The sequence below is a fragment of the Dromaius novaehollandiae genome, chromosome 29, assembly GCF_036370855.1.
Source record: "Dromaius novaehollandiae isolate bDroNov1 chromosome 29, bDroNov1.hap1, whole genome shotgun sequence".
Lineage (NCBI taxonomy): Eukaryota > Metazoa > Chordata > Aves > Casuariiformes > Dromaiidae > Dromaius > Dromaius novaehollandiae.
Genome location: NC_088126.1, coordinates 2,400,645 through 2,668,253, shown reverse-complemented (window position 1 = coordinate 2,668,253; position 267,609 = coordinate 2,400,645). Strand labels below are relative to the sequence as shown.

Genomic DNA, 267,609 nt, shown 5'->3' with positions numbered 1-267,609 from the left:
ATTAGCAATCCAGGTCAGATGTAAAGTGAATGCTGATTCTGCTGCCCTATAAAACATCTGACTGTATGTGTGTCTGTGTGGCTTGGAGTGATCCAGGATGCACAGGATGTGTCCCAACCCCTCCCTCTCTGCTCTGTGCCTCTTTTCTCAAGTGCCATGTATTAAATATTGTCTCATTCCTTAATAGGCTAGAGCCTCAGGTCACAGACACCAGTCATCTGCTCTCCTCACTGCTTTTTATTGTGCCCCCCCAAGAGCATCACAAACAGATGCCAAGATGCAAAGACTATTAATGGGGAATTGTGCAAGGAGACCCAAGATACATAGTTTGACTGTTTAGGACTCTTTTCACTGAGATAAAGCACTCCTTGGAAGGGTGTTGTGTAATGCACCAACACACACCTGCACACACAGACCTCGTGCTCTCAGGGTGCAGTGTCACGAAGAGGGTGGAGATGTACATGATAGTTGCATGGGAAGATGACAAGGCATGGCCCATGTAGGCTCCAGTTCTCACTATGAGCTGTCTTCTAGTACAGACTTATTTCCAGCACAGCTTGTCACTAAAATATAATTTAAACCCAAGGATTTGGAAAGGACAAAGGATTTTCATGGGGAGCCTCTCTGTCTCTGGTGTGGGAGCCCAGACTGGGTATCCAAACAGTGCTATTTGGCCTCAAAATACGTCAGGGGGTACCTGAGGTCACTTTGACTTCATCCCCTTTGGAAGTCTCTGCTGTGAGTGGTAAGCTGACAATTATGTGATCTGGAGGAATTAAGAAAGATTTTTTATTATTATTATTTCTACCAGGAATAACAGGAATGCCAGCACTGGTGCCGACCCACTCTCAGATGGAAATAGTTAACTTGGCAGTTCCGATAGAGGCAAGACAGGCGTTGCAACAGGTATTCCTGTTCTGCATTTAAAAAGAAGGAGGAAGATCTTTCTCTATAACAAAGATAATGAAATACTTTCTGCTCCTCAAGTAATGAGGGAGGATATGAAGTGGCAATTGTCGAAGATGAACTTCTCTAAACCTGCTAGACTGGAGCGCTTAACCCCAGCACTAGCAAATGAATTGGCTGGGGAGTTCTCTCAACAATTAATGCTGAGCTGCTTTAAAGATCTGTCCCAGTCCATCTGCATTCCTGCACACCTCCAGTACTCACATGCCTCGTACTTGTCAGCCATTAGCAGCCTCTCTGGTGTATAGATGTGATTACATTTCTGTAACTAATTTGGCAGTATGTGTTCAAACTCTCAGCCTGTTGCTGATAGCACCATGGTCCCATGTTCGCGTCGCAGCAGATGGCACTGATTCACGGGCACCATGGTGACATAGGGACCCTCGCTCTGGTCTCAGTCCCAAATAGTCTGATCAATTTTCCTTCTGGATTGTGGCATAGGTCCAGGTGTCCAGATGAACGGAGGATATAAAGTTCAGATACTCGGTACCCTCAGACTTCACCCCATTTCACACTACTAACATGGAGAAGCACTAATTCTTGTCTATTGATATGGCACAAAACTATGTTCATTGGTACTGGGATGTCCCATAAGAGGTTTATTTCTAGGAGAGTTTGTCTTATAACCAGGTATCTGAGCCATGCTCTTGTGTCCCTGGATGGGGCCAGCTGGAACTGTGTATAGTGGGGCAGGATCTCCAGGTTGTGCCTCTGGGATAGGTATGGAGCCAATTCCCTTGCACAGCACCTATAAAATGCCCTTGTGCACATGGATACAAGGTGTGGGATTAAATAGTCCGGGCAGCTTCCTCCCCACCATGTCATGCTTCAACCACGCGGTCAGCTAGGGCAGCTTCCCCGTGTCTGAGCTATTCCTCCATATCTAGCACAGGGGACCACCTCCCCACGTCTTGAGGGTATGTAAGGCCCTAAAATGTGTAAATAACTTGATAATGCAGAGGCTGAGTCATGCCCGAGGAACACTTGTGCTTAAAACACATCACACACTGACAGTATACTGTAGTATGTTAGTGCATCTTTACGCCAACAGCCTCGCAGTAACTTTTCTGTGTGCAATGGTCTATTGGAGTTGCACTTCTATAAGGAGCACTCTGTCACCAATAATGTCTTTTTAAACATATTAAAAGCCCCTATGTTATTGCTGCCCAGGGCATGAGTCTGTTTCCCTAAACAATGTGATTCCTGTGTGTCATGGAAGATTTCTGAACCCTTTATGCCTGGATACTTATTAAAAAAACTGTTTGCCAATCTATTCAAGATCATTTAAACTTGGCGTTTTGAAAGGTACAGAATCCCCCAACCCAAAAGTGTTTTGGAAAAGGTAAATACATTTAGACTTATCATTTCAACCTCTGAGCATGTATTCAGTGCAGCACAGAAATGAGCAATTGCTTAGATTCCTTGCAAAGAAATCCCAGGGCTGCTGTAACATTGTCACCTCTGTGATGCTGCACAACATAAACATCTTACTGACAGTGCAAACAGCACTGACACCACTGCTTTTCTTATATCCAAGGGGAAACAGCCCACAAAAATCTCATCAACTGACTCCTGGCACCTTGATCTTTTAAAGCAGTGCTGAGGTTGGGCCAGCTTTAAAGTTTTCTGAATTCCCGGGAGAAATTTTCACCAGCCTCAGGGAGGAAAAGGCTTTGGATTAAGCTCACCTGGTGCATCTGTAGGAAAGCACAAATTCCTCTAGGCACTGATTTTCTTATTTGTTCATCTGAGCCTTGCATTTACTCACCATTATTTGTTTTGATGAGTGTAGCTGTACCCAGAGGAAGCTGTCTTTGGAAAATCTGTGAGATGTTGACAACTAATTGTCTGTCGTTTATCAATAGATATTAGACTGATTCCAAAATTATCCAATTCACTAATTAATTAATGTATTGTGTTTTTCTGAGCATACAGCAGAAAGCAGAGGAGCACCACACTTGGGTATTCTGAGAACTCCCCGGGCTTCTTTTTCACCATTTCCTTGTCATTGAACTCAGCATCCCCCTAAATTTGAGGAGGTGCCTTAGTATTTTGCTGGAATGGTCTCAAAGTGCCCAGCCCTTCCAAAGTGGTCTCTCTTAACAGTTTCTGCCGGGAAAGCAGCTCTCCTCTCTCCTTGTCGCATTTAACTTTGTTTTCTGCTTTGTGTACTTTTCTTGATGTTATTTGTATCAGATCTCAATTCACTGTTCTTTTGAGGATGGAGGTAGGGAGTAGAAAAGTGCTGCTGCTGTGATGTCTGCTGAAAGGACTACTGTCCCTCTGTTGTGGTCCAGGGCACTGTGCTGGCCGCGTACCTGGTGTGGTCTGGCGGGTGAAAACCCTCGGGAGCAGGACCTATGAATCACTTCTGGTAGCTGCGAGGACCATTTACCTATCAGGACCTTAAAAATATGTCTGGCACAGTCAGCAGAGAGAGATGCATCAGCGTAAATCTGAAGAGCTCTGAAAGGTGCTTTTCAGCACACCGTACCTGCAAGCTGTCACTGGGGGCTGCTTGAAATGAAATGCTTGCCTACTGTCGAAAATTTCTTCTGCTCATTTCAGATTTAGGGGATGAGGAGACACAGTGAGCTTCACTGTGCAAAGACTTCTCTGATCAGTGTGCAGCCCTCCTGGCCTAGCTCTGTGCTCTGGGCTGGCTCTTCAGCGGGCCGGCTGTCTTCAGTCTCTTCACAAATACAGCTCAGCTTATCCAGGCCAGCAAACTGTGGCATTGCATATACGGTGTTTTTCTGAGTCAAATTGTAAACTCATCAGAAAATGGACCTTGTTGTTTGATGTATGTTGAAAAGTGTGATGTACATTTATTGCGTTGTATAAATAAAATATAATAATGCTGAGACTCAAGGTCTCCATTGGAGTCGTTCAGAAAAGAGGCAAAGGGCCAGTGAATTAATTTGGACAAAGAATCAGAAAAGAGAGTTTTGTTTTTTCTTTTAACAGAAAAATGCAAGAAAGAGAACCCTTCCTGTGGCTCTCACAGAAACGGGACCTAATCTGCCAAAGGACTGGGCTAAACAATACACCAGATCTTGTGACTGATCTATAGGAAGAGTTGTGTACTGGGTGAAATGTTTCTGCCTGGCCCAGGGCTTTTGAAGTAGAGGGTGCAATTTATTCCTACCTCTAGCAGACACCTACATTTGGCAGGGGAGTGGCTGGCTCACACTAGCCTCAATCACTAATTCAGTGGGATGTTTTTAGTTAGTTACAGGTTGGAGGTGTTGAGAGCACAGCTCACTGTGCTGGGGTTTTCCTCTAAGCGTGCAGCATCCCCTCGTGCCACTTAGCCACCAACAGACCTGCAGAGACAGTATATGGTAGGGAGATGCTCTGACAATCCTTTCATCTGAGACTGGGAATAACTCGACCCTGTCTCTGAGCCTGGAGCACAGCATCTTTCACGATAGTTGACTGTATCCTGTGGAAGGACCTCTGACATCTTGTAAGGCAAACGCATAGGCATAAATTGCAGCTGAAATTCTCTAATGAGCTGTGGCTTTGCAAAACAAACTAGTACAAAATTGGGTTTCTTTTCCTCCTAGTCTCTCTTCCTCCCTAGTAACAAGAACAAAAAGGAACGTATCCAACTGCTGAAAACTGCTATATAAATGTACAGTAAGGTAAATTGAAAGCTGGCTGTACTGCTGTGCTCAACGGTGACCACCGATCAGTGTGATCAGTGGCACGAAGTCCAGCTGGAGGCCAGTCACTAGCGGTGTCCCCCAGGAGTTGATACTGGGGCCAATAGTGTTTAATATTTTCATTAATGACCTGGATTAATGGACCGAATGCACCCTCAGCAAGTTTGTAGAGGACACAAAACTGCGAGGAGAGCTTGGTACAGCATGTGGCTGTGCAATAATTCAGAAGGACCTTGACAAGCCAGACAAATGGGGTGACGGGAACCTCATGGATTTTGAAAAAGGGAAGTGTGAAGTCCTGCACCCATGACGAAATAACCACATTGAGCAGGGGGCTGACTGGCTGGAAAGCAGTTTTGCACAAAAAGACCCGGGGGTCTTGGAGGACATGATCCAGCAATGTGCCCTTGCAGCAAAGAAAGCCAACAGCATCCTGGGCTGCTTTAGGAAGAATGATGCCAGCAGGTCAAAGGAGGTATCTTTCCTCTCTGCTCAGCACTGGTGAGGCCACATCTGGAGTGCTGCGTCCAGTTCTGGGCTCCCCAGCATGAGAGAGACATCAACATATAGGAATGAGTCCAGTGAAGGGTCATAAAGACGATTCAGGCACTGAAGCATCTGACATGGGAGGAGAGGCTGAGAGATCTGTGATTGTTTAGCCTGGAGAAGGGAAGGCTTGAGTGAGATCTTATCAGTCTTAAAGATTCTATCTTAAAGAAGACAGAACCAGACCATTCTAAGTGGTATCCAGTGACAGGACAAGAGGCAATGGGCACAAATTGAAATACAAGAAATTTTGTTTAAAATAAAAAAAATACATTTTTTTACTATGAGAATGATCAAACACTGGAGAAGGTTGCCTAGAGAGGCTGTGGAGTCTCCATCCTTGGGGATATTCAAATTCCAACTGGACATGGTCCTAAGCAACCTGCCTCATCACCCTGCCTTTGAGCAGGGGGGGCTGGACTAGAAGATCTCCAGAGATTCCTTTCAACCTCAGCAATTTTGTGATTCCGTGATTCAATGTTACTGTAGGGACTAGAGCAGAAGCTGGTATCACAGGTCAGATACATGAAGAGGGAGGAAGAGAGAGTGAGCAGATGGCAGCTTGAACCCTTACATAGAGAGCATACACTCAGACTGGAGGTGAATAGCTGCAGGCAGCGTTCCAGGAAGGAGATGGTCAGTGGTGACACGTATTTGATGTAAAGTCCTCAAGTGACCCTGCTGTAGCAAAGAAAGCTCTTAAAGTCAAGTCATTAAGAACAAGGCTTTCCATAGGGTATACCATTTTCTGGGTGCTTGGCGACATTTTCTGAGTCTAACATCAATTCTCCATGCTGAAGATTTGCATTCTCAGCCCTGAACTCTTTTCAAACTTGGGCTCTAACTGCCCTTTCACTTCAGATGAGTCCCCTTCTCCTCCTTAGATGCAGTAACAGTGAAATCTATACCGATGGGTCATGTTAATGCAAAACTTCCCTGCCTCTTTGCACCTTTTCCTGGAGCAAATCCAAGGCTGCTGCAAACACAAAAGGATTCATCACACTCCAGCTGTCTGTAGACAGCAAACCAAGAGCAATGTTCGACAGTGAAGAATAATTACATCGCCAGCTTTTCTTTATCCACATTTCAAATTCAGAGGTGAGCTAGAGCCACATTAGCAATGGCTCAGGTAAGGACCCCATCAAGAAGAGCGTCTAGTGCAGCTGGAAGCTCCCTCAGTAGAGGAGAGACACGCTTGTGGCACCTGGGTGGATGGATGAGAGGCACTGCAGATGTTTCATGTCCCCCAAGTGTGTCCTCTGCCTCAGGTCTTCTTCTCTTGTGATTTATTCCTCTTCAGTGGTTTCCTCTGCTTCTGAATGACTGTGATGGTTGGGCTGCTGAACCAAAGCACAACATCATGAATCCTGCCAGGCCGGAGCAACAGCATCCCAGACTGAAGTCAGTGCTTATTTTATTTATTTTGCTCATTGTTCCCACCTATTTAATTAAGTTAACTTCAACATGAAGGGTTGCCTGACCCTGATTGGGTTAAAGGAGCCAGTCTTCATGGCAACTCGCTTCTCAGAAGGCCTGACATCTTGCTGTCTCTCCTCCAAACTCTTCAATATTCCTCACATCTGATCCCTCTTCACACAGTTAGGTTCATGTCTGGGTTGTGCTCCTATTTCAGTGCTTGCCTAATGCTGCAGGAGCTGCGCTGCGCTTCGGAAGGAGGCAGCTCTCCTCAGGAATAGCTGGTGGGACAACTTGAGATCACTAATCTCACAGTGAACTCAGTCTCCAAAGCTGCACCGTGGTTTCCATTCAGATCCATCTGAGGTGGATCAGAACTTCCTGAAATTATCGCCATTTGATAATTGTCCTGAAAAACAAAATCCCATTTGAAACTTTGAACAGAAACAGTCCAGCACTTTCCATCAATCACAAATAACCAGCATGATTTGTCTCTGAAAAAGCATGTCTTAACAGTTGAAGTCTAAAGCGCTCACCCAAATCAAACCAAGGGCAGATACTATAAAATCTGAAAATGTCAGTGAAATTATGGACATATGAGGTGCCTGGAGATGCTGACACAAGATGATATGAGGGGACAGAAGACTTTACCCTTGATGAGAGTTCAGACCTGTGCTTGTGTGAGACGTCCCCATATGCTTCCCTTGTTTCATATCTGCCAGCAAGTCCTTTTTTTGTACAAATAAAGAGGTTCTTGGCCCTTCTATACCCATGCTTTAAGCTTTTGGGTGGATTTTTCTTATGGTGGCCATTCAATTCAAACGCTACTGGCTAGAAAATTTTCCAAGTACAGGAGACCAGCACTCCTTTTACATTTTCAACATTGCTTTTCCAAAGCAAACAAATAAAAAGTTAAGAAATGTCATATTAGAGGAACAGCTTCCAGGAAATGTTGTCTCTGTGGGATTTAGCATGCAAACGAAAAGTAGTGGTGCAGGGAAAAGGTTGGGAAGTTACTTAGCTGTATTCTCTATTTAGGTACCTGGCAAGGAATATGGATGGAGGAATATTTAATCTTACAGGCAGAGATGTGTTAAGACTCAAGGATGAAAGATTTTAAGCAATTTCAGGCTGGAAATATGATTCAAACATTTAACAAGAAGAATCTGTCAGGAGAACATATCCTAAAGGAAGCCGTAGATTTGCTATCTTTTTACATCTTTAAATTACATTTGGGAATGGAGTTTATATAAGATTCGTTTAAGCTATTTTAGATGCCTACTTTAGGATGACATGACCTGCACCCATTGCCTCCACTGACAGCAAAGGGAGCTTTGGGTGCCTGGATGAAATGTAATTGGCTGTATTTTAAGCATCTATAAACAGTCAATTGACTTCCTCCCTGGGATCTCTCTCTAAAATGTCTTCTCCAGATGAACTCTGATACACACTCGATTTAAGAGTGACTTGGAAAATTTCTCTAGGCCTGGATTATGTAGGCAACCCCAGAACAAGGATCAAAATTCTCTCACTTTCAAATGACAAATTTAGGGGAAAAATGAAGTGCGCACAGAAAACCTCAGCTTCAATCCTGCCGTACACACAGGCATAGATATCTGAACATTTTCTCCAGTTTGCACACCATTTCTCAGACAAGTCAATCTCTGATGGAATGTTTCAACAGCTTTAAGCAGATACGTATTGCCCTTCATGTTGCAGTGAATGCCAGAGAGGGCTTTTAAAAATCAGCTGCATGTGAAGTGTTTGGCAAGCTATGTTTCCACAATATATTGCAGATAAAAAAATAATCATGCAGAAAAACATTATCCAGACATAGAAAGGCCATGTATGTTTGCAATTAACTTCCTTTGAGCATCGTTATGCGTGACTGTGGTCCTTTTTGAAAAGAATATATCTGTGTCAGGGCCCTCAAGGGCGACCACCCCTGGGGGCTTCACCCACCCCTGGCACAGGAGCCCATTTCAGCTCAGCCTGGTCCCTGCCTGAGCTCCCCTGGGGAAGTGCCAGTCTCCAGCTTAGCTGCAGCTGAGCCTAGCCATAGACCCCATGGATTCAGACCCCAACCTGCGGACTGACTTCTTGGCCTGGCTTTGGTACCGTGGGATGGGCCCTGGCTGTTAATGCCCCTGCCCATAGCACCATAGCACGCTCTCCCACACATCTGAGGACATTTAAAGTCACTGTTTTGTGGCCAGTGAGGTCAGGAGGGCAATTTGTGCATTACCTCATCCCATATTTTGTGTGTAAATTGTGGGATGGCATCTTCATTCCAGGACCTTGGCAATCTTGTCTTTATTTCCCCAGAATAAAGAGAGGGGACTCTATTTCCCCATCAAAGTCAGAGCAGACTGTATCTGTTTTATCTGGTCCAGATGGATGAAGATATCATACAAGGCTTAGGGCAGCAAAGGTCTACAGTAAATCCAGTCTCATCTGCACTATGTGGGAAAACTCCACAAAGGATGTACAGTCTGTGGCTAATCTCGGAGGACAGTGGTTGCTGTAGTGTAGTTGTCCTTCAACAGCTACTGTGTATTTTTTTCTTGTTGAAATTGCAGTCTTGAATGATAAAAGCTTTAGTGTGATTTGATAGATTTCTGTAAGGCATTTGGCTGGGCGTCACATGACTAACGAACTGGGGCACCAGAAATACTACACTAAGCCTGGTGGATTGTCAGGTCTCAATGTAATTATAAATGAGGAATCATCATGAGATGAACGCGTTTCTACTGGGTATCTTAGGGACAGCTCCAGCTCTGAGCTCTCACGTATCAGCCATCCTATCATCGTGTCTCTCCCAGCTGGCTATTTCTATATGTCCTACTCCCGCTGCTAATGTTACGTGGACGAGAATGAGGCCATTTGATGTGAATGAATCATTGCTAAAACATGCCCTAGCCATCTGGAGCTGTCCTAGACCGGTCCACCTCCCTTCTGCTTGAGAGCAGAGGAATTCCTGTCTTCCCCCTGCTACCTGAGCCTGGCCCTCACTGCTTGGGATGTCTTTCCCAACTCCTGCCTCTGAGCAGTAAAACTCTGCCTGACACGGATCACGATCCATATGGGCATGGGAAGGGGAGGGGCAAAAGGAATATGGGTTGTGAAAAGAGGCAAAAATGAAAGGAAAAGTATGAATAAATGGGAGGTGAAGCAAACACATTGATTTTGGAATTAAGCAGAAGATTGAGAGTTGGGAGCTGCCAATGCAGAGAAGACATTGCACATAGAGGTCTGACCCGGCTGCTGCAATACGGAAAACAACTCGAAGACACAAAAGAAGAAGCAGGACAACAATCAACATCAGAGTCAGCAAAGCTCAATATTTCTTAATACTACGTTTTCATGTGCTAGACCTGGGCTCAGCTATACCTGTGTTTGCCCACAGCTGTACATGGCTCCTTTTGTGCAAGCCTTTAAGATGCATTGAATAAAGGATGATCTATCATCATGTATCAACATGGCGCTTGTGGCCTTTCTAAGGTAAAAAAAGGCACCTGTGAGAGCTTTGTCCCTGAAGAAGGGCCCTGAAATAGGGAAACTATGTTAGTGTTTGTATGGCTTTCCCCTGTTGTCGCTGTCCACAGCTTGAGAAGATGCCCAGCAAATCCCCTTTGATATATCTCTCCATTTTCACCTTGTTTATGTACCTCCCTCATACTATTTCAATTAATTATTATAGAATGGGATAATTAGAAGCCTCTGGTCATTGTCTCTGGATATTTTGTGGGGGTCTTGCAGCAGAGCTGAGCAGTTTCTTGCATTCCTGAGGGAGATCCCGTATTTCTAATATCTCTGTTAATCTTTGTGGAGCAGCTGCAGTTTGCAGCACAGGTCACAAGAGAAGAGCACAGCTGATGCTGTTGCACTCACCCCAACAAGTTAACCTTGTTACACACATCCCGAAGATCCCATAAAAATGGAGTTGCCTTTGGCTGAGTCTTGTTCCTTTAGTGTGCTTATGAGGCCATCAGGTGTGTCAGTGACAGAAACCTCGCTAAAACAGTGATTTATCACAGCAGCATCTCCCTCTCTGCCTATTTCTTCTCAGAGGAGAAATTAGACTGGGAGTTTTGGCCCTTGTGTCCAGAGGGCACAGGATGCTGTTTGAGGGAGTTGTATACAGGTTAGAAACTGATCTAAAAGACACTTCTCTCCAAGCACAGGGCTCGTGCTCAGGTGTTTTATCACCATGCCTGGACTCCGGTGAACGTAGAGCTGCTCGCGTATTGAGCTGCTGTTTCATACCAGTGTAAAGAGGTACTTTCCGGTTTCTTGACGGCAGAAAGACTTTCTGCTTCCCTTGGGTCTCCTCTGAGCCAGCCTAAATTAAAACTGGTGTGACACAAATAAGAGAGTCCCTCTCTTCTTAGCAGAAGATACCAGTCCCTCAGGTGAGCTGTGCCAACAGACATTGTAGGCAGATATCTGAAGTGAGATCCTTTGCATATATTAACTACCGTGCATCATTGGTCATGTGATTATACACCATTAATTCCCCTAAAAAGCCATTACTGCAAATTGAAGCTGAGGCTTATGCAGATTACGGTTACACTAAAGTTCTCACCGGTGATCGAGTCAGACTGATCTTCTTTACCTACACTGCCTTGCAGGTGTTGTGTACACACTTCGGGGTAATGGAGCATGCGGGAAGAGGGAGATTACCTCTCTGCTTGTAGCTGTCTACAGAACAGGCATCCTCATCAGTGCTAGTGCCCTGCACATCTGTGACAGCTAATAAGAGAGACACAGGGAGTGTGAGTCACGTTCTTCCAGTCACACCCAGCCTCACTTCTGGATGTCAGCAGACCCAGACGGTGAGGCTGTTTGACTTTGCCAGTGTCTAGTACGGAGAAGGACTTGCTGGAGACATCGCTTTCAGGCTGACAGCTGAAATGGTGCAGGGAACTACGGGAGATGGTAGAGAAGCACCGATCACTTGGTTTTGAAGACCAGCCTGTTTTGGTGACACAAACTTTAACTATTCAGAGAGTCAGTGAAGAGGTGAGTGGCGCTGGTTGCAGTGCATACAGAAATGTCCCCTCTCCTCTCCATTTGCATTGCCTGAGCTCATTTAGTGCAATCTGCCTTGTCTGAGAGTGCTCAGCAGGCACCTGGGGAGAAGCAGATGTTCAATTAGTTGATGAAGAAATTCCAGGTCAAAGTCACAAGGACTTCTCTCTCACCTCTTCTGAGAGCCAGAAAACCCTAGGAGCCCAGATCATGCTAAAACCCCAGTGTACTTATAACTACTGAACAGGCTGGATTCTCCCCATCCCAGTCATGCCATAGCCAAACTCCAGGGCTTCCACAGTCTTGCATCAGCTCCACAGGCAGAAGGTGCCCGGGGTGAGTAAGGACACACTCCAAGCTGAGCAGGTTGGCTGAGGACCCCTTCTAAGGAAACTCTAATTTTTAAGTATTGGTCAGTATGTTTATTTGACTAGATCTGTTCCATAAGAGAGGAGAGTCCACCTTGTTGAGGTCTGCCAGCAGAGGGGCCCATGTTGTCACCAGATATTCTAGATATCACTATCACTACTGATAGCATATCCTTCTAATACTCTGAAATCCAGGCTGAAGTCCTGGATAAAAGTCTGGGCAGGTTATTACCCCCAGAGTTTGCAGGACTTCATGCAAACCATCACGGCCATTGCAATGACAGTGCTCCCCGTGTCCAGAGCCACTTCAAAAGCTACAAGGCTGCCAAGTTTGAGACACCCTGTTCAGCAGGTGGTACCTGGGGTCTGGGTGCTACTGGGTGTTAGCAATCAGTGCTCTGGCACTGCAGGGCACACCGGTGATCTTTAATTGGTTCATTTTTATAGCAGCCTGGGTCAGTGGAGTACCTGGAGACACAGCTTTTCAGACTCTCAGCTGTGGTTTACAACGGTGACTGTGTCTAAACGCTCCCCAACCCCCATTTTTGGATTAGAGCTCATCCTTCAGCTGGGAGCTTCGGGAAGAACTATTTGAAATAGCACAATTGCTGGAGTGGCTGTAGACCCTGCTGTTTCCCTGTAAGAGCCCTGGGAGCAGTCCTCTCTTTTTTCCCCACCTGCTGCATCCCGGGAAAGGCAGAGGATAGCTCTGGCACAACGCTGCTCTTTCTTGTCATACTGTGCCTGGAAGCCCAGAAGCAAGAGAAAGCGGAGACAAAACAGCCATCTCCCAGTTCTCTGCTCTGGCAAAATATCTCTGAAATTCTCTCCACCGCAGAGCTGACTCCTGCCTGTTCCCAGCAGCCAGCCAGAGTTGGATGCAAGCTTCATCCTCTTCCACCTCTGAGTATCCTGCCCTTACAGGGAAACTGAAATAGCATCTGTGCTGGCTATCTGTCCCTTCTGCACCTCCTCGTTTTGGAGGAAATCCCAGCAGAGAACTGTGGCTCAGCTAAAATGCTTGAGAGACCTGTTATTTAAAAGATGCATGCTCATATTTTCATCTGTTGCCTCCAGGGACGGAAGGGCGGGCAGTAGGGACAGCAGGCAGCTTTCCTATGTCTGGCTGTGGCCCTCTTCTCAGGGCACCATCAGGCAGGGTCTGTCGAGCCAGAAGGAAGTTTGATTTTAAAGTCGAATTTAAATTCTATGGAAATAGACACTGAAATCCCCCTGAAAATCCAGAGAAGGTGCTGGTTCTACTCATCCTAGCCTGACCACGATGCTTTGAAGGAGACTTCAGTGCACAGTGGTTCCTGACCTCAGGCCATGGTCAGAGGACCAGCCACCATGTCCTAGTGAGGAGAGTGGGGACTAATAACAACTCTGGTGTTAGCTGAACTGTAATGAGACATTGAGACAGAGGAATCACAGGCATAGGCTATTTGGAAGATTTACTGTTTGGCAGGGATCAGACAGGAGCTATATTTCTAATTTTTAAATGCTTTTACAAATATCTTTGCTAATACATGATTTTTTTTTTTTTTTTTTTTTGTTTCTCCTCATCCCTGTTTTCTCTCCTTTTGGCACTGAATGCAATTAATAGGATGATGTCCAAAGTTGCTTATTTCAGCATATTTTTCTAATTTTTTTCCCCTTCCTATATCGTTGCCGATTTCAATGTAGCTCCAGCCTTTTGAAAATTACTGTGGTCACAATTCAGAGCTTACAGAGTTTGAAAAGCAGATTTTCACTTGTTTTATTATTTTCCTCAACCAATGGTTTCCTGTGAATTTACCATTCTCTGAGAAGGATTTGTGCATTTATCCATAAGTAGATGTCTACATTGTCCACATTCAAACTAATTCTCTGGACTCCATTTATGAACAGTAAAAATAAGTAGACTTCCCTGTAGGACATAGCTTGATCATAACACATCTCGCTCAGTCAGATGAACTGCAGTACAAAAAAACCCCTTCTTCAAGCTGACCATAGAAGGAATTTCGATCATTTGGATGGATGGGACTCAGTTGCTCAGCACACACCAAGGTGTCTGGAGCCATCTGACGTCCTCTGCTGTGCTGTCCACTCTCCATCTGCAGCTTCAGGAGGGTGTGTGGGTGGGTTTGCAGAAAGGCGTCTCATTTGCCATCCTGGTGGGGATATCTCAGGCACTCTTGGGCATTTTGAGTGAAGTTAGGTGCTGATGTTTCAGCAACTGAATCTAGCACGAATAAATTGAGATATCTCCAAGGATGCTGGGTCTCAGTCAGTGGGATCTGGTGAGCCATTTCATCCTGATGTCAGCCACCACCATCTCATCAGCTGAATCACACCTACAGTTATGCAAGATATAGCTCGCTGCAGGCTAGATCCAATGAATGTCCAGAATAGATGCTCCAACTGAAGGCTATGCTAGTGATGTGGTCAATGTCGCAGTTACAAAGACTGAGCTATATAGATGTTGTACTGTACACAAAATAAGCATGACTTTCAGCATTCAAATAGTCCTCCCCTGTTCTCACCTGCTCATTGTCATCTCACCTACCCTACTGCACACTCGCAACCACACGTGCCCCTTGTTTGGCCCGGTGGTACCCACAGGTGTCCTAAAGTCTCTACTCTCCTGTACATAGCTTAGCATATGGCACATCCTGGACGGACCCATCTTTCCTAGCATAAGGTTTGCTTGTTATTAGGGACTGAGCCAGGGATGTGAAGAGCTCCATATATGAACTTTTGTTGCTTCAGGTAAAGAGGGAGTCTCCTTTCTCCTCCTCTCTGTCACCAGGGCGCAGGAAGAGAAACACAGCCCACCATAGCCTACAAGTGTCATTTGCTTCTTGAAGACCCAAACCCCTAGCCCTAGGCACTGGGGAGATGGACGTCCCCTCCATGCAGGCATGGCAGTTTGAACCATCACGCCCAGAGTTCGTGCGCCTGCCAGAGCCGCCCACGGTGCAGCAGCACAGCAGTGCTGAAAGGGACAAGTGCAACAGCAAGATTTGGTGGGGACCCAAGAACTGGAGAGAGACAAAGAACTTGGACCCGTCTGCTAACATGAAGTCATCTTATCACCTGATTGCAAAGCCAGAGAGCTGGGAGAGCATTTGAATGGCTGCTGCTGCCGCAGTGATAAATTAGATCACTTTGAGAGCACTTTAGAGCTGGACGGAAAATTCAGCTGCTCTGCTGCCAATTTCATTCTGTAAGTGGAATTAACGCTTGCCTTAGCTGCACTCTCCAGCCATGAGCAAGTCTCCGTTGTGCGCTGTCTCAGAGGGGTTCTGGTCTCTGGGAACTGTGTATATCTGAACCAGCAAAAAGCAGGAAGGGCAGAGATCTTACTGTGTGCACAGCACTGAGAAGAGCATCGCTGGCATGTGAGCCATTTCTGGCATCCATGCTTCAGACAAGGTGGAAGTGGGTCTGAAAAGCGAGATTTGAGACCACCTGAGAAGATGCAACTCGTATTTGTTTTCTGCAGGAGATGAGTAAAGAATAGCTGCCTTTGGACCTGTCTGGGAAGGAGGTTTGGAGAGTTGGGGAGTTCTTCAATGCAGCAAAGACAAGGGGAGATCGGGCTTTGGAAGCAGCAGCCAGACTCCATCAGAAGAAAGATAAGTGAGTGTTCTCCACCACTGAGGTATTTTTAAAGGCCAACTGGACACTTCATTAAAAAAAACCACTCTGCCTCCAAATGACACATAATTTGAATGTGATTGGAGTGGCTGGCTGGGAATGTGCAGGAGAACTGATGTCAGGGGCCTCCAGCTTAGGCATCTACGAAATGCTTAGAGCGGCAGGAGAGGTCCAGGAAGGCAGCAGGCAACAGTCAGTCTCTCACAGTTCCCTCTACATTTGCCGTGTGCTGCCCATGCTGGGGCACCCAGGCCAGGTTTTGTGCCCAACTTGCTGAAGGAGGAAGAATCAGAGAAGGGGGACAGATCAAAATAGCTGGTGGTGGGGGCTGTTTTGCAAAGAGAAAGGAGACCACGTGCATGAGCCACAGAACAAGAACTACTTCACCACACTGAGACTGGAAAAGGAAGCAAGAGAAAGCAGCACAGAGCTCCTGAGATAAGCATGGACAGAAGCACCTGAAACCAGTGTAGATTTATGAACATAAGTGCCCAAGCATATTACTTGTTTCATAGTCTTGCTGCCAAGGGGATGTGCTGTCCATTTCAAGATGCAAGAACACAAGTCCTGAGATGAACTTAAAAATGTGGGGGAAATTGTTTTAAGAAGGAATCCCAAATGTGAAATTTATCATCTCTGTTACCAATACATCACTGCAGACTCTGTGGACATCTGATGATCAGCTCAAGGTTATTACTGGGGCACGATGTTTGCATGGTTAATAACATTTATAGAGCTGTGCAGAACCCTTGGAAGTGTTAGAAGCAAAAGGAAAGCTATTGAACCTGGAAAAGTCTCTCTCAGACTGTTTAAATCAACCTTTTTTTTTCTTTTTTTTAGTAATGTGTCACATAGCTGGACTGGCAAAAGTGCAGATAGACATTTCTGGTAGAGGCTGGAGGAGCAGAGCTGAGTGGGTGGAGAGGAGCGTGGAGGATGGGAGAGGCTCTTTCTGACAGCGGAGGTTTCCTATCTAGCACTTCCATCTCATAAAGCTTCCAGGAAGGGCTGACTCCTGCTTGCCTTCAGTACTGTAAACTTAGAAGCTCTTCTCCAAGCAGGATGGTGAGGGACAAGAACAAGGTGGTGTAGTGGCCCCTCTGCAGTGGGGATCTGCCTGATGGCTCTTTCTGGCTGTGAGATGTCCCAGACTCAGCACGTAATGGAGCTGCAAGGAGCATGCCCTGCCTGGGGACTCAGAGCACCTACGGCCCCTCAATTTAGGCATAGGCAAAACGTAAGGAAGTTGCAGGATGGAGGTGGGATTACTTTTAACCCTTAGGTTATCAAAGATATTAGAGAGGAAATTGGTTATGATCTAGGTTTGTTTAAATAGCTCATGTTTTGCTAACTTTGTTTCCTGTTTTGTAGCCAAGAAAATGCCTTCGTTTTGGCAGGAATACTTTGGCATTCATTCTCAGCTTATCCCTCCCTTTTCAGCTCCATCTCTGAAAAGCATGGGGTGGGCTTGTGGCACATGATGGTGAAGGCTTGCTTCTCTCCATCCAAATGGTGTCATTTCTCCTCTAATGAGTGGTGAGGATCAGACATTTCTGGGGACTGTCCTAGGGGGAACATTCCACACAGGGCAGATGAGCTGCAGGCCTGTTTTCCCACCTGCTCTGAAGGGACTGCAGGGGACTGGCTGAGGACTTCTCCATCTGGTTTGATCCCACCCTACACATCAAGCTGAAGCGAGTGTGTCCCACCAATTGTCTCCTGAGAGCAGTAAATACTGGTGAGACAGCCTGTGGCTCTTTGCACCCTGGAGAAGGTCAGGGGTCTCAGGAACTGCTGTGTTTTCCACTACCCAGTGAGAGACAGCAAGTGGCATCAATGACCAAAACAAGGTAAGCCAGATCCTCTGGTGGCTTCAGCCCCAGTGACTCCACTCCATCAGGGCAGAGAGTTTGGGGAATCTCGCTGGTATGAGAGTGATCCATGCTGAGCCCATGAGGGCTCAGGACACAGCCACGGGGACAGTGCGGAGGGTCACACGAACAGCAGCGTAATGGGAATCCTGGGGCAAGCAAGAGTGCTGGTGTGCTCATGTCTGGCAGGGCACAGTGGGCAGCGGGACTTCCAGCTCGGAAGATATTTCAGAAGGAAATATGCCGGAATTCATAGGGCCCATTGCAACCAGTGGGACATCCCAGTCTCTGGTGTCTCAAGGTCAGGGGCATTTGCCCGGGATATTTCCCAAGCATGGTACAGGCAGGATCTGGTCCGCTCTATCACAGGATAGTGCGTGTGTCTCCTATGTTAACCCATGAAGCTGCCCCTCTACACACACTATTGCAATAGGGAGGCTGTTCCAGGACTTTGCTAAAAATCTCAGCCTAATTTATAGCCTAAATATACTCATCAGCCCATTTGTTTTTGCTCTGAAACATTTTTCCCATTTGGTGTTTGAAGGATCCTGTGTATGAGACACCTGCTTAACTTCAGGCAGTGTAAGAAGCACCAATGCATTTGATAATTAAATGTTTGCTGCCACCTAATTGTCCCTTATTACACATATTCTTTGAGCCGAAAGCCTGTCTACTGGCACTCTCCCCAGAGTGCTGAGCTTCAAAGAGAGCTGGAGAAGAGTTTCTTTTCTTAAAACACAGAATATATTTAAAATGGAGCCATCTCCAAAATCTGTCAGGAAACAGATAAAGAAATTGGGAGAATAGCAAAGCCAGTGGGCTAATTATAAGCAGTCAAATATAGAAAAAAAGCAGATTGCAGCAAGCTGATAAAATGACAACAGCAATAACACTGAAAGAGCTAGCACTTACCTACGAACACCAGAGCACTCAGCTGAGCATGGTCTCAGCTCTAATCATAATTTCCGTCTGCAGTTCTGAAAACCTGGCCTCCTTATGCTGGCAGGGTGATATGGATCTGTATCCAGAGATCAGCTGCAGCCATCGGCTTGACTTGAACCTAAAACCAGAGGAGATTTGGCCTCATGAACGAGCTTCCAATCTCCTCTGTTCTTCAGACTTGCTTTTTTCCTGGATTTGAAAGTCCTGCTCTGGGCAAGTCTCTGTTTTAAGTGCTATCCCCTGTAGGCTTGGATACAACCTGCCTGCCTTTGCTGCAGCTCGGCTCTGCATATCACCTGCTTGCAGAAATCACGGGAAGAACGTGGAGGGTTGAATGAACCCTGTGTGCTGACGACGGAGCCGCTCTACAGCCACCTGGTGGGTTTGAGCTTTTCCATGAGCCTTGCTGAACAAACCGTTGCATTTACACAGGTTATCAACTAGGGAAGCAGTGTTTTCTCAGCTATAAATATAAATGTATTCAAGGCAGTCAAGTTTTTTTTAAGCAAGATCAGCTTATGTGTGCAAGCAGTTCTATTTTCAGCTGCACCAACTACTAAGAATGGTTTTTATAGCACTTTTAGTTGAACTTTTTAGTTGTCATATTTTCTCCTTACTCTTTAGTATATCAGGAGCAAATGAAGCTCATGCACCAACCATAGGTGAGCTCATCTGAGCTGGTCACGGGGGGAAATAAGCCCCTGGCTGTGTGATTGACAGGATGTTTCTAGGACTGTTCCCAAGACCTTGCAAGGCAGAGATCATAGGGGAAAGGGTCCGAGCAATCTGCAATCCTGGGATGTGGATCTCTGGGGAATGGGATATATCCACCAGAATTTCAGCATCTAAACTTTGGAGGCCAGTGTTGGAACAGTGGCAGGTGGCGAAGAGCAAGCAGCACCTCCTTGAAGGTGAGTCAGCTCATGCTGGGACAGGTGTCTAAGGCTGTGTGAGTCATTCTTGTTTCTCGACACTGGCTATAAAGAGACCACAAACTGATGAGCTCACTGGAGACACCTACTTTGTGTTCAGCTAAATTTGGATAGATGACACTCACCAGTAGGCTTGACAGCCCTAGTGATGTGGGCTTAGCAGAGCTTCTGCAGCCCTACAGGAAGGGTGGCAAGAGAATTTGAGGCTCTGAAATCAGCTCTGTGCAGACTGGGAATCACAAGGGCCCTGAGGATGCGCGCAGGAATAGAGTGGGATTAGCATTTTAATTGGCAAATTAAACATGCCAAGGACCAATCTCTGGTCCGGAGGCCAAATTGTAATGATTAAACTGTTCAGAGTAGGATGGTCAGAGCCAGAACCTGCTGGGAACAGTCCCTCCCTGTGCTTGCAAATCAGTTGGGAGAGAACTGGCCAGCACACCGTGGCATGGCTGAAAACTTGCTGGGAACTGTTCAAACAGTGTAACAGTGAGGGTGATAAGAGTTCCTGTGCCCAGGAACATCGCTGACACTGCTTAATTTACTAGTGAAGACTGAACCACAACGCTGAGCATTTTAGAGTAAACAATTAAAGTAGGGGATGGGTATTTGCCAGGCTGAGAGGTCTGGAAGATGGGCAGTGCTGGGATGTCAGGCTACTCAGACTGTGAGTTACAGGTATGGACAAATGCGGGGACAAAGGTTTTGGGGAATTGAAGTTTATGGGATCTGTGGTTTTCTGGAGTCAGAAGCCATGATGCCTGTGACTGTGTGGGCTGGCAGATGTGAAGCAGGATGCACTGGAGTGCGTAGTCTTGAGATTTGGGAGTCCTGGGCTCTGTAGCCACAGCAGTTATGAGAAAGGGGATCAGTAAAGCTGGGATAAATCTATCCGGTTTCTGCGATGAACAGCCAAAGTTCTGAGATTCTCTAAGATCAGGAGGTGCAGAGCGCGGCGCTACATAGGATTCCAGTTAGGGATCAGTGGTGCTGAGGGAGCAGCGTTTGCACAATTCACTGCACTGTGGGGTTTGCAGTTACATATCTGCGAGACTTGCTGTCTTGGTGTCCGTAACTGGGGGATCGTGAGTCTTGGGGAGGGTGGCTTTGAGACTGGCAGTGAAATGAGCTGTTTTTGGATAGTGTGAGTCTAAAGGGCAGAGACCCAAGGCAGCTGCAGGGTCTGGGATCCTGTAGGATTGCCCATCATGAGTTTTTGGCTTTGAGGGCCTAGCTTTTGTAGGCTTGGGCTTGTGAGGATAGCATGGGACTGGAAGGTCTTTTGGGAACCCCTCTGGAGCCATGATATGATGCTACAAGTATCTCTTACATGTGATACAAGATGATGTGATGACAACACTTGTCACCTACAGACATCTGGACAATGTCTGTAGCTGAAATGATATATTGCACACAGCACAGCTAAAGATATAAATGTCCCTAAAGGATGATGTTTACAAGGCAACTGTAGCAGAATTTAGCTCTAGACTCTGAACACCTACATTTCAGGATGCAAGGTGTCACCTTACCAGAGATGTCAGGTGCCGTTTGAGATGCTCTGCACTACCCTGCATAGATTACAGCTGCATCTCCAGAAGAACATGTCTCCTGCCTCTGCCAATCCTGAGTGAATGTGTGGGCACCCATGGCACCCATGGGGCAGGGTGCTTAGGATATCCATGGACATAGACTGAACGTCCTTGTTTAGGCAAATGAATCACGCTCGTAGTCATTAGTCAGTGGAGGTTGGAGGGCGATTCAGGGTCCAATGCAGGGCGACATCCAGGTCGCACACAACCCTCTGGTGCTTGACATGGTTGCACACCTGCCTAGTGCTAATGGAGACTCCTTGGCGTACCTGGCACATGTCCACAGGACCGGCAGGTGTTGCACAAAATCCATGGGAGACCTTTTTGCCTTTTGGATGCCTTTTTGCTGTGGCATTTTCTGAAGCTTGCCTTCTGGGCTCTCCAAGTCCTCCGACCAATGCCCAGATGAGGGCCAGGCAGGACACCCCAGGGAATCTCAAACAAGCACCAGATACCTGTGTTTAGGCGACTGCATCAAGAGCCAACATGCAGACTCTCAATTTAGGTGTCTTTACCCGGAGCCGAATCTGGCTCAAGTGATTTACAAATCACTGTGGAAAGGCTGTAAACATTGTCATTGCAAGCAGCTCTGAGTGTTTGAGCTGAACAAGTGCAGAAGAAAGTATCTGTCTTGGTCTCTGCTATAGCTGCATCCTCACCGAGTTTGTTAACTCTCCTCATCACTGGGTTTTCAGTGCAACTGCACGCGTAACTGTGAAGCAGTGGGAGAAGAGATTTGAGAGGGTCCCATTGCTTCTTGATGCAGGTAGCAGGATGCACATAGCGTTCTGTGAAGTCCTTCCCAATTTCTAAGTCTTCTTTGCACACAGCAGAGAGAATGGGGTTTATTTCCAGAGAAATGTCCTTGAGAAATCCCATGTGCTGGCTCACCAGCTCAGGGGCATCTGTGTGAGAGGAAATATTATAGGAATCCTTTTTTCTTTTTTCTTTTTTTTTTTTTTTTAATTTGACTACCTTTCCAACACACCCTACCTCTTGCTTTTGGGGCAAAAGACAAAGGATACACACTCTAGCCAGGGTTACAGCAGCTTCTTCAGCACATGAGCTCTGGGGGCAGGACACTTGCATGTGTGGCAGCACCAAGGGTCCCAGCAGTGTTGAGCTTCAGTGATGGCTGTGACTTCATCCTGAATGAAGGACAACTGTGTACCTGCCAGCTGCTTCACAGCCAAGGCCTGGCTATAGCCAAGACGAGCGAAGCGTTGGGAGAAGGTGGTGGCATCTCATGGCACAGGCCAAGGTACCAGCACATGCAGGTGATGTCTGATCTGGTTGCCCTCCCTGGTGAGACGCAGGCTTCCTCTGGCACCCAGCATATCAGCGTTCTCCATATCACATCTTTCAAAAGGCCCAACCTTGTTGATTATCTGGTGGGAGTAGATTCAAGCTCTGAGTCTCTGCTCCAAATGCCTTTCATTTTGGTTGCAATAAGCCCTGTATCTTCCTTTCCTGTCAGAGCAACAGAAATTGATTCTGGCTTAGATTTATCACAGCAAACAGCTAAACATTCCCAAAAGGAGACCTCACACTTTTCTTCCTACCTTGTTTGCTTTCCTTCAAAAGGAGCATTTTGCTGCCCTCTCCTGTCCAAAAGGCAGGAAAGAAAGGAACCACGTAGCTGGTAAATGTGGTTTTGAGTCTCTGAATGAAGAGGGAAAAACTTCAGTGTAATGTCTCTGGCCGGCACTGGGCCACACAGCAGCCAGGAGTGTGCACAGGGCGTTTTTATCTTGACCTCATTTCATCCCTATTTCATGCGTTCCCAAGTTGGCTGGATGGGCTGAGATCATCAGCCTACCCAGAGCTGTTGAATACCATGAAGATAAAAATATAGCTGTGGCAATGCACAGGCCGAAGATGGCTGTACCCACCAAACCTGCCTTTTGGTCAAAAATCCAGCTTTCCTGTGGCGGTAGTGAATGCCATGATATAGCTGTTCCTTAGATGCCTGCCCCTCCTCTGCTCTAAGAATGAGGCTGAAGCATCATATTGATTTCAGAAAAAGCCAGGTAAGGGCTTTATCAGACTATCTCGGTCTTAGAAGAGAAACTGAAGCACGTTTCTGTCTGGGCATCCTGCTCTGGTCTTTAGGGGCTGCTTGCCTGGATCCTCAACCAGTTCTTGCTGTTATCAGGCCTGACTTGCTATCACGTTCCTTAGGTGACAATCTCTTCCAGCCACGAGAGAACAAGGAAGCAATTGCTTATCAGCTCAAACCTGTCACATCACGCATCTGTTCAAGCGACTTTCCATCGCTTTGGAGATTCCAGTAATAAGGGACGTTGCAATTCAACATCCCGAGAATATTCAACCTGTGTTAAATGCTATGTGGTGGATGCTTGGGAGATTGATGCTGTCCAAAAGGTCTTTGGGAAAGACAGCCAGCTTTTTGCAGGGACTGATGGACCCTGCTGCAGCTGTGACACATGGACTCTGGAAGAAGAATGGGAAACTCTGGGGGAAGTTGGATAAATGCAAGAAAATGACCTCATTTTAAGAGCCAGTCTACTGCCCTCCAGCACTGGAGATGAGCTGGTTGATTACAGAGACATCAGGCATAAAACACTGGATCACACAGTCTGGCCACATGTATAAAACAAGCCAGAAGATCTTACGGAGTTACTAATAAGCCCAATAACTGGCTTTGCTAATGCCCTCTCCAGAGGGGCACCCTGTGCCTCTATCAGGAGATAAAGACTGCCTAGCTTTCCTGGTAATTTATCCTAATGGATAATCATCTTCACCATAGGTTGTCTGAGCTACATTTCTAACTCCTTTCTCAGTCTTCATCTTCCAGCCATTTATTCCTGCTATGTTTTTCCATATTAGAATAAAGAGCCTGTTAGTACCTCTTATTTTCTTCCCATGAAGATACTTACATGCTGTAATCAAAGTCACTGTGCAATCTTCATGCTATATCACTGTCAGGCATTTTCCCAATCCTCAAAGCCATTATGGCTCTATCCTGTACCTTCCAATTTTTCAGTCTCTGTTTGCAAATATACACTCTGTGACTCAGCAGCTACTAGCTGTGACCCTGAAGTGTTGAAATGGGCCCTACAGCTGTCACTTTAAGGCCCTGGATGCAGGATATGACTCCTACTTGTGATGTGTCATTCATTCCTACCATGTGGTGTATGGATGCACCCAACACCTCTGTTTCAGTCCTCCATGAAAAGGTTTTGGTGATGGAATTGCCTGTGATAACAAGGCACTGGGCGTGAAACTAGATGTTGTCTTTGCCAGTCCTGTATGCCCATCTTTGAGGCCCCATTTTTTCCTGGGAGAATTGTTTTCCTGCTGAAGGTTCCTGGCCACAGAAGAAGGGAAACTGTCATAGGACTCCGAAGAGACCCGGGAGGCCACACATCACCAGGGACTCGTTGAGGTAAAGACATGGTCTGGCAGAACCAGGCAAGAGCTGCCCAATGGGTCAGAGGTGCTCTGCGGATTGGGCGTGAGTTCAAGATCAAAGAGCAAGCTGCAGTGCCCCTACCAAGCTCCCCATCACAGAGCAGACTGGATTACGTAAAATCTTTAAATATCTGTGCTCCCCAGCACAGAAACAGCACTGGCTGCAGCCAAAGTCAAATCTAACTGAGGAGCATCAATGTACAGCAAATCAAAGGTTGGAGACAAGGACAAGCACATGAAATCCTATATCAGAAATATTTAAAGGTGACAGTTGCCCTCATGCTCTTCCAGACAGCATAACCCTTGAAGAAGTTGCTGCACTGACTCTACAGCAGGTCTTGCACAATATTTCAGGACAGTTGAAAGCTGCCTGTGAATCTGACTGCCTGCAAATCAGCAGTTAGTGAGTCCTGACCAGTCATTGCTGCAGAGCCGTCAGCGTGCCCCGTGTTTTTATTGCTGTGCTCTTGTCTGTCCCAAAGCTCCTCTGGTATCTTCTGTCTTCCTTGCGCCTGCCTGACACCTATTCTCTATTAGCCTGAGTTAACCCTAAAGGAAGTTAAACCTAAAAGGAAGTGTCTGCATGGAGGGACATTTAACTTAAGTTAAGCAGATTAATATTTTCTGCTCACAACAGTAGAGCCAGCTTATCTGCTTTCCTGGAAAGAGACTCTAATTTGAAGGAACAAGATCAAACTTCTGAACAAATGACTGTAAATTACTGTAATTTCATTGTGTTGCAATTTTGGCTAATACTGGCCAAAAATCCCTTCAGAAAAATCCCTTGAGTCTTTTCTAAGCAAGGAGATGGGGGAGGAAGAGGAGAACCTTTCTGTTTCAAATAATCTTTGTTCTTCTGTTTTATCTCAGATCTCTTAAAAATGACTGTATTTGTGGATGTCCCCTGAGAAGGTACCTTTTCTTTGACACTTCAAAATCTGTCCTCACTTCTCTTAGTTTTTAATATTTAAAGTTCACGTGTAGACAAGGATAAACTAGTCTTGTCCATCCAGTTATTTCAAGAGTACTGGCTGCTCTTTGCATCCTTGGGGAGCCCTTCTGTTCCCTGGCACCAAAAGGGATGAGGGAGGCAAGCGCTTTTCGCTTCATTTTCTCTAGATCAGAGGCATTTCTACACCGAGGGAGGAGTGACATGGGAGATGGCCATGCCTTCTGCCAGGCTTTCCATGCGCTCCATCTCTTTCAAAAGCCTTGTACAGAAATAAAGGTGGTTACACAAAAAAATAAGAAGCAACTTTCGGTGAAGTGACATTTGATTTTCAGCTTCCCCCTGATGGGAATCCCATGGTGCAGGTGGACACCTGAGATCCCGTTCCCTAATAAACACTCATTTTAGAAACTCCAGCCTCTATGCAGTTTTCCCTGGCAACCTTTGAAGTGAGCTCTGCTTCAGGTGTCAATCATTACGCACATGCAGGCAAAAAGCTGCCATCTCATATTCTCTGTGAAGTCAAAATCAGATTTCCCTCCTGCCAGAAGTGCTTTTTGACGGGTGTTGGCTGCAATGGAGACACCTTCCCACGTTAGCGACTGGAACCTGAAGCAAGATGAGCTTCAGTTGGCAAAAAGGTGCATAGATTTACCGGGGAAGTTAACGAGCTATTGGAAAAACGTCCCTATGGACTGAATGAGTCTCCATCATTTGGAGACAAGACTTGGACATCTTTCAAACAATACTCTGATTTCATTTTAGATGACTGAGTATGGCACAGGAGTCTCCGAAGGAGGTCCCACAGTCCATGTCACAGTCAGGCTTTATCTTTTTAATCCCTTTTGACTGAAGCCATCTGTCTCCAAGAGATGGAAAGGTCAAAGCTGGGTTGGGGATTTAATATGATCATCTAGTTTTCCTCTAAGGCCCTTATTTATATTTTCATCCTCTCTCAGACCTGCCTTTGGTTGCTCCCTTCTTCTCCTTTTAGCAGACAGTGCAAGCCAGGACAGAGTGTCAAAAGCCTTCCGAAAGGGAGGAAGATGTCGGGCTATAGCCATGGGCCACAGTTGTCAGTCACAGAGTAGGAAATACTCAGCAACATCAGCAGAAGCCTTTGGAGAAAGGCAAGGAATAAGAAGGCTTATGCAGAATAATGCTTAATTAAACTTTGTGTCTCTCAATAGGAACATGATCCCCCCTTCCCCTTTTTTTTGAGAGTCTTCTTCTCTCTTTCCCCCAAACTTGTCCCAGTGAAAAGTCCTCTTTTTCTCTCTGCATTTCCTTCTTTCTAGGAATCTCTTACTCCCAAATCTCTCAGCTTTATTCTCCTTGGTTAATGTCAGCAGTAAAATGCCATAATCTGACTTCAAATCAGTATCTAACTAGGCTGTAACAGAAAGATCATGTTTGCTCCAGAGAGATATTGATTCAAGATTCCTGCAGATTTGAACATTATTGTTTTAGCTACACCTGAGCTACTATGGGGAGGTTTCCCTTGAAAATACAATAACATAATACAATACAATACATAATACAATAACATAATACATGTAATACAATAACATAATACAATAACAATAATACAAGTAATACAATAACATAATGCAATAAAATATATACTTGGAGAAGCCTCATTTGGAGGAGAGGAGACGGAGTTAATTATTAGGAAGGTATCTGCAAAGCATGGTTGGGCTGTTCCCATACTTTCCTGTACTGGCCACTTTTCTAGAGACTTGTCACTGTGGGCTACTTAATATCTGAAAAAATTCCTACTTTGCACACTGGAAATACGGCACAGGAGTCACCGATCTGCCCAGACTTGGTGCTACTCCTCGTCATGTTCCAAAGTGTTGGACCCTGCATGTGTGTGCAGCCACATGCACCATTCATTTGTTATGGACCACCTTATATTTCAGCATTTAAAAGCTGCTTTTCCATGGCTACAGCCTGTGCTGCAGAAGGTGCTCGTTCCCATACCTTTCCAGGAAGCTGAATATTATTAAAATAACTTCTCCCTGGGTCATCAGACAGCCTTGGTAGGGTTCATTTGCTTGAGTGCAGATGTCCATAGCAGACGATCTGTAATCACTGAGACCAGCTGATCCCTCTCACTCCCTCTCCCTCAGGCATCTAAAATATGTAAGATGCACATCAACCGGCAGTAAAGAGTGCAGGACAGTAGCTCCAGAACAGACATCTGCTGTGTGGGTGTCTGTTCCCAGATGTCCGAGACCCGGATGTCTGCGGCAGATTTTTTTCCCGTAACTTTAGGAAAGCTGTTCAAGTGACTAAGCCTAGGCATCTCTGCTTTGACTACTCAGATTGCCCCAAATATCTCAGTTTACAAAGGACTGAGTTTCCTACACAAGGTGTCCTCTCCCTATTTGCATCATACTTAATGTTGTAGATGACTGTGCAGTTCAGCAGAAAAGCATTGCTATGAAGGTGCTCATCGCCCAGTCGCCCTGGATATGCTTCCCAATGTACCCCAGGGGAGGCCAAGGGAAGGGGTTTTACACGCCCAGGGACTTGGGACATCTCACTCTTCTCCCACTCACTTGCTCATAACGCTGTGCTCTGGACAAGCTTGGGGCCAGACTGGTTCAGTGTGTTCACACTGCTCCAGAGCTTGCAGGGATCTGGGACAGCAGACAGCTTCACACGGGTGACTGCGATGGGACTCTCTTGGGCAGCTGAGACACTGCCAACATCCATACTGTCCCCCTCCTCCTAGCCTCTGGAGTAAGTCCTGCTCACTCTACCTGGAGCCCAGGGGAGCAGAGCATGTCTTGTACGCGCTGGCTTGCTCTATTTATAATTGCAAATAGCAAATCAAAAAAGAAAAAAAAAAAAGAAGAAAAACACATTAGCCGTGAATTGAACACAACAGCTCCCTGGAGTGACAGGTTTATTTCAGCCACACCTCAAAGTCGTCTTCCCCTCTATGCCTGGCTCATTTGGTGTGGGGCTGATTTATTTGGAAAACATTAGGCAGCTCTGCTCGCAGAGTGCAGCAGCTCTTGCTTAGAGGCACAGGAAGGCAGCTAGGTCTGCAGAGGAGCACCTGGTTTAAGGAAAACTTCTGCTCAAAACTGACTGTCGGCCTGGGAGGATGAGTAAGGCAGTGGGATGGGATAGGAGGAAGAGTGGAAAAGGGGTAGGGAGCAGACCAGAAGGGCAGGGTGGAGGAGACAGTCAGCACATGCTGTTTGATAGGTCACTGAGGGTTGCACAGCAGACTTGGTGCAGGCAAGAGTTAGGACTTTTATGTAATTTCCTAGGGGAAAAAGGGAATTTCATAACAGAAAAAAGTTCAGGAGCACCTGCAATCTTGCCAGCAATGTTCCCTTGCGCCAGGACTGAGTCACGAGCTTCTGTTGACCAGCTTTGAGATGAACACCTAGCACTCCTTAAACACAGCCTGGTTGACTTACAGACACTTTTTGTAGAAATCATGTCCAGCCTTGGATGTGCAGAGAATTTCCAAGAGCTTGTGGGGTTAGGGGGAAAAGCCCTGTCGCAGTACTCCTACACATGGAACAAGCCTTGAACAGCCTCCGTTTGCACCCTTTGTGTCTGGGAGAAGAGCTAACTCCCACCTTCCTCTGGCTCTGGTGTTTGCCACAGTCTGTCACCTGGGTGGTTGTTCCTGGATGTCAGCAGAGTCTTCTATCAATAAGAAAAGTGATATACAAGTTTCTAGCAAGCTTTACCAAGCATGGACTGGCACTCGGGGAGTTTTCACACAATTTTTGGCTTGGCCACATTGGATGGCTCGCTGTAAATGGCTGTGGGGATCACCCTTTTGAACATTATTTTTCTGTTCTGGGCATGTAGGATTAACTCTTCTGAATCAGTGAAGTAGCATGGGGTTCTCCTCACCGCTGATGTAAGTTTTGATGCAATGTCCAAAGCATCTAATTGAATTCAGTCTAATCCCCATTTTCAAACGTCCTTTAGAATCTGAGTTCTCTCTGGAGACATCAATAATTGAGATGACAAATCCTTTTCATATTTGATGACAAATGTATTTTAAAGGTGTTAAAGCTTGCTGTTGGCAGTTCTAGTCAAATCCACGCCAGGGTCAAACTTATCAGAGATGCAAATGATTTGCCATCGTTACCATGTATCATCACTTAATCTCAGGGCAGAGCTAATTACATCTCACTGTGAGGCTGAACATCTCTGAGCCAGGCACCCAGTACATCACTGCAAAGGAGAAGGCACTGTCTTCTGCCTTAGGCAGCTTTCTTACGATGAAATGAATCCCTGGCATAGAGTGGTCTGGATCCAACACCCCAACGTGCTAATTTGCACTTGGATTCAGCTGTGCAGCAAATCACCTGGTTTAGTGCCAAAGTCTATTTCTATAGGCAGTATTAATAGTTGCTGCTGCCACTTCCACTTCCACACTTGCAGCATTCTTCCACTTCCAGCTCAGAACAGCTAATGCTCAGCTGAAACAGGGGTTTGCACAGTGCAGGAATACTATGCAGGATTTGATGACGGGGGTAGATTTTAGCCTTACTAAGGTAGGATGAATATTTACCTAATTCCCCTGTTTACACCCCAGGTTCCCAATAAAATACAACTTTGACAGGAACTGTTGCCATGATTGCAGCAACTGACATCATTGACCTGCTTGTCTTTCATCCTCTTTAATTTCTCGCCAAGTTAGGAGGCTGCCTAATCCATGTCATGTGAAGTTCAGTTGCACCAGTTTGCTCTTTCTGTGCTCCCACATCATTGAAAAATGGGTATCTGCACCAGAAGTAACCCAGAGGCACTCTGTAGAGGATAAGACAGCTTGCAGTGATGGACTCAGCGAGGAGCTTGTGGGATTTAAGCTTGTCCACATCTTCCATGGATCATACATTCATAGCTCACGCTTTTCTATACATCTTGAAGTCCTTTTCTGCTTTTCCCTTCCAAGCCTGGCTCCCTGCAAACAAATACTCAGTGTTTAGGAAAATCTCTCCTTGCTCACTGTGTTTAATCCTATCACTGCAGGCACAATATCCCTCTCATAAGCCTTCAGGATCAACCCTAAAAGCAAGTCATTCGCCTGCCCCATTTTGGTAGTCCTGCACCGTAATGTTTGGGGTAGATGGATACTGGATGGAGAAACCCTCTTATTTCCAATTTAATAGATATATGTAGCCCTTAGGGCCATTTTGCCTATGCTGGCTTGGTCTTTCAGAAGAAATTTCTTCTTCTTCCCCGATGCCTACCTTCTGCTGTCTTCTCCGAGAGAAGACAAGTCTTGTGTTTTCCTTCATCTAATTAAGCAGTGAATGGTGAAGTATGATAGAAGTCAGCTGGGAGGGAGGAGAAAAACAGCACTGGAGACAAGGTTTCTTGTCACTGTGGCTTCAGTTTTTATATGTTTGTACCAGAATCCAGATGTGATTGTATCAGTGTCTTTTGCTACAGCGTTAAATGATTCCCATCCCTGTGCCTCCAGGATACACCTAGAACGATGCATCCTAACTTTTCACAGCTGAGTCACAAAGATGGTTCAAACTCATGCTATCATTGATTAATAAATCCGTTTTTTCCTCTCCTCAATCATTTTTAACTAGTCAGCTCTCAAATTATAGCAGAAAGTTTTGTTATTGGTCTACAAAAGCATAACCTTGTGCTTTGTGCTACTGAGCGATTTCATAGCAAATCTCAATTGAAAAAAAGCTGCGGGGAAAATAATTTAGAAAAACTCTTCGTACCAAGCCTGTCGTCCATTCCATGCTTGTCACATGCAGGGTCTTCCTAGCGATCGTGATGGACATTAGAAATCTAGGACAGAGCCTCCACATTTAACATTTCTTATTATTTCACTTGGTTTATAAAGTTATATCAGAGTGTTTGTAGGAAATAGAAAAGCTGAAGGAGCAACCATCTGAAGCAAAAAGAGACAGAGTTCTGATTTTGAGATTTGAGAATGCTCCAGGTTAATCAGTAAGCCTCATGTATTACCCAAGACCCAGAAAACACATAAACATGGCTTTAGAGGTTTGTGCAGCCAGCACACTTTGTGAACAACTCCCACTTTTCATGGGCTGTTCCAGCACATTGACCCATGGCTGGTCCTGGAGGTGTCATGCTAAAGGCGATCCTTGTGCCTGGCATTTTCCCTTTCGATCCTCTCCACTCTCATCTCCTCTTCACCTCACCTCACCTCCCTTTCTACTCGCTTTTCTTTTTCCCATTTTTGAAAGGCAAACTTGTCTAATATGATACTAAATTAACTCCTTTACTGGATGAGACCCACTGCATGTCTTTGTTCCCAAAATTGTAGGTCTTCTCTAAGAGGACATTAGGCTTGCCTGCTATGTTCCACCTTTGAATAATTCTCTTTGCACTTTATGCCAGTTTCTACTTATAATTGAGTGTCTTTCTTTCCTCAGAACTTATTTCAAAGCCTCATACTGCTGACATCATCCTAGTGATGATCCTGTGGTTATCAGAATTCCCCTCTTTAATAAGTGTGCTGCATTAGTATTTTCTTGTCAGACAAACTAGGCTAAGGGGGGGGAAGGTGCATTTTGTTAGTGCCCTGGAAGTGATGAGTGTGTTCAGTGCATCCTTGTACTCCTGGAGGACAAAACAAGCAGGAACTGTTTGCGGGCTCCACCGGATCCTGGAGCTGTTGGTGGCCCTAGAGCTGCTCACGCTAAAAACTGGTCTGAGATGATGTAAGGGCTTTCTCCCAACAAGGTCAAGGAGGAGCCAAGGAGGCCAGAGTCAGGGAGCAGCCAGCTGCCACAGGTACCTCGCCATGATGTAAAGCAGTAATTGGGTATTGCTGTTATCCCTCTTGGATCCTTCAAGTCTCTTCTTGATCAGAGACACCCCCATTGCTCCTGGGAAATGATACTTTCGATAGTGCAATATCCTTCTGGATCCATCATGCATAGCTGGGCTCGTGCCTAGTCTCCACATCATCCCAGGAAACAAATTCCACAGCCCAATCAAACCCTTTGCCCGTAATAACCCCACTGCTGATAATGTTGTTAGAACTGCGAGTTATGACGTTCTCCTCTGAAGCCACTTGGTTCTCCCATATTATATCATAATTATTCAAAGTGCTGTCTAATTTACCCATTATTATAGGTTTTATCAATTCCCCTGTTGCTGATTTGACGTGCTGCACTCAGCTCTGGCTGTTCTCACCCTCCACTCCCTGGCAGTTCTCCAGAGCTGACAGAATATGTGCAAGGCACAACATGGGTTTTCAGCCGGGCTTGCCCAAGTCTTCCCTTGAGGTTTTTCCACCTGATGGATGTTGTCTATGGATCTTTATGATTGCCAAATGCCTTCTTTAAATAAGTTCCTGATCCTCTCTAGAGGGATGCACACAGCAATGGATTTGTTTGGGTTTTTTGTTTGTGCTGCTGACAGCAAATTCCCATCAGAAAGCCCCATGCCCATCACTTATAATAAAGCTCTGCAGTCTGCTGCCAGGCAGCCTGGTTCTGCATCATCCAGTGACAGCCAGCTCTTTTCCTGGGCAAGTGATTTATTCCTTGGTAGACAGAGCAGTAATCAACCATCTCACGACTCGAATCTCTGGCATGGGGAGCAGGTCTAGGTGGCTGGCTCCTTTTGATGGTTTCATAGCAGTTCACCCGTTCTGCCCTGATATACGACAGGTCACAACTGCCAGCTCACACTGCTCTCTACAGCGCAGTGCATGCTTTGCATAGACCTGCCTTGGTACCAGTGTGAGTTAAGCACACAGGGATTAGAGTGGAATGGATGTGGCAGAAAGGGCTGTTTTTATGTTGGTTCAGCTCACTGCTCTGTTGACAGGCTGGCATCAAGCTGTTACATGTTTTATCTGATGATTGTGGATGTACAGGAAACAGGCACTAAAAGAGTTAATTGATATGGGTTATTATTTTTTATAAGGCAAGAATCTGTGTCATACATGCATGCTCCTGGCAAGTGTTATGCACTGCAAGGCACAACCTTGTGTAAACCCTTGTTAGAACTGGTTGCTGCTAGCAGTGTGAGACACATGCATCCCTCTCCCTTTCTCATCCCCTTCTTCCCCTTATATTGTGGGTTCCCATTGATGTATTAGAGATTTACCATAGCTACCGGCACTGTGAGCAACACAAGCACCTGCAGACCAGTCCTTCCAGGTGCTGGACTGAGCAGCTGTGGGTCAAATTCACATGTTTTTCAGGTTTCAGACAGACTTTTAAATCTTATATCGCACTGTCCTAATGGCTGGCAGACAAGTTCTATCTCTGTCCTGTGGGGTGGGACTCAGCTTGTACGTGGGGATGTCTGAATGTAGGTCTCACACAAAAAAAATCATTATTTTCTGTTCTATACAGTGTCTTTCAGGCAGCATTCACCTATGATCCTGCTCTGAGGGACAATCAAAGGCACTGCCTTGAAAGCAGTTGAAAGACTGCTGACAATTGCAGGCATAGCACAAAGCAGTCAGGATTCATTCACACCAAAGATTGAAATCACTTTCCTAGTATAAAAGTAGGATGTTGCGAAGCCATGTCCAACGGGGAGAGTGGGCACAGGGAGCGCAGCTGATGTGAAGACGAAGACTGATTGGTTTATGAAATCAATTATTTGACGTGGAGTTGGTGACAGCCTAGGACTCAGTGCAGTGGGTGGGAGGGAGGTATCCAAAACACAGCATCCTCATCTGAGTTCATGGCTCTGGAAGAGGCACCAGCCGTGTACAACACAGCAAGGGATCAGTTTGGGTGTCTGAACATAGGCACACCGTTGTAGGCACACTAGAGTATCCAGACGCTGCTCCAAAGGGGTTTAGGTTTCCTGTCAATCCCATGTCATGGCTGCCAGCCCCTTGACTATGTCTTAATATACTGCCGGACATCTGATTTGGAATTAGGACTCACTGTCTTGTGACAGCAGGCTCTAGCTGTGCTCCATGTGCCGAACACGCTCCTGTGTCGCAAGACACTGAAGCTCCTGAAGACCCAGCGTTGCACCCACGCCCCAAGAGCAAAGCGATAATGCTGCCCATGATTGCAGTCAGTCCTTGTTACTCACATGCTATTCTGTGGTTTTTCTGACTTCTTCCTTGTTTCTGTTTTTGTCTGAGCTTTCATATGTGAATGTTTGAGCTTGTTTATTCGTTTCAGCTGAAAAACTCCAAAAGCTCCAGCAAAATGCTAATAAGCAGCATTAGCTGCATCTAATTGAAATGCTTCTGTGATGCTCCATAATTATCTCCTGGTACAGCACCCTAAGAAAGGCTGTCTAAGAAAGGCAGGATAGATGCCAGAGATAATCAGATATAAGATCTGGGGAAAGCATTTCATTTTCTTATCCAAATTAAGAATTTTTGGACTGATTATCTCACTAAATATTTGCTGTTGAGAACAAACTGAGCCGGTTCTGGTGGGGACTGCAAAGGGAACGACGGGTGCTCAATTATTTACAGACTTGCTTGGCTAGCTGAGTGTGCGCCGGGAATGCAAAGAGAGCCGTCACCAGGAATCTCGTCGGAGATTTTTCACTGGGAGTAAAAAGCGAGCAATGACAACAGGGAATGTTCTCTTGAGTCAAAATGCTGAAACTTTCCCCATGATAAATTGAGCTGTCACCAGAGCTTGATTATCACATCCAGAGCATGCCTTCCTCCAATCTCTCCCCAGACTCCTTGAGTTTGCAGACAGGGAGCATATATTGGGCTGGCATAGACCTTTGAGGTCGGCAGGTGCAATTGGTTGCAATCACCAGCAGTGCTTTTAGAAATCACTATTAATAAATGCACTAGCTTTGTCCTAACCTAGCTCGTAGGTCTTTTATTGGCTCATGCCTCAGCGTGTGTTGCTTGTTCGTTGCCCTGCTTGTCCTGATCTTTCATGGATCTTTACAATTCGTAGAGATAGATACAGCTCATAGCAATTAAAAATGGATTTATAAGTTGTGCATAGATGATGCAAATTGTCACAACATTTTATGAGTTTCTTCCAGGAGAACTGCAGTAACAAACTGTACAATTGACTTGCAAGCGGAAGCAAAATTCACATATTTTTCAAAATGGGAGAAGGAGAAGTTGGCAGCAGTGACTATTAATAAGTATGAAATATGGGTTGCTCTTTAGGGAAACTAAAATATCAATGAAAAGCTATGTAGCCAAGCAGAGCTAGCAATACAAATGGTTTTATACAGAGATATGTATGAAAAAGAAAAGGAATCCTTGCAGTGGCATTGCATATCTCTCTGGTTGCAGGTGCTAAAACTGTCATAAAAGTTCTATAAAATCTTAGACAGGTTGAAATTGTCTATTTAGGAAGGAGCAGGATAACGTCATCTTATATTAATAACAAAATGGGAATTGTGTGAATCTCAGGTTGCAGTTTGGGAAGGTTGCAGAGAGATCATTCCCCTTTCCACAGACCTGAATTGGGGCTGGAAACTGCTGGTCCAGCCTGTTCAAAGCTGCTGATCAGGAAAATGGTCTGCAATGGTTTCAGACTTCTTCTTGTCTCTGCTTTTAGGTGTCTGATTGCCTTTCTCCATTGCCTTCCTGACTGGCCCGTGCAAACTCGAGCTGTGGTGTTGAACGTGGACCTGGGACTGCAGCCGAGACCTTACCAGGACAGAGGAGAACTGCTTCCTCTCCGTCACTTCATGCTCTTACAGTCTTTGCTCATGTTTATTCATCCCGTTATGCTGTTTTGTATTTGTTCAATTGTAACATTAACGAGGCAAGATTCCAAAAAGCAACCGCTAAAATTAAGCCTATAATTACAACAATGATATGATTGTAAGTTAAACTTCATGTGCTGTTTTGAGAAGATTGTGCCAGTGGGTCTGATAAAGGCCAAATGTGTTGATATGGAGCAACAGTGGCACCGAGTGGGCATGTATGGAAAGAGAGCAGCTAAAGCACAGCATAAAGGAATGTTACGTTGGGAATACATGGGACTAAGACCTCCTGCAAAACCCTTTATGGGCAGAGCAGCCCACAGCATGATCTGGTGCTGGCAGCAGTCCAGCCCTAAATGGGAGGTTAATCCGGGGACCTTGAAGGACCCTTCCTCCAAGACGGCTCGGACGTACCAGGGAAGGGAAGGGGAACACGAAGGGGAAGTTCAGCTTCTCCTGACCCAGCACGGTCTACTGAGATACCTCCCGCCAGCAGCTGCAGAGACAGAGCCCCAGCAAAACAGGGAGCTGGAAGAAGAAACCACAACGGGAGGCGGCGGAGGCTCCCAGCCCCTACACGGACTGCTCGTTGTCCCTTGTCTGCCCACGAGTCCTGGCAGGGAACTAGGCACCTTGTGGCTTCAGAGACCTCTCCAGGGAGCCATGAAAGCTGCTGGGGACCTGCGGGCACCCCTTGCCCAGTCTCCTTGGCCTCAATATTTTAAATACATCACCCCACACCCCCTTGTCCTCCGGAGCCATTTCATTCACAGTTGTGTGATCCTGACCTGCAGGTAGGGGCTTTTCTCCTCTCTGGATCAGCTTGGGCCTGTCCAGGACACGAGCAGGATTGTGCCTGTTTGTGTCAGCCAGGTAAATGCCCAGTACTTGTTTCAGCCTCCTGAAGGTCTTGGGCCTGGGGTTACCCTGCTGCAACAAGTTTCACAGTTAGATGCAGATAAAACCTGGGTGAGGAGTTTGCAGTGCTGCCATCAGTGCTGGTGTGTCTCCCTCTTGCTCTCTCCCTTCTCAGAGACCTGCTGGATGCTCTCTCAATCCCTTTTTAGCAGAGGGATTACAGACCTGTAAGCAGCTGCATGATTTGCATGGGTGTTGCTCCCCTGCCTGTTTGCTTTCTTGGCACTTGGGCACATGGAGATACTGGTCTGCTGGGACTGTGCCACCGTGCAGTTGGAGATCAAGCAGACATGTTCAGTTCATGTGGCAGGAGGACCTTCTTCTGGTGTCCCTGTGACTGCAACGGCCACACTCAAAGCTGGCTGTCAGGCCTGGGAAGATGCTGAGCTGTGGATGCTCCCCGAGGAAACAGCAGCTAGGCACCTCTCCCAGTTTCACAGTAACAGGACGGGATGAGCCACGTGGCTTTGCCCCAGCCGGCGCCTCTGCTCCTCCCATCCTCACTGGGAGCATCTCCCAGCCTGAGGTCTGACCCTCATAGCAGCAGCAAATAGCTTGTGTTGGTCTGGAGATCGCCTGGCCCAGCCCCATCCAAAGCAGGCCCAATTTATCTTCCTCACCTGGCTTTTAGCCACACTACTGGCCCAGAGAAGTTTGAAGGGAAATATGGGGATTTGCATAAGTCCCCGTGAGCTGTGGCTGCACAGTGGTGTTCATCCATGCAGGGGGTTTTGGTGGGATCCCTGTGCACAGCCCCACTTTGGGTGTGATGCAGGGCCAAAAAGTTGCCCCATCAGGAGAGCAGGAGCACTGTGCAGGGACAGGGGCTCCGTTCAGTGCAAAACTTTCAAGAAACGGAGTCAGTCTTAAATGTTCAGCAGTGCTAGATGCAATTCCCCTGAAGCAGAGTCACGCCAGCAATTCAGGTGCGATCTCTTGGGTCCCTCCTGATTTCCACTTCTCTCTTCCTGAGGCTGTCCAGGGATTTTCCTTGGAGCCAGAAGCCAGCCGAGTAGCTGATGTAAACCACACGTGTGGCCATGCACTGGCTGCTTCTTCACACAGTGTATGGTTAAACTGTGAAACTCCTTGCTGCAGTGACCATTAAAAGCTTACCTAAGTAATCGGAAAACCTAATGGGAGAAAAACTCATCCAGGCCTGAAAAAACACTAAAATGCAACTTTTGACTTGGGAGGTCCCTAAAAAGCAGTATTTGGTTGTGCTTGATAGAGAAACAGCACTTTATATTGCTGCCTTTCAGCAGCCACTGACAGAAGTGAGACTGGGCTGGATGGGCCTTGCTCTGACCCAGTGCCAGCAGCCATAGCGAAACAAACTGGTTTAGTTTACCAGTATATGGAGGGACCTACCTCGTGATTTTTCCTCTCCATCGTCCCCCATCCTCTAGCCTTCCTGCCCTCTGTAAGCCTTTTAAGCAATTACTATGTTTTTACATTTGAATAATTGATAGACTTGCTATAACCTAAAATTAATTATTGTGAACTGTTGATAGAATTAACTATTAAACTGAGGATATTCTTTTTATAATTGCAATGTTTTATTTTTATCCAGTTTTAATGCATTCTAATTTCGTGATGAAATTTTCTGTATTTCCAGATTAAAAGACTTACTTGTTACAGGTATGTAACCTTTACAGGATACAGGTATGTATCCTATCCAACCTCCTAAAATACTGGTATCATATAAGGTTTCCTCTTAGCTTCCTAGCATCCCAGGAACTAGTGAAACTTGAACGCTCCTGACATCTTCTTGGCTAGCTTTTTTATAACTCTTGGATGTGGTTGATCTGGATGTGCTGATAAAAAGCCATTTGGCTTTCAGAGCATCTTCAACACCTTGGAAGTGTTTGCTTGCGCTTTGCTTGTTCTGGGAGAAAAAGAAATATATTTCTCCACCTTCACCATCCTCTGGCTTAAGTGCACTGTGCAGAGCAAAAATAGTTGCACTTTTTGGGTTGCTTTTAACAATTTTCCTTTCTAATTTCTACCGGACCAAGTCTTTTATTGCAATTATTTCATTCTGTCTAGATATAGATGCACATATATATATATTTAATTTCCATATAGGCATCTCAAAGCCATGCTACTGCTCCTTAACTAAAGCAGACCCCACTAAGCCAGTGCTGGGAAAGGATAAAGGGACTGTTCTGGGGGGCAGGAAGGGTGAGCCCCCCACACTCCGGACTGTAGAGGTGGAGGGACTGTTTGCAGACAGCTGTAATGCTAAGAGGGACAAGGGCTGCACAGATCAGATATGGCAGGATTGATCCTTTCTGCGCAGGTGGAGCTCAGTTAGGCCAGGCAACAGCCCCGGTCTGCAGAGCCAGCTTGGTCCTGCTTTTCCCCTTTTATCTGCCCTTTGTGTTATAAGTCTCTTAGTTTGTATTCTCTCCTCAAATAAAATGGAAGTAACTCAGGAAATCACTCGGGAAATACAAATTAAAGCAAAAACCCAGCTCAAGGCAATAACCGAAGGTCTCACTTCTGATGTATTTTGCCTCTTGCCTGTTGTGCATCTGCATTGCAAAGCGCTTGGGGCAGAAATAATCATTTGCTTTACTGAAAGCCCTAAAACAACTCTGCTACTCGGACGGCGGTGCCGGACTCCCGCCCGCGGCGTGGGTGAATCCTCCCCCCGCGGCAGGGCCGCCCCCTCGCAGCAGCTCCCGGAACTGGGCACTTTCCGCCTTGTTTCTCGCCTGTTTTGGGGTTGTTACTTTTCTTTTCCAGTGCAGAAAAAAAACAGGCAGCAGTGGGTAAATCCTTCCCCCCCCCCCCCCCCCGCAGGCCGTCTGCGAGCTGCGACCCGTCTGTGGGAGCCCCGGGAACGGACGCACCTTCCTCCCCGGCCTGCAAGGGTGAGACGGCTGCTCCCACCCGCCCCTTCCTCCCCCTTCGCTGCCCTCCCGTCCTCGCCTCCTCTTCCTCCTCCCCCGCTGCCGGAGGGCCCCAGCCGCCGCCGCCATCCCCATGGAAACCCCGTCCCCGCCGGGCCTCCGGGACGGCCGCCTCGGCGGTGGGGACAAAGGAGCGCGGGGAGGCCGGGGGCGGCGGGGGCGGGCGGAGGAAGGGGCCGATCCCGGCGGAAGAGCCGGGGGAAGCAGGTGAGGAGAGCGGGGAGCAGCTCGGTCAGCGAGGCCTGAAAGTTGAAGCGAGAAGGAAGCGGAGGGGAGGCCGCAAAGGTGGGGAGGGCCTGGGCCGTCGGGGGAGGCAGGCAGCGGGGCTTTGTGGCCGCCCCGAACTGCAAGAAAGCAGCCAGAAGAGACTTCTCGCCGAGTTACAGCCTTCACAGCCCTCAATTTTCCGGAGCAGAGCAAGGCCTGCGCTGATACGCTGGGGAAAGCGCAGCCGGGCCTGGCCCAGGAGGCTCCTGCGCCAGCTGAAAACGTCCCAAGCGGGCGCGGGGGCCCCGCTGCAGCCAGCAAATGCCACGTCGCTGGGACGGAAGCGGAGACCAAGGCGAGACCTGGGAGCGGCAGAGCTGGCTGCAGTTCTTGGAGCGGTGGCCCAGAGGTGAACGCGTTACAAAGCTGAGAGAGGAGCGTGAGTGATAGCATTTGGCTCGCTAGGCAAATCCTATGGTTAGTTTTGAAACAAAAAAAGACAGAATCAGAAACACCGAGCGTAAAGAGAGCCTGGGATGCAGCAGGAACTTGGCTGAGCTTGAGCACGTGGCTGGCACGGAGCTGCCTGCCCCGGCGCTCGGAGGGGCTCCGTGGGCACCACCACCACGCTCTGCTCTGCAAGAGGCCAGGAGGAATCGGTGGCATGTTGAGGAATCAGGCACTTTGCTATCTGCACCCGTACTGTCTCAATACAGCCAGGTATCCAGGCTAAACCGAGGCACGATATTCTTACCACAATACCAGGAGCATAGCACAGAGGGAGGATGGGAGTTTTGCTGCTAAGTCAGTCATTTTAAGGGTAAAATATTGCTTTTTTGGTGGAAATAACATGGTATTTTGTTAGAATTAAGCAGATCTGCTTTACTTGGAAGAAAGGATAGGTATAGCCATGTCCCTGCTATAATCTGCCCTGAATATACACATCATAAATGGCTCTGTCCCACCAGAGACATAATCTTCACTAAACCTAAAAGCCTGTTGGGTATCACAGTATTAGTAGCACACAGAGATTGCTAATACTAGTTCTCTGTAAAGAATAAGGAACAGGGACCATTTTTGCCTGCTTCAAATCGAAGTATTGTTGCTATAGGCGGGGGGGGCAGAGGTAATTTCAGAAATAACATCTTGCTGATGAAGTTTGCATAAGAAATTCGGGTATGTGTCTACATTTGTACATGTGTGCATGAAAGATGACATTTCTTGATGGGTAACAGTGAGATTGCATCTAAGCTAGTTTCTAGCAGACTCTTTGAGTGTTTCTAAAGGACACGCTGCCATGGTCTCTGCTGTTTTGGATGCCCCATAATATATCTGTTGTAAAAGCCAAGGAGACGCTTGTCAAACAGTGCTAGGATCACGGCATCTTCCCTGTATAAGCGTTTGCCCAGGTAGTATGCTGTTACTGCCTTTAGTAGCATAATATTAAGTTTGGCAAAGTCCTACAAGAGAGGCAAAGGGGACAGTTATAAGTTTGGTAGAGATTTTCAGGCCTGAGATCTGGAAGGTCCCGTCTCCTCTGTTCACGTTGGTGTGGTACCACCAACCGAGCAGTATCGAGCCCTGGAAGAACCTCCTTCTGCCTAACACCGGACTTGATCTTTGTCTGCTGATAGGGCTTAAGCAAGTTGAGTGGCTAATGAGCTCCGCACAGGCTGTTTTGTTGCTTTCCAGGTGGCTTCATTTCCACGTACAGTATTGGCTCCGTTTTCAGTGACCGAGTGACAGTTGGAATTAGATTCTTCGCGTAGGTTGAGTCAGTTATGTCAAGCCGTTAGGGAAGGGGTTTGGATCGGAGTAGATCTCCCTGTCATTAGCTTTCCTTGGAGAGCTAGGTGGTCTGGCCCATCGTAACGTGGCAGCAGAGCTGATGCTTGGCCAGTCCAAGTGCTGCTACAGACATAGCTGAAGCTACACCATTTTGGGTGTGCAAAATAGCAGTCTTTCCTCTGCCTTGCCTTTGCCTTGGTACATCTTGGACACCCAGCCTGGGATGTCTGTCTTTCCTGCAGGCATTTTAGGGGATCCCAGTCTAGGAAGGGCTGGAAGTCATCCCTCTCCTTGTAAATCCACCCATGCTGAGTGCTCCCTTGGTTTAAAGCTTTCTCTGTCTTCTCTTTACTGACTGCATGTCTGAGATCCCCATCTGGGACAAATTGCTGTGGGCTGGTGACATGACAAGGCAGACGTGTACCGTCCATGGCTGATACAACTGATCCTGAGCCGTAAATGCCCAGGTAATACATCTCGTTATCTGCAGCTGGTCTCAGCTATTTTGATCTACTCCATTAGAAAGACAGGCAGAAGGGTGACCAGAAAGCCACAACTTTAAAATTGGTGCTCCGCAGGCAAAGGGTGTTGGATATGGGGCCCACCCTCACATGGGCCAGTATCACCCCTAATTTTCCCCTTTGGGGGTGGGATCCAACCTTCTCCCAGAAATATCTGCTTCTCTGTCTCCAGCTTCTCAGATGCTGCCTTGTAACCAACTCCGGTGGTTATGGTTTCAGGTTCCTGACAGGAGCTGGTCATGCCCTCTGATTTCATCTCTCTTATATGGGATATGAGAATAACTCCTGCTGGAATTAACTCTTGCAAAATGCAAATCAAACAGCTGTATATATAGCAGTCATAAAAGATTACAGCAGGGCTTCTTTTAAAAGCACATACAAATTCATTTAGCTTTAGGCTGGTGGAAAAATCTGTCGTTTGTGTTGCTGCGTTGTGCCCATGCTCAGCAAGCTTCAGCACAGCCATGAATGCCAGCCCGTGGCTCTGAAGTCCAAGAGCTCCCCAAATTCTCCTCGCTCTGAAATTCACAGGCAAGATGTTGATTATCAGGAAAACAAAATAGGCGGGTAATTTATGAATATCTTTTAGATGATGCCAGTCACAATCTTGCACACAAGGCGAGGCTCAGAAAGGCACTGAGGAATTTGAAGCCTCGTGTGATGTAGTAGTCAGATCAAGTGCAAGACACCCGGCTGCATTTTGGATGCCTTGGGGTGCTTCTGACGCTTAAGGCACAGGAGGAACAGAGTAATAAAGAGGGGGGTTACAGGTTTAGGAAAAAGACAGGAAATACCAGGCCAATTGTAAGGACCTGGGAAAAATCTCTCCCTATTGCAGATACACAGCCTTCATGGCCTGAAAGCCCACAGCTTCTAAAGCTTTACCCTTACCTTAAGAAACTGGCCTGGCCCAAAAGCAGATCATGGGGGTGGAAGGATGATGTCCCTTGGCCAGCCTGCATCTGAGCCTTGCGTAGCTATAGCGTTATTTTACAGAATATCTCAGAAACCCCTTTTAAATTTCATGTGAACTGAATTTGAAACTGGTTACTTGGTGACTCTTGGAGATGGTTTTCTCAGAGAATAAGATAGTTTTGTGCACCATAAAACATGAGCACAATTCTAACTCTGATACTAGCCTCCAAATTTTTTTGGCTTTTTATTTAATTATGCAAAGAGACTTTGAATCACTCAGCACTGACAGTGCTGTCCTGGAGCAACTTGACATGAAGTTGTACAGCCATCTTGCTGCTTAAATCTTTAACTTCCAAAAGGCCTTTTCAGGCTGTTTATAATGTTGTAGATTATCTTGGGAGAAAATGGGACAAGACCAAAGAAAACCAAGTGGAAACAAGGGGGAGGCATGTGCCAACCATATAGATCTGGGATTTGGGTTCACCTGGAGCTCCTGCTTGTCCACACTGCATCCTTGCCCATGGCTCGTGCTTATTCTGTCTGGAGCACATTTGATCCTGGAAGACAACTGGGGATGAGCTAGGGGCTGCTTCACACTTTCTTGTGCAGGGCATCTGAGATGTTAATCTGTCCACAGGCATGGTAGATGTCCTGCCCCTCTTTCACTCCTGTAACACTTTTATGTGACAATGATGCTCACATTATAAATGCCTCCATCTCTTTATCTACACAGGGTCATTTCTCTGGTCTCAGCTGCCCAGTTATTAAATTGCAGTCATCTCCTGCCACAGGAAGAGGTCTTTTGGTATCCCCCAGCACCAAAAATACCTGCATCTACACAGGTCACTCCAGTGTCTGCCTCTGGCAACTGGTACCCAGCTTGGACTGTGCCATGTCCTTAGGTAGCTGTTCTCTCCCGTCAGTATCTATCTGTAAATCGTTCTTATGTTTGTCTTGAACAGAAATCTCAACTGCTTTGTTACACAGCTGTAACACTTAGGGGTCAAAAGCTCTTTTCAGGCATAGCCAGCCTTTCTGAGTGAAGGTGGGGTTATTCACTGCCATCTAACACTCACTTCTGTCTTCAGACTAGTTTTCCATATTGTTGACAATGGTATTTATAGGACTTTCCCTGGGAAATACATTACAGTCAGATTAATCTCACAGTGAAGACCTCTTTTCCAGTTACCAGCCTTATTTTTTCTGTTCTCAGCATCACTATTATGACACTTTCCTTCCCCTCTGCTTTCCATATTTGTCACATATGGGAATAACAGAGGGATATCCAGCACCCCAGAGAAGTGTGGCCAAATAAGAGAAGGTATGAAGATGACTAGTAAGTAGCTACAAGGATTTGGAGATTGCATGTTGCTTCCTACCAGTCTGCAGAGGGCATTTGGTATCCACATCTTGACATGGCCCAAACACTTGGAGAACAGATGGTGTGGACGTGTCGACAGTGGTCATCCTGCAGGGCCTCCTAAGCTAATGCTAGGCTGGGTTGGGTTTGGCTCAGAGACTCACAACTGAGGTCTCTTCTCTGGACGGAGTTAAGCAGCTGCACCCATTTGCAGGGGAGAGCCTTCGATGCTGAGCTTGTAGGGACACAAGATGCGGTGCAGAGGTGTGTGTTGTCAGCTTAAACTACTGTGCTTCACTGCACAGCAAAGATATATCTCCTCGGAGAAGGATATGTCCCATTGCTCTCTGTAAAGTCCCAGTTTGTTTCTTCAGGAATACAGAGGGGTCTGGAGGAGGTGTATTTCTCTGGGCGTGCAATGTGCAAAGCGTTCCTGGGTTGTGCAGCACATAGCCATGTCCTGCTGTCAGCAGAGTGGTGTGCTGGGACAAGGATGGGAAGGAGGCAGGAGGGATCTGGTGGCATTGCCAGCAGCACTGCTCCCCTGGGTGGGCTCTCTGGGGGGAGCAGCCTGTTGCACATCTTTTTCACTGCAGCAGGTCCTTCTCCCAGTGCTTTCTCCATGGGAAATATATAGTTTTCATCAGAACCTACTCAAACTCTCCATTAGTCATTCCTGCTAGTGAGGGAATTAGGGCTGATTGGAGCATGCTATGATCGGGGCAGATGTTGCCTGCAGATCGATCACTAAGCTTTGGACATTTGCACTATTGGGCTATTGGGACTTGTCTCATAAAAACAGAGCCCCTGCCTTGGTTCCTACCACTGTAGCAGGATTTTAGACTCCTCCAAGGAAAAGCAGAATAAAGAAGACAAAATACTGATTCTACTTTCACGCCAGGCCCTCCAATGTTCCTCAGTGTCCCAGTTGCCCCTTTGGCCACTGAAAAATGCTTCTCAAGACCATTTAAAACCTTTCCAAAGGCCCCAAAGCATCAGCAAAGGGGAAACCAAGTCATTTGTTTTTGCCTTGGATGAGCTGAGGTTGTCAGCGCTGTGCATGCCTCTTCTCTGTAGCGCCTTGTGATTTCACAGCCCAATTTCTCCCTAATTAAGAGCATGTTTGGGAGTAAATGATACTCTAGAGACCATGCAGTTTAGAAATGCAAAATGTGGTTTGTCACAGCAAAGAGTCATGTGCAGAATTTGATTAATTGCCTAGTAAGTCAGAGGATTTAAAAGGATATTTCCAATTATTTTGATGATATCTAATATTTTTTCTAATGGAAGATGCACTTAGAGTAAAAATTCAAGCCCTGACTGACAGTTCTCTTAAAATAAAACATTATGACTGCTTTTTCTTTTATGTCTTTGCTAAAAACACAGGTTGCTGCATCTTTTCTTGTGACAAACTAAGCCTTCTTCATCATTGACAGAGTTCAGCATTGTAAGCTAAATCCTCTTTCATCTTTATCTTCCTTGGCTTTTGCACTGAGGATGCTGTGATGATGCTGTGGGAAATGCAGTAATTAACTCTACCCCAGGATTTAGCTCTGTCCTCGATTGAGCTAGAGATGCTGTAGGAAGCTTGCCAGAGATACAAACGATAATCCTACATCCAGGTTTTTGCTGCATCCCTGCTGCTGAGGGAGATATGGATCATACCCAGAATTATTGCCTGTCCCTGTGGAAGGAGGGGATGCTGAGAGAAGTCGATTTGCAGGGAGATGGATCTTGGCACCAGGTTTTCACGCTGCCTCAGCGCTGTGCAGCAGAAGCAGGATACCAAGATCCCCCCACATCATTGCAGGGGGGGATTTTTCAGTTCTGGTGCTGATGCTGTCTTCATGGTGAGGTCTCTGTGGCGCAATGGACGAGCGCGCTGGACTTCTAATCCAGAGGTTCCGGGTTCGAGTCCCGGCAGAGATGATCTCCAGGCAGGTGTCTCTTTTCTTTTATGTGCATTCTTTATATAGATCCCCATCTATTACATTTATGACACCTCAGAGGGCTTGAGGAGGGAGATAATGACTTTTCGTGGCACACTCTCTCAAACCGACTCTCAAAACGGTTGCGTACTCCCCTTTTAAGGCATATTTCTTTCATCATATTCCCCTTCACCCATTCCATTGGTATCTCCTGAAAGCTTTGTTATTTTAACCCCATTTGTTCTCCAAACACTGCTCATGAATCCCTTCTCTGACACCTTCTTGAGAAAAATAATGTGCTTTTCAGTAGAAATCAAGTAGGCAGCTTTAGAGCCTTTTGTTGGCATTTCTTTTGATAAATATGGTCATTTCTTTTACGTTCTTGACTAACAATTGTAGTTCTACATTCTGAATTCCCACCTCATACAAATCCTTTGCAAATACTCTGATTTTTCATGCTTGCCTTCTTGGGAGGTCTTTGGCTTTCCAAGGGCTTGCATCCGGGATGTTGCAGAGACCCTGCCAAGGCTTGTCCGTCCCTTGGGTTATTACCCCTTGCTGCTCTTCCACATGGGCACCAACGATACTGCCAGGGTACCTTGAAGCAGATCAAGAGTGACTATGGATCTGTGGGAGCGAGGGTGGAAGGCACAGGGGCCAGGCGTTCTCCTCAGTCTTTCCAGAGAGGTGGAAAGGCTTGAGCAGAAGTGGACTCATCCAGCAGGTCACCAGCTGGCTGCAGGGCTGGTGTTGCAGGCAGAGCTTTGGCTTCTGGGAGCACGGGATATCTCTCAGGAGCGAGGGCACAAGAGGTAGAGCCGATGTAATTTGGTGAATCCCTCCCACGTACCTGTTGTTCTCCCTCAATTCTCCCACATTTAGAGCACCCATACAGGACTCTTGCTCGAGCGGTCGCTGCCTGCTCGCCGCTCTTGCCCTGTGTGCTGCTCCCTTGGATTGCGGGAAGACGACTGAAAAGATACAGCAGTGTTGAGGATGTCAGAAAGCAGCCTCCTTCTCGGGGAGCGCTTGTAGACCGAGCACTTTCTCAGCAGCCACTAGTTCATTGCGATCAAGAGGGAATGAGGAGGAGAAGGGCCTAATCGTCTGCAACAAAGCACTTGCGCAGCTACCGGAGCGCAGCAGCACCCTCGCCCACTCCTCCACGAGGCTCACCTCCGGGACCGCTTCTTCCTTTTGACTCTCTGCCCCTGGTCTTCCTTGCCTTCAGCCCCCGCAATCTTGGGGGGTGGGTGGCCGTTCTGCCCCGCGGGGGTCCGTGAGGTCACAGAGGGGACATGCCATCCCCGGAGACACCGTTCCACGCGCAGCCTTGAGAGCGGGAGGCGGTGGTGTCTGCTGGCAAGGGGCGGCATGGTGCGAGTGCGGGCGGCCTCGGCACTCGCCCACCTCGGCCTCTTCCTCCTCCCGCTTCTCCTGGCTCTGCGTGCCCGCGACGCCCCGGCTGCTCGGCGGTGGGTGCCAGGCCCAGGTAGGGCTGGGGGGACACACGCCCAGAGACAGGGCACCCCGGGGTGGGAGGTGGAAACGCCGGGGGGAGGCACGAGTGAGCTCCTGAAATAGGTGCTGTCCGTGAGCACTGCTGACACCCGCTGCGGTGCAAACCTGAAGGAGCCTGTGGCAGCCTGCACCGAAGTGGCTCCCGTCCCTCTTTGCTTACAGATGTGCCTGGAGATGATGCTTATGCAGCTGCTCAGCTGCATGGGGCTTTGGAGCACCGGCAGGACGCTGGGTGTGAGGACGCAGCATGGGTTGACTTGTGATAGCACGAGCCTTTATTGCTGTGTTCCTGGTGATGCCAGTTGCCCAGCAAGCATCCTCTGCCAGATGCCCAGAGGAAGAGCGGGAGCCAGAGAGGGCTCGGCCTTTCCCTGGCCGGTGGGATATGCGGAAGAGAATGTAACCTACCGTTTTTACCCTCTGGTGCTAGACTGTTCCCTGTTTTGTTTTTGCATCTTTCATGTACATTAGAGACCTGCTGGTGGAGAAGGCAAATAGGGGCAGTCAGTTTGCCTGGCTGGTCCTTGAGGGGTGGAAGGTATTGTGTTGGGGGAGGTTTGAGGAGGCACCAGGTCCTGGCCAAAGGATACACACACAGGCCCCTTTGCAGCTTTGAGAATCTAGACCTGCGTATGCGTGGCAGGTAGTTGCCTGATCCACTTCCTTGCAGCATGATTCCCCTCTGAAAAGCTGTGTCTGAACGTTGCCTGTCATTCGTGTTTCCTGATCACTGTCCCTCTAGGCTGTGCTTCCCCAGCTGCTCAGCTGGATGTTGTTCTCAAGCCGCAGGGGTATCCCAAGGGCAATCAATACTTATTCACTTGCAAGAAGCAGCATTTCCATAGTTTAGTGATGTGAACTTCAGCTCCATACCATCCTTTCAGGTCTCCACAGACTCAAATCCCAGGACAGGATCACTGCATCTTCTGACGTCTTGTTTGAAGCTGCCAAGGAGATGTGGACAGAATTGCGGCGAGCGCACAGTGTGTATATTTCCCTCTGGGTAACCATCATGGTTGATGAGGCTGAGGTTTGAGAAATGTATCTGGATAAGCTCTATGGCACGATGGCCCTTACTCCTCAGAAAGATTTTCTCCAGCTGAATTGGCAACACCTCTGTCCTGTCTTCTTTGAAGTAAATCATTCAAGGGCATCATACAACTGGCGAAGAAGGTGCTAAATGGCGAGCAAACAAGAAGATCATGCAACGCGTCTAGTTTGGGTGTCTGCCTTAGTCTTCTGGAAACTGCTGTGTTGCCCTTGTATTTTTCTCCACACGTGAAACGGTGCTTGCACGAGTGGCCAAGTCGTACCCTCTGCGCCCTCCTCCCCTGCCCCGCAAAAAAGAAAAGAGGTTTTGTTTTTAAACTTCTTGAAAGCCTTTTGAGAAGTATTAGCTCCATAGGTGCTCTGTGTCCATAAGAAGCAGTGAGCGGCATCCCTCCTTTTCAGAGAGGTTGGAATTGATGCACTGATCGGGCACGGGTTCGAGAAAGAAACTGCCCCGTCCTTCTGCATCATCTGTGGCTGAGACATGCTGAGCCTTTACCTTTCTCTGATTCTTGACAGTGCCTACAAATGCGTCCAAACAAGAAGAAATACACCATGCCAAGGTATATGCATTTTTTCAAAAGAATCAAGGTAATCACCCATTAGTTTTCCTTTTTTTTCGCACAAAGCTGTCCTTTAAGAGCTTAGGTAAATAGTCAATGATTTTAGCTCTTCCTCCCCCTCTCTGTGCAGTGTACTGTTGCTGAGTTAAACTGAGTTTTGCCTAATCCAAGGCGGGGGTGTCTCTGGGGCTTTGCAGTTCTGGTCTTAGCGACTTAGTAAGCTGCAGCTCTCCTCATGCTATTTTGGAGCACTTGATTTGTGCCTTCCACTTGGGTTTCACTCAGCTAGGAAGTACTGTGTTCAGCTGAAAGAGAGCAAACATTTTTCTAGGGCTGTGGTGATTTTTTGCTTCCAACTCACTTATACAAATATAAAGGCAGATGATGGTGTTGGTTGTTGTTGCTCTTTGGTGGTGGTGGTGGTGATTGTTGCTGCTGCACTGCTTAGAAGACATGGAGAACCTCTAGGGGAGTGAGATGTGAGAATGCAAAAGAAGGGGCCATTCAAAACCTAGGGTCTGTTTGTTCCTTTTAGTTTTGCAACCCTTGTAACTTTGGTCTCAGAATTCATGTTGTAGACCCTGGAAAAACACTGTAATTTATAGTTCACTCACGGGTCTAGCTGAGACATCTTTTTTTAGTTCACCTATATTTGGCACATGCAAGAAGGTAAACTTAGCCTGTAGGTTGATGTTGGCGTAGGACACACAGAGGTAGGCTGCCCTTGGAAGCGGTTAGCTCTTCGGACAGCTGGAGATGTGTAACTGTTTGAGTAGTTCAGTGGTGTTTGGTAGTTGGGAGAAATGACACTTGCTACTCGAAGAGTTGAGCTTAGAAGATCCTTTACCGTGGCAGAAGCAATCAGCTGGATGAGCCAGTAGACTCTTCCTTGGTTTCTAGTCCAACAGACTCCCTTCGGGGAAGTGGCTTTGAGCTCATGCCTGCACTTCACTTCCTGAGGAGTGGTTTTAACCTCCAGCCTGTGAGACTGTACATGTGGAGAGGAGGAAAAAATACCCGCTAGATACAGGACCTGACCAGCATCAGCAGCAAAGCTGAAGTTATTTGATTTAAACCTTGAACTTCAGTATCAGAACATTCTCATGTCTGTTTCGTAATAGCTGTCCCTCTAGGTTATGCTTACCAAGATGCTCAGCTGGATGCTGTTCTCAAGCCTCAGGGGGATCCCAGGGGTAATCAGTATTTACTCACTTGCAAGAAGCAGCATTTCCTTTTCCATATGTTACTGGTGTAAGACATAACTCAACACTGTCTCTTCAGGTCTCCGCAGACCTAAATCCCAGGACAGAATCGCTGCCTCTTCTGACAGCTTGTTTGAAGCTGCCGAGGAGCTGGGGACGGCATTGCAGAGAGTGCATGGTGTGTATGCTTCCCTGTGTGGTAACCGTAGTGCTGGTTACGACTGAGGTTTTGGAAACCTGAGCTCGATGGCATGATGGCTCTTGCTCCTCAGAAGGACTTTTTCCCAGCTGTGCTGGCTACACCTTTTTCCCATCTGCTTTGAAGTAAATCATTTGAGGGCATCATACAGTTGGCTGAGAAGGTGCTAGATGACAGGCAGACAAGAAGATCGCATGCAACGTGCTAGTCATGCAACACGTGTGGTTTTAGTGTCTGCTCTCGTTTCCTGGAAACTGTTGTCTTTTTTTCCTCACGTGAAAGAGCATTTGCACGAGTGAACTAGCTGCCTTTGAACACTGAAGCTGCAAATGTCCAAGAGAGGTTATTCTAGGCCCAGCTCCTTGCTGTTTTCCAGCCAAGCTTTTAGCAGCTCACAAGGGAGCAAGGCGTTCGTGGAGTCAGCAGTGGCTCCCTCCTGGCTGATCCTTTCTGTAAATCCTTGAGTAGACAGAAAGGACAGGAGGGACTCTGGCTGCCTCCCTCCCTCTAACATACACAATGGTATGACTTCCTCCGGCAGGCGTGGATAGCGAGAAAAAAGCAAAGGCTGCGGATGATAAGGATCTACGGAAGCGCAGTAGAGCAGCCCCTGCAGTAGTGGGAGGCTGGATATCGGCTGGCATTATGTTGGCATGCTTACTTGCTTTGCTGCTGAGGAAGAGAAAACAGTGAGTGGTTTCCTCCCACGTGATTCTTTAGTGCTTGGCCCCTTGTGGCAATGAAGTGCTTCTCATTAAGAGTACTCTGGAGTGCTAAGTTAGCTCTTGATGGTACTCTACTGAGGTGTCTGCTGTCACAGTTTTTTTTTTTTACTTGGCCTCTTCATTCATTCCTATGAATGTTCTTTCCTGAGCCCTGCTTTTGTTACTGCAGAGAAGGAGTATTACCTCATACTGATGCTGCCTATGAAAGGCAAGACACAGCTGCTGAAGGAGGCAGCGTGAGTTCAGGAAGAGAAACAAAAGAGGGTGAATTTGCCACAGAAGAGGAGAACAGCAACAGCAGCTACAGTCCAGTACAAGTGAATTTACTCATAGAGATGACTCTGTCACCTGGTGCTGATAATTCAGATAGTTCAGCTCAGCCTAGACGCTGGGGCGACTCAGATCCTGGTGATGACTCTTTGTCCAATACATGCATTTGTTCACATTCATCAGAAGAGGAGGAGAATTGGTGCAGAACATCTGGATCTGATGAGTCCGAGTGTGTATATCCTCAGTAACAGTGGATATATGCACAATGGATTCCTCTTCTGAGTAGACCATGAAGAATGCTCAGTGGAGCAGAAGGTCTCCTCTTGTTTGATCATGGATAGCCAGGAAAGTTTAGCTGCCGTCATTTGACACAGCGTGATCATGACTTCATCCAGTGAGTGCTGAAGGTCAGGTTCTCTTCTGCAAGCGTGGTAATAAAGTAATAAAGCCATTTTGAACCTGGGACTGCTTCTACTGGGACTACGACTAATTGTGGGTTAAGGGAGCCTCAAGGGCAAGTGAGAAGTGAGCCAACAGAGTATTGTCTCCCTTTTTCCCCTCCCGGACAAATCTGTTTGGCCAAAGTGGAGCGGGTCCCTGGCTGTTGCAGTGATTCGTGTCTGGGCAGATGGAAGATCTGCCAGCAGTCTGCAGCTTGGGCAGATTCGCACCACAAGCACCACCCTGGTTCAGTGGCTCACCCAGCATCAGTCATCACCGAAACTTAAGCCAGGCCTACTCACACCTTACCACTAGGAGGACAGCGCTGCTCAAATGCCTCGCCCACCAACCAGGGCTCACAGGCCATTCTTCCAGGAACGTCAAGCTTGCCTCCGGATGTCCAGACTGCCCCACAGGTCTCAGGGGCCTGGGATTCCGCAGGGCACATCTCACCAGGAAAGACTGATGCAAAGAGGGCACCGAGAACCTTGGCCTTGTGGTGTCCTTTGTCACCAGGTCCTCCGCCCCATTCAGCAGCAGGCCCATATTGCCCCGAGTCTTTCTTTGGTTGCCCGTGGCGTTCTTGCAAGCACATCCCTGAGCAGGCCCAAGGCTGCTCTCCTGAAGTCTAGCCTTGTGCTCCTGCTTTCTCCCTGCTTCTCGCCCGCCTCTCAGGACCCTGAACTCCACCACATCCTTGCCTTCCCAGACAGTCCTTCCGAAAGAGCCTGTGTCCATGCATTGCAGCGTTCCAGTCTTGTGAGCTATCTCGCCACATGTCTGGGATCCCAGGGAGATCAGTGCCTCGCTGGTGCACACAGACCTCCAGTTCCTCCTGTTTGCTCCCCTGGCTGCACGGACTAGTGTCCAGGCACCTCAGAGAGGCGCCCAGGTCTTCTGCTTTCCCACAAGACATGTGAGAGCTTCCCTCACCGTGTTGCCCTGCTGCAGCAAGGGGGTCTCTCGAGCTCAACACACACCCTTTGCTGGCCAGCCCCCTCCACCACTCCTTCCTTTGGCTGGGGCTTGTCCTCTCCTTCCCCCTTGTTCCTGCTATCAAGTTCTCCTCCCCAGGGCAGCCGGCCTTTTGGCAGAGATGCTTTTGCCCCAGGGCAGTGGGGATGTGCGGTGTCAACGCTCGGCCAGCACACGGTGTGTGTGAAGAGCGGGTGGGGGCTTGTATGTGGGGTGCATGCTATAGGAAGGATGGGGAGTCGGGGGATAATTCCGGGGTCACGCGTGCGGTTGGTACAATCCGTCCAGAGAAGTCCACCACCAGGCACAGGTTGGTCACTCCAGCTGCAAACAGCAGCACTGCTCTTTATTTAGAGGTGGATTCTTGCATTTGGGAAGCCCCTTTGCAAGCAGCTCCAGCACTACAAAGGAAACGCCCACGCGTCTCCACTCGGCCGTGCAGGTGCCACTGCTCGTCGCTGGCCGAGCTTTAGGGCCAGACAGCTCCATAGCAGCAGCTCAGGACCTTTCTTCGGCCTTGCCCATGGTGCCCCGCTGCCTTGTGGACAGCGCTCTTCGTAGGGCCTTCCCCTCCGGAGCCATACCAGCATCCTCGCCGAGTGCTAGAGAGTTCAACAGCAAGGGGGGCAGTTGTGGGAACAGGGAGAAGGCAGAGAAGAGATGCCCTTTCCCCTGATGCTGCCGTCAGTGGGAGCATGGGCATTGCAGCAGGGGAAAGCAGCCTCCCTCTCGGGAGAGATTTACCAGGGCAGCTGCTTCTGCTCCTCTTGCTGCGCTCTCTTCCTCTCGGCAGCATACTTGAATGTTTCTTGGCGGGTTCTGAATGCCTCCAAGCCTTTCAGAACCTGGACTCCTCGAGGGGAAAGGTGGCTGCAACGAGAGGCACAAATCTCTCACCCGCTGCCTGGCACCCTTCCTGCCTCTGCCCTGCTCCAGCCCCGGCACCCACCCAGGCCCGCGTGCACCCACAGCCCCTCGCAACCTGGGAGGAGTTTCCGAGGTTAGCTGGGGGCTGCACAAAGGCCCCTGGGAGGAGGGAGGCAGGAACCCAGGTCATTGCCATGGCACGAGAAATCAGAGGAGGTGCTATGCCACCCCAGGCCTCGGGGACTTGCATCCATAATACCTTGGGGGGGTCACGGCCCCTCCACTGCCCCAGACTGTAGCTGGAGCACACTTACTTGGGCTGGATTGGCTGCAGCATGGCCGCTGCACTCTCCTCATCCACTGGTGGAGGGTTCACAGCTGTTCTCCACCTCCGCTTGGTCTCCTTTCTTCTGGGCTCCGCGGGAGGATGGGGAGCCCAAGTCTCCTCACTGCCCAGCTCCTGCCAAGGAGGAGACAGTGTCCACTGGCTGCTCCCCCAATACCCCACAGCCCAGCAATGGGCAGGGAGGAACACCGGGACTTTGCCCCTTTGCTGCTTGCTCTTTCGACTGTTACAGCCCTAATGAGAAAAACCCTGCAGGGGTCTCACAGAGACATTACGCGGGGGGCAATTAGTGCTTTGCTTCCAAAGTAGCTCCTACCACATGTCCTCCGCTGACGGGTACGCTGCTCTTCCCGTCAATTGCAGCCAGCACCGCAGGCCCCACAAGCCTGGAAGACTCTTCCTTGGGGCTCAGGCTTTCCTCAGAGGCCAACTGTTATGCCAAGAGAAAAAAGAGGCAATGCTTTCTGGAGGCAGCTGACAACACAAGTTTCCCCAGCATCTGCCTCCTGATTCTCCTGGAGCAGAATTGGGAGCAGTGCGGAAAAAGGAATGAGGTGGAGGCTGTTTGTTTGGGAGGAGTTTGGGTGGGAGAGAGAGGTAGGCAGGGGGTGAAAAGCTGTTTCCAGAAGTGGCTACATTAGGAAATAAGGTGGAACAAGAAAACATCGGGGCAGGCAGAAATTCCAGCAGGGAGATCTTCCAACGGGAGGAGCGCGGATGCAGACGGATGGCAGTGAGGCTGCCCTGAAGACCCCAGCTCGTGCTGACACCATTGGAAAACCCACTAGACGCTGTGTCCCCAACGGTGTCCAGTGCCGCCAGTACCTGGGCCAGCTCTTGAGCCTGCCCTGCAAAGCAGGCTTCCCACGCAGCCCATTCTGCCTGCGCTTTTTTTTGCCGCTCCTGGTACAAGGAGGCCAGGCTCTGCCTTTGGTCCCACTGCGCAGACATCTCCATGGTTTCCTGGAGGGCCACACAAACGCAACAGCACACGGCATTAGTCTCAGCTCCCGGCAGGGCTTTCTGCAGCTCTTACCCTCACTCCTGCACCCCCGCTTCAGCCAGCCTGTCGGCCCCGTTTCACTCCTAAAGGTTCAGAGGCCCCAAGTTACGCCAGGCTCCGCAGTTCATCACACACAATTGGACGGTCTGTTACAACCCGCGAGCTCCACTCTCCACGCTCAAGAAAAGACCTGTACACTTTCCATAGCCTCAAAATGCACCACTGCCCGACGCTAGAGCAGCAGTGCCCCATGGAAGGCTCCATGTGGGTTTCCTGAAAGGACCGGAGGGAATGACACGCTGTAAGGGCAGAGCCTGACTTCTGGGCTGTAAGAGGCTCTGGAGGAAGTAACGGAAATGTTCAAGTGAACACCTCCTCAGGGATCTTTGCAGAAGTGCTATGTGCACAGCCGGCCTTCTGTACAGGTCCAAAGAGCCCGGGAATTGCAGCAACTCGGGGCAGGTACCTGCAAGAGTCTCCTACAGCCCACAGGAACAGTGGGTGCAGCTGTGGACCTGGCTGCAGCAGCTGGTTTCTCCTTGCTGGGCTGCTTCGTCCTGGGGGAGCTGCCTGCGCCTGCTGCGAGCGGACTGCAAAGATACGCCGGGAGGAGGCTGCGTGAGCCCAGGGGCAGCTGGTTCTCCCTCCTGGGCTCCCAGGCCGTGCACCTGCCTCTGCAGCGGAAGGCAGTGCTGCCAAAGAATGAGCTGCATTTGCCTAATGCTGCTCACAGCAGCAGAGAAAGAGGTGATCCCGAGCTCCAGCACTCAGCTAGGGCCCAACGGGGCCTCAGGCATGCTGCGGAGGCCCCTGTCTAGGCCCCTCTTCCTGGGACAAGCAGAGGAGCAGGGCCGTCGGCAACCACAGCCTCCCAGAGATACTCTGACACGCTGCCTGGCCATTGCACTAACTTCTGCCCTGGGGTCCATACGAGAGGGTGCTAGTGAAGAAAAGCAGTCCTGCCATTTCCCGCTCCCGGGCCCTCTCTGGTGCCTTCCACAAAGGGGAGATTCCCTGGGAAAGAGGAGGCTAAAAACAGCTTCATCACGGGGTCGCCACGCTTCCCAGGCTTGCCTTTTCCCAGTGCCTGGGGCTGGCGTGGCCAAAGGGACCTCTCTTCTGTGGGGGCACAAGTGTTCCCCTTCCCCCTTTCCCCAAGGGACTCACCTGGCAGCAGTCGTCTCCGGTGCCTTTTGCTGCCTCGGGCCTGCCCCCAACCTTGGCAGCACGGGCCGAGGAAGCTCCTCGCGGCTCTGCAGGAGCTTGCCAGCATGGCCCTCTGTAAGGAGGAGAGGAAGGAGGGTGCTCTTCCGAGCAGCGTCTTGGGGAGGGCAGCTGTACCTGCCTGAAGTCACCTGCTGTGACGCACAGGCAGCGGGGACACGAGCTGCTCAGGAGGGAGCTGCTCCCTTACCTTTGCTGCTCCCGAGCTCTCCTTCGGCCGCCTTCTCCTGCGCGGAGCTGGTGCTGGCAGCCTTGGCCTTTGCTTTGCCTTCCGCCGGGAGAGAAAAGCTGGGAAAAAATGACAACGGCAGCTTGAGGAAAGGCCTCATCGCATGGTGTCAACGCTTCCCAGGCTTGCAGAAGAAGCAGGGCAGATGGGGCGATTTCCCATAGCAAGGTTGGGGGTGGCCACCCTCAGGGCCCTGAGGCTTCGAGAGCCTTTGCCGTGCCACGTTGAATACATTGCCTGGAGAAGCAGCAGAGGACTGCACAACACCCCCAAAGAGGATGCTGTTGCCCGCTCGCTCTCCTCCCTGCTCCCCTCTGATGGCGTCATCAAATGCCCCTCCGTTGGCTGCAGAGCTCAGCCCAGCCTTTGCTGGGACCTGTGTCAGGAACCTTTTCCCAGTGCCTGGGGCTGGCGTGGCCAAAGGGACGTCTCTCCTGCGGGGACACAAGTGTTCCCCTTCCCCCTTTCCCCAAGGGACTCACCTGGCAGCAGTCGTCTCCGGTGCCTTTTGCTGCCTCGGGCCTGCCCCCAACCTTGGCAGCACGGGCCGAGGAAGCTCCTCGCGGCTCTGCAGGAGCTTGCCAGCATGGCCCTCTGTAAGGAGGAGAGGAAGGAGGGTGCTCTTCCGAGCAGCGTCTTGGGGAGGGCAGCTGTACCTGCCTGAAGTCACCTGCTGTGACGCACAGGCAGCGGGGACACGAGCTGCTCAGGAGGGAGCTGCTCCCTTACCTTTGCTGCTCCCGAGCCCTCCTTTGGCCGCCTTCTCCTGCGCGGAGCTGGTGCTGGCAGCCTTGGCCTCTGGTTCCCCTTCAACTGTGAGCTGAAACCTGGGAAACAAATGACAGCAGGGGCTTGAGGAAAGGCCACCATGTGTCCTGAGCAGCTTGCTGCCACTAGTGCTCCTCACAGTCATTTGTGACCTCGCGGTCCTTCCCCTTCGTGCCCACCCATGGCTGTTTTGGCCAGTCTCCCCAAAAGACACAAAATGGAGCGCACACTCCTGTCTGTGGGCGGTCAGGCCTCTCTGATGGGAATGACAGCAGGTTGGGCATGAGAAATGCAGTCACGCTTCCCACTCCCCCCCGCTGACATGTAGACACATGTAGCCAAGGGCTGCAGCGCATCTGTGCTCACCTTGGGAACACCTGCACAAAGCTCGACTCGATGTCTGCAGTGGTGGGATCTGCACCGGACCCAGCTGCCTCTGTCTCCCGCTGTCTCTGCAACGGGACACAGAGCCGTTAGGAGGTTTCTAAGGCAGTTTTCTCATTGTGCCCCAAAGCAGCAGCCTTTTTGGCTGCGGAAGGAGGAACCTGCTTCTCCAGAGCCCTCTTGTAAAGCCTCTTGCACAGAGACTGGCTCCCAGTTCTGGGGTGGAGAAGCTGCACAGCAAAGAATTGCCACTGGGCAACAACACCGCCACATTTTGTGTAGGGGCAAGGATCAAGAAGCTCCGCAGATGCTCTCTTTGCTAAGGCAGGAGGGGCAAGCACCGGGGAGGGCATCCCAGTAGCCCACCACAGCCCGGTGAGCCAACAGAGATCATCTTGCTTGGCCTTTGACAGGCTTGCCAAAGAGATCCAAGGGGCCCAGGAAACCCAAGCAACTTACAGTGTCCGTGGCTGCAGGCGGGCCTGCCTTCTTCGCCAGCCTCTGCATGCACTCGGCCGAAAACCGCATGCACACTTCACCTTCTTCGCAGGTCAGAACGCCTATGTTCTGGAAGGTGAAGGCCACGTGCTCCTGGTTGCCCACGTGAGAAGAGAACAGCAGGACGGTTTCCTGCACACACTTCTCCACCGTGCGCCAGGGCAAGGACGTGGCCAGTGACACCCGCTGGTAGTTGAGCGGCTTGATCAGCACATCGTCTGCAAGGAAGGGCAACAAGGTCACTGCTGCAGCAGGCCAAATGGCTCTTGCTGGGCCAGGGAGAACTGTGGGCGGGCTGCAGCCATTTCTGAGGGCAGCTCCAAGAGAGCCCAACTTCGTGCACTCTTCGAGCTTTGTTGGGGGCAGCTGCGGCTGTGCGCCCACCTTTCGAAGGAAGGCCCTACTTCTCCCAGCCCCTTCCAAGGAGCGGGCCGCACCCACCCGCGTCCATGGCCAGGGCAAGAGCAGGGTGGCCACTGCCTTCTCACCAGGGAGAGTCACTGAGTGGTGCTTGAGCCCCCGCAGCCACTCCGCATCCAGAGGCAGCTGGAAGATGGGTTTGCGAACCGTAGCACCTTTGCCTCTTTGCCGGTGCAATTGCTTGTGGGCCGTGCAGAAGGTCCCGAGCCCCGCTACCAGGACACCCTGCACACAGCAAAGACAAGAAGGCCCATGAATAACTGCTGGGGAGAGGGAAAAAGTGATGCCCGTCAGAGTGTGGGGACACTGCTCTGTGCCCTCCCCGCTCCTGAGGCTCCCGATGGGCAGAAGAGCCACAGTCTCCCGATTTTGGCCACAGCCTCCTCCAAAGAGTTGCTAACATCCCTCAGCTAGAGAGGATGCCCGGGCTTTCCACCAGCCTTGGCACAGGCGGCACGCTGCCCGGGCGCAGGGTGCTGCCGCGGCGCTGGAGAAAGGGGTGCTGCCTGGGGCCCAGCACTCGCAGCAGGACAAAACCTTCCCGGCGCGGGGCACCGGGGCGCCAGCCCACCTTGTCCAGCATCAGCTGCTTCAGGATGTAATCGGAAACAGCGTTCCAGATAGTGACGATCTCTGCCAAGCAAGGGAAGGACATGTCAGGCCCCAGACCACACAGCTCACACCCTCTCACAAGCGCCTGCCCAAGGGAGGGACAGGCAAAGGCGTACGCAAACCCTCCGGAAAGCCACCGCCATGGCTGCAGAGCTGGGCTTTGCCCCCGTTTCACACTGCTGGCCTTACTCGTAGGCCGGGGGAGGTTCAGGCAGCCTGAACTCGTGAAGCCTAAATGCTCGGCGTGGGGTCCATGGAAATGTTTATTACGGGAAACAAAGAGAGGAAGGAGCCAACGATGCCGAAAGAGAGAGTCACCCCCCTCGGATCCGCCATGTCGAGGACGGCCGAGGCGATGCCCCGGCGGGGGTGGGCGGGCGCACGCGGGCGCGTTGCCGAGTCTGGGGGTTTCACGGGCTCTCGCCCCCCTCCGGGGGGGCTTCCTCGCCCGGGCAGTCCCCCCTCCCGGCACCTCCCCCAAACGGGGCCCGGGGCCTCCGGGGTCTCTGGGGGTCTCCGCCCCGCCGGTGCGACCTCAGGGCCAATCAGAACGCGCCACCGCGCCCCCTCTGGCGCCCCTCCCCCCGTCCTGGAGCCCAACGGCTGCCGCCGCCCTGCCGGGTTCCAGAAGCTTCTCCCGGGGGCGAGCGGCCCCGGGCCATGGGTTTTCCACGCTTCCTTCATGGTTTGCCACTGCCAGGCTGAACTTGTTGGCAAAAATGTGTCTCGTGACACCGTCTGGGACATTCACAGCTCGCCCCCAGCCCTGGGCAGCCCCCCCACAGCAGTTCCTGCCGGTCGCAGTCTCGGTGTGGCCCCTCGGGAAGGAGCTCCCCCAGCCCTCACCCTTGGTGCAGAGCCGCAGCAGCGTTGGGAACAGGGAGCTGCGCTCCGGGCTGACGGTGTCGGTCCAACTGGCCTCCATCCCGCTGCCCCTTGCCCTCGGCTCCCCTCTGCAGCTGAGGAGGAAGGACGCCCTTCCCCTCTCCGCACCCAAAACGCCTCAGTGGCGTAGCCCTGCTCCTCTGCCTGCCCTCGCAGGGAACTGAGGGCCCCGCCGCCCCGCGAGACCTGCCTGTGATGCGGCACAGCCCCCTGTGACCTCAGCTCGTGTCACCTGGGGGGCTCAGCAGGTCACCGTCAGGGACATGGCACAGCCAGGGAGGGAGCAGAGAGATTTCCCCTCACCTCCTGCAAGGCAGGCTCCTGGCAGGCCTTGGTGGCAGCCACGAGAGCCATAGGCAAGGGGACCAAGGCCTCGGGTCCCTCGGAGGCTGGCAGCTCTGCCAGAGCCCTCAGCCGCCTCCACCGCAGGCTGTCCTACGCTGTCCCACGCCTGCTGTGCCCGTGTCCCTGCAGACTGTAGACGCCCACCCTGCTTCCCCACCTTGCTCCCACCCTGGCATCTCCCTCCCTTCACTGAGGCCTCTGCACGCTTGTTGGCTGCTCCTTGAAACACAAAGCCGCGGGCTTTGTTTGGAGTGTAAGTCGTTCATTCAACCGAGCTCCCCCAAATGGCTGTGCAACTGTCGGCTGGATCAACCCCTTCTTAAAGCCAGATCAATACTGCCCACTGCTCTCCCCTTCTCCACCGAGCGAGTCAGTTCATCATAGACTTACCTTGCTTATGTCCATGCTGGCTATTGGACCTTGCTTATGTCCTTGCTGACTCTTCCCAATCCCCCTCTGGTGAAAAGATGTGTGGAAATGGCTCCCGGGAGGGTTTTCTCCATCCACTGATGCCTCTCCACGCTTGCTGGCTGCTCCTTGAAACACAAAGCCACAGGCTGATCACACACTCCCGCTGGGTGACCTGTTGCGCCAAAGCTCCACCCCTCAAGTGACAGTTCCTAGTCCTAATAAACTGCCTAAACTGCAGTTTGGGGCTCTTTCCTCTTCTCATGCTGCTGCCCAGTGCCAAGGAAGGTGCCTGGGAGCCCCCAAACTGCACACAGGAGTCCAACCTCTTGCTGGCAGCAGGGTCAGCTACGGTGGCAAAGCAGGTTTCTCAGGCCTCCATCCAGCCTTGAAACCTCCTGGGATGAAGATGACACACTTTCTCTGCGCCACACTTTCCAATGCTTAAACACAGGCTTCGTGGAACAGCCTTCCGTCTCTCCGGTCTGACTCTCTGCTTTCAAGCTATGGCCATTGTCGCTCCTGCTACTCTTATGCACCATGGTGTGCAACTGTCGGCTGGATCAACCCCTTCTTAAAGCCAAATCAATACTGCCCACTGCTCTCCCCTTCTCCACCGAGCGAGTCAGTTCATCGTAGAGTTACCTTGCTTATGCCCATGCTGGCTATTGGACCTTGCTTATGTCCATGCTGACTCTTCCCAATCCCCCTCTGGTGAAAAGATGTGTGGAAATGGCTCCCGGGAGGGTTTTCTCCATCCCCTTCTGGGGGATCAAGCTGAGGCTGACAGGCTGGTAGTTGCCCGCATCCTCCGGCTTGCCAGCCTTGAGGCTAGGAGGGATGTTGGCTTTCTTCCAGACCTCAGCAACCTCCCCCAGTTGCCATGGCCTTTCCAAGAGAACGGAGAGTGGCCTCCCTGGGACAACAGCCAGCTCCCTCAGTACTCGGACTTAAGCAGGCCCGACCTCTTTCTATCTTCCCTAACCCCATGCTCCTCCGCTGAGGAAGAGTCTTGCTCACTCCAGACTGCCCCACAGGTCTCAGGGGCCTGGGATTCCGCAGGGCACATCTCACCAGGAAAGACTGATGCAAAGAGGGCACCGAGAACCTTGGCCTTGTGGTGTCCTTTGTCACCAGGTCCTCTGCCCCATTCAGCAGCAGGCCCATATTGCCCCGAGTCTTTCTTTGGTTGCCCGTGGCGTTCTTGCAAGCACATCCCTGAGCAGGCCCAAGGCTGCTCTCCTGAAGTCTAGCCTTGTGCTCCTGCTTTCTCCCTGCTTCTCGCCCGCCTCTCAGGACCCTGAACTCCACCACATCCTTGCCTTCCCAGACAGTCCTTCCGAAAGAGCCTGTGTCCATGCATTGCAGCGTTCCAGTCTTGTGAGCTATCTCGCCACATGTCTGGGATCCCAGGGAGATCAGTGCCTCGCTGGTGCACACAGACCTCCAGTTCCTCCTGTTTGCTCCCCTGGCTGCACGGACTAGTGTCCAGGCACCTCAGAGAGGCGCCCAGGTCTTCTGCTTTCCCACAAGACATGTGAGAGCTTCCCTCACCGTGTTGCCCTGCTGCAGCAAGGGGGTCTCTCAAGCTCAACACACACCCTTTGCTGGCCAGCCCCCTCCACCACTCCTTCCTTTGGCTGGGGCTTGTCCTCTCCTTCCCCCTTGTTCCTGCTTTCAAGTTCTCCTCCCCAGGGCAGCCGGCCTTTTGGCAGAGATGCTTTTGCCCCAGGGCAGTGGGGATGTGCGGTGTCAACACTCGGCCAGCACACGGTGTGTGTGAAGAGCGGGTGGGGGCTTGTATGTTGGGTGCATGCTATAGGAAGGATGGGGAGTCGGGGGATAATTCCAGGGTCACGAGTGCGGTTGGTACAATCCGTCCAGAGAAGTCCACCACCAGGCACAGGTCGGTCACTCCAGCTGCAAACAGCAGCACTGCTCTTTATTTAGAGGTGGATTCTTGCATTTGGGAAGCCCCTTTGCAAGCAGCTCCAGCACTACAAAGGAAACGCCCACGCGTCTCCACTCGGCCGTGCAGGTGCCACTGCTCGTCGCTGGCCGAGCTTTAGGGCCAGACAGCTCCATAGCAGCAGCTCAGGACCTTTCTTCGGCCTTGCCCATGGTGCCCCGCTGCCTTGTGGACAGCGCTCTTCGTAGGGCCTTCCCCTCCGGAGCCATACCAGCATCCTCGCCGACTGCTAGAGAGTTCAACAGCAAGGGGGGCAGTTGTAGGAACAGGGAGAAGGCAGAGAAGAGATGCCCTTTCCCCTGATGCTGCCGTCAGTGGGAGCATGGGCATTGCAGCAGGGGAAAGCAGCCTCCCTCTCGGGAGAGATTTACCAGGGCAGCTGCTTCTGCTCCTCTTGCTGCGCTCTCTTCCTCTCGGCAGCACACTTGAATGTTTCTTGGCGGGTCCTGAATGCCTCCAAGCCTTTCAGAACCTGGACTCCTCGAGGGGAAAGGTGGCTGCAACGAGAGGCACAAATCTCTCACCCGCTGCCTGGCACCCTTCCTGCCTCTGCCCTGCTCCAGCCCCGGCACCCACCCAGGCCCGCGTGCACCCACAGCCCTCGCAACCTGGGAGGAGTTTCCGAGGTTAGCTGGGGGCTGCACAAAGGCCCCTGGGAGGAGGCAGGCAGGAACCCAGGTCATTGCCATGGCACGAGAAATCAGAGGAGGTGCTATGCCACCCCAGGCCTCGGGGACTTGCATCCATAATACCTTGGGGGGGTCACGGCCCCTCCACTGCCCCAGACTGTAGCTGGAGCACACTTACTCAGCCTGGATTTGCTGCAGCATGGCCGCTGCACTCTCCTCATCCACTGGTGGAGGGTTCACAGCTGTTCTCCACCTCCGCTTGGTCTCCTTTCTTCTGGGCTCCGCCGGAGGATGGGGAACCCGAGTCTTCTCACTGCCCAACTCCTGCCAAGGAGGAGACAGTGTCCACTGGCTGCTCCCCCAACACCCCACAGCCCAGCAATGGGCAGGGAGGAACACCGGGACTTTGCCCCTTTGCTGCTTGCTCTTTGACTCTTACAGCCCTGATGAGAAAAACCCTGCAGGGGTCTCACAGAGACATTACGCGGGGGGCAATTAGTGCTTTGCTTCCAAAGTAGCTCCTACCACATGTCCTCTGCTGACGGGTACGCTGCTCTTCCCGTCAATTGCAGCCAGCACCGCAGGCCCCACAAGCCTGGAAGACTCTTCCTTGGGGCTCAGGCTTTCCTCAGAGGCCAACTGTTATGCCAAGAGAAAAAAGAGGCAATGCTTTCTGGAGGCAGCTGACAACACAAGTTTCCCCAGCATCTGCCTCCTGATTCTCCTGGAGCAGAATTGGGAGCAGTGCGGAAAAAGGAATGAGGTGGAGGCTGTTTGTTTGGGAGGAGTTTGGGTGGGGAGAGAGAGGTAGGCAGGGGGTGAAAAGCTGTTTCCAGAAGTGGCTACATTAGGAAATAAGGTGGAACAAGAAAACATCGGGGCAGGCAGAAATTCCAGCAGGGAGATCTTCCAACGGGAGGAGCGCGGATGCGGACGGATGGCAGTGAGGCTGCCCTGAAGACCCCAGCTCGTGCTGACACCATTGGAAAACCCACTAGACGCTGTGTCCCCAATGGTGTCAAATGCTGCCAGTACCTGGGCCAGCTCTTGAGCCTGCCCTGCAAAGCAGGCTTCCCACGCAGCCCATTCTGCCTGCGCTTCTTTTTGCTGTTCCTGGTACAAGAAGGCCAGGCTCTGCCCTTGGTCCCACTGCACAATCTCCATGGTTTCCTGGAGGGCCACACAAACGCAACAGCACACGGCATTAGTCTCAGCTCCCGGCAGGGCTTTCTGCAGCTCTTACCCTCACTCCTGCACCCCCCACTTCAGCCAGCCTGTCGGCCCCGTTTCACTCCTAAAAGGTTCGGAGGCCCCAAGTTACGCCAGGCTCCGCAGTTGATCACAAACAATTTGAGGGTCTCTTATGACCCACAAGCTCCACTCTCCACGCTTGAGTGCCATTGCTCATCGCGGGCCCTGCTTTAGGGCCAGACAGCTCCATTGCAGCAGCTCAGGACCTGTATTTGGCCTTGCCCATGGTGCTCCTCTGCCTTGTGGACAGCGCTCTTCGTAGGGCCTTCCCCTCCGGAGCCATACCAGCATCCTCGCCGACTGCTAGAGAGTTCAACAGCAAGGGGGGCAGTTGTAGGAACAGGGAGAAGGCAGAGAAGAGATGCCCTTTCCCCTGATGCTGCCGTCAGTGGGAGCATGGGCATTGCAGCAGGGGAAAGCAGCCTCCCTCTCGGGAGAGATTTACCAGGGCAGCTGCTTCTGCTCCTCTTGCTGCGCTCTCTTCCTCTCGGCAGCACACTTGAATGTTTCTTGGCGGGTCCTGAATGCCTCCAAGCCTTTCAGAACCTGGACTGCTCGAGGGGAAAGGTGGCTGCAACGAGAGGCACAAATCTCTCACCCGCTGCCTGGCACCCTTCCTGCCTCTGCCCTGCTCCAGCCCCGGCACCCACCCAGGCCCGCGTGCACCAACAGCCCTCGCAACCTGGGAGGAGTTTCCGAGGTTAGCTGGGGGCTGCACAAAGGCCCCTGGGAGGAGGCAGGCAGGAACCCAGGTCATTGCCATGGCACGAGAAATCAGAGGAGGTGCTATGCCACCCCAGGCCTCGGGGACTTGCATCCATAATACCTTGGGGGGGTCACGGCCCCTCCACTGCCCCAGGCTGCGGCTGGAGCTGGCACACACTTACTTGGGCTGGATTGGCTGCACCATGGCCGCTGCACTCTTCTGCTCTGCTGGTGGAGGTTTCGCAGCTGTTCTCCGCCTCCGCTTGGTCTCCTTTCTCCTGGGCTCCGCCGGAGGATGGGGAGCCCAAGTCTCCTCACTGCCCAACTCCTGCCAAGGAGGAGACAGTGTCCACTGGCTGCTCCCCCAACACCCCACAGCCCGGCAATGGGCAGGGAGGAACATCGGGACTTTGCCCCTTTGCTGCTTGCTCTTTCGACTGTTACAGCCCTGATGAGAAAAACCCTGCAGGGGTTTCATAAAGACATTACGCAGGTGGGAATTAGTGCTTTGCTTCCAAACCCGCGACCCACGAGCTCCACTATTCACGCTCAAGAAAAGACCTGTACACTTTCCATAGCCTCAAAATGCACCACTGCCCGACGCTAGAGCAGCAGTGCCCCAGGGAAGGCTCCACGTGGGTTTCCTGAAAGGACCGGAGGGAATGACACGCTGTAAGGGCAGAGCCTGACTTCTGGGCTGTAAGAGGCTCTGGAGGAAGTAACGGAAATGTTCAAGTGAACACCTCCTCAGGGATCTTTGCAGAAGCGCTATGTGCACAGCCGGCCTTCTGTACAGGTCCAAAGAGCCCGGGAATTGCAGCAACTCGGGGCAGGTACCTGCAAGAGTCTCCTATAGCTCAAAGGAACAGTGGGTGCAGCTGTGGACCTGGCTGCAGCAGCTGGTTTCTCCTTGCTGGGCTGCTTCGTCCTGGGGGAGCTGCCTGCGCCTGCTGCGAGCGGACTGCAAAGAGACGCCGGGAGGAGGCTGCATGAGCCCAGGGGCAGCTGGTTCTCCCTCCTGGGCTCCCAGGCCGTGCACCTGCCTCTGCAGCGGAAGGCAGTGCTGCCAAAGAATGAGCTGCATTTGCCTAATGCTGCTCACAGCAGCAGAGAAAGAGGTGACCCCGAGCTCCAGCACTCAGCTAGGGCCCAACGGGGCCTCAGGCATGCTGCGGAGGCCCCTGTCTAGGCCCCTCTTCCTGGGACAAGCAGAGGAGCAGGGCCGTCGGCAACCACAGCCTCCCAGAGATACTCTGACACGCTGCCTGGCCATTGCACTAACTTCTGCCCTGGGGCCCATACGAGAGGGTGCTAGTGAAGAAAAGCAGTCCTGCCGTTTCCCGCTCCCGGGCCCTCTCTGGTGCCTTCCACAAAGGGGAGATTCCCTGGGAAAGAGGAGGCTAAAAACAGCTTCATCACGGGGTCGCCACGCTTCCCAGGCTTGCCTTTTCCCAGTGCCTGGGGCTGGCGTGGCCAAAGGGACCTCTCTTCTGTGGGGACACAAGTGTTCCCCTTCCCCCTTTCCCCAAGGGACTCACCTGGCAGCAGTCGTCTCCGGTGCCTTTTGCTGCCTCGGGCCTGCCCCCAACCTTGGCAGCACGGGCCGAGGAAGCTCCTCGCGGCTCTGCAGGAGCTTGCCAGCATGGCCCTCTGTAAGGAGGAGAGGAAGGAGGGTGCTCTTCCGAGCAGCGTCTTGGGGAGGGCAGCTGTACCTGCCTGAAGTCACCTGCTGTGACGCACAGGCAGCGGGGACACGAGCTGCTCAGGAGGGAGCTGCTCCCTTACCTTTGCTGCTCCCGAGCCCTCCTTTGGCCGCCTTCTCCCGCGCGGAGCTGGTGCTGGCAGCCTTGGCCTCTGGTTCTCCTTCAACTGTGAGGTGAAAGCTGCGAAACAAATGACAACAGAGGCTTGAGGAAAGGCCACCATGTGTCCTGAGCAGCTTGCTGCCACTAGTGCTCCTCACGGTCACTTGTGACCTCGCGGTCCTTCCCCTTCGTGCCCACCCATGGCTGTTTTGGCCAGTCTGCCCCAAAAGACACAAAATGGAGCGCACACTCCTGTCTGTGGGCGGTCAGGCCTCTCTGATGGGAATGACAGCAGGTTGGGCATGAGAAATGCAGTCACGCTTCCCACTCTCCCCCGCTGACATGTAGACACATGTAGCCAAGGGCTGCAGCGCATCTGTGCTCACCTTGGGAACACCTGCACAAAGCTCGACTCGATGTCTGCAGTGGTGGGATCTGCACCGGACCCAGCTGCCTCTGTCTCCCGCTGTCTCTGCAACGGGACACAGAGCCGTTAGGAGTTTCTAAGGCAGTTTTCTCATTGTGCCCCAAAGCAGCAGCCTTTTTGGCTGCGGAAGGAGGAACCCGCTTCTTCAGAGCCCTCTTGTAAAGCCCCTTGCACGGAGACTGGCTCCCAGTTCTGGGGTGGAGAAGCTGCACAGCAAAGAATTGCCACTGGGCAACAACACCGCCACATTTTGTGTAGGGGCAAGGATCAAGAAGCTCCGCAGATGCTCTCTTTGCTAAGGCAGGAGGGGCAAGCACCGGGGAGGGCATCCCAGTAGCCCACCACAGCCCGGTGAGCCAACAGAGATCATCTTGCTTGGCCTTTGACAGGCTTGCCAAAGAGATCCAAGGGGCCCAGGAAACCCAAGCAACTTACAGTGTCCGTGGCTGCAGGCGGGCCTGCCTTCTTCGCCAGCCTCTGCATGCACTCGGCCGAAAACCGCATGCACACTTCACCTTCTTCGCAGGTCAGAACGCCTATGTTCTGGAAGGTGAAGGCCACGTGCTCCTGGTTGCCCACGTGAGAAGAGAACAGCAGGACGGTTTCCTGCACACACTTCTCCACCGTGCGCCAGGGCAAGGACGTGGCCAGTGACACCCGCTGGTAGTTGAGCGGCTTGATCTGCACATCGTCTGCAAGGAAGGGCAACAAGGTCACTGCTGCAGCAGGCCAAATGGCTCTTGCTGGGCCAGGGAGAACTGTGGGCGGGCTGCAGCCATTTCTGAGGGCGGCTCCAAGAGAGCCCAACTTCGTGCACTCTTCCCAGAAAAGTCCTACAGCAAAGGGCGTTTAGAGAAAGTGTTCTTGGGGCAGAGGTTTGTCGGGGGGAGCTGCGGCTGTGCGCCCGCCTTTCGAAGGAAGGCCCTACTTCTCCCAGCCCCTTCCAAGGAGCGGGCCGCACCCACCCGCGTCCATGGCCAGGACAAGAGCAGGGTGGCCACTGCCTTCTCACCAGGGAGAGTCACTGAGTGGTGCTTGAGCCCCCGCAGCCACTCCGCATCCAGAGGCAGCTGGAAGATGGGTTTGCGAACCGTAGCACCTTTGCCTCTTTGCCGGTGCAATTGCTCGTGGGCCGTGCAGAAGGTCCCGAGCCCCGCTACCAGGACACCCTGCACACAGCAAAGACAAGAAGGCCCATGAATAACTGCTGGGGAGAGGGAAAAAGTGATGCCCGTCAGAGTGTGGGGACACTGCTCTGTGCCCTCCCCGCTCCTGAGGCTCCCGATGGGCAGAAGAGCCACAGTCTCCCGATTTTGGCCACAGCCTCCTCCAAAGAGTTGCTAACATCCCTCAGCTAGAGAGGATGCCCGGGCTTTCCACCAGCCTTGGCACAGGCGGCACGCTGCCCGGGCGCAGGGTGCTGCCGCGGCGCTGGAGAAAGGGGTGCTGCCTGGGGCCCAGCACTCGCAGCAGGACAAAACCTTCCCGGCGCGGGGCACCGGGGCGCCAGCCCACCTTGTCCAGCATCAGCTGCTTCAGGATGTAATCGGAAACAGCGTTCCAGATACTGACGATCTCTGCCAAGCGAGGGAAGGACATGTCAGGCTTGTTTGCAAAAATGTGTCTCGTGACACCGTCTGGGACATTCACAGCTCGCCCCCAGCCCTGGGCAGCCCCCCCACAGCAGTTCCTGCCGGTCGCAGTCTCAGTGCGGCCCCTCGGGAAGGAGCTCCCCCAGCCCTCACCCTTGGTGCAGAGCCGCAGCAGCGTTGGGAACAGGGAGCTGCGCTCCGGGCTGACGGTGTCGGTCCAGGTCCAACTGGCCTCCATCCCGCTGCCCCTTGCCCTCGGCTCCCCTCTGCAGCTGAGGAGGAAGGACGCCCTTCCCCTCTCCGCACCCAAAACGCCTCAGTGGCGTAGCCCTGCTCCTCTGCCTGTCGGCGAGGGGCCCCAGCACGGCTCCGCTCCCCCCTCCTTGCCACCCGAGTGCCTCCGAAGGGCAACGGCGTGGAGCACGGGAGCAGTGCCCAGCAGCGCCCGGGCCTCGCAGGGAACTGAGGGCCCCGCCGCCCGCCGCCCCGCGAGACCTGCCTGTGATGCGGCACAGCCCCCTGTGACCTCAGCTCGTGTCATCTGGGGGCTCAGCAGGTCACTGTCAGGGGCACGGCACAGCCAGGGAGGGAGCAGAGAGATCCCCCCTCACCTCCTGCAAGACAGTCGCCTTCCTTGACACCAGTTATTTTCCGAAACGTGCTGACAAGTCCTTCAGGCTTATGCAGGCCTCTACGGGCTCGTATGGGCTTATATGGGCCTCATGCAGGCCTCTGCATGCATAGAGGCTCCTATGGTCTCACGCAGGCCTCAACAGGCTCATTCAGGCTCGTACAGACCTCTACAGGCTTGTCTGGGCTCATAAGGCCATATCAGACTGCTACAGGCTCCTGCGGCCCTCTACGGGCTCGTACAGGCTCGTAAGGGCTCGTTCAGGCCTCTACGGGCTTGTTCGGGCGCGTATGGCCTCGAATGGCCCTCTATGGGCTCGTGAGGCCCTCTACGTGCCTCTACGGGCTCATAAGGCCTCATACAGGCCTCATGCAGGCCTCTACATGCACATACAGGCTCATATGGGCTCATGTGGTCCTCTACAGGCTCCTACAGACTCATACGGGCTAGTGCGAGGCCCCATGGGTTCCTACAGGCTTTTGTCGACCTCTGTAGGCTCATACAAGCCCTTGCCAGGCCCTGCGGGCTCATACTAGCTCATGCCAGGCTCTGTGGTTTCGTATGAGGTTGTCCCAGGCTCTACAGGCTCGTACAGCCTCGCCCCAGGCTCTACGGGCTTGTGCAAGACTGTGTGGTTCTCTACAGGCTCCTACGGGCCTGTGCCGGGCTGTACAAGCTCATGCGGCCTCATGCCATGCTCTACAGGAACGTACAGACCTGTGCCACCCTCTACAGGCTCCACAGGCTCTATGGGTTCGTACAGACTCATGCCAGGCTCAGCAGTCTGGTACTGGCCTGTGCCAGGCTCTGCAGGGTAGTATGGTCTCATGCTGGGCTCTAGAGGCTCGTACGGGCCTCTGCAGGCTCTATGGGCTTGTATGGGCCCGTGCCAGGCTCTACAGGCTAGTACAGAGTTGTGCCAGTCTCTTTGGGCTCTACGGGCTTCTGCTGGGCTCTAGCAACTCGTATGGGCCTGTGAGGTGCTCTACAAGCTCATATTACCTTGTGCCAGGCTCTACGCGCTCGTATGGGCTCGTGCCTTGCTCTACAGGCTTGCACTAGTCTGTACCATGCTCTATGGGTTCATACAGGCTTGTGCTGGGTTCGTATGGGCTCATACAGGCTCCTACTGGGCTCTACATACAGTGCCGGGTCTGTGCTGGGCTCTACGGGCTCTTGCGGCCTGGTTTAGGCTCTACAGCTTCACACGGGCCTGTGCAGGTCTCCACAGGCTCGTACTAGCTCCTGCCGAGCTCTACTGGCTCATACGGGCTTGTGATGGGCACTATGGGCTCGTACGGGCTCCTGCCAGGCTCTACGGGCTTATACAGGCCTGTGCCGGGCTCTACAGGCCCATATGGTCTCGTGACAGGCTATACGCGTCCATACGGGTCTGTGTGGGGCTCTCTGGGCTCATACAGGCCTTTTCTGGGCTCTACAGGCTCATACGGGCCGGTACCGCGCTCTCTGTGCTCGTACGGGCTCATGTCAGGCTCTCTCACCACCCCCGTCCCCCAGCCCCAATGCCTGGGGTCTCAGCTATGACACCCCAGGGGACCCAGGTGTCCTGCCCCCGCCACTCCGCGCTGTGCCACCAGGTGTCGCCCTGCGCCCGCACCCCCGGGATGTCCCCAAGGACACCACGTCCAGGGATCCTCTGTCCCCAAAGAGCCCCCAGCGTCACCCCATCCCTCAGCACCCTGGGGATATCCCTGGGGCCATCCTGTCCCCAAGGACCCCCTAGCATCACTCCATCCCCCAGACCCCCCTGGATGTTCCCAGGGTTCCCCTCTCTACAGGGACCCCCGGGATCCCCCAGAGCCCCCAGGATGTCCCTAGGACCACCCTGTCCCCCAGGACCCCCCAGAGTCAGCACGTCCCCAGGACCACCAGGATGTCCCCAGCGCCCTCCCAGAGCCCCCTTATCCCCCAGGACCCCCCAGTGTCATCCTGTCCCCCAGCCCCCCCAGGATGTCCCCAGAGCCACTGCGTCCCCAAGAACCCCCAGGGTCACCTCATCCCCCAGGGCCCCTAAGTTGTCCCCTGGGCCACCATATCCCCAAGGACCCCTGGGGTGTCCCCAGGGCCACCTCATCACACAGGCCCCCCCAGCCCCCAGTGGTCCCAGTTCTCCCAGGAGCTTCCAGTCCCCACTGTGCATCTGCCCGTGTGTGCTTCCACCTGTGCAGTTTTGCACGTGTTTGTGCCGGTGCGTGTGCACGCTGTACGCCTGTTTGCATGCATGTGCACACATACGTGCACGCCTGCACACGCGTGTGCATGTTTTCATTTGGATGCATGTTTGCACGAGTGTATTTGCACACATATATCCCCAAGTCTGTGTTTGCACACGTGTGTGCACACGCGTGTGTATTCGCGTGTGTGTGTGCAAAGCGGGCTACACGGGCGCGTGTCCCGCTGCCCTGCAGCGCCCACGGCTAATTGGGATCATCTCATTAGCGCGGATTAATGGCTATCTATAGGCAGCCAGGGGGAGGGGGACGGGGCCCCGGGGGGACAAGGCCACCACAGGGACATGGCGATGTCCCCCCCCGCCCCAGGAGCCCCCCAAATCCCCTAAATCCCTTGGCCTAATCCAGGCCCTGGGCCAGGGCGGCCGGCCAGGACGCCTGGGTCCCCTCCCAGCGGCGGGGGTGGGGACGAGCCCGGATGCCTGGGTTCCTTCCTGCCCCGCTGTGGGTCCTCGGGGGGGTCGGGGGGGGGGGATGGCTGGGGGCCGCAGGCCTGAGCCCTCCCTCCTGCCAAAGGGCCCGGGAGAGCTGCGGGAAGGGCTGCAGCCCCCGGACACCTGGGGCCACCGGCTGGCGGTGACACCGGCTTGTCCCCCCCTGCACAGCACTGCACATCAGTGCCACCCGCACACACGGCCTGGCACGCGGCGGTGTCACCCGTGTCCCCACGCTCAGCCCCCCGTCCCCTGTCGGTGCCCCCCGCCTCGGCTCCTGTGTTGCCCCCCAGCCCCGCGGGGACCCAGGCGCGCGGGGGCCTCCGGCCGGTCCCCACTGCGGCCCCGCGCGGGGCAGGAAGCCGTTTCCGAGCGGGAAATGCCCCCCCGGAGCCGCCGGCTTGTTTTGTTCAGGAGACAAAGGAGCCGGCGCCGGTCCCGCACCACCGTCAGGCACCGCACAGGCGTCGGGCATCGCACAGGCGCCAGGCACTGCACAGGCGTCGGGCATCGCACAGGCGTCGGGCATCGCACAGGCGGACGGTGGTGCCCGGGCCGGGACCCACGCTGGAGGGCACAGAGGCCCCTTGTTGGTGGCATTCCCACGGGGGGGGGGGGGGGACCCCCGGGCTGAGCCCCCACGAACTCGTCACACGTGTGCCAGGCCAGGGCGTGTGCAAGCCCAGTGTGCCTGCCTGCTGGGGCAGGCAGTGCAAGCACAGCGGGGCACACGCGTGTGCAAGCCCGTGCACACACACGCGCCGGGGCAAGCGGTGTGAGGGCAGCACATGCAAGCCGATGGGTGCGTGCATGCAGGACACATGCGTGTGCAAGCCCGTGTGTGCCCATGTGCGGGGCAGGCAGGGCGCGTGCAGCGGGCACACGCGTGTGCAAGCCCACGCACACACACGCGCCGGGGCAGGCGGTGTGAGCGCAGCCCATGCAAGCCGATGTGTGCACGCACGCGGGCACGGCAGGGCACACGCGTGTGCAAGCCCATGTGGGGGGCAGGCAGGGCGCGTGCAGCGGGCACACGCGTGTGCAAGCCCGCGGGCACCAGCGGGGCCAGTGCTGCGCCCCCGGCCGCCCCTGCTGCCGCCGCCGGGCCCCGCCCCGGCCCGGCCCGCCGCCGCCGGCCCCGCTGCCCGCCCGGCCCCGCCGCCGCCGCCGCTCGGGGCCGTTTCGGCCCGTTCCGGGGCGGGGCCGCTCGGGGCCGCCGGGGCCGGGCGCGGCGGAGCCGGTACCGGGCGCGGCGGGACGGGGCGGGGGCGCGGCGGCGGGGGGGGGGGTACGGGGTTGCGTGGTGTCGCGTCGGGCTGTGCAGCCGGGGTGTCGCGCGGGGTGTTGCGCCGGGACGTGTGTGTGTGCGGGTGTGACAGCACACCCGGAGCGGCTGCGCGCGGGTGGTGCGGTTCGGTTGTGCACAGCCGGACAGTTGTGCGTCCGCGCGCGGCTGTGCCTGTGTGCGGGGTTGCGGGGGGGGGTGTGTCCGTGCGGGTGTGCGTGTGCGTGTGTGCGCGCGCGCGTGTGTGTGTGTGCGCGTGCGGGTGTGCGCACAGCCGTGCTCGCGCTTGTGCCGCTGTGCATCGTGTCCCAGCCGTGCTGGCAGCGGCTCCCAGTTCCCAGGGCACTGGGAGCACTGGGGGACGGGGGGGGCACTGGGAGCAATACGGGCGCTGGGGCTACTAGGGTTACTGGGAGCACTGGGAGCCCCGGGCTGCAGCTCTGTGCTGCGGGGGGGGGAACCAAGGAGGGTCCCGGGGGGAGACGGGGGGGGGGGCAGCAGACAGTGTCGGGGACCTGGCGAGCACCTGTGTGCGTGTTCCCGCGCTCGGGGCTGCCCGTCCTGGATGTCCCCAGGTCCCTGCGCTCGGGGCTGCACATCTTGGATATCCCCACACTCGGGACTGGCCGTCCTGGATGTCCCCACGCTCGGGACTGGCCATGCTGGATGTCCCCATGCTTGGGACTGGCCATGCTGGCTGTCCCCACGCTTGGGACTGGCCGTGCTGATTGTCCCCGTGCTTGGGGCTGGCCGTCCCAGCTGTCCCCAGGTCCCTGTGCTCGGATCTGGCCATCCTGGATGTCCCCACACTCGGGGCTGGCCATGCTGCATGTCCCCAAGCTTGGGACTGGCCATCCCAGCCCTCCTGTTGCCCAGGCTCCCAGCTCCCTGGGGGGGGGAATCCCCTTTTTGGGGTTCCTGTGCCCCCCATGGGTGCCAGATGCTTGGGTCCCCCACCCTGGCTCTCACCCCACCCAGGTGACAGCCACAACACCTTGGGGGGGGGGGGGGGGAACCTGCGTTACCTTCCCCCACACCCCAGACTGTCTCTTGCATGGGGGTGGCCTGGGTGCGCCCACCCCCAGCCTCTGTCCCCCCACCCTTGGGCTTAACCCCTTCCAGCCTGGCTGCAGCTCGGGCACCCGGGCTCACCACCAGCCCCGTGTCTCCCTAGGGTGCCCGGCGGCTGTGTGGGTGCTGAGCCCCCCACTTGGCCCCAGAGATGCTGCCGGCCGTCTTCCTCCTCCTCCTCCTCCTCCTCCTCCTCCTCCTTGGGGGGACAGGGGGGTTGGCGCTGTCCTTCCCCCGGGACCTGGTGGCCCGCAGCACCGTGGGGCTGGCAGGTGAGCGGGCGCGAAGCACGGGGCCGGGCGCGGGGTGCGGTGGCCGGAGGGGGGGGTCACACGTGCCGCTGTACCCCCCCAGGCACCGCCGCCTACCCCCGCTTCAGCGGCCTCCGGGGCGACAACGTCACGGCCCAGCTCGGCCTCGACTTCCAGCGCATGCTGCGGCTCAATGGCACCCTCTTCGTGGCCGCCCGGTGAGCGCGGCCTCCGCGAGGGCCTTCCTCCCCCTGCCCATCCTCACCGTCCCCGGGGCCCCTTGCACGCCCTCGTGTCCCCTTGCATGGTGCCAGGGCCCCTTGCACGTCCATGTGCCCTGTGCATGGCATCGGGTCCCCTTGCATGCCCCCATGCCTGGCCCTGTGCACAGCCTGTGCCCCTCGCACACCTTCTTGTCCCCTTGCACGTCCTCGTGTCCCCTTGCACCTTCCCATGCCCTCGCCGATGTCCCTGTTCGCCCTTGCAAATCCCTGTGTCCCCTCATGTGTCCCCATGCCCCTTGCCTGTCCCCGTGTCCCCCTGCACATCCCCATGTCCCCTCGCATGTCCCCGTGTCCCTTGCATGTCCCCATGTCCCCCTGCATGTCCCTTGCACGCTCACGGCCCTTCTCCCCCCAGGGACCACGTTTACGCCTTCGACCTGGGGCAGGACAAGCGGACGCTGTACCCCGAGCGGGTAAGGGGGACGCGGGGGCCGGGAGGTGCCGGCTCGCGCGGCGAGGGCGGGGCCCGGACGCCTGGGTCCCGGGCAGGGGCTGCCCGGCGCCCACCCCCCTCCTGCCCAGCAGCATCTCACCTGGGAGACGCGGGACCGGGAGAACTGCGCCATGCGGGGCAAGCTGCAGGTGCGGGGACGGGGACGGGGACGGGGGGGACAGGGGGGACAGGGACATGGGGGCATGGGACTGTAGGGGAAATGGGGACACGGTGTATAGGGGCATGGGGACACGGGGGACATGGGAGCATGGGGGTATGGGGCCACAGGGTATGCGGGAATGGGGGCACAGGCTATAGGGGTATGGGGGCACAGGCTATAGGGGTATGTGGTACAGGCTATAGGGGTATTATGGGGGTATGGGACAGGCTATAGGGGGTATTATAGGGGTATGGGGCACAGGCTATAGGGGGTATAGGGGCATGAGGTATAGGGGTGTGGGGGCATGGGGTATATGGGAGCATGGGGTATAGGGCCACAGGGTATGGGGGAGTGGGGGCACAGGGTATAGGGGGTATCGGGACATGGGGGTGTGGGGACACAGGGGCCTGGCTGCTCCTGGGGCTGGGGCAGCTGGGAACCCTCTGTCCCCATGTCCCCCTGTGTCCCCCCGCATCCCCCCCGTGTCCCCGTGCCCGTCGCGCAGGACGAGTGCTACAACTACATCAAGGTGCTGGTGCCGCGGGACGCCCGGACCCTCTTCGCCTGCGGGACCAACGCCTTCAACCCCCTGTGCCGCACCTACGAGGTGGGGGGACGCGGCGGGTGACACGAGTGCGGGGGGGCTCGGTGGCTCCATCCCCTCCAGGGAGCACGGGGTGGGGGGGGGTGATGAGCCGGGGGGGTTCTCAGCAGCTTGATGCCCTCTGGGAACATGGGGGTGGCACTGCTGGGGGGGGCAGGGGTGAGATGAGCACGTGGGTTCTCAGCGGCTCGGTTCCCCTGGGGGTGGCGATGCCCGGGGAAGGTGGCCGGGCGGAGGGGTCAGGGTGTGATGAGCAGGCAGGGTCTCAGCGGCTCACCCCCCCCCCCGCCCCCCCCCCCAGGTGGGCAGCCTGACGCAGGAGGGCGAGGAGGTGAGCGGCCAGGCCCGGTGCCCCTTCGACGCCAAGCAGAGCAACGTCGCCCTCTTCGCTGGTGGGTGCCCGGAGCCGGGGAGGGGGGGACAGGGACCCTGGGAGGGGGACGGGGTCCTGGGGTGGGGACAGAGACCCTGGTGGGGACAAGAACCTGGGCGGGGGACCCTGGAGGGGACAGCAACCTGGGAACGGGGATCCCAAGGTGGTGGGGGGGCCAGCGTGCGGCGGTCCCCGCGTCACCCGCCGCCGGCCCGCGCGCCTGTCCCGCAGACGGCAGCCTGTACTCGGCCACGGTGGCCGACTTCCAGGCGAGCGACGCGGTGATCTACCGGAGCCTGGGCGAGGGCGGCCCCCCCCTGCGCACCCTCAAGTACAGCTCCCGCTGGCTCCAGGGTACCGGCGCGGGGGGACGGGGATGGGGACGGGGGGACGGGGACACGGGGTTTTGGGGTGGGCGGATACGGGGGCACAGGGGTACAGGGGGAGGTGGATGGGGGGTTGGCGTATGGGGGTGCAAGGGTACAGGGGGACGGGGTGTGGGAGTACAGGGTGATATGGGGGTACCGTGGGACGGGCACGGGGGTACAGAGGGGTACAGGGGGACAGGGCACGGGGGTACAGAGGGGTACAGGGAGACAAGACATGGGGGTACAGGGGGACAGGGCACAGGGGTACAGGGATACAGGGGGACAGGGCATGGTGGTACAGAGGGCTACAGGGGGACAGGGCACGGGGGTACAGGGCTACAGGGGGACAGGGCATGGGGGTACAGAGGGCTACAGGGGGACAGGGCATGGGGGTACAGGGGCATGGGGCATGGGGGGTACAGGGATAGAGGGGGACGGGGGACGGGGCACAGAACCCAGCTGGCTATGGGGCACAGGGGGCTGGGGGGGGCAGGAGTGGCGCCAGGTACCGGGGTCCCCCCCGGGCAGGCCACCGCCAGGGTCTCACAGCCCGCTGCCCCCCGCCAGAGCCCCACTTCGTGCAGGCCCTGCCCTACGGCCCCTACGTCTACTTCTTCTTCCGGGAGATCGCCGTGGAGCTCAGCGCCCTGGGCAAGGTGGGCGCAGGGGACACGGCAGGCACAGGGGGACACGGGGGGACACGGGGCCAGGATGAAGCCCGCGGCACCCTGGTGCCCATCCCCCTGGCATCAGGGCAGGGGTGCCCCAGTGCCCATCCCCATGGCATCTGGTCGGGTGCTGTTTCCACATGCTGACATCCAAGGGTACCAAGCCCAGATGCCAGTCCCATGGGTGTCCATGGGTGCTGATGGCTGCAGGTGCCAATGTCCATGGGTGCCAATGGCCATGGGTGTCCATGGGTGCTGGTCCACGTGCCGATGCCTGAGGGTGCCCTTGGGTGCTGGCCCTGGATGCTGGTGCCCTTGGTTGCCAGCGTCCACGGGTGCCAGCCCGGGTGCCGATGCCCATGGGTGCCCGTGGGCGCCGGCAGCCGCGAGTGACAATGGTGGCAGCGCAGGTGGCAGTGGCACGGGTGGCACGGGTGTGCCGCAACGACCGCGGGGGCTCGCCGCGGGTGCTGGAGCGCCGCTGGACCTCCTTCCTCAAGGCCCGGCTCAACTGCTCGGTGCCGGGCGATGCCGTCTTCTACTTCGACGTGCTGGAGGCCGTGACGCCCCCCCGGCGCCTGCACGGGCGCCCCGCCATCCTCGCCCTCTTCGGCACCCAGCGCAACAGGCACGGGGCCCGGCGGCCTGGGGACGGGGGGCACGGGGACGTCGGGGCACGGGGACACAGGGACCTGGGGACACAGGGACATGGGACATGGCATGGGGACATGGGACATAGCGGTATGGGACACGGAGACATGAGACGGGGGGCAGGGGGACACGGACCCAGAGACATAGGGACACAGGGCACGACGGGGACGTGGGACATGGAAATGGGGACGTGCACACAGGGGATGGGGCACAGCAGATGGGGACGTGGGTACACGGCCATGGGCACATGAGGGGACATTGGCATCTGGGGATGGGGGCATGGGGATATGGGTAGGTGGGGGACAGGGACATGGGAATATGGGGGACGGGACAGGGACATGGGCACGTGGGCACACAGTGATGGGGAGCAGGCATGGGGACGGAGATGTGGGGACACAGGTGTACAGAGGGACATGGGCACAGGGACATGGGAGATGGGGGACAGGGACTTGGGCTCACAGGAGATGGGACAGAGCAAGGGGGCATGAGCACATGGAGACATGGGCACACAGGGGACGGGCACATGGGCACACGGGAGACATGGGCACAGGGACTTGGGCTCACAGGGGACAGAGACAGGGCAAGGGACTGGGGGCAGGGGCACATGGGGACATGGGCACATAGGGGACAGGCAGATGGGGACTTGGGGAGAATGGGGCTGGGGACATGGGCACAGGGGACACAGGGACAGGCTTTGGGGCACACGGAGCAGGGATGGGTATGTGGCATGGGGACATGAGCACATGGGACAGGGGACGACATGGCATGGGCCAGGGGCTGGGCGGGAGCATGGCTGCTGGGGACACTGGCTGGGGGGGACCCGGCAGGGCCAAAGGAGCCCGGGGGTGTCCCCAGGGTGTCACCGCCGTTGTCCCCGCAGCATCCCTGGCTCTGCCGTCTGCGCCTTCTACCTGGCCGACGTGGAGCGGGCGTTCGAGGGGCGCTTCCAGGAGCAGCGGGGCTCCGACGGCGCCTGGACCCCCGTGCCCGAGGAGCGGGTGCCGCGGCCCAGGTAGCGCCCGGACGCCTGGGCCCCAGGAGGGGGTGCATGCACGCGGCGGCGGGGGGGGGGACGGACATGGGTGCTCACGGGCGCCCTGCCCGCAGGCCGGGGTGCTGCGCGGGCGCGGGTTCGGCGGCGGCGTTTGGCAGCTCCAGCGACTTCCCCGACGAGACGCTGGCCTTCGCCAAGGCCCACCCGCTGCTGCGCGACGCCGTGGCCCCCGCCACCGGCCGGCCCCTCTTCACCCGCACCGGCAGCAGGTAGGGCCCCGGCCCCCCCAGGCCAGGGCGTGCAAGAGCCTGGTGCAAAGGCGTGCAAGAGCCTGGTGCAAGGGGGTGTGAGGCTATGTAAGGGTGCACAACAGGCGTGCAAGGGTCCTGTGCAAGGGGGTGCAATGGCTCTGTGCAAGGGGGTGTGTGTGGGGGGGTGCGATGGGTCTGTGTAAGGGGGTGTGAGGGTGTGCAATAGGGAGGTGCAAGGCCTCGGAGAAAGGGCGTGCAAGGGTGTGCAAGGGCCTGGTGTGAGGGCCCCCAAAGGCATGCATGGAGGTTCAAGGGACTGGTGCAAGGGGGTGCAAGGGCTCAGTGCAAGGGCCTGTGAGGCCAAAGTGTGTGCGTGTGCAAGGGCGTGCAAGGCCCCGATGTGAGAGTGCAAGGTCCCGCTATGGAGACATGCGATGCCCTGGTGCAAGGGGGTGTGAGGCTGCGGCGTGAGCGTGTGCAAAGGCCCTTTTGCAAGGGCAGGAGAGGCTGCGGCGCAAGGGCGTGCAAGGCCCCGGTGCACGGGTGTGCAAGGGCGTGCAAGGCCCCGGTGCGAGGGTGTGTTGCGGCGCAGGCTGACGCAGCTGGCGGTGGACGCGGGCGCGGGGCCGCGAGGGAACCACACCGTGCTCTTCCTGGGCGCCGAGGACGGGCGGGTGCTGAAGGTGCTCGCGGCGGCACGGGACCCCGGGGACACCCAGGAGCCCAGTGACACCCGGGACCCCAAGGACACCCAGGAGCCCAGCTCCGAGGCGCTGCTGCTGGAGGAGATCAGCCTCTACGACCCCGGGCGGTGAGGCCCGGACGCCTGGGCCCCCGGGGCAGGGGGGCATGTTGGCAGGGGTTGCTCGGTGCTGCCTCCGTGCCTCAGTTTCCCCATGTGCAGAAGAGGGACGGGGGGGGGGGGGGTGGGAAGAGCCCATTCCTGTTCCTTGTCCATCCCAGGGCTGTGGGTGCTGCTGGGTGCCGTGGGATGGAAGGTGGCGATGGGTGTCGTGGGTGCCATGGGGTGCTCATGGGTGCCATGGGGCCACGTGGGTGCCATGGGGTGCTGCTGCGTGCCGTGGGGCCATGCAGGTGCCGTGGGGCGCTGGTGGGGGTCTGTGGGGCCATGCAGGTGCCGTGGGAGGCTGATGGGTGCCACATGGGGCTGATGGGTGCCATGGGGCCATGAGGGTGCCATGGGGTGCTGCTGGGTGCCGTGGGGCCATGCAGGTGCTGTGGGGTCATGCAGGTGCTGTGGGGTGCAGATGGGTGCCACGTGGGGCTGATGGGTGCCATGGGGCCACGTGGGTGCAGATGGGTGCCATGGGGCCTCACGGGTGCCATGGGGGGGGTCGATGGGGGGCTGAGGGGTTCCGGGGGAGGAGGGTGCCGTGGGGCACTGGTGGGTGCCGTGGGGCGCTGACGCGAGCGGGGACGGGCGCAGGTGCCGGGGGCCGCGGGGTGCCAGCCGGGTGCTGGGCCTGGAGCTGCACCCGCCAGGCCGGGAGCTGTACGTGGCCTTCGCCGGGTGCCTGGTGCGCCTGCCCCTGAGCCGCTGCGCCCGGCACGGCGCCTGCCGCAGGTGAGCCCCGCCGGCGGGGGCGGAAGGGTGGGCGAGAGCGTGCAAGGGCACGGGGAGAGCCTGGGGTGTGCAAGGGCACGAGGGCGTGCAAGGGCACGGGGGTGTGCAATGGCGGGGGCAGGGGCGTGCAAGGGCATAGGGGGATGCACTGGCGTGAGAGCATGGGCTGTGCAAGGCCATGGGGTGTGCAATGACACAGGGGTGTGCAAGGACATGCAAGAGCAGAATGGGCGTGCAAATGCAGAGGGTGTGCAAGGGAACGGGGTGTGCAAGAGCACAATGAGTGTGCAAGGGCATAGGAGGTGCCAGGGCATGGGAGGGAGTGCAAGGGCACAGGAGGGGTGCAAGGGAATGGGGGTGCAAGGGCACGGGGGTGTGCAAGGACGTGCGAGGGCCCAGGGCCGTGGCAGTGTACGGGGCGTGCGAGGGTGTGCGAGGGCCACGTGCCCGTGTGTCCCTGCCCGCGGCGCCCGGACGCCGGGGTCCCCTGGGGCGGGCGCTCAGGCCGTGCCGTGCCGCAGGAGCTGCCTGGCCGCCCGCGACCCCTATTGCGTGTGGCTGCCGGCCGGCGGCTGTGTCCCCTTCTCCGAGGACCTCCCGTAAGTGACACCGGTGGCGGCCCGGGGACACTGTGCTCCTCGGCCCCTGGCACGCGGCCTGGCCTCGCGCGGCTCCTCGCACTCGTGCGAAGAGCCCAGGGCCCCCCCCCCCGCCTCCCTGATCGCCTGGGTCCCCTCCTCACGGGGACACTGGGGGACACTGGGGACAGCAGCTGACATGTCCCCCCTGTGTGCCCAGGTCGGGCTTCGAGCAGGATGTGGACGGAGCCCCTGGGCTCACAGGGACCTGCCAAGGTGAATGGGGACATGGGGACATCAGGCAACATGGAGGGGCACCAGGGGACATTGGGGGACCTGGAGGGCATTGGTGATATGGGAGGCACTGGGGGGATATGGGGGACATAGGGGGACATGGAAGGCACTGAGGGACATAGGGGACATTGGGGGACATGGGGTCACTGGGAGACAAGGGACATGGGGGGGGCTGGGGGGCATGGGGGACATTGAGGGACATGGAGGACTTTGGGGGACATGGGAGGCACTAGGGGACATGGAGGCACTAGGCATGCTGGTGGCACCAAGGGGACGTTGGTGACATTGAGGAATGTGGAGGCATTGCGGGACATGGTGGGTACCAAGGGGATGCATTTGGGGGCCTCAGGGGGGGTCCCAGGGATGCAGGTGGCACTGGGGGAATGGGGGGGCAGCAGGGGGACATGGGGGGCATCCAGGGGGACGTGGGTGGCCCTGGGGTCCCGGCCTGACCTCCCTCTGCTCGCACAGACATGCCGACCACAGGGGACGGGAATGGGGACGGGGACGGGGACGGGGACTTGGCCCACGGTCAGTAGCACCCATCATCCCCCTGAGAACCCACTGGGTGACACTGCACGTCATGGGACCCCGGGGACCAGGGAGGGACCCGAGGACCGGGAGGGACCCCAGGGAGGCACCCAGGTGTCCTGTGCATTGGGGGGGGCCCTGGGGACCAAAGGGGGACCCCAGGGACTGGGGAGGGATCCTGGGGACCAGGAGAGACCCCAGAGACCATGGAGGGAGCCAAGGACCAGGAGAGACCCCAAGGCCCACCGAGAGACCACCGGGACCCAGGAGGGCCCCTGGGGACCAGGGAGGGACCCAAGGGCCAGGAGGGACCCCAGGGACCAGCAGGGACCCCAGGGAATGGGGGGCACCCATGGACCAGGAGTCGGGCTGGGGACCCCAGGGACGAGAGAAGGAGCCAAGGACCAGGAGGAACCTCAGTGACCATGGAGGGACCCCTGGGGACCAGGGAGGGATCCCAGGGACCAGGAGGGACCTCAGGGACTGGGGAGGGGCCTTGGGGACCAGGAGGGACCCAAGGGCCCCTGGAGGGACCCATGGACCAGGGAGGGCCCCTGGAGACCAGGGAGGGACCCAAGGGCCAGGAGGGACCCCAGGGACCAAGAGGGACCCCAGGGACCAGCAGGGACCCCAGGGAATGGGGGGCACCCATGGACCAGGAGCCGGGGTGGGGACCCCAGGGGCCTTGCAGGGGGGACCCAGGCGTCCGGGCCCGGCCCTGACGCGGTCCCCACTCGCAGGGGTGAGGCAGGACTCGCCGGGCGCCTCGGTGCCGCTGCCGGTGCTGGCGGGCTGCGTGCTGGGCGCCTTCGTGCTGGGCGCCCTGGCCGCCGGGCTGCTGGCTACCTGCTACCGGGGCCCCGCAGCACCCAAGGGTGCCGAGACCCCCCCGGTGCTCCCCGCCAGCCTCTGCCACGCGCCCGAGACACCCCCGCCGCCCGTCCCCCGCCTCTACCCCCCGCTGCCACCCCGCCACGGGGACCCCGGCGTCCGGGAGCAGCACCCGGAGCTGGCGCAGCTGCCCACCCCCGAGGCCACCCCGGAGCCGCCGGCCAAGACGCCCCGGGAGCGCGGCCATGGCACCCCGGGGTGCCCCCCGGCCCCCACGCTGGCGGCCCCCCCCAAGGTCACCCTGGACGAGCTGCTGCAGCGGCTGCACGGGCCGGGCGGCTCGGGGGGGTGGCCGGTGGCCCCCAGCCCGCCGGGGGGGGCCGGCTCCTTCGGGAAGCGGGTGCAGCCGGACGCCCCGTATTTCGGCGTGCGCCGCTTCGACGTGCCCCCCGACAGCCCGCCGCGGCGGCGGCCGCTGGCACAGAGACACTCACTGGGGGGGCCACCCGCCGGCCCCCCCGGCCTGGCACGGGGGCTCACCCGCATGCATTCGGCGGGGGCCAGCGGGGGGCTGGCGCGGGCCCCCCGGCACGGCGCCCTCGAGCGCTCGCTCTCCGCCAAGCCCCAGCTGCTGCCCAAACCCCTACTGGTCCCCTCGGCCCCGGGGAGGCCCTGAGCCACCCCGGGGACACGGGGACGTCCTCGTCCCCCCACCCAGGACAGGGCCTCGGAGGTGGCATCCAAGGATGGGGGGCCCCGAGCTGCTCTTGTCTCCCAGCTCTGGGTGATGGGGGTCCCCGTGTTCCCCTATCCAGGCGCTGGGTGATCAGGTCCCCATGTCCCCAAGCTGTCCCCAACTCCTTGCCCCAGGTGACCGGGTCCCCATGTCCCCAAGCTGCCCCAGGCTCCCTGCCCTGGGTCATGGGGGTCCCCATGTTCCTGAGCCACCCCCATCTCCCTGGGTGACAGGGTCCCCGTGTCCCCAGCTGCCCATGTCTCCCAACCCCACGTGGTGGGGTCCCTGTGTCCCTGGCCAGCCCTGTCCCCTGCCTCACGTGACAAGAGTCCCTGCGTCCCTGACCACCCCCTCTCCCTGCCCCAGGTCACGGAGGTCCCTGTGTCCCCAAGCCACCCTGGTCTCCCAGCCCCTGGTGACAGGGTACTCGTTTCCCAAGTCACCCTCATGTCCCAGCCCTGGGTGACAGGATCCCCGTGTCCCTGGCCACCATCATGTCCCAGCCCCTGGTGACGGGGGTCCCCGTGTCCCTGGCCACCATCATGTCCCAGCCACTGGTGACAGGAGTGATGGGGTCCCTGTGTCCCTGGCCATCCACATCCCAGTCCCAGGTTTCGGGGTCCCCGTCCGTCCCCAGCTCCCCCAAGGGCTCTTTCCTTTCTAATTTATTTGCCGCTTTGGGGGCCGTTGAAGCCACCGACGCAGCGCAGCCCCTCGCCGATGGCCGTGGCCACCTCGGGGCCAAGGGGGCCAGGGAAGGGCGCAGGGGGCTCACGCTGCCGGCACTCGGCTCGTCCTACCGTGTAGGACCGGGGCTCAGCCCCGTGCAGGGCCCCGGGCGCCCGCGGCAATTACATGGTTTTTCTGTGCTCCAGCGCCTGCCTGGTTTTGTCCGGGGTTCGGGGGGGCGAGAGCAGAGTGGGAGGGGGGTTCATAGGGCCTGGGGGTACCCTGGGAACAAGGGGACAAGCTGGGAACAATGGGGTGCACAGGGAACAACGCAGGGACACACGGGACACTACGGGGCCTCGGCGTGCGCGTGAAGGGGCGAGCGGCACGCTGGCTTAGCGGGACGGGGCTCATAAATCGTATGAGATGGGGGGAAGGTGGAAAAGGAGGCAGGGAGGTGTGTGTCTATTTTTGTGACACATGTGCACATGCACATGGCGTGTTGGACACGTTTGTGCACACACATGCGCTTTGCACACACGCGTGTGCATGCATAGCTGCTCCTGTGTGTCTTGTGACACCCGCGCCAGGGCAGTGCTGCCCTTGCAGGCCCCGGCCTGCAGCCACAGCCTTCCTCCTCATTCCCCCCCACTTCCCCACTTCTGGGGGGCAAATGGGGTTTAGGTTTCTCACTGGCAACTCATAACACGGGTAAGGGCTGGGGGGGGCCCATCCAGCCTGAGCCCCCCCAGGGGACGCAGCTCCCAGCCACAGGGAAGCACAAAACCCCCCTCTGCCCCCCAACAGGGCTCTGTGTCCTTGTCCTGCCTTATGGCAGCTGCTGGCTGACGACCCCAAACTCATGACAGCTCAAAGACACGAGGCTCTGCTGGGGGTGGGGGGAGTAAGTGGGGGCAGCGAAGGGGAAAGACCCCCACACACACTCAGCACCCTACTGCAGCAAGCAACCAGCACCAGCTCAACCCTTACGAGCCATCAGAGAAGCCAAGTCCCGGCTTACCCCTTGCTCTCAGTGCTAAGATCCGAGCGAAGAGCGCAGCCGCAAAGGCAGAGAAAGCCGCTCCCAGAGGATGTGGTATTTTATTAAGAAACATAGTACAAAAAGTGTATATACACGTTGAAATCTCCACATTTGCAAACATTATCCTAAATATAAAAGGAATACTCGCGCCGTCCGAGGAGGCTCCTGTACATAAAGCTATCGCCAACTCTTTGCAATTCGGGGCACTTCAGTTCTGAACCACGGCGCGAACTGCACGCGGAACGGACTCGCCGCGTTAAGTGAACGCGGCTCTGCAATAAATACACACCCAAGCGCCGTGGCTGGCACCGGGCGAAAAACCAGGCTGACAGAGGCGAGATTAGAGAAATGCTCCGATCCGGCGGAGGCCGGCAAGCACCGAGAACCGCGGCGCGGGCAATCCTGCCGGGACCAGAGGGGAATTCGACGGGGGGACGAGGAAACCCCCAGCCTGAATCTCCAGGAGAACTGCTCCGCTCCAGCCCAGCGGGGAGCTTCCCAGTAAGGCACTCAGCTTAACTCGCACGGTTTATTATTTCAGCCCAAATGAATCCCTAAATGGTATGCTGGAAAAGATTTAGCTCACTTTTATGTGACCAGCGGAAGATTCTTTTTCTCGTCCCTGGACAGGATTTACAATGCCCTGCTTCCTATTTAGGATAATGGGAAGCATTTATATTCAGCTACTGCGAAAACAGGGAAATATGCGTCTAATCAAACCTAAACTGCTGGTTCATTTAGCACCAAATCATCTCCATCACTGAGGAGAAACAACTCACATTAACGATACGTCGGTCGAACTCTTGGCACAGGCAGATAGGAAGTAAATTCTAGTCAGGACTCAAAAAAACCCCAAATCTCAGCCCAGTAAAAGCTTTATCTGCGCAAGGGGCCCTTCAGGCCAAACCGGCTGGAGCCAGATGGCTGGATGTTTGCTGCCCTTGGGGAATCTTGCAGGACAGAAATATTAACGTCTTCAGAAGACTGAAAAGGGGAAAGAATTGAATTAAAACAAGGACTTCTGCACAAGCGTCCCTGGGAAATCGGTGGGGTCTCTCCTACCCTCCCAAGCAGGCACATGACGACGGATGCAAGCCTAAGCTTGCAGATGAGCCCGCGCCAGGATGGGAAGCCGGGCTGGATGCGTGGGAGGACAGGATCGCGAGTGCTCCGCATCGACGCAGCGTTAGGAGCAAAGCGTTTATTTAGCCTTTGACCTTTTAAAATCCTGTGCTCGTAGAGTAATGAGCAGTTAAAAAAAGTGCCAGGACTGAGATGGGGTGGATAACAAAAGCGCCGACATGGCAAAGTCCAGCCCTCGCTTCAGTGGGAGGGTGCGCAAGGAAAGGTCATTTACATGCTACAAACCCGCCGCTTACTCCCGCCAGCAACAACAGACCTACACTGCCACATCTGACGCTGCGCTGACAAGAAAACTGCTGTTCTTTGCTTAAAAACCTCCAAGCCTTTCTGTGGCATAGCAGAGGATACAGGCGAGTTTAAATTCTTTCTAAATGCTGGGCATAGACCAAATACTTCTCAGTCTTTGTTCAGACCCCGTATGCAAGTACTTCTAAAAATAAAATTAATGTGTGATTTCCCCGCACAAGGCGAAGCCCTAAGAACACTGTCAGCTTTATTTGTTCCAGTTCTGTACAAGAAATCCAATTACCGTGAATGCCGTGGACTTTTTTCTTCTCCTCTGAAGGGGAAGTTTGTTTCCCAGCTGAAGGGACTTTTTGCACAACTGACCCTGGGCAGGGGAAGCATGGAAAGAAATGAGAATCAAAGTGCTGTCAAAGGCACAACACAGTATTTATACTACAGCTGCCTCAGCTGTAGAGCTCTTCAAATTTACAAATAATAACCACTAACTACAGGCAAAATGTAGAATTCAAAGCTGGCAGTGTCCCTTTACATCTGTAAACATTTCTGGGTACAACATAACTAGAAGAATCTGTCTAGATTTACTCTGATACCGTCTCAGACCTTCCAATATGGATTTGCGGTTCATCGAACAAACCTGAATTTTTGATGTGCTGGGCAACAGAAAATAAGTTAACACATGCTTGAAGCCAGAGAGGAATACTGACTGCATAGAATTGAAGAAATCAATAGTCAGGAACTGAGTTTCTCCCAAACATTCATCCATTCAAAATAATTATTAAAGCCTTCTTCAAAACATCTTTTGGAAAAAGATAAAGTCTTATTTATAAATATAGCTACACTGGTTATAAATAAATGCACTTAGATTCTCAAAACCAGCAAGTCTCATGAAGCCTTTACAATAATAGTTTCATAAATCTTTCTTTCCTAAAGCTTGTTGGTGAACCCAACCAGTTAAACACTGTTCAATGTTGCCAAATATGCAATTTTGGCAGATCCAACCTTTCTCTCAGACCAAAGCACATGGTCCAATAAATCAAAGGGTGCTGGATATGAGCACTCCGAGAATGAGACTCTTACCAAGAGCCTAGATGCAAGAGCTTCGGCGTGGGAGAGGGGCGAACGCTAGCTGTTAAACCGTGGCAAAGTCGCACAACTGTTTCTTCGATTACACGGGTATCAGCACAAACGAGGCCACAACACTTCGCTGCGAGCTGACCTGCAAAGCCCCCGCTGCCAACCAGAAACCAACTGCTCTGCAGCAGTGACTAACCCACAGGCTTGAAGGCTGGTTTTATGGCAAAAAGCAGTTTCTTCTTGGGGCGACAAACGCATTCAGACCTGCAATTCTAAGTTCATGGCTTAATGAACTCATAAGTCTCCGTTACATCTCAAATGTCACGATATGAGCTTATCTATCAGCAAAGAAACATAAAGGCAGTATCTGAACCAACATAAAACCCTATTATCTGGACACACTTGGAAATAACAGGGAAAAAAGCAATGCGAGGGCCATGAAATTAAATGATTACCATGAATACTGCCAACAGTTACAAAACTAGGACAAGAAAACAATAAACTATGGGCCAGAGCAGCAATGAATTTTTATCTTTGCAAGGAAACATTTCAAAATGCCTGCAGAAAGCAGGCCAGCTGCTAGGGCCTTTGCAGCTAGAAGTCATTTCTAGCCTTTGTAACCTTTTTGCAACCAACTGAACAGCTTGCATTATGGTATTTTTCTCAACTTCCCTTGTTTCCCTCATGGTTGCTGAGACAGAATAATCTTTCATTATCAAGCTCCACACGATTACTCAGAGCACTTCCAATCAGTTTCCCTGCTGTCCTGAAACGCATAATCCACAAGCCTGCTAAGAGGAAACCATTTAGGTATCCTCTTTACTAAACAAGCCTGTAAAGAGTGGGGAAAAACAATACATTTTAGTAACAAAATCAGCTGCTTGTTAAAAAAGGCTTCAGTATATTTAAAAACGATTTAGTAAAAAAAGTGACATATCTACCTCCAGAGACAACTGAACTCCCAAGCTGTCTTACAACAACCACCGTATGTTTAGTTTTGCATATATAATCAGTTAGCGCTACTGTTCGGCACAAAAGAGTCAAACAGAATGTTTGACCAAGTTTCATAAAACTGATGAGGAATTTTTTGTGATCCCTTTAGGTAGTTAAGAAGTCCGCTGTAGAGCTGCCCAAAACTGCTCCTAAAACAGTCCAAAGAGGACAAAATGTAATATTCCCTGATATCTCGAAATGCTCAAGTTCATGCACACTCAGCCTGGGCTTTACTCTTGCATTGAAGGTTGCCTCAATGTGAACTAGATTCATTTCTTTTTAAGGGGGGAAGGCATATAATTGTTCAAGTCCCATTCATTTTCCAGCTTGGTTTAGGTGGTAAAACCCCACTACCACCTCTTCAGATTTTAAAGCAAAATAAACACCCCAAGAGTCTGCTTTTCCAAAGGTCCAGATCTGGTCACTCGACTTCACAGAAGGGAGCAAACATCTCGGGTCACTGCATAAAGCCTGTTTTCAGTGCTGTGATTTCAGGGCAGCTGAGAGCTAATACCGGCTACTTTGGCATTGAGGTACTTCTTTTCCACTCCCAACAATGCAGGTATTAACATCTCAATATAAGCCTTCAGGTCACTTGCTGGCTAAAATTTGTAAAAGCTTCCAATCATTCAAGGTCAAGCTTTAAAAGCACCTTTTGGCGCTGTGCTGAAAGCAGAGTTATGTCGTGAGCTGCTGGAGAAGCTCCTATCCCTGTTGATGGGACCACACAGGCGGTCCCATTACGTGATTTTCCAGTCGCACAGTGGATCTGACAACAGTCCTCTGCTCCCAGTGCTGCTTGCTGACAGCACCTTTTATATATAAAAAAAATTGTTATTTTTCTTTACAAAACAAAGTCAATAACCCAGGATTAGGAGGTTACAGTTTCCACAGCGATATCAGTCGGCTGATCCATCTCCACCAGAGCCATTGTGGATCCCTCTATGTCTTCTGTGGTGACTACAACTGTGTCCACCTCAGTGACCTCTTCGAGTACCGCCACCTCAGCCCCGTTGGGCTGCTGCCTCACCATGGCTGCCAGCTTAAGCCGGTACTGCTCTGCCTCTTGCTCTTTCTTCATGAGCTGGCTTCGATATTCCTGAGCCTTCCGGTTTGCCTCTTGCAACTGCTGCTGTAGCACCTCCCTTTCATCGCTGTCCTACAGAAAACAAAAGTCAAGAGAGCCCATGACGGAGGCCCAACCTGCAATGCGAACACCGGCACAAGGAAATGGGGCATGCAAGGATTAGAACAGCGTACGCTTCAGGTTACAAAAGCAAAACGGTCTTAAGGCAGTGATATACTGAACCGAACATTGCTTGTCTCAACTGCTTGCACATTCATCACTAAGGCAGGAATGCAAATGGGAAATTGGAGAACAATCACGTGCAGTTTGTTGCAGAGATATCATCTGACTCAGTGGAACAGGGCGCAACTCAAGCCTGTGGCTTCAGCAGGCCAGGAGCCCGACGCCCTTAGCGCAGTAGAGAAACACACAGGAGACAACCACAGTCAGTCACAAACAGGAGTGCCTACCTTGTCTTCCTCAAAGTCATTTATATTTTGTTCTGCTTTTTGCTTCTTGGCTGGTGGCTCTTCTTCTTCTTCTGCATCATCACCGTCTTCAATAATAGTCTCTTCTGCAACCTGACCAGCAGGTACAGTTAAAACTGAAAAATCAAAGGTGAGAAATTATACAGTGAGAGACATGCTTTGGCACAGATGTTTCCTGAAAGACTACCTTGAACCTAGTGCATCTGCGTGGTGCTGGAGAAGGGGAGAACTGTGGATCAGCAACGCCTAAGACTCCCTGGAGAGGAACTCTGGAGCAGCTTTCCAGTTTTCTTCACTGAGGCCTTGTTTTAGACTGTTTGCCATAGGAAGCAAACAGTTATTTCAGAGTCCCATCACCACAACAGAGCTGGCAGAATCCAAAGTCGAAGGTTTGTGTCTTAGGAAATATGTAATGTTATCATTCTGATGGTTCAGTAATACAATTCATAGTCAAGATAGGTTAAACAAGAGGAATAGAAAGCTACTCTCAAAATTCCCAGTACAGACTGTGCTGCTGGTTAAGCTCAGAATCAGCTTTAAGCACATGCAATAGCTGCAAATATGCCAGAAAACAAATGCATTTTAAATCTGCAAACATGAGTTTTCACTTTGGGAAGCCAGTAGCAAGAATTCATCCAACCAGAGGGCAGAAACGTACCACGTGAACTACTGAAGGTAGCTCCACCTAAACAGTTCTCCTTTTGTCTGCCTTAGACTAAGAATGGGTTACAAGCCTGGAATTATTTGTATTAATTTGGCAAATAATTCTGAATAATTAACAGGCTTTAGAAAATTGCTTTCCACTCATGAAGACTGTAAACTGAGAAGTGACATAGCTTATCTCACACTGCAACATTGTATGCATGTCACAGGAGAGCTATTTTACTACTTAATCCTCCCTCCCCCCAATATTAATCCAAATAACCAGATATCCATAGGACATGTTAAAAGAACTGTAGGTAGTAGACAAGGCAGACGAATTACATCCCTTGAGGAAATAGAAATTCACCGTGCAAGTGCTCCGGAGCTCTGCCCTGCTTTACCGAACACATTTGCCTTGTAAAACCGATAGATTATGCTGCCTTAGGCAGTGTAACTAGAGTATTGGGAGGAAAAGGTGTATTTAATCTTACAGTAATGTCCCAATACTAAGTTTTGCAAGAACGATGGGGTAATTGCTAAAGGCAACAGGTTGCAGTTTCACTGGTTGAGCAGTTTGCTCCCAGACTGGGAAGTTTACCAGAGGGTAAAGGAACGATCTTTGCCTGGCTGCCAAAGGGACAGCAGCTAACTGCATTTCTCTTCCTCCTGCAATTTTACAATGAAGGTGTTTGGTTTTAATACAAAGATTCAAATATTGAAGTGTAGCAGCATGCAAGTGTATTAAACCACAAACAAGTCACTGCCAAGCTTTATCACTGAAGTAAATCACATTAACTTTTTAACCCTTCCTGGTTAAAAAGTAGGCAGTAGGGCACGAACCTGTTATACCACAGTGTCGGCAAGCCAAATCGTATAAACAGCCTGCCCTGCACAGCTCAAGAAGGTTCACAGATTTCACCACCTTTTTTTCTTTTTAAAGCTCAACTCCCAGCACCGGCTGGCAGCTTTCCGAGTTCAGCTCCTCCTTACCTTGCTGCCCATCTTGCATGGTTACGATGAACGGCTGGCTGAGGCCGCTGGTGGGTACAGCTGCTTGCAGGCTGCCCAGGGGAACTCCATCTGTTACTATTGTGATAACTTGCTGCCCTCCGCTGCCAACCACTTGTTGTATGGCAGAATCGACAGAATTCGCTTCCACTATTTCCTCCGCGTTACCTTGAGAAATAAAGCAAGTGCCAAAAAAGTCAGTATTTCCTCCCTTCCTTGAATAGAAACTGAAGCCTAATGAAAAACCTCAGGGATGCAGCATCAGAACCCTGGAACACCTGCTTATGAAAAGAAGTCTGTAAATGTAATAAGTCTTAGTGGGAAACAAACCCCACTACTAAACCTTAGTAGAACAAGTTTTCTCACGTAAAAACATCATTTTTCATGTAATTTAATGAGTTTAAAGCACCAGCATCCAAGCAAATTAATTAATTAAAGAAACTCAGAGCTGGAGGCAGCTATTAAGCAGACTTGACTCTCTAAGTGACCAACTCTAACGAAGACAAACCACACTCAAAACACTTCGTGCCTCAAGAGCCCCATCCACACAAGCACAGCCAAACCAACCATAAGGAGGCTATTTAGTTTGGCTGGACGACTGCAAACTTGTTTAGGTCTCCGGGACACTTTCTGTATGACTTACGGCTTGCATAAATAATCAGGACTGTAAGCCCTCAGCTGCATCCTGATCCCAGTGTACGCTGCAAGTACAGGAAACAGGGTACCCGACCTACTGCGCATGCTTTGGGTGCCAGAGAGGAAAACGTTCAAGCACTGAAGGTCAAGAAATCAGTCGTGTGGCACCAGCAGCTTAAACAAGTCAAATTGCTCGCCTCTAGATTCAAGGAAAAATGCTTAGCTTTGGGGAAAAAATGAATTCAAAGGTAAAAGGATTACATTAACTTTAACTATCATATTCCTAAATCTGAAGTTAATTAAAGGTCAAACATTGCACTCTACAAACATATAAAAGATCGTAAAAGGAAACAAAACAAAACAGAACAACTTTCCAAAAGAAAAAGTTACCAGAGCCTCAAGAGACTCAAAGCATCTGTTAAATACCAAGATTTTATAACGACATGAAACTGAACAAACTGGCAACCCGGGGACAAAAAACATTTCAAACAATTTTCTTCTTAAACAAATATTTGTCCACACTTCTGTATGAAAGATAAAATCCATGTTCTGGAGTATTACTGTAACTGCTTAAGCACGTCAAAAGCAACATGCTGATGTCAGGGTCAGAACAGGACAAGCTGGATAACAAATATGAACAGTCATTTCTATCAGCAACAGCTGCTGTTTTTTGTAGTTTGAGCTGGGATAACAAATCAACCCACTACATCACATATACTTAACATCAACTCTTAATTATCATGAATCAAGTCAAATCCACTCACAGTTTGCACCCAGATACCTTCAATTCCAATTCCTGGTAAGATACTTACTAAAATTATACAAATTTGAATCAGCGTCCAAACGGTTTCCCCTACCTGTAGCTCTGTTTGAGTTGGAAAGAGGTGCCGATGCTTCAGCGAGGGCCGCAAGCGTGGCAAGCACAGAGGTCGTTGAATTGGAAAACTGCACCGTGGATACATCTGAATCACCTGCTTGGGAGAGACGAGGGCAAGCTGAAGGATTTTCAGGACCTGCCATGCCCTAAGTAGCGAACGCAGCAGTCAGCTCGCAACAAGTTTGTCACCTAGGGTCAGACTGTTTGTTGGGCTCCCCATGCTCAGTGGAAAAAGGGAGGTGGAACAGATCACGTTTCGTGAGAGGTACCTCTCCTTCTAACCGTAAAAGGGGCTTTGGTATTGCTTTAGGACAGGCAGCACCCACTCTGAATATTTTATGATAATTTAAATCAAATATTGCTTTAAATCATTATTGACTGTTATCAACTGAACTGATCTGCTCCAGCCTTACTGCAAAAGCTGCAGAAAGTCAGGCTTTCTGCTGGGCTAACGCCGAGCTTCGATTTGGAGACGTGGACGGTTTTCCAAGATGCAGCCATACTGTCTGACGAAACTCACAGACGTGCCGAGGGCTGATTGCTCCAGTGTTGTGGAGAAGTGGTTGCTATGCACGTAATTACTTGGCTTTGCATCGTACTGTAACTTCCAAAATTGCAAATGCCGAAGCATATATTAAACTAGTTTGCTATTGTGAGTAAATTGTACTACCCAAGTTCTTACTCAGTTGGGAAAATCTCCAGGTACTGTCCGTATTAGTTTATAGAACAAATGTTTCATCACAAGTCAATTAACAGCTTTTACTCAAATGCAAAAGTTAACCAAGTATATCACTTTATTTCAATTTACTGAGCAGAGCTCCTCTCCTTCCCGCTCAGGTTTAGTAATGGGGGGGGGGGGGGGAACAAACAAGGAAAAAAAAAACAAGCTGCTGCAACGGTGTATTGATTTGAGTAAGATAAACAAGTCTTCTCAGTTCCAAAATACAATGTTTCTTCCTTCAATTGACCGCAGTAACTCCTATTCAAAGTCGGAAGTAATAAGAATGGAACAGGAAACTCAACTAAATGGGCGCAACCTCAGTACTTTATTTGCATGCATATAACTCACAGTTTCTCTTAAAAAAAAATCCTGTGCTTCATTGCCAGCAAAGATTATAAGCACACAAGGATAATACAAAGGGAAGTTCATCTAAAGTTCCCTGCCTTAACCCCTGCAACCCATTCTGTCTCACTAGCTCCTTGACTTTGTGATGGTTAGGGAGGGATTTATTCCCAAAGGGCAGTCTTTCCAAAGGGTGTGGGCTAGGACATGAAAACACCGTGGGCTTAGTAACTGTTTTCAGCAGTTTGTAATGACATTTCTAAACCAAATTTCTTCATGCCAGCTAAGGATATTTATTCTCATTCAAAATGTTTTTAAATAACTGAAGATACTTGAAATTTAAGAGAAGCGAGAGAAACCGTAAAACGGTTAAGCGACAGATTTTTGTTGTAATGAAAACGCAGTCACTGATGCCCTCTTGTGGGAAGCGAGAAAAAAGAAACCTCCTGATGTGGCCTAGAGCAGGGACGCCCTGACACTGATTATTTTAATGCCGATCGGCTGTTGCACATATTGCAAGCGTCGTGGGAGGAAAGACCCTGGGTATTTTGTTCAAGTCACACGTGGACAATAAGCCATCACCTTGAGGTGGCCCTGATAAAGGAGATTACATTGCAGGATATACGAGGAAAGGCGCAGTGAGAGACGGGGAGCTGCAAGGCTGCTGCTGAGCTCGCTTGAGCACTGCCTGCAGCTGCTCGCTGATGCACCAAGGATGGATTCAGACTGGAAAGCAACCAAGGATGACTGTCTGCTTAGTCCAGCCAAGCAAAGGCAGGGAGGGGACACAGCTGATTTCTGCATTGAAGGAACGGACACAACGGAGAGAATGATTTCAGCTAAAGGACAGCGTTGGCACCAGAATAAGTATAAGGCAACTGCGAACATGTTCAAGCTGGAAATCAGTTTTCTGATGTGGCACACTGCTATTCTCCAACAGCCTTTCAACAAGGCACTGGCCTCTGAGGATCCTGCCTAGTTTCGACACAGCGCTAGATACATTTGCAGAGGCAGTGACGCTGGCTGTGGCGAGAGTATCATCTGGCATACAAAAATTACAAGGTCCTTTCTAGTCTTATGCCCCTTTGACTTTGTGGAATATCCTTTATTGAAGATGTTTTATGCCAATTGCATCACATTTTCCCCACAGACTGAGCATGAACACTTTACACATTTTTCCTCCTCTAACTTGGGATTTGTTGTTTAAGTGCCTTAAAGCTGTGAGCAGCGCTGAAAGCTTTGAGAATAAGTCTGGAGCAGTGCTGAAGTCACCGTGGTCATGCATAGGCAGAGGGGTCTGGATAGGACTGCAGAACACCAGTATCCAAGTTTTTAAAAGCACTCTCTAGTTAAGAGGCAAACATTCATGCATGTGAACAGTCCCACTAACTGAAGAAATACACACAGAAGTGTTTGCAGGATGAAGCCAAATAGCTTCACAAAACTTTTATTTAGTAGCACCCTTGAGGCTGAAAAGAAACAGTGGTTCGGATTTCCCCAAATACAGAAAAGTAACTGTAGAGTTACTAGGAAAACCAGAATTACAGGAAAAGAATTTGAAATTAGGAAATTTGCACTCAGCCTTAAGTTAAAGTGTTTTCCCCACCAAAATACAGCTTACAGAACAACGAGCAATCTAACTATTTCTAACATTTGGTCCAGAACAAATAAGGAGTAGTCTACATATCCAGCTGACCTGCTTCCTCTACAAGGACCCAACATTTATATACACCAAAATATTCATTCAACTTTTTCAGCCAATAAAGAACAAAGCAAACCAGCAAACCATTCCCGGACTGCTGGGAAACAGCAAGGATTTGGCACAGGCCGTAGCTCCCATTATTTTTCTGTTGCAATCATCCAAATCCATTTTCTCAAGCTCTGTTGCTCATGACAGACCTGGAGCAGATCCACAGCTGAGCTCAGCAGAGCTTTGGCACTTACAACGCAACCACCTCTACTTACGTCAGCTCAAAATCTGCTTTATTACCTTCAAGAGCAAAAATATTCTGAGGCTAAATGTAGTAGCTTGGTGTGTTTGGCTATGTGTCACCATCCTTCCTCTACTAAATGGCCATCTGCCCTCTACTGGTAAGTAGTTGGAATTAAGAGGCGCATCTATAAGAACCTGTTAAGCCAAGAACTGTCTTTTAGACTTTACCACTCAAAGTCACATAAAACCTTACCTGAGGTTGCTTTGGTGTTCGCTGAAGAAACAAGACTAGTGAGATTGAGAACGTCCCCTGATGCAAGAATAAATGGTGATGTGACGGTGACAGTGTTTGCGACAGGATTCGTTCTCTCTGGATGTGTATTCACCTGATTCTGCATTGCTTCCTAGGAAAAAGAGCAGGGTTAGGCGTATATCCTTCATGCCTTCTGTGCTGAGCAGTATTTAGCATCCATGAGGCTGTTTAGAGGCAGGTTATTTCTCTCTGCAGCATGCCAGCAACACCAGTACAAAAGCTATTACAAAACTGCCACTGGAACATGGCAACTTACACTACTGGGGCACACCGTGCAAGATGCAGAAACCCCATCACCCACTAAGTCCTTGCAAGCACTTACTGGTTGATTCTGAAATAAAAAGTCATCTACATCCATACTGCTAGTTCTCTCTGCTAACAGAAAGTGATTCCATCAGACACAACAGGATCCTCTCACTCAAGTGCAGATATGCTTGGGGTGGACACCCAGATTCCCTCCCCAATCTACTGGGAGAAACACGTTTTTTCTAGAGAGAGAGTCACCTGGCCTATTTAGACACCTACCTCGGGATATTATGAATCACCTCCTGGAGGCGACCGTTTCTTTGTGTTGATATAAAAGGGAGTCTGCACATCCAGCTCAGAGATTCTGCGTTGGTGACATCTGAACCCAGAGCTGGAATTTACCAAGCCCAATGACACGGCAGGTTGGCATATGATAAAATTTACCTCAACGCTTCTGATCTGAGCATCAAAGTTTCCATAAGAAACATCTGTTCTAATGTTTCCAGCAGCTGCAGGTCCTTGCAGGTTCCTCAACCTACCTGTAACATTACCAGAGTCTCCGGATTGTTCTTGTCCAAAGCAATATCAAAAGCCGACTTATCAAACTTGCTGAAAGCATGGACATCAGCTCCATATTTGATCAGCAACTCTACGACATCTCGGTGGTTGTGCTCTGTTGCCCAGTGTAAAGCAGTCATTTTCAGCATGTCCTTGGCATTTACATCAGCCCCGTTCTGAAAGAAATACGCATTACCTGTCAGAGCATCGCCTTCCCTCACTACAGAGCATCACTTAACACACAACAAATCCCCCCCTCAAAGAGCTCAGTCATATCAGTCGCTGTTCTGATCTTAACCTCAGTCACTCTCACCTTGATTATTTGTAAAATAGCTTGTAAAAAAAATAATGACACGGTGGTTAAGATGACAGTGGTGTTTTAACGTTATCTTGAACAGGATGCTTTCTTCTTTCCTACAGAGATATCTGCTGTGTCTTAAAGGTAGTGCCCATGTCAGCATTTCAACAGACATAAACAACTAACTCCAAGGGCCACGGAGATGAGCATTAAGAGTTTTGCCTCATTCGCTAGGCTTACCCTAATCAGCAGTTCTACAATGTGAGTGTGTCCATCTGCGGCAGCCATGTGTAGTGGAGTCCTGTCCACTTTAGTTCGGGCATCTCTGCTAACACCGGCTCGAAGCAGCACTTCCGCTGTGGAATAGTGGCCATACTGGGCAGCAAGGTGAAGAGGCGACGTCCCAAGCTGCAGGTTCATTTAGACAAGTTACTGTCAGTTAACAGCAAGAGAGGACAGGCACAGCAATCACCATGTGCACGCTCAGCAGTTTTAAAGAAATAGAACGACTAGGCTTCTGGAAGAGAGGGTTATCAGCTTTTCTCTTCACTCAGAAATAGGCAGCTGTACATCCAGTATTTTTCCTGATGGACTTAAGCTCTTTACGGATATTTATATTATTTGATAGCTTGACGATCAAATGTGTATTTTCTCCACTGTGCCATTCATTTATCACTGAGCATCAGCATGCTTCTTTCCAGGACAAAAGCAGAATAGCTTTTTCTATATCATGATAGATAATTTAATCACTATTTAGATAAGGACAGTATTAAAATATTACTAGGCTCTGCTTCCTCCTGATACAGACAATTCCTTCATTTCCCAAACCTATGAATGAACAGACTGACAAGACAGGAAACGAAGACAATTGGCGATGGAAGATACCTGCTGAATATGCTACCATATTCATTGTTATCAGGTTCTCTGTTTTTCAAATTGTTATTCTTCATTTTCATTAAAGCTTTCATTTCCTTTCCTACCCAGGATGGGCTGGTTTGTTTTATTTATTTATTTTTTAAACAAAGATGACCTTCCTGACTGAGAAAGGTTTAACCAATTTAATAAAGCATTCTTAAAGAACTTCCTAGTACTAGAAGGCTTAGCAATTCTTTCAATTCAATTTCACTCATAATTTATCTTTGCTTCTCTGAACTGAACCTCCTAAAGCATCAAAACCTAAGTAAATTGCTATCTGGGACAGCATATTAATTAAGATTGATCTCTACAGAATTGCACGATGTCACAGTCTTTCCATGAATGTAAATTCATCTTGGCCTGAGGAAGGTCTTAGTTTTTAAAGTACTTCACCTGGAACAACTCTGCACTGTCACAAAAATGCAGAGATGCGTTACCTGTCAATCCACACACTTTTTTTTACTGCCCCAATTTCCAGTTGTATCCTTTAGGTTCAGTACTGAAGAGTACGTGCAACCCATTTGGGAAAGAACACTATGAGATGGTCCCTCAAAGAAATATTTTCAAAACAAACAAATATTCTTATCCCCAAGAACAGTTTAAACATCGTTCAACATCCCCTGCTGGTGTCTGGCAGAAAAATGTCTCCGTGTTTCCAACGTACCCAGTCAGTGGTGAAAGGAGCACCGTTTGCCATCAGCGTTCGCACTTCGTCATCTTGGCCTTTGCGAGCTGCTTCTAGCAACCTCTTCCCTAAGTCCACCAAGGACATCTTTATACATGGGACCGAGTGTTTGCCGAAAGCTGGTTTAGCAGGTGGGAGTGGGATATGGAAAAAAAGAAAGAAAGTGAGGCACAGACATTTTAAAAGCGCAGTACAATTAACACATCCAAAGGCCTGTCTGACTAGCAGACCCACTATCTTCCCACACAGAGCTAGGCTCAACATAGTCAATAAAAACAGACTCAAATGTTTTTCACACTTTTTTTGTTGCAAGCCTTAAAATATCAAGAGAAGGCAACATACAGGCTAAGCCTGCAACCAGATCAGACAGCACAAGACATCAGGGCTTCTGCATGACCCCACTTACCTCAACAGGGCCTTGTACGAACACAAAGACTTGCCCATGTGGCTCCAGTTCCAAGAGCAGAACCTATAAAAGCAATGGCAAAGCTGTCCACATTTATTGCACATCATTTTAAGTTTTAAAGCACTTTAAGAACACATTCATCTCCAAGGCACTCCCTCTGCCCCCAGCACTAGCAGCTAAGCACGAGGGAAGTATCCCTGTTCTCTACTGGTAGAGTATGCAACAAACCTTGGGAACTCCAGTGACTTGTCCAAGGTCATAAAGGGAAGCGGAACCTAAGAGTTCCCATTTTTGTCGTCAGTCTACCAAAAACCAGTACTTCTATTTATTCCAAACTACGTTAAACATACTATAATTATGGTACTACAGCGAACTATAGTACTTTTCTCCATGATAGGGTTACACTGGTATGCCAGTCCTATGAAAAAATGACTTTAAAATCAATATATTAACTCCCTCACAACATTCTTTAAACAGCTACAAATGAATGTCTGTGCATAGGGATGCTGTGACATGTAGTTTAACAGTGATTCCAACAGGAATGATTTTTTCTTTTAATTTCCTTTAATTCTAGGAAATAGCCAAAAAGCTCTGAGAGGGTCTATTTCTTTAATGAAGAAATATCTCACCAGTGACAGTCTATAACCGGTTATCAGCAATACAAGCCCTGTAAAGTAAAACCAAACAGCAAACCTCATCCTGAATCTCAGCAGGCAACACTGCCCATATCAACTTCTCCCTCCTAAAACACATCTCATTTTATAAGGCTATTTTAAAATTGTAGCTTTTTCTAAGTGCGCAGTTATTGTATGCAACCCCTGATTCATAAAATTCAAGAATCCGGCAACGTTTAGTTCACTGTGATAGACACGATGTTTATGGAAATAAACCGTTGAGAAAACCCCAGCGCTATTTCCAGCTGTTCATACAACACGTGCGACAACATAAAAGCTGCACTTCAAATAAGTTCCATTATCACAGCGCAGCTCTGGCAGGCATCAAACACTTCATGCAGCAAACTCAGGTCCTCCAGGAAACTGCACGGGGAGGATCTCGCAGAGGGCAAATAGCCCAAAACAGTCACTCGCGCAGAGCTTACTCCACAATCAGGCCCTCTATGCATTTAACATCTATGTATTTGACTGCCAAAGTCCTTGCGCCCTGTAGGACTTTTGGTTTTTTGTCTCAGTTCTTGGGGGGACAGATTTTTTAACATGCTCCTTCTTGTCACCCATGTTAAAAACACTTGTAATAACTTTCCAGGCATAAGTAGTTCCACTGAACTTGGTGTTCGCAAAGTGAATCACGAGCCTACGTACTTGCAAGACTGGGGTTTACCACTGCGGGTGCGCTTAGGAAAAAGAAAGGAGAAACTTGTTCATCAACGAAAAACATCAGCTTCTCTGCTCTTAGCAAACTGAAGCGTTGTTACTTATTAACGACTTTTTGGAGCCCTCACCTTACACCCCTGCTCTCTTCCCCGCTTGATGCTTTCAGGGAGGCTTTAACTCTGAGGCTCCCTCTCTTTCAAGTTATTTACAGTTATCGCAGTTTGGGCAACTGTTGACAAGTCCTTTGTTTGTACTCCCCAACACCACCACCTTCCCTTTGCTGTACGTGAAAAGTAAAAGCAAAGGACACACTTCTCAAAAAGAGTAAATTTCCTCTTCTTAACAACCAGCTTGAGGTCAGAAGCCCCTGAAGCTCTGCAGACCTGACTCAAAATAGGAAAGGCCATCCCAATAAGCACTTCGCTCTCTGCCACAAAAGGAAAAGCTCTCCTCTCACCAGCAGCACTCAGATTTTCCCCATAGAGGAGACTGTCCCCAGCTCGACCAGGGAAATGATCCGAAGGGGGTGTCCTTTGCTCCCAAGGCAGGAGACCCCTACGCTCTGGGGCCCTGTTCCCTCCATCTCTCCAAACGACCCTTTAACCTTCCCCTATTTCGCGCGGGGCCCCGCTGAGATAAGGGCCTGCCTGTCCCAGATTGATACTGCCAAACACGCAGCCCCACACCACTTCCACTTGTGGAAACACGCACCCTTCCCCTCTCCGGAGCCCACCCCCCTTACCCAGGGAACCCCGTCCCCTCCGCCACAGGACACGCACAAATTACTCCCCCAAAGCAAATTCCCTGAGCCCTGTTGGCGACAGGAACCCCTCTCCTCTCGGATCCTCCCTAAACAAACACCTGCTGCATCCTTCCCCCCACCACAGATGGGGCTTCCCACTCCCCCCCCCAAAATCCCCCTGCCCAAGGCCGGGACCTTCCTTTCCATGCCACAAATCTCTCCTGAAAATGAGCCATCTCCCCCAGATGTGCAGCCAGGATCCCCTTTTTTGGGAGCCTCCTTTGCTTCCCTCCCCCAAACCACCCCCATCTCCAGAGCGGAGACCCTCCTCTCCATGCCCCCCCCCCCAGTGAACACGCCAAGAAGAACCCCTAAAACACCCCCCCCCAAGATATCACCCCTTTCACTGGGGGAGCGGCCCACTGGCCTCCAAACCAGCCCCAAATATCAGAGTGCCCCCCCTTGCATCCCCCACAGGCAGCCCCCCAACCTCACCCCTCACAGAGGGGGGGGTTCCCCTCACCTCCCCCCACACAGGCAGCCCCCCAACCTCACCCCTCAGAGGGGGGGGCTACCCTCACCTCCCCCCACAGGCAGCCCCCCAATCTCACCCCTCACAGGGGGGGGGTCCCCTTGCCTCTCCCCACAGGCAGCCCCCTAACCTCATCCCTCACAGAGGGGGGGTTCCCTTCACCTCCCCCCACAGGCAGCCCCCCAACACCGCCCCTCACAGAGGGGTTCCCCCCACAGGCAGCCCCCCAGTACCACCCCTCACAGGGGAGGAAAGGGGGTCTCGCCCACCAGGCAGCCCCCAACACTGCCCCTCACACAGGGTCCCCCCATTGCTACCCCCCCCCCCCGCGCCCCGGCCTCACTCACGCGCCGGCTCGGGCCCCCCCAGGCGCGCGGCTGTGCCCGGCGCGCGGCCCCGCCCCCCTCCCCCCCCGCCGCTCTTCCCGCCCCTCCCGCCGCCGCTCCACAAAATGGCCGACCCGGAAGCGAGGCGCGGCGGAAGGATACCGCGTGCGACCACAAAAGAGTCCGGCCGCTCGCGGAGGGAAGGGCGAGCGGAGGTGGGACGGGGCGCCGCCCCGCTCTGCCACGAAGAGCCCGTGGCGGGTGTGGAGGGATTCCTGCCTTCCCGGCCCCCTGCCCGCCCACGGCCCTGGAGGGGGGCGGCGACGGCACCGGGGAGCGGGGGCAGCTCGAAGGGGGAGTATTTTTCCCAGCGGAGGAATACGAGGCAGCGTGGCGCAGTGGTCTGCGGGGAGGTGATGCGCCCGGGTTTAGTCCCGGCCGCGGCGTTTAGGCGCCAAGTATAAAAGAGGCGACGGCAGCAGCGGCCGCTCATACGTGATGGCGCCTCCGTGAGGGGGTGGCGTCGCCTTTTCTTGGCGCCCCCCTCGTTTCGACGGGCCATCAGCTCCTCGATCTGTAAATACATATTTATATATTTGTATTTGTGTGTGTGTTTCTGTCTCTTTTTCTCTCTAGGGGGTCCCCTCAGTGGGGAGGAGCCATAGGTCACCCCTGACTCCTGCTCTCTGTGGTGATTCCCCCCTATTAGGCCCTTCAATGCCCCTGAGTGCCTATTTTTAAGTAAATATGAAGCACTCGTGTCTTTTTATTTATCTTTTTCTGTGTCAACTGCACCAAAGGAGTTGCTTTTTCCACATTTTATCCCAGCTTAGCATTTGCATGTTGGGGATCACTGGTGTTTAAATAATAATAAGACCACTGTATGTGTGAGCTGCCTGCAAAGGACTTTTCAATGTGCCATTAAAAGGGCTTCAGGGGAAAAAAAGTCTTACGGAGCAGAGAGTTTTGATGGGAGTAAACCCATGGAGCTGCTCCAATGGGAACAAAGAGACCTGAGAGTCTGGGGGGAAATTCAAATAATCAATTTGGTTTCTGGTGTAGTTTTTCTGCGCTTTCGAACTCTCCAAATAGCAGCCAGCATGGGGCGAGCAATCCATGATGTTTGTAAAGACACTTTATGTTTCCCCTCTTCTGACGAAAGAGCGAGAAGAAAGATGATTTTATATAGAGCCACAGAAAAAAAGTGAAAATCTTTTGTTCTGAAAGGCTAAGGAATGCCAGGCATGTAAAGGCACAGCAAAAACACCCCCAGCTGTAAAATGCTGGGTTGGAAAGGCTCAAACCTCTGGTGAAACGCTCGCATGAGTGAATATTCAGTGCTCTGTGGCTGGAAAATCCTTTTCTTAACTGTTTTTAAAGGCAGCAGACTTAACTGGCAGTGACATTGCCAGGCAGAGTGACTGCAGACTGGGGCATTGGGGTAAGCCAGGACACTTTGAAATATTGAGAGAAAAAAAAATGCACTTTTTTGGGGGTAGTCAAGGGCAGATGGCATGAGAGTCCAGCAGCTGGAGGCCAGAAAACCTCAGTTTGTGAATGTAAATGAAGTGTCACTTGTCCACACGTTTTTGGTTTTTGCTTTTCCCAGGTGGGGATAAGGTGAAAACTGGACATTACATGTGGCTGGACACAAATGCCGGGACTTGCACGGGAGCTTGTGCCACCTGGGATCAAACCCGTTCAGCGATCCAGGGAGGAATTTCACACGGCACAGGGAGCTGAGGTGTGGACATGACCAAGGCCAGAGAGCAAAACACGCTCAAATTCAGCTTGCTGATAAGGGTTATCAGGGTCCTGCAGATGCTCGCGTATCTGGCCTGTTGATACAGGCTCAACCAGGACAGCCCTGTGGGAAGTATAATTGTGACGGTGCAAATTTCTAGGTGATTTTGTGAGCTTTAACGGGATAAATTCCCAAACAAAAGCAGATTTCTGAAAGTCCCTCCCTGGGGTAACCGGACAAGCAGCACAAAGTGTCCAAAAACTGGCACCTGACCTGCAGCTTCCAGCTGTCGACCAGCCCTGGCCCATGTTCATGCCTGCAGTTCAGACGCTGGAGCTAGGCTGAAATCATGTCTGGTAAACGTGGCTTGGTCAAAATCCAGGTGTTTGAGGGAAACCTGTATGTTTCGGTGGCATTTCATTTAGAAGAAAGAATAATGACTGGAGTGGAGCCACCCGGTAAAGCCGCATGTTCCGCTTCAGCCTCCTCGGAACAGGATGTTTCAATTTGAAAGGGCTTTTTCACTGCGATGTATACGAACGTGTGCATATATGCCCAACTCTAGAAATATATTACAGTGGGTTCTTCTAGCATTGGTTTGAATCAAAATACTTTGGGCTGGCCCAAAGATCTTATTTTTTCATAGGTGATTTCCAGTATGTGGTTTCTCCCCCCCCCCAACTTTTTTGGGGGGGACAGGGGAGGGTCAAAATAGCCACATTTCCCAGGGAAACCGAAAAATCCTGTTCCTCCAAAGCCCTCTTACACCCCCACAGTATTGATCTAGACCACTCTACCAGGTGCAGGGGGCACAGAAATAGGCCTTTTATTTAGCATCCTCTTCAATTTCCAGCATTCCAACCAAAAAAACAGATGTTATGTCCAAGGCTACATGTTTTCATTTCGGTTTTCAGTTCACAGTTAAAAAGACTTTAAACAATTTAATGGCAAATTACAGAAAGAGCCGGATTCCAGTCTATATGGATTCTTAAGTGTCCACAGGAATGTGTATTTTTTTTAATAATTTTATTTAAAGTTTCATAATAAATACTTCTGCAGTTTCCACAGCTTGGAACACAGAAATCAAACAGCTCCGCATAGTAGAGTTTACATTTTTCACCTCTGGTTTAAAATAGGTGATTTAAAATTAGCAGGCTGGGTAATTTCTGGAGATTACAGGAGAGCTGCACTTTTTTTTTTTTTTTTAATGGAGTGCAGGTTTTTCCAATATTTGCCTCTTTTCGGAGCCTTGTAGGTGTTCAGGCTGCCTCAGCCTCCCACTGATCACCTACCCCCTCACTCCTAGGACAGTTTTAAGACTCTCCACATCACAATTTCACCAATATCCATCACAGTTTCACAAACTGGCCCATGGAAATGAATCAAAGCCAGAAAGCACATTCAGGACAACAAACTTGTCAGATTGGCTCCCTCTAGAAAACAACCTTGTGAAAAACCTGTGTAAAAGCCAGAATGATTCACAGTTGGGGGTTTTTTTTCCTTCCCCCATTTCGAAATGCCACTGAGAAATAGACCTCAGCCTGTCGAGAACCCAGGTTAAAACTTCCGCCAAGCAAAACACTTTACAGCATGTGGCCAAGATTTCCATTTGAGCGAATGCAGCACTTCTGGTTGTTATTTTGAAAGGGGCTGATAATTGGGCGGGGAACCAGAAACATTTTCATTTCAGGGTGACATCAAATTAATTTTCTATCTTTCAGCTCAGCTCGTTACCCATCCGGCCCAGCTGGCTGGCTGCAAACGGGACAGCCCCACGCTGCACCCCAGCCACTGTCCGAGTCAGGAGTCAGGCCTGGGCTCAGGTAAGCAGGGCATAATAAAGGGAGAAAATCGAATCCAGTGCAGTGAACACCCAACCATAACCCTATTAACTGCCCACAAACAAGGCTAGAGCATTTCCATGCTTCAGCTGCTGCATATTTACCCTCTGGGCTGTTGTTTCTCCAGGCTGGGCTCAGGCTGCAAGGCTTTAAGGGATACTTTTTTTTCAAGAAAGAGAGTTGACTCATATGCCCTTAGTTATCCCATGGGGAAGGTCAGGGAACAAATCAGCATCTGGAGAAACTGGGCCAGCGGGACACAGAGCCTCACGGGTCTCTGTGTGTCCCTGGGAGAGAAGCAGGGAGGATGCTGTCTGCAAAGCGAAGACCATCCCCATCAGCTAATGGAGGTCCCGCACTGCTCCCTTTGCACAAATGAGTTGCTTAAAAAAGCAGGAGAGGAACGAGCTGAAACGCAGCCCCTCCCGCTGTGACAACACAGTCCCGGCGCACAGGGACGCACACAGTCGTGGCCACGGGGTGCAGGCTGTGCCCGGACACCTCCCCGCGTGTCCCCTGCTCTGTGGCATGGGCGCGGGGGGCAGTTGGGTGGCTGTTTCTGCCCCTTCTGCTTACATTTGCCCCCAGCTACGTTAGCCGCTGCTTGCGCTATCATGGAATTTCCAGCATTGCTGCAGGAAGGGAAGAAAACAGGGAACAGGTGGAGACAGAGGCTGAAACTGTGTGGAGAGCCCAACTATCAGTCACCAACAGGGCCGGGGTGAACCACTGAGTTAATTTGCAATGTCAAAAACTGCCTGGAAAGAAAAAACAACCCCCAAACTCACAATGTACAGAACTAACAAAACCAAATCCTTGCATGCCTAGCAGAGAGAGAGAGAGAGAAGGCAGGGGGGCAGGGGGAGGGGAGGGAGGGCTTCAAATTAGATCAAAATCTAACGAGCTGATGCTAGCGATGGGAGCTCTCCAGAAATTAAAGCTGTTGAACTGCAGCAGACTGTCCTCCTCTTCGGAGCTGTCCTGGCTGGCCTGTTTCCGCTCGCCGGCGAACTTGCCCAGCCCTCCCTTGGGTTTGTAGAGGGCCGCGTCGCTGAGCCCCAGCCCCTCCAGCTCCGCCACGTCCAGTCGCGGGATCGGCATCCTCCAGTAGATGAAGGAATCGTACTGGCTGCTGATGGTGTCCAGCATTTTCAGGCTGCGAAGGGGAAGGGGGTGAGGGGAGACAGTAAGAGTGAGGCTCTCCCGGGGCCACCCAAAAGCGACCGACACCCTCAGGCCTTGAGATGGGGTTTGACCAAGTCCCACAGGACTCCTCCCAAAAAAATTGATGGGGCAGGGGAGTGTAGTGTCACAGCTGGGGGGAGATTTGGTTCTGGGCTTGGACTAAAGGGAGATTTGAGCAATCTGCCGCTGATCCTGTTCGGGGTTGTGGTCCCAGGCGATGGATCGATCCTGCTGCGGCACACGAGCGGGACGGATGGATAAACGGGAGCAAACCAAACCGTTTCCATGACAGACCATGCAAAAGGGTCCTGTGCCCACGTCTGCTCAGCGTGCACAACGCCCACACCACCCCCGCTCCGTGCCCCGGGGGAGCGCGACCGAACCATCTAGAAGAGCCTGGAAGAAACCTCGCTGGGCGTTTGCATCCAACCCCACCCACCCCGCCGGCCGCGGGCAGCGGGTGCCGGCTGCGCGCCCCGCCGTGCCGCAGAGCACCTCCCGCGACCCCACCCCGATCCGCGGAGAATTGGGTAACAGCGGGAGGCAGTTTGGTTCAGCTTCGCCTCCGGCGCGGCCGCCTCGCTGGAGCTGAGTCACGGCGGCGCTGACTAGCTTTTCCCTGGCAGAATTATGTCATTCACCTCCTCGCAGATTGGCAGCGGAGACCATTTCATGGAGCCCAGCCGGCGGAAAGAAATAAACACCACCAACCCTAAATATCCTTATTTTCCCGTTGATTTCCCCTTCATAAGTGCTGGGAATCTGAATCCCAAAGGATGATTCAGGCATCCCTTGAGCCGAGCCCTCCCCCACTCCCCTGTCCGTGCAGCAAGGGGTGACGAGCGTCTAAATTTAAGATTCCCGATGTGACGCCAAGGCTATGAAAGGCTCCTGTGTCATCCCCGGGGTAAAATGAGCTACTGTGGTTTGAAATAGTCTTCTCCTCGGGGTATATTTCCGGGTGTCTTTCGGCACAATGACGGATTCAAAAGTGACAGATCATTTGCCCCGCTGCGCCCTTTGGCAGGACCTCGGACAATGGATTTTACAGCTTCAAAGGGGAAAAGGGAGCCTGAAGACAAGACGTGAAAATTAAAGATCCACTTGGAAAAGGCAATTCATGCACGAGAGTATCCTGCCTTGCGTGTGGCCCCTGAAGAAAGCATCTTCCCTTGGGTGCCACAGTCGTGCGATCGGGGCGAAAAGAGATCCTTATTCACCTAATCTGCTGGCTCTTGCTCGCCACTGTGCATTTCTCCCCTTTTCCCCCCAAAAAATCCAGGCTTGCCAATCCACCACCCCATCCTCCCAGGGCAAAACCTTTTTTTTTCTTCCTTTGCAAAAAGCATCCCGTTGCTTTTCTTCCCCCCTGGCATCCTCCCGGCTCCTTACCTGTGCGAGGAACGAGGGGCTCGGAGGACGGAGCGGCTCTTTGTGCTCGCCGGCGCCGCGGCTCGGCTTTTGTCTGCTGCCGCTGCCGGACCGCAATGCAGCCCCTCGGAGCGGGCTGGCGGCTCCCCTCCGTGGGGGGGGGGCGTGGGGGGCAGATGACTCAGCTGCACCCGCACGCGCCGGCGCCGGCTCCGCGCAAGGCGGGGAGGGGGGAAAGTCTTCCCCGAAGGCAGGCGCTGGGGTGGGGGCGCGACGCGGCGTCGCTGCTGGCGTAAACGCGTTAAAAATACATAGCGGCAGCGTTAGGCACCTGCTGCTATTGCTGCTTCGCTCGTGTAACCTTCAGCGCGGGATCCGAGGGGAACGGCCCGTTTTCAGCCGGCAAAGGCTCCTCTTTACCCGCCTATGAAGAAGTTGGGTGCCCCGGTACCCCCGAACCACGTAGCACCATCTCGGGGCTCCGGATATTTGGTCTCAGCGGCCCGGCCGTGGGGTTTTTGCAGCATCGCTGAGCCCGCAGCCGTTCTGTCACAAAACCGTGTTCACGGGACTGAGGAAAAATCTCTCTTTTTGGCCCCGGGTGCACTGTGGGGAGCAGGTACCAAGGAAACCCCCGACTCCCGGGGCTCCGGCTTGCAAATCCACCCGGGCTTGGCCCTTCAGCGTGCGGCCGGGCCGGCCCTCCTCACCGAGGAGACACACAGCGGCCCTCGCCCTCCTCTCCTCGGGATTAACATTCCTTTCGGCATTTGTAGAGCACTGATCTTTTTTCTTTCCTTCTTTCAATGCGCGCTGATCATTTCCGCCGAGTCCGGGCCGCGGCCCCGAGCGCTCCGCTTTCCGCCTGGCTATTTCTACCTCCTCCTTCCCGCTGGGATGCTGGAGGACACAGGGTCCTGCTCCCCTAAATAAACCTCTTCCCGGTTTGGCCATGCCAGCACCGTGGCCCAGGAAAAACGCCATCCCGACGTGTGGTGGAAGATGCTCCAGCGCTTCCCTAGGAGCTGGAGCGTTTTGGGGGATCCCGAGGGACGCGGGTTGGGCCGGGATGCTCTGTAAGGAGGCAACGTCGCGGCCCGTGTCCGGATCTGACCCGTTGCCTGGCGCTGGGGGGAAAAGAAAATGAGCCGAAAATGGGGCAAAACCCCGGCGGCGCGCGGGGGAAGGCGGCGCGGCGGAGACGAGAGCGGAGGAGGAACGCGGCCGCCCATCCTCCCCGCAGCCGCCGCCGCCGCGGTGCGAGGAAATGGCGCAAGGTGCTTTCGCGCCCGCCGCGGGTCCGGCCCCGTGGTTTCCGCTCGTTTGGGAGCTGCCGCCGAGAGCCCCCCGAACCCTCTGAGCCGGGAGGAGCGGGGCCCAACGGAGCGGCCCGGCCACATCCCCGGGAAAAATGGGAATAACCCTCTGGGTCTGGGCTTGAGACCCCCGCTCTGCTGGGCTCAGGGCCCCCCAGCCCTGCTGGGACCCCCCCAGGACCCCCAGGCCTGTTGTGGACTCCCCAAATCCCGCCAAGCCCAGGGCCCTCTGCCCTGCCAAGGTCGGGGACCCCCAGCGTGGCCAGCAACCCCCCCCCCAGCCCTGCCGGGACCCCCAGGACCCAAAGCTCTGGCAGGTCCCCCCCAAACCCCGAGGACCCCCAGCCCCACCATGCCCTGCCCTGCTGGAGACCCCCAGCCCTGGCGGGACCCCCAGGAGCCCCCCGCCCCGGCAGGACCCTCCAGCCCTGCTGAGCTCCAGGACCCCCAGCCTTGCTGGGACCCCCAGGAGCCCCCAACCCTGGCAGGACCCCCGGGAGCCCCCAGCCCCGGCAGGACACCCTGGACCTGCTGAGCCCCGGGACCCCCAGCCCTACCGGGACCCCCCGAGCCCTGCCGGCCCCCCCCGGCCCCCTCCAGCCCTACTGGGGACCCCCAGCCCTGCCGAGCCCCGGGACCCCCAGCCTTACCGGGACCCCCGAGCCCTGCCAGGACCCCCCGACTCCGCCGAGCCCCGGGAGCCCGAGCCCTGCCGGTGCCCCCGGGTCCCCCCCGGCCCTGCGCGGCCCGCGGCTCCCTGCAGTGCTGGCGGCGGCCGGGGGGGAGCTGTGCGGCGGCGCGGGCCGGGCCGGGCCGGGCCGTGCCGGGCGCCGGGGGAGCGCCGCGTCCCGTCCCGTCCCGTCCCGTCCCGTCCCGTCCCGTGCCGCAGCCGCCGGGCCACGCCTGGCCGCGCCCCGGCACCGGGACCGAGAACGGGGCCGCCGCCGGGACCGGGGCCGCCGCCGCCGCCGCCGCCGTGGGCACCGCGCTGCCGGGGCAGGTAATGGGCCCGCGCCGGGGCCGGGACCGGGGCTGGGGCTGGGGCTGGGAACCGGAGCGGCCCCGGGACTCGCGGCCCCGGGGAAGCTGTGTCCCCCCCCCCACCCCCAAATCGCCCTGGAAAGGCGGGGAAGGGCCCCGGCACCGGGGCAGGGCAGCCCCCCCCCCCCGGCAGCCATGTGCTTGTACCGGGGAGCCCCGACGGGACCCCCGGCCCCTACCGGGACCCCCCACCGCCGATCGACGGGACCCCCGGCCCCTACCGGGACCCCCCCAGCCCCGACGAGACCCCCCGGCCCTACCGAGATCCCTCCACCCCCGACGGGACCCCCCGGCCCTACCGGGACCCCCCAAGCACTACCGGGCCCCCCAGCCCCGACAGCACCCCCGGTCCTACCGGGATCCCCCAGCGCCGCCGGACCCCCCGGACCCCCCAGCCCTGCCGGTGCCCCGAGGGGCAGCTGGGACCGGGGCAGGGTTGTGCCCCCCCCCGGGGCAGCAGCCGCCCCCCCCCCCCCAGTGAGAGGCAGCACGGGGGACACGGTGGGTGCCGGGGGGTCCCCGCTGTCCCCTGCCACCCTGCTCCTGCGCTTGGGGGGACCCCGGTGGGCGCCCGGCTGGGGGGGCAAAGCCCCAGCACATCGCGGGTGGGGGGGGGCAGGAAAGCCTCTAACAAGGCCTGGCCTAACGAGGCCTGGCCTAACGAGGCCTGGCACAAGGCCCCGGGCCCGGTGCCCCCCCGGCCCGGCCCGGCCCGGCCCGCCGAGCACCCGCCAGTGACGCAGAGCAGCGATTTCCCAACAGGGAAGTCATTTTGTGCGTGCGGGCCCGGCCGGAAAGCCGGCGGCGGCCGGAGGACGCGGGGGCCCAGCGGCGCTGGCGACCGGCCGGGGGGGCCCCCTGCACCCCCCCTCGCTCGGGCGGCGGACGCTGAGGCCGGGCACAGCTCGTTGCACGGGTGGCCGAGGGGACGCGGCGTAAGTGGGAGGCGGGCGCAGCCGCGGGGCGAGAGCCGGCGCGAGGGTGGGCACGCGGCGGGGGGCCGCCGGTTCGGGGCAGGAAGGAAGCCCCCCCTTTCCCCCCCCCCAAGGGGGCTGGCACGCCGCGTCCCCTCCTCCGGGGGCAGCCGGACCCTCCGCCTCAGTTTCCCCCGGCTGGAAAGCGGCAGCGAAGGGGATTCAAGCCCCTCTCGGCCTCCCGGAGCAGCCGGTTTGGGGCCGGGGTGCGGCTTCGCTGGTGGCTCGTACGAGGTTGAGCTCATCGCACGGGGAACAACCGAGGGGCTCTGCCGCCTTCCCCTCCGCTGGTTCCCGGGAAAAGTCAGGATGGCGAATTCGGGACATGCTTCCGCCATGCTGGGTCGCCGTTGGGGGGGGGGTTGTAGCCGGCCCCCTGCGGACGCCTCCGCTAGAGAAACCTCATTTCCGAAGGAAACGGGGCTAGAAAAAAAGCCGGCTGCCGCGGGAAGAGCCGCCGGCGAGCGACCCGAGGGCCGCCGGGATGCACCGGGAGCTGCCCAGGAAAGGGAAGGCTGAGCGGCAGCTATAAATACCCGCGGCGGGGCCGGCAAGGCCGCTCGCGCGGCGCCTCGTGCCTCAGTTTCCCCTCCCGTCGGGTTGCCAGCGCGGCTGAGCCGGGGCGGTGCGACCTTGAGGTTTGCACCCGGAGCCGGGAGGAAAAACAGCCCCAGCCGGAGCCTCCCGCGTCCTCGTCGGGAGGGATCGAGCGGTTTTCGGGGAAGCGTCGGAGCGAGCGGGTGCTCCGGGGCGGATTTTGGCCCCTGGGAAGCCCTTTCCGGGGTCCGGCGGTGCGGCGGGTGCCGGCGTCACCCGTCCTGGCTCACCGCAGCCGGCTGTGTGCCAACGGCAGCTCCGGGTTGCACCACCCCGCGGGTGTCACAACCTGCCCGTTCTCAGCTGGGGGCTGGGGGACGGTTTGCCGGGGGGGGGAATTATTTAGGATTATTAGGAGAATTTATGTATTTAGGAGAGCGGGACCCTGTATCCTCTGGACCAGGGAGGGTCGCGGAGGCCGGGGTGCCCCCCCAGGACCCCTCGGGGGTCCCCGTGGCCGGGTGCCCTTTGGGGCTGTTTCGGGCCCGTCTGGGGCTGGGAGAGGACCCAGGAGTTCGGGCTCCCCCTCCCTGGGCACCCGCGAGGCGCATGCTCGGCCTGCGCGCGTCAGGCCTGTGCGCACACGTCGCCGCGCGCCGCTCCCCGACGCAGCCCCGACGCCATGGTGAGGGGCACGGGGGCCGCCCGCTCCCTTTGCCGTGCCTCAGTTTCCCCTACGAGCCGCGCCGGGCTGGGACCAGGCTGGAGGCGGGATGATGGGCCCCCACGGCCCCCCCGAGCCGGCCGGGCCAGGGCGCGGTGGGGATTTTCGGCTGCTTCCGCAGCTCCCGGCCCTGGCAGGCGGCCGCGGCACGGCAGGTCGGGGCAGGCCCGCGCCGCCCAGCGCCAGGGGCGAGCGGGACCACGCCGGCGAGCTGGGGGGGGCTGGGAGACCCCCCTCGCTCATCCCCAGCTCTGCCGCAGTGCCGCTAATCCGGCGCCCTGACGCCACGGGGATGGGCTGCGGCGGCACCCCAAGCCGGGATGCTGCGGCGGGGGGTGGGGGGGGACGGGGCAGCCCCGACACCCTGGGGCTACATCCTGCCCGGCACGGAGACACCGCGGCGAGGGCCGGGTCCCCGGGCGAAGGGACAACAGCACCTCGGCGGTGCCGCAGGGTCGGAGCATCCTCGTCCCCGTTCCCGGCTGGTCCAGCCCCACTTCGGGGGGTCACCGGCTTCGGCATCGGGCCGCTGGCACCCGGGAGTTTCCCAGGCGGCCGCGCGGGCGCTGGGCCCTCCCTCGGCACCGCCAAGGGCAGGAAGCGGCGGCCCGGCCGCCACGGACTTTGGACCCCGCCGGCATTCGGAGGCGCCGGGGGAGAGGAAGGGACTTTTCCTGTTTCCCGGCACAGGGGAAAAATTTCGAACCCTCTTTTCCGGGCCCCGGCATCCGCTCGCCGCCGGATTTGGGCACCGGGAAGGTGCCGGCTTTCCTCGGCATGTTCGCAAGCCGGCCCCGCCGCAGCGTGGGGAGTCTCCGGTGGCGGATATAGGGTTGTGCTGCAGCCCATCGCCAGCGGAGGGTGGACACGGCACGCAGGGTCTCCCTGCCGGGGTGGGTGAGTTTTGCGCGTGGCGCCGGGTGGATTTTGCAGGTGACGAGTTGTCACTCAGCGGGGGGGGGAGCTGGGTTTGGGGTGAAAAGCGGAAGCCCCCTTTCCGCTCCTGAAAGTCGGCATGGGGAGGCCGGAGTGTTGCACCCCCGCGTCTGTCCCAAATCCACATGGATTTGGGCAGAATCAGGCCCCTGGGCAGAGCCGCTGTTTGTTTTCCCCCGTCTCCTTTTAGAGTCGGAGCGGAAGAGCTCAACCTCCGGCCCCTTTCGGAAAGGCCGGGATATTTATAGCGGCCTCGCTCAGGGAGTTGGGATTTGCTCGCCCCAGCCGGCTCGTCTCTCCGTCGTGCCGCGGCGGTTCCCGGGCGCGGGGTAGCAGGGCCGGATCCTGCGTCGTGGGCACACGTGGTGGTGGAGCAGCCGGTCCACGCCGGGGCTTCACGTTCGGCCCCGGCCCCCTGTGCCCTGCTGCTGCCGGGCAGGAGCTGATTTTTGCCCTGCGGGAAAAAAAAATTGGGAAGGATTTTCCAGCCGGATCTGAGCGAGGGAGCAGATTTCAGGCTGATCGGAGGGTGCTGGGACTCTGGGAATCGGTCCCCACTCCCGACCCCCCGACCCGCCGCTCCTCGCTGTGCCGTGCCTCAGTTTCCCCAGTATGATGCATCACCCGGGCAGCAGCTAGGGGCAGCCGCAATGGGGGAGCATGGCAGATCCCACAGCCCCGATGTCCCCAAGGCAGCTGGCCCACGTCCCTGGTGAAGGAACCCATCCCCGGGACGTCCCGCAGGTCCCCGCACCTGGGGACGAATCCTCCCGGCTTCCTCCGCGCCGTGACGCAGCCGTCCTCGGCTCTGCCTTCCCCCAGGTGCGTGCCGGGAGCTGCGCCAGGGCCGGCAGCCGCTGTCGTGGCCGTCCTGACCAGGTGCCCTGGGCTCCGTCGCTCTGTCCCCATGGAGTGAGCCGGCCCCGGGGTCTCCGTGCTGGTCCCGGCCCCTCGCAGGAGGAACGCTGGCTGCCGCCGCGAATATGAGCGACTTCTGGCACAAGCTGGGCTGCTGCGTCGTGGAGAAACCACAGCCTGTAAGTAGCTTCAGGCGGGCCAGTTCGGGGGCGGATTTGGCTCGTGGGGACGGGGGTCTCCGGGCAGCGAAGGCTGCAGGAGTTAACGGCCTTAATCCACGTCCAGAAGAAGAGGAGGAGACGGATTGACCGCTCCATGATCGGGGAGCCCATGAACTTCGTGCACCTGACGCACATCGGCTCCGGCGACATGGCCGCTGGCGAAGGCCTGCCCATGGTACCATACCTGCGCTCGCGGTTGGGTGACGGGCGTCGCAGTTGGGTGATGGGTTTCATGGTTGGGTCATGGGTGTCACCACTGGGGGTGGTGGGGTCTCATGGGTGGGTGATGGAGTCTCACGGTTCAGGTGACAGGTCTCACAGTTGCCGTGACAGGTCTTGTGGTTGGGTGACATGTCTCATGTTTGGGCTGATGGGATCTCATGGTTCAAGTGACAGGTCTCACGGTTAGCGTGACAGGTCTTACGGTTGGGTGACTGGTCTCAGGGTTTGGGAGATGGCTCTCATGGTGTGGGTGACGGGTCTTATAGCTGGGTGATGGGTCTCACAGTTGGGTGATAAGGTCTTGTGGTTGGATGATGGATCTCACAGTTGGAGTGACAGGTACTATGGTGGGGGTGACAGGTCTTCTAGTTGTGTGAGAGATCTCAGGGTTGGGTGACAGGTCTCACGGTTGGGTGACGGGTTTCCGTCCTCTCCCTGCAGACAGGCGCCGTCCAGGAGATGAGGTCCAAGGGTGGACGGGAGCGACAGTGGAGCAACTCCCGGGTGTTGTAGCGTGAGTACCGCGGCGGTGTCGGGAGCGGGGTGCGCGGGTGGCCTGAGCACCTCAGTGGCCATCTCAGGCCGGACCGCTAATTACCAGCTAATTAACACAGTGAAACGAGCCGCTGCTTGTGCACTGGGGCTGGGCAGGTTTATGCCTTGAGTGAGGGACCTTCACCCCCCAAACCATCTGTACCCTGGCCACCCACGGGCGTCTGGGGGTTTTGTAACCTGGCATTTCTTGGACTTTACAGGTTCCCGGCTATTTCAGCCCAAACTTGAACTGCCTCGTCCCCAAACAGGAGGAACAGCCAACCTCGAGCGCTTTAGTCCCGCGGTAATTTATGCAAACCGAGCGTGGTTTTAACGTGTCCTCGGCCTCGCACCCGTCGCAACCCGACACGCAAGCTGGGGCGGGCGTTTTCCTACTGACCCCGAGTCCCGCGTCCTCCACGTTTCTCCCGGTGGCTTTCGGTCGTCCCCCCGCGGCTCCCTCCTTCCTGGAGGCGCAGAAAGCTCGGCCCGAAGGCACCCTCCGGAACTGCACAAGGAGCTGCCGGCGCGGATGTGCCAAACCCTCCCGTTTTAACCCCGTTGGACGCCCGGACCGTCGCCGATGGGCTGCCAAGCAGCACCCGCCCGCGCTGCTGCGGTTTCCCCGGGCGATCGCAGCAAGGGCAGCCCGGAGGAGCACGGCGCCTTCTCGGAAAAGACGTAAAAAAGCACAAAGCGGATCGAACCCGCGTCCTGCAGCGTCTCCCGAGGCATCGCCTCGGCTCCGGCAGCAGCAAGGAGCCCGCGTTTCCCTCCGGCCTTCAGCCGGCTTTTCTACTGCCGGCAAACCTGCGCCTTCCTTCTTTTTTAGGGTATTTTATAAGCTCAAAAAGCACCTCCCGCCTTGACGCGGCATCGCCGCCAGGGTTTAACCGGCATCGGCCGAGGCAGGAAGGGGCCCGAAGCCGGCTGCTCCCCCGGGAAGGAGGGACTCGCTCAGGCTCCTGAATTCGGGCACGCGTGTACATAGCGTAAACGGTGCTGGCCGGGGTTCGGCCGCGGCGATACGCCTGCCGCCGCGCTCCCCCCAGCACGAACCTCGCACCGAAACCAAGCGGCCGGCTCGCACGGGCCACGGCGCCTGCCGGGTATCACGGCCCTGGCGGCAGCGGCTTTTCCGCCTCCGCGGCCCGGGAAATCCCGGCACGTGGCTCCGGGCGCCGCTCCCGCGCGGGGCTTTTCCAGCGACGCGGTGCGCCCGGCTTTTGTGAGCGAGTGCGGATGCTTGAGTCCGTTTTTTCCCCCCCTCCGGAAAAGATGCAGAGAAAAACCTGAAATAAAACCCTTGCGCTGGCCCGAGAAGCGCGTCCGCGAGCCGCCAAGGTTTCCTCGCCGCTCCCTGCTTTGCTAACGGGAACCCCCGAATTTGCACAAAACGCTGCTCGGAAAAGCAGAAAATGCCCTGTTTAATGGGAAGCGGATGGGGGGGGGTGGCAAATCCCCCCCGCTGCCACCGTCCCCCTGCACGCACCAGCCACCGCGCTCGTGTCTGCGTCCTTGATCCCCCCCCGTGGGTGCTCAGCCACCGGTTTCGGCGCGGGGAGAGCTGCAACGCCGCCGCGCAGCCCCACCGGGACCGGTCCCGGCAGCGCCTCGCCGTCACCGCGGCACGTCCCGGCGGCCGTCCCAGCTCGGCTCCAGCCTGCGGAGGGGAGAGCGATGCAGCCGTGGCCGGCACCCACCAAACCCCACCGCCGGCCCCGCGGAGGGGACTCACCGCCGCACGGGCTCGGGGACGAGCGCCGGCTCCAGGGGGACGAGCCGGGAGAGCTCCCGCAGGCTGGCGGCGAACCGGACCTTGCCGCTGAACGTGGGGCTGGGGGAGATGGGGGCCGAGGCCCTGCAGCTCGTTACACCTAATGGCGGGGCCTCCGCCGCCCGCTCCGCACGAGCCGGTGTTTCACGGGCAACTGCACAGGGAGCTGCGTCCGCGGAAATCCCTCGCGTGGGACCCCCCTCGCCCCAGACCCCCCGAGCTCCCGAGGCCTCGCACGCGCGGGTGCACGCAGCCCTCGCTACCTGAGAAAGGGCCGCGAGAGGGTCACGAGCGCCTTGATGTACCAGCTGGGGTGGACGATGACGACAGCCTGGAGGCTCTTCCGGAGCCTGCAAGGATGCGAAAATGTGGGGGCCTCCATGAACGCTCTTTTTGCACGCTCCGGATGCAAAAATATGGGGGGCCTCCATGCACGCTCTCTTTGCACGCTGCCTTTGCACGCTCTCTTTGCACGCTGCCTTTGCACGCTCACCCCCAGGCCCTGCCTGCGCGCCGCCGGCCCCGCGCACGCTCACCGCCGCTCCACGGCCCGGTAGCACTGCTTCATCCAGCCGAAGGGGGGGATCTGCCCGCGCGCGGCCGCCCCGCTCAGGCACACCAGCACGTAGCGCTCGGCCGCCGTCACCTCCAGGGTGCCCGCGATGTACCTGCGGGGCAAGCGCAGCCCGTGGGCCTGGGGAAACCGAGGCACGGGGCGCCCGGGAAGGGACCCAGGCATCCGGGGGCTCGCGCGGCCCGTCCCACCTGAGCAGCTGCTCCATCACGTAGTCGTACTGGGGGATGCTGCTGTCCGGGAGGTGGCAGGCGGCGAAGAGCAGGATGGCGCTGAGGTCCTCGTCGTGGTACCCTGGGCACAGCAGAAGGTGGCACGGCCAGCACCCCCCCACCCCCCACTTCTGCATACGGGGGCCCAGGAGTCCTGGCACCCCTCTAACCACCCCCCGCCAAGAGGGGGCCCAGGAGTCCTGGCCCCAGGACGGTCTCCACGCCACCCCGCTCGCAGCACCAGCCCCGCAGGCTGGCAGGGCGGACCCAGGCGTCCGAGGCCAGCGTTACCGCCGTGGGAGAGGACCCGGGTGTAGGGCTCCACCGCGCTCAGATCCACTTTCTGCTCCAGCCGCTCGCCCAGGAAGAGCCTCCAGCGCCGGCCGCCCTCGTCCTCCAGGTCCAGCACCCGCCAGGGGCCCGCCGGGCGCAGCCCCTCAGCGAGGTCCCGCTCATCTGCGGGCGCCCAATTAGCGAGGTGGCAGGGGAGGGACCCAGGCGTCCGGGCACCCCTCCCGCCACCCCTGGACTGGGGGGAGCCCAGGCGTCCGGGCACCCCCACGCAGGGGACAGCCCAAGCCCCTGGGCATCCGCACCCGCCTCCAAGCTGGGGGAGAAGCCAGCACCGCCAAACCGGAGGAGGACCCAGGCGTCCTGGCTCCCTCCCCCTTCCCCGACCGCGGGAGGGCCCAGGCGTCCGGGCCCCAGCCCTACCCTCCCAGTCGGAGGCATCGGGACCCTCCGGCTCGCTCCCCGAGGGCGTCTCCAGCGCGTCGAGGTCGAGGTCGAGGCTGGCGTCGGGCGAGCGCTCAGCGTCCTCGGGTCGCTCCAGCGCCAGGCTCAGCTCCGGCGCCGGCAGCCGCCTCCGCATGGGCCGCGGGGGACCCTGGGCGGCCTCCTCCGGCAGCGGCCTGGCGGGGACGGGGACGGAGACGGGGCGGGGGGGGGGTCAGTGGGGTGGTGACAGCAGTGTCGAGTGGGTGGATTTGGGCTGGGGGTGCTGGCCGCGTCCCCCGCTTACCCGGGGAAGTCCTCGTCCTGCCACTCCTCGCTCAGCTCCAGGGCCTGGACACCGGCTGTCCCCATCACTGCTGCCATCCCTGTCCCTGTCACCTGCAGAGAGAGAGACCGCCTCAGCCCTGGGGACTGGCTCCCCTCGACCCTCACGGCCACCCTGAGACCATCACCGTCACCGTTGGGGGGCCCAGGGGTGAACCTGAACAGCTCGACACCAAACCGCCCCGATTTCCCAGGTTTCCCGCCCCATTTCCAAACCGAAAGCGGCCGCAAACGTTGCCCGCAGCCTGCCCTGCTGCGGTGAGTCAGCTCCGAAGCTCCCGCAGGCCACCGACACGCGGGGGATCCCCAGCGAGGTCAGTCCAGGCAGCACAACCCCATACGAGACCTCAGAGACTCCCCCTCTCCCCTCCACGCCACTCACCTCTCTGAGGGGCCCCTCTCACCCGGGGGAATCCGCGGTGGCCAGGCTGCCCGGCCCTGGCGATGGCCCTGGTGACGGCACTGGTGGCTCATCCAAACTGGTTTGGCTGCTTTCACGCCCGGGCAGAGGCCCTGGGTCCTAGCGGCGGCACGACCGGTTCCCTCCCGGCCGTGCCGGATTTGGGGGTTCGACCGCGTCGGGCCGCTCCGGCCCCACCGAAGCGGAGCCGCCTGGCAGCTTCCCGAGCCCCCGGCATGGCCGAAACGCTCCCCAGCGCTCCCTGAACCCAGCCCGGCGCAACGGGGTGTTTGCACAAGAGTTTGTGTCCCGGCAAAAAAGGGTCCAAAGATTCCCCGCCCCCCCGGCCAGGATATGGCGAGGATACAGTGCCGGGCATCCCCAGGGCGAGTGGGGCAGCTCTGAAACGCCCCCGGAAGAAAAGCCAAGAGCCAGAAGTGGAGGAAAAGAGGGAAATTTAATCCTCAAACTACTCCGAAAACAGTCCCCAACTGCCCCTCTCGGGCCGCATGTGCAAACGCCGCCATCCAAGGCGGGTGACGGACCGGCCACCCGTGCTCCCCACCACCCCCCGAGCGGGCAAGAAGGGCAAGGAACGGTTAAAACCCCCCAAACGCCTTCGTTATCCCAGAACCGTCTGCCTGACAAACTCGCCGCGTGCATGAACCCAGCCGGCACCATCCGAATAAACAGCTCCGGCCTGGAAGCCCCAGCTCGAAGGAAGGGGGTTAATTAAGGAGGGGGATTAGAGCCGGGTGCTGGGGGCACCCGTTCGCCCCGCTGGGGTTGCCCGCGTACCCAACGCCCTCGCAAGTGCCCCAAAGCCGCCTCGCGCAGCAAAAACCAGGGTTCGGGGGTGCCGCCCCGGTCATTTCGGGGGGCTGTCGGGGGCCGGGGAGGCGGGGGGCTGCCCCGCGGCGATGCGGCTGACCCGCTCGAAGACAGCGTGGGGGCAGAGCGGGGGCACGGCCTGGGCCAGGGGACACTCGTCCACCAGGCTGTTCACGGGGGTGGGCGGCAGGGCCACGTCCTCGTCGGAGGCCGCCGGCCCCAGCGGTGCCCCGAGGACGGTCCGGAGGATGGGCAGCACCTTCTTGCGCGAGGCCAGCGTGTTGCCCTGGGTGTAGGCGCTGATGCAGGGCCAGGGGCTGGGCAGGGCGTGGAGGTGCAAGGACGGCGTCGTGGCCTCCTCCAGCGCCCGGCACATCTGGAGGGGACGGAGAGCGGTGTCCGGCGGGTGCCTCTCCAGCACCCGCTGCTCCAAAATCGGGGCTTTTCAGGGCGGAATGAGCGCCGTGGCAGAGAACTGCCCAGCTCGGTGCACCCTCTCCCGCCCCAGACCCCCGTACGGCCCCCACGCTGGGGTCTGGGACCCACCAGAGGGAGGCCCGGATGGGTTCGGGGTGCCCCCGCGCCACTCACCGCGCTGCGGACGGCCTCGCGCTGGCTGTACACCGCGAGCTGCCGGAAGGGCTCGCCCCGCTCGTTAAAAGAGACCGTCATGGTCACGAGCCCCGCGAAGCCGCGCGCCTGGCAGAAAGCCTCCAGGTCCTGCAGCAAGCCAGGCCGGTGCAGGAAGACCTGGAGGGGGGGAAGACACTGGTGTCACCCCCACTGTCCCCATTGCATCACCCCGTGCCTCAGTTTCCTCTCGCCGAGCCTCACCTCCAATTTCACGTAGATCCCGCTGATGCCGAGGGCCAGCTCATCGCTAGAGAGGGCTTTGAGGTCCTTCCGCAGCATCTGCTCTGTTGTGAGGTCTGCGGGGGTGAGAGGGGCCCAGCATGAGCCGGGGGGGCACCACAGCCCCCAGCGGGGGACACAGCCCGTCCTCGGGGACACGTCCTTGTCCCCCAGAAGAGCATTTGTCCAAGGAGGAGCTCGCAGATGCCCCCGATGCAGCTGCCAGGGCGCGGACCTGAGACATCGTACTTTGCCGCTTGCAAAGCTTCAAAGATGACGTCGCGGGCTGGCAGCTCGGGGAACCTGGACTCGAGCAGGGTGACGCACGCCGTGTCCCTGGGTGTCACCTTGCCGCCTGCGGGTTTCAGGTTCACGGAGTCCAGCAGGATGGTGGCTGGGGGGGACGGAGGCCGTTAGCGCCGCGGAGCTGAGCCCCGGCGTCACCGTCACCGTGGGACGGGGCTCAGCGGCCCCCAGGCTGCCATCTGGAGCGGGGTCCCGGCCGCCTGTCCTCACCGTGCAGCAGCGCGGCCGTCAGTCCATCCAGCAGCCCCGGCGGGCCCTGGGCGATGCGCTCCGTCACCAACGTGGCGCAGGAGCCCACCAGCTCCGCCGTGAGCCGGCAGCGCGGAGCCCAGTCCCGCTCCAGCGGCCGGTGGTCGAGGACCTCCACCACGGCCTCCTCCAGGGACGCATCAGCCCTGGCCAGCGAGACGGGGACAGTGAGACCCGCGTGGTCCCCGCCAGCACTAGCAGAGCCTGGAAACCCCCTTTGCTCCTCTCCTTCCACCCCGAAAACACTCCGGGGGGAAAGGGAAAGGTTTTACCCACCCTGAGCCAAAATCAAGCCCTCACACACGGCAAAACTGAGGCTGGTGACGTGGGTCCACGTCCCCAGGCTGGGAGCCGGCCCGGCTGTCCCCGTGCCATCCCCGCGCTCGCCTGGGCAGGATGTGGTGGTCGACCAACGTCAGGGAGAGCAGTCCGGCCTGGTGCAGCCCGGCCAGGTCGATCTCGTCGCGGAAGATGAGGGAGGCGTCCGGGATGCGCTGCTGCCGCAGCAGGGCCACCGTCTCCGTGCGGAGGGCGAAGTCCGAGCGCGGGATGTTGAGCACTGGGATAAAAGCAGCTTTGGACGTCGGGGAGGTCTGGAGAGGCAACGGACACCCGGTGAGGCATCTTCCCATCTCGACCCTCTCCGAAAATCCCCCTGGAGCAACCGGACAAGCCTCACCTTCGCCAAGAAATACGCCAGGGCCAGAGCAGACACGGTGGAGTCCAGATCGCAGGCCTCGTTGCCCATCACCACGTGGACCTCCTGCTGACGCTGGATGTGCTCCTGCCGGGGCGAGAGAGGCATCAGGCACGTCAGCGACCCGTCCCACGTCCCCGTCCCAGCACGGCCCCTCCAAAGCACTGGCCACACAGGCACTTTGGATAAGAGACCCGGCCAGCGTTGATTTATGGCTTGAAAACCCCACATTAGCAGAACACGCGTGCAAAACCAGCAGCATGAAGCACCAGGGAGAAAGGAAAGGACTGCAACGGTGGGGACGAGGTCCTTTGGTCCCTGGGGGACACCCAGCTGCTTGGTTGGCATGGAGGAGAGATGCAGGGATCAGCCAACAGGGCTATCTGCCCCCCTTGCCCCCAAAATCGCCACATTTCAGCCCGTTTCTGCCCACAGGAGCAGCAGGGACTTGCGGACCCACACGTCCTCTGCCCACGGGTCCCCGTATCGGTCCTGGCTCCCCGGCGCTCAGTGCGGCACGTGACGCTTGAGGGAGACGCCCTGTCTAGAGGCCTTTTTTCGGTGCCAATATTTCACGGCATAACCCAGTTTTGCTCATTTATTCCATATAAGCGGAAGAAGCGAATAACCGACAGCCGCGCTTGGCGTCTCCAGCATCGACCCCGCGGCGGAGGGCCCAGCCTTTGCGCGGCCTCCTTCCACGGTCCCCTCTCGAAGTCAAACTCAAGCGCCAACCCCGAATTGCCCCAGCGAAGGAGACGGCGGGGGGCCGGGAAGCTCGGGACAAGGGTTACAGGCGCAGGGGCGAAGGGACATCACTGCGGTCCCTCGTGCTGAGGAGCCAGGAGACATTAAAACAGAGGCTCTCGATTTAAGTTTTGGGTGTAGATGGATGCTTGATTTTAGCAAACTGGAGTCTGGGCTTTGCCAGGGCTGGAGACAGGGTTTTATCACCCTGTAACTCCGGAGGAGGTGGTGGCCCCTCTCTGCAAGGGAATTAAGGGCCTCGATGCTCCTCGAAAGCCTCCCCAAGGCGAGGACGTTTCCCAGGCAGGGCCCGGGGACAGTCCTGCACGGCAGAGCACCCCGAAACGCTCCCCACGGCGGTGCAGACCCCTTCGAAGCACCATGCAGCGTCCGTCCCCGAACACCCCCCGTTATGTCCCGTGCACCCTGCTCCACGCTGCCCTCTCAGTGCGCCCTGCTGTGCCCCTGCTCCTCCCGGCACCCAGCACCCTGCACCCTGATCCCCCCCTGCACCCTGATCCCCCCCTGCACCCTGATCCCCCCTCCCTTCACCCAGCACCCTGCACCCTGATCCCCCCCCTGCACCCTGATCCCCCCTCCCTTCACCCAGCACCCTGCACCCTGATCCCCCCCTGCACCCTGCTTCCCCCCTGCACCCTGATCCCCCCCTGCACCCTGATCCCCCCCAGCACCCTGCACCCTGATCCCCCCCTGCACCCTGATCCCCCCCTCCTTGCACCCAGCACCCTGCACCCTGATCCCCCCCTGCACCCTGATCCCCCCCAGCACCCTACACTCTGCACCCTGATCCCCCCCTGCACCCTGATCCCCCCCTGCACCCTGCTTCCCCCCTGCACCCTGATCCCCCCCTGCACCCTGATCCCCCCCAGCACCCTGCACCCTGATCCCCCCCTGCACCCTGATCCCCCCCTCCTTGCACCCAGCACCCTGCACCCTGATCCCCCCCTGCACCCTGATCCCCCCCAGCACCCTACACTCTGCACCCTGATCCCCCCCTGCAACCTGATCCCCCCCTCCCTGCACCTGGCACCCTGCACCCTGATCCCCCCCTCCCCGCACCCAGCACCCAGCACCCCAGTCCCCCCTCCCTGCACCCAGCACCCTGATCCCCCCTCCCTGCACCCAGCACCCCGCACCCAGCACCCCGCCCCCCGCCCCCGCCCTCCTTGCAGCCCCTGCGCCGCAGCACCGGGCCCCTCCCTGCCGCCCCCGGCCCCCGCGGCCCCCCGGGCCCAGCACCGGTCGCCCCCCGGCCCCCCCCGGCCCCCGGTACCTGCAGGGCGGCGCGGCGCCCCTCCACGAACCGCTCCATGGCGGCGGCGGCGGCGGCGGCCGCCACAACGGCCCGGCGCGGCCTGGCCTGGCCCGGCCCGCGGCTCCCCCGGCTCCCCCGGCTCCCCCGGCTCCCCCGGCACCCCCGGCACCCCCGGCACCCCCGGTTCCGCCCGGTTCCGCCCGGTGCAGCCGCGTTCCGCCCGGCACGGCCCGGTACGGCCGGCACCGCCCCCCGGCGCGGCGCGGCCTGGCCGCCTTCCCTCAGCGCCCTGCGGGGGGGGACGGGGAGAGCGGGGACGGGGGGTGCGACGGGGACGGGGGGGGGACGGGGCAGAGTGAGGGGGACGGGGGCGGCGGGGGGGGGAGGCGACAGGGGGGCTGGGGAGGGCGAGGGGGGCACAAGGTGGGGGCTGGTGTGACAGGGACGGTGTGACGGGGACGGTGTGACAGGGACGGTGTGACAGGGAGACAGTGTGACAGGCACGGTGCAACAGGCAATGGGACAGGGAGACAGTGTGACAGGCACGGTGTGACGGGACAGTGTGACAGGGACAGTGTGACTGTGACATGGAGACAGTGTGACAGGGACAGTGTGACAGGGGGACAGTGTGACAGGGAGACTGTGACAGGGATGGTGTGATGGGGATGGTGCGATGGGGGACAGTGTGACAGGGACATTGTGACAGGGATGGTGTGACAGGGGGACAGTGTGACAGGCGGTGTGACAGGGACAGTGTGACAGTGTAACAGAGACGGGGGACAGAGGGACAGTGTGACAGCAACACTGTGACAGGGAGGCAGCATTGGGGGGGCCTTTTCCAGGGGCCTTTCCCAGGCGGCTTTCCCCACCGCCCGGCTCTTCACCCCCCCCAAAAAAAAACCGGGAAAGTGCCTTAAAAAAGAGGAGGAAAACATGAAAAGCGGCGAGGTCGGGCCTCGCCGGGGAGGGCAGTGGAGGCAGGCCCGGAGGTCACCCCGCCGCCGGGCCTTCGGCCTCGCCACGCCGCCGAGCGAGGCGACTTCCTCCTCGGCGGGGACAGGGAGGGCCGGGGAGGGGGAAAAAAAAAAAAAAGGAAAAAAACCCCCAAAGCCCTGTCCGCCGAGCTGGTTATTTATTTGCCTGCTTTCTCCACCCCCCCGCCCTCCCTCCGCCTGGCGCTGCTGTAAATCCGCCTTCCCGGTAGATGTCTCTTTGAAAAGCGCCCGAGCGGAGCGAGGAAAGTCGGAGGCTCCCCTTCCTCCGGCGGCTGGCGGCCTCCCGCAGATCCGGAAAAAGAAGAAGAAGGGGGAAAAAGAAAGAGGAGAGAGGAAAAACCAGCGGCGAAACTTCCCCCCCCCCCCCCACCCGCCGGCGGGACCGTCAGCGGGGTAAGCGCGGGGCGGCGGGGAGCGCGGGAGGTGAGGTGCGATGAGCGGGGCCGTTCTCAATGCGGGGGGGACGAGCTCCGAGTCTCGCGCTGCTTTTTGGGGGGCGGCGGACGCTGCGGCTGTGTAAAGCTGTGGCGTTTGGGCCCGGCGGCAAGGATCCCCCAGGCCCCAAACCGCCCAAAACTGAGGCGGGAAGGTGAAGGAACGGGTGTAGGCCCGGGAGGGGGGTCCCCCCCTGCCCCGAGCACCGCCGGCCCTTCGCCAGGGCGGTGTGCGACCGAGGCGGGGGCGGCGAGGGTTGCTGCTTATCTCAGCAACAGGTAGGTTTTGCCGCGATGGTCGTCTCTGCCGGCTGTGACGCAGCGGCTGTTGGGCTCGGAGGTGTTCCGCCGGCTCTGTCTGTTGTGGCGTGTCACCGGACCGGCAGTGTAGCTTTTCAGGAGCCACCTCCCCAGTGCCGCGATTACACCGTGATTACACCGTCGCAGCTGCTTCCTCGCTTCCCGCCCTCTCCGCATTTTATCGCTGGGTGGTGGAAGGGAGGAGACCCATTCCCCGGGCTCCGGCTGCCTGTGGTCTGCGGTGGGAGCGACCGGGATGCCACCGAGGGATCGGGGATAGGACACTGGCTGCGTTTTGGGGGGTGATCTGTCAGGGGTCTCATCAGCGCTGCAGATTAAGCATGGTTTTGGTGGGTTAGCGAGGGGAGTCCGGCTGGAGCCGTGTCAAGCAGAGCCTTCTCCGGGGCCCCGCTGGCCACGGGTCCACGATCCACCACTCCAGGTGGGCCGCGAGAGCTGGGAAGTGACTGGAAAGAGTCCCAGGGTGTAGAGAAACCCAAACGGGGTTTATCCTAGGGAGGAGGCCTGACCTGTGGCCTTGGTCTGAGGTTTTCTCTTGGCAAACAGGTGACAAAACAGCCCTTCTCCCTGAAGAGGCATCAAAGGTGCTTCCAAAAAGCAGCAGTAGAAGGAGGAGTTCAAGCCTTGGAGGCCAGCGGGCTCCGATCCCCCCCACCCACCCGCCGGTCAGCTGTTTCCTAAGCAGAGACCAGGTAACGATCCACAGCCCCGACCCTTCAGCCTCACCCCACTCACCCCTTGGTCCCCAGCGCGTAGGATGAATCTGCGTCCGAGCCCCAGGGCTTTTGGAGCTGGTTTTTCAGGCTCCGGGAGCTGTGGGCCTCGCAGGACGCTGTCCCCAGCCCCGGCTTTGCCTGGGTGCACAGTCCATCCCGGAAGGCGTCGTGGCTGGCTCTGCTTGGCACCGAGGGAGCCAGGCAGGGCGTTTTGGAAGCCGGGCCCTGCTCCTTCACAGCCACACCAGTAGCTTTATTCTTTTATTCTTTTTCCCATCTCATCTCCCTCCGGGGTCTCTCCATATTCTGGCCTACAGGAAGCTTTAATGGTGCGTGCGTGCGGGAAGATAGGGACCAGCACCTGCTGGGGCTGTTTTTATGGCCTTGATCCAGCAAAGCACTTAAGCGTGTGCTTAACTTTGGGTGCGTTGCTCCTCCTTCGTTAAGACCACTCCATTGCTGAGGGTGAAGCGTGTGTTTAAGTGCTTTCCTGGCTCTGGGCCTGAATTCCTCTTTGTTTTTACGCTGCAGTTCTAGCCGGAGATGAGCACATTTACAACACTGTTTTTTTCTGCTTTCTACCTGTGAATCATTTTTGCGTAACATGCGGACCGCAGCGGCTCCCAGGCCGGCTCCGAAGCTGCAGGCTCCTGAATTCCCATGCCAGAGGTGGGAAGGGCTGAGAAGGGCTTGTTAAAGCTTTACCTTTGCAGGACTGACCTTTCGAGGATTGTTTTTTGGTGAGGGGAAGCCGTTCACCTTCCTTACGTGTTTTCTTTCCTAAATGAAACCCTGCAAGCCCGAATGACTCTAGCTCTCCTTGCAGCAAGAATATTTGGCTCTTTGGGTGTGAATCCTTTTTGCTGCGTGGACTTTTAGCACTAGGCAGCAGTTTCGTTCCTCCTTGGGCACCCCACTTTTAGCTTGGCCGGTAGCGTGCCGGTCTCTGAACACGGCCCCGATCTACCTGCACTGAGCCTCGCTGCTTGTTTGGACCGGGACTTGGAGAGATTAGCTCTGGCCCATAAAAAGGTGGAGAGGGGAATGGCTCAGAGGGGACAGATCCTGCCTTGGGGCAGGGGATGGCCCTGCTTGAATTTCTCCAGATACTTTGCAGCTTGATTAGTCCATGGTCAAAACCACGCCACACTTTTGACAGCATAAAAATCGCCTTGCTCCTGGGAGCTTGGGGATGCTTCAGGCAAAGAGCAGCCACCAGGCTAGCGAGAAGCTCGCTGGAAGCAGCACAACCCCTTTTTACTGCTGCTGGCATCACAAAAAGAACAGCAAGGACATGGTAAAGAAACCACCCAGGGCTCAATTGCTTTGTTTCCTGGGACTTTATGGCCTCAAAGGCAGCAGGGTCATTATTCTTGTGACTTCAAAGACTGGGGGGGAGGCAGTAATTGGGGCAGAGAGATTAGTTGGCTTGAAGGTCAAGCTGCAAGCAGGGTCTGGGGAGGAACCCAGGTGTCCCAGCCCTGCTGCTGCGCGCGCTCGGGGAGGAAGAGTCGTGCTGCTTTTCCAAACTTGGCTAGAGGTGGCGGGGGGTGGCGGCGTTAGGCAGCCGGGGACGTTCTTGTCTGAAAGCTGCCTGGGTTATTATGTGACTGTTTATTACCATAACACCCAGGGATGCCGCAGGAGGGCAGGATCCAATCGCGCTGCTTCAGTGCGAATATAAAGCGAAGCCATCCTCTCCCCGCGGAGCTGACAGTTTATAAGATCGTAGCTTGTTTTGTTTGAAGCTGCCGGGGCCTCTGAATCTGGGCAAACCACAGGCTGGAAAACTCAGCGCGCCAATTCTTGCCGCGAGCTCCTGGGACTTGCCGAACCCAGTGCAGTGACGGACTCTCAGGGACGGTGACATTAGAGGGCCTGCTCCGCACGCGACAAAGCAAACCAGCGTGCCAGAGCCGGCACAGGATCCGGGCTGCTTTTGGGACAAGAAAGGGCAGGGCAGAGGCGAGAGGGGGACAGGCTGGTGACAGAGACGCTTGTGATGCTGCTAGGCTTAGCCAAGGGCTCGTTTACGTGGGGAAATGGCTCGGAGCCACTTCAGGGGAAGAGCCCGCGAGCTCCAGCGTCCTGTTGTCTGCAGGCTGCTGCCTGCTCACCCTGTTTTGGAAGTGGATTCAGCCTAGCCATTTCCAGCGTGCTGTGACAGCCCACGAGCCTGGGCAGCCCTGCGACGTGGCTGGGAGAGCAGCCGCTAGCAAATCCCTGGGAAAGGGGCTAAGAAAAAGCGCGAGCTCAGAGAGACCCTTGGCTGGGCCTCTGCAGCTTTGGCCTTGAGCCTTGAAGCAGGTTTAATTTGCACCCAGCCCTTTGGGTTTGTCAGGCCTTGTTGGAGGACGGGTCCACGAGTTTGTCTCATCTTTGGATGCATTTGTACCTCCTAATCCCTCACATCCCGGGGCAGCAGGTACCACGGCTGCGCAGGAGAGGGATTGGAGGCAGTGCTGAACCACTGCAGCGCATCATATAACTTGTCCTCTCACTTATTTCCCTAGAAATTCCCCATCCTGCAACCCCCGGGGTGCGGAGGAGGCTGAGGGCTCCGCTGTAGCAAACAAGAGATGCGAACAAACTGTAAACACGGTGCCTGCCTGGTCATTACCGTCCCCTTTAATACAGGGCCTCATTACCAGGCCGTAAGAAGAGACGAGAAAGCCCTGTGCTGTGGGACAGCGAAGCTGCTTGTTTCTTTTGCTGCTCTTGTTCCATCCCCATGGGAGCTCGCAGCGGTGCAGGCAGCTGTGAGGAAGCTTATTCTTTCTTATTTCTTTGCTTTTTCCACGCTTGGCGGAGCAACATCAGCAAAACTCTCTCAAAGCACAGACAGCGCCTTTTCTATGTGGGTCAAGCTCTGCCTGTCTGTTTGCTCTGCGTTTGTCCCACGCGTCCCCCCTCCAAGCATCTCAGGACCATGTCGTTGTTCCTCCGTCCCCACACACTTGCCGAAGGGCCGAATGCCTGATTCCCGTCGGAAATACAGGTGCTTCCAAAAGCGCCCGTCCATCTGCAGCACCCCCGAGGGCTGCCACCGGATTTGGTTTCATCCGTGGGCTTAGGTGAGGGCTGGAAAGGCTGTGCATGTGGCGGTAGGAGGGAGAAGGATAAAGATTAAGGAGTAATAAGATCTCTCGGTGAGGCAGCTTAGGCGTGTGTTTCAGCTGGAACAGCCCTGCCGCTGCAGGGAGGGCTGAGGGGAACGTCGAGGTGGGGAATTGAGGAGAAAACGTGCAAAAATGGGAGTGAGCGGAGGCTGCTGGAGTGTCCAAGGCGCCACCTGAAGTCCCCACCTGCCAAAGCCCTGGGCCGTCGGGCTCTGGACTTGAAGTAGGACAAACAGAGCCGAATTATTGGCAATCTGATAACGCACTGATTCCTCCGACTTGTTTCTCTCCTTGCTCTCCGTGCAGTGACGCCGCGGAGGGAGAGTCCTGCTGCCGGAGCGGCCCGCGGCGCTCCCCCGCAAGCCGCCCGGACGCCAGCCGAAGCCGCCTACGTGGTCAGCTCCAAGCAAAGGCGGCTGCGGAAGAAAAACCAGCAAGGGCAGAGCCGCGGCGAGCGGCAGGTGGAAAAATCCAGAGCAAGGCAAAGCGAGAAAGAAGCAGCCTTTGTTCTGTTTGTGTAACCTCCAGGCGGGAGAGAAACGGATGCTAGGGAAAGAATTCGGAGCCGCGGAGATCCGCAGAGACTGATAGAGAATTGGAAAAACAAGTTGGCAGGGCTTTAAAAGGCCGATTTGCAAATGCTGTTTGTGGGACCGTCTTTGTTCCCCAGGTCTGGGCTGGGTTTTCAGCAAAATAACTCTCATGTAAGTACATCAGTTAAACTTTTCAGCCCAACATTGTAGTTTTGTTTTGAATCTCTTAATTTCTATCAGTTTCTTCCCCACTTTAAAAGCTAACGGGAGGCAGATAAAACACACGCGCATTTGTTGTGTTATTATTTTAAAGGTGATTTTGAGGTATAATCCACATACACAGAACAGGGGGAATATTGCATTTTGTTGGTGGTGAATAACTGAGTTTAAAGCAGGAGAGGGAGGCCGGCCTGCGTTTATTTGCCTTGACGCTGGTCGATAAGTGGCAGGCCAGGCACTGCTGCAGAATTTTTTTGCAGAGAGGAGCAGAAAGTCGTTTAGAAAACCGACAACAGCAAAACTTTCGCGAGAACATCAAAGTGCCTAACAAAGACTTTATTAAATAGCCGGGGAGGGCTCCCTGCAGAATAAACAGCCTCCAGAACAAGGACTTGGCCTTTAATAAATCAGCCTTTTTAAATCTGCCTTGTGAGAGTCTTTCAGAGATTTCTTAGATATGCTTTAGTTTTGCTTATTTAAACGAATCTAAAGGGCCAGGGGAAAAACATAAGCCACACTTAGCTTTGGCTAAACATGTCACGCTTGATGAATGAATTGGACTAATATATGTATTTTGTCTTGAAATACCTGTGTTTTATTATTCTCGGAAGGGAGAGATCTAGGATGCAACTATTCCTGGACAGACCCGGAGCATTTCTGACTCTCTGATCTGGACACTGAGCCCCTACCCACTCCCAGGAAGGGCTCCGACTCTTTTTTCCCTGCCTCCCGGAGAGGAGCAGGAGGGAACAGCGCCGCGGGGCCAGCGTGCCGCGGGGAGCGTGACGGGATCGTGGCTGGAGGCCTCGCACCGCTGGATGCTCTGAGCGGGTGTGATGGAGCCCCAGCAGCCTGCCCCGATGAAGGGGGAAGGCGTCAGCGGCGAAGGGACCGACCCCGAAATCTGCCAGGCTCCCCTGGGTTTAGAGGAGGTCGTCAAGGGGGAAGAAATACTAGTTGCCGGCCAGGAGAGCCAAGAAGCCGATGGGCAAGACCGGACTGCGTGCCGCGGGGAGGAAGACGTGCCTCCCAGCCCGAGGCAGGAGGAGCTGCGCTGCGCCCTGGACCTTCTCTCCATGGGTGACGCCGAGCATCCAGAGAGCGAGGAGGTGGGAGAAGAGAGCAAAGACACCCAAGAGAGCCATGAGGCCGCGGCCGAAGGCGACCGACCCGCCGGAGGGGCCTCGCTGCCCGACGCCTCCGTGCCCAGCCTGGGCGCCGGGGCCGTGGAGCCGGCGGCCGAGCCCACCAAAGCCCAGTCCCCAAGCCGGGAGCGGGAGCCCGAGCCGGATTTCTACTGCGTGAAGTGGATTACCTGGAAAGGCGAGCGGACGCCCGTCATCACGCAGAGTGAGAACGGACCCTGCCCGCTCCTGGCCATCATGAACATCCTCTTCTTGCAGTGGAAGGTGAGCGGCACGGAGAGGCACCGGGGCCTGGGACAGGTGGACGCCGGGCGCGTTTTGTCCGGTGTGACACCAAGCAGGACTGCCCATGTCCCATCCTCTTCATTGTGCCGGGACAAATGTTCAGGAGGTCACGTGTGGAACCAGCCTGGCGCTTTGGCCTGGCTAACGGTCCCAAATCTCTTCTGCTGCCAGGTGAAACTGCCCCCGCAGAAGGAGGTCATCACATCGGACGAGCTGATGGCGCATTTGGGTGAGCTGGGGCCTCGCTGGGGTGCCGGGGGGCAGGTGACACCTGTCCCATCGTCCCTGCACGCTCCCGGGAACCTGGGACCTACACGGGGCAGGGTCTCCAACGCGCTGCCCTGCTTGCAGGTCTGTCCCTTCTTTCCCAGCCATGGGGATCTCTGCCCTTCCTCCCCCGGTCTTCAGCTCCGAATCTCACCCTGACCTCGTTCCTGGTACATAGCCCTCAAAGACATGTTCCCGTTCTGCGTGTGGAGGAGGAGGAATTGGAGCTGGGCTCCAACATGGACCAGATCCCTCGTGTCCCAGCGGTGGGATGGCAAGAGCAGAGGGAGGGCAGTTCCTGGGGTGTGAAGGAAGCCAGGTTTGGATCCAGGCTCTGCGTGCGCCTTTGGGCACAGCATTTAGCCCGCCTGTGCCTTAATTTCCTTGCTCCCTTGGGGGGAGAGAGCTCAGCACTGCCTGGGGATGGGTAGAAGGAGGAGAGGTTGCGGGGAAGGCGCTGGGGCTGACCAGCCGCGTTTGCTCTGTTGAAGGGGACTGCATCCTATCCATCAAACCCCAAGAGAAATCGGAAGGGCTGCAGCTAAACTTCCAGCAGGTGAGGAATAAGGTCGGATGGGGGGAACAGACCCATTCGCTTGTCTTCTGCAGGGCCTTGAGGGACGGAGTGCCTCCGGTCGCCCAGCCCCAAAATTGTCCACCTAAGACATGTCCTTTGTCCCCAGCGCAGCCCTGTCTAGGGGAGCTGCCTAGCCTGCAGAACCGGGGGGTGCTGGGCTGGGCCGCAGGACTCGGGGTACCTGGCCCCGTTCCCCGACTGAGACCCCTTGCTCTTCCCCCTGCAGAACGTCAATGACACCATGATGGTCCTCCCCAAGCTCTCGACGGGGCTGGACGTCAACGTGCGCTTCACGGGCGTCTCGGACTTCGAGTACACGCCTGAGTGCATCGTCTTCGACCTCCTCAACGTCCCGCTCTACCACGGCTGGCTGGTGGACCCACAGGTGAGCCAGCTCCGCGGCCGCGGGGCCTCACACCACCCGTTGCGGCGTGCTGGTGGGTTGGATGGGGTTGAAAAAGCCTCTCTGGGGATGGACACGGCCCTGGTCTGCTCTCTGCTGTCGGGGAAGACACAGGCCTGGCTGTTTGGATGTCCCTGAGGTGGAGCAAAGGTCCAGCTAACTCAGTGGGACCTGGAGCTGCAGCCAAAGCCAGACACGCTGGGTTGGGGCGCACAGGGGCCGGACGCTTGCTTCCCTTCCCACGCAGAGGAGGAACACCTCCACGGCTTAGACTTACCATCCTCACCCCGCCCCGGGCTCACCGCTCCGTCCCTCCCCGTCCCCGCAGAGCCCCGAGGTGGTGCAGGCCGTGGGCAAGCTCAGCTACAACCAGCTGGTGGAGAAGATCATCACCTGCAAACACTCCAGCGACTCCAACCTGGTGACCGAAGGTAACGGCCCCCCGGCAGCTCTCGGGCAGCGCCGGGGTGGGTTCGGGCCCGGCAAACGCCCCGGGACCGTCTGGGCCCTGCTCCTGCCCTGAGGCCGCTCTCGCCCCAGGCCTGATCGCGGAGCAGTTCCTGGAGTCCACGGCCTCGCAGCTGACGTACCACGGGCTGTGCGAGCTGACGGCCGCCGTGAAGGAAGGGGAGCTGAGCGTCTTCTTCCGCAACAACCACTTCAGCACCATGATAAAGCACAAGGTGGGAGCGTGCCCGGCTGCTGTTGCCCTGCGGAGCACAGAAACCTGGCTTTTTGCAGCATCCGCGGGGATTTCGGTCCCGAGGATCCCCCCTTGCTGGGCAGCAGGACTGATTGTCCCCGTCCCCTCTTCGCAGGGCCACCTCTACCTGCTGGTGACGGACCAGGGCTTCCTGCAGGAGGAGGGGGTGGTGTGGGAGAGCCTCCACAACGTGGACGGCGATAGCTGCTTCTGCGACACCGACTTTCATCTCAGCCACGCGCTGGGCAAGGAGGCGGCCGGCGCGTCCTCCCCGGAGCACCAGCTGCAGCAGAGACAAGTGGACCAGGTTGGGGACAACCCGCGGCGGCAGCGATGGGGGGACACGCAGGACACCCGGCCCCCCCCCCGGGTGTGCTGAGCCCCTCCGAGCCTTCTCCTCTGTCCCCAGGACTACATGATCGCCCTGTCGCTGCAGCAGCAGCAGGGACAGGGCCCCTCGGCGCTCAGCGACCTCGAGCTCGCACGGCAGCTGCAGCAGGAGGAGTATCAGCAGCAGCGGCCGGCCCCGGCTCCCGCGCAGGTAGCGGGGTCCCCCTGCCTTGCGCCCCTTTTCCAGGACCCGGGAAAGGGATCGAAGCAGAGTTGCGGGGTGGCTGGAGACCGTGTCCCGCGGGCGCACGGCATGGCGGGGTGGAGGGACGGGGGTCTCGGCTCTTTCTGCGGATTCCCAGCCCCTTTTCTCTCCCCGCAGGGCCGCGCGCAGCCGGGCGCCCGGGCGGCCGGAGAGCGGAGGCAGAGGCCGAAGCAGGACTCGGACTGCGTGCTGCTGTAGAGCACCCGGCCCCGTAAGGCCTCCCGGAGCTGCGGCACCCATGGGTGCCCTGCCCCGCGTCCCCCTCCCCGGGGCAGCCCCGTCGCGGGGAGCTGCGGCCAGGCCGGGGGCGCTCGCGGGGTCCCCCAGCGCCAGAGCCCTCCCTGCGCTCCTGCCCCTCCGGGGAGCCCCCAGCCCCATGGGGGGGCCTGGGGACGGGGCAGAGCGGGGCTGGGGGGGGACAAGGCGGTGGGGTGTCAACCCCCACCCACCTCCCGGCTCCCCAAATCTTTCCAGTGGCCTTAAAACGGGGGTTAACCCCCCCCCCCAGGGTGAGGGGTGTCCCCTGAGCCCCCCGGTCCCTCCGGAGCGACGGGGACCCACCTGCTCCGAGACACAGGACACACACCCCCCCCGGGGACACCCTGGGGACACCCCCCCCCGGGGGGAACACACGCACTGGGGGGGGGACACCCCCCCCCCCGGTGTCCGTCACGCTGCCTTAGCCCTTTGCAAATAAAGAGGACTTTTCCCGTTGCCCGCGTGTCCGGCTCGCGGCCGCGAACACGCGTGTGCGGGGGGGGCGCTGGGGGCGGCGCTGCTCCTGCCCCGCTGCCCCCGCGGGGGGGCCCGGCACGGCTGCAGCGGCGCGGCGGGGCCGGCAGGGGGCGCCGCGCACCGGGACCGGGGGTGCGGGGGGGGGTGCTTAGGGTGTGCATGGGGGTGTATGGGGGTGTGCGGGGGTGTGCATGGGGGTGTATGGGGGTGTGCATGGGGGTGTGCGGGGGTGTGCATGGGGGTGTATGGGGGTGTATGGGGGTGTATGGGGGGCGTGGGGGGTTGTGCATGAGTGGGTGTATGGGGGGTGCATAGGGTGTGTATGGGGTGTGCATAAGGGTGTATGGGGGGGTGTATGGGGATGTATGGGGGTGTGGGGTGTACATAGGGGTGCATGGGGGTGTGCATAGGGTGTGCATGGGGTGTACATAAGAGTGTATGGGGGGCGAGGGCTGTGCATGGGGCTATATGGAGGTGTGCGCGGGGGCACAGGGGATATATGGGGATGTGTGCGGTGTGCATAGGGTGGTATGGGGGTGTATGGAGGGGTATGGGTTGTGCATGAGGTGTATGAGGTGTGTATGGGGGTATACGGGTGTGCGTAGGGTGTGTACGGGGTGTGCGTAGGGGTGTATGGAGGCATGTGGGATGTGTATGGGGGTGTGTGGGGTGTGCATAGAGTGTCCCTAGGGCAGTATGGAGGTGTATTGGGGGGTGTATGGGGGTATACAGGTGAGTGTATGGGATGTGTATAGGGGTCTATGGGGGTGTGCATGGGCATGTCCATAGGGGGTGTATGGGGGAGTGTGTGGGGTTGCATAGGGGGCCTATGGGGTGCATGAGGTGTGTATGAGGGTGAGCATAGGGTGTGCATAGGGTGTACATAGGAGTGTGTATAGGGGGGCATATAGCGGGTGAGCATAGGGTACGTATAAGGGTGAGCTGAAGGAGTGCGTAGGGGTGTGTTCGGGGGAAAATAGAGGCCGTACAGAGGTGAGTGTAGGGTATGTATATACGTATGTTGCAACACCCCGCGGCAGGGAGCGTCCCGGCTGGTCCCGAGCCGCAGCGTGACTCTGAGTCACATCCGCAGCCCTCCGGCCGCCCGGAGCCCGGAGCCGGAGCCATGGCCGGGCAGCAAGGGGCGGCCGTGGCCCCCTGCCCCTCCACGGTCCGTCCCGCAGGAGGGACGTCCCCCGCTCTCCCTCTTCCTCCTGCCCCTTGTCCACCCCTCTATCAACGCTCTATCCATCCCTCCCTCCATCCATCCCTCCATCCACCCCTTCTATCTGTCCATCCATCCCTCCTTCCATCCATCCCTCCTTCCCTCCACCCATGCCTCCATCCACCTTGTATCCCTCCCTCCGTCCACCCCTCCATCCCTCCCTCTATCCTTCCATCCCTCCCTCCGTCCACCCCTCCATCCCTCCCTCTATCCTTCCATCCCTCCCTCCATCCATCCTTCCATCTCTCCCTCCATGCACCTCATGCATCCCTCTATCCCTCCATCTGTCTGTCCCTTTCTCCATCCACCTCTCTTTCCATCCATCCCCCCTCCACACCTCCATTCATCCCTCTATTCCTCCATCCAGCCTCCTATTCCTCCATGCGCCCGTGTCTCTCCTTCCCTCGCCCCGCCCCTCACTCGCCCCGCCCCCTCACTCGCCCCGCCCCGTCGCTGGCCCCGCCCCCGCCGGCGCAGCCGGCCCGATCGGCGTCTCCGCGGGGGATTGCTCAGGCCTGGGCCGCGCGCTGCCGCGCCCCGCCCTCCGTGGGCCGCGCTCCCCCGCGGGCCGTCGGCGTTGGCGGTGACGTCACCCCGCCCGCGGCCTGGCGCGGGGCGCGCGGGGGGCGGCGCCAGCGGCAGCGCCAGGCGGCGGCGGCGGCGGCTCCGGGCGGCGGCGGCTCCGGGCGGCGGCGCGTGAGTGAGCGAGCGGCCGGGAGGCAGCGGCGGGCGGGGGGCGGGCGCGGGGCCGCGGCGGCCCGGCCCCACAGGCGGGAGGGCCGGGCCCGCAGCCGAGGAGGCCCGGGCGGAGGCCGGAGCGGGGCGCCCGGGCTGGGCCGGCGGCGGGACCGGCCTGAGGGGGCGGCGGGGCCGGGCGGGGGGAGGGGAGGCAGCCGGCTCCGGGGAAGGGGCGACGCCGGGCCCGGGGTGGGGTGGGGGGGACAAAACCCGCCGGGCCCGGGAGGGGGCGGGCGGCCACTTACTGCATTTCTCCTTTCCGTCCCGTTTCTCGCCATTTTTGCAGTCCCGGGGCGGGGCTGGGGCCGGGCAGTGCCCGCGGAAGGAGGGAGGGAGCCGGCGGCCCTGCCCGCGGCCGGGGGGGACCGTGTCCCGGCCCGGCGGAGGGGGCCGAGGCACCCCGGGACCGCGCACCGGTGCATGGGAGGGGTCGGCCCCCCCCACCGGGGCTGTGCACCGGGGCGGGGGGGGGGGGAAGTGCCCCCCCGCTCCCCCCGGGGGCTAATGCACCCCCCGGGCCCTGCACCCTTGGGTGGCCCCAGGCTGGGGGGGGGCACACGGCACCCTGGAGTCCCCCCTGGCTCGCACCCCCCACCCAGGGGGCACCGTGGCGGCGGGGGGGGGGGCACAGACCCTTCCTGGGTGGGGGGCTGGGTGCTCCTGCCCTGTCCCCCCCCCCATAGCAGGCACTTGGGGGTCTGACCCCTAAAAAGCTGCTAGGGTGGTGGGGCTGGACATCCCCCTCCCCCCTTTCCCGGCCCTGGATGCTCCCAAACACCGGCCACGGCTCCACCGGGAAATTCCTGGCCCCCGGCTCCATCACTGGCCGGGGCAGTGGCGCCCGGCGCTGCCCCCCGCCTCAGTGTCCTGGGCCGCTCCACCCCGCCGGGAGTTTTGGGGCAAATAACCCCCTTTTCCCATCCCCACGGCCCGGCCGCTGCGGAGGGTCCGGGCCGGGAGGAAAAGCGCCAAATATCTCCGAGCGTTTCCGAGCCCGGGGCCTTCAGCCCGGCTCGAGGCTCCGCGCAGCCCCTCGCGGTTAATTATTCGCCTCTCCCGGGAGCCTCAAACGCCGCTGTCTCTTTGCAGCCGGCGGTGATGCTCGCTGGCTCTTCGCGGGCGTTTCGGGGCTCTTCCTGCCGCCCGTTATGGGGCGGCCGGGCCGGGACCTGCTCCGGCGACCCCGGGAGCCTGCGGGTTTCGGGGCGGGCCGATGCTCCGAGCCAGCTTTATCCAGCCTCACGCAGAGGCTGTCGCTTTGTGGCTTTGACCTAAAAATTTGGAGAGTTTCTTGCTTTTTAACACAATTAACCTTCGAAACAGGCTTGGACCACGGGCGCTTTTGCACGTAAAGCTTTTGCCTCAATCTCCGCGGTTTTGGGGCTGCCGCGTTCCCCGCTGACGGTTTGTAGCTCCGGCCGCGACTGCCCTGGGTTGCTCCCCGCCGCCGTGGGCCCTGCAGCATCCCCGGGCTTTTCTGTGCTGGGGGGTGACGAAAAGGTGCCGCGAGCCCTGACCTCGCGTGTCGCCCGCTCCCCGCGGGGCACCTGCGGGGTAATTGCTTCCCGCTGCGGCGCAGCCCTTATCTGTGGTCTCGCCTGTTTAAATCGGGATCGCTCCAGGGCCGCGGCGCTCCCGCCTTCGCCTTGCGAAACGTTTCCTCCTTCCCCGGGCGGCTGTTTCTCCGCTCGCACCTCGGGGCCGCGATGCCCTGCACCTCGCTCCGCCGCCATCCCGCCCGCGCCTGGGTTTTCCAGCCCGCGGGAGCGTTTGCTGCTGGGACGTTCCCGTCTCGGCCGCCGCCGAGGTGGGATCACCTCCCCGCGGCGGTTGTCTGCGTGTCCTTGTCCTGCCCGGGGCGCCGGGGCTTTTCTTTTTAAGGCACAAAGGTGCCCTTTGTGCCGCCGGCAAATCCCTAATCCTGCGCCTCTTGGACACGCGGCGGCCTGGAGCCGCTGGCTCCCTCCTCGCTGCAGCCCCGCTCTGCTCCCGGCCCGCGCCTGGGTATTTGGGGCAGGAGGATTCACCCTTCCTCTTCCTCCCTCCACGCTTTCCCCCGGGTCTGCATCTGTCCCGCTGTCCCTCCGGCCGCGGCGATGATGCTGCGGGACGCGGCACTGCCGGGAAGCGGGACGGGGCCTGGATTCGGACGCAGGGGAGCGTCTCCGCGGCCGGGAGGCCAGTTGCTTCCTGCGGCCGGGATCTGTCCCGCTGGTCGGAAGAGGGAGCTGGCCTCGGTTAATCATCACCCTCTGACCTCTCCGCCGCAGGGAGCAAAGTCCCTTCGCCGGCGCCGAGCACCCGCCGCCGCACGGCACTGGGGGAATTTCGCGTCCCCGTCGGGTGGCTGCACCGGCGGCTCGGTGGGTCGCTCGCCTCCACCGGGGCCGAACCCCATCCCGGCCGTGGGGATCGGGACTGGCTGCGAAGGAGGGTGGACGGAGCACAGGGCGGCTCGGACCGCGGCACGAGGAGAGGAGGCGTCTGCGCCGCGTCTCCCTGCTTTTCGGGGACGGGGCGAGGGGACCACGTCCCCCTCTCGCGACCGTGCGGCGTGGGGCCGTAGGAACGGCGACGGGGCCGCGAGCCGGCCCCCAGACACCTGGGCCCCTATTGCCGGCACCGCCGAGAGCCACTTCTGCTTTCGGGGCCGAGGCCCTTCCCCTGGTGCCGACTGGCGGGGAGTTTCGCTGGCTGAGCGGCACCTGCGCGATGGGGACGCTGGGGACCTCGTGGCGAGCGGGGGTTCCCCAGCTGCGGCCGGTTCCCCTCCTTCGGCCCCGAAACGCAGCCCGTCCGGGGGATGAGCGCAGCTGCAGGCCGAGCGCCGGGTGTGAGGTTCGACCTGCTCGGGGTTGCCCGGACCCACGGGTTTAAGCAGGTCCCACAGCGCCGGGGTACTCGTTAGCCGTGGGGTGATCAGCCCGGTAAACGGTGGGAGAGACGGGAGCGTTTTGGGGCTGGAGGACCTCGGGGCTGGCGCCCACCTCGCCAATCCTCTTTTTTTCTCCCCCCAAGCATGTTTCAGACCTTGTACAGCTACTTCTGGTGGGAGCGGCTCTGGCTGCCGGCAAACCTCACCTGGGCCGACCTAGAGGACCGCGATGGGCGAGTCTACGCCAAAGCCTCCGACCTCTACATCACCATCCCCTTGGCCTTCCTCTTCCTCGTCGTCCGGCACCTCTTCGAGACGTGAGTGATTCCTCCCCTCCGTCCCCTGGAGACAGGGTCCTGCCGTCCCCGCGTCCCTGGAGCTGGGCACGGTGCTGGGGACACGCTGCAACGCCTGAGCCCTGGGGAGCGGGACTGATCCCCTGGAAACGCCTCTCTTTCCTCCCCTCCCAGCTGCAAAATGGACCCAGGAGTCCTGCGAGCCTGCGGCCGTGGCATCCCGAGGGCTGGGCTGGCACCGAGCTGGGATTTGCCCTCGGCGCAGATTTCGGGCCGGGGATTTGCCCTCAGCGGCCCCGCACAAGCGTGGCTTTGTGCATCCTCCGTCGCCCTCACTGTCCTTATCGCTGCCCGGCGTTTAAGGAGCGATTTGTTAGGCAAACAATGGCGAGCCGAGGCCGGGAACAGACGGGTCTTTGTTGGGATGGCCGGAGAAGGGGGTGGCACCTCACCGGGGTGGATACGGCCCTGCCTCTTCATGCTGGACCAGAGAGGACCTGACCCCCGTCCCCATGCCCTGGGGCGGCAGAGGGACCCAGGGGATGCTCCTGTGGCAAATCCCACCCTGGAGAAGCCGCTCGTAGTGAGGCCAGGTAGCAGCGGGATGGGGAAACGGAGGCACAGAGCGGCTGGAGGTCCCGGGGTGGCTTCTCCGGACTGTCCCTGGTGCCTGTTTGATGGGGCTGGGTGATACAGAAGTGGGGACATCTCATTTGTGCCCTCCCTTTCCCCAGGTATGTGGCCACCCCCTTGGCCGGGCTGTTGAATGTCAAGGAGAAGATCAGGTTAAAAGCCACCCCCAACGCCGTGCTGGAGAAGTTTTACGTGGCCACCACCAAGCACCCCAAGCAGGTGAGGAGTGTCCCCGAAATGGGCTCGGGGTGGACGGGGCAGGGTGAGCGGCGGGACGTGGGTGCCACGGCGCGGCGGTGACGTCCCTGCCGCCCCACAGGCTGACGTGGAGATGCTCTCGAAGAAGAGCGGCTGCACAGTGCGGCAGGTGGAGCGTTGGTTCCGCCGCCGGCGCAACCAGGACCGGCCCAGCCTGCTCAAGAAGTTCAGAGAGGCCAGGTGAGACCCTGTGTCCGTCTGTCCGTCCCCTGGGCTGGTCACTGGGGATGCACCGTGTCCCTGCGGCAAGTTGGTCCCTGCGCTGCGGGCAGTGGATGGGGCCGTGGGGACGCTGGCTCGGCCAGGAGCTGCCCCAGGAGGGCGCAGTGTGGGGCCGGGGGCTCCGTCCTTCTCCCTCCCTCGCCCCAGTGCCCGTCTGAGAACCGTCTGCTTCCTTTTTCCAGTTGGCGATTCACGTTTTACCTTATTGCTTTCATTGCTGGCATGGCTGTCATAGTAGATGTAAGTACCAGCCCCCCCCGGCCGCCCGGCCCCCCGGCCTCCGCAGCCCCCGCTAATGCCCCTCCATCTCCCTCTGTCCCGCAGAAGCCCTGGTTCTACGACCTCCGGGAGGTGTGGAAGGGATACCCCATCCAGGTGAGCGCTGCACCGCGTCCCGGCCGGCTTCCCGCGGCCCTTCCCGCCCCCGGGGGCTGCCCGGCTCTAGCTGACGCTTGGGGAGGGGGATCAGAGCCCCCAAGGGTGCAGGAGGGTTCCTGGGACCTGCCAGCTCTGGCTGATGCCGAGGGAGGGGGATTGAACCCCCCTGGGATGCAGGAGGTCCCTGGGACCCAGGAGCAGAGGGTCAGACCCCCCGGGATGCCCAGAGGTTGTCCCCAGCCTGTCCCTTGGCTTTCAGAGCATGCTGCCCTCCCAGTACTGGTACTACATGATCGAGCTCTCCTTCTACTGGTCGCTGCTCTTCAGCATCGCCTCCGACGTCAAGCGCAAGGTGGGCTGCGGTCGTGGGGCTCCGGGGACGGGATGGCCCGCTTCGAGGGGTGGCGGACACAGGGTCGTCTTAGCAGGCTTTTCCCAGGCCCCGTGGGCTTTGGGGACTCTCTGGCCAGGAGAATTGAGGACAAAGGGGGGATCTTGGGGACAGGAGGCAAGGCAGGGCGCTGAGGGACGGAGCAGGGCTGGCGTAACCCCGTCCCCCCGCTTTCCCGCGCGCAGGACTTCAAAGAGCAAATCATCCACCACGTGGCCACCATCATCCTCATCAGCTTCTCCTGGTTCGCCAACTACATCCGCGCGGGGACCCTCATCATGGCCCTGCACGACTCCGCCGACTACCTGCTGGAGGTACGTCCCCGTCCCCGCTGGGCACGGCCGTGGCCACGGCCCGCGTCCCCTCCCCGGCTCACGCCCCTGTGCTCCCGCAGTCCGCCAAGATGTTCAACTACGCCGGCTGGAGGAACACCTGTAACAACATCTTCATCGTCTTTGCTGCCGTCTTCATCATCACCCGCCTGGTCATCCTGCCCTTCTGGTGAGCGCTGGGTGTGGCTAATGGGTGGGGAAACTGAGGCACGGGGCAGCGGGGGGGCCTGCCGGCGTGGGAAGCTGGTCCCTGGCATTAAAAGAGCTTTTTCTCCCCGCGTCCCGGGCAGGATCATGCACTGTACGGTGGTTTATCCACTGGATCTCTACCCTGCCTTCTTTGGCTACTACTTCTTCAACTTCATGATGGTGGTGCTGCAGTCGCTGCACATCTTCTGGGCCTACCTCATCATCCGCATGGCCCAGAAGTTCATAACTGGAAAGGCAAGTTGGGGGCCCGGGCATGAATCACGGCTCCCCTGCGCTGGGAGCTCGTGGCTCCCCGGGAGCTGCCGGCGTGGGGCGGATGGGCTGTGTCCAGACGGGTCGGAGGGCCGCTGCCTGCCACAGCGTGCTCGCTTGCGGAGGGTGCGAGGGGGAGACGGGGGGCTGCGTGGAGGCTCGCAGGCAGCCAGAGGACCGGAAAGCTCCGTTTGGCTTCCCAAATCCCAGAGTATCCTTGGGGAAGAGCGACTGTGGCGGAGGGCTGGGGAAACTGAGGCACGGCGGGGAGCCGGGGTGCCCCAGCTGACCGAGACCCCTTTCCCCATCTCCTCCCAGGTGGTGGAGGACGAGAGGAGCGACCGCGAAGAGACGGACGACACGGAGGAGGAGGAGGAGGCGGCGAAGAACGGGCCCCTCTCCAACGGCCACCCCGTCCTCAACAACAACCACCGCAAAACCGACTGAGCGCCCTCGCCCCGTGGCTGCGCGGCCGGCCCTGGCTGGCAGGGGCGGCCGGGGGCCTGCAGGAGGCCAAACCCGTGAGACGTCAACTCCCACCCTGCCACCGTCACGTAGCGCCAAGGTCCCCGTCCCCTCTCCGTGCCCTCCCTCGTCTCCCCTCCCTGGTCCGGCCGAGCAAACCGGGACCCGCGGAGAGCCCGTCTCGCCCGCCCGCTCCCCTCCGAGGGGGCCGCAGCTCCGGGGACGGCAGCGCTCGCTGCTTCTCCGTGTCACGCTCACTGTTCGTGCCCTTTCTGCCTTTCACCCACTGCCTTAATCCGCTGTGGTGCCAGCACGCCCCGGGGCAGGCGGAGCGGGGACCGCTCCCCTCCGGGACGGATCCTTCCCCTCCCCGCGGCGGAGAGCTCGGCTCCAGCCCCGCGGCGGGCTCGAGCCCTGGGTTATCTCCCCTTCCCCTCGCCGGAGGGGAGCCCGGCCCACGGCGGGCCTTTGCGCCTCTTCCCGGTGCCAACCCCGCGCGAGAAGGGTTCGGAAAAGCCCCTTCCCTCTCCGGCTTCGCTGCCGGCGCTGAGCGAGGGAGGATCGAGGTTTGCTGGGGGGGATCGTACGGGCTGGCGCAGTCCGGGCTCCGCCGCCCTCGGCGATCCGCGAGGAGGGAGCAGATGAAGTAGTCCTGGGTGTTTTAGTGGCTGAAGTATTAGACAACACTATGGAGTACTCGGGGGAAGGAAGCTGTAGGGTTTAGTCACTACTAGCGTCTCGCGGAGGAGTTTAATCCCCTCGTTTCCTTTTCTGTAAATGGATTTCGATTGCCTTGAGTCTGTCCCTCTCCGTGGCCTCTCCCGGTCCCCTCCCCAGCTGTAACAGGACAACTTTGCGACTGATTTTTGTTTCTATTTATTTGGAAGATAGAAGGAGCCGGGCCTGGCTATGCCTCCCGCATCCGCCCATCCGCAGGGCGAAGCTGGACGTAGCGAGATCTCCCAGTGCAGAGGGGTGGGGGGAAAAGGACCATTAACCAATGTCAGACCAAAATGTGTTTTGTTGTTTTTGTTTTTTAAAAAAAAAAAAGTTAAATATATTAAAAGTTAAAAAAACTAATAAACTTCGGTAAAAATGGGCTCGGGCATCTTCTGTCGGGTTTGGAGCAACCCGGAGGTGGAAATGGCTTGGGCTGGCGCTTCTCGGGCCGGGGAGACCTGGGTCAGCCTCTTTTTACCTTTTTGTTCTTCTTTTGAAAGCGTCGTGCCGCCGGGTCCCTAAACCAGCGCCGCGGGGCTAGGCTGGCCTGGCAGCAAGAGGAGCGACCGCCCTCCGCGGCCCGCTAGGATTACAAAGCTGCTATTCAAGTGGACTGTAAGGATGGGAATCGGAGCCCGCGGAGGCCCCAGAAAGGTAAAAAGAAAAAAAAGAAAGGTTGTTTAGCCCTGGAAAAAGCCTCCCTTGTTGGGAGGGCACCTGTGTGAGCCCGCAGGGCCCTGCTGGGTGCTGCCCAGAGCAGCATTGGTGCCCGAGGGATGGGGAAGGTGGCTGGAGCCCCTGTTACGCTCGGGGCTTGCGGTGACCTTGCCCACCCCTCCTTTTTGCTACCTCGTAGCTCTTCCAGGCCAGAGTTTTGCAGTTCAACCAGGGGGTTGGTGTGGGAATTGAGGCCACTTTGTTAAAAAAAAAAAATCTGCCTCTTTTAGCCAGCATTCACTCTGACTCATTTAAGCTTTTGGACATGCAGGAACAAGCCTTGCAGAAAAAAAACCCACCTACCTGCTAGAAAAAAAAAAGAGCGTGTTTTACTTGTGGAGCTGCTGTTCGGTTTGTGCCGCATCCAGCAGCCGGGCCAGGCTGGAAGGAGGCTGCGCCATCCTCCCTGGCTGCCAGTACAGGCCCTGTGCCAGCCTCTGCCCGTCCCTCCCCGATTAGAGCTTGGATTAGAGCTTGACTTGACTGATTCCTGTTGGAGGCTGTGCCTAACTGTCCCTTCCCTGGGGCATGCTTTGAGCAGGGGAGTGGGGGGGGGTCTTGCTTTAGGATTGTATCCTAGGAAGGGGGGAGCTGGGGCAGAGTTGATGTTGATTGCCTTAATGAGAGAAGTTTAACTTCTCTGCTTTACTTTCAACAAGTGGAGGATTTAATGACTATTTGTTTTGCTGTAGTGAAGGGAAGGTGAAAATGGCTGTGGGAGCTTTCTGCCCTCCCCCTGTGACTGTGCCCATCTCAACATGTCTGGGCTGATCTGCCTCCCGAGGACAGTTTTCCTACAAGCCCTCTGGAAACAACAGTGAAGGAAGTGGTTAAAAGCTGCTCTTTCGGGGTGTTTTGCTGTGAAACTATCTCAGACGTGTCAGTCAGGCCAGCAAGGTTGGAGCTCACGGCAGTGGCTGCCTTCAGCAGCCAGGCCCTGGGGACAGCAGCCAGGCTGCCCTTGCTGTGGCCCAGGTCACTTTTTGCTGCTAGAAGGTCTTGCTTTCAGCTCCGGGGGCAGGTAGCCAATTTTGGCAGAAAAACCTAGGTTTCAGGCAAGTTTTTTTTTTTTTTTTTTTTTTTTTTTTTTTTTTTTAGAAAAACATACTTTATTGCTTTTTAACAATGAAAAGATTCTTTACACCATGTCGGAGTTGGAGAGAGATGGGTTTTTTCCACCTAGAGTCACAGGTCATTGCTATAAAGCCAGATTGGTCCACACTGGGCTTACTTCCACCATCCTCACTCACTCCCCGGCTGTTCCCAAGGCCATGGGAACAGCAACAGCCCAGTCCCAACAGTGAAACATGTCCCTGGAGGCTCTGTGAACTGTTTCCCCCTGAAATTACCTTTACAGGCAGCAAACTAGCAGTAGCTGCTCAGGGGTTTGTCTTAAATTTAGTAGAGAACTTGAGGAGAGCAGGAACAGCTGTGTGGCAGCCAGCTCAGGACCTCCAGCATCAGCTTGGCTCATGTCCTTTCCCGCACTGAGGAGGGACAGAGCATCCTGCGGCAGAGCTACCGGGGCCCCAGGGCACCGTAAAAACAAAGCTCGCAGCTGGCAGCGAGCTGGTTTGGCCGTCACCTGCCCGCCGCGGCTGTCACACGCACGTGCCTTGTGCCGGGGTCAAGTCTCTGGTCCTTGTCCAGCTGCTGCCGTCATCTTCAAGTGAACAGGAGAACTCAAAGCCATCGTGATCAGCTTCGTAACAGTTACTATTAAACAACAACACCCTCTCCCTAGAAGCAGTATAGTACTTTACCCTCACACAGTGTTGGGCAGAGGGTAAGCTAGGATGAGGCCTGCAGTCAAGAGGGATCTGGGGTCACCCCCCCGGGGCATTTGCTGGGCTCACAGCAGCCGCCCGCGGCACTCGATGGCCCCGCAGCAGCACAGCAGCTCTTTGCCTTCCACGCTGCCCACTTCGTAGTTGTAATCCCACGTCAGCTCCGTGCCAGCTCGTATCCTCCTAGGAAGAAAGGACAAGCAGGCAAGTGTCTTGCAAAGCTGATCCCACACAGACTGGGAGAAGAGATTGTTCCAGAAAAAGAAGGTTAAGCCCCTGCTCGCAAAGGGCAACGCTTCTGTACAGCCCCAGGGGCAGGTCCGGACAGGACAGCGCAGTCCAGCTCCCCCCAGGGCAACGGCGAAGCAGCCAGAGCAGGTGCACGTTTGGCTCCGCAGTGAGCAAGGGACAAAGCTCCCCAATGACTCACTGCTGTGGGGCTTCAAAGAGGCAACGCTACACTCTGGGCCCGCTGAGAGGTCCATGGCAGGGATCCATCACTACCAGGAGCTGCCTGCGAGGTGGATGCTCACACTTCCGCTGTTTGCGAATCGAACAACGCAGGCAGCCACCTGCTCTGTGCTTATTTCTCCCCCAGCTTTGGAAAGGCCTGAAACTGCTGCAAAGCACACCAGACACCTCCATCACGAGTAGAGATGCCTTTGCCCAAACTTACCTCCAAGCCTCTTCTCCCCACTTGGGCCAATATGAACCTGGGCAGCGGTTACCCGAAGTGGGAACCACTCGGCCATGTGGTCACACGGCCCCAGCCAAGCCCCCGCGAACCCGCAGCAGGTGCAGCCCACCCGCCCCTGCGCTCCACCACTCACTTGCTCGCGAAGAAGGCGACCCAAGGGAAGCGGAGGTCGTGCGTGTCCACGAAAACGTTCTGCACGAAGAGGTTAGGACTGCAGCTATGCTGCAAAAAGACCAGAGAGAAACGCAGTGAGCGAGTTCCTGCGTTGGGAGGGACGCGAACCAGCTGGCAGCGAACGCGAGCCTTTCTAAACAACAGCATTCCTGATTTGACCACTGCATCCAGCATAAGCCTGCTGAAACAGGAGCCGCTCCCTCCCTCCCTCCCCTGCCTGCGCCCTGCATGACCAGGGATGAGTCACGAGATCCATGCCAGCAAAGGTAACGGTCACTGGAAGGACTGACTTGTCCACCCCGCTTACCACGTGCCTGGAACAGCCCCCCCCTTCTCTTTTTGTGGGGAATCATCCTGCCTAATCCAGCTCTTCCCACTGTTTATCTAGACTCAGGGAGGAACAGGCCTTCTCGGAGGGCAGGTCACCCCATCCCAAGGCAGCAGAATCACCCCAAAAGTGTCCCTTTTTCCCTCTCCAGCTGCCAAGGGTACTAAGATTCCCCCTTCCTCCCCTCTTTCCAGGGCTTCTGTTCCCTGCCTCAAAGCAAGGGGCAAACAGACATGTTTGCCAGTGATTCACAGTTCATCTGAGGAAAGAAGTGAACTGCAGACACGAGAGCAGGCAGCAAGGTTAGCTTCACGCCCATATTATGTCCAAAATCCCGCCCCGATCAGCAGCAAACAGCTACTTGTGCTCTTCCAAGGTGGCAGAGAGACTGGTCCTAACCAAAACCACGCCCTGAGCATGGAGCACCAGCTGCTGAGGGCAGCGACTCACGTTAAGGTACCGGCCCAGGTTGCCCTCCAGTTTGGCGTCAATGATGTAACAGGACTCCTCTCCGTCGTAGAACTGGCGGGTGGTCCTGCGGACGGGCGCGCTCTCGCCCTTGTCGGCCGCTGCCATGTTGGTCGACTTGATGGCGATCCCGTGAGTTGATTTCAGGGCGAAGCCTCGGGTGGATTTCACCGCCACCTGCCTCTTGACGGGACCTGCCACCACAGAGCAGCAAACGCTGCTGCGATCCCTCTCCGTCTCCCGAAGGAGCCCGTGACAGTGCTGCTTGCCCAAGACACCGGCCCCTTTCCCACAAAAGGAAACCCTTAGGGACATGCTCCCAGCTCAGATGTGAACTGCCACGCTGGGATGGTCCCTGGGAATCCTCCCAGCTCCCCGCTCTACCCAGCAGTGCCTGGAAATCCAACAAAACCAGCCTCAAACAGTTGCTCCATCCCTCATATTTTCAAATAACTAGTGCTTGAGGCCTGACTTTGCAAAGTCAGGACTCCGGGAAGCTTCAGCTGTTAGACTTCAGCTCAGAGGCATTTGGAGCAGGACGTGCAATACCCACAGCTGTGCCCTGCAAATACAGCAACACCCTGTCAGCCCTTCCCAGTGGTTTCTGACCAATTTCGCTCGCTCCGACTTCACACTTTCTGTTCTCGGCCCCAGTTCCTCCCCCAGCAAAGCGCAACTGTCCTCACCTGAGCCAGAGGAGGGGTTTTTCTTGTCATCCACTTCCTCCTCTTCAGAGCCGGAGGAAATGGTCTGGATGTCGTCGCTGTCATTGGTGGTGCCCGGGGCCTGCCCTGCTGCCGCCTGCCCGTTCTCCCCCTCGCTGTCCGTGCTGCTCGACAGGGTCAGCACGTCCTGCAGAAAGGCATTAACGCAGTTTTGGGTCATAAGGCAGAGCCCGGCCCACCCCGTCTGGCCCCCGCGTGCAGCCCAAAGGATCGGCTCTTACGTCCGTGGAGGGCTGCGCGGCGACAGAGTGCCGTCTGCTCTGGAGCAGGGCGGTTTTGCTCGTCGGCCTCCGGATGCCTTCCAGCTTGGGAGGGCTCGGGTTGTAGCCGTACATCCTTCCCAAGTCGCTTAGCCTGCGGGGCGAGGACAAGAGCAGGTCACACTCACGTCTCCTAGCTGGCCTGTCCACGGACAAACGGACAGTAACGAGGCAAATGTGTAAATAAGAGGTAGGAAAGTACAGTTTAAGGAACCTTACCCAGGAAGTTTGTTGGGATCTTCAGGTTCCTGCGGAGAGAAGAATTGCAGATTAAAGTCTTTCCCTTTTGAAGCATCCTTCAGCCCTCCTGTAGAAACTCTCCCAAAATACCAGCCTGGGCGAGAGAAGCAGGCTGTCCCCTCCTCTCAGTTTGGGGCGCTTGCTCTCAGGTGCTCCAAAAGAAGCAGGTCACAACCACAGGTCTCCCACCCTCCCCGTCCCACATGCTGGGTCTCCGAGTCCCCTCTCTGGAAGGGAACAGGTAGGGACAACTTCCCCGCTGTCCCCAACCCTGTCTGAACGTCACCTCTTGCTCCCACGCCACCTCGGGTACCCATCCATAACAGCAATAGTCATATCCCAGCCCCACAGCCCTTCCTTACATCTTTCTTCAACGCCTTTGACTCTCCATCCGCGTCGCCCAGGCCAGAAGTGGAGGCTTTCTCTCTCTCACCAGGCAGATCTGTTTTGCAGGCCTTGGCTTCGCCGCCTTCGCTCATCTTGAAGGAGGAGGCACTGTCGTTGTCCTGGAAGCTGTCGGCCATGCTGTTGGAGCTCAGCCACGAGGCCACTTTGTTCTTGGAGGTTTCCTCAGACACCGGCAGCTTACAGGAGGCGGCCACGGTCGTCTCATCGTGGCTGATTTGCCGGGTGAGCCCAGAGTCCTTGGAGGCTGTCTCCGACAGCCCGTTCTCCTTCTGGCCCCGGGTCTGCCGTCGCGTGGCGTAGCTGCGCCACACCGAGCTGGTGCTGAAGTCCTCGTCCTTGCAGAAGTTGTCATCGGAGCTGTCCTCGTTGGACTCCTCCTGCTCCTCGGTGCCCGTGTTCTCCTCCTCTTCGTCCTTGAGGTCCACCCCGCTGCTGTCAGAAGAGCACTTTGCGTCACTCTCGTAGCCCTCCTTGAAGTTCTCCACGCTCTCAATGTGATCCAGGTTCGCAAAGTATTCGTCGCCCATCTCTAACCCCTCTTTGTCGGCAAAATCATCGGTGAGGATTTTCCCTGGGGGTGGGGAAGAGAGAACAAGCTGTGAGTTTTCCTGTGATGACATTCCTGCCGCACAAGCTTTATCCTCCCCAAAGGCTCAGGGAGGAGCAAACAGGGCTGACACCATCTTACCCTAGAGCTGGACTGGGAAAGGACAACGTGTTACCCTCCCGCTCAAGGTAATGACAATCTCAAGCACGTGGTGGATCTAAAGTGGGTCCCTGTTAACATCCAGGCTTCCAAGGAGGAAGTCTCTAAATAGATTTGAACAGAGCAATTGCCTTTTCCTCTGAAGACTTTTGGCTGGAGGCGCGGCTGTAGCATGGAGGCAACGTTAAGGGTAAGAAACCAAAGCACAAGAACTCAGGCAATGCCCGCGGTTAGTTTCTTTTCAGAGTTAACGCAACCATGCGGTGCAACTTCTGCATTTAATTGGCCTTCAAGGATGTCCCTGGGACCAGTTTGGTATAAACAGGAAGCAGGTATCTGTTGATTCACCCTCACTGTGCAAAAACAGCTTTGGGGATGTGAGCACTTCTCTCGAGAGTGGCACTGCAGCCACGCCAGTTTCTGCAGCATCTTATTTAAGAGTTGGGCAAGGGGCATCAGGCAGGAAATCACAGCGCTGCAAGTTCAGCAGCTGGGTTTTCACTTTCCTGTCCCTTTAACATGCACAGGAAGAGCTTCACACCCGTTCTGCTGGGTTTGTGTTTGTGATAAACAAAGCTGAGGTCTCGGGCTTCACTCAGGCTTGACACAACCAGATCTTTTCGATCCTCATTCCCCCGTACCCCCACTTAAGCAAAAGAAACCAGTTTCATAGGGCAATACATGTGACTGCCAAGAAGGGTGCTGGCTGAGCAAACTTTTCATGCACAGCACCCATTTTAAAACTAAGAGGTTTCACCTACTTGTTCAGCAGGGTGAGATCCTACCTGCATAGATGCAGACGAAAGAGCCTTTGGCAATATCATCAAGGCAGCGAATGCCCCAGCCTTTGTTCTGCGTCTTGAATAACTGCAGCCGGACTTGGAGGCCGTGCTGGACCAAGCGATTGGTGCACATGTTAATGTTGCACTTGCACCTCTTGTTACACTCGTAGACGCTGAAAGAAGGGAGAACAGTGACACCTCTCTCTAGGACCTGAATTATCTTCCCTTAAAAACAAACCACATCCCAAGATTCAGTGTTGTGCCAGTAATGCTGCAGAGGGACCTGCAGCAGGCTGAGAGCTCAGCAACCACATTAGCTTAAAGCTTGGCAGAGTAGGGAGAGAGTCAGGGTAGCTGCCAGATAGTACAGTAATGGACAGAGATCCTGGGCCTTGAGTTGGCCCATGAATCAAGACTAGAGGCAGGTTTTCTAGGATCTGCATTTAGCTCTAGGAAATACTGCCCGATAGCATCGAAGGCCAACATTCTGGGGCTGATATTCGTGCGAGAAGGAGACAGCACAGCTCTACTCACCCCGTTGGGAGGCATTCTTCCAGCCTTTTGTGCTGGTATCCGGAATTGGGGTTGATCTGCCCGCCTGGGGTGCAGCCGGTCGCCTGGACTGTCAGCTGGTGACAAGCACATTTCGATCTAGAGACACACACGGAAAAACCCACCGTGCCCAAAGGTCAGTTTTACACACCCATGTTGAAGGAAGGAAAAGTCGTCGCATCTTTCTGCGTGCATATATGAGGAAAGACAAGCGCACAGGACTCAAACCGGAGTCAAACCTGCGACCCGCCAGGACTGGGTGGGCACAAAGTCCAGAGCAAGTCGTGGACCACCCCCAAGGAAGAGCTTTTGCACAACACGGCTTTAAAACAGCAGAACCAGCTGCTGTAGGGCACAGTGAAGACCAAAAGTGTGAAGAGAGGAGAAAAATTAAAAAGACTAGACAAATACAGTGTAGTAAGAGCTCAGCTTTGCCATGGTGGCAGGAGGAGTAGTACTGATATTCGCCATACAGTGCTACGGCTTACTGGGAGGCTGACGGCATCGAGCAAGGATTTACCCGATCTCCTCACCAAACACCACAGAGTTTGTTCGGCTGAGCCAGACACAGGTTGTTATCAGGGCAGGCAGTACAGACACTGCAGCGCGCAAGGAGTCACCTACTTGTCTCTGCAGCCGTCTTTACAGTCGCAGCCCACGAGGAACTCCCAGCTGGTGTTGATGTAAACCCCTTTGCCCGGGATGCGCTCTTTGCTGTAGGCCACCTGCGGAGGCGGGGTGTTGTCGATCTCGTTGACGCAGGACAGAGGCACGTCCTCCCTGCCCTTGGTAATGTCCGCGATGTAGTAGTAGGGCTTGTAGGGCTGGAATTTGCGATCCACCAGCACGTAGGGGTCCAGGCAGAACATTTCCAGGAAAAGGAAGTCACAGTCTGTCTCAAAAAGGTACCGCTCGATCTCCTGCATGGTTCGCAGGCACAGCCCGCACGGCGTCTTGTAGATGACGTGGAAGCCCATCTTGCGGTTAACCCGCCGGCGGGCTGTCATCCGTCGGAAGTCGTAGAGCAGCGGGATGAGCAGGGGGTTCTTGCTGCGGTACTGATCGCTGCGGATGGGGCGCACGCGGGACAGGCAGGTGTAGCTGCAGACGTGGGGCAGGTAGAAGAGTTTCTCCAGCGGGGCTCGGTAGGAGGGCTCGTTGGGGACGCGGTCCATCATGCCGTGGAAGGCCTGCGCTGCACCAGTGCCCGCCTGGCCACTGGAGAACCTGTTACGAGGAAAGAGATACACGAACTTCTTTAGTTTAGGGAAGGGCAGCACTTTCACCTAGATCAAAGGGATTTAGGCATCTAATTCCCATTAAAGCTGCTGCTGGATATACACTGAGACACCTTGCTGGGTTTGTCGCTTAGTCCAATCTGACCCAAGGCCCAACATCCCCCTGGAAGCAGGGCAAAGCAGTCCCAAAGGGGGTGTTACCAGCAGCAGAGGACAAATAAGAATAAAACCCCAAAACCAGAACTAGGGAAGCAGAAACAAATTGGTTGTGGCCTCAGAAAAGGGATCAACGGCTTCTTGTGCTGGGGATCACTTGCTGCAAACACTGCTGCTGTGGAAAAGCCACCTGCAGATTTACATTATCGCCAGCTTCCCCACAGCGCCGGAGAGCTTATAGAAACAGGAGCCCTCTAGAAACGAGCAGGTTCAGAGGCTCTGGTGAGGACCTCGCTGGGCTAAGCGCTGTTCAGAACTGATAAGAGACCCTTCAAGCTCAAGCCAACAGCAAAACGCAACTGTTGTTTGGGAGGGAAAACAAGGTAAGAGAAGGACAAACGCTCTGGAGCGGACGAGCTGCCCAATAAAGGTGTTCAGTCCATAACGAAGCAGACCTGCACTAAACCCAGTCCCAAATCCATATTAGCAAGGACCCAGGGACTTCGCTGCATTCGCATTAAGAGCGAACTGGTCAAGACTGCGCTTACCGAGGCTGCTGGGACGTGCCGGTCCTTCCCGCGGGCGGCGTGTCGCTTAGGACAGGTGAAGCGGGTGAGGACTGCCCAGATCCCACGGAGCCGGGCCGGAAGGACGTGCTCTTTTTGGCCACTTGCTTTCTAGACTGGGCCAGCTGGCTGTCAGAGCCTCTGCGCAAGGGAAGAAGCAGGGAGGTGATTCGCAAGATGTACACGCTCGCACAACTGGTAGGATTGAGACAGGCAGAGGCAGCCAAAACAACCCTCCCCCATGGAAGTTAGCAACAGTCCTCTGTCCAAGACATCAGGAGAAACCAAGCGGATCTTTCCCGAGAATGGTGGAAATCAGCTCGTCTCTGACTGCTCGTGCTATAGCAACCATGCAACACTCCCAAACAAATGCCAGAACACAGCTACATTTAAAAGCGACTTCTGACGTAGGGCTATTTATTCAGAGGTGAGGCACAGGCAGGTGAGAGGGGGAGCAGCGAGGACGTCCAAGGCCTTCGCTCCAGGAAGCCGGACGAAGCAGGACACGAAGAGACCCCTGGGGTAGCAGAAATGGGAACTCACAGGCTCAGTCAGCGCTACGGTACAGAGCAGTGGGAGGAATAAGGAATACAGAGGACTCTCTTGTCTGTACCAAGTAACAAGATAAGCTTATACGAGGGAATGTAATAATATCCCTGACAAGAGGGCTACGAGGGGCTCCCAACACCTCTGCAGCCCGATACACAACATCGGTAAGGCAGGAGGCACCTGGAGGACAGTAGCCCTCATACTCCAAGAAAACAGTGGTGGAGGTTTTCAGTCTATTTATGCGGATTAAACAGAAAACATCCCACACCAGCTGCTGGTTTTCAAACAAGTGGAGCAACACTGTTTTTTCAGGGCAGAAAGGGAAGAGGCAGGGAGAGCAGGAGCGGGGATAATACTTTCTGCATACATCTGCCTTCAAAGCAAGGCGTTAAAAAACACATTTCACAGATTCAAGAGGAGAAAAATGCTTCTGTCAACAGGCTTTAAACAGTCAGAAATGGCTGCGAGCAGTCCCTGGCACCATACAAGAACCTAGAGGTGAGAGACTAGAGAGGGAGGAGAACCAGGCCTTCCTCAGAGTAAACAAAACACCGGAGTGAAGAAACTATTCTCTCAAGTTTTAATAATCTAAAAACAACATATTTTTAAGCCAACAGTATCCCTTGGGACAGCAGCAACACGGATATAGTGCGCTGCCTTCAGTCAATGTTAAAAAAAACAGTTGTCTTTAAGCAGTTTGCTAATTAACGGCAGGGCAGGGAAATGGCTGTAGTGCAAGGTCTGTGTCTGCTTATATTTGAGCTGACAACAGGATCCTAAAGTCAAAGCCACCGCGGAGGGTGAGGGGTGGGGGGAAGTGTTTCTCATAACCACTACAAAGACTGTTAAATGGAGGAGGAGAGATAAGGCAGTGAGACTGCAGACTGGCAGACCACAGCAGTCCGACTGTATCGTCCACGTGCTGCGCTATTGCACATCCTTCCTACGCCCTCGACAGCTCGGGGTGCCCTAGCGCTAGAGTCAATCCTCTGTTCACAGACCGGGCCCTAGACTGATGGCAGAGGAGCCAGCATTGCATTTCTCATGCTGGAACAGTCCTCCTTCGGCATCGGGCCTCTTCTTGGCTACAGAGGACACAAGGAACAAGGCTACGGCTTGGATTCTCCAGTCTTAGAACGGCACAGGAGGAACATTTCCTACTTGGCTCCCACCTCCTGGGGCAGAAGGGGTCATATTGCACTGCTGCTTGGAGAACCGAGTCCCGAGGACGGAGGCTGGGGGCGGAGGGGCTTTCTCGCATGCTGCTGCACCTAGAGGGAATCTGCTGAATAAAGCTTCACTTGCTGCACAGGCTCGTTACAGCTGGGACACCTCCTTTCTCCCTTTTGCCCATGCAGCAAGGCACAGTCGCAGCAGAAGGCATGCTGGCAGGGCACCAGACGTCCATAAATTCGGATGGGAAATCCACACTGGTGACAAAAGTGAACGGGGACAGTATCTCTCTCCCCTAGGAAGTTATTAAAGTCCCAGAGCACATGCTCAGGTACCCTGGTGTTCTCGAACACGTTCTCTTCATCCCAAGGCTGAGCTCCTCTCTCATCCAGGCCTCCTTCGGCACTAGCCCGCACCTCCAAGAGCATCCCGCTCGGGCCCCCGGCAGCGGGAGGCACGTGTGTGACTTGGCTGTGGCTTAGCTTTATCAGGTTTGGTCCGTGACCACCAAGACCAACCACTGATCCTGAGTTCTCAGGGCCTTGTAAGTCATTGAGGTCCGTGAGCAGGTCAGTCCAAGCGGAGAAATGCAAGGCAGCCGGGGGCCAGTGCCTGGATCATGACACGAGGGAGCAATTCAGATTTTCGGAAGAGAAGCAGCAAACTGTCTAACTTGGAAATACATCAAGTGTGAAGCTTTAGCCCTGGGTAAGGACAGTGCATCTGGCTCAAGGGGTGTGGGGCTGTCTGCTGTCCCGCCCCCAGTTACTCATCCAGCAGCCTTTATCTACAGTTTCCCGCAGAAGCATGACTAAAAACTGTTTGCGTAACCAGGAAACAAGCCTAGTCATGGAGGAAACCTGCACCTGAGGATTCCTCTACAGGGAAAGGGTGGAGCCTGAAAGAGCTGAGCGCTGGAGATGAAACGCAAAGGAGTTAATGGTGCAAGCAGAAAACCGAACAGACTGTACTTACTCCATCTCAGCAGGCTGCGGAGAAACGGGCCGCGCAGCCAGCGAGGCTGCCTGCATTTGCTCGAGAGGTTTGTACTGGGTACCAGCTCCTGTTAAATCTTGCGTATATTGTACTACAGGCCCTTTGCTCCTGACAGCACCTAGTGGGGAATGGGGAAAAGAAACAGAACATCAACAGCAAAGTCTCTGCATCAACCAGAGTTTGTTGTGCCAGCCACAAAATACTGGTTCAGTCCCTGAAGGTAACCAAAACCGAAGCACTTGCAATTAAAACTAGGCTATCTGCTGAGCTCCGAATCACAGCTGGTCACCCCAAACAGATTCTGGCCATTTCATACAACTGCAGTTCAGTTTTGCTGCATCATATTTAGGCCAGTTGATAGAGGTCATTGTAAATCTTAGATCTCCAGAAGTTTTGCTTAAGGAAAAAAAATGATTTGAGTTCCAGGACACACGTTGAAAAGAAAGATGCCACATACCAACATTAGGACGAGTCCTTGCTTGCCCACTTTGCTTCTTTTCCTGGGTGGAGGCTGTGGAGGTTTTCATGCTGAACATGGGCTCAAGGCGCGTGGAGCCCCGGTAAATCCACTCGCAGCGTTTGTCATCCTGCAGCAGAGAAGAACGCAACACTCACAGCACCTACAGCAAGAGCTTGCTATAGGCACAGCGTGGGATGGGGAGACAGCAATGATGCTTTTACAGGAGGCAGAACTAAACAGGGGGCAAAGCATTCGCCTGAAGGCTCATGTAAGACCGTGCAGCCAAGGAAGGACAGAGGCAGCAAGTAATTCAGTATATCCAGTGGAACACTCAATACAAACCCAGCTCCACCTCCAGGCTGCAAAGAGGCACCATACCAAGACCCCAAACTTCAAATCTGCTTCTATTCTCAGCACAACTGACTAACAAGACACTGCTGGAGAAACCAGGCTCCCTTGGGACACAAGCTAACTCCTCTGCACAAACAGTATCTACTCGAGGACACTGAGGTGAAGTTTGCAAAAGCACAACGTCTTCCTCAGCCCTAGCGGCTGCATAGTTATCTAGACAGGAAAGGAGCCAAGTGGGGACAGATAGTGAATGAGTTTGTTCCCTTTCTGCAATCTATAGAATTTGAGCAAGCAGAATATCAGCAACTTCTGCTCCGTTTCTCTGCTGTTTCTCACACCAGTACTTCTATTTGGACAGAAGACATTGCTAAGAGGAGTTTACAGCAAGAAAGGAACCAGGACAGAATCACCTGCAGAAGATGGATTTTGTTTCTTGTTCATCCGTTACTTACAGATTTTGCTCCTACACTTTCAAGTTTTACAGGCACAATGCTTTAAACGTCTTTTGAAACTTCTATCATGCAAATGGAAAAGTCTCACCTTCATGTCGATGCATAGTAAGCAAAACACCTGCTTGCTCCAAGTTTCTGTCTAACTTTAGCAAGGAAACTGGATTTGGCCAGGCCAGCCAGCAAAGGGAATAACATGACCTCAGCCCCCAGAACTGAATTTTCCCTCTCCCTCTAATGGGAGAGGGAAAGCTGCCATACCAGGAAGAGGATTTTGACCAGGCTGCCATCCACTTCTTCCACTCGGGATTTCCACCAGGTCCCTTCCCACTCTGTTTTGATCAGCTGGCCATTCTTCAGCAGCACCATGGGACGGTTGGGGTAGGCTGTGATGTACTCCTCGATGAAATCGCGACAGGACACATCCTCTATATCTTCCCAAGTCTTTTTAACTGCTCAGAAAGGGGTAGAGGGGAGGAAGGGAAGAGGAGGAAAGATTTTTTTTTTTTTTTTAACAAAGAGCATCATTGATTCTTTTTTAAAGAGATCCCACATGGATTTTTTCATAAGACCAGTCAAGCAAATAGGTGCAACAGCCTCCAAACATATCGCATGCCCAGGAAGTTTTACAGAAGCGCATCCCGTTAGTGCAGTACCAATCCCGCTTAGACTCATTCTCATCTTTGATCACCCCTGCCTGCCACGTGACACACTCACATCCAGTTCTCCTAGGGCCATCCACGCCTGCACCAGGGCTCTAACGCTCGGAAACCCTGGCCTTTCTGTGCTCCTAAACTAGGCTCAGAAGGAAAGAGCATCGCTGCTTAGTTTGACCTCCTAAAGCCTGCCCTGCTTGAGCAGCAGGACTTCGGTTACAGCCACCTTAACGCATCCAGTGTACAAGGAGCCACAGCACACTCACTCTGCAAGTAATAAGCCACTATTTCCTCCAGCTTCATAAGCAAAGCCAATCTTTACGGGCACAGCACTAGAAGGGGACATTCATAACACCCACTGGAGTCAAGCTCTCCCTTACACCCAAAGCCTCTCCATGTAATTTCAGTGTTAGGACCCAGGAGGGACAGAGACCACTCACGCGGCCTGCAGATTGGGTACAGCTCCCACTCCTTGACGTACGAAGCATAGCCATCGTCAAAGAAGATCAGGAACCTGCAGCAGAGCAGAGAACAAGTGTTGGAAGTTGTAATTGGAAATGCCTCAATGCTTCGGTCACACAGTGAGAGCCTCCCTCCTCGTTCTGCCAGTCACAAAGACCCTCCTCAAATGAGATATGACGAACAAGGACAGAAAGAAGCAGTCATCTCTGCCAGGAGTTCAGGAGCTATCTGGTACTGCCATTTCCCCGGTCATTTCAGAACAGCTCTCACCCAGCCCTGAGCTATCCCTGTGCTCCTGGAGGTCACAAGAGGCTGCCCAAAGGCTCCCCAGCAGCCCAGCCCAGCCCAGCCAGGACCTCTCCCCCCAGCTCCACATTCCCTCTGAGCCCCACAGCATAGGGGCCAGGGGAAGGGGAAAGGCAGTTTAGCTGCTCCTCGTCTCTGCAAGCAAAGATGTTCTTGGAGCTTTGGGGACAGAGCAGCAGCAGAGATGGCATGCCATGACCCGAGCAGCACCCGGGGCAGAGCTGGGGGACACCTGCAGACAGGCGGCAAGCATGAAAGAGGCCCCAGCGCCCGCAGGGGACGAGGAGCTCCAACGGCCGTACCCACGAGGCCGGATACGGCACCCGCTTAGTGCAATGCCTACGGAATAATGGCTTTAGGATATGGAGCCTCATCAAGGTCACATTACAAGAGATCAGCATTACAGGCAGTCTAGCCAGGAGGAGTTCATTTGCAACATGACTAATAAATGCAGTTCATTTTCAGTTATTAACCACTTATCAGATAGAGCTTTACACAATTAGGCATTTATTGCAGAGCCACATTTGAACCAAGAAGGGTGACTATATCCTTTATGAATCTTCTCAGAAAGACCGCAAGCCTAAACCACAGCACTGAAGAAGCCCTGCCCCCTTATTTACACCTAAGCGAAGAGATTGCCTTAGACCTGCTGTTTCTTTTCCTTAAGCGCTTTGGCGATGTTTTTGGCACTGAATACTTTTAGGGCTCATATTTCCTAAAGCCATGTTTTATGCCCTGAGCAGTGCAGATTTACATTTGTGTGATAATTTGAATGAATTACCAGATGTAATTTCTAACTCAGGGATATGAGTAATAGAATGGAAGCCCCACCCAGAGCTTTCTTAGATAAGAAAGGCTTAAGAAACACTGAGAACTAGGTCCCCGGAAATGAGAGAAAAAAAATTTAGCCCTCACAATAGTAAATACTTTTTTTTTTTCTTTTTTTTTTTTTTTTAAAAAAAGGTAGGGGTACATCATTACGGAAAAGAATTAAATACCTGTCCTTATTCTTCACATTTGGGGTTTCAGCCACAATGCCAGCGTACAGCCAAACCTGATTCCCATCTTTGTATTTTGCCACAACCCTGCTCCCAACGTAGTGTTTCTCAGGTGAGGGGTGATAGTCGTAAGCAATGTGATTGCCAGAGAGCAAACTCTTCCCTTTATTGTCAAATTTCACTTTGTACTTCTTACCAGCACCTGAAAGACATTTCAACAGGGCGAGAGCAATAAAAAGCAAGTGATTTCACACAAAAAATCCAGTACCACGTACACCACTTTATGATCCAAGTTCAGAACGGATTTGAAAGCCTTTCAGAGATTAGTTTGGAAGGTAAAATTAAGGAGATGCTTTGCTTTCACAACATCATGCAAGTGCCCAATGCTTTTCACCGGATCCTCTTTTCAGGTGGCACGAGGTGCTCTGACGCTGAGGGGACATGCTGAAAGTCTCATCAACATCAGTCACCCAAAATCTCGTGAAAGCCACAAGCACCACGACACAGCAGCAAGTGCGGGACGTACCAACTGTCTGGATTGCAATCAGCGTCCCTTTGTGCCACGTCTTCGTTCTCTTCTTGCCCAGGATCCTCATGCCAACCTTCAGGTCACCATCGTTGCTGAGGCTGCTCCCTGCAGCAGCAGTGCCCACAGGCTGGAGAGTGCCCGGAGTTTGCTGAGGTGTCTGTCCGTCTACCCAGAGAACAATAACCAGAAAATGAGATAGAAACTGCTCAAAAATTCACTCTCTTACCTACACGATATGAAGAATGTCTGTCAGACTTGAGACAGGAAGCGTTCTTGCTTTCCTTTACCTTAGTCAGCCTAAACACCTCAGTTTTACTGGACGGAGTAATCGGGGGTGAGGTTTAACAGCACTAAGAAGCTTTTATGTTATGGAAACTGTTATTTGTTTTTGCTTTCGGAAAGAGTCTAAGGAAATAAAATAGGAGTTTGGAATCAGTGCAACCTAATAGGTCTCCCCAGCAGGGAAGCAGAAAACTAGAGTCCCCCCCCTTCTTTTTTTAAAATTTTCCTCAGAAAAGCTGAAATTCTCCCATTATTTTCTTTTTCAGAAAAATAAACAAGCCTAAGGTTCAGAGAGGACCAGGGTTACGATACATGGGAGTGTCAGCCCATTCCTGTCAGCCCCGGGAAGCTCTCACACACTGACCTTTTTGTGTATCCTGGGCATTTGTTTTCTTGTTCACAGCATCCATAAATTTCTGAACATCTTGGGCAGACTTTCTCATTGCAGCCATGGCTTCCCGCAGCTGAAGGGAAGAAAAGATAAAAAAAAAATATGAAGAACCTTTTTTGCACCAAATACAATATCTGAAGAGCTCCAGTAAAACCCCACTGCAGAAGTACACTACAATCAGGTCTTTTCCAACTCACCAGAGTCTGATCCTTCACAATTCTGGGACTACTGTCACCTATGTTTAACAAGGAGAAAAAAAAAAAGGTAGTTTAGAGCCTCTTTCGGGGGGGGGGGGAATGCAACAAGAGAGAACAGAGAAAAGCATCCATGCAAGAGCCTTCTCAGTCCTTGTCAGAAAATCCACTCAAGCAAGGCCATGCTTTCCCCAGAGCAAAGGCAGCATTTGAGTGGACAACAATCAAGCAGACAGAAAAAGGGAAAGGTCCCAGCTTGGCACCCGAACAAACCTTAACTCCAGGAGCCACGGAATAGCTACAGGCCCAGGCAGATCACACAAGAGGCGACGCTCCTCACACAACGGCGCTTACGGGCAATTTATATCTTTACCCTGATCCCCGCTCACTCCCTTCCTCCTCCAGGACACACTCTTGTCTCCATCCCTCCCCACAGCACCACGCAGCGTAACGGGATACTGAACTGTGCTTCCAGCCTGAATCGATGCTCATGACGTCATCATCGTCCTCATCCGGGATCTCGATCACTTCCATGGCCTTGGCGACCAAGTCCTCGTCCTCAGAACTGCTCTCGCGATACTGGAGGCCCAGCTTGGAGTATAGATCTTTCACCAATATCTCACATTTATCAATGGCTCTGGGGGAATAAAAGAAGAGCAGAGAAAGGAAAAGATGAGGCGAGTCCCGCTGTACATTCCACGATACCACAGAAACAAACAGGCACCGCTGGGGAGCTGCTAATTAAATACGGCCACTGGGAGGTGAGGGAAAAGTATTCGCATGAAGGATTCGAAGCCACAGGACAGTAATTTTAATTAATCCCTCAAGAACCACATACAAGCAAACTGACGCAAAGCCGCAACGTCAGTCCACTTGGACGGGAAACGGGCAGCACTCAAAACATCGGACCTTTCCATCCAATCTCCTCCTGCTCTGCTGTCCGAGACCTGACTCGGACCCGCATCCGTGATTCCAAGCGCGCCCACCTTGAAGCATCGTCGAAGAGCCGGTCGACGTGAGCCACCTCCTCCTCCTTCTGCTTCACGCACTTCTCCAGCTCCTCCAGCTGCTGCTTCCTCTGCTTCACGCACTCGAACTTCTCCAGCTCTTCGTCGATGATGTCCTGCAGCTCCTCCATGGAGATGCCCAGCTCCTCCATAACTTCTTGCTGAAGCTCTTTGATCTCCTGGGAATCCATTTCTGCTGCACCTGAAGCCAAAAAGAGGTGAGAAAAGCCCAACAAGACCGTGTGGCTCTATCGCACCCTCCCCAAGGCGCAGCCTTCACGACAGCGTAAACCCCAATCCTCCTGATTAACTCTTAAAAGTATGTTATATATTCTGTGAAGGCAGCATTACAGGGAGCCCTCCCTCCCTCCTCTCTCCCATCGCCCCACACCAGCCTGTCCAGCTTTCTTGCTCTCAGCCGTCAACACTCCCTGCCCCACAGCCCCCCACCAACACCCCCAATCCAACACTCCCCACCTCCTGCCCCACAGCCTCTCACACCCTCTCCTCACCCCAGATATCTTCCCGCAGCCCCACAACACCCCTCACGCCAACATCCCCCCGCCCCACAGCCCCCTCCTTGCCCCCCAGTATCACCTCAACGCCCCCCACATCAATACCCTCTGCCCCCCAGCCCCCTGCTTGCCCCACATAACCCCACCGCCTCCCCCAGGACTCCCCCACAGCCCCCGCCCCAGCACCCCCCGCCCCACAGCCCCTTCCTTGCCCCCAGCACCCCTTCACAGCCCCACAGCGCGCCTCTCCCCGATACCCCCCGCCCCGCAGCCGCCCCCCCGGGCCGCCCGCACTCACCTCGCCCCTCAGGCCCGGGGCCGGCCGCGACCCCGGTTACTGGGAGCAGGCGGAAAAGGGGGGGGCGCCAAGCCTGACGTCACTTCCGGTAACGGCGGCCCGAGGAGCCCAAATCTCCTCCTCTGGCCGGCACGGCGAAGAGCCTCCACAGTGCGCATGCGCATGAGGCGTGCCTCCCCTCGCCAGCCCGGGACTTGCGGGCGGGCCAAGGCGCATGCGCGAGGGACGGGGGGGGCTTTTAAAGGGGCAGCGCCCAAATCAGGGGCCGAGTGCTGCCCCCTGGGGGCGGGGCGGGGGCTGCGGGGTTCGGCATGGAGGGGCCCTGTGGGCAACGGGAGGGTGGCTGGGGGGGGCCCTGGGGGTAATGGAGGGTCCCCTGGGGTGATGGAGGGTGCTGGGGGGCCCTGGGGCAATGGAGGGTGCTGGGGAGGCCCTGGGGTAATGGGAGGGTGCTGGGGAGCCCTGGGGGTAATGGGAGGGTGCTGGGGAGGCCCTGGGGTAATGGGAGGGTGCTGGGGAGCCCTGGGGCAATGGAGGGTGCTGGGGAGGCCCTGGGGGTAATGGGAGGGTGCAGGGGGGTCCTGGGGGTAATGGAGGGTGCTGGGGGGTCCTGGAGTGATGCAGGGTGCCGGGGGGCCCCGAGGCTGCCCGGAGACCCTGGGTGTTGCAGGGGGGGTGGCTGGGGCGCCAGCGGTCCCTGGGGTGCTGGGGGGGGCCGGGGGGAGCGCAGGGTCCCGGGGGGCTCAGTTGACCTGCTCCTCCTCCCAGGTGGCGGTGGGGATGGCGCGGTAGGGGTCCACCACGAGGCGGGCACACCGCACCGCCATGGCCAGCAGGAAGAGGCCCAGCAGCACCACGAAGGCCACGGCGATGCCCTCGTCGGCACCTAGAGCGGCCGCCGGCCCCGGCATCCCCGATCTTCAAACACCCCGTTAGTATTTTCCCGCAGCTGCTTTAGGTGCACCGAGCGTGCCAGGGCTCGGCAGAGCGGCAGCGGGGATCGGAAACGCGCCGGGCGCCAGCGCAGGCTGGGAAAAGCCGAAAGAGCCTCTCCAGATTGCTTAAGGGAGATATTGGCAGACGGACAGATTTGCACGAGGTAGGGACAGAGGTAAGACCAAGGGGGGCACAGCCACGTCGCCCAAGCTGCGTGTAGGTGCATGCATATATATATTTATGCATATGCCTATGTATGTGTATGCCTATATATATATGTATAAAAGTGCCCTGGGATGAAATGAGCTCAGCCCCGGTGATGCCACGCGCTGGAATGGGATTCGCAAAGTCCCGCGGCACCCGTGGATCCCATCCCCGCGCGTGCCAGCCGGGGCTGTTCCTTACCTCCCGGCAGACAGACGGGCCGGCTGCTCTGCCCCGATCGGGACCACAGTGCTGTCCTGGGGCGAGGGGGGGGGTCGTGAATACTGCAGGAGCGCGGCGGCGGCGCCTTTCAGGCGCTCCAGGTAACCAGGATAAATGATCCCGCGGATTAAATTCTCGCCCACACGGGCTGAAAGTTTTCCCAGTGCCTCCTTCGCGCCGCGGGCGAGGGCTTGGCTGGGTGCTCAGCACCCTCGGCGCCAGGGGTGGCCTTTTTGGGGGCCAGGATCCCCCCCAGGGCTACGCAGGGTCATGCTGGGCGATGGCCCCGCTTGTGTAATTTGGCAGGTTTCCACCAGTGCGACGAGGGCACCGGGGCGAAGGGCGGCGTGCGAGGGGGGTGCTGCACCGGGAGGTGCACCGAACGAGCCCGTTCTCAGCCAGGAGAGGTGGGGTGGATTTTGGGGGTCCCGCTGCCATCCAGCCCTGCTTGCAGGGGCTTCTGGAGTGCCAGGCCTGGTGAAAATTGGCTGTAATTAATGATTTACCACTTCCTCTCTCCCAGTCCCAGTCCCAGTCCCAGTCCCAGCAGGATTCCTGCCCTCCGACAAAAAAAGAAAAAAAGGCAACACATGACGTCACCAAACCGCCCTTTAAATCTCCAACGCGCCCTCCCCACCCCACACACCTCCGCCGTGGCCCCGCCCCCTTCCCAGCCCCGCCCCTCCACCGCCGGGAGGGGCGGGGCATGCCCCGAGTCATCCTACCCTGCTGGCTGGGGCGGTCCCGCCCACCGCCTTGGTCCCACCCTCCGCCCCAGCCTGGGCCAATGGGAGCGCTGCGCCTCGCCTCCGCCCCGCCCCTCTGGGCGGGCAGGCTAGGCTGCGCCGCAGCGCCCAGGGTTTTCCTGCGCCGCCATCTTGGCAGTGGCGGCGGTGAGGAGGGAGGCGGGAGGTGGGGGGAGCCCGCCCGCGCCGGCCATGGCAGCCACCGCCGCCAACCCGGGTGAGCTGGGGCGGCTACGCCGGGGGGGCTGCGGGGCGCGGGGGCGAGGGCGAGCTGCGGGGGCGGCGGGGTTCAGGGGCTCCGAGAGGGGTGTGGGGGCCCGGGCCTGAGGGGGGTCCGGCCGGGGGGAGCCGCGCTGGGGGGTGCTGGGCCGAAAGAGCCGCTGAAGGGGGGGGGGCGGGTGGGCCCGGGGGGGTCGGGTCCGGGGGCCCTTAGTGGGGGCCGGGCCGGGCCGGAGGAGTCGTTGGGGGGGGGGACTGGGGCGGACCAGGTCCCGGGGTGGGTTCGGGGGGGGCAGGGGTGTCACCTGGGCACGGAGAATTGGGGGAGCGGGGCTGAGGGGGCCGGAGGCTTGGTCGGGGGCCTCTGAGGGGGGAACGGGTGTTCCCGGGGGGCTGTGAGGTTCAGGAGCCCGGGCTGGGCCGAGGGGCTGGGCTGCCGGGGGGGGTTAGGGGGGCGAAGGGGGGTTATCTCTAGGGGCTGGAAACGTTGGAGATTGGGGCTGAGCTGAGGGGCTCGAGTGCTGGGTCGGGGGGGGCCTCTTGGGGGGGCTGGGCTGGGCTGAGGGGTGTCATTGGGGGCTGCATGGGGGAGGGATGTCGGAGGACTGGTGGCGTGGCCCTGGGAGGGAGCTGGCGCAGGGAAAGGGTGCTGAGGGCCTCGGCTCGGGGGGAGGTTTGGGGTGCTGGGGGGGCTTGGAGAAGCGCGGCGGTGGAGAGGATGCAGGAAACTTGGAAAAGGGGCACTGTGCTGAATGGCAGGTTGTTTTGGAAGGGAAAAGTGAGCCAAAGATGCTGGGGGAGAGAAGGAGATGGTGTGCGAGCTAGTGGAGGAAGATGTTTGCGCCTGTTTTTGCTCCCCTAGCTTGGATAGCTGGCGTGGGCCACGCGCATGCCTCGTTCGCGCGCGCGGTGCTGGGGTCTGGTTTCTATCAGAGCTCCTCTGGTGGGAAGGGATCCCTGGTGGAACTCGCTTCCATTTGTTATCCCTAATGGCTTACGTGGTTTTTTTCAGCCTTTTTTACTATATGTTTCCTTGAGGTTTATTTGAATTGGCTTGCTGTTTTGAAAAGGATTTTTACAATCTTGCCTCCGCCTCTTTTTAAACTGCTGAGCAGAATAAGTGGTGCCTGTCAAGGGTGTGAATGCCTGTCAGCAGAAAGCAGAATCTCTTTTCAACTCCTCCTCTCTCAAGTCGGTAACTAAGGGGTGATCCTCTGTCTGGAGGAAGCTAGAAAGCGGTGATGTCTGATGCTTGCTGAATAAAATTGAATCTTTCAGGCTTTATCAGATTTCTGGCTAAATTGCGCTGAAATCAGTACGTATCTGGAATAACCCACTGTCTGTGAAGTTGTTATGGATTTACAATGTGGTGACTGAGATCAGAATTTGAGCTTCTGTGTCTTTTTTTGGCTTGTGGTTTCTGTCTATTCTTGCTTGCGGCTTGAGGCTGACAAGGTCTTGGATCGTGTGACTTGTTCAGGTTTATCTAGGACTGCTCAGCGTAACTTCTAAAGGACGAATTTTTCATTCTAACTTGGTATAGGAAGCTTTTGTGGCTTTAAATATCGAGAAAACGTGTTGGGTCATTTGTCTGTGGTGATCTTGAGGCAAGGGTGCAGAACTGGTGTCTGGAAATGCATGGTTGCGGTTTCACATGACGAGCTGAAATTCTTCGGCAATCAGAAGTTAGAGATCGTGTATGAGGGAAAAAAACAAGTGCTTCTGGTTCAGCTTAGTGAAAACATATCCGAAATGGAAACTGTCAAACTCGTGCTCTAGTCCTGCACAAAAATACACTTCTAGCTAAGAATAATATCCCATTGAAAGAGTGATATTATTCCAAGTAGTAAAAACTTAGTCATATGTCTTTCTGGTGCCATAGACTTAATCAGGAAGTTCATTGCTCCTCCTGCCAGAGTACTGTTAGTTCAAGGCTTTGCAGTTTGGCGGACGAAGGATGCGCAGCAAAATGCAAAGCAAAAATTGCTGTTGCTTGTCATAAAAATGGAAAATGTATATTATGAACCAGCTGTGCAAGAATTCAGTAAATGAAGAAGGGAAGATACTCATCACTTTAAACTGTTACTGCATTATACAATGTTTATGTAACTGTAGTCTTCTGAGCTGCATGAGATTTTGCATAATAGAAAATTTTTTAAACAAATAAATTCATGAGGAAAAGAGAAAGAACTTAACATCTGTGTTTAATATTTATAGCTACAGGCAGACTTACCGACCACTGTTAGCTTAGTCCTTTTAAACAGAGGGAAAAAATATAGTCTGAGTAAGCACTATATACACAGAGATTATTAGTAAAATAAATTATTTGTGGAAAGTGTTCTCTAAAAGCCGAGTCCTCTTTTCCTTACTATTGAAAAATGGAGCGCAGAGCTCAAGCGAACACTGAGTAAGGCCCCAAAATATGCTGTGAATATCCTTGCAACTTGAGCAGGCCATGGGGAAAGATGGTGAAACCAGCCACAAAAATAAGTTGGAGCTTCTTTTAAGTGTTCAAACCACAGCTTGCATTCGGTGTTGTGCCATCCTGGGGCTTCTCTCCTTCCTCTAAATGCTACCCGGGAAAAGCAGCTCACCTCAGAAGCCTGCGAGAGAGGTGGATAAAGCACGTCTCCGTTTTTCGGATAAAACAACTTTGTTGAAAAAATAAATCTGCCAAAACTTTCTGTCCCCTCCTCTTTCCCGGGGTGAGGTGAGCCGCTTCGCAGTTCATGAACTGTTAACCAGAAAAGACTTAAACTGTGGAGAACGCTAGGTTGAGAGCTTTCAGTTGTGTCTGCTTAAGCAATTTTATGTTGTTAAAGTCTCCTGGTTAGGAATGAAAAGAGAACAGCATCCTATAAGTAAGAGCTAATATGAGGAGGAATTAAAATAGGCTTGCTCTAATTAGTTTACATGTTTTTATATTAACTTGGATTGTTAGAACACTCTGGATTTGGCAGGATAAATAGATGATTTATCAGCTTTACTTAAATTTTATGGTTTTTTTTTTTTCCAAAATGAAAGATGCATTCTTTTCTATGTTTTTGGAGTTAATTTCTGTAATGCTTCTCAGAAAGGATTCCCATGGGGATGAAAGCACTGAGCTGGCATTGCATGGGAAATTCAAACAGAGTGGGGTAAGAAACCTACTTAAAAATAAATCTGTTTAACATACCTGAGATGCAGAAGTTGAGCCAGTTTGTAAACATGAGGCCATGTGTGTTGTTAAGACTGAAACCTTACAGTTGTGAGTGAAAAGCAAGTTTTCATTAATGAAGCATGCAGTTTTATTTTAGCAGCTGTTTTACCTGTTCATAAACTTTTTTGCCTGTTTTGGGAGCTAACTAATGGCTGACTTTCAGTGTTCTTGTTTGCAAAAATATGTTAATTGATACTGAGCTGGGTAAACACCCCTATGCAATTCGGGTTATAAATTCTCTGCAGTAGGAACTACCATTTCTCTGTGCTTTGTACAGTGCCTGGTTGCAGTGGACTAAGTGGTACAGTAACAACGCGTTTAAGAGCTGTGGCAGGCCGATCTCATAAATCACAGCTCTGAATATCTTCTGTGACTTTATTTCTGAAGTCGTTCCCTGTTGAGATGCCAATAGTTGCAACAGAGTCCTTCCCTGGAGAGTTGGGGTGGAAGTCTGGCTCTGGAGATTACATTCCCTTAGCTCTCTTCCAGCCTATTCTATTCTGGGCTGAATTGTTGGCTGAATTGTGGTTATACTCGGTTACAAACGAGGATCCCTAATTTCTCTGCCTGCTTCTGCTCATCTCTTCTGGCCTTAATTAGGTATAACACGGGTTAAAAGCAAGCAGGGATTGATTTGGGAAAGGCCTGGAGCAGTGCCCTAACAGGAATGGCGCTTGTTTCTGCGGTGACCCTGCAAAACACACCCTGCTCTCTGAGAAAGATTGGCTGTGGCTCTTGGTGGCATCTCTGATATTTTTGGAGAAACCACTTTTAAAAAACAAGAATGTTTGTCTTGTTGTTTGCTCTTAAGGTTGGCTATTACAAAGGAATACGCTCACTGCCTCTTCTTGTGCCAGAGTATTTGAACGATGCGTTTCTTGCCGTTTCGGATATCGTACGTTGAGTCAGAGCTGAGCATCCTGATATCTGGCAATGGCTAGTCGCTGCTTTGAAGTGTTGATGAGCCGCTTTCCCACTGACTCTAGTGCTGGGATGTGAAACTGGTGTTTTGTAGGTCACGATGAACCAGGTTTTCTTCCCAGAAGCAGTTGACTCCATTAGCTGGGTCTTTCGCTCGGGTTGCCTCTGACTACTCACATCCTTCTCTTTAGGCTTGGGCCCAGCGGCTTTCAAGGGCAGTTGTGGAAGGACTTCTGTGCAGCGGCAGCTTTTCCTGTGATAGATGTCTGGGCCACTGAGTTTACTGTGACCATGTACGCACTTTAGACAAAAACAAGGCCGAAAAACCTGCTGTCGTGCAAAGCTTTCGGAGCTTGCGTTAATAGGTTGAGGGCACTGATTCCATTAACTCCATGTTGACTTCAATTATATAGTTGTTATTCAGCCTGTGTTTGGATTTGGGGAGGGAGGGAATCTGGGGGGAAAATTTGAGCTTAATGTTTGCTTAATGCTTTGAAAGGAAGTTTTGCATTCATGTGAGCGCTGTAGAAATTCTGGAGAATGAAAAAGCTAGAACTTTCCCTCTCCCTCCTCCCCACGCCCTCCCTGGTTTTGGGGTGAGGATGTAGTGGAGAAGGCAAAGGGGTTGTGTGCAGGAGTACCTAACTCTCCCTTAGCTTGCAGAACAAAATATTAGCATTTATATTACCAAAACTATTCCATGGTCTTCTGCTTGTGAAAGGGCACGTTATACCTGGAGAGGCAAATGTTCCTACTGAGTAGGAAGCCGAAGCGTGAGGGAAAGTCGTTTCACCGTGTGATGCTGCCGCAAGATGCTAGTTCTTGCGGTAGGTTCCTTAGAAATACCAGAGGCTCGGATGAGACCTTTTAAAAACAAACAGATGCCCCCCCAACCCTGTTTAAAAGTTCATTTGCACAGGAGCAGCACAGTGTCACTTCCTTCCCCTGCCCTGAGCCGGAAATTCCTCCGTCCTTAATAAAATGATTATCTGCAATGCTCCACAAACTTTATTTCTGTTGAAACCCTGGTATTTACATGCATGCGCTGAAAAACTGCAGGCTCCTTGTGAAGCTGCCTAGACAGAAGGAAAACCCTCCTGACCTGGTTTCGTTGCACTCAGGGCCACGTTCCGCTAAACAAAGACCTTTGCTATCGGCCCTCTCTGCGCCTTGGGATTTCACTTAGCAATGAGTGAAAGGCAGCACGGTGGGAGTCTGCCTTGGTCTGCGCCTCGGAGGTGCCCAAGCTCTCTGAAATGGAGCAGGGAGAGATGGGGAACGTCCTCGATCCCAGCACGGAGAATGGGGCGTAAGAAAGGCCAGGCTCCAATTATTTAAACTCAAGTTAGCCGATGGGACAGACTGGATTGCAGAGGGATCAGTTTCTTGCCGAGACTTTAAATAGTCACATGCTGAAAACCACTAATCCCAGTGGCCTCCCGGCTTTTAAAAGCCTTTGTTTCCATACCTGATTCTTTGTTCTCAATGTTTTGGAAACTTTTTGAAGAACTCCTTGTATCTTGTTACTGTAGTTGTGGTGAAACCTGGTGTGCTAATGCTGCTGTTTGGGGCTGTCCCTTGGCCCCTTGAACTGCTAAGCACTGACCTGGATGTTTAATGCATATTTTAGTCACCCCTGGGAAATACTATAGACTGGCAAGGAAGATGTTTTTTCAGTAAAGCCAGCTGCTTGGAGAGAAGCAAACCGGGCAGTGATACAGTAGAGCAACATTACTGTGGTTTTTGAATTTTTGAGTGTTTTGTTTTGGAAGAAATAGCACAAGTTTTGGAGCACGTTTGCTGGGAACCAGAAGTGTTACCGTGAGCCAGCTGCTGTGGTCCAGCCGCACCGCAGAGGTGGCTGGACTGTTGCACAGCTCTGCTGTTAGGTGCAAGCGAACCAGCACCCAGCTCTGTAAGTACTGCTTAAATTAAGCTGCTGTTGGACCGAAATCTGACTTGAGTAACTGCATTTTGCACTTACTCGCTAAACCAGATCTATGATGCTGAAAATGGCCTTTTTTTCCTCCTTTCCCCATGTGAAGAATGCAAAAGCCTGTGTTTGATGAGGTGAGAAGTAAAATTGGGCACTGCCGCGTAGATGCTTGTCCTAGTGTAGCTCTCCTTTACCTGCCTAGCAATATCTCAGTGGTCTTGGCTCAACCAGGATTTGATTACCCGAGAGTTTATGCCCCGATTTGTTGCCATTTCTGTTAGACCTGACTTCGATTCTTTGCTTCGTCCTACCATTTCTGGCAGCAGTTCATATGTAAGCAGCTCTTGGTGTTGGTGTACCGCTTTGCTGCGGTTTGGGAACCTCAGCAATAGGCTTTTTCCCCTCTCTCTCTCTCTCTTTTTTTTTTTTCCTTCCCCCTCCACTTTGATAAAGTAGAAGTGGTTTTTCTGCCTTCAAGGTACTGTGCAGAGCTCAGTTTACAAAGATTGTGGTGGAGATGCTCTGGCTGGAGCAACCCTTCTGATTGCAGTCTAGTAGTTGGTTATCAGTAAACTTCAAAAAACCACAACCATTAAAATGAGTCTAGAGATGAGTTACTTCAGAAACATGGAAAAACGCCTTTTAACCTGCATTCGAAGCTCTGTCTGGTGCTGGTCAAAGTGAGTTTACGTAGAGGAATGTTTAACGCAGCTCTTGTGGCAGTGTGTTACAACGTGATTTCAGTTTAAGTCATGCTGAGCAAGCTATAAACAACTTTACAGAGCCTGGTATGTGTGCTCCTAAACAACCGGGAGTAGGAAAGAGCCCCACTTGAGAACTGGAGAAGTAAAGCTTGGTGCCTGCTACCAAACGCCACTTCCAAACCTAGCGATTTGGCTCGTGAGGACCGGAGAACTCTCTGCTCGCGCTGGCTTTGGCAATAGCTGGGAGTTGCTGGTGCAGTATATGGGAGAGGAAGGGGCATTTGAGCTGCTTGAACATGGGCTCGGTTTTGGAGCCCAGCCTGCCCACGCAGCCGAGGAAGTGGTTCAGCGCGTGCGATTACGTCGAGGGCCGAGGCTCTTAGCTTTCGTTGTGGAAAAAACCCATAATGTGCAACAGGCTCGGGCCTGTAGTCTGACTTAAGAGCAGTGCCTGGAAATTCTCCGCTTAGCCGCTTCTCGCTTTCCCAGGCACTAGGAAGGGGCTACGTTCACGTCTTTGCATAGACGTTTTTTCCCCCTCGGATCTGAGTGAAACCTCTTGTAGAGGTTATACCACAAAATTAAGTGGTGTGATCTCGAAAGGCTCCCCAATTCTTTGCTCCCTGCAAGTATACCCACCTATTTCTTCTCTTAAAAAACACTAATTGTGTTTCCTGCTGCTTATGCAACTTTTCTCCATCTAAAACAAAAGCTTCTTTGCTGTAAGTGAGCGCTAATAGCGGAGTGAGACATCACAAAAAGATGCAAGTCGTAACCGCCCCCTTGAAACATTTAATGTAGAAAAACAAGAAACCCTGTGGCACGCAAGTGTGTGAAGTCTTAATGTTGTTGTTGTGAAGGTAGGCACCAGGTGGGCTTTGTCCCTCGAGATTGTCGCAGTGATTAAATGCTTTCCTCTGTGCTCTGTTCTTGTGAACTTCCTCCTCCTCCTCTTAGAAGAAACATAAAGGTAGTAGAGGGCTTGATATGACTGTTTTTTTTCTGTTGCCTTCTCAAATCTTTTTCCCCATCTTCTCCTTGCTCCCCTCATCTTTACACCAGGAAGGCGTTCCTGATGTTAATGGTAGCAAGAATCTGGTGCTTTTCGCAAGAGCTTAATTGTCCCTTGTGGTTTTGGGGAACAAAAGGAAATGGTATTTCTCAGATTTGTTCTGCTCGCTAGTCAGGGTTACTAGCGATAAGACCAGGTGCAGCCCTATAAAGGACTCTAGGTGCATCCGTGGTAGTTGTTTGGATCAGCAGGCTTCTGGAGAGAGTCTCCCGGTCATCCCCGCCTCCAGTGCTCGTGTTGTCAGTGGTCTTGCAGCTTGTGGGGTGGATCTTTTTGGCTGAAACCGAACTGGAAGATGTTCTCCAAACGCTGCTAGGCGTTCAGGTTGTGGGACGAGACTAGAGCTGGTTTAAACAGACCTCCCAAAGCCCGTTGGGTGAGCATCAGCTCCTCAACACCGACTTCAAAGTGGATCTTTGAGGTAGAAAGACCTGTGGAGCTTAGACTGCCAGTCGTGCTGCCCACGGATCAGTGCTGCCAAAGGGTGGGAATCATTGTCTGAAGGGTCAAGGGGCGTCGCAAGCATCTTGGTTAAATCTTTGTGTCTCTAAGGCTGGAAAATGCACCCTCTTCTAGAAGTGGTGTTCATGTTGTTGGGCAAACTCACAACTGTCCTCCCCTTCTGTGTACTCGTTCCGCTAGCGTATGAGGGTTGGTTCAGCCCCTATCCGTGATCACGTCGAGCTCCTCCTCTGTTTAAAAAGGAGACCACATCTTTTAGTTCAATGATCTAAGCTTTTGAGCTTATGAAAACAGCATGTGCTCAAAGCTTGAAATGGACCCCTGGTGCAGGCTCTGGAGAGGCACTAGATGAAAGGACTGGAATCGCACAGTGCACAAAATCTACCCACTGCAGATGCTGAAATGCTATCGCTTTTAATTGGAGCTATATGTTGAGAATGCTACACCATCTGAGCTTGAGGGGGATTTGACGTAATACTGGTTTGTTTATTGTTTCTTCCCCCTCCTGTTTAGAAATGGCATCAGATGTTTCCTCCCTGGGTGCAGCCGTCGGCTCTGGGAATCCTGGACCGGGTGCGCAAGCTGGAGGAGCCATCGTGCAGAGAGCCAACAAGAGGCGCCCTGGGTGAGTGCGTTTTGTGGGGTTTTGTGTGTTCTTTTTGTGTGAGTGTGGGAGAAGTGTGGTTTTTGATGAAGCGCTGCTCTTTCGGAAGAGTGGTCAGCCTTCCAATGAGGAAAGCTGGCTACTTCCAAGCGAAAAACAGTTGCTTGGTTCCTACAGGTACACCGTATTCAGTCCTTTCACTTTGTAGTGGTATCTTTATCCCATAGAGCCAGAGTTCTGTGTTATATATAAAGAGAAGGGATAAAAAGTTGAATTGCAACGCACGGAAGAAAGGGGGTGTTCACCAAGGATTGGGAATGAAATGGGAGTCAGCGAAGCAGAGAGACAAACCAGTTGCTGCAAGAGATGCAGAGGAACAGAGAATGTGAATGTTGGGGTCTTAAACTTTTGCAACTGCCCTTTCTCTGGGAGAGGGTAGGGGAAGCAGCAATGTGCTTGTGGTAGGTTTTTTTTGTTTGCTAAAAATGCTTTTGTAAATTAAAAGGATATTTAGTGGCTTCTCTTAAATTCCTGCCACAAGCAATTTCCTCTTATTTTCAAGCTAACTAAAATCTCCCTCCTTGGATTGCTCAAGGTTTGCCTTCCTCGCCCCCATTTGCTGATGCTCCCACTCCCCTGCAGCTCCTCCCACGCTGTCTGCTACTTGTTCCTCGCACTTCATTTACAAACGTGCATGCTGCTGTGCTGCTTCTACACGCCAGTTTTCCATGCCGAAAGGAAGTGTAGTGAAAAACCTTTCGTCTGTCCTCCCACATACACTCAAGTTAGAGAATGTTTTCTGTCCCTGTTACTGTAAACACAGTGACGTTGTCCGCTGTTGAATTAAGGGCGCTAACTGTGCAGGTCACTGGACTGAACTTTAACTTTTAAAGTATTTTGCCCTCTTTCTTTTTTTTCCTCCTTTTTTTTTTTTTTTTAATGCATCTTATCCAGGCTTCTGAATTACACATGCCCCATCTGGAGGCTGTTGATCTGTCCTTTGAGCAGTGAGGAGCAGTCATGGCAGCCCGTTTGGCTTTAGATCGCTGCTAGGAGACCCAGAGCATTTGGAACAGGAGGTTACAATGCAATGAGTACTCAAAGTGGGCCATCTCTATTTCGAACAGTCTCCTTGCTCCCTTTCTGATAAACATCTAAAGGAAGTCCCTACTAAACTTCCTGGGTTGTTTTGTGTTACCACTTGGGATAACTTAAATCTTTCTTTCAGGAATTGTCTGCATCCCTGCAGGACAGACAGAAAAGCAGCCTGTAAAAGAGAAACTGCCTGGTTAATTATTATCTTTTTGCTTCTATTTTTCAGGCTGGATTTTGATGATGATGGAGAAGGGAACAGTAAATTCCTCAGGTGAGGGAGAACTTTGCATCCAGAAGGTCCTGTTGTGTGGTCCAGCTGTGCAGTCCCCCCCGAGCAGGAGTTTGCTACTCGTATAGCCTTTCCTCTCCAGCAGTGCGGAGCGAAGGGGGGCTCTGAGGGAGGCAATGCTCTGCTTCCTTAAACTCTTCCCTTTGTCCTAGTCAGCAGTATTTCTCCATCTTTGCAGCTGATGCCAGAGCAAAGCTGCTGTGCATGTAGGTTCCCAGGGTCCCGAGGAGGGGTTGTGGCCGGGGGGGGATTCTGTTACCGCTTTGGATGCGGTCTCCACCTCGAGTCGCCCAGCGCCAGCCCTGCAGCCAGATGAGGTCAGCGGAGGAAGTGAGCCTGCGAGCCCTGGACCGAAGGGTTGAAGTGGTGTTGCAGAACTCAGGGGTGATGTAACTGTGCGTGATACCAGCATCACAAAAGATTAAATATGCCCTAGACATATGTTTCTTAACTCTTATTTGTTCTGAGGCTGGTCCAAGCTGTTTTACAGAGAACTCCTTATCCCTGAGGCTGTGAACATCTCCTCCTCTCATAACCCATATGGAATGCAGAAGAGTTGGAAGATCTCATATAATTAATTTGCAATCTCACTACATGGATTAGGATTAGACCATTCTCATGATAGTGGAAGTCCATATGTCATGGTCTTTTAAAGATGACTGTCGAATGACTTTGAGATGAGCATGATCCTGTTGAGCGTGGGATTTACCTACTGAGAGCCTTTGGATGAGGCTGCTGATTTGGACTAACTATTTTCAAAGCACAGTAACCTATTGCTTTCTGTGCGACTGCTCTTGAATTGACGTGAGAGATAGGGCTCTCCTTGATACGACTGTCATGTGGAAAATGTCATCAAGATACTAAACTAATTAAACTGTAGCCTTTTAACTAGACAAATGAAGAGTATGGTCCTGGACTGCCTATGCACAGCGGAGTTTCTCTTTAGCACCAGGCTTCTTGTGTTTGATTTATTAACCTTACTGTTCTCCCAGGGCCTTTTGGAAAAGGAGCGAGTGTAAACAGTTTAAGAGCTTTTCTTCCTCTCTCCCTAGGTGTGATGATGACCAGATGCCAAATGATAAAGAGAGATTTGCCAGGTAAGAATCTGCTGTGTTGTAGTTTTTGAAGCCTGTGGTGCCAAACCCCATTAATGTAAGAGAGATCCTGCAGCGTGCAGGAGAGGGGTTGTCACTTTTCCAACTAGCAGTCAGGTTTTCTCTCTTTTGAAGGAAGGTGCACCTTGCACCAAAAGATCCAGACACTTCCTTGATTTGTTTGGATGGGTTCATATGAGTATTAAGAAGATATGTTCCTCTTTTTCAGTGCTTTTCTTTCAGCTGTTGCCTTGGACTCTCCTCCTCTTCTTCCACTCAAGAAACTTGCGGGAAAAACAAGTTTCATGCTTAGTTCAAGTGGTACTTGAACAGGGTTTCCTGGCAAATGTCGTGCTTACCTGTGTATGGCTTGTGTGCTTTGCGGGGGAACTGAGCAGAAGCTTTCTCTAAATGGGGGATTTCCTGGAGACCAGAGTATACGGTAGCATTATAGGCAATTTTTTGACTCTGATCATCTACTTCTGGTTGTCAGAGTAGCTCTGTACCATCTAGAACCAGGACTGAGCTCACGGTGTTTCTCCAGCTTTCTGAAGCCCATGGAAGTTCATTTAAGCATTTCATAGGTTTATTTTGTGTTGCTGTGTAATGTTCTTGCCATACTGAGGTTTTTTTTGTACATGTTCTGAATGCTGTAAATTCCAGTCTGTCCCCTCAGTGCAAAAGCCTGTCATGTTATGTCTTGCTAAGAGGAAAAATGAGCAAATATAGAAGAGTGGCAAAGACACTGCGCTTAGTGGCTCGTCTTACGGAGGGGACTGACTTCAGAACTTCCTGAAACTGGAGTTAAAATACAAGTGATTGAGGACACTGGGGTAAGGACTCCCCAGCATGTTGCATCAAGGAGCTTTTGAGGGTCAATAGGATGGATTAAATCACAGGGTGAGCCAGGAATGATGATGTGCGTAGGGGCTTTTTCTTGCAATTCCACAGATGTCTTGGACTGAAACAAGTAGTCTAGAAATGAGGGCTTTGCAAAATGCTCATTCTGTAACGTTTCAGCCAGAGCTGTACATCTATGTCGGAGTCTCAATGCAGAGAGGAAAAAACTGCAAAGCCAAAATCTTTAGATCACCATCAGGCTGCTCTTCTGCCAGAGGTCTAGTAGGGACTTCTCTGCCGCAGCTCTCCTAGTTAAGTGTTTTAACTTGGTCTGAAGTCAAGCAAATTAGCAATGTGTCTGCCAGCTCACATCAAATAACTTTGTTCCCTAGTGCAAGACACGAGCTCTGAGAACTTAACGCATATCAGATCCTGATAGTATGGTTAAGTGTTGAGATAACACAAGATACCGAAAAGGCCCGTGTGGCAGGTGAGCGCTGCGGTGCTGGCTCAGCACTCCGGTGGGTGTACAGCTCAATGGCCCTTAGAGATCCCACTAGCTGCCTTTGCAGTGCCATGGCTGGGGTGGGGTCTGGGCTCCCTCTGACCCTTTGTGGCACCAGCTGATTCCCTCAGGCTCTCCTTATTGCAGCACGCGTATTTTAGTGTAATGCTTTTGATCACCCTTGTTAATGCACACAAGGTAGGCTGGGAAAAAAAACAAAAACAAAGAAACAAAGCAACTGAATCGCAAACTCCCCAAGTTGCCTTTGTCCCCAGTATTTGGGGCATCAGCAGTACCTGTGAACTTCAGCATTGAGATTAGGCCTTGCAATTACTCGGGTGACTGTCTCAAGGGCAGTAGCAGGAGGTGGGGACCAGTGATAACTAATCAGTAGTGTGGTGACACCCTGAATGCAGCTGTAGGAATAAGTGTGTACACACGTGTATGATGCTGACACAGCTCCCTCCTGCATCCGTGCCGCTCAGCCTCCCCATAACTCACAGGTCTGTGTTTTCTAGGACTGCCTATATGGCTCATGCTCCTGGCAGCTTTCTAGCAGCCGTCATTTTCCAGTCCATTCCTCCTTCTTTGGATGATGTGAAGTAAAACAGAGCATGAAAGCGAGCATCAGATTTTTAGTAGGGTATTAAAACCCGTTTGAAGTGGAAGGGTGCCACAGCTGACTAATGCTAGAAACACGTACTGTACTCTGTAAATCCACAGTGTATGTTTTAGGTGCCCAGCCTCTGAGAGCGATAGTGGGAGATTGCCTGCCTGCCTCAGTGAGAACCTGTGGTACCTTCACCTTTACTGGCTGTAGCTCTTGGAGGATTATCTGTTATCCAAGGCAGCCAAGTCTCAAGGAGGAAAACGTATTAGCTTTGGAAAGCAAGGTTTGCAAACCCCTTTTCCCTGAAAACTGAAAGTACGTACAGGTTCATGGGAGTGTCTGTGTGCCTTCTTGTAGACGACGTACGTACCCTCTCTGTGTGCTATTTGTCGTGTAGCCATCTTGACTGTGTTGTCTTAAGTGGTGTTTATGTAGCAGTGTTACAAAAATGTGTGCTGCTAGCTGTGAATCTTACACTGTTTGTGGATTTTGGGTTTTTTACTCTGCTTTTTTTTGATCCATTAACACTATCAAACAGGCTATTGATTTTTTTCTTCTCTTTTTTTAAAGAAAGAGTAGCTTAATGTGACTGGGATTCTATTCCTAGTTCTGCCATTAACCTTCTATTCTTGCACAGAATAATCTGCACCTCGATTATCCTATATGTAAAACAAAGCCACCCCTTGCCTATTTTACAGCCTCGTTAAGCATCTTAATACTTTGAAACTACATAGATAGGTACCAGTTTAATGTGTAATGTTGCAAACTAATGACTGCTTTGTTTTTATGGAATTGCTTCTCTGCAAAACAGACATGTCTGTAGGCTGGGTTTCCTAGTACATCTTCCCACTTTTCATTTCTTTAAACTTTTTCCATTTTAGCTTAGATCGCTGATTTTATTTTTAGGTCTGATGATGAACAGAGTTCAGCGGATAAGGAGAGACTTGCCAGGTAGGAGAATGGAGATTTCAAGCATGGACAAGCAGAGTATTTCCTTTCCTTAATGTTTCTCTAGGCATCCCTTCTCTCTCCCCCCCACCCCCTCCCCATCTGCTGCAGTAGAGGACATAAAACTGAACAGACTTCTGGAAACTGCTGTGTAATTGGAACGGGGAGGGGAAAGGCATTTAGTGCCCCTTGTGTATTCCCCAAAGATATTCTCACAAAGGGATTTGTTTGTTGAAGACTGCAGGGTAGAGTGTGGTTTGGCCGTTTTTTTTTCCACTGAGTACTGTAGCTTTGCTAACCTGTGCTAAGTACAATTTCTCTCATCTTGATCAGCATGCCAAATGCCCTGTTCTTGCCTTGGTAAGGTTTTGTCACAGGAATCCCGTCATACTGTAAAAAATGGACATAAAGCCTGTATTAGTTCAGGGTTTTTCTACCTCTTAATTTCATGATCCCTTAAACTTTCCAGGGAGGAAGTTGTCCTACCCAATATAGCAATTTAGGCTTACTGAAAACAGGTTCTTTTTTCAATTTCCTGTCTGTAATTCCTTAGGGACCTGTGGCTCACACTGAAACGACCGAAGCAGTCATCTTGAATACTATACCACTAATACAGGCCAAAGGCTAGTTCGGACAGTGAAATGTACCCCGCGAATGCGTGCACACAGCAGCAGGTGGTTGAGATAGTGTTGTCAGGACTGCAGCTCTCCAGCAGAAAAACACCAGCGCTAAGTGTGCCCTTTCCCATTTTCAAACTGCAAAATAAAAAGGGCTTAAATAGCCATCAAGGTTTCTGTTGCTTGCAACCCACAGCTCGTTACTGGGTTAGTAACTTGTGAAGAATGGCTTGTTTTGTGGCTTGCCATCTTGCAAACTTACCCTGTGACTTCTTTGGGCAATACAGCTTTCTGTTCCGCCCTAGATTCTTTCTTAAGCAACAGGACAGGACTAAAAAGACTGGCTTGGGTGCTGAGACCGCCACAATTCTGGCCAGTTTATTGCCTGCTGGCTGGTATAAAAACAAACAAAAAACCCCCAAGCATAGCCTTTCCTAACTGCAGCATTGCATAGCTTAAATATTTGAGCAGATAAGGAAACCCTAGAGGTGGGGCCTGTGAATACAGTAAACAGCAGTGCTTTTCAAGAGTTTATCCTCCAATGAAGTAGCGACCCTTTCCATCTGTCCCCAGTAGACTGTTGTTGCTATCATGCAAAAGCCTGTTGTAAAGACTATTTGGCAATGAGGCAAGTATAATGTCTGGTGGTTTCCCATTAGCCTTTCTAGTGAGGATAGCTTAATTCTCCCACTGGGGCACGTGAGTTTGGAAAAAACGGAATTAAAGGCGAGTGTGATACTGAAGCACTACTTTTTCTGAATATCAGTTTCTTGCAGCAAGGAGCAAGGTCACTTAATGTCCGCACACACCTGGTAGTGATAAATGTTCCATTTCTTCTATTTATCCCATTTAGTTCACTCGCCTGTGCTCCTTCCCATGCTTCCATCTCTCGTTTCATTTCCTACTGTGTGCTTCTTTGCATCTGATGCATCCTTTTGTATAGGAAACCTGGCTTTTAAGTCCTGTTTTGAAAAATCTATCTTAGTAACCTAATTAAACTATACATGCCGGATAAAACCAAGTATAAACAGGTTATGTTCTGACCTCCAGAGAGCTTGATGGGAAATGTGCCTTGTGAGCAGACTTATGTAAGGCTTGTAAAGAATCTTTAAGGACAGCGAAATCAGCAGCACTCATCGTAATACCTCTCTGGAGATCTCTGCACACCGCCCGGGCATTTGCTTGACAGACGGTGCTGTCCACATTGGCTTTGACCTGTGCAGAAATCGGGTGTATATCTGCTCTAAAGCTTTTTCCTCCTGCTGTGATGCAGTGAAAGGCTTTCAGTGGAACAGAGAAATATCTTCATAGAGTCTCTGCAAGGTGAGACTCACCTGTTCGTAATTTAGGCATCTGAGTCGTAACCGTAATCCTGGTCTCCTCGCATACTTGTGTAGAGACCCATGGGTGTGTGCAGCGGGGGGATTTGTTTCATCCTCAGGTAAGCAGTGGGTGGGATGAGACCTCATAGTCTGTCTGCACCTCCAGAGAGTGCCAGTGGTGCCTGGCTGTTGAAAAATAAATGTCAGCAGTAAAGTGATGTGAATCCAACCTTGAGTGTGGAGCCCACGGTGAGGGAAGAAACCCTTTGCCTTGTTGCAGTGTTGTGGAACCGGTGGGGAAGCTTCTTTCTCTGTTAAAGTAGCTTAGCCTAGCTCATTGCCTTCACAAGATGCCAGGGAACCAATGTAATTTAAAGCAAGGCTTTCTTGTCCGCAGCAAAGAAGGTCCAGCTGTAGCCTCTCCTCCTTGCACTTGTTCCTGCGTTCCTTTGTGCACGCCCAGCATGCGAGGCTTTTGTGGCCCTTCTAACTCCTGATGACCCTGATGCATCTCTGTGTTTTGCACTCTGGCCTTGTGGAAGCGTTGACCTGGGGAAAATGCTGAGCCTTCTGGCTTGTCAGTAATTTCATCTTCCTCCTCTCCTCCCCGGCTTTTTGCAGGGAAAATCACAGCGAGATCGAGCGTAGGCGGAGGAACAAGATGACTGCCTACATCACAGAGCTGTCAGATATGGTGCCCACCTGCAGCGCCCTGGCTCGCAAACCAGACAAGCTCACCATCTTGCGCATGGCTGTGTCTCACATGAAGTCGCTGCGTGGCACGGGCAATACCTCCACTGATGGCACCTACAAACCCTCCTTTCTCACTGACCAGGTCTTGGCTTGATGCTGCTTTAGGGGAAATACTGCAGTCACAGGGGGGAATTAAACTGTGGGTAGGGGAGAGGCCCTCAGGGTGGGTTTAGAGGATGTCACCTGCTTAGCACTGGAGTAAGAGTGTGTCTGTCTGTCCCGTATGCAGGAACTCAAACACTTGATCCTAGAGGCAGCCGACGGCTTTCTGTTCATAGTGTCCTGCGAGACTGGGAGGGTGGTGTACGTCTCCGATTCCGTGACTCCGGTCTTGAACCAGCCCCAGTCCGAATGGTTCGGCAGCACCCTGTACGACCAGGTGCACCCGGATGATGTGGGCAAGCTGAGGGAGCAGCTCTCCACGTCGGAGAACGCCCTGACAGGTAAAGCAGCCTGGGAAAGGAGCAGAGGGTGGGTAGTGCAAAAGCCTGCAAAGGACCTGGTTGGATTGAAACCTTCCATTTGTAGAAGGAACCAAACCCTGGTGCCTTTCTAACAAGGATCCTGCAACCCCCCCTGAGAATGCATCTAAAGGTACCACTGGTGACACTTATGTCTTGCTAGTTTCCTAGTATGTTACCTGGTGCCTCTGTTGGTGAAAGGACTTGAAAAACTGCAGCAGCACCTTGCTTCTCCTTCTTTCTGTAGGTCGCATCTTAGATTTAAAGACAGGGACTGTCAAGAAGGAAGGCCAACAGTCCATGAGGATGTGTATGGGTTCACGAAGATCCTTCATCTGCAGAATGAGGTAACAGAGAGAGTCCTCGGGGAAATCTCATTTGAGCCTGAAACTGAACTTGCTCGCTGGCCCCTTCATGCTCGTATTCCAGCTCTGGTTTTGCTCATTCTGACCAAATATGATATAACATAGCAGCGCTTCCCACACAGAGTGAACAACCAAGTTCTTGAGATTTTCTTTGCCCTATGCTAAGGTAGCTCTCAAGACTGACTTTCAAGTAGGGCTAATGATTTGCTTTGACCCCATGTGTCACCTCCCTTATTGAAGTCTGTGGAATGAGTGATTTTTCACTTGTGTGATGGAGGTTCAAAGCTTCATCCCAGTTCATGGAGTGCTTCCTCCCTTATTCAAGACTTCCACATTGTTTTAACCTTAATAAACAAGCATAAAAGCCTTTCCCTTCTTTCACTTCTAATTCTGGTACAGGTGTGGCAATGGCTCAGTGGATCCAGTCTCTGTAAATCGTCTCAGCTTTATGCGGAATCGCTGCAGGTAAATCATACAAGGGTTATGCACGAGCCTTCTGTGTTGCTAGGAGCAAAAGGAGCTGCAGGTCTGTCGTCAGAATGGTGGGGACACTGTGGAGAGAGCGTGCAGGGTGAGCTAGCGCAGTACATAGAAGAGTTTAGATAGAGCTGCTGGTGGAGGAACCATAGTACCACTATATTGGGGAAGATAATATTTATTTTAAATCCTTTCTTTATTCCAGACTTGGATTTTAAGTCAATTAAAACCAAATGTTCTTCAAATTGTTGTTACTGGGCCCTGGTGTGCATTGTCTCTGTTTTCATTTGCAAATGAGAGAGATTCCAACCTATTGTATCCCCGGAGCTCTTGATTTTATGCCAAGTCTTTGTGCTTTATACTAAATCAGGGTAAGGTCAGGCAGGTTCAGGTAGTGTTTCCTACTTGTATTTTTAAAAGCTTCCAAAGAACGTCTTCGGGATAAAGAAAGAACAATTGGAACTCTTTTCTCTCTCCCAAGGAATGGCTTAGGTGCTGCAAAAGATGGTGAACCTCACTACGTCGTTGTGCACTGCACAGGTTACATAAAAGCCTGGCCTCCTGCAGGTAATGACTTATGCTGGTTAGCTGACATGTTCAATCGTGGCAGCTTTGTAAGAAGATATGGTCTGAAGTTGTCTGTTCTCTGCACTGAATGCACTAGCAAATGTTTTCCAAATATATCTAGCATCCTTTCTCATTTTAAGATTGAACTAATTTTTCAGATGCTGGGTCAGAGATCTGTGTTTCAGAAGGTTTATTAAGAGATGGGATATTTCGGAGGTTCAGAGGCATGGTCCCTGTCTTTGAGCAGTGTCCACCATGGAGGATGACAATACTACATTGTCTAATTTGCCAGCTTGGGCTGAAAGCTGCAGAGCTCTTTTTCCCTTCTGGGGGAAAAAGGGAGGGGGAGGCAATTTAATTTATCAAGTCTATGCATAGAAAAGGATATTGGATTACAAAACAGGGTGGAGAGATGTGTTGAATTAAGAGCTGCATGCTTTTTTTCCCCCCTCCCCTCTGAAATCAGTTTTTTGTGCTTTGACCTTACTGGAATTCTTTGGCACTCCTCTCTCAGGTGTTTCACTGCCCGATGATGACCCAGATGCTGGCCAGGGCAGCAAGTTTTGCCTCGTGGCTATTGGCAGACTCCAGGTGCGTAGCAGTTGTTGATGGTTCAATTTACCTTGTCCTGAAAGTCCAGAGTTGAACCCTTCTGCCTGAAGGTGTTCCTCGATTGCCACAAATCCGGCTGCAGGACTGCCTGGAACTGTTAGCCTGGAGAAAGCAGCTCTTGCGAGATCTGCTAATACCACATCTGTCTGGCCTTGCAGGTCACTAGCTCACCCAACTGCACGGACATGAACAACGTTTGTCAGCCAACAGAGTTCATTTCCCGGCACAACACCGAAGGCATTTTCACCTTCATAGATCACCGCTGTGTGGCTACGGTTGGCTACCAGCCGCAGGTGAGAAAACAGTAGGAGCTTTCTAAGAAAGAACTAGTTTGAACAGGCTTGTCCCTCCTCCCTCCTTTGCACATCATGGTTCTGCTTGTCTAACAGATCTGATAAAACAGCGCCCAGGGACTAAACCAGATGTGTTTCTCTTCCACCAGTTGCTCTTTCATTTGCTTTTCTAAGTGCTTTCATCATGGGAAAGGTGGGTGGCTCTGGGTTATGTCTAATGTCAATTAAGGTAGCTTTTGCCTTCACTTGAGTTAGAGATCAAACATCAGTCAACTGCTGTTGTGCTTCTCTTAAAACACAGCACACCAATTCCTGCACTTGCTTTGTGTCGCAGTGATTTGGAGCAGGGGGAGTGTTGTGGGAGAGCAGTAACCACCTGCCCAAAGTGGAATCAGTGGGACAGACCTGAAACGGGGAGTCTGCTGGCCAGATGAAAACTGACTTGATCTCCCTCCCAATTCCTTTAAAATTAGGAGCTTCTGGGGAAGGACATTGTGGATTTCTGCCACCCAGAAGACCAGCAGCTTTTGCGGGACAGCTTTCAGCAGGTAAAGCGTTTTAACTACCTCTTGGCATGCAGTGTGATATACAAATTGCAATGTGTCTTGGTGCTTGCAAAGCAATGAAACTAACTGGAAAACAGAGAAGAATAAACCTTAGATATTTCTTCTTTGCCAAAAGGCAAACAGTTACAGTCACATAATTGTAAACATGCAAAACAAACCAGAAGCATCTGATGTCTAACTCTTGAATTCATCTTCTGGCTGCTAGTCCAGTCTGCTTTTAGGGCCAGAGACATGGCTACAAAGTGCCTACTTGAATGCCATGCTTCTGTAGCTGAAACACTGGTTCATCTCTAGGGCCCAGTCCAGTGCCGCAGAACTCGAAATGGATGTGGTTTGCTTGCCCTGTTGTGGTTACTCTTATTTCTGAGGGCGTTGGACTTGTGGCAGGGCAGGTAAGACTGCCCATGTGCTTTCATGACTCCAAAAGGTAGCTGCTCATATCCATTTGTCCAAATAGTTGGCGCCAGAAGCAACAGCGTGTGCATCATTCGCTGGAGGTTTTTCATACATCTCACCAGTGCAAAGAGATAAGAAAAGCGGAAGCCAAAAAGGGGCTGTTAGATTCTCCTACCATATCATTCTGGAAGCGAGATCCTGTAAGGGAGTAGTGGCAGTGCCATTTAGTTAGGAAAATCAAGATATGGTCTTGTAGGCTTTGAGGCAAAGGGCCATCACGGGCTTCTCGTGGGGGGGTGGCTTGTGCTCAGAAGCAAGTTGCTCTTCAGCGCCTTCTTTTATCAGGTACTACTGATGGCATTACGTTTTTTTAGGTGGTGAAGTTAAAAGGCCAGGTTCTGTCAGTCATGTTCCGATTCCGATCCAAAAACCGGGAATGGCTCTGGATGAGAACCAGCTCCTTTACCTTCCAGAACCCCTACTCGGATGAAATTGAGTACATCATCTGTACCAACACCAACGTCAAGTATGTACATGGAAATGACTTGCCAACCACCAGTGATAGCACATGAACCAGATGGGATCTTGTCCCAGAATAACCAGGAACACAGAACTGCGGGAGCTTTGGCCTCTCCTCCTCGCCAAACTTCCCATCAATTTGCATAGGCCCTAGAGAAATTACTAAGTCCCCTGAGTGTTCTTTTCCTGGTCTGTGGCAGGCACTATAGGACTATAAAGTGCAAGAAATTTAATTCCTTTGGCCATCTTGGTTGTATGGCTTAGCAAGCTGCCAAAGTTCAGCTCCAGCAATGCTTTGTTTAACTCTGGTTATGGGAGCAAGTTTACTGTCTCTGAATTTGCATTCAGAGCTAATATTAGTAAAGTCCACATCTGAATGTAGCTCTTGGACTTCTGTGACAGTCCAGGAGGGCAGCTGGTCCAGAGTGTGGCTTTTCATGTGAGCAGGACTGTCTGCGGTTCATGGCAGTAAGTAAACACTTATTTTTCTCTGCTGCTGCAGTTTGTCCTCAGAAACCAGCTCCTGAGTGATGCTTTAGGGAGACTGCTCTCTCTGCTGCTTTCTTCTTTTCCCTCTCTTGACTGTTTGAGTGGGTTGGTAGCGCGCACTGCTCTACAGCTGCATTTCCTTTGGGAGCGATCATTGCTGCTGTCTCTTTCCATGAGTGAGCTCCAGGCTCCTCACAGAAGAGCAGAAATTGAAATAAAGAAGAAATGTTCCTATATGTGTTTCAAAAGTGCAGGGCTGGTGGGAGCAGCAAATGGAGTCTCTGCAGCCAAACAGAAGGCTTGATTGCTTGTGTTTATGGCTTGATTGCTTGTGTTTATGGGCAGGTGAAAAGTCAGGACTTTTTTGTGATGATGAAAGGTCCTAGAGGGCAGGTAGCACTTCTTGCCTTCCCCTCACAGGCAAGGTGCTTTCTGATGGAAAGCATTAGAAATCGAGCAGTGACAACCCAATACCTTTGGCTCTAAAGAGCTGTGGTCGGAGTGCAGGGCTGAGATCTGAGGCAGATAAGATACAGGCTGAAATTCCTGTCCTGGTGTTAGAGCTATCTCTTTGAACTCATTCATTCCACGTACATCCATTCCCACGTCCATACTACACCTTCTAAACGCACTGCACAAATTCAGACCAGATAAGCAGCAATCTGTGTCTGATTGTGCTTGAGATGCAGGTTATCTGTGTGCATCTTTGCTGGGTTATCCGTATTAAGCTGTTTAATCTGTGAGATCAGGTCCTACTTCAAAAGCAGCAGCGTGCAAGGCAACTGTTGAGGAAAATGCTGGATTTCCATCCCTTTCTTGTGGGGTGGGGGGAGTGTTTTTTAAGTGACTTCTGACTGTAGACAGAAGAGCATAAAGAACTCCACCAACATCTTGGGCTTAAAAACCTAAAACTGCTGGTGGTCTCTGCAGGCTCCAACTCTGCAGTGTCTGGCATAGGGCTGAATGGAAACTTTAGGGGTTTTTAGGCCCCTCAACCTGTGCTTGTGCTTTAAGGCCGCTGCAGAACTGGCCATGCTCCCCTTTCAGAGACCATGGAAACTGAGTGGCAAGATCCTTCACTTGAGCAGGTTTTGCAAAAACAAAGCTTCCAATCTTTCTTGAGACAGGTGCATTCTCTTATATTCAGTAGCCAACTGTTTGCTTTTCTTTGTCATTTTTTAAATATTTTTTCTTTTTCCTTTTCTCCCTCCCTCTTTTTTTTTTTTTTTTTTTTTTTTTTTTTTCTTAAAGGAATTCAAGCCAGGAATCTCGGCCTGCCCTGTCAAATTCAATGCAGAGGCCCCAGCTGGGGCAGAGTGTCAGCCTTCCCCTGGAGATGGGCACGGCACAGCTGCCCTCAAGGTCAGGAGGTTTTCAGCTCCTTTTACCATGCCTCTCTTCAGTTCTGCCCTCCTGTCAAATAGCTTTCCCACCCCAGCTTTCCCCTCCGCAGCAGTGAACTCCCCTGGGCTAATAAATCATTGATGTCACCCTAGAGTATCTGTTCCCTTGGCAATCTCTTTAGCAGGTGCTGTTCTCCTATTACAGCCGCTTTCTATTTTAGGCAGCAGCAGCCGCCACAACAGGCAGAGCTGGAAGTGGTCCCAGGAAGAGAGAGCCTGTCCGGTTACGACCACTCACAGGTAAATCAACAGGGGTTCTGGCTACTTAATGCCTTTTTTTGTCCTGCATTGTTTGAAATTGCATTTTGTTGAGGATTTAAAGGTGGCCCTGCAAGATTGACTTGAGGGTGCTGAGAATTTGGATAGGAAAGTGCTCTGGCTTGGTTTTTGCTGGATCTGTGCTTGATTCTCTTCTGCCTCTGCGTCATCCTCTTCTGCATGCCGATGTTGATGCTGCCAGCCTGGAATGGCCATGCTGTGCGGATGAAACCCCCAGGAGTCTGGACACCAGCCTGCTCTCTCGTGTGCGGGGCCCGGCTTGCAAATGCCCGCAGCCATTCTCTGCGCTGCCTGGGAGATGGCAGACTTCCTTTGCGCTTGATGTACTGACTGCTCGTATTTATACCTGCTCCCAGGTTCCTGTTCAGCCTGTGACTGCTGCCGGCCCAGAGCACAGCAAGACGTTGGAGAAGGCAGAGAGCCTGTTTAATCAGGAGAGAGACCCGAGGTTCAGCGAAATCTACAGCAGTATCAATACCGGTAGGGAGCACTGGGCTGTGAGACGTGGCCAGGGAGTGTTTCACATTTGTCTGACTTGTCTTGGTCCAAGTGCTCTTCTGCTCTTTCCTGAGTCACTTGGAGCAGCTCTGGGTGTAGAGGCTGGTGTTTGTATTGCGGCAGCCCAGGTCTTGCAGAATAGTAGTGACTTTGACACCGTGTGGGGATTCCTGAGTCTACACTGATATGTTGTAGTGGCAGCAAATCTCCCTGCAGCCCACATCGTGCAGGAGAGGTGCGGGGAGGGTGTGCGTGATAAGGTGTCTCCTGTTGTGTGCCTGCCTCAGTCCGATCCTTCCTGTTTGTCCCTAGAGAGCAGTTCTCTGTGTTCCTAGTCTGAGCACAGACTGCAGTGGATGCTCTAACCCCAGAGGACCTTAATGCGAAGTTTATTAGTAAATGGAGAGGAAATCAAATTAAACAGGCTTTTACAAAACCATCTGGAGTCCATGTCTGGATAAGGAACAGTCGTGCTTGATGCTTTGGCTCAAAATGATCTCTCTTCACGCGAGCACGTCTCTCGCTAACTAGTTCTGTCTCTGTTCCCATTGCTGAGACCGCTTCAGCCCTAACCTGAACCTGCCTCTCTCCGCAGACCAGAACAAAGCCATTCCTGCCAGCACAGTGCCTGCCAACCAAACCCTCTTTCAGCAGGGAAATGCTTTCACCCCCACGCGGCCTGCAGAGAACTTTAGGTGAGAATTCATGTGCTTCCAATGCGACGCTCGTGAGTTGTATCTTGGACAAAGTTGCCCCGCACGTGTGGGTCATTTTTCCTCCTCCAGTAACCTGCACGGATGGCATTTGTGCCTGCTTGTCCTGTGACACGATACCTAGTGTCCTTCTGAGAATGCCTCTCCCCTCTTCCAGGAGCAGCGGCATGGTTCCTCCTGTGAACATTATCCAGCAGCAGCCCTCATCAGCGGGCCGCATCTTAGCACAGATTTCGCGCCACTCCAACCCCGCTCAGGTCAGCGGAACCAGCTGGGCTCCAGGGACACGGCCAGCGTTCACGCCTCAGGTAGCCACGTCCAAACCCTCGGTGCAGGCCCCGAGCCCCCAGTGCGTTAAGACCCCTCCCACTGGCACGAATTGACATGCTCTCGCTTCCTCGTGATGGAGGAGTGCTGCGTGTTGAGCACCTCTGACCATTCACGTGGGGAAGCGAACGGCTCGAAGAGGTGAAACCCCAGCAGGTCACAGGGCTGCTCTGTGCTCTTGAAGGAAGACACCTCCCCTCTGCGACACGGTCTGCCATAGCTGTTGGTTTTAATAGGCTCAGTGGAGAGACTAGAGGAGGAACGGGCCAGAGACAGAGCACACTTGCTGCTCCAAGTGTTTGAAGTGCTCTAGGACCCTTTCTCTCCTTCCTCCCCCTTCATGTGAGCTGCTGCTGTGTTAGGTGCTGCGCAAACACGGGCGAGGATGAGCACCTTGCATTGAGGAGCTCTTCTGCAGAAGGTTTAGGGTGGATCAGCAAGGATGCGAGTTCACCCTGTTCATGTGCTGTCTTGTTTGGAGACAAGTTACCTAGCTGCAAAGTTGGCCCAGTGCAGCAATTACTGCCTTGGTTAAGATGAAGGTCAGAATAAATGCGTCTCTCTTCTTCCTCTCACCTTTCTCTCTGTCTTGCAGCAAGTGGCATCCCAGACAGTGAAGACTCGGCCCCCTTCATTCGGTATGGGGACTTTCCAAGGCACGCCGTCCTCCTTCAGCCCTATGACCACCCCTGGCTCCACAGCTTCCCCCAGCGGTCCTGCTTATCCAAACCTTGCTGGCCGTGGCACAGGCTTCAGTGAGTGCAGCTCGGGGGGCTGGGAAGGTTGATGGGGTGGTGACAAAATCCCCTTGGAGGAAAGCTGGGAGCCACAGTCAGATGCACCTTGCTCCGAGGCTGAATCCCTAGTGTTGCATGCACAACTAAAGCTAAATCCCTGCTTGTCCCAGCTAGTGCTGCCCTTTCCAGCTTTATAATCTCAACGTGGGGTTCCAGAGCAGATGTTTCAAACGACTTACAGGCTGGTTGGGGTGGGGGGAACAAAACACCTGTGGGATTCCCCTCTGTTTGTTGTCCTGCCCTGTAGATGGATATTCACAAATGTCTTATTGCGTGTGATAGCTCAGTGGCTTTTCCCAGGGCGGGGGGGTAGATCCCGTCCCGTTAAAGGATCGTAGAAACCACAGCCTGAGCCAGGACACGTTTGCTGACCTGTTCCCTGTTGAACAGCCACGGAGGCAGCGCAGACCCCCGCCCCCTTCCAGACACGCACAGCCGAAGGCGTGGGGATGTGGCCGCAGTGGCAAGGACAGCACCACGGCCCAGCATCCGGGGAGCAGCACGTGCCGCAGCCGCAGCCGAGCCAGCCTGAGGTCTTCTCAGTAAGACGGTGCTTTTTTTAACCTCCCAAGTGAGGACCCTTGTGGGCCGGTCTTGTGGAATGAACGGGCTTCAGTTTCCAGGTGTGGGCGGTAGGCTGAAATGCCAGGAGCTTGTCCTTATAGTTTGTAATATCCAGTGAGGTCTCAAACTGGCTGGCCTTGCTTTGTGTCTTGGTGCAGGATCAGTGCGAAGCTCCTGCTCTGAGCCCGGGTGAAGTGGTGGCCCTGTGGTGTTGCCCAACAGCTCTGTGGTTGAATTAACCCTTCCAGCTCCAATTTAAACAAAACTCCCAAAACACGTTGAGTGTGCAAACTGCTCTTCCCCTCTGCTGCTGCTCTGCTTGGAGACATGAGCCCGTTTGTAGGACATGGCAGACTTGTCCCAGCAGTGCTTGAGCTGAGGAGAGCTGAAACACCCAAAATAAAGTGTCAGTTGATATCCTCTGTTTTCAGAGGGTCCGTGTAGTCCCTTCTCATGGCTTAAATCCACCAGTGTCCACAGCTTTGGAGGTGTGTACCCTTAGGAGGAACGGGACTGTGTTTTATATACAGCATCTAGTACAACAGAGTCATCCGCAGCTAAATCTCCAGTGCCCCCACCTAGCCCAGACCGTAACCGTATCCTTGTTACCTTCGCAGGACATGCTGACAATGCTGGGAGACCAGGGACCCAACTACAACAACGAAGAGTTCCCAGAGTTAAATATATTCCCTTCTTTTTCAGAATAAAATAAGCCCTAGGGAAAGTAAAATATAGCTATATATAATACCTATGTGTAAAGGAAAACACCTAAGTCTTTTTTTCAAAGACTGCTGAACTTTCTAAACACTTCCTACCTTCTGGAGGCGAAGCTCTGCCTGGGAGCCCAGAGGAGGGACGGCCCACGCGGGAAGAGAGTGCTGCGGTTTTGGGCACCTCCTCTGTGCGGTGCTGGCAGTGGGGACTGTTCGCCTGGAGGCTTCAGGACTCGAGTACCGCCAGAGCGGTTGCGCTCATTGACTGAAGTCCCCGTGTTTGCAGGGCCGCTCACGAGCAGCTTTTGCTCCGCACACTGGTTTGGTAGGAGGGATTCCTGCCTGGCTTACAGGCAGCTCCCCAAATCCATAAAGTGGCTTTTACTGTTTTTATTTCAGTCTTCTATACCGTGACTCTTTTCTATCAAACACAAAACAAAGTATTGTAACTTTTTAAGTGTTGGAAGAAACTCTTCCAAGCATTACTCTGTATGACGTGGTTCTGGAGGATGCCGGGGTAAGAATCCTTGTCGTGATCAGGCTTTCTGCTTGGGAATTGCCCCCTAAAGGAAGCTTTGACATCTCTGGAGGGTTGTTACTGCGTCTCCGCTTTGGGGTGTTTTATTTGGAGATTCCTGTGTTTGCAGGCGCATTATCGTTTGTTTGGATCCCGTCTCTCTTTGTGAACTGTGCAATGAATATGGGCCTCTGTAGTCAGTGTGACCTATAAACTCCCTCGGGGCCCTGTCGTTCGCGTGAATGACAGGATGGTTACGAGCCATAAAAATATTATGTATGTAGCTTTGTTCTCAGTGCATCAGTTCTACAGCTGATGGTTTCTGTGCTGCCATAGACCAATGTTTCAACAGGCTTTTTGTCAGCTTGGGCGGGGGGAGAAAACCTGCCCTGCACTTTCCATGCAATTTTACCACTTCTAGGTCGACTTCCTCACCTTCGTTTTGGAGCTGGACGTCTGGCTCCCTGGACAGAGGTCCTGGATCCACTCAGGGGCCTGCTGAGGAGTTGCATTTTTCACTACATGCTCAGAACGGCAGTGTTCACTCTTAAATTCAGCCTCCCTGAAGAAATTCCTCCTGCCATATGATGACCCCGTTGCCAAGTCACAAAATGGAGGAGAGCAAGGGAAGACAGGGAACAGAATGATTTCTTCTTAAACCTGGACTCTGAATCTGCTGGCTTCCTCCGTGGAAAAACTTGTGGCAAATCTCGCTCTCCTCAGGGTGTGGAGGGGCTGGAAGAACATTTTGATCCCCCTGCGATGGCAAGACTCGCTTGAATTTCAGCAGGAAAACTCATTCGCTGCCGTGTTTGACTTGGAAAGAAATCTGGCGTAGCTGCAAGGGGGGGAAAGAACAGGAATCCTTCTTGGAAACCTGGTTTTATTCTGGATGAAGCCTGCTGGGAATCTCTCCTTCCTCCCTAGAACGGCCACCGCCGTGTGTCAGACCGCTCAGGACGCCCTGGCCGTCCTCTCCCCGGCACGGTGCACGGAGCAGAAGGGCTTTGGGACTTGCGGGTCTCCGTGGTGCGGCTGGGAGGGGAGACCCTCGCGAGAGCAGACGTCAGCGACGCGCTGAGCAGGTAACGTCCGCGTGGAAGGCTGTGAGCAAAACGCCGTGAAGCGAAATGAGTTTCAGCATTTTCACTGACCTGGAGCGGTTTGTCTTGATAGCAGAGCAGAAAACTTTTTTTTTTTTTTTTTTTTTTTTTTTTTTTTCCCCTCCTTTTCCCTGTTTTCTCCTGCTTTTGTTGGAAAATGAAGATTTGAAGCTTTTTCTCGAAAGTTTCAAATGCTGCTCCCAAATTCACATATGGGAAGTTGGGAACCTCCCTTCAGGGAGCCTGGAAATATCCACGGATCCATCCCCTTCCTTTTTTAACCCAGGGAAACCGAGCCACCAGCAATAAGCACATCGGGCCCCCACCTTGGGACACGACGGAGCGCCGCGGTCCGTGTCGTCACCAGCTCCTTGGCTGTCAGGCTGCGGCGTTTCCTCAGGCTTAGAGGAGATCTATTTTGTGAAGTGGGAAGGTGTGAAGTATCCTGGGTATTCGGACGTGGTGTCGCAGCACCCGCTCGCCGGCTGATGGGAGCGTGCCGAGGACCAGCGCTGAGCCGCGCCGAAACGACGCAGCCGCAAAGCAGGAGGAAAATTCCTGTCTGCAAAAATCGAGTCCTGTTGTACCATGTGCCCAAGGGGAGCTCAGGAAACTACAGCCCCGGTGACCGGCGCAGGTGGAGCGATGTCCTTCGGCTGTTGTGCTCTGCCGCAGAGCGGTGACGGGAGCTGGACTTGCCCTTGCTGCTTCAAACCAGCCCCCGCGGCCCCCGCAAGCGCGCTGGGACCGAGGAGCTCCCCTCTGAGCCACGGTGGGTGATGCTGATGTACAACCCCCCGATTTCGCGTCCTGCCGCGGACGGGCAAAACGGCCAGGGCAGACGGTGCTGAACCAGTTAGGAAATGCCGAGCTGGCTTATCCCGGAGGATGGAGGAGGACTGGCGCAGTCGGAGGGGGCCCGGTGTCCAGCACCCCCCAGCAGCGAGGCCCCCGGGACCTGCCCCATCGCAGGGGTGGACGCAGAGACTCGGGGCATGGGGTGGGACAGCTGCCCGGGGCAGAGGCTTGTTCCCTTTGCATCCCGTTTTGATAATTGTATTTTTTTCAATGCGAGGGGGGGTATTTTAATCGTACAATCACGGAGGCGGGAGCCAGACCACCTCCTCCAGCCTGCTCTGGGCCAAGGGCTCTGTGTTGTGACAGAGGTTGCAAGTAACTATATGTAGCAGAGATTTTACAACAAGATATTTTCCCTTTTTTTCAAAACTGTCTCCTCTTTTCTGCCTCCTTGGCGTCTCGAAGCCGGGGCCAACCTGGTGCGAGAGCGGGGTGGCCGTGGGCGCGGGGGTGGCCGTGCTGGGCCAGGCTGGACCTTGTGGGTGCTGCTTTCCCCCGCGCTCCCTCCCCTCCTCTTCACCCTCCTAATGACTCGCAGCCGCGGTCTGGAGCGCGTTAGCGGGCGCTTGTGATCTCCGAGATTCCTGGAGCTCGCCGGGGGCCTTGGCGAGAAGTCACGTCCTCCCTGCGAGGGGACGCAGCCCGTCCCCCCCGCCTCTGCCCCCTTGTCCCCCTCCCCTCCACGGACCCAGGCGTCCAGCGGCTGTGGGCGAGTCGGGGCAGGAGCCGTGGGGCTGGGAGGGCCCGGCGCGGTGCCTCGGTCACGCGCGGCCGACTCAGGGCCCCGTGCGCGAGGGGGGCCGGCCGTCCCGGCAGCGATGAGTCAGCCGCCCCTTTCCAGGCAGCCGGGGCCGAGGGGAGCCGGCGTGGGGTGCGGGTTTTGCCCCCCGAGGCCGGGCAGAGATGCAGGGGTGGCTTAAAGGCATCCGAGCCAGCTCCAGCCTGGCTCTGCCCTGCCTGGGCGTCCCCTTAACTCTGCCCCTCGGCGTCCCCTTAGCTCTGCCCCTTGCCGCCCGGCTGGCCCCGGGGGTTACTTCATCCCCGTACCCACGGCTGGACGGTGATGTCCCCACGGCGGGATGCCTGGGCAGGGCACGTCTGCCACCCGGCTCAGGCCGGGGCCCTCCGGGCGGTGAATAAGGTGGGTTTTCTGAGTTGTCCCGCCGGGGAGCCGCGTGACGGGGCACCAGTCACCGCAGAAAGCACCGGCTGGCCCCGCTTCCCCCCGGTTTGGGGGCAGGGGACAGGCTGGGCCCCCCTGTACCTGGTGGCCTTTGTCGATGCCCCTTCTCAGGGGTGAGACGTGGGTGCTTGCCGTGGCGCGACCCTGCTGGGGAGATGGGCCCGGGCTGGGGACTCGGGGTCTGGTCCTGCGTTCATGGACGTGGGTTAGGGCACGTGTCAGCACAGGGGACAGTGCCTGCCCCAGGTGTCACGCAGTGACCCCCAATGTCCAGGGAGGGTCTAATCCTGCCCCATGGCACCTTCCCTGAAGCCAGCGGGAGCTCAGCTGGGGCAGGGTCTCCTGGGGACAGAGCCAGCCCCATCCCACGCCAGCCCCAGGAGAGCATCCCTGGGGCAGGAGGACGTCCCTAGGGCAGGACCCTGGGGCAAGAGGGTGTCCCCAAGGCCGAAGGATGGCCGCAGGGCGGAAGATGCCACCGGAGCAGGACCCTGGAGCAGGAGGATCTCCCAGAGCAGGACACTGCAGCAAGAGGGTGTCCCCAGGGCAGGACTCGGGGGCAGGAGAACGTCCCCAGGGCAGGAGAACGTCCCCAGGGCAGGACCCTGGGGCATGAGGACATCCCCAGGGCAGGAGAACGTCCCCAGGGCAGGACCCTGGGGCATGAGGACATCCCCAGGGCAGGAGGACATCCCTGAAGCAGGACCCCGGGGCAAGAGGACGTCCCTGGGGCAGGACCCGGCAGCTGCCCCCGAGCCCCCAGCTGACTCAGCTCTGTCCCAGAGCATCACGTGAAGCCGGGAGGGAGCCAGGGCCGCGGTTCCCCCCGCTCCTCCCCCAGCCCTGAGCGAACCCAGGCGACTGTCCAGATTTTCCAGCTGCCTCCAACTTCCTCAATCCGGCAGCATAAAAGAGCGGCGGCCGCAGCACCCCCAGCCCAGCCGGCGCCGCGCTCCCGCCGACAGCACGATGCCGGGGTAAGCGGGCCGGGGAGGGAGAGGGGCCCGCAGCCCCCCCGGGGGCATCACCGGGCCATTCGGGTGGCTTCTGTCCCCGGGGGGAGGGAGCCCGGTGGGAACGTGGCGGGGCAAAAGGGCTCGGGAGCCGGGACCCCTGGGGTCGTCTCGCCGCCTCCCCCCCCCCTGCATCCCCATGGCCGGGGGTCCCGGCGGAGCTGCATGCGCCGGGGGCTGCTGGAAAGGCCCCAGCGGGGCCGTAATGGGAACCGGCTGCCCCGGCTCATGTGATGCCTGCGGCCGGCCAGCGCCGCTCCCCAGCGGGGTCCGGCCCAAAAGCAGGGATGGGCACGGAGAACCAGCCCCTCCGCGGCCCAAAAACAGGGTGGGCGTGGGGGTCCGGTCCCCCACAGCCTGATAACAGGGTGGGCACGGGATCCTGAGCCCCATAAACGGGGTGGGCTCGGGATTTCGGTCACCTATTGCCCAAAAACGCAGTGGGCAGGGGGTCCCGGCCACCGCTGCCTGGCATTGGGGTGGGCATGGGGCGCCCAAAACCAGGGTGGGCCAGTGTCCGGGTCGCCCATGGCTCAGCATCGGGGTGGGCACGGGGTCCGGGTCCCCTGCAGCACGACAACGGGGGGAACAGCCCCAAAACGGGGTGGGCACGGGGTGCCGGCCCCCTCCCGGCCCTCCTGGGCTCGGCCGTCCCCCAGCGTCCCGCCGTCCCCCAGGCTGTGGTGGCCCAGTCTGCTGGCCCTGCTGGTCCCCGCGGCGGTGGCCCAGCTGCGCCCCGACCGGGCGCTGGACGCCCAGTGGGAGCTGTGGAAGAAGAGCTACCGGAAGCAGTACAACGGCGAGGTACGGCGGGGCCGGGGGGGACGACGACGAGCCGGAGCGGCGGCCGTGGGGGGCTCGTGCAGGGCCCCGGCGTCCCGCGCCAGCCCCCAGCGCCGTCTCGCCCCGCGGCGCAGGCGGACGAGCTGTCGCGGCGGCTGATCTGGGAGAAGAACCTCCGCTACATCAACACGCACAACCTGGAGCACTCGCTGGGCGCCCGCACCTTCGAGCTGGCCATGAACCACCTGGGCGACATGGTGAGCGGCCCGGGGACGGGGCGGGGGGGACCCGCGCCGCGCCGGGATGGAGGGAGGGGACGCGGCACCCAGCCGCCTCGGCTCCTTCCCAGACCAGCGAGGAGGTGGTGAGGACCATGACGGGGCTCAAGGCGCCCCGGGGCCGCCCGCGCCGCAACGACACGCTCTACGTCGCCGACGGGGCCGAGCGGGCGCCGGCCGCCGTGGACTGGAGGAAGAAGGGCTACGTGACGCCCGTGAAGAACCAGGTAAGCGGGGCGGCCCCGGGGCATCCGGCGCCCGGCGTCACCCCGGCGTCACCGCGGCTCGTCCCCGGCAGGGCCAGTGCGGCTCGTGCTGGGCCTTCAGCTCGGTGGGCGCCCTGGAGGGGCAGCTGAAGAGGAAGACGGGGAAGCTGCTCTCGCTGAGCCCCCAAAACCTGGTGGACTGCGTGACCAACAACGACGGCTGCGGCGGCGGCTACATGACCAACGCCTTCGAGTACGTCCGGCAGAACCGCGGCATCGACTCCGAGGACGCCTACCCCTACATCGGCCAGGTCCGGGGGGGCGGCGGGGTGGGACGGGGACGCCCCGGCAGCGCCCGCGCCGTCCCCCGCGTCGCCTTCACCGGCGCCCATCCCTCGCAGGACGAGAGCTGCATGTACAGCCCCACCGGGAAGGCGGCCAAGTGCCGAGGCTACCGGGAGATCCCCGAAGGGAACGAGAAGGCCTTGAAGAGGGCCGTGGCCAGGATCGGCCCCGTCTCGGTGGGCATCGACGCCAGCCTGCCCTCCTTCCAGTTCTACAGCCGGGGTGAGTTCGGGGCCCTGGAGGCAGCCCGGGGAAACCGAGGCACGGCGGGGCGTCCCGCGTCCCCGTAACCGGCCGCCCTCTCGCCCAGGCGTCTACTACGACGAGAGCTGCAACGGCGAGAACATCAACCACGCGGTGCTGGCGGTGGGCTACGGCGCGCAGAAGGGCACCAAGCACTGGATCATCAAGAACAGGTACTGGGGGCGGCCGGGGGCCGGGGCCGGGCTCTGCCGGCCGCGTCGGTGTCGGCGTCGGCGTCGGCTCAGGCCCTGCCCGTTCTCGCCGCAGCTGGGGCGAAGAGTGGGGCAACAAGGGCTACGTGCTGCTGGCGCGCAACATGGACAACGCCTGCGGCATCGCCAACCTCGCCAGCTTCCCCAAGATGTGAGCGGCTCCCGGCCGGCGCCGAGCGGCTCCCGGCTGCCCCCCGCTTCAAACTCGGCCTTTTTACCCTCGGTCTCTCCAGCGCGGACGTCCCTGCGGGGCAGCTCTCCCTCCCCATGAGAAATCTCCCCCAGGAGAGGGGACATCGCTCCGGTGCACGTAAACGGCGCGACGAGCCCCCCGCCTGGCTCCGTTTCCTCAGGGCCTGGTGCCGTCCCCCTTCCCCTCCACCGCGCGTGCCCGGTCCCTCCTTCCCGCGGCCCCGGAGAGTCCAATCGGGCCGGAGACGCTCGTGCAAACGGGCCCCGCGCCGGGAAGAGGTCGCGTGTGTACGCGGGCCGTGCCGCGCTCGGTGTGCCGCCTGCCCCCCGCGCAGGGTGCGGATCTGGCCTCGCCGCGCGTCCCGTCCGTCTCCCCCCGACTCCGAGTCCCGGCGGGCTGCTGAGAACGATACGATTTTATTTTTAAAATAAACACTGTTGGGAATAAAAGCTCGGGCTGCTTTGCTCTGTGCTGCCCTGGCCAAGCGGCGCGGAGGGGCTGTCGCGCTGGAAAAGCCCTTCCCTTTCCCGAGAAGGCAGCAGCCTGGGCTGGAGCAGGAGATGGAGGTGCTGCCGGAGCCAGAGGGGACGGTGCTGGAGTCGTTCAGCATCGGCTCTGCAAAGCCCTGTGCCTCGAGAGGGGCGTTTTGCAGCCGAAACCCCAAATCCGGGCGGTTTCTGTAATACAACAAACTGGAACTGAGCGCAGCCAAGCTCAGGGCAGGCGCTAGCAGGGAGGGAAGGTGATATTTGCTTTACAAACTCACCGGTAAGTTATTTTCCCACTCGCGTTCGCCCACGCGCCCAGACGCAGGTGCCCGAGCGGTCGGGGCTGGTCCCCGGCGCGTGACGTAGAGGATGCGGGACGCCGGCTCTGCCGTCGGGGCCTGCTGGGACGTCGAGGTGGTTCGAAACAAGAGCAGGGGAGAAAAGAAAGTGAAATCAGAGCGTTTCCTCATTAAGAGGCTCCCGAGCCAGACGCCAGGCCGCAGCCGGCAGCGGGGAGCAGAGGGACCCCCGCGCGCGTCCTCGCTCGCCCCGGTGCCCGCGGGAGCCGGGCTTCGAGGGGAGCTGCCCACGGCCGGGCCGGTATGTCGGACGTTTCCCTCGGGGAGTTTGGCCCCTGCTGGCGTGGAGGACGGAGAGGCAGAAACGGCCCCTTTGCACCCGGCTGGGAGGGAGTTCGTCCTCGGCGCTTCTCGCCCGGCGGCTCCTTTTCCTCGCGAGCCCCTGGACTGATGGAGAGGGAAACTGGCTGTTTGCAGGAGGAAATATCTGGGGATGCTCGGAGCGTCCAGGGAACTTCCTGGGGGGGGGGGTGCAGCGTGTGGGCACGTGTGTGTGTGTGTGTGTGCATGGGTGTGTGTGCAGGAGGGGGGTCCCATCCTGCCCCGTGGGTGCACTGGGGGCTGCAGAGCCTCACTACAGACAGCTCCTGGCCAAGGAAAAGGGTGCGAAGGGGATGTGTGGGTTTGGGGACAGCAGCGGGGGGGTTTAACCCCCTGCTGCAGCCCGGCTGGGGATCTGCCGCTGCCTCACCGCGCTGCTCTCCAGTCCGAGCCGAGCCGAGCGGGATGGAGCTGCTGGTGTGCGGTGCCTTGCTGGCCGCGCTCGCCGCGGCCCTGGGGCACCCCGACCCCGCGCTGGACTGGCACTGGCAGCTCTGGAAGAAAACCCACGGCAAAGAGTATCGCCACCAGGTAGGGGCAGCTCGGGGGGGAAATCGGGGCCCTAACGCGGCACATTCTGCTCCCTCCGTGCTCCAGCCGCTGCCGCATCGCGCACCGGGAGCAGCCGCGCTTTGCAGCGGGGAGAGGAGCTCCCGGTTCGCAAGCACTGCCAGTTCCCGGGGGGATTTGGCCGGGAAAGGTCCCAGCAGCCATTTCACCCTTCCTCTTACCCCCGTGCGAGGCTGCTGGGACCTTTCCCGGCCGTTTTGCCCACCGCGGCGCCGCGGGGCTGGTTTGGTTCCAGGAAGAGGAAGGGAAGCGGCGCGCGACGTGGGAGAGGAACCTGCGCCTGGTGACGCTGCACAACCTGGAGCACTCCCTGGGGCTGCACTCCTACGAGCTGGGCATGAACCACCTGGGAGACATGGTAGGTGCGGCCCCCCCCCCCTCCCCAAACCACGGGGCTTGGGCACCCCGAGATGTCGGGTGTTTGGTCGAGCAGGGCCGGGGATGAAGCGCGCCGGCCCCGTAAGGCTGCAAGGACCAAGCTGGCCGCGTGGGTCTGGCGCGGACGTCCAGGCAGGGACGGATCCGCTCCCCCATCGCGCGGTTTCTCCCCACGCCCGACGGCAGCCCGGGCAGCAAAGGAAACCTCGGCACGTGGCAAACGCACGTGTGCTTCTTCCCACCAGACCAGCGAGGAAGTGGCCGCGTTGCTAACGGGGCTGAAAGTTCCCCATCGGCAAAACCGGACCGCCACGTACCAGCCGACGCCGGGCGCCAAAGTCCCCGACGCCGTGGACTGGCGGGAGAAGGGCTGCGTCACGGCCGTGAAGAACCAGGTGCGAAGCCTCCCGGCGCCCACCCAGCTCCCGGCGCCGCGGGGCCGCGGCTGAGGGCGTCTCGGGGGCTCTTGCAGGGCGCCTGCGGGGCGTGCTGGGCCTTCAGCGCCGTGGGAGCCCTGGAGGCCCAGGTGAAGCTGAAGACGGGCAAGCTGCTGTCCCTGAGCGCCCAGAACCTCGTCGACTGCTCCTGGAGCTACGGGAACGAAGGCTGCGGCGGCGGATGGCGAACCAAGGCTTTCCAGTACATCATAGACAACCGGGGGATCGACTCGGAGGAGTCCTACCCGTACACGGCGCAGGTGGGCATCGCGCCCGGGCAACGCTCTGCTCGGCCTGGGGTGCCGAGCCGTCAAAACGGAAGAATTACAGTCCTGTGGCTTCCAAGGGAAACCCACCGCGGCAAAACCGCAGGCGCGTCCGCGCCTAAAGCCGCCAGCGTCCGTTGCGCCCCGCCGAGCAGCAGCTCACGCGTCCTCCCCTTGCCCCTTTTGCAGAACGGCGCCTGCCGCTACAACCCGGCAGCGCGGGCGGCCGCCTGCTCCGGCTACGTCGAGCTGCCGCGCGGCGACGAGGGCACGCTGCAGCACGCCGTGGCCCACGCGGGGCCCGTCTCCGTCAGCGTCGACGGCAGCCAGCCCACGTTCTTCCTGTACAAGGCGGGTGCGTCTCCCGGCGGAGCTTCCCGCAGCCCGGCTTCTCCGAACGCGAAGCTTTGCGAGCTTGACGTGCCTTTAGCTCGCGTCACCCTCTTTCTGGGTGACGAGCGGCTGCGGCACTGCTGAACGCCTGCGAGAGAGCGAGCTTAGTCCCCACGCGGGGCGCGCTGTCTTAGAGGGGTTTCCAAATGCCGCCCAGGTGTCTACGACGAGCCCCGCTGCTCTCAGACCGGGAACCACGCGGTGCTCGTCGTCGGCTACGGCACGGCGGACGGGAAGGACTACTGGCTCGTGAAGAACAGGTCCGGGGAGCGCGGGTGCCGAGCTGCTTCTCCTCGGCTCGGCTTCGACCCAAAGGGGCTCCCCGAGGATTTCTCAAACGGGCCAGCGATGCACGACGTAGGGCAACGCTCCTTATACCCTTCCGGCAGCATAAAATGGCTTTTAAACGGGCGTCAGCTTTCTTTAAGGCCCAGCCACGCTGCAAGAAGGGTGTAAAGGGCCCTTGATTAAACCCTGTGAACCTGAAACGATGAGAGTCACCTGAATTGCTCCCGCGCGGCTCGTCGGAGCTGGCTCCAAACCGCTTTTTGCGCTGCGGGAAATTCCAGCGTTTCAAACGCTGCCGGATGCTGAGCCAGAGCCAAGCACCGGCGTTTCTCAGCTGACCGCGGAGGAGAGAGACCGCGCCGGCGTTCCCTCCGGAGAAGCCCCTCGCTCGACCCGTCCGGAGGCGCAGCAGCAAGGAGCGGGGCGGCAGGCCGCCGCTTGCCCGGCAGCACCTGCGAGCGCGAGCGTTTCTGCACCGTTTAAAGCTCAAAACAAGAAGAGGCAAAGTGTTGGAAGGGATCAGCCCCGCTCAAACTGGCGCAGCTCTGCAAAATGCTGTGGTGTCAGCAGGGCTACATCTAGCAACCGAAAGGCATTATCTCGTTAAAAAATATATATATATATAGGCAGCTCTCTAAACAAAGCTCCCTTATCTTCATGTCGGAGCTGGCTTGAAAAAGCACCAGTTTTCTCCTGTCTCTCTCATCTCCAGCCTTGGTCAGATTTTTTCAAAGCGAAACATGTTTTTAATATACAGAAATAATTTGCACACCTTTGCCTGGTATTTCCCTCGTGGCTTCAACTCACTCCAACGTGCAGAAATGGTTTCTTTCCTTCTGCTCCCAGGAAGAGTTGATGGCCGCAAAATCTGGCAGGGGCCGGGAGGCGCTCAGGAGGTTCGGCCTTTTGGGGCAAAAGATGTGAATTTGGTTATTTCTGTGGCCGCGGGGGGGGGAGAGCGAGCGGGTCTGTGCCACAGGGACGAGATCAGGCCTGGTTTAAAAAACGGGGAGGTGGTACGGAAGGAAGGGAGCATCTCCCTCGCGTCTAATCCTGCTTTTTCCTTCTCCCAAAAGCTGGGGCGTGCATTTCGGCGAGCAGGGCTACATCCGCATGTCGAGGAACCGCGGAAACCAGTGCGGGATCGCCAGCTACGCCTCTTACCCTCGGATCTAGGGGGGTCTCCGCTTCCAGACAAGCCCTTGGGATGCCGCCTCTGGCCCCGCTGAGCTCAGGCGCACGGGGATCCACTCCAGCCTTATTTAAGAATCCGGTTGCCTTTTTCCAGATACGCAGCAGAAATTATGAATAATGGCAGTTGGTCTCTGAATGTCCCCTTAATTCACCCTCCCCAAGAAGAGCCACTAATAAGGGGTCATCTGTCGGAAATTATCTCAGTTATTTAGGTGACGGGCTCTCTGGCCCCATCGCCAGCTCTTGCAATCCCTGGCAGCCGCAGCTGCCTTTTAGAAAATGACTCAGCCCCATCTTCAAAGCTCCCGTGACACCGCTTTGCCTCCTCCTCCTCTCCCAGAAGATGGTTTCTTGCAGCCATCTTATGCCCAAGGTGCTTCGCAGCGCTGAGAAACGCGCTTGCTGCCCGGCTCACCTTCGCGGGACCCCGGAGGAAGCCCCGGCGCGTGATTTTCCAGCTGCTGCTGGGGACTTTGCTGGTGGCACCTTCAGGCTGACGGCAGCATCTGCGATATAATGTGCATTAAATGCCTCTCCCGCTGTCCGTGCGGCACTGAGGCCGGCCGGGGATGCAGCAGGCTCGGCTCCAGGCGATCGTTATGTTTAAACTGTGTTTTCCCCTCTGTGCTTCCCCAAGGAAAAAGGAATAAATCTGATTTCTGAGAGCTGCCTTTGGCCTGGTTGACACGCGACGGCGGCGAGATGGGAGTCTGGGTCCAGCCCAAGGGCGCTGCCGGGGTCAGACCAGCTGCGGGGGGTCCGTGCTCGGCCTCGGCCCGTCTCAGCTCCGCGCTGAGCCCCAGGAAGGCAAAACCATGTCAGTCACCCACAACACAACGCGAGCCCCGCTCCTGCCCGCTGGCCCTACAAGCCCATAGAGCTTTGCCTACCTCTGTGTTGATTTTGGGGGTGCCAGGAGCAGCAAACTGCTTCCCTTTCTCAGATGCTCGAGCAGCTGCTTCAAACAAACGCGCAAGTCGTGCGACAGGTCCAGTCCCAGCTAAGCGAAAATGAAATCAGAGCATTTCCTCATTTCCTCACTCGTGATTTGTCAGCCCAGTCGCAGCCGCGGCGTGACCGGGGCCGGAGCTCGGGGGGACCCCGGCAGCGGGCCGGCACCGGCGGCACACCGGACCTGTCCCTGCCACCGCCCCAGCGCCCGGGAGCCGACGAGCTGCGCCCATAGCCCCGCGCTGGCAGAAGGCTGTTCAGGTATGTTGGGTGCTTTTGTGTTTTAAACCTACCCTGGGACAAGCGAGCTTTGAGGAAGTAAAAAAAACAAAGAAATGGTGTTTGCAGAGTGGACTATGACTCCATTTTATCTCCTCCAAGACTTCTGTGGTCAATTGAATTGTCTGTAGGAGCTGGTAGGGAACGGCCGGATGGAAATAGGAATTTTTGCTTTTTAAGGTGGTGGAAAACGCAGGTATGTCAAAACAGCCGCCCGGCCGGGGATGCGTAAGCCTCCCCCGAGGAGGGTTTCCCAGGCAGGGTGGGACGGCGAGACGGCGCGCGTGTCCGGATGCGTCCCTGCGTGTTTGCGTCCGAACGGGCAGGGCTTGGGCCCAGCAGGCTTTTCCCCCAGGGAGGTTTCTGGGGGCTGGGTGGGATTTCCCTGCCCTTCTCCCACCCCGGGCGTATGCGGCAGGACGGCGGGGTGGGCAGCGCGGCTGCGGGGTGCTTGGCCCGGGGGGCAGGACAGGCGCCGTTGACGTGGCCCGGTGTAGGAGTCCCGCAAAGGGCACGCAGGGAGCCCGGTGATGCCATCCCTGACCTTACCAAACTGGATCTGTGGCCAAGGGGTCAAGCACAGCCCAGCGCCGGCGCCGAGTGCTCCGCTCCCAGCCTGTGTGCAGCGTCACTCCAACTCGCCGAGCCGAGCCCAGCCGAGCCGAGCCGAGCGGGATGGAGCTGCTGGTGTGCGGCGCCTTGCTGGCCGCGCTCGCCGCGGCCCTGGGGCACCCCGACCCCGCGCTGGACTGGCACTGGCAGCTCTGGAAGAAAACCCACGGCAAAGAGTATCGCCACCAGGTAGGGGCAGCTCGGGGGGCAAATCGGGGCCCTAACGCGGCACATTCTGCTCCCTCCGTGCTCCAGCCGCTGCCGCATCGTGCACCGGGAGCAGCCGCGCTTTGCAGCGGGGAGAGGAGCCCCCGGTTCGCAAGCGCTGCCGGTTCCCGGGGGGATTTGGCCGGGAAAGGTCCCAGCAGCCATTTCACCCTTCCTCTTACCCCCGTGCGAGGCTGCTGGGACCTTTCCCGGCCGTTTTGCCCACCGCGGCGCCGCGGGGCTGGTTTGGTTCCAGGAAGAGGAAGGGAAGCGGCGCGCGACGTGGGAGAGGAACCTGCGCCTGGTGACGCTGCACAACCTGGAGCACTCCCTGGGGCTGCACTCCTACGAGCTGGGCATGAACCACCTGGGAGACATGGTAGGTGCGGCCCCCCCTCCCCAAACCACGGGGCTTGGGCACCCCGAGATGTCGGGTGTTTGGTCGAGCAGGGCCGGGGATGAAGCGCGCCGGCCCCGTAAGGCTGCAAGGACCAACCTGGCCGCATGGGTCTGGCGCGGACGTCCAGGCAGGGACGGATCCGCTCCCCCATCGCGCGGTTTCTCCCCACGCCCGACGGCAGCCCGGGCAGCAAAGGAAACCTCGGCACGTGGCAAACGCACGTGTGCTTCTTCCCACCAGACCAGCGAGGAAGTGGCCGCGTTGCTAACGGGGCTGAAAGTTCCCCATCGGCAAAACCGGACCGCCACGTACCAGCCGACGCCGGGCGCCAAAGTCCCCGACGCCGTGGACTGGCGGGAGAAGGGCTGCGTCACGGCCGTGAAGAACCAGGTGCGAAGCCTCCCGGCGCCCACCCAGCTCCCGGCGCCGCGGGGCCGCGGCTGAGGGCGTCTCGGGGGCTCTTGCAGGGCGCCTGCGGGGCGTGCTGGGCCTTCAGCGCCGTGGGAGCCCTGGAGGCCCAGGTGAAGCTGAAGACGGGCAAGCTGCTGTCCCTGAGCGCCCAGAACCTCGTCGACTGCTCCTGGAGCTACGGGAACGAAGGCTGCGGCGGCGGATGGCGAACCAAGGCTTTCCAGTACATCATAGACAACCGGGGGATCGACTCGGAGGAGTCCTACCCGTACACGGCGCAGGTGGGCATCGCGCCCGGGCAACGCTCTGCTCGGCCTGGCGTGCCGAGCCGTCAAAACGGAAGAATTACAGTCCTGTGGCTTCCAAGGGAAACCCACCGCGGCAAAATCGCAGGCGCGTCCGCGCCTAAAGCCGCCAGCGTCCGTTGCGCCCCGCCGAGCAGCAGCTCACGCGTCCTCCCCTTGCCCCTTTTGCAGAACGGCGCCTGCCGCTACAACCCGGCAGCGCGGGCGGCCGCCTGCTCCGGCTACGTCGAGCTGCCGCGCGGCGACGAGGGCACGCTGCAGCACGCCGTGGCCCACGCGGGGCCCGTCTCCGTCAGCGTCGACGGCAGCCAGCCCACGTTCTTCCTGTACAAGGCGGGTGCGTCTCCCGGCGGAGCTTCCCGCAGCCCGGCTTCTCCGAACGCGAAGCTTTGCGAGCTTGACGTGCCTTTAGCTCGCGTCACCCTCTTTCTCGGTGACGAGCGGCTGCGGCACTGCTGAACGCCTGCGAGAGAGCGAGCTTAGTCCCCACGCGGGGCGCGCTGTCTTAGAGGGGTTTCCAAATGCCGCCCAGGTGTCTACGACGAGCCCCGCTGCTCTCAGACCGGGAACCACGCGGTGCTCGTCGTCGGCTACGGCACGGCGGACGGGAAGGACTACTGGCTCGTGAAGAACAGGTCCGGGGAGCGCGGGTGCCGAGCTGCTTCTCCTCGGCTCGGCTTCGACCCAAAGGGGCTCCCCGAGGATTTCTCAAACGGGCCAGCGATGCACGACGTAGGGCAACGCTCCTTATACCCTTCCGGCAGCATAAAATGGCTTTTAAACGGGCGTCAGCTTTAAGGCCCAGCCACGCTGCAAGAACGGTGTAAAGGGCCCTTGATTAAGCCCTGTGAACCTGAAACGATGAGAGTCACCCGAATTGCTCCCGCGCGGCTCGTCGGAGCTGGCTCCAAACCGCTTTTTGCGCTGCGGGAAATTCCAGTGTTTCAAACGCTGCCGGATGCTGAGCCAGAGCCAAGCGCCGGCGTTTCTCAGCTGACCGCGGAGGAGAGAGACCGCGCCGGCGTTCCCTCCGGAGAAGCCCCTCGCTCGACCTGTCCGGAGGCGCAGCAGCAAGGAGCGGGGCGGCAGGCCACCGCTTGCCCGGCAGCACCTGCGAGCGCGAGCGTTTCTGCACCGTTTAAAGCTCAAAACAAGAAGAGGCAAAGTGTTGGAAGGGATCAGCCCCGCTCAAACCGGCGCAGCTCTGCAAAATGCTGTGGTGTCAGCAGGGCTACATCTAGCAACCGAAAGGCATTATCTCGTTAAAAAAAATATATATAGGCAGCTCTCTAAACAAAGCTCCCTTATCTTCATGTCGGAGCTGGCTTGAAAAAGCACCAGTTTTCTCCTGTCTCTCTCATCTCCAGCCTTGGTCAGATTTTTTCAAAGCGAAACATGTTTTTAATATACAGAAATAATTTGCACACCTTTGCCTGGTATTTCCCTCGTGGCTTCAACTCACTCCAACGTGCAGAAATGGTTTCTTTCCTTCTGCTCCCAGGAAGAGTTGATGGCCGCAAAATCTGGCAGGGGCCGGGAGGCACTCAGGAGGTTCGGCCTTTTGGGGCAAAAGATGTGAATTTGGTTATTTCTGTGGCCGCGGGTGGGGGAGAGCGAGCGGGTCTGTGCCACAGAGACGAGACCAGGCCTGGTTTAAAAAACGGGGAGGTGGTACGGAAGGAAGGGAGCATCTCCCTCGCGTCTAATCCTGCTTTTTCCTTCTCCCAAAAGCTGGGGCGTGCATTTCGGCGAGCAGGGCTACATCCGCATGTCGAGGAACCGCGGAAACCAGTGCGGGATCGCCAGCTACGCCTCTTACCCTCGGATCTAGGGGGGTCTCCGCTTCCAGACAAGCCCTTGGGATGCCGCCTCTGGCCCCGCTGAGCTCAGGCGCACGGGGATCCACTCCAGCCTTATTTAAGAATCCGGTTGCCTTTTTCCAGATACGCAGCAGAAATTATGAATAATGGCAGTTGGTCTCTGAATGTCCCCTTAATTCACCCTCCCCAAGAAGAGCCACTAATAAGGGGTCATCTGTCGGAAATTATCTCAGTTATTTAGGTGACGGGCTCTCTGGCCCCATCGCCAGCTCTTGCAATCCCTGGCAGCCGCAGCTGCCTTTTAGAAAATGACTCAGCCCCATCTTCAAAGCTCCCGTGACACCGCTTTGCCTCCTCCTCCTCTCCCAGAAGATGGTTTCTTGCAGCCACCTTATGCCCAAGGTGCTTCGCAGCGCTGAGAAACGCGCTTGCTGCCCGGCTCACCTTCGCGGGACCCCGGAGGAAGCCCCGGCGCGTGATTTTCCAGCTGCTGCTGGGGACTTTGCTGGTGGCACCTTCAGGCTGACGGCAGCATCTGCGATATAATGTGCATTAAATGCGTCTCCCGCTGTCCGTGCGGCACTGAGGCCGGCCGGGGATGCAGCAGGCTCGGCTCCAGGCGATCGTTATGTTTAAACTGTGTTTTCCCCTCTGTGCTTCCCCAAGGAAAAAGGAATAAATCTGATTTCTGAGAGCTGCCTTTGGCCTGGTTGACACGCGACGGCGGCGAGATGGGAGTCTGGGTCCGGCCCAAGGGCGCTGCCGGGGTCAGACCAGCTGCGGGGGGTCCGTGCTCGGCCTCGGCCCGTCTCAGCTCCGCGCTGAGCCCCAGGAAGGCAAAACCATGTCAGTCACCCACAACACAACGGGAGCCCCGCTCCTGCCCGCTGGCCCTACAAGCCCATAGAGCTTTGCCTACCTCTGTGTTGATTTTGGGGGTGCCAGGAGCAGCAAACTGCTTCCCTTTCTCAGATGCTCGAGCAGCTGCTTCAAACAAACGCGCAAGTCGTGCGACAGGTCCAGTCCCAGCTAAGCGAAAATGAAATCAGAGCATTTCCTCATTTCCTCACTCGTGATTTGTCAGCCCAGTCGCAGCCGCGGCGTGCCCGGGGCCGGAGCTCGGGGGGACCCCGGCAGCGGGCCGGCACCGGCGGCACACCGGACCTGTCCCTGCCACCGCCCCAGCGCCCGGGAGCCGACGAGCTGCGCCCGAAGCCCCGCGCTGGCAGAAGGCTGTTCAGGTATGTTGGGTGCTTTTGTGTTTTAAACCTACCCTGGGACAAGCGAGCTTTGAGGAAGTAAAAAAAACAAAGAAATGGTGTTTGCAGAGTGGACTATGACTCCATTTTATCTCCTCCAAGACTTCTGTGGTCAATTGAATTGTCTGTAGGAGCTGGTAGGGAACGGCCGGATGGAAATAGGAATTTTTGCTTTTTAAGGTGGTGGAAAACGCAGGTATGTCAAAACAGCCGCCCGGCCGGGGATGCGTAAGCCTCCCCCGAGGAGGGTTTCCCAGGCAGGGTGGGACGGCGAGACGGCGCGCGTGTCCGGATGCGTCCCTGCGTGTTTGCGTCCGAACGGGCAGGGCTTGGGCCCAGCAGGCTTTTCCCCCAGGGAGGTTTCTGGGGGCTGGGTGGGATTTCCCTGCCCTTCTCCCACCCCGGGCGTATGCGGCAGGACGGCGGGGTGGGCAGCGCGGCTGCGGGGTGCTTGGCCCGGGGGGCAGGACAGGCGCCGTTGACGTGGCCCGGTGTAGGAGTCCCGCAAAGGGCACGCAGGGAGCCCGGTGATGCCATCCCTGACCTTACCAAACTGGATCTGTGGCCAAGGGGTCAAGCACAGCCCAGCGCCGGCGCCGAGTGCTCCGCTCCCAGCCCGTGTGCAGCGTCACTCCAGCTCGCCGAGCCGAGCCCAGCCGAGCCGAGCGGGATGGAGCTGCTGGTGTGCGGCGCCTTGCTGGCCGCGCTCGCCGCGGCCCTGGGGCACCCCGACCCCGCGCTGGACTGGCACTGGCAGCTCTGGAAGAAAACCCACGGCAAAGAGTATCGCCACCAGGTAGGGGCAGCTCGGGGGGGAAATCGGGGCCCTAACGCGGCACATTCTGCTCCCTCCGTGCTCCAGCCGCTGCCGCATCGCGCACCGGGAGCAGCCGCACTTTGCAGCGGGGAGAGGAGCCCCCGGTTCGCAAGCGCTGCCGGTTCCCGGGGGGATTTGGCCGGGAAAGGTCCCAGCAGCCATTTCACCCTTCCTCTTACCCCCGTGCGAGGCTGCTGGGACCTTTCCCGGCCGTTTTGCCCACCGCGGCGCCGCGGGGCTGGTTTGGTTCCAGGAAGAGGAAGGGAAGCGGCGCGCGACGTGGGAGAGGAACCTGCGCCTGGTGACGCTGCACAACCTGGAGCACTCCCTGGGGCTGCACTCCTACGAGCTGGGCATGAACCACCTGGGAGACATGGTAGGTGCGGCCCCCCCAGCCGTGGGGCTGAGAGAGGGGGGTCTCTGTCTGCAATTACCTGAGAGGACAATTAACAAGGACCATAAGTGGGTCAGGAGCGGAAAAGCTCCTGCAACTCTTTGTCCATCCTCTTCTGCTGGTCTCCAGCATGGCACCAACTGCCAGGACACTCCTGCGTTCGGCCTGCTGGCATGAGGAAATCACTCCTAATGCAGCATTTGGGGCGTAGGGACTTGGTCCTGGTCATGTCATATATTTGGGAATCACATTCCTTCTGTACCCCAAGATCATAATATTCTTTGAGGAAACATGCCAGCCACTAGGGCTTTTTGGTGCTGGAGTCGAGCTTCATGTTGTATTTTTGCCTCTTCCAATGAAGGGCTAGAAATCACATGTAAAAAATGAAACGCCAAGGATCTCCCCAAATCTGCTAACTCCAGCAGCTCAGACCGTCTGTTTTCTTTTCCCACCAGACCAGCGAGGAAGTGGCCGCGTTGCTAACGGGGCTGAAAGTTCCCCATCAGCAAAACCGGACCGCCACGTACCAGCCGACGCCGGGCGCCAAAGTCCCCGACGCCGTGGACTGGCGGGAGAAGGGCTGCGTCACGGCCGTGAAGAACCAGGTGCGAAGCCTCCCGGCGCCCACCCAGCTCCCGGCGCCGCGGGGCCGCGGCTGAGGGCGTCTCGGGGGCTCTTGCAGGGCGCCTGCGGGGCGTGCTGGGCCTTCAGCGCCGTGGGAGCCCTGGAGGCCCAGGTGAAGCTGAAGACGGGCAAGCTGCTGTCCCTGAGCGCCCAGAACCTCGTCGACTGCTCCATGATGTACGGGAACAGAGGCTGCAGCGGAGGTTTTATGACCCGAGCTTTCCAGTACATCATAGACAACCAGGGGATCGACTCGGAGGAGTCCTACCCGTACACGGCGCAGGTGGGCATCGGTCCGGGCTAGCACGTGAAATCTGCAGGGAAACACAAGGGCTTGGAGGCAGTGCGGTCGGTCATTCCCGCACAGGGACCCTTCCAGCCCCCGCAGGCTTCCCTCTTTGTTTTTTATCCATCTCACATGGCAGCTTTTCAGCCTTTGCAAGTGATTCTTTCAGACCCAAGAAAGAGGTCTTGACATGTTTTTCTCTAAGGGGTAAGTACCTGGACTGGGAGCCAGAATTTCTGTGTATTTACTTCCGTCTTATATAAAGTATGAGGTATCATACTGCAAGCAAGGTAAAGGTGAGGCAGGATACCTGGGTCCTGGTCTCCTCTGAGGATTATTCCACCTTCTAGTTTAAAAATGGGACACGGATATTTTTACCATTTGAGCGCACAGAGGATTCCAGTGAACTGTGTCCATGCAACATTTTGAAAAGTCACAGGGATCAGATGCTTTATTAGGGCTGCAAGGAGCTGTGCCTGCCGCTGGTGGCAGCTTCGCGTTGTCGAGCAGTAAGAAAATAGTGATCTTGACACCGAGAGTCTTGATGTGCAGAGGCAAAAGAGATGCCCTGAAATGATCCGGTGTCTTGAAAACACGGCCCATGGAAAAGGTCAGAGGAACAACAGCTTAGTCTAAGGAAGAAAAGTGAAATGTAAGTGTTCAAACATGCATAATGCAGCTACAGAGACGAAAGGAGCTGATCTCTGTCCAGAGCAAGAAGGAGAAGCCATGGGCTTAATTTAGAATAGAGGATTAGGTTGAACACAAGGAGGATCTTCTGATGGGAAGCACGAAGAAGCAATGACTTTCTCTAGGGAAGTGGTAGAGCACTATCACTGAAGGTTTCTAGAAACAAGGCAGAGACTTCCGTTGAAATAATTTAGTTTACTCTGGCTGTGGGGAAGAGAGAGGGGCAAGATGGTCTCTTCAGGTCCTTCCAGCCCTCTTTTCTGTAATTCTGCATATTGAAAAATTACGTGGAAAAAAAAAGTGAAAGAAAAGTGAAGAACAGGGTAGCACAGAGGAAAAGAGGGTTGATAGAAAGCACTTATGCGAATGCTTGGTGGACCCCATGGGTTCTTCTTTTCACTTCACTTTTGCTCCTAACAGAACGGGACCTGCCACTATAATGTTTCCTTACGAGCTGCCACTTGCTCCAAGTACGTCGAGCTCCCCTACGCCAACGAAACAGCCCTGAAGTACGCTGTAGCCAATATCGGACCAGTATCTGTTGCCATAGACGCAACCCAGCCTACGTTCTTCTTGTACAAGTCAGGTACGTCCTTTTACTCCGGAGGCCGCACGTATCTGTGGCCATGTTTTCTCTTCTAGGTTTCTCTGAACGTAAAGCTTGTGGAATTTAAATTTGGTTTGAATTTGGCAAGTCTTGGCTTAGTTCCTAGATGAAGGCATTAATATGTCAATACGTTAGTAGCATTAGCTGCTATCGGCAATGACTATGTTGGGGGTCGAATTCGGTCCTACCAGGCTGATGATGCAAAGAGGTGGTCCGATGGCATGCTTTCCCCCAAATCCACCCTTTTGCAGGCGTGTACGATGACCCCCAGTGCACCCAGGAGGTGAATCACGGGGTGGTTGTGGTCGGTTACGGCACTCTCAGTGGGAAGGATTACTGGCTCGTGAAAAACAGGTAAAAGCAACACAGTAAGTCACAGAACTCTTATCTATATCGTGATATGCTTCTCGTGGGGGACTTCCCACTCCTCCAATTGACACCCTCAGATGAAGAATTTTTTGTAACAACTGCTATTTACCGATCGATTGCAGGGAGATCAGCTGGATGCTTGTGTAATGTGAGTTGTTATATAGCTGGAACTTCATATCAGTCCTTAAAATATTCTCTAGGGGTTCATGCTTCACCACGTCAAGGCGCTTTTATGTCGCCCTAACAGCGTTAAGGAACTTTAAATGCATTTAAAGTACACTTACACTCACTTTAAGTTCCTTTTATTGATAGGTAACTTGATAGGGTGTTGTAGTAACTCAATATGGAATTTCAAATTACATGAAAATGTTAATCAAAACACTTCATCGCAGAAACGTCTGAATGTTTTTGTGTCATCGTTTTCCTGTAGAAAGCTCTGTGACAAAGACCTCAAAAACACTGTGATGTTGATAAGGCTGCATCTCACTTACAGAAAAAAGGAATTTAATTTTTCTAATGCCCAGCTGTTTGTTTCCTCTTTGCAAAGCTGGGGTATGCACTTCGGCGACGAGGGCTATATCCTCATGTCAAGAAACCATGCAAACCACTGCGGGATCGCCAGCTACGCCTCTTATCCACTGATATAGGAGTTCTTGCTTCAAAGTGGACTTTCGAGACTTCAGTTAAACTACTGATGTTTTGCTTGCATTAATCTACTGACTTCAAGAATCATTTTCTGTCTCTGGGCAAAGTCCTCCTGTTAGATCAGTCTGTATTACAGGCAGCAAGGGAAACTTTGTGCGGATCTGATAGGAGGATCCTGGGATATGATTTACAGGCATTTACTGCCTGCTCTTTGGGAAAAAAGCTTTTCCCAAGTAAAACTGCAATAGCTGCAGATTATAATGGACATCACGTTTTCCTCTCTCCAGTTCAGCACTGAGTATTGCCGCCATGACACAGATTTCACTCTCTCCCTGTGCAACAAATGTAGCTGAAATTGCAGACTTTCTTTGAAAAATTAAAGATCAGCATCAGTGTCTAAAAATCCTGTATTTGTCTCTGGAGATATGTGCCGAAGCCAGCTGGCCTGGCTCTAGCCGGGTACTTTGTCACCTGGCATTGCTCCCCCATGCAAACACCTCTTGCAAAATGCTGCAACTCCCTGTTCCCACCTTGCATTAACCATGCTTGACGGCATGCAAAAATTGCTTGCTCGCTGCCCGCGGCAGCTGTGCCGTGGTCGGCTTGTCCTTGGCAGGACGAATCCACAACTGTTTTTGTTAAGAAAGCAGGACGGAAACGTTTCCTCGGGAAATTAGAGATGTTTCCAAGGGCTTCTCCAGGAGGGAAATCTCTGCACAAATGATGCTTCCCTCCAACCACCGTTTGCGACTCGGGAAGGGAGGATGCGAGTCATCCCGTTGCTGCGGGGAGAAAAAGTAGCTGCTTTCGGTGGTTTCACGTCAATTTAAGTTTTCACGATAATGACGTGTGAAATAAAAATGCTGTTGTTGGCGCTTTGGCGGCCGTTGCACCAACACAACCTGCGAGCAAGCACAGAGCATTCCCAACGGGGAAGTATAACCAGCTCTGAAGGAAAATGGTCTTCATACTGACACTTTGGGCTGAGATTGCACTTTCACAACACCTTCTCTTTAAGGATATGCATAAATGATGGCAGTACAATTCACTACATGCCTACATTTCGGCTTTAAAAAATGCTTACGCCACGTTTGTTGCAGTGAACAACTTCTGTTGTGCAATCATATGTATTTATTTGGGCCAGAGAGTTGAGAGACAGGAAATGAATTACTTTAATTTGTGCGTGTAGGTTAAAAAAAAGCCAGTTTGCACAATGAATTTGCCTCTCACGTGCATTTGGGAACAATCCCAAGCGTGAAGCAAGAAATGTGTGGCTCTGCGGGTTTATCCAATGTTCTGTTTTCCAGAGGGTTATGGAAGTTTTTTGGTACATGGGAGAGACATTTTTGTGGGGGAAAGCAGCAGTGCTAGGCTGCATTTTCCCCCTTTTGCCAAGGCTTTGCTTAGTCTTTAATACTTCATCAGCTGAAGCCTTCTCCTTGCTGAGCATGGCACATCTCTGCCGAGCACCTGCAGCTCCTGTTGTGGCCTTGAAAGGGGACAAAAAACATCATTATCTTCAGCAAAGGCATCAACCGGCGAAGCTCCGACGGGCCACGACTCTCATGCAACAGAGTCAAAACACAAAGTCTTCATATGAACACAAAAAGGCCACGAAACTCTGTTATCGCATCCATTTATTAGGAAGCGAACTCATTACTGATTTCTTAGTCGGCCTTTTTGTGAAAAAAGGTTATGTGAGGCAAGAAAGAGGCAAGTTTCGTGGCATGGCTTCGTGGGGCGTTTCCCTGCAAATGTCACTGGATGGATCTAATCCTTGGAAAAACAAAATAGAGCAAAAACGCTCTGGTGGACCCATTTGATAGCCCCCCCCCCCCCGAGCTGCACCCAGCAGTGAATCCATATACATCAATGGCAAGAGTAATATATATTAACATTTTGCTTGTTAAAATGCTATGGGGTGATAAAATGCTTCTTTCAGGTACAAAAAGTGGGGAGAGGAGCATGCAAATTTTCGGCCATGGAGAGGAAGGGGAAGAAAAGCCTCGGTGCTGAGGAGTCTTCGCTCTGGGCACGGAGAGGGGGCAAGGGTGAGGCGTGCCACGGGGGCCTGGTGCAGGGTACTGGAGAGAGGCATGAAGGGCTGGATGTGATTGTTTTTCCCCCCATTCTGGAGCGCTGAAAGGCAAAACGCAGAACTGGGAGGTGAAAAGGGGGCAAAAACTCCATGCAAAAGGGGAGAAATGGCCTTTAATGGCGGAGCAAGGGGGGGGCTCTGCGCACGGCCCTCGCGAGGGAATTGGCGGGAAGGGGCGGCGCTGCGCACGGCCCGCTGCGGCGCGTGCCGGGCACGGGGGAGCCCCGCCCCTTTTGCGCACGGCCCCTCCGCGCCCTATAAAAGCGGGGGCCGGGGGGCGCTGGGACGTGCGTGGCGGCGGCGGTGCTGTGGGGAGGGTGGTGCTGCCGCGGAAGGGGCCGGGCCGGGCCGCCCGCAGGTGCGGGGCTCCTCCCTGGTGGCTATTCACCCTCTGTGAGCTGCTTGGCTCGGGGCTGAGGCAGGGCACAGCCCTTCCCTGAGCGGTTTTTGCCCTCTGCTTCCATCTCCTTGGTTGTTCTCGGGTTGCGGGTGGCCATTTTCCTTGCCGGCGTGGCAGGCCGCCTTCCCCGGGGATGGTAGCACTGGGCAGGGGTCTTTATGTTAGCTCTTCTTGTAGGGCTGAGTCCAACCCTGCCCTGAGCGAGCCGGACTCACGGGGATTCAACTAAAGGGGATCTACTTGCTTAGGGAGAAGGATACACTGGACTGAGGTGCTTCTGCCGTCCTTAAGCCTGGATGCGTCTCCTTTTTTCAGGCAGCAGGAAATGGGGAAGGTTTATACTGAGTGTACACCACGGAGGGTTACAGGCTTAATCAACATGCGGATGGATAAAAAGCCAGAGAAGGGGATGTTTTATGTATTTTTGTTGAAATTGTGAAAGAAAACAGCCCAAGCTTAGAGGCGGCTTTCAGAAGTGATCGCTTGACTTTGCCTGGAGACGGCCTCAATGTGGAGAGCATCTTTTAGGGTCCTTTGAAGATCTGTTAGGCTTGGTGCCAGCTCATGCTTTGGAGGGTCTCTTTCAAAGGCTTGTGCTTTATATAAATGCACAATATTTTAATTACCAAGCGCTGTGAAGTTGTGGGAGGTCTGTGCGGATGTACACTAGAGGGAGATGGTGGCTGGGCTACGGCTGGTCTGTGCTCATTCACTCGTGCATGTGTGCAGCCATCTCTTAAGTTTCAGCTAGTGCAGCTTCTTTCTTAATTAACAGTTCTAAGTGAAAATTCAGAATCTAATACTGCTGATTCTTAAATGAAGAATCTTGCATGGTTTCACTGTGCAAGAAGGTTCGTAGGTTTGGGTACTGAACGGTTAAAATGGGCTACAACGTGGGCTCACATGCACTCGTGAACGGTGGTAGTATGTGTACTAATACAAATGTTTTCTTATCAGACAGAACAGTATCAGCAAAATGGCGACGGCTCAGAAGCAAAAGAGTTCGATGGTATAATTTTATTATGTATTTCAGCACAGTAGACTATCTTGATCAGGAAAAAAAGTGGATTTTAGCTGAATTAGTGCACCTAGGTGCTTTGTAAGCTTTCTGCACTTGAAAAGCAAGGCTAATTTGATTTTTCTCTAAGAGAGATGCTTAGTAGCAAAAAAGATTGAACTTTGTGGCCACACATCTGGTAGAAATCAGCTATACATTTGGTAGAAATCAGCTACGGCTTAAGATGGTAGTAATACAAAGTGTTAAGAATATGCTTAGCTCTATAAATGTTGGAAGTTGTACTTGTTAATTAACTTAAAATTAAATAGGCAGTGGACCGCATTGCGGTCTGCACAGGTTTGGAATGGTGGACATGACACAAGTTGGAGATTGTTGAATAAGAGCAAGGATTATTTATCCATATGTTCCGCATAAGTTTCCTCGCTATTAAAAAAAAATCGAGAGAAGAGTGCATAGCAAGCTAATGAGCAAAAAAAGCATTTTTCATTTGTTTTCAAATGTCAACAAAAATAAGTCTTTTGTAACAGAGATGAAGAGACTAATACTTTCCTTTCTCTAACTTTCAGAATGCAGTTGTATTTCCTAATAAAATATCTACTGAACAGCAGTCTCTGATACTAGTGAAGAGGCTCCTAGCAGTAGCTGTATCCTGCATTACATATCTAAGAGGAATCTTCCCTGAAAGCGCCTATGGAACAAGATACTTGGATGGTAATGAGCTGTTTCCAAGATTTTCTGCATGGTCTATTGTCATAGGGATGTTGTGAAGCTTAAACGAGTGCGTTTAAAGTCCCTTGCTCTTTCAAACTAAAGATAATAGTAAAGTTTCATTATAGCAATTGAAAATGGCTAATACAATCATTGCTGGGTTTTATTAAAGATAGTGACAAAGCTGACTTGGCAATTAAAGTTATGCCTAAACCTGTCGGTAATGTAAATTCTAGTCTGTTCTTTGGCATATGCTTTTAGAGAGTGAACTTCACTTTTTTAGTGCTGTAGTTGCATAAACTATGTATAAGTAAAAAACGTTTCTGTTTGTTTTGAGATCTCTGTGTCAAAATTCTGAGGGAAGACAGAAACTGTCCTGGATCAACTCAGCTGGTGAAATGGTATGCTAATTTCAGTGTGTATGTAACAGTTTTAAAGTGTGTAAATTCTGAAAACTACCTTCCTAGTTGTTTCCAGCTATTAAAAAAAAGCTTACTTGCTGCAAGGGAACAACTGCCCTTGTTTGGTTTTTTTTTTTTTGCGTGGTAGCTACTATGTACAGATTTCTATGTGAAAATCGAAACGTGTTCTTTTCAGTAAAGATTAACTGACTTGTACAGCCTTTCTGGAAAGGCTTACAGCTCGCTGCTTAATAGAGCACAAATCTTGGTTTATGGAATGATGATGCTTTACACTCAGTTTTCATTGGTGTGTGTGACTACTCAAGGTGTAGATAAATAAAAGCTAGCCAGTAATTCCTTCATAGTTGAATATGAGATGCAGTATTTTCATGAAAGTTAAACCTGTTACCTTTCTTTGAAGGTCTTGCTCTCAGGCTTGTATAAGAAAAAGCGGTACTGTTAGCTGTTATACCAAAAAACAGAATTCTCTCTGCAAATGGTAGTCCCCTTGTACATCCATGCAGTTGAGTGTAAACCTGTCATGTGAGACCAGAGATACTTATTTGGGGGGATTTTGTTTGCTTGTTTCCCCACAATAATGGTAGAGATCTGTTCAGAGTGCTCTCCCTGCTATTTGGAAACATCTGTAAGGCAAAGAGCACCTGATAAATGTTTGTTTTCTTACATCATATGTTTGAAAATTGACTTGCTTATCTTATTTTCTTCCTGCTCTGATGCTCTGTGATTGCCAGGATGTTTGTTGCCTACAGTTAATTCACTGCAGAGCACCTCCAAGTGTGGCTTCACTCTCCATCAGGAAATTTTGGGTGGCTTCTGTGGTTCTCAGAGCTCTGCAGTTCTGAAGCTTAGGCTGACAGGTGCAGCCATTTCATGCACAGGCTTCAGTTGTCCTACAGGTTGCATCACATTTTTTCAGGAAAGCAGGAAGGTGGAATCACCTTCCATACAGGTTCTTCCATATGTTGTAGTAAAGCTCAAGCTGCATCCATGCACTGCAAAGATGTGGGTTTTTTTTTTTTTTTTTTTTTTTTGTTACCTCCATAAAGGCTGTTTTTGTTCTTTTCCCGCTTGTACCTGTGATAATACCAGGTTAGGAATCAGAAAAGATGCTGCTTTCAGCAGAAGGGGGTTGCAGCCACTGCAGATGTGGGTCTGAGTTGTGATGTTAAGAGGTATAACTGGGTCATCCACAGTTCGAATGTACGCGTACTCGGAGGGAGGGCAGGGAAGGCTTCCTCGCTGTAACCCGGAATTTCTTAATTGATCTTCTGTGGTAGAGAATTGAAGTGGCACCGAGCGAATGTCACCTTACACTCACGCACCAAACACTAGCAAGGGCAGTGGCATGGCATGCCTGTGGATGCTGAAAAGAAAACGCTCTGGTTTCTGGGTGAAGTGTGTGTGCTGCCTGTTTGGAGCTCACAGGTAAGCAGCATTTCTTCACTCGGCATCGTGTACGCATGAAAAAGTTCCTTGCTTGTTTCCTATATTCCAAAGAAATGTTAGCAAAAATTAGGGGCGAGTTTTTCAGTTCGTTACTCGTCTACTTCTTGCATGTTTTACAAAAAGTAAATCGTAACATCTGAATAAAAGCAATAACAGGACTCCTTTGTGCTTCGGAGATGTCCGTATTCAGTTGAAGTAGTTAAACTTACTGATTAATGAATACATGTGTTAGAAAGTGTTTGAAAATGATGGGTATACAGTTGCATTACGTTTTTACTTATAAATTATTTACTTACAGATTATATTTTTACTTATTCTGCAAAGAGATTAGGATGATTTGGGGTGTTACAAAGATAGTAATTACTTATATCTATTACTACTAATAAAAAGAATAATAGAATAAGCATTATTTATTACTCGAGTAATTTAATATTAAGAAGACTAAACATAATTTCATTTTGTGGGAATATTTTATTTAATCAGAAGCAAAGCACATGGAAATTAGTAGTAGATGGACAATATTATTTGATTTTTGCAGGATGTTAGGATGCTATGATGCCTTGCAGAAGAAATATGTAAGTCTTCCACTGTAATTTAAATGTATTGAAGCATTCATTTATATAATTCCACTAGCTGCCACAGTAGTTACAGGACTTTCTGGGTATGGAATAACTATGCTTTAAAATGTTACAATGTGGGATGCACACATTTTGGGAAGATATTCTCTGTAAGCAAAAACGCATTAAAGTCAGGGGAACTAGAAATTTTCTTCAGCCAGCTGAGCAAGTTCTTTCTTAAACAGGTCAGGAATTAAGCATATGAAAAGCTTGCTTTCTTAAAACAGGACTATAGTGGCCTATTTTGATTTGCAGAGCTAAAGAAATAAGCAAGAAGTGGTCTATGAAATCTGTTTAATGTGTTTTTTATTCTTTAATTATGCTCCCAACAGCTAAGAATGATTGTCCTAGCAGTAAGTATCTTTGAAAAGTATGGCCTGCATTTTAAAGTAAATGCTTAGACATGTGTACAGTTCTTAATCGGTTTCATGTCTTTATTTTAAAAATACAGGTCTATACCCATCCAGAAGATCCTCAGGTAAACCTGGCAGAATATTTTATGGGATGACTAATGATAGTCCTTATAATCCATCCTTATAATGAAATATGTGTACACAAGCAACAGCACTTACACATGTAGAAAAAGACTTGCTTTAAAATACCGAAAGTAGGAATCCTAGAGCTAATCAGAATTGCAACGTAGTGTGTTGCCTTTGAGTATCTAGTATCAGGCTGTTCTCAGGAAAGTACAAGGAATTCCAAGTGTATTTGTGGAGTTAAATGCCCATGAAGAATGCATCTTGCCAGCCCTGCGTAACAGATTTATGGAATTTCTTTGGGGGAAATAAAGTATGTTTTAACTAGCCACTGGGTGTCACCATATCTCTGTGTGATGTGAAATATTTTTATAGTGATTCAAATTTGAATTGAACATTTCCTTTTAGAAACTGAACTCAAACTTAGTTTCTCTCAAAATACATTACGATGGTGATTCCTGGAAAGAACTAAAGATTTTCATTTGACAGTTTTATACTGTATATATTAAAATGGTTAATTGTTACAGCATTAGAAAGCTGTTCATCAAAAAGGAGCTAGGAGCTATTATTACATTGGTTTTTTTTTTAATACAAGATTAGTAAATTACTGGACAAAAAGAAACAGCAGTAGTGTATTTCGCTTGACAGCTGATAGTTCAATAATTAGTGCATTTTTTGTAGACAATTACAGAATGTTACCACTTCAAATTCAAATACACCCACAATGGGCCACTCCTGGACTTCAGCAGGTATTTTCATCTTGACTTTCTTCTGCTCTGTGGTTTTACAGTCCCTTTGATAAACCAGCCTTAACTAAAAACTTGGTTGAGTTTTTATCTGTTCAGTCTCTTCTTGATTCTGGATCTTAACAGCTAATTTTAAGAAAACATGCTACTAAGCCAGACATACTCTGAAAATGTGGCAAATCATTTTATCAGATTATGGACACTTGCAAGGAAGCTGCTTATTTTAAAACAGATGGTTGAAATGTAGCGAGTTCTTACCTAGCGGAAACTTCTCCAGCTTTCTTCTTGCATAAATGGCTTTTTCAGTTAAGTTTGGGCTGTGTGATAAACGCTTTTTCTAACGTGCATAGATTCTGTTAAACAGTGGTTTATTTTAATACTAATACAGCTCAGCCTATATAAAGAATCTGAATACTTTGTCCGTTTCTAGTAAGAATAAACAAAACGATTCCACCATCACATGTGCAGACACGAAGAAAGCGAGCGTCCTCCTCATTCGCAAGATCTATGTTCTGATGCAAAACCTGGGTCCGCTACCAAATGATGTTTGCTTGACTATGAAGCTGTTTTATTATGATGAAGGTAATATTTTCCGTGTTATCTTGATTTATGGAGTGTGTTCCCCCTACTGTGCAGGGGAAAGGAGCTTCATTTAGTACAAATTGAATATTGATAATACCCCTCCTCCCCCAAGACCAGGGTTTTTTTGACTACCTCTTTATGTTTAAAGAGGAGAAGGATCTATTTCATCTGCACAAAAATGATTTCTACAAGAAAATGTTTCCTTATAACACTTCATAAATTCTCTTCTGCAGTTACACCACCCGATTACCAGCCTCCTGGCTTTAAGGAAGGTGAATGCGAGGGCATGATATTTGAGGGGGAACCGATGCATCTAAATGTGGGCGAAGTGCCAACGCCTTTTCATATGCTGAAAGTTAAAGTTACAACTGAAAAACAACGAATGGAAAATGCTGATAAAAGCATACTAAAGCAAGGAGACGCCAATGTGCCTCTACAGGTGCTCAGATTGGACAAAGATGATACAGGAGAACAGAAGAAGCAGCACAGGAATGTAAGAGTTCAAATGGTTTATGTAACATATTGAAATGTTCTGTGATTCTTATTCCAGCAAAGGGCCAGTAATCCTTTTACTGCATCTCTTGGTAGGCTTTTAGTAGAGCATTTGGTGTTTTCAGATACATTTGGACAAGATAACATATTTTGCTGCATATTTGTTTTAATTTTACTGTTCCTTTTAGCAGTCTGTCATTGTTAAAGCGTATGCCAGCATTGAACAAGTGCATGATGCTCGTCAGCAGTAGCGTTGTGGGTAGTGTCATGTCGCTGCAAGGCTGGGCGGCAGTGGCAGGGCGAGAAGTAGAGTGGCAGCTTCGTGATGGTGCTGCTTGGAGCACCACACCAGTCCCAGACAAATGGCAGCAGGAAGCAGTACTGGTGGGCAATGGATTTGCTCTGAAACTTGGTTTCTGGGATGCTTCTGTACAGCAGTAAATAGAGCTGGTGATGGCACAGCTGAAGTTGCACCAAACTTGATTCTTCTTGGGTTTTTTGCTTGTTCTTCCCCCTGCCCAGGAAATCTGCCCAGAAAAACGCAAAAACCTACCAAATGCATGAAATACGCAACAGATTGTGGATCCAGCCGTTGATACTAGGGCCTCTGAGACAACTCTTGGGGTTGCGTTAGCGCAGGCTTCCATAACTGCAGGCATGTATTCTTGGTGTCAGCTGAGGCGAGCAGCGGATACCTTTAGGAGGAGTGGGGAAGGTGCTGATGTATGTTCCCCATAGGTGAGAAGGAGGCGGAGCTTCAGGGCCTGTGGCCCCTCCCCCTCGATTAGCAGCACCCAGGGGCCTGTAGGCTGCATGATGGAGATAGCTCAGCCCTCCCCCATCTGCCTATGCCTCTGAGTTGCTGTTTCACAGGCAATCATATAAAGGTGGTAATTGATGCACTGACAGCTTTGTTTTAATATCTATTGTTGCGATTTTAATATTTTGAACGGATGTGTTTCTTGATAAGTGGATTAAATGTATGCTTGTATTGCTAATTAAGTAACATTGAGCTGGTCTGTACATTCCATATTAGATTCAGTTATTTTAATGCAGTTTATTCCACTGAGAATCCATCTAATAAGATCTGGCTCTAAGCATCTGTGAGTAGGAACCCTCTTACTTGTCTGCAGTAAGTGATAGACCTCTCCTTTAATCTAGGAAGATCCTGTCTTGGATAATAAAGTGGAAGATAGGAAAAATGTAAATATTTCAGAAGCTGAAGGTAACTTGCATGTATTTTTTCAGTTTGTACCTCTTTCTGATGCTACTGACATGAGGATTCAATTTGCTGATGTACATACTATTTTCAAACTAACACTTTATTTTCCTCTCCTACATCACTCTTCCTTTATCTTCTATCACAGTTTTGTTCTGTGAAGCACTTTCTTATCATATGCATGTTCTCATTTTTCTGTTCTAAAATTGTAAATTCTCATTCTTATCGGAATTAAAGCTAAATTTAATAGGTTACATATTTAGAAAACTTTTTTTAACTAATATACTTCTGCATAAGGATTGCAGAAGTAATTCAGGTGCTCTTGAGTGTGTTACTGCAGAGCTGTGAAGCAGAATCCTGCAGGGAAAAAAGGTCCAGATCTATTTCCATTAAAGTGGCAGGTGTGTGGACTGTATCCTGACAGCTTCAGTCATTAAAATTCAGCAGCAATGTTACTTTCAGCCATGTTTTTCCTTACTCTTTGACTAGAGTAGGACCATGGTCTGATTCTGCAGTCCTTACAATCGTGAATCAAGTGAGACAATTGGGGCTCATGTACGCGGAGTTTGTTATAGTAGACTAAATTATATCATATGGATAGATATTTTTACATGGATATATTTTTCTTTGTACAAAGTAAGTGGTTAATTAGTGTGGTTTTCCCTTCCTGATACAATCAGTAATTTCATCTCAATATGTTTCATTATATGAATGATTGTGTGGTTATGTCTGTGCTGCTGGCTATTTGGGTGACTCTTCCAGCTGCCTTCTCTCGCAGCTTACTACACGGTTGACTTGGGTGCCCTCTTCTCTTCCAAGGTACGTTGAGCATTTTGATAGTCAAAAGTGAATTTTCTTACCTATTTTTAATAGGTACAAATTCTGGTGAGGCATGCTTATTAGTGCAGCTCTCAGCAAGCTGAGTTTCTTCAAGTAAAATCCTAACACAGTTTGAAACTACAGAAGCAATTTTTGACTAGCAGCAAAAAGCAAATTCTGAGCTGAAATCTACTGCAAAGCAGTTGTCAAGAAGGTACCAATGATATTAACCCTGTATAAAAAAAAAAATCTGGTATAACTGCTTTAAAAGGCAATTAAATTTGAGAAATCTGCAGATTATAAATGAAATTTCATGTTTAGGAAGCATTCTGAGGGTCTAACGCTGCAAGACAAAGTTGCCTTCTCCCTCGTTATCAAATGAATGATTGTGCCTTTCTCACTGTGCAGGACATTAGGAAGTACCTGCTGATCATTTCTGATGAAAAACAGCAGCACCTGTCTTGTTAGATTTTTCTTAGCCTTTATAAGTAGATATTTGTGCTGCTTGCTTACATGAATCATAGATGTCCTCCTCTGTGAGCTCTGAAAGCAGGAGTGCAAATAAAACGACTGACCTGGCAACAGCAGCCTGACCGCATCCAGCTCCAGAAACGCTCTCCGGCAGTACCTTCGTGTCTCAATCAGCATCCCAGGATTCGGACCCAGGGTGTCCTGAATCCAAAACACGGTACTGCAAACCCTAGAGAGCACCAGCTGCCTGCTGCTAGTGATCTCTGAGCAGAAGTTTCCCTTCAGTAAGATGTTAAAGAATTTAGGAGAAGTAGAAAATGACACATCTTTGAGTCCCCTGAAACTGTGGGGAGGCTCTAGGAGCAGCACCTCACATTTAGGGGGGTTGTGCAAAGATTGAGCTTGGCCAGCAAAGGAACTAAAGAGTGAGTTACTGCTTGTTGACTTGCTCAGTTTGGAGAAGCTGCGTACAAAGCATCTGGACAACATCAATTTGCTGTACATAAAGCGTTTTGAAGTTGCAAAGAAAAATCAAGAAGGGGAAATACCATGCGGCTTTCTGGAAGAATGTAAAGTAGAGATAATGTAGACAAGTATTCTTAGAAATGCTCTTGCTATGCTCACATAAAATAGGTAAGATAACTAAAATAAAAGAGCTTTCAAGCTGTGAAATAAAAAAGGAATTTTATGACCAAAACCAAAATCTGGAGGAAAAGCCAGTATTTGGATGAGAATCCTACAGGTTTTTTCTCCTCTAGCAGAGGTAGAGGCAGCTGTGGATATATGAATATACGGTACCTAGAAGAAAAGCCCATTAGTGCTGCTGCTTGCTCTCTACTCACTTTCCTTCAGCAGTTCCCTGAAGTCGCATCTCCTTTGAAGCATAATTCAGGTTCTGCTGCCTTCAGAAAACGGAAACTTTCATAAAAACTTGCAGAAACATCACTTTCCATATAACAAAAACAGCAAGTCTGCTGATGTCAAGGCTTTTGGTCCTCTTGACCCAAACAAGGCTGTTGGCCTCTTGGGGTTGCCATGGTTTCTGGGTGGTTGCAAAGGCAGTTGGACAAAGCAGCTCAAGCCTGGATTTTTGTAAGTGGATTGCAGTGTCCTTTAGTTCAAGCCTGCCACTGTTTGTATAGGCTGCAATGTGCAAGCTGTCCTTAAATAGTGGCACTTAGCAGTTCTTTTTTTTTTTTTTCCTCCAAGAAATAGTGTGCTACTCAAGGAAGCAAACTTACTTCCATACTGCTTGAAAAAGGAAAAAAAAAACAAAAAAAAACAAAAAAACCCCATTGAAACTTAAAGTACATGTAGGAAACACCACTGGTAGACTAGTGTTTTTTCTACTGACTGAGCTAGTGGGATAGCAACAACTAATACTTTTAGAAATTCATTAAAGTTCCAAAAACATGAAAAAAAAAAAGCTGTCATGGAGGTGATTTCTGGGAGATCAAGGAAGGGGGAAAGAAGTAATCATTATGAACGTAGGTTTCTCTCATTGACATCAATGCAGCTAAGGATCTGCAGTCTGGGGAAGACTGGCAAGCCTGACAGCGTGCTATAACAGCGCCTTTTTGTAGAGCTTGTCAGAAAAATGTGTTTGTCACCTGGAAGTTCTTTCATAAAGCCTATTCCATGGCTGAAGTGTAGTCATCTTTGACCAGTTCATGCTTAGATCTTTGTCCTAGAAACAAGCTGCATGGGTTAAAAAAGGCCCAGTCTCTCCAGAACTAACTGTTCGTTCTTCCTTCCTCCTCCTCGTTCTTCGTGGCCTGTTTGTGCAGCTGCGTGCAGTGACAAGGGGAACTGTAGTCACAGGAACTGCAGCCAAAGTTGCTCCGCTGTGTGTGGCTGGGTTACAAAATGGGATCCATCTGCTGGCAACGGGCTGCAGAAACAGCAGGAGCTGTGCCAGAGCGGCCACGCAGTGCTGCACGCCTGTTCTGTCGGGCAAAACAGTCAGCGAGGCTTTTCACTTTGAAGTAAACACTCATGTAGACAAGTCTTCAGCAATACTATATATAAAGAAGAGTCAGGATCGAGCCTGCTCTTCCAAGGATATTTTGTGTAAATCCATACTACTTAGCATAAGCATATCTTTTACCTGTCTGCGATAGGAAATCGTGTAGGTGAAAACTGGAACCACTGAGCTAAAGATTAAAAAGAGCTTGGTAAAGTTAGCTGCTTGCAAGCACAGAGGAGAGCCTTTCCAAAGCGCCTATTGCTTGCATTTTTAAAGCGCATATTTTCTTTGTGTCAAAGCATCAGTGTTAAGATGCTGTTAGTGCATTTTCAACTGTGTACTTTGTTATTTAATGTTTCTTTTAGAACCAAATTTAACTTGTGAAGAAGATGAAATTTCAAAGGCTGAAGAGAATCAAAATCCATATGTTTCCAATCCTCAGGTATGAAGATAGTACTCTTTCTGTCCCCTTAAAATTTTTCCCAGAGCTTTTGCAAAGCTGCTTTGCTGCTTGCATTTTATATTTTGGTTACCTGCTGAAACTTTATTTGCCAACATCAGAATTTTCAACAGTAAAATGCATTTATATTTTACTTCTCAGAGTCTTTCACAAAAAAAAATGACATGCTAAAGGGTTAACCAAAAAAGCAATAACAAATGGCTGTTCTGTTCTTGTTCAGAAATTGTTGTTTTCAAAACAAATAGATGATCTGAGTAATAGTAAAAGGACTAGGAAAATAATTTCCATGTTTGTAAAATTGTTGTAGTTAAATACCTTTCCTAATAGAAATTTCTCTGTTTATATTCTGACAGACCAAAATACTTGATTAAAAGTTGATTGAAGCCTAACATGATAACTATTTATTGAGTAATAATCAGAACAGACTATATTTCATGAATACAGCAAAATTGTGTAATATAAGCATGGAGGAATACTTCAAACACAGGTCCTTAAGATGTCTTGTGCAAAAACTTCTTAGCAAAATAACCCCAGGTATCTGCAAGTGACTTAATGTGTAAATATCACTGATGCTTTGATCTGTCAGGGCAGCTGAACACATCTAGCTGTGAACAGTTCTGTTGACTTCAATACTCATGTAGCTAAATGGCAGTTCAAGTGTTCTGGTGAGCAGAGCGAGAGCCCTTGGTGCAGTACAGGGCTGAACCCTGGAGCTGCCTCTAAAATACTTTTTTTTTAACTGTTGTCATAAGCAAACATTTGTTTTCTGATTTTAGGTTGATCATTTAGCACATAAGACGTCTGAACTTCACATGTCAGAGAGCAGGACAAGAAGTGGAAAGATATTTCAAACCAGCACTGTTAGTATCAGTTTTATATTTCATTTTTTTCTGCTCTTTCTAAGCCTTTTTTGTTCCAAATAGAGAATAAAACTCTTAATTTTTAATAGAATACATGTTGAAAGAAGGATTCTCATCACTTACAAAATTCTCATTAGCTTCCAAACATTTGAATTCCTAGTGTCAAAAAAAAGGGAAGTCTGTTCCAAAAAATTAAAAGCTCAGCATTACAGTAGTTACACAGGTTGAGAAAGATTCATTAGGATTGACTTATTTTCTTGAGAGTGCATTTAGCCAAATTCCCTGCTGGTTTAATCCATTGTTGACACGAGTGTGTGCCAGTAGAGATCCCAGCCCAGCGTGCCACGTGATCACTAGTGATTTTTACTTGGAAAACACGGAGCCGTAATTCTAACCCCAGATGCCTGACTCATTCATACCAAGAAGAATCCATTATTTCTTTGCTTATTCACATTGCAGCAGACTTACTTAGTCTGTGCTACTGTGAGGAGCCAGATTCCTGGAGTCTTGTACAAGTGGAAGAGAAGTTGTCTTCAGAATAGAGCTTGGCCTGAGGAGATGGCATTGCCATTATCAACTGAGCTTGGTAGCTTTAGTGTTTTAAGGCTAAGGGGAGCCTTTAGTCTGTATAAACCTGGAACTGTAGCCTCTGCTCTGTGGGGAACTTGCCACAGTACCTGTATGGCCCCTTCACTACACCTCTATGCACCTCTTACTTGTCAGCATTGAGAGTTACTGGTATGTTTTCCTCAGAAGAAGCTGTGGGGTGAATACTGCCATTCTAGTAAATAAATAAATGCTCTTCATCATTTACAGTCAGGAGAGGAAATTACATGTCATGGCCACGGAAAATCATACCCTTCCTGTCGCCACTCAGGAAAGCTCTTCATTAATTTTTAATGCAGGTTAGGGAACAGTAGTTGTATAAGGATTCATAATGTGCTGCTCAATAGTTGCCAGTGATCATCTTCTCAACTAATAGTTGCTCTATTTCCGGAAAGGCTGATGAAAACCAAGCTTGGGAACGTTGCAAAATCCGTTCCTCAGCAAAATGTTCTAAAGAAATCCAGAAGAGAAACTGGTCTGGGTTATAAAACATCTCTAAAAAGAGCTATCAGAGTTTGCCACAAATTCACAAAGCAGAGACACAAAATTCAGATGTCAGTCATTTCTGAAAATACTGCTTAACACCATTAGAGTATTTAATGACCATTTTTTACTTCCAACTTCAGGTTCACATGCAGTATTTTTGAGGTTTGTCGTTCACTACTCTAAATTTGGTGAGAAATTCTTTGAGAATGTAGTATCCAGATCTTATTCCAGCCTTAACCTGTTTGGACATGTATCAGATAATGGCGTGGACTCGATGCTCAATGCACAGCTTTTGACGCGTTGTGCCACCGAGTGTTGTTCAGCATTTTCCATGTTACGCTTGCTTACACAATGGAGCAGGCCAGGGTTTGTGCAGAGCAACAACCAGTAATGCGATATTTTTTTTTCCTTGACAGGTTGATCAGTTTGAACTCTTCTCTAGTCAAGATGTGCTGCCAAAAAGGAGAAAAATTAGTGAACCGAAGGAGCGGCTTTAGATATCCATCTCCCTGCTGTTTACAGAATTCATCTCAATATCGCTTCCATTTGTTGTTTAATATGAATGTTAATATTTAAATATCATTTAGGGATCTGTTCTGTTTCATTTATAGTCGAAATACAGTGTATTTTATATCTAAGGCAAAAAAAATCTGTCAAGCCCAGTTGAAGAAACTAAGTTATTTTTTTATAGGTGGTTGTATTGCCATCTGGAAAGATAGAAGATACTTAACTGCTGATGCAATCTCTGAAAAAACCATCCATAATGAAGATGATTTGGGGGGATTTGATTCTCTGCTAACACTGTATTTAAATCCTGATGGTGACTGTGTATGCTCATTACCTGAAATGTGAGGTTATTTCACTGATAGTGCACTCTTTCTGGGCTGTATTTAAACGCTTAGGGGCTTCTTGTTCAGAACCTGTCTGACAGGGCATTGAAAACTGAAGTCTCAGGTTAATTTCTGGAGCTTTATCAAGCAGGTTCAGGAGAACTGTTGTCAGTTACAGCAATATTACAATTTTCCTTTTTACTGCATAGTAAACAGAACTGGGGAGGCTTAGGTGGCCCGATTCCATGCATTTCTTCCAGACTCAACACACCAGACTCAAGATAAAAAGCATTATTCATATCTTCAATTTCATACTTCACGCCAAAACGCAGGATGTGCATACAGCTGTGATGTGATATGTGTGTAATTACAAGCAGAGTGCTAATTTGTGGCAGGCATCTGTTGAAATGTTGTAAGATGAAACACTTGAAAAACAAAGAAACCTGTATGTATGTGAAATGATTAATTGCGGGAGTCAAATGGTGCCATTTTTATTTTTCCTAAACAATTAATTGTTAATTTTTTGTGTACTATGAATGAATTGGAGTGAAGCTATTTATGTATGGCTGAGAGCTACTGCTGTGTTTAAACTGGATGTGAATAGCTGAACATTTCTTGGGTGTTTTTTTATAACATCTTTTTATCCTATTCCTCAATTAAAAGAATGTTATTCGATAGTTTGCGTGTTTCTTGACCTCTTTGATGGGAGTGTGTTTTGGGGGTTAATGAAATGCTGGTAATATTTTTGGGGCTCTAGCTCGATCGGGTACGGCTGCTTTGTTTTGTTTGAACCAGGCTGGATGGGGGCTGACCCTGCCCGGCTCTGATGGGAGTGAAGGGATGCAGCAGGGAACAAATTGAGCCAAAAAAGAGGTGGTGGATGTCTTCTGGTCTGCGTCCATCCCATAGCTGCGGATCTTCCTTCTGCCTGGTGGGTTTTCCAGCCGGTTCTCTGTTACCCCGTGCAGCCCTGCAATATTTTAATCCTTTTGTCTCAGAAGCGGTGGCAACCCTCTGCTCCCAAGCAAGGCTCTCTTCCTTGTGTTATCCCGGAGGGCAGAGGAGGGAAATAGTTGAAAAAGACATTTTTGGGGTGAAAACTAACTGTATTGGCAAGAAGGTTACCTTAAAGCCTGAGCCCTGTGTGCCCTTGGCACGGGTTTTAGTGGCAGTTTGGAGAGGGATTTGTGGATTCGGAGCAGTTCATTTCCAGTTTGTTGCGCTGAACCCGATGACTGGGATTTAATTATCAAACACTGTCATTGCGTAGCCTCAGGCTTTGCCAGTTTCGCAGTCTGATTTAACAAGATTTCCTTTGCAACTATTTATGAATTTATTTATTTACTTTTACAGCCAAGGACTCCCCTTCTCCTGCCTCGGGCTGCTGTTTGTGGGCAGAAGTCTCCCACCGAGCCCTGCCTGGAAGTCTCCCGACGCCGCAGCCTTGTCCTCGCCCAGGTGCGTGTGAAAAAAACACGTTGCACAATTCGCACAAGGCGCCGGGCGCCCCGGAGCCCTCTGCCCGGCACGGGGACGCGGGGAGGGACCGGGGCCAGGCCAGCGGGCCTGCAGCGCTGCTCCACACCCCTGTGCCTTCCTCCTGGAGAGGAGGAGGAGGAGAAATCCCACCCTCTGCCTCCCGCGCTGCCTCGGCCCGCTGGCCGCGCTCATTGGAGGCTCCCCGGCCTTGGAGGCTCCCATTTGCCAGCACCGCGCACCGGGCTGGCTTACCGGGAGGCCAGGAAGCCGCCGGCTGCTCCCTCCCCTGCCCCGCTCACCCAGGAAGCTTTTTCCCTTCCCCAGCTCCGAAGTTTGCTCGCGGGAACCTCGGGGAAAGAGGGGGGGGCCCGCCGAGCACGGGTAAGGCTGGCCGAACCGGGCGGTTTGTTATTCCGGGTCGCGTTTCTCGGGGGCTGAAACTCCGCCGGGGAGCAGGAGGGAGGCTGCTGGCCCGTCGTGGCCTTGCTGTTTGCGTGTGTCGGCGGGGGGAAAAGTTGTCAAATCTAATTATTGCTGCACGGGGGCTCGTGCTGGAGGGAGGAGGAGGTGGATGTGTCTTTCCGGGCTCTTAATCTATTCCTGGAGTGTGGAAAGAGGCTGCAGGAGGTATTTCCCCCCCTCCCACACGCGCACACAGCCTGATGCTCTTGCAGTGCTCAAATCCAGCCCGGCGGCTCCTTTCCTGGTGCCTTTTTAACGGGACTGAGCTGCCCCTGGGACACAGGGTGGCTGGGAACGGGGGACTGGGTCGAGGATAGGGCAGAAGAGGGCTGGGGATTTGGGGTGCTCCTGCAAGGTTTGGCTTAGCAGCCTGGGAGTTTGAAACAAAAGGAGCAGCTCGTTAACCTCCTTGGACAATTAAGTATCAACTGCAAGCAGCTAAGTCGTATAGGAGGGAAAATAAGAGAGAAATCAGCCTAAAGGAAGGTGTTCTTTCGTCACTGCCCCGGGGCTCTGCCGAGCATCCGGGACGGTGGGTGGGAGAGCCTGAACCTGAACCTCCTCTCCGTCATGCGTGTGCCCAGGAGGTCCCGTCCCCTCGGCCGAATGCTTTTGCCGTGACTCAAGTTCCTCGTCACCTCTACGAAGGTGCAATCGTCTCTTTAAACAGGTCGCTAAGTTACAGGCAACCACTCCCTAGGTAACTCAGGTACAGCCGCCCTGGGAGGGGGGAGCTGAGAATTCCCGGGTGACGAGGACAGGGGTCCCCCAGCCCTGCCCCTCCCTCCCTGGCGTCCGCGTTTCAGATCTGGGGGCTTCGCCCTCCCGTAGCCCATCGCGTTTAGACCCGGCTCAGGCTTCGCTTCCCTGTGCTGCTAGTCGGAGGCGAGGATGACGACGCTGACGCACCGGGGACGAGGGAAGAGCTCGGACAAGAAGCCCGACGGCGAGGAAGACACCGCCGCGGACAGAGACCTGAACGACGAAGACGCCAACGACTCCAAGGAGATGCGCCTCACCCTCATGGAGGAGGTGCTGCTGCTGGGGCTGAAGGACAAGGAGGTAAGGCCTTGCTCCCCGGCACCCACGCAGGCGGCTGGGGAGGTCTCGGCGCATCCGGAGAGGAGGCCCTCGGCGCGCAGCGGAAGGGACTGCGCGGGTTCCTTGGAGCCCACCTCGTTCCAGGTCAGCCGTCTGCGGCCGAAGCCCAGCTGTGCGCAGGAGCGGTTGATGAGGACCTTGCAGTGCGGTCCCGCCAGCTCTGCGCGGGGGCAGCGGGAGGGGAGAGGGGTGACGGAGTCCTGCTGTACTGCCCTTTGCCGAGCAGCGGTGCGTTTGTTCTTCCCCAGGGTCAAAGACCTGGGGTAAAAGAAGCCACCGCCTCACCTCTCGGATGGTAAGCGCCCTCTTCCCAAGCACACGCAGGCTTCCCTAGCTGAAACCGGCAGCTGAAACGCAAAGGCCTTCCCAGCACTGTTTACGCTTTTCTAAAAATTGATGTGAGAAACAGCTGGGGCAGGTTTCTGAGAGAAGAGACGAGACGAGAGAGTGCAGCTGGACCGGGCGTTTAAAGCAGGTGCAGGATCAGTTTGAACATGGAAACGATAAGGGAGCCGTGTCCTTAGCCGGGGAGGAACGGCATCTTGCAGCTCCAGGCTTCGGGGAAAAGGGGCACTTGCCTGGCCTGATGTGTGCCGGTTTGGCAGCTTTCCTGGACAGCAGCGTATGAACTTCCCAGCTGGGTATTTTCAGAGGGTGTTCTCTGCTGGAACGGGCCTGCGAGCAAGCTGATCTGTTTTGTGCTTATCAGCCGGTAGCAACTTGTTGCTCAGGTCTGCCTGGAACGAGCTGCTGGGAAAGGAAAAGACGGTATCTCGGACTGAGTTGTGCCATCGCTTGGTTGGGAGCTGCTGGGCGCTTATCTGCTGTGTCTGCGTGCTTCGTCTTCTTTAACGCACGCATCTTCTTGATCGCTTTGGGGGAAAGCGATGCTGCTATTCCTGCCTAACTGATGGGGAAACTGAGACAGAGAAGCTGAGCAGTTGCCCACGGTGTTTCTTGGGATGATGATGGTAGAGGAGAACCTTAAACACTGGTTTTTCAGCTCCACTTCGAGCCCTTCGGATGAGCCCGTTTCTGCCCCGCGGAGACGCGGTGGCTGTTAAAGCTGTGGTGTGGTTGCGTAAGGGGCAGAGGCTTGGAGCTGCCCTGGTTTTAACAAGCCCAGATAAGATCTAGGGCTCACCGGAGCGGAATTAGGAAGTAGCAGGAGAGCAAAGCTGTAACGAGAACATCATGCAAATAATTTTAGAGCAAATAGAGAGCAGCTTGGGAGCACGGCACGGTCTGCTTTCTTCCTGGACGTTGCTGAGCAGTCCTGGTTTGGCTAACATGTATTTCTGCACGGTTCCTTCCTCATTGCCTTCTCAGAAGAGAGGTGAGGACCCAGGCATGCAGGACCTCAGTCCATGCTCTCAGTATTTATCGCTGCTCTGGGAGGAAACTGGGGTCTCTGCAGTAAAGTCGAGTGCCGGCTCCCTGTTTGCTCGGTTTAACCAGACTAGAACCCAGCAAGCCAGAACTTCAGCCAAGGATCTGTAAACCAAAAATCACATTTGCCTGTTGGAGAAGGTAGGGTCATGTTCTTTCAAAAAACCTCCCGCTACGATTGTGCCGATGTCAGAATTGACAAATGTCACTGCCCCCTCTCAGAAATGGGGCGTTCAGGCTGGTTTTTCAGACCTTTCTTTCCTTCTCCCGTGGGGAGGTGGCATTGTCTGCTGAGTTAATGTTTGATAAGTCACCGCTGGACGTGCAGCTTAGCCAGGCAGCGAGCGCGCAGAGCGCGTGGTTTCCCAGGACGGGGGGATTACTGGAGAAGCAGCCCCACTCCGCTTCGCAATTTTTTCTCCTCTGTTTGCTAGGAGGTGGCTGTTTGCTACCTCCTTTGCATGCTTGTCCCACCCAGAAAGCATTCCTTGAAAACATCTGGGAATGGCTCTCTAATCACCTGGAAGATAGGAGAACACAATGGATCAGAAAAAAGCTTTCCCCCCCTTTTTTTTTGGTCCTTCCGCATTCTTCCAGCTCAAAGACTGTAAAACCAGAAGTAGCAATAGCCTGCCAGCCTGGCAGGGAGCTGCGATCCCAGGCGTAAGGCTTTCCCAGCTCTGTCGTTGACGTGTGATTCGATGATCGGAAAAACTAGGAAATTTTAGCCAAATCCAGTGAGCTCGCAGTGGGATTTCATTACTTTCAGTGCCAATCTCGCCCTCTGGGAGACCCTGGCTGAGCCCCAGCCTGGCACTTGTAACCACTCTGATTTCTCAAGCTGAAAGCTCCTGGGTGAATTTCAACTTTTTTGATTTCAGAGCCCCTTAAAATTTTGCAGTGGGATGTTTGGTGCAGTGAATTGAAACCTTCGGTAATCTCCAAGTCCTTTTCTGGAGAACTTCTTTCTAGAGGTCGTGTTAAAAAATAGCGTCTCCCCTGTGGACAGAACTGAGCAGGACTTAACAGGGCAAGGATGAAGGGTGTCTTTGTCTTTCTTCACGAGGAAGCGAAGAAAGCAAATAGATTTTAATTTCTTTTATGGTTCCCTGTGTTAAGCAAGCTGAGCGATCCGGTGTCAAAACGCACTGTATAAACAGCTGCTTTGGGGACAAGCGTTTACCCTTGTGGACTGTAAAACCTTCTGTTTAAGAGGACTGCATGTTCTTAACTCTGTTTCCGTAGCGAAGGAGACTTGCTGGACTGCTTTGTCTTTAGTCTCCCAGTAACTTTTAAATCTGCCCTTTCTCTCCTTTTCCCTGTTCCTACGAGGGAAAAGATCGACAAAAAGGGAGTTACAACCACGAACCGAGCCACAGCGTTGCTGGTGCATCAGCGTCCCGTCGTAAATAAGTATGTTGTGACTCCGCGTCCTGCTTTGTTCACCCTCGGTCCAGCTCACCTTGAACACAGCTGCCAGCTCCGCTGCTTGCCTGGACGAGTGTCTCCTCCAGCCCTCCCTTTTGTCCGTTTTGCCTGAAATCTGAGGACTCTGCTATGTTTGTGCAGGGCCTGCCACAATAAAACAGTCATCGGGCTGCAACAACTAGGCATTGTTCGAATGAGAAGATACAGGTGGAGGAAGGGAACTGGAGAGGCTGCCCAGGCCGTCCCACTGCTGCAAGCCCGCAATCGGCTCTCTCCTGAGACGCGAGTTGAATTTGGTCTTAAATGTCAAGCGACACAGACCTCCCTTCCCTGCCCCACCGCAGAGAGACCGTCCTCAGGCTTTGTTGTCCGTGCAGTTAGTTTTTCTTAGCGCTCGTCTCAATCTCCTCGGCTACAATCTGTCTAAGCCACGGTGGAAGTGGAGAGCTGAATATTCCCTTCCTTTTTGCAGCTGCCTTTTATATACGTGAACCTTTTTATCGTATTCTCCCTTAGCTTTCTCCTCCCTAGGCCGAGAACCCCAGTCCAGTCCGTCGTTGCTCCTAGGTCATGTTTTCCAGACCTCCGCGCATTCCTGTTGCTCTGCCAAACGCCAGGAGAGCGGTGCTGGCCTTTCCCAGGGTCGGGACTCGAGCGGCCGTGCCGGGGCAGCGTGGGAAGCCGCGGGCGAAAACTCGGGCGTTGGCATCGCGCGCCCTCAGGAGCGGCCGCTGGAGAGCCTGGGATGCCGGAGTCGAGATGATGGTCGTTCACACTGAGCCGTGGCTCTTTTTAGAGCTGGGGAGACTTAAATAGCAACCCCTCTTCCCCTGCCGGGCTGAGAAAACGGTGCTCAGGGCCGGGTGTGGAATGGGCTGGTTTAAATTCCACTGAATCTGATCAAAATCACCAAACCGCACTGTTTTCTCGCCGTGCACGATCCAGCCCGCTGACCGCTGCATCCTCGAGCCAGATCTGCCCGTTTCCGGGAGAGGAGCCGGCACGAATTTTCCAGTCCGCAGCATCGCTGAGCACAGACCGTTCATCCTCAGCTAGAAATCCTGTTTTCACTCGCAGAAACCCGCAGGGCGGATTTAGGCAGGTGGGATGTAATGAGTCCAAGGGGAATCTGGAGAGGGCGCCGGGAAGGTCTCACCTCCCCTGAATGGGAGCCGCGCGGTTTTGCTCCGGTTCGTACACAGTATCTTAGTACCACTGACTGTCCTCACGGCACGCCTGGAATCGGCGGGGGCTTTCATGTGCTCTTAAGCTGCCTCGTTATCTGGGATAACAAGAATGCGGGAAAGCTGACCTGATGGAAACCAGCTGTTGCTCCGTGGATGCCGCTCGTGCCAGCCGAGCCACCTCGGGCCCCTTGCAGGGAGGCAGGGGAGGAGGCGCGTTCCTGGCGGGTTCCCAAGCGGTTTGGTTTGTCGTGGAGGGCAGAATTGACCCTTCAGTGAGCAGAGGCCAGGAAAAAGAGCGAGTTTCACCTTCCACTTCCCACGTGCGCGTCCGCAGACGTGCAGGGAGACACGCAGGACACGAGGATGGAGCCAAACAGGGATCCCTTCAGTGACAACCCAGTGCTCCTGGCCCTGGGGCAGCAGCCGTGTTCTGCTGCGAGCAGTTTGGCCGGCGGAAGAGGCCTTATTTTTCCCGTTCGTGCTCAAGCCTGATGAGATTTTCTGAGGTTCGGTTTTTTGGCACAGCCGCCTAAGTGCTGCCTGGCGAAGGGGAGCACGGCGAGGCTGCGGTGCAAAGCGCGGGGGCTGAATTGGAGGGTTTGAGCCTCGGGGTGGGGAGGGGGCTAATTGCCCTGCAGACCCTCGATCCTTCTCACCTCTGGGGGAGAGGCTCTTTCTCCCTCCGATGCCATCCTCCCTTTCTCCCAGGGCTACACGTCCTTCTGGAACGACTGCATCTCTTCGGGGCTGCGAGGCGGCATCCTCATCGAGCTAGCGCTGCGAGGCCGGATCCAGCTGGAGCCGCTCACCGTGCGGAAGAAGAGGCTGCTGGACAGGAAGGTAGCGGTGCCAGGAGCTGGCCTGTCCTTCGGCTGCGATGATCCCAGCCGGAGCTCCGGATGATCCCTGGGGAAGGAAGCAGCGGGCCTGCGTCCTAGCCTGACCCCGCGTTTCCAATGTGTCCTTCTAGGTGCTCTTGAAGTCAGATGCTCCAACTGGCGACGTCTTGCTGGACGAGACCCTCCGGCACATCAAGGCTACGGAGTCTGCAGAAACGGTGCAGACCTGGATCGAGCTGCTCACCGGTAGGTCCGGTGGGGACCGCTGGCTCTCCGGGTCCCTGGGGCTGTCCCTGAGGCCTGTCCCCTCTCTGTGCCTTGGCCGTGCTCCCGCTCGACCAGAGATGACCAAAACACCCGGCTGAGGGCAGAACAGGGGAAACTGGGAGCTCAGGGGAAGTCTGGACCTTGCTCTTCGTCGTCTGCTTTTTAAGGCTGAGTCTTTAGTGAGCCTCAGGCCCAGAGGTTCTGGGTAGAAGGGTTTCCAAGGGGATCCGCTCCAGGCTGCTGCACCTCGCGGTTGCGAGAGCTTTGCCCGTGGGCACTGATGGGGCTGGAGTTACGGGGAACCCGGGCAGCGACGGCGGGGACGAGCAGGTCAGAACGTGGCCGGGAGGAGGAGGAAGAGCCTGGAGAAGGGTTTCTGCAGGAGGGACTTGTGGCTTTGCAGACTTGGATCCTCCTGGGCCGGGAACAGGGAGCTGGGGCTGCAGAACAGCTCGCGGGTGGGAGGAGGAGCAAGGCTCTGCCTGCCCCGGGGTCCAACTGGCTCAGCTCTCCCACAGGGGAAACCTGGAACCCTTTCAAGCTGCAGTACCAGCTGCGGAACGTGCGCGAGCGCATCGCCAAGAACCTCGTGGAGAAAGGCATCCTCACCACGGAGAAGCAGAACTTCCTGCTCTTCGACATGACCACCCACCCCGTCAGCAACACCACCGAGAAGCAGCGCCTGGTCAAGAAGCTCCAGGAGAGCGTGCTGGAGCGCTGGGGGAACGGCCCCGGCCGCATGGACCGCAGGACTTTGGCTCTCCTGGTGCTGGCCCACTCCTCGGACGTGCTGGAGAACGTTTTCGCCAGCCTGGCAGATGACAAGTACGACTTGGCGATGAACAGGTCCAAGGACCTCCTGGATTTGGACCCTGAGGTGGAAGCTCCCAAAGCCAAAGGCACTGAGATGATCTGGGCCGTCCTGGCGGCCTTCAATAAGTCTTAAACCCCCCCAAAACCGCACAGGCTGGACAGCAGAGCCTCACCCTCCCAGCGCGAGGCCGGGACTGTTCGGGCACAGAACTTCCGTCGCTCCCGGGGTGCCCTTGGCCCGCGGGGAAGCGCGTGCGGCGATGGGCCGCGGCTGCCGCGTCCGCGTGGACGGGCTCCGACCTCGCCGGCGGCAGGAGCCGGGACCTTGCCGCTGATCCGTGCGAAGCAGCCGCTGGCTTTACTCTTCCACTTCCAGTTTTTAAACTCGGATATAGCTAAACGCTCCCACGTGCTTGTTAGGCAGCTCCGACGGGAGAGATGGAGCCTTCAAGCACCGGGCTCGGGGCACCGAGCGTGTCCGTAGTGCCGGCCCGGAGCCACAATTCCCCGGGAGCTTCCCGGCTGTGCGGATGCCGCAGGCGTTTCCCTGGTCCCCGACGTTTGCTCGGGGGCTGCCGGGAGAAGCCGAAACCTTTCAGAGCTCGTCGGCGTCGAGGGAGAAATACCTCCCGGGTGCTGCCCGGAGCCGGCGCCCACGGGCTCCTTCCCCTCTTCGGAGCCGCTCTCCGGGGCCGAGCCGCGCTCGGGGCTGCCCGTAGCACGGAGACTCCTTTTAGGAAGAGACGAGGTCACTTTAGGAAGAGTTAAACTGTGATTTATTTTTTCCCCCCTTTTCTCCTCTCCAACGTTAATCTCCTTTAGCGAGCGTTAATGGGTTTCGCTGCACCCCGAGGGAGTCCTGGGTATTTAAATCTGTAGCTGTAGCCACCGGGGTCCAACTGCTCTTTGTAATAAAAGGGTTTTACAGCGGGAGGGGTGTTGGCGGCTCTCTGATGCGCCGGGGTCCTCCGAGCCCGCAAAGGCCACGTAAGCGGCTCCGTGACGTGCACCGAGCTCGGCGGGGCTCAGCCCTCGCTCCCGGCCCGCGGCGCCCCAAATATCCCGGCCTGGGTCCCCGAGCGACGAGCCGGGGGTGAAACCGAACCCTGTCCCTTGCCCCCGGCTCGGTCTCGGGCATCGCCTGCTGCCTGCGGCGGTTTGGGGTGGAAAAGGGAGAAAACGGGGCTTTACGCTCGCAGCGAGGGTGCTGCTGCAGGTGGAAAACGTGCGTAAAATGTGCTTTTTCTCCCCAGGGGGTGGAGGTGGCCCCTGAAATAAGACCCTGCATGAAGCCTTCGTGGATGGCGCGGGGGTGAGGGGCACCCGGCCCCCCCAGATAGCGTCACCGAGGCGTCAGGACACCAAAGAGCCTCCGCGCTGGCCCGTCCGTCCGTCCGTGCCTCAGTTTCCCCTTCAAGGCAGCACCGGGGGGTTTTGCATCCGTGCTGCAGGGCGACCCTGACACGGGGGGGGGGGGGGGGGGGCTCAGCCCCCCCGCCGCGCCGGCGCACGCGCCTCTCCCGCCCCGTGCATCGATCGGGGCCGCATCGATCTGCTGCAAGGGAAGGGGGGGGTCAACGCCTGGGTGTGGGGGAGTCACCGGTGCGGGTGAGCACAGGCACCGCGACGGGGGGGTCCTGACCCGGGGGGCTGCGCTTCCCCCCCCCCCCCGCCGGCTGCCTCAGACCCCCGAGGCCGATCGATTCATCGGTCCCGGTAACCATGGGAACCTGCCGTCCAGCTGTCCATCTGCGTGTGTGTGTGTCCGTCCGGCTGTCCCTCTGCATGTGTGCATCCGTGTGTGTGCATGAGCATCTGTCCATCCACCTGTGCGTGTGTGTTTGTGCGGCTGTGTGTCCGTGTGCGGGTGTGCGCCTGTGCACACCTCCGCGTGTGCCTGTGTGTGTCCGTTTGTCCATCCACGCGCAAGCCTGTGCGTGTGCCTGTCCGTCTGTGCTTGGGTGCATCCCTGAGCGCCTGTGCGTGTCCGTCTGTCCGTGTGTGCGTGTCCGTGTGTGTGTCTGCTCCCCGGGACGCTCCCGTCCCCGCTGCCGAGGGGTTAACAAGGCGCTCCTCCAACCGAGGTGCTGCCGGGAACCCATCAAGGACCTGCGGGAAAGAGGGAAAAAATGGGATAGGGAGCAGCACAGGGCCGCGGCCCCTTTGTTTTCTGCCCCATCGATCGGCCAGCGGTACGGTTGTGCAAGGCTGTGTGGAGGTGTGCGGGGGTGTGCAAAGCTGTGCAAAGCCGCGGGGGGCTGTGCAGTCCATTGCCCGCATCTGGTTGTGCTTTGGGTGCATCTTGGACTGACTGTGTCTGGCTGTGTCTGTGCGACTGTGTGTGGCTGTGGCCCTGCGTATATGTAGGACCAGCTGTGTCTGGCTGTGTCCGGCTGTATCTGTGTGACTGTGGCTATGCCCCTGGGTGTATCTAGGAGTGACTCTGTGTCTGACTGTATCTGTATGGCTGTGGCCCTGGGTGTATCTAGGACCAACTGTGTCTGGCTGTGTCTGCTTGTGTCTGTGTGGCTGTGTCTGACTGTGCCCATATTTTGAACTGACTGTGTCCATGTATCTGACTGTGTCCAGTCGTGCCTGTTGGTGTCTGGCTGTGCCTGTGTATCTGGCTGTATCTGTGCGACTGTGTCCCCGCATGCACCTAGGGCCAACTGTCTATCTGGCTGTGGCTGTGGTTCTATGCGTCTGACTGCATCTGCATGACTGTGCCTGACTGTGTCCGTATGTGCAGCTAGGACCAACTGTATCTGTGTCTGGTTGTGTGCCGTTCTGCCTGTATGTGTCCATCTGTGCCTGTATGTGTCCGACTGTACCTGTGAAATTGTGTCTGTGTCTCTTTAACCGACTGTGTCTATGCATCCAGCTGCATCCCCATGTCCATCTGCCTGTTTGTGATCAACTGCTGCTGTGTGTCTGAGTGTGGCGGTGTCCAGCGGTGCAGTGTGACTGTGTCCCCGTGTGTGTCTCTTTGTGCATCTATGTGTGTGTGCCTGCCCGTGTCCAGCTGTATCTGTGCGTCTGACTGTCGCTCAGTGCATCTGCCTGTGTCTGACCCTGTCCGGCTGTACCTGCACGCACAGGTTTCTGCGCTTGCCTTTACGCCTGTGCAATGCCGGGTGTCGCGTTTGGGGAGCGGGGACATCTCAGTGTCCGGCTGTACGTGGCAGGTATTTCTGCCGGCTGTACGTGCCCACACCCCCTCGCGGGGCTGTTTGCAGCCGCCTGTGCCAGCACCAGTCACCGGTTTTGAGCCGGGGAGCTGCCAGGATGATGCCGACAGTGCGGGACGGGGACCCCCCCGCTGCCGGCGGGTCCTTCCCCCCCCTTTTCTGGGACGACTTGAGGTGACACGGTAGTGCCGGGAGAGGGGGGCTGGGCACCTCCAGGGGGTCCCTGGGCACTTTGGGGGGCTCTGGGCACTTTGGGGGGGCCCTGGAGACCTTGAAGGGTCCCTGAGCACATTGGGGGTCCCCAAGCACCTCTGGGGGGTCCCTGGGTATCTTGGGGGGTCCCTGAGCACTTTGGGGGGGCCCTCGGGACCTTGAAGCCTTCCGACAGCCTTTTCAAGGTGCACGGTTTTTCCTCATTTTCTCTCTTTTTTTTTAACCAAATCCAGGCCAATTGCCCCCAAAGGCACAGGGAGAGGCTGGCACGGGGGGGGGGTGGGGGGGGGGTTGGCTCTGGCCGCTTTAACGTGGGGTCAGCGGGGCCGAGCTCTGGCCGCAGCCCCGGTACCAGCTGCCCCTGCGGAGCCCCCCGGGGGTGGCAGGGACCCCCCCGGGCCGGGGGCTGCTCAGTGGTTCCCTCCCCGCGGTGGCAGCCGGTGGCCCGGCCCCGCTCCAGAGGCCGCCGAGATCGATGAGTTCTCCAGGCAGGTAAAGAGAAGATGCTCTTCGTCCCCGAGCCCTGGGCACCGGGCGGGCGCCTGACACCGCGGCACCACGGCCGGCCACGACCCCCCGCCGCGGCCCTCGCTCGTGGCCTCGGGGCTGGACGCCCCCGACTACCCCCGGGCCGAGCCGCCCTCGGCGCTGCCCTTCGGGGGTGATTCACCGCCGGGCGCCGGCGGCAGCTACACCACGCTGACGCCGCTACAACCGCTGGAGAAGTTTCCCGGTCAGTCGCACCATCATCATCCTCCTCCTCCGTGCGTGTCCACGGGCAACGTGCTGGGCGGCTTCGGCCCCCACGGCACAGAGCCGGGCGCGGGGCAGAGCCCCTTCGGCCCGCCATGCCCCCCGCCGCGGCCCCCCGCCGCCCCCGAGCCGCCGCCGGTGACGGACACGCGGGAGGTGGCACGGCGCGTGGTGGCCGAGCTCCAGCGCCCCGGCGTCCCGCGGGCCCTCTGCGCGGGGCGGGTGCTGGGCCGCTCGCAGGGCCCCCTCTGCGCCCTGCTCCGCCACCCCAAGCCCTGGAGCCAGCTCAAGGCCGGCCGCGAGACCGTCAAGCGCGTGTGGCGCTGGCTGCGGGAGCCCGAAGTCCAGCGCGTGGCGGGTCTGCGGCTGGAAGGTAAGAGGGGCTTCATCCATCCATCCATCCATCCATTCATCCATCCATTCATCCATTCATTCATCCATCCATCCATTCACCCATTCATTGATTCATTCATCCATTGATTGATTCATTCATTCATTGATTCATTGATTCATTCGGGGTGTTTTCCCCCTGACGGATGGGTGCCCTCCGCCTCCCTTTGCCATTGGAGGGTTTGCAGAGTGTGGGAAAATCCCTGCAGCCCTTCTTTGCATCTCTTCTTCCCTTCTTCCTTTCTTCCCTTCCTTGCATCTCTCCTTCCCTTCCTCACATCCGTTCTTCCCTTCCCTTCTTCTCTTCCCTGCATCCCTTCCTTGCATCTCTTCTTCCCTTCCTTGCATCACTTTTCCCTTCCTCGCATCCCTTCCTCGTAGCTCTTCTTCCTTTCCTCACATCCCTTCCCTGCAGCCCTTCTTCCCTTCTTCCTTTCTTCCCTTCCTTGCATCTCTCCTTCCCTTCCTTGTATCTCTTCTTCTCTTCCTTGTGTCTCTCCTTCCCTTCCTTGTATCTCTTCTTCTCTTCCCTGCAGCCCTTCTTCCCTTCCTTGCATCACTTTTCCCTTCCTCGTATCTCTTCTTCCCTTCCTCTCATCCCCTCTTCCCCTCGCTGCCTCCCCCGACGCCCCCAGCCCGAAGCCGCAGCAGCGCCCGGGAGCAGGAGGAGGGAGAGGAGGAGGAGGAGAGGGAGGAAGGCCGGGGGTGGGGAGCAGGGGGGACTCCCGGAGCCCCCCAGCAGCCGCCGTCCCCTCTCTCCCTGCAGCCTGCAGGCAGAAGGAGCCGGAGCCGGATCGGGAGCACGGCGGGGGCGGCCGGTGTTCACGGCTCTGCTGCGGCGCAGGCTGAGCCCCGTCTTCCGCCAGAGCCCCCGGCCCGGCCGCGACGTGCAGCTCGCCGTCGCCCGCCGCCTCGGCCTCCGCCACCGACGATGCCAAAGAGTTTGGGGGCGGCCGCGCCTCTCCCTCCTGTCCCCCCCCCGCCCCGAAACGTCAGGCTTCGCCTTCGCACCATCAGTAGGCTTCAGAGTGAACGGCCGCCGGGTGCCAGGCGGAGGGATGCAGCCCCACCTGCCCTGCCCACGGGGCCAGGATGCGGTGGGAGGGGGTTCTTCCCCAGCGTTAGAGGGGTTTTACCTGGCCGGGGGGGCCCCCAACCCCCCCGACGCCCCCAGAACACGCGGCCGGGGCCGTCGGGGCGCTGGGCCGGGGAGGCCATGTGGCACTGTGCTCGCGTGCCCGTGTCCTCTTCGTTAGCTGTGCTCATTAACCACCGTCTGTCAACATCCGCGTTTGGTACCGAAGGCGCTCGGGTACCTCCTGCCTGTTCGTGCTGACGTCGCGCAGAAATAAATGTTCTTTATTGATCCGGCCTCCGGCATCCGCCCGGGAATGTGGCTGCTGGGCCAGGGCGGGGAGTGGGGTGGGGGGTGGCCCTGGGAGCAGGGTGGGGGTGTTAGGGTGCTGCTCCCCCGCTCTGCCCCCACACAGCATCGGCGCAAAGAGAGCACTGCAGGCAAGCCTCTCAGCCTAGTCTGTGCAAAGCGCCATCAGTAGGCTCCAGGGTGAACAGGCTCAAGGTGCCAGTGGGGTGACGCAGGTAGGAACAGCAGAGCTGAGAGCAAGGGCGCTGCAGGCAGCCCAGGGTGGCCGCTCAGCCCGGCAAGCGTGAAGGTGTGTAGCCATCAGTAGGCTCCAGGGTGAACAGGCTCAAGGTGCCAGTGGGGTGACGCAGGTAGGAACAGCAGGGCTGAGAGCAAGGGCGCTGCAGGCAGCCCAGGGTGGCCGCTCAGCCCGGCAAGCGTGAAGGTGTGTAGCCATCAGTAGGCTCCAGGGTGAACAGGCTCAGGGTGCCAGTGGGGTGATGCAGGTGGGAACAGCAGGGCCAATGTCAAGGGCTCTGTGGGGCCGCCTGAGCCTGCAGGCAGCCCGGGGCGGCCACTCAGCCCAGCCTGTGTGACAGGCCATCAGTAGGCTCCAGGGTGAACGGGCTCAGGGTGCCAATGGGGTGATGCAGGTAAGATAAGCCCGGGGGGGCGGGTACGGGGGAACATTTGGGCATGGGGGTACTGGGAGCACTGGGGGTGGGGGTGGGTGTTCTGGGGGGGATGCTCGGGGCCGCGGCCCCTCCCCCGCCCGGGAGGGGACGCCCCCGCCCCCGCCCCGGCTCCCCCAGTCGCAGCCGCGGCACCGCCCCCGTGACGCTGCCCAGCGCCCATTGGGCCCCCGCGCCCACTCCTGCTGCCTATTGGCGGCCCTCGCTGTCAATCAAAGCCGGGACGCCCCCTCCCCGCCCCCCGCGTTCCCGTCTCACTTCCCATTGGCCCACTGCCGCGCCAGCCGGGGCTCCCCTTAGCCCCGCCCCCTCCCCGCCTCCCGCGGGCGCTGGTTGGGCAGGCATGATGTCATCCCAGCCCCCTCCCCGCTCCCATTGGGCAGCGCGCCTGTCCGTCAGCGAGCAGAGCCGTTAGGGGGGCGGCGGCGGCCATTTTGGCTGCACAGTGACAGTGACAGGCGGTGCGGAGGGAGCGAGCGCGGCGCGCAGGGCCCGCCCGCCGTGACAGCCGCCCCGCCGCCATGGCGGACCAGCCCGGCACCGGCACCGGCGCCCGCGCCGAGGAGCCCGGCGACGAGAAACAGGTGAGGCCCGTGCCCGGGCGGCACCGCCCGCGCCCTCATTGGCCGCGCGCCCCGTCACTCCGACCCAGCTGCGCGCTGATTGGCTGGTGGCCTCGGCGTTCCGATGAATATTGCGCTCTCATTGGCTCTGGGCCTGCTGTGGGCTGGACTTCCGGGAGGGCTTGTTGGTAGGGTAGATAGGGCTGGATTAGCAGCGTGGGGGGGGCGTGGGGGCTTGTGGGATAGTGGGGGTGTGGGGGGGGCGCCGGGGCGCGGGGGCTTGTGGGATAGTGGGGGTGTGGGGGAGCGCCGGGGGCTTGTGGGATAGTGGGGGTGTGGGGGGGGGCCGCCGGGGGCTTGTGGGATAGTGGGGGTGTGGGGGGGGGCGCCGGGGGCTTGTGGGATAGTGGGGGTGTGGGGGGGGGCGCCGGGTTGCGGGGGCTTGTGGGATAGTGGGGGTGTGGGGGAGCGCCGGGGGCTTGTGGGATAGTGGGGGTGTAGGGAGGGGAGTGCCGGGGTGCGGGGGCTTGTGGGATAGTGGGGGTGTGGGGGAGTGTCGGGGCGTGGGGGCTTGTGGGGGTGTGGGGGAGCGCAGGGGCTTGTGGGATAGTGGGGGTGTAGGGGAGAACCAGGGTGCGAGGGCTTGTGTGACAGTGGGGGTGTGTAGGGGGGGGAACTGGGGCGTGGGGGCTTGTGGGATAGTGGGGGTGTAGGGAGAGCCGTGGGCCTCCGCTCTGGGCAGCCGTCGGAGCCTTTTCTGCCTGCGGGTCCGTCCCCGGGCTCGCGACCCGCCGTTGGGGCGCTCCGCCTTTTTCTCGGAGGCCGAATACACCAACATCTCCTCACTCTTGCTCAGTTACTGCGTCACCCCAGCTAATTAATCATGGTGGCATCCAACATTTCCCAGCGGCTCGTAGGGGTTAATAAAAACTAAACCAAGGGGCAGCCCTGAATTGGGTGAGTATGATCCGCGCCGAGGTGCGTTTCCACGTAAGCGGTCAGGCGAACTTCAGCCGGCGGCAGACAGCGTCACCGGTGCCCTCAGAAGGGACCCAAACTCTTCTTGCTGATTTTACGGGTTGTCACATCGCCAAAGGCCGGTTGCGCAGACACAGAGCGGCTCGTAACGAGCCTCGCTTGGCGTAAGGGCTCGACGGCGGTTCGGAGCTCGGGTTGCGCCGGCGGCAGAGCAGCGGGCCGGGGTTAAACTATAAATACCGTCCCTGGATCTGGGCTGCGTGACTCGGCCCTGCTGTCAGCTTCCCTCCGCGAGGGATGAGCTCAGCTTGTGTGGGCAGGGGTGAAACACGGGACGCGCCTGCGAGAGGCTCCCGGGATGGCGGGGAAAGGGCTCGATCCCCCCCCAAAATCCCAGCCGGGCTGGACAGGACGAAGAGGACGTATCCAGCTCGGCGTGGGGGGCCGAGCGGAGGGGGAGGCGACGAGCCGTGACTGCGGCTCATCCCACCTCCTCTCTCCGCGCGGATATTCCCATCCTGCCTTTCGCTTGGGGCGCCTTGGCAACGTGGCGCGCGGCTCCCCGGAGCCCCCGCCTCGTCAGCGCGACGCCCACGGCGGCGTGAGCGGAGCGGCCGCCCGGGCGGCTTTATTTAAAGCCTCTCGTAGCCACGGCGCGTTGTCTTTGCCGCTCCTCTTTTCCCTCGGCTCGCAAAGCAGACGCAGCCCAGGGGAAGGAGAGGAGAAGCCTGAGTTGGGGCAGCTCAGAAATGCCTCGTCCGCAGCCCCGAGCTCAGGGGAAGGCTTGTCCCCACGTGCGCCGGCTCGAGCAGTCAAGTCCTGGCGAAGTCCCAGCTCCCGGGGGGCTCCCAGGGACCAGGAGCGGGGTCGGGAGGTGGCTGGAGGCTGCTCCAGCGGCCGCTGGCTTCTGCGTGTCCCGAGATGGGAATCTGAACCGCTCCAGGCCGCCCGGCACGGCCCGAGTATGGTAAAATCTCAGAAATCAAATCTCTCTGCGCTGCCCGAGCGGGAGCAGCTGGGCGCCGCTGTCTCCGGTGACCTGCTGCCTCCCCGCGACGCTGGGGACCTCGACGGCGGCCAGAGCCAGCTCCCCGCTCGGAAGTCACAGCGGGAGAAGCGTTTCCCCCCCCCCCTCCCCCGGGCACGTCATGCACGAGGGAAACGCTCGACGTGGAGCCACCGCGTCCCTGGCCGCGTGAGCTGCCTCCCTCCGCGGCCGGTGATAAGTGAGGGGAGCGGGAGGAAGGTGCAGCAGCTGGAAGGGCCGCGGGGGGCAAAGGCCCCTCTCGAGCCTTCTCGGTGCAGAGTGCCTGGGTTTCACGGGGCGGCTGGCTCCGAGCGGGGCCGGGTGACGCGCGTCCCACCTCGGCTTTTATTTCTGGAGCCGGGAGCTGTCACGGAGACGGGTAAAAGGAGCCGCGCTAATTCCGACCGCGCGTGGGCTGAGCCCTGCGGCGCGCGGGGGCTCGGGGAGAGCGTGACGAGTCTTTTGGCAGCTTCCCCCGCGACCGAGCGGCTCCCCCGCCGTTCCCGGCCGCCGCCGAGCCGCGTCGCTGCCCGTCTCCCCGCGCCCGGGGCGGAGGAAAGCGGTCTCGCTCCGGTCCCCGGCCTCGGGGGGTGTCGGAGCCCGGATCGCTTGGAGCGGGGGGCCCGTAGCAGCCGATCTCCCGGGGCCGAGGAGCGCCCGGCGAGCAAACAGCCCCGAGGAACAAAACAGCGCGTTTGGGAGACGCCTCCGCCGCGGGTAGCGGCCAGGCTGCTCGTCGCATCCCGCGGGCTTTCGGGTCCCGGCTGATGCCGAAGGCTTTCCCGTTTCACGGATACGGCTTGCGACGTCTCCCGGCCAAGGCGCTGCCCGGCGAGGCTGGCAGTTTGGGGACAGATCGCCCGGACCCGGGAGCCCCTTTTGGGCCCAGATTCAGCTGATATTTAATAAATACCTATAGCCAGGCCGGGAGGGAGAGCCTCAAAAGCCGGCGCAGAGGAGGACGGGGGCTGGCGCCTCTCCCGCCGCCCCAGCAGTCAGGCCGGGGGGCGAAGGGCCCTGCTCGCCCGTCTCCCGAGGCTCCTCGGGTTTGTTTAACACCCCCAAATTCCCCTGGCTGAGAAGCGGGTGCTGAAACGCTGCTCTGCCGCCGGTGCCAGTAGCCGCTCCCAAAAAACCGCTTTGGACCAGGAGGGTTTTTCCGTCTCTGCCGGACTGAGACCGGGCGCGGCGTGGCCTAAAACGGCGTCGCGCTGCCGTAACGCGGCGCTGGCCTCCCCGGGGACCAGCCCTCCCTCGGCGAGCCAGGCGCCGGGGTTTGGACCCGCTGCTAAACGCCGCGTTACGGGATCGCGGGTGCGTTTTGGTTTCTTTCCACGGGGCCGAAGGGCTTTCAAGCACCTCTTGTTTTTCAGGACACGCAAGAGAAAGAAACCGTCATCCCCGAGCGAGCGGAAGAAGCGAAGCTGAAGGCCAAATACCCCAACCTGGGCCAGAGGCCCGGCGGGTCCGACTTCCTCATGAAGAGACTGCAGAAAGGGGTATTTATTTCTCAGCCTTTTCCTGGAGCCGCTCAGAGACGAGAGCTGCTGCCGCTTGGGCGATTTCACTCTGTAAATCTGCCCCGGTGGCTCCCCGTTCTCCGGGCTTTAACCCCTCGGGCTCTAACTGATGCCTGGAGGTGACAGTAGTGCGTGTGACACAGACGTCCCTTTCCCTGCGTCCCCTGCGGCTCAGCGGGCCGCTCGGATGAGGGAGAAGGAGCTCCGGAGAAGGGCCGGGAGTGCCGGTGTGCTCCCGCGCTCCGGGGACACGGTGTCTCTGCTCCGCCGCGCTGCCCACGTTCACGGCCGGCCCCTCCGCCGAGCCGCCTCCGCATGCGCTGCCGGCACGGCCGCGGGGAACGTCGGTTTAGGCCCCGGCTCCCAAAGCGAGCGCGGAAGTGAGGGTCGCTTCACTTCTCGGCACTGAATCGAGGCGTTTTTGGTGTGAACCGGAGTTGTCGGGGCCTCGCTCTCCCCGCGCCGCGCACGGAAGCGGCGTCGGACCCCTCGGTGCTCGTTGCGCACAGCAGAGCCCCGTCTCGGCACAAACCCCGCTGGCGTCCGGCCCTCCGAGCGCTGCCGGGGGGGGAAAAGCCGTGCCATGAAGGTGAGCCACATCCTGGAGCGATAGGTGTGTGACGAGGGCGCGAGGCGCCCTTTGAACCGCGGGCGGCCAGCGCTTGGGAGCGGCTGGGCGCGGGGCTCCGAGCCTTTCCCTGCGGACTTTGGGCTGCCGGGAGCTGGCTCGGCGTCGAAGGCAGCCGCCGCGGCTTCGGCGCCGGCAGGGCCGCGCTTCAAAGGGCGAAAATCCTGCCCTTGCCGCCCGGGCTCGTCCGTTCACCAAGGCGGAATAAACGGTATCGGCAAACGGCCCCGGGTTTTGCTGCTGTAGCTGATCCTCTGTCTGGAGGCTGCTGCTGACGCCGCGGCGGCCGCTTTGTGCTCGCGGGCCGGGGTCTCCGCGCCGGGATAAATCCCCGTCGCGCGAAGCAGAGGGTAAAGCCAAGCAAACGCGGCCTTCACCCAGCGAGCGCAGTTTGCAGGCCGCAAACACCCAAAGCGAGAGCGAACGGGAGGGAGCAAAGAGCCCGTCGCTTCGGTGACCCGGTTTTGCGTCTCGATCCCAGCGGCTCTCGGAGGGCCGCGCGTCGTGGCCCTGCGCGCGGAGTGACCCGCCCCCCTCTCCCTCTTCCAGCAAAAATACTTCGATTCCGGGGACTACAACATGGCCAAGGCGAAGATGAAGAACAAGCAGCTGCCGAGCGCGGGGCCGGACAAGAACCTGGTGACGGGAGACCACATCCCCACGCCGCAGGACCTGCCCCAGAGGAAATCCTCCCTCGTGACCAGCAAGCTGGCAGGGTAACCTGCACGCCGAGGCGCTTGCGGGGTTTCTTTCCCCCCCCCCCTCCGTATTTTCTTTCTTCTTTTGGTTAAACGGATTGAACTTCACTGTACCATAGGGCTGGGATCACCAGAATCCACGTAGTTGTTTGAAATATTTGCAGCAAACGCGCACCGAAACCGAGCAGAAAGCGGGCGAGGGGGGTCCCTACGCGGGCTGCGCAGGCAGAGCCGTGGCGGATTCGGCGGGGGCCTTTCCTCGAGCGAGCGCGTTTGCTGCCTTAATTCACGCGTTGGCCGAAACCCTGGGCCCGCCGACGTGCCGCCACCTCCCCGGGCTGCGGGAGCTGCTCGGAGCGCGAGCCCGTCCTCGTGGCATGCGGTGCGGCTCCGCCGCAGCCCCGGGGGCCGGTTCGCTCTCCCCCCGGGACGCCCGGGCTCCCGTTGGGCTCTCGGGAAGGAAACCGCAAAGCCGGGGCGGGCGAGACGGCTGCGAGCTGCTCGGAGCTGCTCTGCAGCGGGAGAGGGGGGAAAAACCCCCGGAGAGGTGGGAAAAATCCCCGGAGAGGAGCAAAGCGCCGGAGCCGGGGAACGGGGGGAGCAAAGAGGAGCATTAAAGTGACGCGTGTTAACAGCACGATGCAGCCAGGGCTTGGATTCCTTTCCCTTTTTTTCCCCTCTCCTTTTTTTTCCTCTTGCCTTTGCTTTGTTTCAGGCGTGAAAAACAAAACGGGGGCACGTGCACGTACCAGCAGCCCCCGGCGCAGGGGCAAAGGGGTCTCGCGGGGCCGCGGCCGGCAGCTCCCGACCTGGACGCTGTAGGTCCAGCTTTTAAAGTGCGGAGCGGGGAGGAGGGGATGTATTTTTAGGGGATGCCGTTAGCAAAACCCTGCTGCTATTTCCAACCGGGAAAGCTCCGGCCGGCGTCTCTCCCGCTGCCGGGTGGGAGAGGAGCTGGGGGCCTCGGTCGCTGTCCTGCCCGCGCGACCCGCTCGGGTGCTGGTGGTGTCTGTACAACCCCCTCGAGCTGTTCGCTGTCTGTCCCAGCCGCCTTGTAAATAGATATGAATCATATATATAAAAATATATATAATTTTTTACATCTTCTTCATTTCTCCTCTCTTCTAGTGTGCTACGGGTTTTTTTTTTTAAAGGGGGGGGGGGAAAGAAATGCAGATGTGTTGCAGCCCCAGGGCGGGAGGGCAGCGGCGGCTCGCGAGCCGTGTTTTTCCCCGGGATTCGGGAAAGGCCGAGCGCGTCGGCGCGGCAGAAGGAAGCACGCGCTCTCTACGACACCGCGTGGGAACCGGCAGGAGCGATTTCGTTCGGAAAAAAGAACAGGAACAGTGACGTAAAAGCGAGCCCGAACTCGCCCCGAGGCACACGGTGTCCCCGGGCCGGGGGGGGCACATGGCCCCCGCACGCGGCCGCCCGGCCCCGACTGCTCCCGCTGCAATAACTGTTTTTGTGCCGGTTGCGGGTCGGGGTGAGGCGAAGGGAGGAAAATGCGGTGTTTGTCACCGCGAGCTGTTGAGGGTAGGAGGAAGCGGGGTGTTTTCCAGCTCCAGCGGTGCCCTGGGAGCAGGAGGCCCTTTCTTCCTCCTCTTCCTCCTCCTCCTCGCTGGGGTGGGGGTCACTAGGGCCGTGGGCCCCACAGGCACCGAGCAGCCGGTCGTGGCCTCGCCGGGGGTGCAGGCGGCCGACCCCCGCGATGGGGCCGTGGGGTGTGCATTGGGTGTGTGTGGGGGTGTGCATAGGCTGGCGGGTGTGCGTGGGGTGTGCGTGGGGCTGTGAGGTGTGCGTGGGGGTGTGCATGGGACCATTGGGTGTGCGTGGGGCTGAGGGGGTGTGCTGGGGGTGTGCACAGGGCTGGCGGGTGTGCGTGGGGTGTGCGTGGGGCTGTGAGGTGTGCGTGGGGGTGTGCATGGGGCCATTGGGTGTGCGTGGGGCTGGAGGTGTGCGCTGGGGGGTGTGCACAGGGCTGGCGGGTGTGCGTGGGGCTGGGGGGTGTGTTGGGGTGTGCGTGGGGTGTGCACGGGTGTGTGCTGGCTGTGCGTGGGGCCACGGGTGTGCACGGGGGGGCCCACGGGCCGCGCCGGGGCTGTCCCCCCCCCCCAGGCTCCAGGGCTGCGGCCCAGCCTGGCCGGCAGCCGCCCGGAATCGGGGGGGCCGGGGGGGGCAGCTCGTGCCAAGGCCGCGCCGCGTTCGCGCCCGCTTCGACGCCGGCACCGGGGCGCAGAAACGGAGGTTTCCACCTCGTGCCGCGGGCGTCGACGCCCGGGATGCCGCTGCCGTCACGGCATGGTGACACCGCGACGGTGACACCGCGCCGGCCGTCACCACCCCGGGTGGGAGCCGGGACTCGGCCCCTCTCCCTTGCGCCACCGGCACCGTCCCGGCCTTTCCCGGCGGCCGGCACGACACGGAGAGCCTGCTCCGAGCGCGGGGGGGGGGGGTTCGCTGCGGCGGACAAAGAGGCATTGTGGAAACTTCCTTCCCCCGGCGATCCCGGCCTCTCCGTGCCGGAGGCACCGGCGCTCCGCGGGTGTCGGAGCAGAGCGGAGACGCGACGGCTCTGCCACGTTTTCCTGCCGTTCGATCCGCTCCCGGCGGGAGGGAAGGGCCGAGCGGCTCTTGGCGCGGCGGCCAGCGGCCCTCCGTGTCCCTAAAAGCCTCTCCTCCCGGAGCGCCTCTCTCTTCCCGTTTTCCCGTGGCTTTTCCCAGGTGCTCCCGATCCTTGGGGGGGGTTGAGGGCCGTCCGGCGACGGAGCGGCCTCTCCCCCTCGTCTCGCCGCCGCGATTTTGCGCCGGCCGCGTGCGGGGAGGGAGCGAAGCGCAGGCGGCCTGGCCCCCGCCCGGGACGGCCGCGCGGATCCCGGGAAGCCCACGGCGAGAAACCCCCCCGGCGCGGCCGCCGCTCCGCTCGGCTCCGCTCGGCCCGACGGGAGCCGGGTCTGGGATCAGGCGGCACCGCGACCCCCCGGAGACGAGGCCGCCGCGGGGCCCTTGGGCAGCCCGGACCCCCCCGCGGGGGCAACGTGGGGCAACGCGGCCGGGCGCTTCCCCGAGAGCATCCGGCCAAACACGCCGAACCCGGGGAGGGGCTGAACCAAACCCCCCCGGTGAAATACCCAGCTGGGGGGGGCCGGGGGGGGGGAAGCGACACTGTGCAGTTTCCGAGCAAACCCGACGGGTCGCGTTAGCCAGGGGCCGGCCCGGCCGCGGAGACGTGATGGGCCATTGCAGCTGGGGGGGGCTGAGCCTTGCTGGGGGGGGCCGGGCCTTGCTGGGGGTCCATGGTGGTGCTGGGGGGGCATCATTGCTGCTGGGGGGTCCTGGGCCTTGCTGGGGGGGGGTCCAGGCCTTGCTGGGGGGGCCCAGGCCTTGCTGGGGGTCCACAGCGGTGCTGGGGGGACCCATTGCTGCTGGGGGGTCCTGGGCCTTGCTGGGGGTCCACGGCGGTGCTGGGGGGAGCCATTGCTGCTGGGGGGGCCCAGGCCTTGCTGGGGGTCCATGGTGGTGCTGGGGGGGCCCATCGCTGCTGGGGGGGGGCCCGGGCCTTGCTGGGGGGGGCACACCTTGCTGGAAGCCCATGGTACTGCTGGGGGGGCCCGGGCCTTGCTGGGGGTCCACAGTGGTGCTGGGGGGGCCCATTGCTGCTGGGGGGTCCTGGGCCTTGCTGGGGGGGGGCCCAGGCCTTGCTGGGGGTCCACAGTGGTGCTGGGGGGGGGCAGGCCTTGCTGGGGGGGGCCAGGCCTTGCTGGGGGTCCATGGTGGTGCTGGGGGGACCCATCACTGCTGGGGGGGGGGGGGAAACCTTGCTGGGGGTCAGTGGTGGTGCCGGGGGGGCCCATTGCTGCTGGGGGGGCCGAGGCCTTGCTGGGGGTCAGTGGTGGTGCTGGGGGGGGGGGCAGGCCTTGCTGGGGGGTCCCCATCACTGCTGGGGGGGCCTGGGCCTTGCTGGGGGTCAGTGGTGGTGCTGGGGGGGCCCATCACTGCTGGGGGGGGGGGAAACCTTGCTGGGGGTCAGTAGTGGTGCTGGGGGGGCCCACTGCTGCTGGGGGGGGGCCCAGGCCTTGCTGGGGGTCAGTGGTGGTGCTGGGGGGGCCCATTGCTGCTGGGGGGGGGGGCCAGGCCTTGCTGGGGGGGCCCACGGCCGCCGGGGAGGCCCGGGGTGAGGCCCAGCAGCCCCCGGGGCCCAGCCCAGGCCCAGCCCAGGCCCTTCCCGGGGCCGCCCCCGGCAGGCGACGGGCCGTGCGCACCTCGGCGGGGCCGGCCCCTTTTCAGGCTGTTTTTCGCCCCAAAAAAGGCCCTCGGAACCAGGAACCCCCCCCCCCTCCCCCGGGCCGGGCCGTTTCCCTTTATGGCGACGTTACATAACGGGGGCGGGGCCGGAACCGGCGGCGCCCGCCCCGCCCCCGCGGCGCCCCGCCCCCGACGTCCCCCCGCCGCTATATAAGCGGCCGCCGCGGCCCTGCCCCTCGCAGGAGTCGCAGCCGCCAGCGCGCAGCCCGGCGCCATGTTCGCCGTGAAGCGCCACGCCGTGATCGGCTTCAACCTCTACTGCGGCGGCGGCGGGGCGCCGGGGCTGGCGGCCGCCTCCCCCCCCGCCCCGGCCGGCAGCGGCCCCGCGCCGCCCGCCTCGGCCGCCGCCGAGGGCGCCTGGGCCGCCGGCGGCCGCGCTGAGGTACCCCGCGCGCTGATTGGCCCGCAGGGGGCGCCCCGCGCGCTGATTGGCGGCGGCGCGGCGCCCCGCGCGCTGATTGGCGCCGCGCCGCGGCCGGCCTCGCTGTGGAGCCCCGAGCAGGAGCTGGACGGCTGCGAGCCCGAGGCGGAGCGCGGCGGCGGCGGGGCGGCGGGGGGGGGGGGCTCGCTGCCCGGCACGCCGCCCGCCCCCGAGCACGGCCCCGACGAGCTGCGGCAGGACTCGCTGGAGCTCATCAGCCGCTACCTGCGCGAGGCGGCGGGCGAGGCCCAGCCCGGCGCCAAGAAGCTCTTCCCGGGGCTGCTGGGCGGCCCGGGGCGGCCCGGCGCGGCGGGCGACGGCGTCATGGAGAAGGCGCTGGAGACGCTGCGGCGGGTCGGCGACGGCGTCCTGCAGAAGCACGAGCTCGCCTTCCAAGGTGGGGGCCGGCTCGGGGGGCGGGGGGGGGCTGCTGGACCCCCCTGGGGGGAGCTGGGGGCTGGCCACCCCCATGGCGGGGGGGGGATGGGGGGGGAGAGGCCTGGACCCCCCCCGGGGGGAGCTGGGGCCTGGCCACCCCCATGGCGGGGGGGGGAATGTGGGGGAGAGGCCTGGACCCCCCCCGGGGGGGAGCTGGGGCCTGGCCACCCCCATGGCGGGGGGGGGAAAGTGGGGGAGAGGCCTGGACCCCCCCCCGGGGGGGAGCTGGGGCCTGGCCACCCCCATGGTGGGGGGGGGGGATGGGAGGGAGAGGCCTGGACCCCCCCGGGGGGAGCTGGGGCCTGGCCACCCCCATGGCGGGGGGGGGGAATGTGGGGGAGAGGCCTGGACCCCCCCGGGGGGAGCTGGGGCCTGGCCACCCCCATGGCGGGGGGGGGATGGGGGGCCCTGGCCCTGCTGGGGGGTGCCAGGACCCGGCCCTGCCTCGCGGGGGGGTGGGCAGGGGGGTTGTGGGCTGGGGGTGTCGGTGTGGTGCACCCCCGCTCACTGTGGAGGGCTCTGGGGGTGTGTGGGGCCTGGTCCCCCCCCGTGGAAAGGGGGATGGGGGGGTTGTGGACCCCAGGCCTTTGTCTGGGCCTGGTTTCCCCCCCCCCCGTGGAGAAGGGCAGGGAGGAGTGTGGGGCCTGGCCCCCCCCGTGGAAAGGAGCAGGGGGGTGTGTGGGCCTGGCCCCCTCCCTGTGGGGAGGCCTCTGGGGGGTGTTTGGGGCCTGCCCCCCCCCATGAAAGGGGGCAGGGGTGTGTGGGCCTGGCCTGTGTGGGGCCCTCGAGGTGGGTGGGCACCGGCTCTGCCCCGCGGCTGCAGGCAGCTCTGGGGGCTGGGGGCGACCTGGGCCCCCACCAGCTTTGGGGGCTGGAGCGAGGCTGCAGAGCCCCCCACTCCGGGGGGGGGGGGCCGCCATGGCCACGTCGGTCCCAGGACCGGTTTGGGCCTGGAGGAGTTCGGGCAGCAAAGAGCGATTAAGAAATGAAACTGAACTTTGCTCGGTCGGGGGGGGGCGAAGGCGGCGGCGTGCGCGGCGCGATAACCTGGTTACAGATTAGCCGCGGCCCCTCCTCGCGCTGGCCCCGAGCAGCAGGACCGCAGGCAAATAACCCCCGGAGAGCAGAGTCTAACTCCCGTCCCCCGCCCGGGGCAGTGTGGGGAGAAATTCTCCAGAAAAACGCGGTTAGGTTACGGCTATTTCAGTGTTTTACACCCGCTTCTGATCAGTCCCAAAATAGCCCAGAAACTCGAACAGCCGAGCGGGGCCTCGGAGGAGCAGGTGTCTCTGCTGCTGAGCAGAAACTGCAGGTTTGAGCGTCCTGGAAACCCCGACGGCAAGGGAGAGCAGGCCGCTCGCACCCGGGTTTGTGCAGCACAAACCGTTTTGGGGCTGGTTTGAGCCGTGGGGGTGTCCAGGGGCCGAGCCCCCAGCCCCGAGCTGCTGCCGCCGCTGCGTTTTGCACATTTAGCAGCTGCGGGTAGGTGTGATCTTGAGCTGAGAAGCTCAAAAAGGGTAGTGTCGGTATTTCCTCCTCAGGCAGCGCAGGCTGAAGTGGCTTTGTTTCAGAGGAGGATATTCCAGTCTTAAATTCTTCCTCGCATGCTTAATTATGCTGATGCAAAAGCCGATTTAATTACCCAGGCAGAGCTGTGTGGAAAAAGCAGTGCTTGGGAAGAGTGTGCGAATACGTGAGGCTGCTTTAAAGTTAAAGACAGCTCTGGGTGCGGAGAAGGAACTGGCTTGGGGAAAGCTCCCTGCTGGCTGGGGCAACACCGAGTGCTGCCTTTCAGTTTCGTAAGGGCTCGGCGTGTTTGCTCCTTCGCGGGGCACTGCCGGTCAAGCGAGGGAGTCCTGTTGTTGCAGTCGCTGCAAGCGGATGAGTAAAGCAGCGAGGCATCTGCCTTGCGGCGGGTGACGGTGCTTTATCTCGGCTCGGGGCGAGCGCAGAGTTGTGCCACGCTGCAGCCGGACTTTGGTGCTGTCGCTGTGACCTGGCAGGGCTTTAACGGCCGCGGCGGTGCGACGGGTCGGGAGGAAGGAGCCAGGGATGGGCGAGTGGCTGCTTTGCCTCGCGCAGGCGAGCGCGTGCAGCAGAGCCCTTCAGAAAAGCATGTAGCAACTTCTTCTCCGTCTTTAATAGCTCTCAGTGACTCTTTTAAGGCTTTTGGGCTGAGTGTGGGGGCTCTGCCTTCTCGTGGGGGGCAGCGTGTGCCTCCTAGCCGGCTCTGGAGCGGGTATTTTGGAGGATAGCGAAGGTGGGACGTGCCCTTGGGTTGTGCAGTATCTTGGGCCTCGGAGGAGCTCGCTGCGGCGCGTGCTGCTTCCTAAAAGTCGCCTCTCCCGCAGGGATGCTGCGGAAGCTGGACATCCAGAAGGAAGAGGACCTGCAGTCCGTGTGCGAGGTGGCAGCCCACGTTTTCAGTGACGGAGTAACAAACTGGGGCAGAGTTGTGACACTCATCTCGTTTGGTGCCTTTGTTGCGAAACACCTGAAGAGCATAAACCAGGAGAAGTGCATCAGCTCGTTAGCGGGGATCATCACAGACGCGCTGGTCTCCTCTAAACGGGAGTGGCTAGTGAGCCAGGGAGGCTGGGTGAGTCACTGCCTGTATGCTCCCTTAGTAACAATTCCATGTTTTCCCGTTTCCATAAGCAGCCTGGTGACAGCCACATGTGTCAGTGGAGCACAGGCTGAGTCACGGCTCCGGTTAAACCGCTGTCTGAAAAGCCCGGCCAGAGCTGCGGCCTTTCCGCAGCTCTGTTAAGCCGCTTCGGGCAGTCCTGACCTAGGCGCTTGCCTGCTCGCTGGCAAAGCGAGGAGGTAGCAGCATTCCCAGAGAAAAGATGGGAGAGCTGGATCGTGGGTGTTGGGAGCTGGGTGAAGCCAACCACAGCCGCTTTGCTGGCTCCTGTTTTCTGCCTCTAAGTGGGCTGTAGCCGCCCCGGCGGACTGACGCCGGTAGTGAGCATTAGTGTCGCTGCTAGCAGACTGTCTCCGAGCCTGCCCGCGGGGAAATGCCTCCCTTCGGGAGAGGGAAAGGGCTTCACCAGCCGAAGAAACGCCTGCCGGGAGGAATAACCATCCGCTCTCTTTCCTAGGAGGGCTTCGTCGACTTCTTCCGCGTGGAGGACCTGGAAGGGAGCATCAGGAACGTCCTGATGGCTTTCGCGGGCGTCGCCGGACTGGGCGCGAGCTTGGCCTACATGATCCGGTGAGCCGTGGCGGGCCGCGGTGACAAACTGAGTGGGCCGGCTCGGCCGGGAGCTGGCGAGCCGATCGCTTCCTCCTGCGAGGACTTGCGAAGCCGCGCTTGAGCGGCCCAGGAGAACATCTAGGCATCCCCCGAGCGATCCTTTCCCGGGAAGGGAGGTGTGATCAGGCAGATCGTGAGGATTTACTGCTTTGGGGACAGAACGAAGAACCCGTGTTCTTCCTCCTTCGAGAGCATTACGAGAGACAGCGAACGTGGCCTGCTTCAACGTTTTCTCCCTGAGGGAACAGACCCGCTTAGCAAGCCAGCGAGCACCGGCAGCTCGGCCCGGCCCAAGGCCTCCGGGGTTTGGCGCGGCGGCTGCGTGTGGAGTGGATGTTTGAGGTGCAGTTGTGGGTTTCTGGGAATAGCGTCTTCTGCCGCCGTGTCCTGCCTGAACGTGTGGCTTTTGTGACGGGAGTAGAGGTGTGAAGTGCCGGGTGTCCTGCGGGCCGGGGCTCTCCCCGGGCGTGTGGGTGTCGAAGCGTTGACACACACCCCGCTGCCCGCCGCCTCGGTAGCCCACGTAAATCGTCCCCCTCCTCCGGCAGTGCGCTTCGAACCAGGTCACCCAACAGACCCGGGTTAGAACAGTCGGACAAACAGCGACAGCCACCACCACCCGGCTGCAGGCCTCTGGGGAGGGCGAAGGGGGAAGCAGCGAGGGGTGGGTTGGGGGCGGTGACCACAACCAGCTGCAGTCGATCCAGGTTTGTCTGACTGATCTTGGCTACACTGCGACTCGCGAACGCACACAGCTTAAAATAGGGAGCACATTTGTAAGTATGTAAAGCTCGGGGCGGGGAGGCTGTAAAAACCGTGTAAATACGAGCCTGTAGCATATGTACATTTTCACAGAGCTAAAGATGCAAAAAGGGGGCTTTTGAATGCGACGGGAGTCGCTGGGGTGTGCCGTACGTCGTTCCTCGCGCAAAGTGGGAGCGTTTTTGTGGCAAAGCCTCCTCCCGCCTCGCCGTGGAGCCTTTCCCAATGTACCTGGCGGAACTGCCGAGGGAGCGTAGCGAGGATCAGCGGCCCGGGGGGGTTCGTCGTGCCCCTGGCTTGCTGGCGCCAGTTCTCCTTTCTGTTTTGTTTTAATCTTTATTGGTTATTCTGGCTCTCGTAGCGGGTGGGGGATTGTGGAAGTCGCTATCGGGAACTTCCTGCTCTTTGCTTTATTTTGATCCTTTAACACGAATCAAATGAAGCTCATGTGTGAATGTAAACATCGCGGAGCAGAATAAAACTCCTTGGGCCGGATCCGCGGTTAGTCCGAGTCCGTCAATGCCCCGCACGGGGCTCAGGCCTCCGCTCCCCCGCGGGAAGGGTCCCTCCTCGCTGGGCTTGCACTGCTCTGCCCTTTCGTGCACTCAAACCGTGTGAATCAGTGGATTTTTGTGTGTGTGTGCGGGTGCGTGGAAGCTTTCTCCTGCGAAACCAGGCCCCGGCGCAACCGGAGACGAACACCTTTGCTGTACTTGACCTCCAGACTGAGCGATGCCTAATGTAAACCCGAGCTGAGAGCTTAAAGATGGTGCTATTGTCAGGCCTTGCTTGTTTCCCAAACAAGCACTTAGTTTTGTCAATAAATGTCTTTGTTCTCAATCCACTGGTAAAAAAAAACCTAGCTATTGCTAGGTGCTGCTGTACTAAAAGGTCCTGGGGTGCTCTGGGGCCGCCTGGTTATTCCCAGGTTTGACTAAACCTTGTCGCTGGCGCAAAGCAGCGAGGGGAGCGCGGGTTTGGGAGCGGGCGGCTCGTGGGGACCCGGCTCCCCGACCCCCCCGGGCTCTGCGGCACCCGGTTTCGATTCCCGCAGGTTCGGAGCCGCCGGGCCCAAGGGCGAGGCTGAGCTCTGCAAAGAAGGGCGCAGCCGAGCTCTGCAAAGCCCGAGCTTGGGCGGCGCCTGAGGTTGGGCCTCTCGGAAACCTCCGTCACGCTTCTGGGAAGGAAGGCGCTGCTCCGGCCCCGCAGCCGCCCGGGAACGCCCCGGCGCGAGTCTGAGGCTAGCGGCTGCCTTTTTTGGAAGAGCGAAAACCCGAAACTCCTTCCAGCTTCCTGCGGCAGCGCAGCGGGGGCGAGCGCTTCGCTAAAACCAGTTTCAAGCTGAGCACAGCCTCACCCTGCCGAGGGGGAGATGGGTGCGATAGGGAGAAGGCGACCGCTTCCTGCAGCTCGGCGCCGCGGAAAACACGCCGAGGCCCCGCAGCCGCCGCGTTTCTCGTGCTGCATTTTCGGTCTGTTTTGGGCCCGCTCCCTGCCGAGCGTCTCGGCCTGGCGAAGCTCACGCAAAGCCGGGCCTAAGCCATGGAAATATGCAAACGGCTTTGCCCAGCGGTTCCCCCGGCGCTGCCGCTTCCTGGTGACGGCGGCTGCGCGGAGCCGGGCGATAAAGGTCGCCGGAGCCGATAAAGCGGGCGGCTTCCTCTTCCTCCCAGGGCTTTTCGGGGTAAAAAACACGGCAGCGCTTCGCGTTCTTGGAAGTGCTTGTGTAGATAAAAGGGATTAAAGCACCTTTTGGGTGTTTTTTGGGACCGGCAGCGACCAGGCGCCTCTGCTTCCTCTTCTGCAGAAGCCGCTGCCGCCCCCGCGCCGGGTTTCGCAGCGGGGGAAACCAGGGGGGGGTTAAAATTTGCCCTTTCGGGGGCCAAATGCAAATGCCGAAAAGTCCCCGGCGGGCGCCGCGAGGCCTCAGCGCGAAACCTCGGTGAAACCCCCGATTCCTGCTGTTTTGGCCCCGGAAAAGCGGCCGGGGGGGCGGGGGGGAGCGTTTCCAGGAACCCCCCCGGCCGCGGAGATAAGGGGCGGCCGCGTTATCGCCCCGGCCACGCGCGGGGGCCGAGGCACCGCCCGGGTGATTCAGCGCCGAGACTTTCCGCCGGCGCAAATATTTGGTTGGCAGCGGCAGCGGCGGCGGAGCGGTTCGAGGGGCTGCCGTCACGAGTGCGCCAGGCCTCAGCTCGGAGGAGGAGGAGGAGGAGGAGGAGGGAGGAAGGCCCCGGGGGGGGACACGGCTGGGGACCCCCCCGTGTGCCCGCATGCAGCAGTGCGCTAGTGCACACACACCTCCGCCCACGCGTGGCCCTGGGCCCGGAGGCGGCTGCGACGCCTGCACCACCCCGGCCCGGACGCCTGGGCCCCCCCGCCACGAGGGCTGGGGGGGGGGCAGGGGCACCCAAGGGCCACGAGCCCTAGGGCTGGGGGAGGGGGTTATGGGGGCTGTAGGGGGCGAGTATGGGGTGGGGGGTATAGGGGGTACAGGGGGGTGTATGGGCTATGGGGGTATAGGGGTGCATATGGGATATAGGGGTTATGGGGGGTATAGGGGCGTGTATGGGGGTGTTCCCGGGGGAGCATAGAGGGTGCAAGGCATATGAGGGGTTTATAGGATATACAGAGTGTGGGGGGGATATAGGGGATGTTCACAGTGGGGTATAGGGGTGTGTATGGGATATGAGGGGGGTATAGAGTATGTGTAAGGGATATAAGGGGTGCTTATAGGTGGCACAGGCTGTGTGTATGGGGT

At 55.4% G+C, this 267,609-nt stretch overlaps 20 protein-coding genes, 3 long non-coding RNA genes and 1 other non-coding gene across 45 annotated transcripts; 15 read left to right on the top strand and 9 right to left on the bottom strand.

Moving 5' to 3' along the window:
* Positions 1-46,493: 46,493 nt before the first annotated feature.
* Positions 46,494-46,567, top strand: TRNAR-UCU (transfer RNA arginine (anticodon UCU)). Its single transcript has one exon. It is a non-coding gene; the product is annotated as a tRNA-Arg (tRNA).
* A 7,414-nt stretch (positions 46,568-53,981) lies between these two features.
* Positions 53,982-65,507, bottom strand: LOC135323857 (uncharacterized). The gene is made up of 6 exons (XM_064498813.1): positions 65,472-65,507; positions 65,135-65,269; positions 64,625-64,738; positions 64,278-64,423; positions 54,257-54,382; positions 53,982-54,114 (listed from the first exon to the last, which is right to left on the bottom strand). Exons 1-6 carry the CDS (start codon positions 65,505-65,507, stop codon positions 53,982-53,984), a joined length of 690 nt encoding a protein of 229 aa, XP_064354883.1.
* LOC135323919 (uncharacterized) lies at positions 54,690-57,281 on the bottom strand. The gene is made up of 6 exons (XM_064499061.1): positions 57,143-57,281; positions 56,896-57,007; positions 56,195-56,318; positions 55,551-55,688; positions 55,042-55,155; positions 54,690-54,839 (listed from the first exon to the last, which is right to left on the bottom strand). Exons 1-6 carry the CDS (start codon positions 57,279-57,281, stop codon positions 54,690-54,692), a joined length of 777 nt encoding a protein of 258 aa, XP_064355131.1.
* Positions 65,508-74,381: 8,874 nt separating the features above from the next.
* Positions 74,382-86,013, top strand: SEMA6C (semaphorin 6C). Of its 2 annotated transcripts, none has more exons than XM_064499138.1 (18): positions 74,382-74,436; positions 75,656-75,824; positions 75,907-76,021; positions 76,443-76,500; positions 76,613-76,669; positions 77,186-77,287; positions 77,586-77,676; positions 77,889-78,011; positions 78,593-78,681; positions 79,104-79,321; positions 80,225-80,356; positions 80,452-80,607; positions 81,182-81,400; positions 82,037-82,174; positions 82,696-82,773; positions 82,973-83,028; positions 83,518-83,577; positions 84,318-86,013. In XM_064499138.1, the coding sequence occupies exons 2-18, from the start codon at positions 75,704-75,706 to the stop codon at positions 85,082-85,084; spliced, it is 2,580 nt and encodes an 859-aa protein (XP_064355208.1). In that variant the 5' UTR covers positions 74,382-74,436; positions 75,656-75,703; the 3' UTR covers positions 85,085-86,013. The 2 variants fall into 2 exon arrangements, with proteins under 2 accessions (XP_064355208.1, XP_064355207.1); XM_064499137.1 differs by having other exon boundaries at positions 76,610-76,669.
* An 882-nt stretch (positions 86,014-86,895) lies between these two features.
* Positions 86,896-104,478, bottom strand: GABPB2 (GA binding protein transcription factor subunit beta 2). 4 transcript variants are annotated; one of them, XM_064499143.1, is made up of 11 exons: positions 102,905-103,477; positions 102,765-102,796; positions 101,446-101,508; positions 101,019-101,158; positions 99,680-99,847; positions 99,123-99,317; positions 98,278-98,428; positions 95,009-95,125; positions 93,498-93,683; positions 91,848-91,981; positions 86,896-91,470 (listed from the first exon to the last, which is right to left on the bottom strand). In XM_064499143.1, the coding sequence occupies exons 4-11, from the start codon at positions 101,124-101,126 to the stop codon at positions 91,183-91,185; spliced, it is 1,347 nt and encodes a 448-aa protein (XP_064355213.1). In that variant the 5' UTR covers positions 101,127-101,158; positions 101,446-101,508; positions 102,765-102,796; positions 102,905-103,477; the 3' UTR covers positions 86,896-91,182. The 4 variants fall into 4 exon arrangements, with proteins under 4 accessions (XP_064355213.1, XP_064355210.1, XP_064355214.1 ...); XM_064499140.1 differs by lacking the exons at positions 102,765-102,796; positions 102,905-103,477 and adding an exon at positions 104,398-104,478; XM_064499144.1 differs by lacking the exons at positions 102,765-102,796; positions 102,905-103,477 and adding an exon at positions 104,398-104,478 and having other exon boundaries at positions 95,009-95,122.
* A 303-nt stretch (positions 104,479-104,781) lies between these two features.
* Positions 104,782-110,370, top strand: LOC112990064 (uncharacterized). The gene is made up of 4 exons (XR_003260987.2): positions 104,782-104,952; positions 105,986-106,120; positions 107,842-107,943; positions 109,361-110,370. It is a non-coding gene; the product is annotated as an uncharacterized LOC112990064 (long non-coding RNA).
* On the bottom strand, positions 106,922-110,653 carry MLLT11 (MLLT11 transcription factor 7 cofactor). The gene is made up of 2 exons (XM_026111554.2): positions 110,539-110,653; positions 106,922-109,117 (listed from the first exon to the last, which is right to left on the bottom strand). Exon 2 carries the CDS (start codon positions 109,108-109,110, stop codon positions 108,841-108,843), a length of 270 nt encoding a protein of 89 aa, XP_025967339.1. The 5' UTR covers positions 109,111-109,117; positions 110,539-110,653; the 3' UTR covers positions 106,922-108,840.
* A 1,970-nt stretch (positions 110,654-112,623) lies between these two features.
* Positions 112,624-119,215, top strand: CDC42SE1 (CDC42 small effector 1). Of its 2 annotated transcripts, XM_064499157.1 has the most exons (5): positions 112,624-112,833; positions 116,868-117,082; positions 117,189-117,299; positions 117,788-117,860; positions 118,102-119,215. In XM_064499157.1, exons 2-4 carry the CDS (start codon positions 117,029-117,031, stop codon positions 117,857-117,859), a joined length of 237 nt encoding a protein of 78 aa, XP_064355227.1. In that variant the 5' UTR covers positions 112,624-112,833; positions 116,868-117,028; the 3' UTR covers position 117,860; positions 118,102-119,215. The 2 variants fall into 2 exon arrangements, with proteins under 2 accessions (XP_064355227.1, XP_064355226.1); XM_064499156.1 differs by lacking the exons at positions 112,624-112,833; positions 117,189-117,299; positions 117,788-117,860; positions 118,102-119,215 and adding an exon at positions 113,827-116,006.
* Positions 119,216-119,283: 68 nt separating this feature from the next.
* BNIPL (BCL2 interacting protein like) lies at positions 119,284-122,199 on the bottom strand. Of its 3 annotated transcripts, XM_026111544.2 has the most exons (9): positions 121,885-122,199; positions 121,465-121,556; positions 121,158-121,354; positions 120,735-120,899; positions 120,423-120,525; positions 120,194-120,325; positions 119,921-120,007; positions 119,619-119,741; positions 119,284-119,543 (listed from the first exon to the last, which is right to left on the bottom strand). In XM_026111544.2, the coding sequence occupies exons 2-9, from the start codon at positions 121,539-121,541 to the stop codon at positions 119,501-119,503; spliced, it is 927 nt and encodes a 308-aa protein (XP_025967329.2). In that variant the 5' UTR covers positions 121,542-121,556; positions 121,885-122,199; the 3' UTR covers positions 119,284-119,500. The 3 variants fall into 3 exon arrangements, with proteins under 3 accessions (XP_025967329.2, XP_064355217.1, XP_064355218.1); XM_064499147.1 differs by having other exon boundaries at positions 120,735-121,354; XM_064499148.1 differs by having other exon boundaries at positions 119,619-119,717; positions 120,735-121,354.
* Positions 122,200-122,340: 141 nt separating this feature from the next.
* On the bottom strand, positions 122,341-127,078 carry PRUNE1 (prune exopolyphosphatase 1). 2 transcript variants are annotated; one of them, XM_064499146.1, is made up of 8 exons: positions 127,039-127,078; positions 124,820-124,924; positions 124,528-124,733; positions 124,102-124,286; positions 123,821-123,979; positions 123,568-123,662; positions 123,325-123,483; positions 122,341-123,109 (listed from the first exon to the last, which is right to left on the bottom strand). In XM_064499146.1, the coding sequence occupies exons 2-8, from the start codon at positions 124,886-124,888 to the stop codon at positions 122,771-122,773; spliced, it is 1,212 nt and encodes a 403-aa protein (XP_064355216.1). In that variant the 5' UTR covers positions 124,889-124,924; positions 127,039-127,078; the 3' UTR covers positions 122,341-122,770. The 2 variants fall into 2 exon arrangements, with proteins under 2 accessions (XP_064355216.1, XP_064355215.1); XM_064499145.1 differs by lacking the exon at positions 127,039-127,078 and adding an exon at positions 126,879-127,031.
* Positions 127,079-127,849: 771 nt separating this feature from the next.
* MINDY1 (MINDY lysine 48 deubiquitinase 1) lies at positions 127,850-137,886 on the top strand. Of its 3 annotated transcripts, none has more exons than XM_026111555.2 (12): positions 128,138-128,248; positions 129,157-129,302; positions 132,752-133,149; positions 133,809-134,606; positions 134,799-134,856; positions 135,386-135,450; positions 135,698-135,856; positions 136,203-136,305; positions 136,415-136,557; positions 136,693-136,884; positions 136,987-137,118; positions 137,290-137,886. In XM_026111555.2, the coding sequence occupies exons 4-12, from the start codon at positions 134,034-134,036 to the stop codon at positions 137,368-137,370; spliced, it is 1,506 nt and encodes a 501-aa protein (XP_025967340.2). In that variant the 5' UTR covers positions 128,138-128,248; positions 129,157-129,302; positions 132,752-133,149; positions 133,809-134,033; the 3' UTR covers positions 137,371-137,886. The 3 variants fall into 3 exon arrangements, with proteins under 3 accessions (XP_025967342.2, XP_025967340.2, XP_025967341.2); XM_026111556.2 differs by having other exon boundaries at positions 128,165-128,278; XM_026111557.2 differs by lacking the exon at positions 129,157-129,302 and having other exon boundaries at positions 127,850-128,248.
* Positions 137,887-139,699: 1,813 nt separating this feature from the next.
* Positions 139,700-147,281, top strand: CERS2 (ceramide synthase 2). 2 transcript variants are annotated; one of them, XM_064499149.1, is made up of 11 exons: positions 139,700-139,828; positions 142,889-143,062; positions 143,776-143,893; positions 143,994-144,112; positions 144,337-144,394; positions 144,479-144,529; positions 144,792-144,884; positions 145,109-145,237; positions 145,318-145,424; positions 145,546-145,699; positions 146,036-147,281. In XM_064499149.1, the coding sequence occupies exons 2-11, from the start codon at positions 142,890-142,892 to the stop codon at positions 146,162-146,164; spliced, it is 1,131 nt and encodes a 376-aa protein (XP_064355219.1). In that variant the 5' UTR covers positions 139,700-139,828; position 142,889; the 3' UTR covers positions 146,165-147,281. The 2 variants fall into 2 exon arrangements, with proteins under 2 accessions (XP_064355219.1, XP_064355220.1); XM_064499150.1 differs by lacking the exon at positions 139,700-139,828 and adding an exon at positions 142,215-142,233.
* A 1,486-nt stretch (positions 147,282-148,767) lies between these two features.
* SETDB1 (SET domain bifurcated histone lysine methyltransferase 1) lies at positions 148,768-166,500 on the bottom strand. The gene is made up of 22 exons (XM_064499136.1): positions 166,323-166,500; positions 165,489-165,711; positions 164,967-165,139; positions 164,506-164,543; positions 164,282-164,381; positions 163,633-163,800; positions 163,107-163,308; positions 161,781-161,854; positions 160,946-161,136; positions 159,882-160,011; positions 159,404-159,542; positions 156,689-156,847; positions 155,371-155,973; positions 154,729-154,845; positions 154,198-154,367; positions 152,661-153,277; positions 152,278-152,306; positions 152,020-152,152; positions 151,760-151,925; positions 151,056-151,267; positions 150,237-150,325; positions 148,768-149,589 (listed from the first exon to the last, which is right to left on the bottom strand). The coding sequence occupies exons 2-22, from the start codon at positions 165,698-165,700 to the stop codon at positions 149,472-149,474; spliced, it is 3,840 nt and encodes a 1,279-aa protein (XP_064355206.1). The 5' UTR covers positions 165,701-165,711; positions 166,323-166,500; the 3' UTR covers positions 148,768-149,471.
* A 2,009-nt stretch (positions 166,501-168,509) lies between these two features.
* Positions 168,510-198,506, top strand: ARNT (aryl hydrocarbon receptor nuclear translocator). Of its 6 annotated transcripts, none has more exons than XM_026111517.2 (23): positions 168,510-168,647; positions 177,457-177,568; positions 178,869-178,913; positions 179,984-180,028; positions 182,887-182,931; positions 185,489-185,702; positions 185,850-186,063; positions 186,149-186,214; positions 186,329-186,428; positions 186,846-186,911; positions 187,405-187,490; positions 188,005-188,081; positions 188,261-188,395; positions 188,869-188,943; positions 189,732-189,883; positions 191,617-191,727; positions 191,930-192,008; positions 192,404-192,527; positions 193,141-193,240; positions 193,416-193,566; positions 194,181-194,340; positions 194,773-194,924; positions 195,564-198,506. In XM_026111517.2, the coding sequence occupies exons 1-23, from the start codon at positions 168,623-168,625 to the stop codon at positions 195,651-195,653; spliced, it is 2,424 nt and encodes an 807-aa protein (XP_025967302.2). In that variant the 5' UTR covers positions 168,510-168,622; the 3' UTR covers positions 195,654-198,506. The 6 variants fall into 6 exon arrangements, with proteins under 6 accessions (XP_025967302.2, XP_025967308.2, XP_064355209.1 ...); XM_026111523.2 differs by having other exon boundaries at positions 194,773-194,932; XM_064499139.1 differs by having other exon boundaries at positions 194,773-194,953.
* Positions 198,507-200,166: 1,660 nt separating this feature from the next.
* Positions 200,167-203,042, top strand: CTSK (cathepsin K). Its single transcript, XM_026111550.2, has 8 exons — positions 200,167-200,297; positions 201,011-201,137; positions 201,251-201,373; positions 201,466-201,621; positions 201,693-201,911; positions 202,002-202,167; positions 202,256-202,361; positions 202,456-203,042. The coding sequence occupies exons 1-8, from the start codon at positions 200,290-200,292 to the stop codon at positions 202,553-202,555; spliced, it is 1,005 nt and encodes a 334-aa protein (XP_025967335.1). The 5' UTR covers positions 200,167-200,289; the 3' UTR covers positions 202,556-203,042.
* Positions 203,043-204,166: 1,124 nt separating this feature from the next.
* On the top strand, positions 204,167-207,952 carry LOC112990058 (cathepsin S-like). Its single transcript, XM_026111551.2, has 7 exons — positions 204,167-204,292; positions 204,567-204,689; positions 204,955-205,104; positions 205,182-205,406; positions 205,602-205,767; positions 205,963-206,065; positions 207,170-207,952. Exons 1-7 carry the CDS (start codon positions 204,167-204,169, stop codon positions 207,267-207,269), a joined length of 993 nt encoding a protein of 330 aa, XP_025967336.2. The 3' UTR covers positions 207,270-207,952.
* LOC135323931 (uncharacterized) lies at positions 206,062-208,329 on the bottom strand. Of its 2 annotated transcripts, none has more exons than XR_010385420.1 (3): positions 208,178-208,329; positions 207,258-208,079; positions 206,062-206,996 (listed from the first exon to the last, which is right to left on the bottom strand). It is a non-coding gene; the product is annotated as an uncharacterized LOC135323931 (long non-coding RNA). The 2 variants fall into 2 exon arrangements; XR_010385419.1 differs by having other exon boundaries at positions 207,258-207,793.
* A 62-nt stretch (positions 208,330-208,391) lies between these two features.
* On the top strand, positions 208,392-212,966 carry LOC112990059 (cathepsin S-like). Of its 2 annotated transcripts, XM_064499152.1 has the most exons (9): positions 208,392-208,499; positions 208,587-208,713; positions 209,088-209,318; positions 209,593-209,715; positions 209,977-210,126; positions 210,204-210,428; positions 210,624-210,789; positions 210,985-211,087; positions 212,184-212,966. In XM_064499152.1, exons 3-9 carry the CDS (start codon positions 209,193-209,195, stop codon positions 212,281-212,283), a joined length of 993 nt encoding a protein of 330 aa, XP_064355222.1. In that variant the 5' UTR covers positions 208,392-208,499; positions 208,587-208,713; positions 209,088-209,192; the 3' UTR covers positions 212,284-212,966. The 2 variants fall into 2 exon arrangements, with proteins under 2 accessions (XP_064355222.1, XP_064355224.1); XM_064499154.1 differs by lacking the exon at positions 208,587-208,713 and having other exon boundaries at positions 208,393-208,499.
* Positions 211,561-213,413, bottom strand: LOC112990060 (uncharacterized). Its single transcript, XR_010385421.1, has 4 exons — positions 213,192-213,413; positions 212,717-213,093; positions 212,272-212,385; positions 211,561-212,010 (listed from the first exon to the last, which is right to left on the bottom strand). It is a non-coding gene; the product is annotated as an uncharacterized LOC112990060 (long non-coding RNA).
* On the top strand, positions 213,356-218,366 carry CTSS (cathepsin S). Its single transcript, XM_064499151.1, has 8 exons — positions 213,356-213,513; positions 214,102-214,327; positions 214,602-214,724; positions 215,198-215,347; positions 215,425-215,649; positions 216,763-216,928; positions 217,201-217,303; positions 217,866-218,366. Exons 2-8 carry the CDS (start codon positions 214,202-214,204, stop codon positions 217,963-217,965), a joined length of 993 nt encoding a protein of 330 aa, XP_064355221.1. The 5' UTR covers positions 213,356-213,513; positions 214,102-214,201; the 3' UTR covers positions 217,966-218,366.
* Positions 218,367-220,352: 1,986 nt separating this feature from the next.
* HORMAD1 (HORMA domain containing 1) lies at positions 220,353-235,362 on the top strand. Of its 2 annotated transcripts, XM_026111560.2 has the most exons (14): positions 220,353-220,419; positions 221,419-221,470; positions 222,046-222,190; positions 222,525-222,588; positions 224,594-224,630; positions 225,005-225,025; positions 225,124-225,150; positions 225,830-225,897; positions 226,325-226,476; positions 226,710-226,969; positions 228,130-228,193; positions 231,809-231,885; positions 232,680-232,763; positions 234,272-235,362. In XM_026111560.2, the coding sequence occupies exons 2-14, from the start codon at positions 221,438-221,440 to the stop codon at positions 234,350-234,352; spliced, it is 1,113 nt and encodes a 370-aa protein (XP_025967345.2). In that variant the 5' UTR covers positions 220,353-220,419; positions 221,419-221,437; the 3' UTR covers positions 234,353-235,362. The 2 variants fall into 2 exon arrangements, with proteins under 2 accessions (XP_025967345.2, XP_025967348.2); XM_026111563.2 differs by lacking the exons at positions 220,353-220,419; positions 221,419-221,470 and adding an exon at positions 223,887-224,034 and having other exon boundaries at positions 222,172-222,190.
* Positions 235,363-236,287: 925 nt separating this feature from the next.
* GOLPH3L (golgi phosphoprotein 3 like) lies at positions 236,288-244,583 on the top strand. Of its 3 annotated transcripts, XM_064499158.1 has the most exons (6): positions 236,288-236,545; positions 237,211-237,326; positions 237,506-237,688; positions 242,440-242,571; positions 242,702-242,816; positions 243,356-244,583. In XM_064499158.1, the coding sequence occupies exons 3-6, from the start codon at positions 237,518-237,520 to the stop codon at positions 243,781-243,783; spliced, it is 846 nt and encodes a 281-aa protein (XP_064355228.1). In that variant the 5' UTR covers positions 236,288-236,545; positions 237,211-237,326; positions 237,506-237,517; the 3' UTR covers positions 243,784-244,583. The 3 variants fall into 3 exon arrangements, with proteins under 3 accessions (XP_064355228.1, XP_025967349.1, XP_025967351.1); XM_026111564.2 differs by lacking the exon at positions 237,211-237,326 and having other exon boundaries at positions 236,289-236,545; XM_026111566.2 differs by lacking the exons at positions 236,288-236,545; positions 237,211-237,326; positions 237,506-237,688 and adding an exon at positions 239,264-242,237.
* Positions 244,584-250,644: 6,061 nt separating this feature from the next.
* Positions 250,645-256,770, top strand: ENSA (endosulfine alpha). The gene is made up of 3 exons (XM_064499159.1): positions 250,645-250,833; positions 254,191-254,316; positions 255,515-256,770. Exons 1-3 carry the CDS (start codon positions 250,771-250,773, stop codon positions 255,683-255,685), a joined length of 360 nt encoding a protein of 119 aa, XP_064355229.1. The 5' UTR covers positions 250,645-250,770; the 3' UTR covers positions 255,686-256,770.
* A 3,375-nt stretch (positions 256,771-260,145) lies between these two features.
* MCL1 (MCL1 apoptosis regulator, BCL2 family member) lies at positions 260,146-265,688 on the top strand. Its single transcript, XM_064499155.1, has 3 exons — positions 260,146-260,786; positions 263,179-263,426; positions 263,932-265,688. The coding sequence occupies exons 1-3, from the start codon at positions 260,183-260,185 to the stop codon at positions 264,046-264,048; spliced, it is 969 nt and encodes a 322-aa protein (XP_064355225.1). The 5' UTR covers positions 260,146-260,182; the 3' UTR covers positions 264,049-265,688.
* The last annotated feature ends 1,921 nt before the right edge of the window (positions 265,689-267,609 follow it).

What these genes read in the sequence shown, in the direction of transcription:
- LOC135323919 (XM_064499061.1), bottom strand. Translation starts at nt 57,281, where the DNA reads ATGAGGCCTTTCCTCAAGCTGCCGTTGTCATTTTTTCCCAGCTTTTCT. An exon ending in CCGGAGACGACTGCTGCCAG is followed by an intron (nt 56,319 to 56,895) that starts GTGAGTCCCTTG and finishes GTATCTTTGCAG; the next exon opens with TCCGCTCGCAGCAGGCGCAG. An exon ending in AGGCTCAAGAGCTGGCCCAG is followed by an intron (nt 55,156 to 55,550) that starts GTACTGGCGGCA and finishes TTGGCATAACAG; the next exon opens with TTGGCCTCTGAGGAAAGCCT.
- LOC135323857 (XM_064498813.1), bottom strand. Translation starts at nt 65,507, where the DNA reads ATGAGCAATGGCACTCAAGCGTGGAGAGTGGAGCTT. An exon ending in AAGCGTGGAGAGTGGAGCTT is followed by an intron (nt 65,270 to 65,471) that starts GTGGGTCATAAG and finishes GTGGCCCTCCAG; the next exon opens with GAAACCATGGAGATTGTGCA. An exon ending in CTGCAGCAAATCCAGGCTGA is followed by an intron (nt 54,383 to 64,277) that starts GTAAGTGTGCTC and finishes CTCTCGTTGCAG; the next exon opens with CCACCTTTCCCCTCGAGGAG.
- SEMA6C (XM_064499137.1), top strand. Translation starts at nt 75,704, where the DNA reads ATGCTGCCGGCCGTCTTCCTCCTCCTCCTCCTCCTCCTCCTCCTCCTC. An exon ending in AGCCTCTACGACCCCGGGCG is followed by an intron (nt 81,401 to 82,036) that starts GTGAGGCCCGGA and finishes GGACGGGCGCAG; the next exon opens with GTGCCGGGGGCCGCGGGGTG. An exon ending in CGGCACGGCGCCTGCCGCAG is followed by an intron (nt 82,175 to 82,695) that starts GTGAGCCCCGCC and finishes GCCGTGCCGCAG; the next exon opens with GAGCTGCCTGGCCGCCCGCG.
- GABPB2 (XM_064499140.1), bottom strand. Translation starts at nt 101,126, where the DNA reads ATGTCCTTGGTGGACTTAGGGAAGAGGTTGCTAGAAGCAGCTCGCAAA. An exon ending in CTCCTTTCACCACTGACTGG is followed by an intron (nt 99,848 to 101,018) that starts GTACGTTGGAAA and finishes ATGAACCTGCAG; the next exon opens with CTTGGGACGTCGCCTCTTCA. An exon ending in CAACTCAAACAGAGCTACAG is followed by an intron (nt 93,684 to 95,008) that starts GTAGGGGAAACC and finishes TTATTTCTCAAG; the next exon opens with GTAACGCGGAGGAAATAGTG.
- MLLT11 (XM_026111554.2), bottom strand. Translation starts at nt 109,110, where the DNA reads ATGCTGGACACCATCAGCAGCCAGTACGATTCCTTCATCTACTGGAGG.
- CDC42SE1 (XM_064499156.1), top strand. Translation starts at nt 115,159, where the DNA reads ATGATGGGCCCCCACGGCCCCCCCGAGCCGGCCGGGCCAGGGCGCGGT. An exon ending in GGGTCTCCCTGCCGGGGTGG is followed by an intron (nt 116,007 to 116,867) that starts GTGAGTTTTGCG and finishes GCCTTCCCCCAG; the next exon opens with GTGCGTGCCGGGAGCTGCGC.
- BNIPL (XM_064499147.1), bottom strand. Translation starts at nt 121,541, where the DNA reads ATGGCAGCAGTGATGGGGACAGCCGGTGTCCAGGCCCTGGAGCTGAGC. An exon ending in CCGGGTCCTCTCCCACGGCG is followed by an intron (nt 120,526 to 120,734) that starts GTAACGCTGGCC and finishes TGCTGTGCCCAG; the next exon opens with GGTACCACGACGAGGACCTC. An exon ending in TACCGGGCCGTGGAGCGGCG is followed by an intron (nt 120,008 to 120,193) that starts GTGAGCGTGCGC and finishes GCATCCTTGCAG; the next exon opens with GCTCCGGAAGAGCCTCCAGG.
- PRUNE1 (XM_064499145.1), bottom strand. Translation starts at nt 126,917, where the DNA reads ATGGAGCGGTTCGTGGAGGGGCGCCGCGCCGCCCTGCAG. An exon ending in TGGCGTATTTCTTGGCGAAG is followed by an intron (nt 124,734 to 124,819) that starts GTGAGGCTTGTC and finishes TTGCCTCTCCAG; the next exon opens with ACCTCCCCGACGTCCAAAGC. An exon ending in GACGGCCGCGCTGCTGCACG is followed by an intron (nt 123,980 to 124,101) that starts GTGAGGACAGGC and finishes CGTCCCCCCCAG; the next exon opens with CCACCATCCTGCTGGACTCC.
- MINDY1 (XM_026111557.2), top strand. Translation starts at nt 134,034, where the DNA reads ATGGAGCCCCAGCAGCCTGCCCCGATGAAGGGGGAAGGCGTCAGCGGC. An exon ending in TCCTCTTCTTGCAGTGGAAG is followed by an intron (nt 134,607 to 134,798) that starts GTGAGCGGCACG and finishes TTCTGCTGCCAG; the next exon opens with GTGAAACTGCCCCCGCAGAA. An exon ending in TGCAGCTAAACTTCCAGCAG is followed by an intron (nt 135,451 to 135,697) that starts GTGAGGAATAAG and finishes TTCCCCCTGCAG; the next exon opens with AACGTCAATGACACCATGAT.
- CERS2 (XM_064499149.1), top strand. Translation starts at nt 142,890, where the DNA reads ATGTTTCAGACCTTGTACAGCTACTTCTGGTGGGAGCGGCTCTGGCTG. An exon ending in CCGCCGACTACCTGCTGGAG is followed by an intron (nt 145,238 to 145,317) that starts GTACGTCCCCGT and finishes GTGCTCCCGCAG; the next exon opens with TCCGCCAAGATGTTCAACTA. An exon ending in AGAAGTTCATAACTGGAAAG is followed by an intron (nt 145,700 to 146,035) that starts GCAAGTTGGGGG and finishes ATCTCCTCCCAG; the next exon opens with GTGGTGGAGGACGAGAGGAG.
- SETDB1 (XM_064499136.1), bottom strand. Translation starts at nt 165,700, where the DNA reads ATGGATTCCCAGGAGATCAAAGAGCTTCAGCAAGAAGTTATGGAGGAG. An exon ending in CTCTTCGACGATGCTTCAAG is followed by an intron (nt 165,140 to 165,488) that starts GTGGGCGCGCTT and finishes TTATTCCCCCAG; the next exon opens with AGCCATTGATAAATGTGAGA. An exon ending in TGCCCAGGATACACAAAAAG is followed by an intron (nt 163,801 to 164,281) that starts GTCAGTGTGTGA and finishes TTCTCTGGGTAG; the next exon opens with ACGGACAGACACCTCAGCAA.
- ARNT (XM_026111517.2), top strand. Translation starts at nt 168,623, where the DNA reads ATGGCAGCCACCGCCGCCAACCCGG. An exon ending in CTACAGCAGTATCAATACCG is followed by an intron (nt 192,528 to 193,140) that starts GTAGGGAGCACT and finishes CTCTCTCCGCAG; the next exon opens with ACCAGAACAAAGCCATTCCT. An exon ending in GGCCAGCGTTCACGCCTCAG is followed by an intron (nt 193,567 to 194,180) that starts GTAGCCACGTCC and finishes TCTGTCTTGCAG; the next exon opens with CAAGTGGCATCCCAGACAGT.
- CTSK (XM_026111550.2), top strand. An exon ending in TGAACCACCTGGGCGACATG is followed by an intron (nt 201,374 to 201,465) that starts GTGAGCGGCCCG and finishes GCTCCTTCCCAG; the next exon opens with ACCAGCGAGGAGGTGGTGAG. An exon ending in CCTACCCCTACATCGGCCAG is followed by an intron (nt 201,912 to 202,001) that starts GTCCGGGGGGGC and finishes CATCCCTCGCAG; the next exon opens with GACGAGAGCTGCATGTACAG.
- LOC112990058 (XM_026111551.2), top strand. Translation starts at nt 204,167, where the DNA reads ATGGAGCTGCTGGTGTGCGGTGCCTTGCTGGCCGCGCTCGCCGCGGCC. An exon ending in GCAAAGAGTATCGCCACCAG is followed by an intron (nt 204,293 to 204,566) that starts GTAGGGGCAGCT and finishes GTTTGGTTCCAG; the next exon opens with GAAGAGGAAGGGAAGCGGCG. An exon ending in GTTCTTCCTGTACAAGGCGG is followed by an intron (nt 205,768 to 205,962) that starts GTGCGTCTCCCG and finishes AATGCCGCCCAG; the next exon opens with GTGTCTACGACGAGCCCCGC.
- LOC112990059 (XM_064499152.1), top strand. Translation starts at nt 209,193, where the DNA reads ATGGAGCTGCTGGTGTGCGGCGCCTTGCTGGCCGCGCTCGCCGCGGCC. An exon ending in TCACGGCCGTGAAGAACCAG is followed by an intron (nt 210,127 to 210,203) that starts GTGCGAAGCCTC and finishes GGGCTCTTGCAG; the next exon opens with GGCGCCTGCGGGGCGTGCTG. An exon ending in GTTCTTCCTGTACAAGGCGG is followed by an intron (nt 210,790 to 210,984) that starts GTGCGTCTCCCG and finishes AATGCCGCCCAG; the next exon opens with GTGTCTACGACGAGCCCCGC.
- CTSS (XM_064499151.1), top strand. Translation starts at nt 214,202, where the DNA reads ATGGAGCTGCTGGTGTGCGGCGCCTTGCTGGCCGCGCTCGCCGCGGCC. An exon ending in TCACGGCCGTGAAGAACCAG is followed by an intron (nt 215,348 to 215,424) that starts GTGCGAAGCCTC and finishes GGGCTCTTGCAG; the next exon opens with GGCGCCTGCGGGGCGTGCTG. An exon ending in GTTCTTCTTGTACAAGTCAG is followed by an intron (nt 216,929 to 217,200) that starts GTACGTCCTTTT and finishes ACCCTTTTGCAG; the next exon opens with GCGTGTACGATGACCCCCAG.
- HORMAD1 (XM_026111560.2), top strand. Translation starts at nt 221,438, where the DNA reads ATGGCGACGGCTCAGAAGCAAAAGAGTTCGATG. An exon ending in TAAGAATGATTGTCCTAGCA is followed by an intron (nt 225,026 to 225,123) that starts GTAAGTATCTTT and finishes TTAAAAATACAG; the next exon opens with GTCTATACCCATCCAGAAGA. An exon ending in CCACTCCTGGACTTCAGCAG is followed by an intron (nt 225,898 to 226,324) that starts GTATTTTCATCT and finishes GTCCGTTTCTAG; the next exon opens with TAAGAATAAACAAAACGATT.
- GOLPH3L (XM_064499158.1), top strand. Translation starts at nt 237,518, where the DNA reads ATGACGACGCTGACGCACCGGGGACGAGGGAAGAGCTCGGACAAGAAG. An exon ending in TGGGGCTGAAGGACAAGGAG is followed by an intron (nt 237,689 to 242,439) that starts GTAAGGCCTTGC and finishes CCTTTCTCCCAG; the next exon opens with GGCTACACGTCCTTCTGGAA. An exon ending in CTGGATCGAGCTGCTCACCG is followed by an intron (nt 242,817 to 243,355) that starts GTAGGTCCGGTG and finishes GCTCTCCCACAG; the next exon opens with GGGAAACCTGGAACCCTTTC.
- ENSA (XM_064499159.1), top strand. Translation starts at nt 250,771, where the DNA reads ATGGCGGACCAGCCCGGCACCGGCACCGGCGCCCGCGCCGAGGAGCCC. An exon ending in AGCCCGGCGACGAGAAACAG is followed by an intron (nt 250,834 to 254,190) that starts GTGAGGCCCGTG and finishes CTTGTTTTTCAG; the next exon opens with GACACGCAAGAGAAAGAAAC. An exon ending in TGAAGAGACTGCAGAAAGGG is followed by an intron (nt 254,317 to 255,514) that starts GTATTTATTTCT and finishes TCCCTCTTCCAG; the next exon opens with CAAAAATACTTCGATTCCGG.
- MCL1 (XM_064499155.1), top strand. Translation starts at nt 260,183, where the DNA reads ATGTTCGCCGTGAAGCGCCACGCCGTGATCGGCTTCAACCTCTACTGC. An exon ending in GCACGAGCTCGCCTTCCAAG is followed by an intron (nt 260,787 to 263,178) that starts GTGGGGGCCGGC and finishes CCTCTCCCGCAG; the next exon opens with GGATGCTGCGGAAGCTGGAC. An exon ending in TAGTGAGCCAGGGAGGCTGG is followed by an intron (nt 263,427 to 263,931) that starts GTGAGTCACTGC and finishes TCTCTTTCCTAG; the next exon opens with GAGGGCTTCGTCGACTTCTT.